General features: G+C 38.8%; 2 protein-coding genes across 4 annotated transcripts; one reads left to right on the top strand and one right to left on the bottom strand.

Moving 5' to 3' along the window:
* Positions 1 to 35,893: 35,893 nt before the first annotated feature.
* Positions 35,894 to 60,101, top strand: SLC39A8 (solute carrier family 39 member 8). 2 transcript variants are annotated; one of them, XR_012628754.1, is made up of 9 exons: positions 35,894 to 36,120; positions 43,134 to 43,302; positions 48,447 to 48,616; positions 49,163 to 49,285; positions 50,437 to 50,604; positions 55,380 to 55,587; positions 56,096 to 56,280; positions 57,550 to 57,697; positions 58,911 to 59,025. XR_012628754.1 is itself a non-coding variant. In XM_074866846.1 (8 exons), exons 1-8 carry the CDS (start codon positions 35,938 to 35,940, stop codon positions 59,055 to 59,057), a joined length of 1,353 nt encoding a protein of 450 aa, XP_074722947.1. In that variant the 5' UTR covers positions 35,896 to 35,937; the 3' UTR covers positions 59,058 to 60,101. The 2 variants fall into 2 exon arrangements, 1 of the variants encoding a protein (XP_074722947.1); XM_074866846.1 differs by lacking the exon at positions 57,550 to 57,697 and having other exon boundaries at positions 35,896 to 36,120; positions 58,911 to 60,101.
* A 37,052-nt stretch (positions 60,102 to 97,153) lies between these two features.
* On the bottom strand, positions 97,154 to 257,972 carry BANK1 (B cell scaffold protein with ankyrin repeats 1). Of its 2 annotated transcripts, XM_074866826.1 has the most exons (17): positions 257,934 to 257,972; positions 235,019 to 235,417; positions 225,595 to 225,660; positions 212,852 to 213,000; positions 212,338 to 212,476; positions 210,161 to 210,303; positions 203,116 to 203,236; positions 189,939 to 190,135; positions 125,937 to 126,033; positions 124,086 to 124,379; positions 121,019 to 121,300; positions 111,457 to 111,525; positions 108,241 to 108,425; positions 106,509 to 106,572; positions 104,956 to 105,026; positions 101,507 to 101,556; positions 97,154 to 98,604 (listed from the first exon to the last, which is right to left on the bottom strand). In XM_074866826.1, exons 1-16 carry the CDS (start codon positions 257,944 to 257,946, stop codon positions 101,512 to 101,514), a joined length of 2,334 nt encoding a protein of 777 aa, XP_074722927.1. In that variant the 5' UTR covers positions 257,947 to 257,972; the 3' UTR covers positions 97,154 to 98,604; positions 101,507 to 101,511. The 2 variants fall into 2 exon arrangements, with proteins under 2 accessions (XP_074722927.1, XP_074722928.1); XM_074866827.1 differs by lacking the exons at positions 212,852 to 213,000; positions 257,934 to 257,972 and having other exon boundaries at positions 235,019 to 235,228.
* Between the last annotated feature and the right edge of the window lie 24,753 nt (positions 257,973 to 282,725).

The following is a 282,725-nucleotide window of genomic DNA, read 5'->3' as shown; positions in this document are numbered from 1 at the left end:
TGCAGCTGGAGTTCAATGATGCTGCCCAAGCCCCATGTTGCAGCATCCATGAGAAGTACTTGCTATCATCTTTGCTGACCTGGTGGATGAAGAAATACATTCATCATGTATTTCATCAGCACTTAGATGGACACAGCAACACCCTGCAAAACTCAGAACAGTGGAGTGTCTCTTGTAGTTACACAGGTCACATCCCAAGTGTACTTTTCACTTGCTTCCTACAGAACTGCAAATCAGATGTGGGATCTCATATTACCTCCAAAGTGGGTCAGACCTGTAACTATGCTAAAAGACTAAATTTCTAGTGGATTGGGTAGAAGTGCTAGAGCTGAAGCAGGAGAAGATTTTGGTAGTGAATAGCTGTTGGGGGGAAAAAATAGATTTAGTAGACTTAAATAAGAGAACCATGAGGCTATAGACATGGCTGGTGTGTACAATGAATAGAGAAAGGGGAACCTTTGGAGAGAGCTAGAAGTAAACAAGGAAGATTAAAGAATTATTAAAAAAACACCTCAGAAGTGATCATGAAGCCTTGAATAGGGTATTACTAAGAATAAGCACTAATTTGAACAGTCTGAATAAGAGTGTGAGTGAACCTGTATTTCTATGTGATAGCTGTCTTCTGTGCATGAGATACAGCTAGAGGTAAATAACAGGTTAGGTCAGTTCTATGCTCCAAGTGGGGAGAAGATCTGAATGGGTAGAAGGGAGTTTATTTGATTGCCTTTCCTATATTTTCTCTTCCAGAGTCCTGTGGTTTTCTTGCATTAATAGCTGATAGATACGGTTGAGTCTACTTTTATCTCTTCTTCCACAAAGTAAGCCTGTCACTTAATTTAGAAAATAAATCTAAGCATAAACACTCATATTAGGTGTTAAGATAACTTTATCTCTGACATCATCTCCTTTGTTTTCATGTATGACTGCTCAACATTTACTCTTATAGCTATGATACAGTATAGGGTATCACTTAAAGACTTGGACTTACTTAATGAACCAAGCAGAGAAGGCAATTTTATGTATATAGCTTTTTGAATGGTTAGCCTAGCCTCCTCTCATTTTGTCTGTGTAATGCCATAGCTCCTTCCTTCCTTTCTGGCAGATAGCAAGAAGCATTTCACAGCAAACCTCTCAGTTACACTGAAAAAGGTGCTTTATGTATTCTGTGTGAACTTGCTGCAAAGTAGCTGCTCTCAATGGAGAGCTACCCAGAGCACTGTGAGAAGTTGTTAGCTGACTAGCTCACTTGAGCCTTGAAACTGCTTATGGCAAAAGATACAGACTGCTCTTAAAGTGTTGCCTAGGTTGGTCCTACTTATCAGTCTGGGTTTAGAAGTTGAGCTGTGTAATAGTGTCCAACAGTGTGTACATGTATTCTCAGAATATAAATGATTATGTTTACAGAAACTATTTATAGGACTGTTAGTGGTATGTAGCACTTTAACAGTGTGAAGGACATGCACCTTAGAGCCAAAAGCAAATTGCTACAGCAAGTAGTCACAGTTAACAGCTGTGCTTTCTGGTAATAAATCTAATAATCTACCAGTCTGTTCTTCAGAATCTGCACCTAGTACAGATTCTGAGTCATTCACTCTTCTGTTGCTGAGCTACCTAACACCTTGGCTAGCCCCTGAAGGCAGAAGGATGGGGTTTTGCAACTTGAGTTCAATGACAGCAGGTTCTTGCCGGTCCACTGCATTCACTCCCTTCTCTTCCCACCTACCCTCCCTGTGTTATGATTAATACTGTGCTATGGTCAGTATTTCTTAGATGAGTGGTCAGTTTCTCTTCACAGTCCTTTGCACATGTGAATGATATGTACCTCTAACTTTTATCTGATTACATCCATCAGAACGGAGTTCAGGGGTCCAATTGTTTTCCCGAGACATAAATTCTTCCCGTTACATGACTGCAGCTTTACAGCCTCGGCAGTTTCATCCAGTTAGCTAATGCAAACAAGAGCAGCTGTTTGATTCCTGTTGTCTTTGTCACTTTGTTTTGTTAATAGTCACTTTCATTAAATATATGCTCAGTTCAATTTATGAAGTCATCTTGGGTCAGGTGTACTAAATAGGGCAAATGTTAACACTGTATAGAAAGCAGAATTTAGTTAACTTGATTTTATATTATGCTATTTTATGCTGTAGCAGCTCTTTAAGGCCCCAGTAGAGGCAAGAAGTTCCAGACAGCTAAGCACTGATACATAGGGAAGAGATTTCCTCTGCCACAGAACTTTCAACATCTAAATATATAATGGAAAGCAGATTGTGGAAGCACAAAGTGGCACTCTCATTGCTGTTTGAACTCATACAGTCATTCATTTAAGTCGTCTTCTCAACTGTTGGTAGAAGTAAATTCTGATTCCTGAACTGTTTCTGTTGCAAGTTTTAAGCCTTTACTATAATTTGTGATGATCTTAAAATTCCAGTCCTGGAATCTCTGGATACGTGGCTAGTTTTCTCTCAGGCTTTGATGAAGACTTAAAACTTACATTTAAAAACCCCAAAAGTATCAACATTCAAAAGGTATCCTTTAAATTTATGTGATTCTCTTTAGGCAAATGCTGTGGGTTTAGGGGACTTTGTTTATAATTTTGTAACGATGGGGGGTTAACAACAGTTAGTGGTGAGCTAAGATAAATCACTTGTGTAATGGCTCAGGTCTTCTAAAAATACAAGATTATAAAAGAATATTTGTAGGACATTGCAAAAGGCAAGTTGTCTCATGGATTTGGTTTCATAAAGTTTGTGTTCTCAACCTTTGCTCCAGAGCTGTGAGGGTTAGAAACTTTTTTTTAGGAAAGTGTTCTGTACGTAAAGCTGCAACATCAGAAACAGTACAGGTGCTATCTAAGATTGTAATAAGATGCATCAGGTTGAAAAGCAAGACAGTATGCCATAACAAGAAAGAGCCCTGTGACAGAGCAGGGTTTCAGGAAAAGAGGGACCTCAGTCTGTTTTCTACTCTACACAAGAAAAGCAATGAGTGATAGTAGTGGAGGAAGCAGTGTTCTCCTTATTCTAGTTTCTTTCTCAGTTCCCCCCTTGATTTACTGATTGGAAGCTGAAGCCTGGGTGATAATGGGAGAGAGTCTTTTATTCTTTCTCTGCCTTGTGTAAGAGCATGGTGGAGAGGCTTTTAAGCTATAAATAAACATCCCAGCACTGAAGCCAGAACTGGTATGACCCTGCAATTCTGTTGCTGTTCCTAGGCACATTGTCTTGGATGCTGTCATGCCTGCATGGCCTGCCTTGCTTTCAAGGCTAAGGATCCGTACACAGTGCTGTAACACATTAGGTATGAGTACTTGTACAGGCTCAGGGTCTCTGCACTGCTGAGACCTGACCTGAAAGTGCACATGACTTTTCTCTCCTGAGGGCAGGGAAATGGAATTGCAAAGTCTTCAAATGTTGCTGTTTACCTAGACGTCCAAATAAGAATATGAGACTACTGTTTAAGCCCTTGGGTGTATTTACAATAGCTCTTCCCAGCTTTAAGCATTGTGCTGCCAACAATTGGCTGCACCCAAAGACACTCCCTTAGATAGCATAGTGAGAACTCAGTGCTGCTTGTATTCAGATCAACAGCAAACTCTTGTTGACCTACCTGGGTGTAGGGCTGGCAGCTGAGGGAGGATCCCTGCCTTCTCTACAGGCTTGGAAAGTGTTCTGACAGTGGGCTCATGTGGTTGTAAATAGTAAGGCTGGGCAACATCTGCAAAACAGTTCAAGTGTTTTCTTGAAGCAAGACTTAGCTTTGCTAGCTGTATATTGGTCTGCAAGAAGGTAAGATGGGTGTCATAGTGACTTTATGAATGCTTCTGGGTAGGTCCAGCTGAGTCTGCTGAAGTTCTGACAGTGGTCTAGACAGGTTAGAATGATGTTCTTGTGACAAAAATGCTGCTCTTATTCTAAGGATAGAGAACAAAAGCCCAAAGAAATGAAGATTGAAAATATGATTAAGATGAATCTGAAACACTGAGAATCACATTTTTCCCATAGTTCTTATCACTAGATAGATGAATACGCCCACACTGACACTTATGATCTGTATATGCCACACTTGGACAATTCATATGGCCCTGGAGCCCACTGCGTCTTGCTCCATCCCATGAGAATACTTGGAGGAGGTGGTTGTGCCATTAGAAGAAACTCATCTGTCATTGGACGATACTACCGGACCTGCCTGACTAGAAAAGTTGGACACACTGGTATAGTACTTGCTATTTTCAAAACATTTGCCCCTGTTGACTTCAGTTGCAGATGTGTTTTTAGTACTTCTGCAATTGAACTTCAGCATCCAAGTCAAGCACCTAGAAAATGAGGAACACTGACTACCTGTGAAAAGTTTGGTTTAAGTGATGTGACTAGCATCACATAGGAACTCTGGCACAGAAGAGCAGAAATTTCAACTCACTTGGTCAGGATTAAGGATATAATAGTGTCTCTTCCAGCAGTTACCTGCTTGTTTGTTATAATCCTCCCAGGTTTCGACAGGAAATTCACGGAAGCCCTATGGGGAGCAGTCTCTTTAACATGCAGCTCTTCTCTAGAGCAGCCCCATCCTAACAACTCAGCTTGATACAGATGCCCTGGAGTGGCAGCTTTCATACAAAGCAAAGAAATTTTGCTAAAGTTACAAACTGAAAATAATCTCCTCTTTATAAGAAATTCTCATCAACAGATTATTAGTGCTAGTAATATAACCAGCCACATTCATAATATAAGGACGAACTTGTGGTTAGAGCACAAGTCTCAGAATCTGGGTTCTCTGTGGTGACTTCCACTGTAACTTCAGAGAAGAGAAACTGTGGCCATTCATGATAAAGGCTGGAGAAAGAGTGGGAAGAGCTAAAATAAAGGTAGTAGCCAGTGACCAATTCTTGTTTAGTATTGCATGTAACCCTTAAATTATTTTCCACTTTGAACAAATCAGCAGCACATCAAGCAAACGAATCTCCAAATCCTGGTTTTGCTGACTTGGATAGCAAAACATTTAATCTTGTTTTGGTCCTCCACTGACATGCAGTAGTGTGATTTTTCTGGTTGTGTGAAACACCTGAGGTGTGAAGCATTAAAACTGAACAGCTACCACAAGTTAGTCTCCTGATCTGCCAGTAGTTTCACTAAGCTGTACCTTTCAGAAGAGTGGCTCTAAAATCTTGAAAGTCTTAAATAAACCTGAAACTGTAAGAGACAGGGCCAGATTTTATCAAAGTATGTATGACTCATATTCCATTCTTTATTGATATTTAGTGTGATGAAGACACATAAGCAGAATCTTTAGCTGTAAAATACTGGCTCCCTGAAAATGGAGCTAGTGATTCCCTCTAGAAGATGCTCTGCTTATGAACAGCACAAATTGAAACAGAAATGCTGAGCAGGAAGGTAAACCTGAAAACTGGACTATGGAGCTATAAAACTCTTGATGCCTTTTCTCACGACCTACATAAAAAGTCGACCCCCACTAACTTTCATCCAATATGACCTGAAACTGCCAGGCACCATTGCATCTCAGGCATTTATTAGTTCTCTGATGTTACTGAAATGGAAGAATTTTCATCCTCAGCCTTTTTAGAAGAAAAATATTTCTGAAGTCATTGATGGTCTCTCCCCTCAACACGAGGTATATGCATGAAGGTATATGCATGATTCCTTACTTGTCATAAAGTACTGTAAAGTCATGAAATAATCAAGTAGCACCGCAAATGAGGACACTGTCATCTCAAACTGTCAGAAGCCTTGTGGTTTTCTGAGGATTCCAGCAGTGTTTGTCAGACTGTGATTCATGTCTTTAACAGAACAGGTCAGAGATTTCAGTAGAGAAGCCTGATCGCATGCAGTGCATGCCCAAACCTGTTACAGTTCTTTACCCAGGGGCCAAAACCAACCACAAGTGTTTCTGTTTCGTCACCTTACTCCTTAACAGAAAAAACAGCTATTGAGATTTATTATGTTTGTTATTAAGTTCTCTTAATAGCTATGCAAAGTGCCTCTTTTTCCATGCATATATCAAAGCTGTATCATCATGAAAAAAAAAATTCAGTTCTGACTTCTTTTAACTCCTATATGTGCTTCTGTGCCAAGACTGCTGTAAGGGCCTGAGCTAGACTTTGTTTAGAAAATGTGCAATTGACAGAATGCTTTGTCAAAGTCTCACTGGCGATTTCTAGAAAGGAAAGCTCCCATTGATTATGAGTTCTAAATCTTTTCTACTTTGGCTTGCATGGAAACACTTGAAAGATGCATTAAAGAACAAACACAATGGAAATAAAATGAGTGGCGCATATGGAAAAGTCACACCTAATTAATGGAGACCACCCAAAACTTAGTCCTGCTCTGAAATCCATAGAAGAAATAAGATGTATTCTGTTTTTAACATCTAGATTAAAAGGCATTTGACAATTTGAACAACCTCCAAAATTTCCAGATTTGGTAATATTCACATGTTGGACATTTGTTAGGCAAGTACTTCTGAGCTGTGAACAGCAGCTCTGGAATCTCCAGACTTACTTGCTGAAAGAGATCTAAAAAAACTAGGCAGCATATCAGACTTCCTACACCAATCTAAACTTGTTTAATGAAGGCCGGAGGGAAAAAATATAGAGGAAATTCTGAGTAAATAGTGTCAATATTTATCAGTGTCTCTCTTGGTCACGCAAGAAAGGAGACAAACTTGACACAGCACAAACAAAAAAAGTCCCAGTGGATTTCCATCTAATCCATCACATTAAACACTAACCCCCACAGACAACTGGGTACTGTTCTCTGCTTGCCACTGCGTGAAGGTTTTCCACAGCAGAACTAAATGCCAGAGAACTGTAGTACACAGAGAAGGTCATAGAGCTAAGGAAATTACTTTTAAAATAACAGCTTTCTAAACATTAAATAGGTTACCACAGAGGAGAAGCAGTATGCTTGGGGATACCAGTAAAGGCATATTGGCACTCAAGTCACTTGATGAAGGTCTCATCACCTGATAGGAGGCTACTTCAGTCATGTGACAGAGAGCCTGAAGAGCCCTAACAGGAGTTGAAAATTTCGTTTTCTCTAGCTGCTACAATGTATGGTTTATCAGGAAGACAGTAATAACAGAAAATATCCTGGGTTTTGTTTTCATTATATATGGAATCTCTGAGACACTTAACAACAGGGTGAATAAAGGTGCTTGTTTTTAGGGGCTGTGCTCCTTCCTCCCCCCCCCCCCCCCCAAGAGCTGTAAATGCCTTTTTTGGGAGGAAAAAGTGTGGTGTGATGAGAAATCTTTTGCAAATCCTTTCTGTTTCTGAAGAACTGATGTACTTTGTGATTCTGTGGGAAGGAATGTATTTAAGCTCCTGAGGGATTTAGGGCTAGGCTCTGTGGAGAGAATGTTAAATTGTGAGCCTGGCTCCTGGAAGAGATTGTCTGTACCCCGTGAGTGGTTTTAGCTCTGTCTCAACAGGATTTACCAGAAGTAAAGAACTGATGAGAAGCACAGGAAGCTTGTGTCCAGGGAAAGCCTCAGCCTACAAAATGAGTAGAGCAATTGAACTAAGCGAGCCTACAGGATATTGGATGATAGCAGGAGCACGCTGATGCGATAGTCTGCTTGTTGGGACAAACAGATAACTGAGAGTCTGGAAAAGGCTGTATTATGAGTTGTCTGTAGGGTGCAAAGGCAGAGGGTCTTGTTTCCAGCTATATGGACAGGCTTTTGAGAAATGCTAGAGAGGAACTGACTCTTGTGGTAAAATGGGTAACAGTGACATAGGGAGGTTCTGCAGTCAAAATTTAGGCTGTGATGTAGAAAACCAGAAAGCAGAACCTCTATACATCATTTTCTGAAATGTGCTTAATACTACATGCAGTGTCAGTCAGATTTGCAGAGCTAGCTTCAATATCCAGCTGAGAGAATTACATCAGAAGGAAAGTCTGAAAGTCATCAGGAAGCGGCCATGTAAAAATAGGAGAGGTTATAGCAAGAGTGCATTACACCAGGCCTAAGGATCCTGGTTCTCCAACTGCTTCAGCTGAGGACCTGCCTTTCTCACCACAGAAACCAATATGCCAGATGCTAACAGTCTGATCTTTCATTTGCTGTGGGGTCAGGACACTACAGGATGTGATCCACCATCCACAAATGGGGCTGTTGCCAGTTGTAGTATTGTGTTTCTTTCATAAGCTTATACAGAGACTCCTAAACTCTTACTTTAAGAAGATGAAGGCCACGGAGTTGTTTCTTTATAGCTCTTCTAAGTTAGTTTGCCTCTTTTCATTGATCTGAAATGGATATTTATTATAAAATTAACATAATGCTGTTAAGAGACCTAAAATTACTCCATAACATTAGTTATTACTTACAGGACATGAAATGCAATAGGTTTACGAGATCTGCAATCCACTGGTTGGATTCGCTGTATAATTCATTGTATAGCTTGTATAGTGGGCAATAACCTGTAGAGGTAAAATTGGTTCTAAGTGTACAGAGAATCAGAGATTCCTTTCTTTACTGTGTATGCTGCAGTCTTGTTTACAGGTATGAGAGTTAGCTTCAGTGCTGAATGCAGCAGTGGGTTCATTGCAGTCTGATGCAAACCATTTCACTTTTGCCAGTACAGATATGAGTGTCCAGCACTGGTGACTGTTGTTTTATTGTGGTAAGGTCAGGGTATTTTGTTTGCTGCATTGTTTTTCCTTGTGTTTTAATATAAAACTAGTTTTAACAGCAAAATGGTCCCTAAAATCCTGCTCTCAAGATTAGTTCCAATTCTTAACAGAATAAATTAATGATGCCTTTGTAAAAGGCATTGATACTAAGCCTAACTGATAGTTAAAAGCAACATCAGATATTGAGTCAAGAATATAGTGTATATGGGTGGGAGGGAGGGAAGCGGTTGCTGCTGTAGTATTAGAGCTACATATAGCTAGGCTGCAACTTTCAACCTTGCTGTGCTTTGACCTCATCCTCTGTTTGGCAGGCAAGGACCAGCTCAGAAGGTGATTGTGAGGTCATATCTAATAATGTTAGTATTTGCTTTTTTATTTATTGTAGGGATGAGTAACATAAAGGAGAAGAATTTAAAAAAAGAACCATGGCCAAATCAACACTGCCTCTAGGCCAAATTCTAGTAGTTTTTACTGAACGAGGTACGAGAATGCATGTAGAGCTAGGAAGATAGAACAAGACATCACTACTTATTTGGTGAACAGTGACTTGGAGGGGGAGGAATAAAGGATGGTATCATGTAGAAAAAGGTAGTCATGTTGTATTTGGATAATGTACAGGTGTTGGTACATGAAATAAGGATATACAGCCTACCTGAATACTGATATTCTTGAGGCTGAGACTCTGATATCACAACTGTAATGTTCTTTATGTAACTACATGTACAAAAATTAGTAACTTAGGATTTCATTTAAGCTTAGTTTGCTTTTACTAGCTCCAACCCTATGGCAACCAGGCTAAACCTGGGTAACTCAGCAGAGAATCAACTCTGCTATTTCTAGTGTCCTCACCAGAACATACTATCCAGGTTTTACCACTGGGTAAAAAGAATCTGGGTTTCTCAGTGTCTTCACCCTGAATATAGAATCACAATCCATAAAACTAATGTTATGGTTTTAAGTGATTTTTAAAAAAGTGTATCTTAGATCTTGCCACTTGTCCAATATTAGGAAAAAAAAAGTAGAATGATCTACTTTTAAAGGAAAACTGTATAGTATTGCTTTTAGACATCAAAATAAACCAATGTAACTATTAAAAATCCAACCATAAATTATGTTCTGAAGAAATTACAACATATCTCCCTCACTCCAGCATGCCCTGAAGAGCATCTCTACTCTCTTAGACCCAAAACCTGATCTAATTTCTAGGGCAGGGGCAGAGGGTAATCTTTGGAAATTAGAACATTTTGCATCCTAGAATTTGGCAACTGGAGGGGGGAATGCTGCTTCTTTTCTCTTGATTCTGACTGTCCTCCCACCGCCTATTTCACAAGAAAGAAAGATTATTTTTGCCTGGGTTTTTTTGGGTCTGTGTTGTTTGGGTTTTTTTAAACAGCTAAAAGTGTTTGCAAGAAGGAATCAGGAAAAATAAATAACCGTAGAGCTACTGCCACCTACAGTCTTACTGAAAAAATGCCAGCTTTGGGAAAAATACAAACGTAGTGGTAACTCGGTCTTGAATGTCCACCCAGAGAACACTACAACATAATACAAATGATTTATAGTACATTTAGGATTCACCTAAGGATCCTGAAATGCCTTTCTGAATGAGATCTTAATCAGGTCCTATTTGCCTACCCTTTATTATGTGATAGTTGATTTTTCTTGCAAATAGTAATGATTGACACCCTAAAAAATCCTCACTTTTTGTCCACATTATGCAGTGAACCACTTTAATAGACACCGGATGTAAAGAGCAATGAGTGACTGCCGATACCACAGTGATGAATGCTGTTGCACCAGCTGAGTGGAGGTAAGGTGCGTCCCAAGAAGATGGAGGGATCCAAGATGCTTGCAAAGGGATCGTGGTCAGCTCTACAGTAGCTGTCTCTGGTCTTCCTGACACCGGGGAAGCAAAAAGTTGAAGCAAGAGATGAACCAGAAGTAGAGTCCTAAGAGATCTCGCAAATAAAAACTGCAAAGAGCAGGAATTTAAAGCTGTACTCTTTGTCAAGTGCTGCCAGTAAAGAACAGATTTTTTTCTTCTCCCTCTGCCCCATTCTTTTCCAGTGGATGTCAGACAGTTTTCAAAGGATTTAGTCTCAAAAAGTCAGGAAATAACATGTCTTTTGGGAAACTGTCACTCACCTTTAGGGAGAAGAAGATACCGAAAACCACTCAGACCAGCTGCATGATCTATTTCCTCCTTCACCCTCCTCTTTAACTACCCAGTGGGGTGAAGATGTGGTCAGCAGTGTGTTTGTATCATTCTGGTCTGGAAGTAACAAGGGCGCTTCGACCTATGTTTCACTGGTAATCTGACAGCAAATGTAACTTTTTTCAAAGCTTTTTTATTAAACATGTATTTATTAGATCCCTATATCCTGGGTTTTTTTCAGGCTTTAGGCTACAGTGGTAGTCTGTTTAACTCCACTTGATGGCGATATATAGAAAGTATGGGCTAGTTTCCTATTAATTATAGGAGCTCTAGCTTCAGCTGTTTTAAAAGTTTATTGTCAGACTATAGCCTTCTTTTCAGTGGCTTAAAAATAGCAATCAATCAAATCCAACTCACATGGTCCTAATTAGTCATTTAGGCTTGAATTTGTCACTGGGTTTGGACAATGATTACTTGTACACCTGTGTTCTTTGCGAAATGAAGGAGGCTTTACACTTAATCAAAGTGTACAAATTGAAAATCAAAGGTAAGCCAATAGGACAGTGTATACACTAATCTGGCAGCAGCTGCTGTTGCTGTCATCTAGGAACACATGCTGCAGGTTGTGACTGACTGTAGTTGGAAGAAATTCACACCATAAGCAATTCTGATATTGATAGGTGAGGCATCTATGGCACTGAAGTGTCTTATGGCTCTAGATTTGATAGGAAGTTATATGCTTAGAAAACATAATATTAGTTGGGAATTTGGGATGCTTCAGGAATGGATTCAATCCACGTCCTATATCCTCCTTTTATAGCAATGAAATAATTGTTGAGATTATATATACAAACATGCGGATGATTCTGTGTGGTTAATGTGCTACAGAAGGATTTGGATAGCATGGGTTCAGCTCCTAACTCTGCAACAGTCTGTGTGACCTGGAGTATGCAGGCCAAGGCCAATAAAAGGGCTTAGACAAAGCTAAGCCTGTTAGAGTTTAATGAGTATTGGACACTTGAAATTCGTTGCAGATTTGTCCCTTAATCTGTATCCAGTTATTTAATCTGAACTAAGGATGGTATTCCCCATGCTGCAGTTTTGCCTCTTTTATTTGTGTAAGCTCTTCATTAAGGACTGTTTTTCACCAATATGTGGAGACCAGTAGTATCCTAGTCTCAATGGACAGTAAGATAATTCACAACAGTCTGTAGGAGTAGTGATAATAACCACACCCAGCCACAGAAGAGAGTTAAGAGCTTTCTGTTCTGTGCTTGAACATATTTATTTCACTGACAAGGAGTGGAGGGGAAACTAGGCTGACATGCTTTTCTCAGAAAGCAAGGGGTTCCTGTTCAAAACTGTTGTAGCTTTTGATGGTCTCTTAAGTGTCTACATTCTCTTGTGTCTATCAAATGATAAATGATTTGTGGAAGAAAATGAAGCTGGGAATGATTTTTGAATTCTTTTGACTCCAAATAAAAGGAAAATAACTTCAGGAGTTTGGATTTTGGTGTTTCATACTGTAAATAAATCACTCGGGATATTTTATTGCATCAGTTCTGTCTAAAAAATCATGATGGGATGTCTTGCCCTTATTGTAACACTTTATTTTTTGCTGAGTGTAAAGTTGAAGAAAACAGATCCTACAGAAAGCTTAAATTTCGGTTAAGTATCATTTTGCTGGAAAAACATCCATTTAAACACTGCTTATTTTTAATGGTATCTTCAGTGATGGAAAGCTTCTGAGATCAGTGGCAAGGCAGAGTGTGTGACTGGTTCCTGTAGCAATCTCATAGACCCTGCATCAGAGAGACCTGTATTTGACAATCCCACATAGTTTACACTCCTCTTGGGATTGTTAGGGTGTCCTTTGAGTGGCAGTAGTTCCTGCCAAAACTGACAAGTAAAGCATAATTTAATGACCTCATATTTTAACATTCCAGAACAGTCAAATGTAGTCAGACTTTTAATATCACTGCATTTTATATTTTTCATTAGGCATACACTGTAAATGGATGCAAACTACAAAAACATTTGTTATACTGGTTGAGTGCTGCTTTCATATGAGATGAGTTTGTGAATTTAAGCCATGTTCTTTCTGTCCTTTGTATGATATCAGAAAGATGCGCTTAAAAAAAGCTCAACATTCAAATACGATGTCCATGAAGAAAAAAAAAAAAGCTAGAAAAACCACATCCAGAATGTTAGCAAATTTTTCAAATATGATATCAACTTAACTAGACAGTGAGTGAAGACAAGTATGTTACTTACATCCACTTTCCAAAACTTCTCAAATATTTCAGTGAGCATGTACTGAGGACTTAGGGAAATGCATGATTAATTTAATGTGAAACTCCTTACATCAACCATAGTGTTCTTCAGCATTTAGTTTTGGTAATTAGGTAACCAAGCCACAGTTTTATCAGTATTAAAATTATGATTTTTAAGTATGATTGGGTTTTTTTTAATCTGACTGGAGAAATTCATCATGAGAGGTATTGTCATCTGGCCTCTCATATAATTACTCTGTAGCAATTCAGTGATTTCTTAACTTGTCTCCAGGAAGTGTTTTATTTTTAAAAACAAAGGCTTTGGAGACTCAGCTGGAAATGGAACATTTATTCAATGACCACCAATTAGCATGCATGAGGCAGTAGCAGCTTACTGTACCAGCTCCTGAAGGTTATTTTTCCTCAGATGTGTAAGAAAAAAGCATACTCTGAGCCTTCCAGTTTTGCAGCAGCTGAGTAGAAGCCATTGAGTCATTCTGCTGTTCGTCTACACAGACTACATGGTTTAAAGTGACAAGCATCCTAGTATATACTGGTCATCTTAATGGCACTGTGATCTTAGCTGGTTTCTCTAAAGGCAAAAAGGAAAAAGCAAATTAGGAAAATGAACTGCCTATTTTTGTTTGGATTCAGAACTTAGCCTTGATGTAAGTCTGTGAATGAGAGCCAGTGCATGGTGAACTTGCTGAGCCGGGTCCTGAACCTGGCCTGCTGGAGTTGTTCCTTGGGAATGTGGTGCGCTGCTTCTCCTCTGAACCCCTTAAGAAGGAAGAAAGGGTTTTAGGTGGTACTGTAAACCACCTGGAAATGGCTACCTACCACAGCTTCCCTGTTACTGACACAGCAAACATCTCATGCTCAGACTCCACTCTAATTTTAATGTATTGTAATAGGTTACAGGCTAGTAACATTTTACAGAACAGAAGAGTATACATTAATCCCCTCCCCAGATCTGCATCATAAAGCGGATTCAACTTTACTCCTTAAGCCCAGGTGAGCTACTTGGGGAAGAAAGTATGAGATGCTTCCCCTCTTTAGGTGTGCTTCAAAAACTAAATTTATGCTACAGCAGAGTAACTTGTTAAAGCTTCACCATGATTAGTCACATTGACTTAGATCAACTGGGGAAGTGGTGAAGAGTCTTCTTTCTATGGCGAAGTTTTATGCTGACAACCAGGCTAATGCATGATCCTTGATAAATAATTAATGCAAAAAAAGGCTAGAGTACTTAAACCAGTGCAGGGCTGCAGGCTTACATGGAGGGTTTCCTGGATTTTCTTCATGTTCAGTTTTAGGAGGTAAATGGCAGCATATAGTTAGTATAAGTTTGATAGGAGCTTTGTACTTTTTAAGAAACTCCAGAAATGTTGGACCAAATTTTACTGGATATAGGGATCTTCCAGAAGGGACCTTGCTTTCATTTAGGAGACTCATGGTAGTCCATAGGATTTTCTTTCTGAGAAATTTTCTTATATGTTCAGAAAACATATGACAGATAGACTAAGTCTTTCCATCTGAGGAGGGTGATTTGAAAATAAAAGAAAAAAAAGGTAAGTCAAACATATGCCAAAAGTAGAAAATTGCATCAGGGCATCAGCTTATTTTTCATTTATTTTATTTTCTGGATAGGGGTAAAGCCAAACACTTGAGGCATTCACTCACTGTCTGCAAGTTTTCATGTGTTACCTGAAAACACTTCAGTAATGTTGCAATTCCAAGCTGAATACTGGAAAGTGAAGAAGTAGTGGTACTAAGTTGTTGCTGGTGTTATCTCTTGGCAAAGATTGTTAGCGCAATGGTTGGGAATAGGGGTTGTCTCTGAATGTATCCTAACTGAATGGCTGCAAGTACCCGTATTTCTTAGGGTTGTCTCTCTGACATACAAAAAAGACATGTTGTGAGAGTTCCTGTGGTGGTGTAAACTGATACAGGACTTGTTGGAAGTTAAGAGTTTGACACAAATAGAGTAAACCGAAACTGGTGCTGATTTGTTTTCACAGGCTGTCTGTAAACTGCAGTAGCTCATGTTACTGCTTTATGAGCAGCTCAGCACTCTGCATAGGGGTAGGCTGTTTGGGGGCAAGATAAAGAGCTGGGGCAGGGTACTGCTGCAGTTATCTCATCATGCCTTCATATCTGTCAGAGCCCTCTGTGCCTGCTCACAACTGCTGCCGATCCTTCTAAAAACTGAGAAGACCAGAATCTGGAGTCTGTGTGGGATAACTTAGGCAAGTGTGTGCTGATGTTAGTGGGTTTCTGTGTGTTTATCCCATTTTTATATTGCAAGTGCAACTAGCATCCATGACTCAGATATGATTTTTGGGGTAGGAACTGGCCTTGCTCTGTCCAGCTTCTAGTACAATGAGATCCTAGTCTGGGGTTTACATATTACTGTCAGAGGACAGTCTGGTATAGCGATATTCTGAAGTAAGACAAATCCACTCACAAAGTAAAAAATAGACTATATATCATTAGTGATGTTGAAACCAGGGCATTTTTAGGAGTGAAGTGACTAGCTGAACTGTTGTGATGCAGCCACATGCTGGTCAGTGCTCCTTATCTTGATTATATGCTGTACATTTAATATCACTGCAGTGAGACTGTGACTTCAGTTATTCTTGCATTTCAAGCCTGGTGCAGCCAGATCTGTGTTGAACATATAACTATGGAAAAAACCTAACACGTTAAGAGCAACAGAACTGTTAGAAACACTACCTCACTATCTTTAGCTAACCTATTATTTTAGTAAACTTATTCTACGCTGACGTGAAAGTTTTATAGGAAGTTTGTGTCAGGGAAATGCATGCCATTGTTTTAATACAAACTAATTACTCTATGGGATGAATGTTTAGCAAGTCCTTAGCCAAGGATGATTGCCTCGGTTCTTTAGCAGCTCTAATTTTTGAGAGTAATGCAGAGAAACTGCTACTGCTGCTTGAGTTAGAAGGCTTTCTGATGTAAAACTACCATTCAAGCACTATAACTGAGCCCTGATTTGAATGAAAATTGATGACAGAAAGTAATAAAACCGTAGGCCCCCATAGAGAGTGCAAAGATGGTTAGAGTCTCTGGCAAGTGTCAATGGAAGTCAGAGGTGGTGCCAGCAGAGGCCAGTTAGAAAAGGCAACAGGTTCCACTTCTGCCACCTCCTAGCTCTACAAAAAATATTTTCTGGGCATTATGCATGTGCAAATACTGTTTCACATGCTGCAAATTATTGGTGCCAATGTGTTATATAATTATTTGGCCACATGCAGCACTGCAAGATGAGTATTTGTAACTGTATTGGTTATTGCATATGGACAGCTGGTTAGAAAGAGCAAACACAGTTGGCAGTGCTAAAGTTCATGTACTATGTTTGTACCATCCTTTACAGTTGCATGGTACCTTTTGGAATTATTTAATTTCTTATAGTTGGTAAAAGGAAAAAAATGTGGTGGCTGCTGCTATGAGATGTAGGAAGGTAAAGCACTTCAAGTTGGCACAACAGTGGTAAAGCAAAGATAAGCTAAGAGCTCTCTCAGCAGAAAGGATAATTATCTAAAGTATTTCTCATCTCCTAAGTATTTTTTTGCTTTTGGAAAGTATCTGGAAGTTTCTTTCTCCTGAAGTTTGCTAAGATCCCCAACTCAATAAAAGCACTTGAGAATACGCTAGGTGCCCTGAAGTTGACATGAGGTAGTGGTGAGCGTGCTTTTCAGTGGTCTGTTTAACACCTAACAGATCTCTGAACACACTGTGTTACCAAAATCAAAACATTAGTCTTGAACATTGTTTTTAAAACATTAGATCTAATGTTAAGGACAATCAGCACTTTTGATACTGAGTTTTCAGCATGACTTAGTTACTTGGGTAATACTTTCTATTCAAGAATCTCAAACAAATAAATTCTGAACTGCAGTAATGACCATCAGAAGTTGGTGGGGTTTTTTTTCAGTAACATGACTGAATTAAAGAACACAAATATGTATGTAGATGGAGCATGTGTTCTGAAGATATCTCTGCTTAATTGGTTTATAAAGATAGGAAGCTTGAAGAATTTTTAAAATTTGCTAACATGGAGACTGGCTTAGCTGAAGCAAAGACCTTCCATGCTTTTAGATATAATAGTTTCTTGAAAACTATTTTGTGAACACGAGCTGAACAGTTTCACTTACAGAAAGAAGAAATTAAATATCCATGGTTGATTAGATTCAATTATACTGTGCTTCCTAAGAAGCAGAAAGTAACACTGGCAGTATTAAAAAAAAAAAAAGAGAGAGTATAAAGATACGTTGTCTCTTGGAATTCTTGCAAGAATTCCCAGAGGGGTGAAAAAGGTGTGATGAACAAGCAATAACAAATAGCATTGCTGATAGCAAAGATATTTTCAAAGTATATTGCATAGACTTGGATTTGCTCCAAATTCTGTTTGTAAACATGGATGAAATTTCAGAAATTGCTGAATAGATGTTTGCTTGTGCCTGTTATTAAGAGCAAAGCTCTTATAGTCCAGTTTTCAGTGTGTCTTACAAAATGCATGTTTTGTTATGCTGAAATGACAAGCACATTTTATAATCTTATAAATTAACTGATTGTATTTTTTTATTACTTAGGTTGTGCATCCACTTACAATCTTTATTTTAAGTTTGAGATAATCAAGGTAGTCACAGAACTTGGTGAACAACAGAGACCTTTTCTTGCCAAGGAGTGTCTCCCCAGTTTGCACATCGGCAAACCTTTGATCACATGTCCTGTTGAAGGACACTATTGGACAAAGGCAACTACTTCAGTCATCGAACAGACTCATATTTGAACAGGTCAAAGAGTTCTAGTGGAGGAAGCTGTTTTTCTGACATTTTCCTTGGCAAAACATTAGTCTCACAATCATGGATAAATTAGTGCTACTTGTACCTTTCAGGACATTCGGGAAGGAAAAGGGAATGAAGAGACACTGGCATTCAAATATATGTGTAGGTAGAAACAGCATGATATAGTAACACAAAATCTTTCCCCATGACTTCATGTGTTCTTGTCTCTGCCAACTGATTGGGTTGTGAGGGTTCACTGTTCTTGAGGGTTGTGTCCTAAAAACATTTTTTATGTTTGTATGCCAGTCAACAAACTCTGAATACTTAAGGATTCTCAATCTGAACTTCCCTATCTGATTACTACTTGACTGTATTTCCCACCTGGGAACATGCAAAGGATTAGTCCATTTCCTCAAGGAAAGACTTTGCTCTTTATTATTCAAGCTGTTAGAGTAGTCAGCTGTGTGCCTCACAGGACATTAGGTGGCTTCATCACTAAATTTTCTGTTAATTTCCAAAACTAGATCAGATGTGTCTGAAATGTGAAGAAGTAAGAGGCTTGAGGGGAGACTACTGGTGGTAGCAGAACAAGAGATAAACAGGTCAGGACCTCTCTCCCTTCTGCTGCTACTTCAGTGATGCTGCTTTCTAGGTTTAAGTACATGCATCTCTTTCCTTCCCCAGGGTAAAGGCAATATAAAACTGGAAAGGTCTCTCATTATTTATAGCAGGACTAGAGGAAAATCAGAAACTGGGATCCTGTATTATAAATCCAGGGCAGTGGCTTTAGCAGGATGATTTAAGGCTCAATCCTTGAACTTGGGGAGAGAGGTAATAGAGAAGCCAGGTCTCTAAGCTGTTTGGTAATGGAGGCTCTCTTAAGTAAAGCATTGACATTGTTTGGAAAGCCTCTTACCGGTAATTGCAGCTGTTCTGTTGACTGCACAAATGAACTGGTTTGTTCTGTCCATCCCCTTCAAGCCTTTACTGGTATCTAGCAGTTGATCTGATAATTTTTATTTTTAAGTAGCCATTAAGTAGTTAAGGACAATATTGTTTACAATATCTGTATAATAGGGAAGGGGGGAAACAATAGTTCTATTGTGTTTGCAAACAAGTCCACTGTGACCGTGTGGTATAAAATCAGGAGCACAGCCTGACCCTCCAGTGTAGGAAGATAGTGCTGAGGTATGAAGTGTATGGATTCTATCCCTTGCTGTCAGTGTAGAGAAAGAAGATACGGAACCCAACTTGCTCATTTGGTCCCTGCTGCCTACTTTCCTGTGTGTTCTGTAGTTAGTTGTCTGCTTTGCCAACAACATAACATACAGAAAAATACAGTTTCCAGGAGATAGTGTATATAACATGTAAATCTAGCATTATCATCATCACTTACAAAAAAATTGAAAACACCTCCATCTCAGAACGGTACCTCTCTGAAGCTAAACTTTCACCAAGGTTTAGTTTGAGTGCAGTTGTGGCAGAATGGCTGATGAGAGAGTAAGCACAAACTGCTGAATTCTTACTTAAGCTAGCAAAGCTGTATATCACAGTAGGTATCTTTGCTTGAAAATCCAGAAGCAAAATGTCAGGTTCATTTACCTTAACCTGGGAGAAATGCTTCCTAAATTTAGGCATCTGTAAAATGTGTCTGCAAGTTGTTATGCTTATGTAAGCTGTAAAATATCTCCCAGTGATTGAGACATAATCATGTTACAGGTGAAGCAGTCATGGCTTGGAGCCCATGTGCACAAGGCCTGGCATACCTTTACTGTCTTCTAGAACTAGGAACATAGCTTAAGGACACCTGAGAAGCTATAGACTGAGTCAGCTTGGGTTGCCAGTTTGGTCTCAGTGCCCACAGTTGGAGCTAGAGGACTGAAAACAGCAGCAGAAGAGAGTAAATGGTCATGGTGCGAAGTAGAAGCCTTGTTTAGGTTGGAAAAGGGTGTGGGAAAGGAGGTGGGCTGAAGAAAAGGGTGCTGGGGAACTGGACCAGAGGAAGCACAGCACGCTGCCTGATTCCTCAAGTAAATCTTCATAACAAAACTGAAATGCCTGGGTTATAGTGTCGAAATAATTTTCTTCTCCCTCATTGTTGCTGTGTTTGTGCAGAGAAGGCCACAACAGGGGCAGCCAAGTTTTCAGTTGTCCAAACAAATCAAAAAGTTTCAAATTGTCCTTTTAACAGCATGTTTCTTATAAAACATCCAGCATAGTCAGATTATATCACTAAAAACAAATATACAGTTGGGCATAAAGCCAGAAAATTAGCTACAGTTCTGGTTTATCAAGAACAACAATACTTGTATCAGAGCAGAGGGAACTGAAATACTCTAGCACTTGGATACATGGTAATTAATGGCTCCTTAATAAGTACTTGGTGAAAGGCTGACGTACTGGGTGTTCCCAGTAAGTGACTGAAAGACACATTGTTGGTGTGGCAGAAACCGAGATCTGGGTTCATAGCTGAATTCTTTCATTAGGTCCTTAGTTACTTAGCAAATGTAGTTGCCTCTGTGCGTCTACTTTAATGCTAGTGCTTATGTGCATTCTTAACTGTGTCTAATACGGGGATAAAATGGTAATGCAAAGGCCTTGTCTACCCTACCTGTCCCTCCCCAAGGGCTTTTAGAAGTACAGATATTCTCACTAACTCGCTGGTGTGAGTAACTATTTGTGTGCTATACATATGCTTTTAGAGTCCGAGTTAGGATTCACTTCTTCAGATCAGCCCTATAGACTGCACTAAAAATAAATCAGTGCTCCACTCACATTTGGAGGCTTTCAGATCTTGGATTCTAATCTAACTTTACAGGATGGTTACTCTCTAATTAAGGATAGCTTTCTGTGGATTAGAAACTCTGCCATGTCTAACCCCAAAGTAAATGAGATATATTAGCTCTTTGCTCAGCAAGTGTTGAATAACTGGTTTTAGTGTATTAAAAAAAAAAAAAAAAAAAAAAAAAGATTAATTAGCATTTGGTGTCTATACTGTAAAAAAGAACAGCTTTACCAGGATGTACTTTTATCTTTTCACTGTAATGGCAGACTTTCTTCATTTACTTCCATAAGAAATTTTAAATTTTATGAATGAGTCCATCAGTGTTTGACAAACTCTGACTTGAAGATACATCAAATATTATCTCTGTTGATAAAAGGCCTACATGATTGTTCTAAGTTGTGACTTTACTTTTCATAGCTAAGGACAGATGTTACACATCCTACCAATCTATGTTTACCCTGATTTCTTTTGCAGTTCTGTGGCTCTAAGGTAACTTAAGACTACCATATGGAGTCTTGGGTTGTCCGTGTCAACAAGTTCCATGTTTATACTGTCCTAAATAAACCTCATGTAGTTTTTGCATTCGTGCAAAGTGCATGTACAGTTTCGGAAGAAAAGTATGCATGTTGATCTATATGTCTTAGAAGGACAAAATCCCTCCGCTTTGATGAATCTTAGAATTTTCAAGTAGCTGCAAATAATCTAGTGTGGTTCTGAACTAAGAAGTATGCAGTGCTTTTCCTGACAACAGTGTGCTGCTTCTCTGTGAGGCCCTTTTCTATGTCAAAACCCTGCCCAAACAGACAAAACTGCAACTTGAGGTACAATGACAGCATCATGATCTTTTAAAATGTATTTTAAAGCAGATTTTTATGGAGAATCAATTTGTCTATGGTTTGGTAGGCTACATGCATAGGTCTCCTGATAATGTAACTCTTTGTCTAGTGTTAAGGTAAATAAGCAGGGATAGCATCAGTCCAGGGGAAGGTGGTGTGCTAAAAGTAGATAAAGTTGACTGAGAAGACATGAAGTAACTTTTCATGGTGTCTTTCTTGGATTATGGTAACCACACTTTGAGCATCACTGCCTATGTGTAATAAGAAGATTAGTTTAGTAAGCTGAGGTCCAAAGTGATTTAAATTGATAACTATCCTTTCTTGCTTAAGTTTAGCCCAAACTCACTAATTGAGGACTGCTCTCGTGCTGATGTTCTGGAAATACATGAGCAGGGAGAGGGAGGGAGAAGGAGAAATAACTTGCCCTTCTGCTCTCTGTGCTGCTTACATGTGGAATTCTCAATGTTTAAACGTGATGAATTGAAAGAAATCTCAGTCTTGCAAGTGGATTGTCTTTGGTGTTGCTAGCAGCTTCATGGGAGTCCTACCTGTTGGTGTAGCACTAAAGCTTTAGGGTCACAATTGTTAAACAGTGGAAGCAAAGCAGCCCTTGCAACTCCAGAAGAAAGCAGAGGGCTGGTGTCTGATGTTGAAAGATGGAGAGGCTAGACTTCATTTAGAGGAAAGACTGTAGGTGTATTGCTTCAAGCCAGATCTGGAGCTGCAACTAATCCAGACAGCATGATTTAGGCAGCTCAAATAATTTAGTGTGTCATGAGCTGGAAGATGATGAAGTGGTAAAGGGCATCCTCTACGTTTTCTGGTAAATATTTGGCTATACTTAATTTAAAATTATTTTTTCTTATTGGTGTTCTAGCTTTGTTCTAGCTTACCTCTAGGTAAAAGTGCCTGCAACTGCTGGCAGTCAGCATAGTTTAGAGCAGCCTTTGGCTGTTCCAGGACAGAAGGGGTTTAACACCTTTGCATCCGCCGGATTCTTCCATGCTTTCCATGAGCTTGGCTTTCTGACTTGCAGCCAAGTCTTCATATCTCTGCAACTGTCTGCTTGCTGGGAATGCTGCCAAATGCCAGCACCTGTCAGAGCAGAACAAACTGCACGGGTGCAACCCTTGCTGTTGATCAGCAGGGTGCTGGGATTCAAGGGTGGGGGCAGGCCAAGAGGACAGCTGTGAATCTCCTCGTCTTGGCAGGGTATTCTCTGATACTGTGGGTTTGCTGTAACAGGACTAAAAGGTAATGCCCTAAAAAAGCAAATAAGTGTTGTAGAGATTAAAATAAAAATGCAATATAGTTATGAGCCATTACTGCATGGAATATATTTGATTTTGTACAACTTGCTGGGGAGCAAGTGAGAACACTATTTAAGGCATCACCACATTGACTTTCTCAGGATGATTCCAGTTCCCTGCTCAACAGCACACTTGTTTATCAGATCTTTTGTTGATGTACGTCCCTGACTTTCCTCTCTGTCCCTTTGTCTTCTAACAGCCATCTAGGACTACTCTGTTGTCCATATCCATGCCTGTCTTCTGACTCTATGCATCTACTAGAAATGATGAAAGTGATTTAGGCATTACACTGCAGCTCTGTTGCTTTGTTATGTAAAAAATTTTATTTCTCCTTACAAATTTAAGAGGAGAGAGAGAGAGTGCCCCGTCCTTGTCTAATTCTTTCCCTATAAGATAAGCTACAAAATCCTGGTTCTTCTTAAGATGGGAGGAATTTTTCTTTGGTTTTAGTGAGGCAAAGCCTTAGTCTGTTCAGTGTTAAATACAGTAGTAGTCAGTGATATTAAAATAATGTAAAATCTGAAGTTTCATTTCAAGAATGTGAAATGGCTTTAAAAGCAGAGCAATTGCTTATTTTTAAGAGCTAAGATGAATAAGTGTTCATGGTAGCTTTCTGATGGAAGTTTATTTTGGATAAATCATTCGGAAGTGTTTCAGTTGTTTTAACACAATCTTTCTTGAGTGTTGACAGTTGTTTTCACATACTGGAATATGGGAATAACTTCACAGTTAATATTAAGTTACTTATTCCTTGAATCTTGCAGCAGGAGTTGAAAATTTTCCCCTTCTTCAATTTAGCATTATGATCAACACCTATCTGCTTCCAATTTGTGTATGAGGACCATATCCTTGACAGATATTTCATAATCAAGGAGTCAAATCCTATCGCTTCATTAAAAAGACCAAAAGGACAGTTGTATATATGTACAACCTTTGCCTGACAACATTAAAGTCACCATTGCATGTGAGTAGTATTAGGGCAGGTGTTATTCATTCCTTTTTTCCATCATGAGGCTAACACCTTTTTCCTGCATTTGTAATAGCCATCAAAATGTCTCAGAGAGTCTAATCTTATTTTTAAAAAACACAAACAATGAAGTGACTTTCAACTTTCAGTCCACTTGCCATCACAAGGTATGGAGAAGGAGCTGGAGGCAAGCGACCCAGGAATAGCTGCCCTTGAATGGCCTCTTTAGTGTCCTGTCCTTTGGCTTTTGTCAAAGGGGGTGGCGTAAGGCACTAAGAACAGCCTATTGCTCTAGTTGCATCTTCCTCCGCCCCTTGTACTCTCAGGACAAGGAGGTTTTGTTCTAATTTCAAACACTCTCATATTACTTACTACCAAGTCAAGTGAAGGACAGAGAGGGGAAAGGTTTGCTTTATAAACAGTAAGGAAAATAGTGTGTCTGAGAAGACAGAAGTATTGAGATGCAAGTATTTAAGTACATAGTCACAATATGTATTAGCTGACACTGTGACAGAATCTCTTCTCCGTAAACAAAGGTATGTATACTCATCACTAAATTATCTGAATTCTATTTGTTACTTTCGATCACCTAGATAGGTATAAACAAATCCATTTTGAGTTTTCCTTGTGTGTTTAATAACGGAACTATAATTCAAGCATTATTTTCATCACAACAACAATTTTAAGCATCTCTTAATGAAAAAACCTAGGATGCTAAAATGCCAATAAAATACTCACACAGAGTGAAGCATGTGTGACGTTGCAATGGCACTTTAAGGGTTTAGGCCTTGGAAAGTCCTAAAATGCCACAGAATTGGCATTTTTACAGTGCAAAACTTGTGCGTGTTGTTGGGTTTCTAATGATGGGTTGTGAGATACTTCAGCAATACTGTTCAAATTCTCTAAAAATTTAAAACATGAAAGTGCTAGAAGATATACCAATACAAATAAACGAATCTGTTCTTAATAATGTTCTCTATACTTCTAGTCAGAATAAGGTAATACATGATGCTGATCTTGCTAGCCCTGAGCTGATATCTGTAATGGGCACTGCAGGAATATGTTGGCTGGTTTTGCTCTCTTAAACACTTCTTTTTCTGACAGCTTCTGATGTTTCCAGTCTGTGAGATTGTTTCAGATTTCTCAAACACCATCTGAGTGGTTAAGTCAGGACTTGGTATCATTATGTTTCTTACTGCGATAAGAATGTTGGAAATGACAAAAGCATGAAAAAATTAAAATGCAGGGCCACATTTGAGATCCATTGTTTAATTTTGCATTTCTCTGGCAATGTAGTTACAGATTTAACACCCCCTTCCTGCCCCCCAAATAGTTATTTGATACTTTCTAAATCCTTCACTTCCTATTCCTTCTATGCTGTAAAATCCAAAGATCATGTTTTAATGTTCTGCTTCAGCTGGTCTGTGGAAGAAAACTCAACTGACCTCTTGGCATTTGCCACTTGACCCAGTGACAGATATTTCCGTGACGTGGCAGCTTTGCCACACATGAAATCCTTTGCCTGTTGTTTATCTCACAGGTGTTGGTGATGAATGCTTTCCCTACAGAAGAGATCAGCTAAAAGTTTGGTACAGGTAGGGAGGGTCATCTTCTAGCACAGTTAAAAATGTGTCACTAGAAATAGGAGATACTAGTGCCTCTCTCACATTATTGTGAACCAGTGTTTAACTTTCCTTCCTTGCTCCTAAGCAACAAAATTACAGCATGTCCTTAAATAACAGGGTTTTCTGTGTCCTGAAGGTGAATTTATTAAAAAAAACAACCAAACCAAAACAAAACCCCTCTTGGTAAAGTGCTCAAACTTTGAGCTCACTGCTTCTGCTTCTCTTGTTTAGCAATTTAATCCTATATACAGCCTTGCCCTTGTTGAATAGTGTTTGAACAAGACCTGCTCTACAGAGCAGCAGGAGATGGTGTGCAGTAGTAGTTAAAGTGGATTCTGTGCATTTTTTGCATTTAAATCATTGAACTTCACTATTTGTAAGTTTCCCAATCTGTAAAAACTAATGTAATATTTCCTTCACCCACAGGTTTTGGGAAGATGAACTTGTTAAACTCAATGTTCTTGAGATTCTCAGATGAAAGTCACACTTGAGGTGCCTACTGCTTCAGTTGTCCTTTAGTGAGGACCGAAACTGTGTTTACTTACAGGGATTAGATGGTGAATCTTTCTTTCCTAAAGAATCATAATTAACTGCCAGCAACTATGTTAGGAATCTCAACAACTATGTGGTGTTGAGCAGTAGACTGATAATTGTTTACTTATGAAGCTTTCTCACTGGTTGTCCTGTGTTCTTCTATCGTGTGGTGGTCTATACCCACCCCCAAAATGAACCATTTCTCGGGCAGTTGTTTAAGGCCATTTGGTTTTTTTTAAATTGGCTCCCCTACAGTTATTAGCATTTACTCACCAAGTTTTTCAGTTCTTCCTGTACTTGTGTACTAAAAATAAGAATTACTTTTGAATAACTTTATAATCTGTTCATGTTGGTAGACTTTGACAGCTACACGGGTGGATATAGAGAGGCCGTTTCCTCATCTATAGCAATTTATTGTCTGCTTCTGTAGCCTAGAGCTTGGAAAAATGCTGTGTCCACACATTTGCCTCACAAGCTCACCAAAACAGGGAACAAGCTGACCTGAACTCTTACGTTTCTTTTTTCCCTGCTAGACTTGCTTGAGAGGACACCTATTGTAGGCCAAGCAAATAGAGACTATGGGACTCTCTTAATTTTTGATTTATAAATTGTGATTCTAATTTGTCCTCTGTTCTGCTTTGCCAGAGAGATTCTACTCTGATTTATATCAGAAGAGCACAAATTGACACAAAGGATTTAACATAATGTATTTAGTCTTCAAAGACCTTTAGAAGTGTTAATTGACTATAAATCCTCTACAGCAGGGTTAGGGTGATAATAAACCAATGTGTGAATTGAGCTGTGAAATTATTGAACACTTGTGCAGCCAGCTTCCTTAAGTTAATGGTATTGAACTAGTTCTCGTGGGGTTTTTTTCTTTTTTGTGAATTTTTTCATGTGACCCACAGTCGCAAATCTGCAACTTTTAAAATCTGAAATTTGTTCAGAAAGTATTTTCTGCCCAATGTTTGTACTGTGATATCCTTCAGCCATTTTAACACTTTGTATTCCACAACTTACAGTAAATATACTTCGGAAGGTTGTGGTGGGTTTTGTTTGTTTGAAGGTTTTTTCCTCACTTTTTTTTTTTTTACTTTTTAAGGTTTGAGTCAATCATTTTCATGTTTGAGTTGTGGTAAACAAAGGTGATAGTTCTGTAGAGGTTTTTTAGTATTCTGACCTGATGATAAGCTAACATACAGCTTTTAAAACCTTTTTTCTTTTTTAGAGCATATTTTTTTAAGTCATAGAACTTTTCTGGTTCTGTACAGTCATGACTCCGTTAAAATCAATGCACTGGTACATTCATGACTTCAGCCTTGGTCTTCTGTACACGTTGTGTATAAAGACTACTCAGCAGAGCCGGCAGAACTCCTGCCTCAGTAAGCTAGGTTTAATGGTGTTAGGCCTAAATGAGAATACAAGGTTTTCAGGCAAAAATAGTGGAGTATGAACAGAATCTGCTGTCACTTATAAATGGGTTTCCTCACCCCCCCACCCCCCCCAAAAAAAGAACCCCAAACACACACACACTGTAACATCCAACTCCATCACTAAATAAAACTCAAAACAGTTATGCCATGATGAAGTTACGTTAGAAATTCTTACATAAACATGAAACATTCAAATCTGAAAATCACAACCACCATCTAGGTAGATAGACATTAAATACTTCTTGTCAGAAATAACTGTTCTATTAACATTTTGGCACTTTGAGTACCAGTGAGAGAAGGTTCAAACTTATACTTCATACTGCCAAAGGCTGTTGTAGACAAGTTGGACAAATAATATTGAAATGCCGCTCTGCGTATATACAACTTTCCTCTAGTGATAAGACTGCCAAGGGAATATATGAATTTTGTATATCCTCTCGTACTTTGCTCAACAGAGTGACATATCTTGGAAAACAGGGCACTGTGGGAAGGGTGGATGCTGAAATATTCTGCTTGACTAGAAAGTTTGTCAGGGAGAGAAAGGAGAAACCGGTGAATGAACATTGATGAACAGCTACTTGCTACTAGAAGTATTGTTTCCTTCTGCATGTGAGGAACCCTCACAGCGAGGCTTTTTTTCCCATAAATTCTCGTGAGCTCTAGGGCTCACTGCTATGTAAGTTGATTCTATTTATTGATTTACACATGTAACTGAAACAGGTATTTGTTCGGTGCTTCTGCTTTAATTGCTGAAGGAAGACCTAGCGTCAGCGTTACTCTTTGGCAGGGCTTATTCCACTCCACTGATTTTTAGCACACAAGCATCAGCTCAATTAAATCCCTGGAGTTGGATGCATCCATGACCTTTGTGAAAATGTACAGAACATCAGAAACACTAAGAGCTGTCTGTTTCACTGAATAGTGTATTATTTTCCTTTAAGGGATGAGCATTCTAAAAATACATGAAGTACATAAGTTACCAATAGATTTCAGATTTCTAAGATAACTTTTAAAAAATTTGCAAATTCTATTTACAGTAACACTGAATATAATAATTTTTCTTCTTTCTCTACTAGGTGCTTCAGATGCTAGGTTTCAAGTGCTGTGCATAGCCTATGGGTGTCCTTGTACCTCTGACTGCATATGTTAAAGATTTTGCTATAAATTATTTTGTGGTAGAATATTCTAAGCACCTCTCCTGTTTGTATTTATGCACAGTCATATTTTGTGAAATAAGCATGGAAATGGATTCCACTGTTGTGTGAACTAAGTCCATAATAATTCATACTTCTAATGCTTCAGATTTGAATAACTGCAAGATGAAATAGGAACTGCCTTTGGTTGATCTAGTGTGCTCCGTATGGTATCTCTGTGTGCTTCTTCTATGGTATTAGAAGCTTCACCTCGGCACATATGAAATCCAGACTTGGTAAGGTTGTCTGTATGCAACCTCATACCTAACCTCTATACCTATACGTAAGGGTTCATACCCTTTTCTCTTTCATTTTATAAAGTCCTGTCTGATGTACCTGAATGTTTTATCAATATGAACACTCAATCCTGTTTCAATCCTGTTTAGTTCTTATCTAGCCTCAAAGACATCCAGTGGCTGTATTCTACAGTGTAATTGAGTTGTCAGAGTTTCAGAAAACCTATTTTCTAATACTTTTCAACAAAACAAAACCTATTTTCCTGCCAGAAAGAGTTGGAATATTAATTGGGGGTATTAGTGGATGGCAAACTGACTATGAGCCAGCAATGTGCGCTCACAGCCCAGAAAGCCAACCCTGTCCTGGGCTGCATCAAGAGCAGTGTGGCCAGCCGGTTGGAGGAGGGGATTCTTCTCCTCTACTCAGCTCTTGTGAGACCCTACCTGCAGTACTGTGTCCAGCTCTGGGGCCCCCAGCATAAGAGGGACATGGACCTGCTCGAGCGGGTCCAGAGAAGGCCATGAAGATGATCAGGGGGCTGGAGCACCTCCACCATGAGGACAGGCTGAGAGAGTTGGGGTTGTTCAGCCTGGAGAAGAGAAGGCTCTGGGGAGACTTTATAGTGGCCTTCCAGTACTTCAAGGGGGCCTACAGGAAAGATCGGGAGGGACTCTTCATCAGGGAGTGTAGGGATAGGACAAGGGGTAATGGTTTTAAACTGAAAGAGGGTAGATTTAGATTAGACATAAGGAAGAAATTCTTCACTGTGAGGGTGGTGAGGCAGTGGACCAGGTTGCCCAGAGAAGCTGTGGCTGCCCCCTCCCTGGAAGTGTTCAAGGCCAGGTTGGACGGGGCTTTGAGCAACCTGGTCTAGTGGAAGGTGTCCCTGCCCATGGCAGGGGGGTTGGAACTAGATCATCTTTAAGGTCGCTTCCAACCCAAACCGTTCTATGATTCTATAATCTAGACTACAGATATTTCTAACAAGATCATGAAAGCACAAAGAGTTCAAAAACTGTTATGAAATGCATGCAATTCTGGTGCTCCATTGTGATAATGCTGCTGGTCTTGCAACAGAATCATACAAAATATCTTTGAAATCATGTGAACACACTTTGTTACTTGCAGATATCTGCAGTCAGGTGCAAAAATATACTCAGGAGGGAGTTGAAACTAAGATGCTTTCTGTGTTCAAGTAATATCCCCGAAATGACTGAACTAATATTTGACTGAGAGCTAGGTCTCAAATTTAAAAACTTTGTCATTTGATACCTACTATTTTAATAGATTAAAGCACCACAGTTTTAAGTATATCCTGAATTTAAACTTGGCACGATGACAGTACTGAAGAACTCATGCAGGCACGGAGTACTATCTGTTAACTGGAACTTTTAAAATCTCAGTGTTAAGTAAGTGTGTAGAAGAGAAGCGACTGAAGGGCATGATTCTGTATGATAACCCACTTCATCACAAACTAGGAAAGTGTTAGCTGCAACTGTGGTTTTCCTTTGAAGTAACATGTCTTCTACCTTGTATCACCTTTTCTCTCCTGTCATATTGACAGTTGTTGAAAAATTAAGATGGGTTCAATGTACATTTGCTAATCCAGGGGTCTGTACAGCACCTATTTTGGAGATGTGCTAAGCATACTGACATGATTTGCAAACTCAGAGCTGAGTTTTCATGTTTTCAGACAGAATTTGCTTATTCAGGCATGTTTGGCAGCTGTATTTCCAAGAAACAAAGAAAGGGACTGATGTATTGAAGGCCACTGATCTAGAAAAGTGTCCAGAACAATTTTTTTCTTGCCGGCTCCTGTAATGGGAGATGGTAAGGCTGTTTTGGGCCCTCCCCAGAAACTCTACTCACTTTTTCCACTGGATTGTGAGGAAAAAACTTAAATGACTCCTGCAGCTGGTCTAGCATTGCTGTCTCACAGGGTTCATCTTGATCCCTGCAGAATCTAGCCTGTAAAATACAACGCCAGCATGTTGTGTCTCAGACATCCTGCTGACACTACTCTGCTTATCTAATCATACTAATATTGACATATGACCGCTTCTCCTTTATTCTCTAGTAACCCTTGTTCTTTAGATACATACAATTCAGTGTAGATATGTCAATATAATCCCAGCTGGTAGCTTTCAGTCGTGTACTGACCCTCCCTTGGGATCCTGTGGTGGATTTAAAGGTCATCACCAGGTAAGAGGTCACTACTAGGCATGTTCCTACAGAACATGAATTGTTTCATCAATGATTTTGAGACTTTAAGTTTGGTTTTGATCTAACTTTAGAACAATAGAAAACTTAAATTTCAAAGAGTGTTTGCGATACATGGGGAGAACAGCTGAAATGTTTCGCTTTGAATTTGTAAATGTAAAATTTCTTTTTTATAACACTATAGTTCAGAATAAGGCTACCTTGAAAACAAACTCCAAACTGCTGAACTTCCCCTTTGTTACAAAATGAAGTTTAACTGACAAGAATGTGTAGTGTCTTTTTGCTTTTTTCTAAAAAGTGCAAAAGATCTGTATTTTTTCCAGAAGATTACTCTTCTGGTAAAGGTTATTTGAGCAATGCAAGGCAATGTGAACAGTATTTGTCTTCACAGTGAATAGTGCTCTCTTTTAAGGAAGTTTGTTACTTCCTATCTCTCTGCACACCTGTCTTGGGTACTTTGAGTCATGACCCACAGCTGCTATAGGTTGGCTCAGCTCTCCAGGCACTATCTTGCTTCATACTATCCGAAGTTGTAGCCCAACAGCTGCTGGATTTATATGTTAGAAGCCTGTTTACCAACTGAAAATTAGGGATGGCCCTAGACCAAAACTTTAGATTCAAAGCAAGTTTAAGCTTTGACAGTAGAAGTATGATCTAAGTAATCTTGACCCTATGCTAACAAGGTGGGAACAGATAATATTTCTAAAGTGTCAGTGGAATTTTATTAAACTTATTTTCTAATGGGCAGCTGTGAACTGAAGACAATTTCATCTGCATCACCATTAAAGACAACTCTTACTCTTGTTGTGGTTGAAGATCCTTAAATATCTCCATGTATTAGTGCTTGAACATGTAAGCAGTGAAGATTTAAATGTGATAATTTTATTATAGAGATTTTGTTTTTAAAGATACTTGCTTAAACAATATTTAGTCCTAAGGAGCAAATGGATCACATTTCTTATCAGAAGCAGGCTATTTTACAGTTTCACAGAGAGCTAATGAACTGGTTAGTGGAGGGTTGTAGAACAAGTAATACCTCTTGCTGGGTGAAATTTATTGCATAATGTTAACCTTTTGTGGGAGCCAAGCTTCTCAGGATAGTGAACAATACACAAATGGTTCCGATAGTGCAGCCTCAGAAAAGAAGCAAGTTACGATTTACCATAGCAATGCCATTATACCTCTTGTACTTTGGGGTCCGTATCATGCCCCTAGCACTTGTAATTTAATATTAAACTATTAAAATTGCAGAATCAAACTCTCTTGTAAAACTTGAGATCCTGCTTTTCCCTTTGAATGTTTTACTGTACCAATATAAGGTTATTTTGGCCAATGTGCCTTAAAGGAAAGTTTCCCTTTAATTCTGTAATTTCAGAAACTTTTCTACTGTGCTATATAAGGATATATTTCTAGTGAACATATACTTCTATGAACTTGAGCTTTCAAAAATGAGTCAAGACCTGCAGATTGATGAGATTCAGGCTTTATCTTAAGTTTTTGAAGCCAAACAATGTTTTTTATTTGACTGCTGTGGTTTTGGGTCTTCACAATACCCTTTGACTGTGTTCCTAGAGCTCTAATCCCTGAATTTTTCCCTTTCAGTATTTGCAAGAGCCCAGAACTGAGGAGAACTGCACGATTCCTGAGCTAGCAATATTGGAAACTGAGTATCTATTTTAGCATGCAGTTAATCTGTAGTTTATTTGACTGTGAGGCTCTGGAAGTTAAAATATAGTGGCTGTGAGTGTTTGAGTCTGCCTGGCCAAGTTAAAAATGAACAAATAGAGCTGCTGGGAATTCACTTACCACAGTGAAGAGAATTACCTAGGGAAAATATGTGAAAATTGGTGTCAGGCCAATATTTTTACATATCTATCTAGATACTTCCCCTAGAAATATCCATTGATATATGTCATTTAATTCAAGGGTGTTTAGTTACAGGATATAATTTTTTAATCCTATTAAATAGTTAATCCAACCAAGAGTTGAGAGAAAAAGGGTGCAAATGTTAATACAAGGGAGGGATGGGTGTGTATATTTTATCTGCCAAATGAAAAAATTATGATTGCTATTTTCAAATAAGTTTATTTCAATTGGTTTGAATGACAATAAATAGGATTCTTCTGACTTTGAGATAAGTAAATAACACGATTACAAGTCATGCTAGCTTTGATGTAATTAGCTACAGCTTCACTGAATTTCCTAAGAGAAACCCACTTCAGAGAGGATTTGGCCCTTTAGAAATTTGGAAAAGCTGATTACGTGTCATCTTGCCTACTGTCAGTCACCATCTGGTGCGCTGGCACCCTGTGGTGGTTTAAATGTGACAGTAACATCACACAGGTGTACGAAAAGCAGGAAACAGAACAATAGTGAATCAGGACCGTGAAGTACTGTTGGGAAATACTTGGTTTGCAGTGTACAAACAGATTGTTCTTTCGGTTTGAGAAAGAATTTGTCTCTGTTAGTATTTGGTTAAGCTTTATCAGACTTGACACGAACAAAGATTAGACTTTCTGATTGGGTCTGTACATCACAAGAATATACACAAAATCTAGAGTAGTCTTTCAGGTGCTATATATACAGTTTGAAAGGTACATGATCTCTGGTCTTGTTGTTAGTATGTCCTTCTAGCTCCTGTGGTCTTTTTTGGTAACACTCAGTTTAGAAACTTTTTATATGTTTTAAACTAAGCATCACTCCTTGAGGAAAAATTTTGGCTGTCTCAGAAATAGAGCAGGATTTTAATTCTGCAGAGGATTGGCAACAGAGAATAATTCTTAATGGAATTATCCAGGAATTCCTTGAACTTTTCAGAATTATGCAAATATGGGGCTAAGAACTAATGCAAACATGAGTTTGTTTAATTACACTAATTCAGATAATCCTTTATATTTCTGTTACTGATAAAAAAGAAGTCTTAAAATAATCAATTTTAAGATTAGCTCTCTGACCCTGCACAACAAAGCACTGGCAAATCTTTTTGATGTAACCAGCAACCTGTTTTGATTTACCTGTTTTAATTAGTTTGCAGTTGTTTTCAATTTATCTGCTGGTCATAAGGTACTTTTCAAATATAGACTTTTTAAAGTTTCAGAATGCCTTCAATAATCAACTGTTACTAGAGTTGTGTTCAGAAATAGACACGCTGAAGAAGAAAGTATAGGAGGTGCCAGTTCTGCTTCTGACACAGCTGCTGCCTAAAGAAGAACGTTGCGATTCCCTTAGCGGCAAAGGAAATCTTGTGTTGATTTCTCTGGAAAAGACCCAAAATGCACTCGTAAATGGAGAGGTGGGTAGGGTGGAGGTATAACCAGTGCAGATGGGGACTGTCATTTGGAACAACCTGCAGCTAAATTGTGCCGGGGCTGTTTTAGCTGCCACCAACCAAGTATGAGGGAAGCACAAAAGTATATTAGCTCTTCAGGCTCTCAGTCAAGAGTAACAGGTTTTCCAGTAGTAGAATTTATAGGATTGTTAGCACTCTCTAGAATTTTCTTTTATTTCCTGGTGGTGGGTTATGCTGCTGACATTTTTTTTCTGCTAGGTGCTTTGTGCACTGTGGTATGGAAGTTGTTTATGAAGAATTTATCCAAATGAGTTTTGCTGCTTGTGAAGTATCTTTAACCATGCCTCCTTCATACTGCTGTTACCCAGACTGCTTGGCACAGGCAGTACAAAATTCTGGTTTGAGAAAATTTTGAATCGGGGACAGTGTCTCAGCTCATGTAATTCAACACAGTTCCACAGAGGTCTAAATGAGAATCTGTTTAAAAAACGTACCTCTTAAAAAATGTGCTGTCTCTGCCCACTACAGGGATACGCAAGAAATTTTGTAACAGGCAGTTACAGAATAACTTGTTAATACTACAAATCTCTCCTGAGCTGGAGCTGCTAGTACATGGCTGCTGTCCTGAAGCATGAGCATTTTTATCACTTGAGTGGCAGCCCCCAGGAATACACCTGTGAGCAGTCACAGTTTTCTCTGTTAAAAAGCATGCCCCCAATAACGTGCTTTTTTGGTGCATTAAACCTTCCTAAACAGGTAGACCAGACGCCAATCCGTGTCTCGACCTGTGGCAGGGAGGGGGCCCGAGAGAAGCGAGTTGCCTAACTTGGCTGCCAACTGACTTGCTCATTCCAAGGTCCAGCTGCCTCCGCTGAGGAGATACTGCTGGCGAGGTGTGTACGGCGGGGCCGTACGTGCCTGTGCGCCTGGCCTGGGCCTGGACCTTGGCCTCGACTATCCCATCGGCTGTTCCGTGGGTCACGGCAGGCGGGCGCGGGGCCTGCCGGTGGGGCGCAGGCGGGGGGCAGGGTGCCGCATGGCAGGTAGGGCAGGGCGGGCACGCTGAGCTCAGCAGGTGCGCGCCAGGGAGCAGCGCCTAGCCCGGCCGGGGCAGGACTCTGCGGCTCCCTGGCTGTGGCTGGTGGTTTTGTGACCCTTGGCCCCTGGGCCGGGGCTGGCGGCAGCCGGGCGTTTTTGCAGCCTTCGCCCGCGCGTGGCGCCATCTGCGGCCAGCCCCGTGCCAGCCCGCCGTCGTCTCGCAGGGTTACGGGAGGCCCCGCGGCTGCCCTCGGCCCCGGGCCGCCGGTACTAGCCTGACGGTGGCTCAAAGCGGCCCGGCACCCGCGGCGCGGACGGCGCCCGGCCGAGGGCTGCCGCAGGGGCACCGCGGCGGGGGGAGCGGCGCCCGCCCCGCCCAGTCCCGTGTCCCGGCCGCGGAGTACCGCCGCGCTCGCTGCTGCCCGTCCCCGTCCCCTCACTACGCCCCCCGGGGAGGGGCCGAGCCGGGCGGGCGCCGCTCCCGCCCCGCAGCGCCGCGGGCGCGTGGGCAGGGGCGGCGCGAGGGCAGCGCGCGCCGTGCTGCTGGCCCAGCCACACTCGCCGCGTCCCGCGGGGCTTGGAGATGCTCGCGCGTGCGGCGGCGCGGGGCGCCCCGGCCACCGCCACCTTCGCCGACGACGTGCTGCGCCTCTTCGGGGCCAACCACAGCCTGTCGGCCGGGCAGCTCTCGGCGCTGCTGCACCAGCTGGGCGCCGCGCCGGTCCTCAGCGGGGTGCTGCCGCTGAGCCACCTCCACCACAACCAGGTACCGGGAGCCTGCCGTACTGGGAGCCGGGTCCGTCTCGCTGTCGCTCGGCGGTCAGGGCTGGGCTCAAACGCGCGTCCAGGAACCAGGGCGCCGAGCCGGGTGGGCAGCGCCCTAGGCGCTTAAATCTCCTCGTCGTCGTCGTGTTTCCTCACGTTGAAGTGGGGAGGGAGGGAGGGAGGGAGGAAAGGGCTCCCGGGGCGCTGGGCCCGGGATTCGGGTGAAGGGACCGGTCTACAGGTGAACCCAGCTTGCGGCAGGGGAGAAGCTGCCAAGCCATCGGTGAGCTGCTTCGGGCTGCGGTGCGGGGCTGCCCGTGGGATTAGCTCTAGCTCTAAGTTGGTCAGCTCTTAAATTGACACTTTTTCTGGGTAAATAGCATCTGGACAACAGCAAAAAGTGTATGAGAGTCAGCTGGTGTTTCCGTACAAGGGCTACATAAGCAAATCTTCGGGACTTGTTAAATACAACTGTGATGTGATAGCACGAAGTTCGTTATAGACAGGTCTACTGACATACAGAAACATTTTCAGAATTTTTCACACCTTTCATCTGAGTACAAAGTGTACACCCATCAATTAATCTACTAAAATGTTTAAAATGTTGTTTAATTTACTGACTAAATACCATAGGAATATTGCTTTCCATGAAAATATTTTACCCTGTTTAGTGTCTCCATACAAAACTGAGACCTACTGTTAAAGTCTTATGTAATTTCACATCTCTGTAGTGTCCTAGACTAAGTTAATTTCCTTGAAGGAGACTCTTGAGGCTGGTGGAGATTTCCTTATGCTCAGGAATCAGGGACAAGAAGTCAGTCATGAAAATGAAAGGCAAGCAGGAATGACTATTTGCTCTGGTTTGGTTCTACTCCCTAAGAAACTGAACAGGCATGGTTTTAGGGACCTTGAGAAATTTTTTTTACATTTGGAGTAGTAGGTCTTTTGCTCGTGCTGTGAAAGAGACAAACCTTAAATAAGCTTCCTTTGTTTTAGAAAGAGTGCAATTCTGATGTCTTTACCCTTACCGGAGGTTTAACTGGGAGTTAATGCCACTGAAATCAATGTAGGATTCAGTATAAGCATGGCAATATTTGTGAGAGTCACTGCTTTCAAATCTCACAAATTGAACACTGTTCCAACACAGTGTATTAAAAACATAAACATTCCCCAGCCACACATGTTAAATACAAGTTTGCAGTGTTGAATGTGGCTATGAAAAGGAGCTTTCTTTAAAAGGGCATAGAAACGACTAGATTCTTCAGTCCTTCAGGTTTTCCCTCTGCAAAAGCACGTAGCCCTCGTACACAGGCTTTGGCACAGGCTACGGAGGGGAAAAAAAAAAGTAATGCTCTTCTTTATTACTGTAAATGCATGTTCCTCATAAGTCATTTGAAGTTTAATTGAAACACATTTTTTTACAGGCCTGTTCTAGTTGTGTCCATGTTGAATAATATCTAGTGTACCATACTGAAACGTGTATACTTTTTTGCTGAGTTACTTGTATTCTTTCTTAAAATTGGCCTTCATCAGCTGGGAACATTTAAGCAAGTGCATTTTATCTCCTGGCTTTTGATCCCTTATAGATGTTAGGTGCATGACTTCGGGCAGGTGGTGCATGCAAATGCATACTCATACCAAGTAAATCATATGTGATCATTTTCAAATACTGTGACTCTTTATGCTTACAAGTTGATAATTTAGAGTATCTGCTGGTTATGACAGAAGACGTAAAGCGGCCTAATCTAACTTTGTGTGTTGGAAGGCATCAGAGGCCTAAGCTCTACTGATTCTCTACGGAGGAAAATAAATACCTTTGGAGGGTGATTCAGGTCTTTCTCAGATAGGCTGAATCTATTCAGGATGCATAAATATTGGCTTGTGGGAGGAAACAAGATTTATCTTAGACTTTCAGTTCTTAACTTCAGTGTCCAGAGCTAGTGGGCTGACTCCCAGGCCTTTCTTCCAGCCAAGATAACACACCCCTGCTCTATCAGGGAGCCCCTCATCCAAGGCTGAAGTAATTTTTAGTGGAGAGCTGATCTGTAATGGACAGGTGATACGGCACTTCCAATACTGGCAGGAAGGAACAGTCTCAGTTTTATGCCAGTAATAGTCTTTAGTTTTAATGTTTCATTCATAACAATTTTGGTAAGCCTATTAATCTCACATGAGAAGATCCACCAGAAGCTGATCCCATTTTCTTAAAGATTGAAAGAGTCTGGATATGTAAGCCAGAAGATGGATGCTTGATTTCTGGTTTGATACTAGGTTGACTTGAGAAGATAGGGGGAAAGAAAAAGAATATTTAATTTGCTGATGATGGTGTTTGAATGTATGCTTGTGTAGGCATCTATGGTAACTTATGTCCCATGATGTTCATGAGGATGCTAATTTTTTCCTGTAAAATACAAAAAAGAAAACACTTTTTGAGTACTGTTTTGGAATTTTTCATTGAACTGACTCCAATTCCTTATGTTTTTGGTCTCTTTTTTTTTCTTTTATCATGCACTTTTATAATTACCTTTATTTTGTTCTTACGTTTTCTTTGCTCTTCAATTTTTCTGTTATCACGTTTTCTTAATATATAAGCTAGGGCTCCCTGTCAGAGAAATAAATAGTTACTGAGCAAACTCAAATACTGATCACTGCTGTTTTTTCACATTTTACTGTGGAATTCCAACACATTTTAGTCCTATGAATAAGGGATAAAATTCAGTATAATAGATGTTAGCATGTTTATTCACTCTGTATTTTACATGATTAGCAAGATGTAAAACCACGAAACTATATATGAATTTCTGTCATTGGTTCATTGTAGTATGATAGCCATACATGTGTGTGTGGAAGGATTTAATGACATGGTCAAAAGTTTTGGTCAAAAAATGCATGGAAGGTAAATGGGCATTGGAAAGAAAGCTTGTTAACTATCACCTTTATTTTATGCTTTGATGTAATCACTAAGTGCTAAAATCATGCTCCAATTCCCTTCTTTGACTTCTCTAAATCTATATTTATGTCTAGATGTTATGCCTGAATACTGTGTGTTAATATAATGCATTTTAATTTTTGAACAAAACATTTGCACAAAATGAAGTTAAAAATCTTTATTAATATTCATGATCAGATAATAATTTTCACCTCAAGGTGAGTCAAAACCCGGTAACTTTAGTGTTTCAGATAGACTAGAACCAGGCTAGTATCTTCTTTGATTTTGGGTTTTTTTTGGTAGTAGTTCACTAGTTACAACTTGTGCTTTTTGAAAGAAGGGGGATGATCTGACAGAGTGTGGCTTATGGTCTTGATCCGAGACCACGATCTGATGTTGCCTGGCCAGTGAGAAGATAAATAGGCTTAGTTGTTCTGCCCTCTAAGTGTCTTATTTCTACAGCACCTTTAGCAAATTTCAGCATCCACGGACAGTTTTCAGCTCCCAGCGTAAACAGCTGCCTTGAACATGTCAAGGTGTGTGTGAAATGCCTGAAGCACACAAGTGCATTCAAGCAGCTTTATCTGGTTTGACTTTCTCATGGAGTGCTGCTTATTGAAGGCATGGTCGTCTCCTAGTATCCAGTTCTCACCTGTGCTGAGTGACAAAAAGGTGTCGCCACGTCAGCACTTTGTTACAAGTCGAGGAAGACAAAGTCATATGTCTCTATTTTGCCTTATCCAGGTTCAGGCTAATTTAAAAAAAAAAATGCTGGTCAGATAGGCATTCACTACATTCTTTCTTTGCTGTGTAACCCACTGCTCAGCCCTGGTGTGGGCTAGGCTAGTATTTAATCTGGCAACTTTTAGAAACTACAGTCCAGGTTGCTGTTGGGTATCTTAGTACTTCACATGTGGAATGCTACAGATAAAACAAAGGTAGAGCAAAGATAAGAACATGGCAGAAGATCAGAAAAGGAGCTGAAGCATTTAGAGACTATAGGTACTGTAGCATTTTTTGTTAATTTTCCAGTTAGAGGTCCTCTCTGCATTACTTTTGTCTGAGCAATTGTCCCATCCTTTCCTTCAAAGGATGTGGTGAGCTGGCATCTGCTTGTCATTTATAAAGATACTATTGTAAAGAGATTCTAGATAGTTGGGCATCACTTTATTTCATCTACCATTTTAAAAAAAAAAAAAAGTCCCATATTGGTCAATCATTTTTGTGAGAGCCTTACTAGAAGAAAAGTAAACATCTGTTTGAGTAACCCGGTTGATGGTTTATTTTTTTTAAAAGTGTGAATAGTTTGTGTAAATTGTATTGATTTAAGTCCTCCCCAATTTTGAGGAAAGCTCAGTGATTTTTTTAACAGTTCAGGGACATGATCAGTTATGTCATATCTTTTTTGCAATGTTTGTTAACACTGGGTGACAGTCATATTGCAGCCAGTTCCCTCACCTAATCTTTATGATAGTACTTACTGAATAGCAGGGGGCAGACATGACGGTAGACTTGGTGAGCCAGGACATCATTCTCAGTCCCCTGTTCCATGAGGCTAAATTTCCTTTCTGCTGAGATCATCCGTCAGTCTCACAAAATAAATAGCTTATGTTTTTACAGCAGTGTGGCTGTCTTAATGTATTTATCCGCCAAAGATAAATGCAGAGTTTGCAGTGTGCAAACATGAGTTGCTCCAATCCAAGGCTTCTGATAGATTTAATCTTTTAATTAATCCTTTAATTGTGCCAGTGAACTCATGCAAGCTTGCTTTTTAGCTCTTGGATGTATGTAGAAGTTTACTGAGAGGATGGGGTGACTTATAACAATGAATCATTTATAGGAATCATTATCTTCTGGGTTTGTCCCTGATCAAAATAATAATAATAGTAATTAAATAAAATGCTGTTTCTCATCTTCACATAAAAGAGCTCTTGTCCGATGGTATTTCTTGCTTATTTGTTTGTATGTAGCCAAAGTTCCAAGTTTCAAGTTTACTAATTCATGCTGTGTCTGATTTATTTTCTTTCCATAATCTGTTTTTCTACCTACAACATGGTTTGGATTTTTGTGAACTAATATTAATACTAATATATTAGTATTTTAAAATACTAGTAATCCGTTCTGTATTTCTAGGAACGAGATAGTTAAAGATGATGTCTCTTAGAGATAGTTATGTTATGAATGTTCAGCTTCTACTGGCTTGTTTTTCTAAGGGCTTTCACTGTAGACTTCCAGAAATGGCTCTATGAGCCAGTAATACAAGAAGTACCATATAGGAACTATTCCTATAGACCACAGCTATCCTCTCTTTGTTTCACACTGGACATATTAGCCATGTATTTTGCATTATTCCATGATACAGAGTTAGTGGTAAAATGATTAGGTACGTAACTAATTCAGAAAGCTCCAGAGGTTCACGTATTGGGCTGTTAAAGACACTATCTCCAGTGATGATTTCTCTGTGCGCTATTTCCATTGAGATTAAATGGAGCAACGTGCTTTAAAACAGGAAGACATTGTCAGTTATCAAGCTATATTTATTTTGTATGTGATATTTTGACATTAACACTGACACTGAAAGATGAAAGTATGTGCACATTGCTTGTATATATTTGAGTCTTCAAGGTCTCATGGTCTTAATAAAATTTATACTTATGTTTAAGTTCAAGCATGTACTTGAGTGCTCTGCTAGACTGGCTCATTAAAGAGGAAGGACAGAAACATCCTGAATGCAATCTAGCTGAAGTCACTTGAATTGACCTGCATGTTCTCTTCTTCCAAGCTAAATCAGAAATAGTCACGTTCAAATGGTGTCTGTATGCCTTTCACCTTTGGACGATATTAGAAAAGTATTTATTAACGGAAGTGGAAACAGCTCTGGTGAGGTAAATGACTTGCAGTTGCTTTGGCTTATCTCTAGAAGGAATTTGCTTTATAAATAATATTCTTGAATTATTGGGAGAAGTGCTGTGGAATCTGAAGGCTAGCAAAACTGCAAAGTGCAGGGAGCGACCATTTGTTTTTATTTTGCTAAGGCTTCCAGTGCTCTATTTTTGCAACCAGACTGAGATTTGCTACAGGGAGGGTGATGCTCTAACAATTTCTCATATAGAAGGAAAACATTTGACTTTTTTTTGTCTTGAGACTCAGCCTTGGTATGTGTTTGTTGTACAGAAATAAGCCAAATCATTTTTGTTTACACCCCAAAAATAACACTTTTTCCTTATTGATCATTGTAGGAAATGTGAATAAACAAAGTGTTAGATGAAAGATTACAGCGGTATAAAACATTCCATATTAAAATACTCAATTTTTCTGCAGATGTATGTTTGAAGATATTTCATGGATTGTCTTTTATCTTTTTCGTTGAAAATAACGAACAAAGCAACCTGGCCTGGTTTAGCCAACTGCTAAGTACATTTATCCTTGACCTGTTAGATACTGGTACATCCTGAGCTGAGGGCAAAGCGAAGATCTGAAATAACAGTTTATCTCATTGGAGTATGGGATGGTTTTACAAAACAGTGTTTGCTGGCAACAATTATTGCTATAAAATGAATGAAAAATGTTGAGTGCTGCTAATATTTAGACCATTTTAAAACAGCTAATTTGGGGAGATAAATAAGCATTGTTGCAAAGTGGAAGTGGTTACTTACATGAATAAGCAGTCACTGAATTAGCAAACTTTTTTTGACATACTCTGTCACTGAGATTTTACCTATATCTAGTCTGCTCTTAAATTTAATTATTTTGTAATTACATAAGATTTTAATTACTTTGAAGCTATTTTTCCAAATAGATCATAAGGTTTAACTGTCCTGGTTCATAGGACATAAGATTTGCAAATGTCTGTTGAAAATATGTTTCATTGATTTGTGATTTATGTTACTTAAAATACTTTGAATCACTTTTGTTCACATTAAGTGATCACAGTGTTTTCATGCACAGCGTACAAACAGCGTGTACACTTCCTTGAAAATGCATTACAGTATTCCTCTGTTGTAATTCTTGGATTTCTAAGTGTATGTGTTAGTTTGTGGTTTTGCATTAATGTATTAAGTTGGCAAAATCCCTTTTTGTTTCAGTGCTTGACTGGCGAGGAAATTTTTTCTTTGCATGGGATACCAAACAACAGTCATGTATCAAATTCAAGCTTCCCTACAATATGTCCTGCTGTTTTGCAACAGCTAATTTTTCACCCGTGCGATCATCAGGAAAACTTTGTGGATACGTCTAAACCACGTTCTTTACAAGGTTAGTTAACGTTAATTGCATTAATACTGTGACTGGAGTGGGGTTTTCTTATGGGAATAGTAAGCATTTATCTATACCTAGCAGGAGTGTCTTGTTTAGGAGAATATAGTTGTAAAGTCGGAATATAAAATCCTGTTTCAGGTTAGTGGGCTATGTAAACAAATATCCTATCTCCTGACAGGGATCTATTAAGAATGTTTTAGAGAAAGGTGAAAGAACTGAGTAGCTAGTTATGGAATAATTTGCCCATTATGTGGATGATGGTGTGTGCCTTGAAGCGTAAGGACTCTTGCGAATAGCTGGTTAATAGGAGAGAAGGTGGGAGTACAGAAGGGAAGTTTGTGTAGGTGATTTGCAGTGGGAAATCAGACTTAATGGGATGTGCATGTATCAAGGGAACTCAGAGTAAAATTATTAGGGGACTGCATTTGAGTGGAATTATTTGCAGGTGGGAGTCATGACATCAGAGGAGCCAGTGACTGTTTTATTGAGGAAAAATGCTCATATTCTTTCCAGACTCTGACTCCCGTTTTCATGTCATCTTCTGTGCTGCCCCCTCCACATGCAACATTATCACATGGCTGAGTAGCCTTCATCTTGCTTCCTCTTATTTTTCTCACTATTATTTCTGTACGTATTGTGCACAGAACTGTACAGAGCAGTAAAAAATGTGGGACAGGGAAGATGCAGCAGGTTAATGAAGTCACTTGTTGCACTGATAAGGATCAAATATGTAATGGCCTATTTATTTGACTCAGTATTCCAAATAAATTTATTGTTCCAAGGGATGCATTTGAATTAAAGGTTAGAATGTTGGATGAGCAGGTGCCTAATGTCAGTATTTATGAGTAGAGATACAGCAGGTTTTTTCTTTTGAAATATTAGTATTAATAACATTCTGATTAATATAAGTGATGATATTTATTAAGAATTATAGATCATTCCTAAAACTTAGCTGTGTCAGTGAATAATTAGAATTATATTTCATTAATCACTGAAACCATGGCATCAATTACCATGGTTGTTCTAGATTGCTTATATCACATGAGGGCACATATCATCAAGGGGACCATAATATCTGCATGGGAGGGTAGGATCTGTCTTTCTCTTCTTTTTGTTTGGGGCTGTTTAAGTAGGTTGTACATAGAAATCTTGACCTATAGTTAAGGTCCTAAGCTATTTATGCTATTCCACTTTTTTTTTTTTTTTTTTTTTTTTTATCCTGCCAGCTCAGAAGTAATGTCCAGTAGCCAGTTAAGCAAGGCAGCCTTCTCTCTGTCCCTCTCTTGGCTGCGGTGCAAGAAATCTGCAAGACCCATGGTTAGGGTATTTTAAAACCACAAGTGTATGAGGCTGTGACACACAGTGGTACCTATTTTGAAAGGCCCAGTGCCAAATGCAAATGTTGATTTACGCACACCCCCACCCCATCACAAAATGAATCTGTATTGTGGCAGAATTGAGACCAGCTGATTTAAATTACTGCCTATCAAGCAAAATCCTCTATGTATGTTTCCAGCTGTGCTTATGTGAATTTTCTGCCCAGGGACTCCCACACACTTAACAATATTCTGTCTTCCAAAATATGAACAGACAAGACATACAGAAGAAATTAGTACAGTAAGCTTTACGGGACAGCTACTTGCAATAAAAAAAAAATTGCTGCCGAAGCAGAGTAGAAGTTAAAAGGCAGCACATAGCATGTCTTTTGCCTTGGGGTTTGTATAACTCATATCTAACCTAGCTGACCTTTGAGGCACACTCATGTGCCTCCCTTTCTTGCTTCTCTGAAAGATGATAGGGAGGTGTATAGAGCTCCATGAAATAGCTGGAAATGCGCAGTGGCATTCCGTCTGTCCAAGATGAACAGGTTCAGTGCTCTCTGCTTGGCTTCTTCAGAAAGGTATTCATACCCTTATTTCCTCTTCATCCCAGGACAGGGCTAAGGAAGAGCTTGAGCTTGCCTCAGGAAGGCCCAGAGCAGTCCTCCCCACTTCTTACAGGGAACAGTGCCGAGCAATGGTGTTCTGAGGAGGGCATCTTGCATTCATGCCAGTGGTTTGGTTTTTTTTTTTTTTTTTGGACTTCTTGTGGCTTTGGATATCTTGGCTGTCTCTTTGTTGGGGCTACAGTTCTAGAGACAGAAAGAATAATGGTAGTTGGCAAAAGCTGACCGTGCCACCGGTCTCAGGGGAAGAGAGTGTGTGTCTTTAGCAGATCCCTGCTCTGATACATAAAGTCAGACTAGCCAGCTTTGAGATGCATGGACTCATGAAAAGCTTAGTGTGGATGGAGTCTTAGTGAATAAAACCAATTTTAAGACAGTGGTGCATGCATGATATTGTGAAATATAATCCATAAAGCAGGAACTTTGGCAACATGGGTTGTCTTGGAATGTTACCATGTTATCACTTCCCCCTCTCCACCCCCCCAGTTGTGGTATTTTTCTTGAAGTACCAGTTCCTGTAATTATGTGGTAATTTTTTTTTTTTTTTTTTTTTCCAATTACACTTCAGGTCTTTCTGAACTCAAAGAAAAGATTGTCACAAGGCCCAGGAGCACCTTCCTGGAGAATATCTAAGAAAGATCTTAGATTATTTTATTTGTTTAAAAATTTAATTAGTTTAAACTATTCCCCATACTACTGAGGCTCATTGCAGGATCTATGGAATGCCTAGGATGGATAATAATTTATTCTTTCATTGTCTGAGGTTATTTAATCAATAGATGTCATTTTACTTTTATCTGTCCTAGATCTGGATGGCCCAAAGAACTTGGGATTTTACATACCGATATTTTGTTTCTGATTTACTCACCCAAAGTGGAAGAATAAGGAAGAATTAAAATAATCTATGAAATGCATCTGTCTTCTGGCACCCCTAATCTCTGATAAATCAGGAATAAGAAAGGCTCTTCCTTTTTTTTTTTTTTTGGTGACAAAAGGGGATACTACATACCAGTGGATTAGAATATGTCCCTACTTGTGAGCACAGTTCCTTTAGTACATTATGACACATCTCCCATTGCATTAAGCATACAAAATGGTGACAACTGTATCATTTATAACATGTACTTCGAGTTAAGTGTCCCACTATGTTTTGCTGTTCTGAACAAAGAGTACAAGCATGAAAGTTAGACCATTTGTTAGTGAAGCATATAGTACTGTGAGAACTTCTCTCACAACTTGGCAATAACTGCTTTTTCTGTGCTTGGTTTTAAGCTCCATTCTCCTATCATTTTTGGTGTCCACGGATCTACACACAGAATTTGTAAATTTATCCTCCTTGTCTTTTGTTGTAAAAAGTAATTACTATTGGCTTTTTTTATTGTAATTTTTAAAACTTGTTCTAATTTCCTGTGTCTGATGAAGTAATTTGGGCAAGTACTCTAAATGCTTCATATCTGATAAATAGAGTTTTTACGTTAACTCCGTTTAAAATGTATGTTTTGCACAGAATAATGTGTAGGAGTTGTCTGTATACTAAACTGAAAGCGACTCCTGCTTCTATAGTAATCCCAAACTGTAAACAGTAGTTTGTGACTCATGATGGCATTGGAAGCCCATTTGTTTATTATAGATTTGGTTTCAAAAAGATACAAGTTCAGTTGTAATTTATTTTAATGGAAATTAATCTCCTGTGTAGATTAGTGGATCTACCCATATATAGTTGTGTGGTTTTCTCTCTCAAAATGGCAAATTAATGTTCTAGTTGGCAATGATTTATCTTCTGCAAATGCTTTAAATGTTTCTAATGCTTTCTGTTCTTGACATAATATAAAATTCATTACCTATAAAAATTGTGACACTGTGCAAACAAAGTAGAGCCATTCCAGTTGCAGGTGAGGAATCTAGCTTAGTGTGTTTGCCGATTGTATTGTAGGAAAGTTAGGATGCAGATTGTAATCTGATCTGTTAGTTTTTGCTCTGCAGAAAGGAATTTATGAAAACTTCTCTACATACATGTTGTAAAGCTTATAATAATGCATCTTTCTCTATTATACCAAACTGTTCTCATATAGCAAACATCGTTGGCTTTGATTATTATTTGTAGGTAATTTTTACAGACAAACCCACTTTCTGTGTGGATTACTTTGTGGTTCTGTGACATCGCTTGAGCCAAGCATTGTAGACCTTTTCAGTGCAACCTCTAGAGCTTTTCTCTGTACTCACAGGGACTTGAGATGTCACTGGGAAAAACAGTAGTCGTGCACAGAGGTACAACTTTGAGATGCTTATGAAGAACAGCAACCCCAGCCCACCCCCCACCCCCAACCTGTAATTCAGAATCCAGAATAATTATGGTATGGCTTTGTTCAAGTCCTGGTATCTGAACTCTAAAAATCTGAGACTATGCTTATGGTGAAGGAAGCTAAGTTACGGTGAACCCTGGTGCATTTGCCACTTCTTAGAAAAGGTTTTCCCCATTGTGTACCTAAATTACATGTCCATCTTTTTGAACCTAGAACATCTTTTTTTATATGCTTTCATTTCTCTATTATAATTGTCTCTACTGTCAGCTATCTACCACCTCACCTGTTGGATAAGCAGTGGTGGGCAGCATTTTCAGCCAGCAGAACTACTTTGCATTAGAAGAGGAGAAGGAACATTAGGACCAGAAAGTTACCACCTCAGCATGATTTGAAGGAGTCATCTTTTATCAGGAAGGATTTTTTTTTTTGATCTAGCACAGCCAAGACAGCAGACTTTCAATCTTTGAGTTCTTTAGGAGTAAATGGCAATTAGATCTAACCCTGGAACTAGTATGAATTTTTGTCTTATCTCTGTGCTATAGCTACTTTGACTGTTGGCCTAAGCCTTAATTTTTTCTCTTCGCTGACTGTAGAGACACCTGATTTATACTAGCAGCAGATAGGCTATGCCAGATCTTACACTAGCACAGTTTCCATTTTTAATATGGTAGTCCCAGACAATGTTTCCAGATATTTCTTTTCTGCAGGTATGCATCTTAAGTATCCATGCATTTTAAGATTTTTATATTTGTGAAGTATAATTTCAACCAGGGAACCATTATTTTTCCCAATTCCATGCCTGTTAAAAAAATTCCAGCTGTTAGAAAAATCACAAACAGCCTGAAGTGGGTGTTATACTAAAATATTTTCTATTTCTGCTTGTTTATCCACAGTTTGGGGATTTGGGTTCCTGGCTGTGACTATCATTAACTTGGCATCACTTCTGGGATTGGTTTTAACTCCCCTCTTAAAGAAGTCATATTTTCCCAAGGTTTTAACCTACTTTGTGGGCTTGGCCATTGGTACTCTTTTTTCTAACGCAATTTTCCAGCTCATTCCAGAGGTAAGCAAAGGGAATCATTATTTGGTTTGCATACTAATTACTAAAGTGTATTAATTTTAGAAGCATGCTGCAGTGGGATTCTGCGTGTGGGTTGCAGTCTCCAAACAGTTGTGGGTGGGCTTCAGTGCCATTAGCTACCATCTCTTTCTGACTGGGTGAGCAGAGCCATTAAGATCTACGTCTAGTTGTGCCATGCGAAAGACCAAGGACTGTTCTGCCTCTAGACAGAAAGAGAAATGCATTGGATAAAATTCTAGTGAACTTTAATGTGCTACAGGTTAGACCCTCCTCGTCTTGCACATTACTACTACATTCCACATATAAAGTTCTACTGAATTAAAACACTGTTAACATTTAATCCAAATTAAAAAAAAAATCTAAAAAGATCAGGATCTTTTGTAATTTCAGCCTCATGGAAACTCATGGTCAGTAGAGAGACAGTCTGTATTTTAGGGGAGTACCTGTGTGTGTGGGGTGTGTGTTTGTTTTTCTGGAAATGTGCTAAGATTGCAGACTAATATGCATTGCTTTTTTCTTCACTGTTAGGCATTTGGGTTTGACCCGAAAGAGGATAATTATATTGAGAAATCGGTTGCTGTGTTTGGTGGATTCTATATTCTCTTCTTTGTGGAGAGGATTCTTAAACTGACATTGAAGATCTATAACCAGGTAACAAAACGTATCACTAACTGAACAAGCCTTACCTTAAAGTACCTGTTATATTTTATGAAATACTTGATAGTTTAATACAATGTGGGTTTTTTTCCATTTTATCTGAGGAATTCAGCCTTACCATGTGTTCTGATATATCTGTTTAAAATCCATATTTTTGGATAGGGGAAGCAGTCTCACTTTTTTGAGGGAGTTACAAGCAGAGCTAGCTGGGAACAGAATCCAGATGTGAGTGTGGTCTGCTGTCAGTTGCTCTCAATGGCCAAGTCGTTGCTGTGCTAGATAAACACATCAGAAAAAAGTGGAAATATGTAAGAGCTAGAAAGACTTGAGTCTGCCCCTGGAGATCCCCTTTGGGCAGGAGAAATCAATGTGACTTATATACCTTCTTAGTCATCTGCAAAGTGTAACTGAGCTGACAGTGCCTGAATCTCACCTTCAGTAACTTCAGCTCTATGTTTCCCCATGCTCTGGTACACAGACCTGCTTTAGTGACACTGCAGTTATCCCTGTTGCACAGTGCTCTGCTTTCTACCCATACATCAGAGTACTTTGCTGTGTACTCAGATGAGAGAGACTGAATTTGTCTGAGAAGGCCCTCTCAAAATTTTTGGTCCTCTCTGCGTATGTCTTGTGATGAAAACTGTCCTGTCTTCTTACTCTTACCTCACTTAAGGTCCCCCCTCCCAAACTGTTGCTGATATTGAAGATTATGAAGATCAACTGTCCCTTGTTTGTAATAACTGCACCAAAAAAAAAAAAAAATAGAAAAAATGAATTTGTTGCACTTTATTTTTGGGAACAGTTGTCAAAGGCTGATAAGCTCTATTTGACAGGCAGCCATAAATAACTAGCAGATGTTTATCACTTAAGGTCAGGTGTTCAGCTTGGGAGGTTCTGTATAAAGGTATAAAAATGAAAAATCCCCACAGGTATTCTGATTAACTAAGAGATAAGTTAGGAATTTAGATACGTTTGGAGTTAATTTAAATGTTTACTGCAGCCCATTTAAACATTTACTTGGTGTTGAAAGCAAGGCAGCATGAATAGGATGCCCCCCCCTTTTCCTTTTAGGTCTCTATTTTCTTAGGTTTGTTATTTTGCTTTTGTTTTAATTAGCTACCTTTTTATTTATTTGTCTAATCTAGACTGGCCATAATGACTCCGAAAATGGTGAACAGAATTGTTCTCAGGATAAGACTAACCCACCCAAACCACTATCATCCAGCAATGGGGGGACATGTTATGCAAATTCAGCCGTCATAGAGAGCAATGGAAATCTTGGTTTTGACAGCATCAGTGTGGTCTCAGCACAGGTATGAAAATTGTGTCTATTTATTTATTTTATCCCTGCCAGTCACGTTAAGCATATCTGAGGGGAGAGTTAATATGAATTTTTATTACTTTTGTCAAGTTTTTGTAAATTTACGGCTTATAGCTTGCTTGAGCCCTATGAAAAAAATGTGGGCATTTGAGGCAAGCTTACAGAAGCTGAATGATGCATTCAGTTTGTAGCCAACAGAAAGAGCTAATTGATATCAGTGTTGGGATGGGTACAACAGAGGTATATATTTAATCAGATAATTCAGTTAATTTTGGTGTTGTTGTTGTTACTGTTTTGCTTAAAGAGTGATAGTGTGTTTTAGTGTTGATCCATATTGTGTTCCTGACTACGTAAAGCCGTAAGTGTGAGAACATGATTCCTCCAAATCGATGATTAATGAAGAAAACTAATACAGTAACTTTCATGCAGTATATTGTGAGCACTGCTTGTTCTAGTCCAGTATATTTGGATACTGTGGGAATTATGGAGGTAATATGTTGAGACAGAAGGCATTCCTCCTGGTTTAAGTATTATTCTCTTTCAGATTTGCTCTCTATATTTCTCTGCGTTCATTTTTATACTACAGCTACAACTTCCTTCTGTCTGAGAAGAAAATGGAAGCAGGAAGAGAAAGTTGGTGTCCTTCTTTATTTCTTTCGCTGTACAGGGAGGAGCAATACTGTCCCTTATTTTAAAAAAATAAGAACACATAGAAACAATTCACTGATGGCTAAGGCAGATTTTGGTAGAGTAGAGATTTCTATTTTACCACCCATGTTCTTTAGACAGTAAATTGTTTGCGGGGAGCAGTGAGGAAGCCAGAGGCAGGCCCTAACAGCCGGGAGAGAATCTGAGAGTTCTGCATTGACCTTGCAGGTTCACCAGGGCATTTGATGCACACAGTGTAAAGTACCAGAATTGTACCTGGCCTTGCTGTAGAAATGTCATGAAGTATGGTGGATACTGGGCATTTAAAAAACTAGGAGAAGCATGCTTAATAATTAAAATTGCATGGGCACCAAGAGGGAATTAGTATTATAAGTGTCCCTAAACTGTATTTTGTAGATTTATAAAACATACCAGAGAACCCTCCACTCTCTGCAGAGGCAGTCATCTCCAATGGTATGAGAGTTTTTCTGCCCTGTTTACCAGAAGTTTTATCTGGACCTATTCCATTATTACATTTTGTCTAGCCATCTGCTTACGCATAATATAAACACAACAAAATCATACCATGTATTATAATAATAAAATGTAACTATATAGCATTTATTTCTAGCAACTAGTTTAGATGCAGTGCTTGTGATCATAAAGTATTGTAGGTTACCCCAAGATCCTTTGTGGGATGCTCATACATCTTTTACATTCAGTCTTGACTTTAGGAACTTAAAATTTCACAAAGGCTCTTCTCTACTTATTGTTCGTATGAAAATTCATGCTTTCCATTCTTTCTTCCCCTCCATTTCTCCAAAGCCAGGAAGAGCATATGTTGTATTAAAACCTCCTGAAAGTAAGGGTAAAATTCAGTCTGGAGCCAAGGCTGGCGGCAAGGAAATCCCAGTGGCAGATAGCCCACTGCTGATATTGGAGGTATCAACAAAAAAGCCATCATTACTCTTTTCCTTCTCCAGGCAGGTTCAAAGGGGCCAGGTAGCCTTCAGAGTCATCAGGGGGCAGGGGAGGGCCAAGGTGGCTGAGGGGTTTTGGGGCAGTTAGAGTAGTGCCATGAGGGTAGGTATGCATTCAACTTGACAGGCATTTGGTGTTTATGAAGGAACCATTTGGCATAAGCCAACACATACCTAATAGAATTTTAATATGTCCTTGTAAGCTAAAGCTTATTAGAGAGGGCAAACACAGCCAATTCCTAGAAACCCAATTCCTAGTTTTTAGACTGCAGTTGTTCTGCATTTTGAAAGATTGGATGAAGAAAGTAATTTTTAGAATTAAATCAATACTGTTCACCTAAATTCATTGCAATTACTTAAAAAAAAATTTAAAAGTACATAGATAAAACAACCCAAACCTCAGCACATTTTGAGTCAGTTCCATTCTTGATTAATTCAGCAGCTAATTCTTAATAACATCTTGTTACTCAGTGTTCATTTTCTTCACAGATGCATGGAAAGTTCAGCACGTATATTTGTAAACTATTTATTTCAACAAAAAAGCCCTTCAGGTTTTTATGTTTGTCATACATATGCAATGCTCAAGACTGACATTGGAATTCTCAGCTGTGCAGCTGGTACCAGAAAATGGGTTCTTTACTTAGTTCTGTGTCTAAGCCAGTTATGCCCCCACAGCCCTCAGAAAAGTGTAGGCACACACATGGTTCCCACATAAAACAAATGTGCATTGATGGGAACAAACGTAAGCAAGTATGTACAGGTGACATTTTTGCACATTTGTATTATTTGCTTAGTGTTTTCATTTCTCTTTTAGGAATTTTCATCCTAATAAACTCTTTTCATAAAACCATTGATTTTTTGGAGATGCTTGGCATTTGATGTGAGATTTGTTTTGGTAATAGAAAGTTTTCACAGAACAAAAACTATCACCACATCTCTTTCTTATGTGTGATAGGAGTTGCTAATATACCTTTTCAAAATACAGTCTCCTGAGATTAATATTGTTGCTTTATCAGAAGATACTTGCTGTTGTTGTTGGGGTTTTTGTGTGTGTGTGTGTGGTTTCCAAAAGAATGGTGTTCTTTTTTTGGAAGAAAAATGAATGAATTATTCAAAATGAAAATCTGTGCATTGTCTCAAATTCCGTTTCCTCAGTGAAGCTAGAAACGTGCCCAAGAAAGAAGATGTGCCTTTGGCAGAAATCAGGATGATCTACAAAACAATGCCTCCATCGGTTCTTAGAAAGCTCGAAGGATGGTCACCAGGGAACAAAGAAAAATGTAGGGGAACAGAACTTCAGCTCAGGGAGCTGGATGAATAGGTGGAAGAGCTTTGCTAGTTGTATTTGGATTTTCTCATACTCATGTTTCTTTTTACTTCCAGTTACCGAATATATGTATTTTATGTGGCTTGCTTTGTAATATTTCTTTCTTAAAGTGAAGTTCAAGTTGCCTTTGTGGATTGAGAGGTCTATTACTCATAAGTGATCCTATCTCAAACAGAATTAGTATAGGTACAAATTAATCATCCCAAAAATATGATTGGCATTACTTGTGTGTTAGATGAAACGTCGAGAGGAAAACCTCCAAAAACTGAAGGCAAGCATGTAGTACAAGTCTAAAGCCTATGTGTTTGAGTCAGCAGGGATCCATTGCTCATTTTCACATCATAGAAGTATTATTTCAGGGCTTCCTGTGCACTGAATAGGAGCTGTAAGTGTGCTTTATGGCAGTTGTGGCACTACTCAACCAAGGCGTTACTAGCTACAAGTTCCAAGTGGTGCAATAGGCATATGACTCAAATTCCTGTCCTGTCCCAATGCAGCTCCTACATACAAGGATGTCAGATAAGAGTCTGGTGAGCAAATCATCAGACAGACCTTACTGCTCTGTAATTAAAGATTTTGTAAGAATTTATTAATCATTATATTTCCATGAACTTCAAAATTCAGTTGCCTGGTAGTGTTTGCATTTGATATGGCGAAACTAAAAATTTGCAGTGTTCTTTTTAATAACTAAGGAAAATTGCTTGGAATAATCTGTGACCTTTTCATAAGGAGGAAGAGCTGGTATTCTACACCCTTCTCCTGCAAGAGAAGGAGAAGTGTATAAATATGTCTATGGGCCCACAGATGTATATATTACTGCTTAAGATGTATGTATTACTGCTTATGTATTCCAGTAAGTAAGCACTAATTAATGCCTTATGTGCAAATCCTTTCTTTTTTTTAGGGGGGATATACTATAATTCTTGTAAATATTGTATAACTACAGTACATGCGTGTACAGAAATTTATCAGAATGGATTATCAGGATTTTTTGAGAGGAGATTAGTTTGTGCTCCCAGCTAAAATGGCAGTTCCTTTTATCTGCTTCAAGTTTTTCATTATTTCGTGGCACCACATGTATAAATTACTTCTACTTCTGGGAGGAGTTATTGAGATCCCTGGTGTGTATGAGCATTGCAGTTTTATATTAGCTTGTTGTTTTCATCTCTGAGCCTTCAACTTGCACAGTCAGAATTACCCACTCCTGTTTTTATTAAACATGTGCTCTGTAGAAACTTATTTGAATAGGTGGACTTGACTGTTATTGCCCAAAATTAGAAATAAAGTTTATGGAGTATCTGGATGTGTGTCTATGTTCACATATACCTGGCTGTTACTGTGGTGGCTGAGTGTGTCTCTGAGAGTGTGATGTACTGGCAGTCTGTAACTGGTCCAGATGTGGGTAGGAAATACAGATGCTGTCAGTCACTGTGATCCGACCCTTCTGACTCTACATGCTTAATAGAGGTGACTGAGGAGGCTGTGAGGAGCCTTGGCACTCTTAATCTGACAGAGACTCCAGGGAGACATTCAGGGCACTGTGGTCAGAACTGCTTTCTGTCTCAGCTGAAGGGCATTCAGGTAAAGCTTTGTAGTCAGAAGAGTGATTGGGCCCTGCGTGTTAACTTGTTGAAACAGAAAATGTTTGCTGCTGCTACCTATGCCTTTTGCTTCTTGGACCAAGCATTTTGGTCTCCATATGCAGTAGTGTTTTGTTTTACGCTTGGCATTCATTTAAAGACGGAAGTGTGATTTGTTGGCTTCTTTATTCAGTGTTTTATGAAATTGCTCTATTGTGTTATTTTTTTCCAGGAAGAAGCTATCCAGGGCAGCTTATGCAAGTGTCTTCACGGGCGTCCGCTGTCCAAGATTGGGACCATTGCTTGGATGGTAACACTGAGTGATGCCGTACATAATTTCATAGATGGTTTGGCTATTGGTGCTTCTTTCACTTTGTCTCTGCTCCAAGGGCTTAGTACCTCCATAGCCATCTTGTGTGAAGAGTTTCCTCATGAACTGGGTAAGAAACTTCATTCAGCATGTTGCTTACTGTGGAAATCTCTGTTGTAGGAGGTTGTGCTGCCCGAAAGTTGGCATAGATAGAAAGAAAGCTTAGGCAATTTAATGGAAAAAAATTAATCAAAAACTTCCCAAGCACCAAAATACATGTCTAGCACAGGAAGTTCCCAAGCACAGGTGGGTGGAAGCTGGGAGTATGTATTAGAGAGCTATTAATTGCCCTGTTCATGTATGCTGCATACACTGTTGTGTTAATTTTTTTTAGATCATTATAGGTAGTTCTGTGTTCCTGTGCTCTTAGCTCAATTGCGTATCACCTGCTTGCTTTAGAATATTTCAGTTACTTTAGTATTGAAGGCAAATCTTCATCAATTACTTGAATGAAGAAAAATAGCAGGGGATTATAATTTGTATACAAATAATATATTTTCTTCAGACATCCTTTGAAATCAGAAAATAATCACACTATTGTTTTCTGAAGATGGGGGTTTTTTTTTTCTTTCTTCTAGGGGATTTTGTCATATTGCTTAATGCAGGAATGAGTACTCGGCAGGCTCTGTTTTTCAACTTTCTGTCTGCATGTTCCTGTTACCTTGGGATGGCTTTTGGTATATTGGTAGGCAACAACTTTGCTCCTAACATCATCTTTGCTGTAGCCGGTGGAATGTTCCTGTACATCTCTCTGGCAGATATGGTGAGATATAATTTCATTTTCAGTTATTTATTTTTCTGCAAGAAAACAAAGACTGCACTAAGTCTCTCCAGTAGAATTTATTATTTTGACCCTCTCTTGCCAGTGTCATCTAATTATTATTAGATCTTAAATCATCAATTATAACCTTAATGGACGTGCACAAATAGTTATGCTTATTCATGAAACATGAAAGTCTTTCACTTCACAAATAGGGCTGATCAGATTATTGCTGAAAAGAGTTTGAGACACAAGCTTTTCATGTATTTGAGTGGTTTCATCAAAAAAAAAAAGTGTATAAATACTTTGTTTCAGCATCTTAAAGTGGCAAAGTATTTTACCTTATTATTTTTAAAAGGTTTGTTTGTCTATTTAAACCGTATTTTGAAAGAAAAGGAAAAGATAGGTAAAATGAAACAAAATACTTAGTTTTGAGTTGAAGGAGAGGTGTTGTGTAACCACAGTGATAATTTTGGGATTAAGTGAAAAACCTGACTTAAATTCTATTCTGGTTTAAATTAACAGTACCAGTCCCAGTTTCTTGGTTCAGACTAAAAAAATTTGCTGAACTCTATTCAAAACAGTCTGTCTATTTTTTAAAGTGTGCTAGAAGATACAAGCCAAAGAAATTGTGCTAAGATCCAGATCAGATTTAGACCTTGGGAAATAAAATCTGGATTCACAGACAGTCAGCATTGTTCCTAATTTACTTTTATAATGATGTTTTATCTGAAAATGAGAGAGATCTTTCAAGAATTTTAAGTTTTATTATGTTTAATTCAGTGTGGTAAGAACAGATGTATCTGCAAAGGTCTTTACAGCTGCCACATGAGAATCCATTTGAGTGTAGAACTGGAAGAGTGAGGCCTGAATTTAGAAAGATTTGAGACCCCAGTCTGGTTCTATACACGTTTAAGAACTGTCATATAGTTATAGTGACTATTTCATTAAATACTATTATGATTTAGGTAATAACGTAGGATTTAATAAGTAATAATGTTAAATGAACAATATAAATAGTTTATTTTACAAGTTTGCAGTACCTTAATTGCTAATGCTTTTCATTTAGTTTCACTCATATAATGAATAGTAGTGCACTGAACTATGATGTATAAAACTCATGGCATAAATTTAGAGTGGCTCAGCTTAAATTTGTTATTAAATCCATTAAAGTAGGTAACATTCTTTTCTTTGTATCTGTTGTCCTGTTCTCTCTGTTTCTTTCTTTCTGTCTCTCTCCCTTCCCCTCCTCCCCAATCTCTCTTTTTCTAGGTTTTTGGATTGTTATCAAATACCTATCTGAATTTTTCTTCCCCCTGAAAAGTCTGAAATAGGGTATTCAAGTGCTATGTGCAGAGATCTGGCTTTCCACTTTCTGTTACGATTTTCACACACTTCTGGTTTGCTTGTCCAGAAGCAGGTAGGATTAACTAGAATGTCATTCCTTCCTTCTTTTCTTTTTGCTGTTCTTTTTTCCTCCAGTATTGGCATAGTCCAACCTCTGCCAGTAAGATCACTGTGTGATGAGGCTGTGGGCATGTGAGAATGTGTACGCTGAGGTGTGTGCACAAATGAGTCTTGCTGTATGGCATGAAGCTGATCTGGTTTGTTGTCTTTGCCTCTTGTGCAAGAGGATTATGGAGTTCTGGAGTGATTTCTGGGAAGGTTTGGCTGCTTCTCACTAACCTTAGTCTGTTCTTCAAGAATTGCATTACCTTCAAGGGCTGTTTTTGCCTTGTGAGATCAAAGAAAGATACGGTTTCTGATTCACTCAGACTGAAGGTTTCTAACCTAATGCTGAAATATACAGTCTTCATTGCATTCTGGCTATACTACTCTCAGAGCAACAGAAGAAGAACTTATTTGAGTATGTTTGTCAAAATCCACTGCAGTTGACGTTATCTGCTGCAAACACATAGCCCAAATCACCCCATGCAGGAGACTTTATCGCTAGTGTTTGTCTGCCATCACCTTCATTGGCTCAGAGGAAGTATCTTTGTTTCTGCAGGGTTTTTTTGCTGTATACGCTATTGTGTTACTATTAAAATGCATGTTATGGAATGAAGAATCCCTTCATTGCACTGCATTGTAATATTGCATGTATTACCACCAGTTTTACAACGTTCTTCTTCTTTCTTCCTTGCTTTAGCTCTACCTCATCAGCCCACCAGACCTATTTGTAACAGGTTTCTTACTTCTGAGGGGTTGTCTGTGTTTTCAGCTTCACTTCGTTTGCTTATAGATAAATCAGTAGAATCCTAATCTTCCATTTCCTGAACAAGGATTTCTCTGTTAGTACTAGTGAAGGAAGAAACACAACATTTAGCAATACAAGGGCAGGTGCCCCTAGCAACATATGGACAACAATTGGACCCTATGAAACTGCTGGAATCAAAAAGAGGAAATTTGCATGAGAGACATGCAGTAGAGAGGAACAAAACACCATTTCAGTTTACAATCCTTGGTGATGTGGTTTTTCAGGGTAGTTAGGGTGACCTGTTCCTGTGACTGCCTTCACCTTCTATTATTTCTAATAGTCAGTCCGAAGTCAATATGGTTCAGTTTTTAATACCTTAAGTTATGCACGCTACCACGAGATGGCAATACTTACCTAAAAATATCCCTTTTTTCAGTTCCCAGAGATGAACGATATGCTGCGAGAGAAAGTGACAGGGAGAAAGATGGATCTCACATTCTTCCTTATTCAGAATGCTGGTTTACTGACGGGGTTTACTGCTATACTGCTGATTACCTTGTATGCAGGAAATATTCAGCTGTGATAATGCAAGTGAAAATGGAATCAGTACTGAAGACTTCAAGTAAATTACAAAGGGAAGACACTTGAAATCCATAAAGGGACATTCATTTAATTGACTTGGTCTTGAAACGGTGACAAGTCCTGTCCTATCCCCCTTGCTTCAAATACAGGAAATTCTTCTTTAGGACTTGCAGTCAGTTCACATAGTAAGAGCTGTCAACTTCTGTACTATGCCAAAGAACCGATTCTAATATTTTTATTTCTACTTAAAATTATCAGACATATCTGAACTGTCATAGAGAAAGGATGTTACTTGGCCAGTAGAATTATGTAATACATGCAACTCAAGACCAAATGAAAGCTGAGGTCCAAGGTGCTTATTTAAAAGAAAATAATGGAGTCTCATATCCCTTTTTAACTGTGATGAAGGCAAGCAGTTTCAAAACTGGTTAATTTTCATGACTTTCATGCAGGATTTGTCTGTGTAACATCCCCTTCCCTCAGCAAAAAAAAAAAAAAAAATCAAACTATTTCAGAATAGGTACTAAGGAAGCTAAGATTTTTTAATTACCAATTAACACTGGAAGGAAAGATACTGGTTTACTGCTTTTGATCTTTTCTCTTTATAAGTGCACTAGGGAATTGTTGATTTATTTTGAGAACCACTTTAATTAGAGGGAACCTGTGTTAAATTTATGACAATATATCAACTCCATAATATTTTAGAAACATTGACTATTTAAAAAATGTTCAGGCATTTTGTATTTTATGAAAATGATAATGTTTTATATTTAAGTTCCACAAGTATCCCTTTTAAAAAAATCAGTATTTTGGGTTAAAATTTTTAAAGATTTATTGTTACTTTTACAAAGTGGAATTTAGAAAAAACTTGCTAAAATCAACATTCCAGTAAGCTTTTTTGTAATTTAAATAGATTTTTTTGTGTGCGATTGGGTGAACATAAGTGAAACTAAAATATACAAACTGTTATCACAATCAGTTGCATGTGAACTTTCTAAAATCATGCTTATATGTATGAGTTCTTCTGAAATAAACAATTCAGCTACTCTGGTGTTGTAAGATGTGTGCAAGGAAATTCATAAAATAATATATTCTATTTCAGTCACTACTAAGCTTTGAAAGAAGCGTAGTAATTCTCTAGTAAGTTACTTTTCTCATTGTTTTTTAGGCAAGATTTACAACTTCAAAGAAGATACTGTTTCTTGACATATTTTCTGGCAGGAAGGGACAAATCTTTTATTTTGAATTCACTATTAAAATATATTTTCTATCAGGTAAAGGATTTATTTTAATATTTTATTTGAATGTCATCTGTAATTACATTAGATAAAATAAATTCTTTAGGTGTCTGGTTGATAAAAACTTTAAGGGAAACTGCACAGTAGTTGTAAATGATACTTATTTTAAAATATAAATGTTAAAATATAGTTATAGTAGTCTATGATATTTGCTGTAGGGAAAAAGCATTTATTAGTCACTTTATGCCCTCTGAGTTTCTGTGAAGAAGAGTCCACCTGCTCCATGTTCTTTCCTTTAATTCTTTCTTTTGTTGATTCCTTGGGTATAAGCTGTTTGTAAATGCTACTCTTGTGTGTGACAAGAACATGTTACAGTAACTATGAATGTTCACTGACTTTTTAAAACCATTTGACCATTCCTAGTTCATCAGATTATAATAATAATACACCTGCATGGTACTTTTCACCTTTAAATCCTTTAAACATTTGCTGTTTCCTTAGGGTAAGAGAAGGTATTCTGTGTTAGCAGTACTGTTGTAGATAGTATACTGTTGTAAACAGATCACTGTTGTAAAGTTTCCTCTTTTTTCATGATGTGGTTCATGACCCAAGAATACACACTTCAGTACATTTCACTAGACACGCTTCAGTAAATTTCACAACCACAAAACATCCACACCTATAAAAGACACTAAAGAAGGATGAACAATTGATTTGGGAGCCAAAAGCTTATAAAGAGCAATAACATGGACAAAGGATAAACCCTAGAGTTCTTCTGATCCCTTGAAGAAGGGATATGCCAAAAAGTGAAATGGTCTATGGGAGAAACCTGTCAAAAATGCAATACATAATTACTGTCTATGATTTCAGGAAAAATTAATTGAAAAATTAAATCGGTACTTAAAGTTTAGGGGTTTTGACCTTTTGATGAGTTCTTTACTGAATAAGGGTTTAAAGCATCAAGCTAAAAATTTGGTCTCAACTATAACCAGCTAAATTAAGTATCAGGCCCAATCTAAGGGTAGTCTGGAACTCATTGTGGTCTTCTATATGTTGAAGTATTGGCCCTGCCTGAAGCTTTGCATTGCCTTAGTTAAAAGAGCTATAAAACCTGATCTACATAGTTTAAAGATGACTTGAACATGCATAAATTACATTCAGTTATGCTAACGATAGCAGTGGAAACATCTCCTATTTGATACACATAAAGATTCAGTTGTGTGCGCCAATTTCTGTATTTCAATCTGTAATTTTTTAAGAAACCACTGGCTTTACCTGTACATAGGTGAACAGATTTACATATCTGCATGTTGTTTTGTCTTGTACTGGAGCATCTCATCTGTGTGAATTTGAAGGCAACTAAGATCCAGGGAGACAACAGTCTTGGATGACTGTTTTTCTACTCCATGCAATTCTAATGAAGCCATTTACAGAGGCAAACAGTGTTGAGCCAAGTTTTAACTTCTCTGAACATGTAACTTGTTGCTAAATTCAAAACAGGGATTGAACTAGCATTTCCTTTAACTCTAGACAATAATGCTAAGCAGTAGAATTGAAATCTTTCAGATCCCTTGAAATTTAAAAAAAATAATAATCCCACAAAAAGTTTAAATCAAGTCAAAACTACTTAGAAATCTGATTGTAAGAACAACAACATATAACAAGAGGCTCAGAGTCCCACTCCTCTCCACTCCTCTCTACAGTTATGGGAACTAGTCAGCTGTAGTTGATTCCTTGAGTATGTTGCAACAGCTTCAGATGTTTGAGCTTCCAGCCTATGTGATAGGTGCAAGAAAGCACAGATGCTGTGAAACGATTGAAATTGTTCAGAATTCCTCAATGGAAGTTTGACTAGAAAAAAAGATGCTAGAGAAAAATTGTCTCTAGAAATGCATGTTTTATTTCAGAAATCAGAAATACATATGGAAAATGGTACTGACTTGGATTATCCTTCTGCAGGCAGTTACTCTGTATAGATTGGTAGGTGCCAGCAAACAATTTCATGTATGCATATGCACCAAATGCATATTGTAGCTCTTGACTTTTATTTTACTATAATATTCCAAAGTTTTCAGGAATGCTGTAGCTGCCTTATCAGCTCTTAAAATACTTGATGCACAAGTTATCTGTCTTAAGATTTGAGAAGAAATTCCTCTCCCTATCTTGCAGTTCATTTCAAAATGTACGGGTGTCACAAGCTGACAAAGGTTGCTAAAATGAAAACTAGACAGAAAGCTGTAAGACTGCTAGCAGTAGATACAATCCACCTGTCAAAGATAAGGTTACATTTTATTTTTAGGGCTTAATCCCTAGTACATTTCTTTTGTACCCAACATAGAGTTTTGGTTATTTTTTTACTTATTACAGTGTTTTTGAAGAAGATAATGTATTTACATGTTTTGTAGTCCCTATTATGATCATGATGCTTTGTTCTAATTTTAAAAACCCTCTACAATTTCTACATCTTTCATTTTAAAGTTGAGTGCTACAGCGTTTAAGGTTTGGGGTAAAAATAGGAGATATTGAACGACATAGGAAGTGAACTGCAGGGAGGATGTAGCTTGAATTTATGGATAGCATGTAAATTTAGGAGATAATGTAATTCTCCATAATGTAGTTATTAACTGCTGCTCTGGGTGAAAGCACTATGAAAGATTCACCGGACCCAAATTTGATTTCTTTTAGAGTGGTAGCAGTTCCTGACTCTAACAACAAACAACCTCAAGTAAGAATTGTTACATACTTCAAGGTAGAAGACTAAATCAAAAAAGCAGAGTATAGGCAACTACAGTATCCAAAGGGACCTGGATGTTTGTACCACACTCAAAAAGCTGTTCTGTCTTGTGACAGTGTAATTTGCAGTTTCTGTGTGTGACAGAAGACTTTGGGAGTTGTCTCTCACAGGGAGAATCATGGATGCAGATGAACAACAGCATCTGTAATAGTGATATGGTGGGTTCTGTGGTGCTCAATATTCCACTTGCTCTTTCCTCTTCCTCTAGAAATTAAGGAGACTGGGGGGTCAGCATATTTTGGCAGGGGGCTTTTTTGGGTGTCTCTGTTCTGTACAAGAAAATAAAAAGACTGTACCTAAAAACACATCAGAAGCGCTGTGCTGATGAAGATGCTGGTGAAGACGTAATTCATTATACAGGACATGTGCAAGGAAAGAATATAAACTACAATTGATTTGTTAGAAAAATGCTTGTTTTTTTACCGAAGCTGTTTAATAAAACTCTTGGAGAGCTGCTTCTTTAGACCAAACTCCAGATCAAAGAATTTGGAAAACATTTTCTCTGAAATTTTTATTCCTATTTTGTTTCTCTGAATCACAAACAAGACTTTTGTATCTGAACGTCCTACACAGATGAACAAAGCCTTTCAGTTATTTCACCCTGTTTAATTCCAGTCCAATACTGTTTTTCCTTATCTTGACTACCTTCATGGATAGTTGTTAATTTCCTACTGATTACTAGCTATCTTGCTCGGTCTTTTAACTTGCAATCTTAGCTTGTGTTAGAAGAAAAAAATGTCATTATTTTTACTTAATGTTGAAAAAACAACCAACCCTTTCTGTGATATAGTGTAGTGCTCTTGTGCCTGTGCTTGATTGGGTTCTTCTATGAATTTTGAATATAAAATATTTCTATTGTGATTGTTAAAGGATTTCACCAGACTGTGGGTATCTCTAGACTTGCTTTATTAACAACTCAGAGTTGGGCCACCCCCTCAGTGAGTGGCGACGGCTAACAAAAAGCACCCTCTATTATATGATATAACATACAATACAAAGATTCTTTGGTGATTTTCCAGGAACTTTCAGATCTCAATTGATCATCAATTTCGAAAGTCCGTTGTATTCCACAGTTTCGACTAGTTCTTATTGTTCCGTTCTAATTCCTCTTCGGACACTGCTACTCATTGATGCAGTCTTCGGTCATCATGGTTACTTATCTTCTGAACAATCTTCATCATAATTCACTTTTAGACTTCTGAGAAAAGACTCAAAATGTTCTATTTAACATATAGTTAATCTATATCTAGCTTTTCATTACCTAGCCTTTCTAAGTTGCTTAAACTGTCAGTATTGTTCCTAGAGCACCTGTGCATACTGCATTGAACTGTCAGTATTGTTCCTAGAGCACCTATGCTCTATTAATTAAGCCTATAAACCAATATTTATTAATTATTCCTGCTATTAATAATATCCTAAGAGAAAAGAGTTTTCTAAAGCTTGTTCCTTTTACAGTGATTGTCACTATAAAATCTAATGCATATTACGTTACTGTGTTGACTTCAGATTGAACTGTTTAGTTCTCATGTACTTATTTCAGATCTAGATCCCAAATTGTCTCATAAAAGCAGGTCTGTATAGATAGCATAGATTACAGATAAGGAAAGTAAGTCAAAAACATGAAATAGCTGTCTAGAAGGCAAGAAACAGAGTTAGGAGTAGAATATGAACCTTCTGTCTATATTTGTTAGCTATCCTTTAGACCATCTGAGAAGATTGATGACATCCCAAAAGCTAGTATCATCAGAAACTCTCCTTGATTCTTTATTGCCCTCTTTTAAAAAATATTGGTTAGTCTGTCCATTTTCTGTAGTTTTTGTGTATGTATGGTTGTTGTTAATGACACTGGGAGCAACACATCCATAAATGTGGTTTAGTTTAAAGGAGAAAAAGATGCTGTTCTCCAGCAATAAAGTCCAGACCTTGCATACATGGAAAAATATAACATTTATGAATTGCTCTTGCCTGAGATCAAAAACATACTGCTTCTCAGAAATGCCAAAATCTGATCACCTCAGTTCTGCTATCTCTGTTTTATCATGGCTTTACCTCATTATTCACAGCCAGTATCTCCTGATGGCAGCTACATGTTTTCCATTCTGAATTACTGTTTTACCATCTTAGCAAGTGGTGAGGAGGAGCCCATCATGATTTTTGTTTGCTGAGAAAGTAGAGTTGGACCTACGAAGTTGCGGAAAATTAGCCACATGGTGTTTTGTTGAGTTGGTCTTGGCAATGCCTGAGTTATTAAAAAGAAAACAATAATAACTAGTAATCTGGTTCAATAAAAGCATTTAGTTATTATACCAGATACTTTATTATGTAGAACAGTAGTGATACAGACAATTAAAGACAAGAAGAAAATGTATTTATATCCAGCTAGCCTTAGTCAATTGGAGAGACAGCAGCAGTCATCTCTGGTTAGGTTGGTTCTTGAGAAGAAAACATGCACTGTGGCATTCCCCTACTGCTAAAGAGTGAGAAGACCAATCTAATTAGAAGAAACATGAAATGAGATGATATGAGTCAAGCATATTTAGTTAGAAAATACCAAATGGCTTTGATGTCATTGGCCTGAAGGATACAGAAACTGCACTAAAATCCACTTTTCCAATTCATGGGTGAAAGCTAATGGAGTTTTTGTCTCAAGGAAATACAACAACAAAATGCTGTCTAGAGAAATGTAAATTCTAGGTTGTTTCTGTAAGACAAAACCATTATTGCTACATTGTTGATTTGTATATTTTTTGTCCTTGCAATGACTTGCACTAAGCTGACTTAATTGTAATGAAAACTTTTTTTAGAACATTTCTTTTATCTTTGAGAGAATCATACCTTGTGTGTGATGCTGAGAAGATTTTGAAATTATTTCTCAGGTTTTCATCTACTGGAATTAATTAGATCTTGTAATGTTTATCACAGAACTTTTAGTGTCTCTTCCTCTCTAATTTTCTATATACTTCTTATAGTCTACAGGAAGCTCTTGACCATGTTAATAAGCTATTAGTAAGATAATACAGGTCCTTTTTTGGTTGTAAAAATGTTGGTAGTGATTTACAATAGGTAAGTGTTCATTAGAATTAAGTTATGGTGTGATTTGTTTGAAACTTCTTTTTACAAACAGGAGACCCACATGCAAAAAAATGATTCTATCACAATTAATATTCTTGTATTAAAAAGCATGGTTCTCGGTGCCAACAGAGAAATTAATCCTCCATTCAGCAGAGACTTTGTAATTTTGACCTCATTGGTATATTAGTGAAATCAAAACTACAGCTTCTGCTAAATTGGTGAGTAATTAGATGAGGTATATAATGTTCCCTGACTCTTTTTTGTTTTTTAAAAAATCAGTCCATAAAAATTACTTCTGCTTTTTGCCTTTTTATTGCTCTTCAAGTCCTAGCTAAATCTATGGGTGCTCGTCTTACTATAAAAATCACTTAGCAACTCAAATGAATGACTGTCATTGATAACAACAAAGGGCCTTGTTCACTGAAGTATTTGTAACAAATTTCTTCTATACTTTAGAGGGAGCTTTGGGTATGCAGGATGCATAGAGCTGATTTCTAAATATGACCTTAGTCACCATATTTCATACTTAAAAATGTGTGTCTTTGAAGTTGTCTTCTGCCAAGATTGTTTTGTGAACTTAGAAACCAATGTGGTACTGTTGGACTTTTACTGTATATAACCTCTTGCTTGACATGTTGAATGGGTACGTCTGTGCTGCACAATGAAGGGTTGTACTGAGAGAGATCCATACTAGCTCCGATAAACAGAGCAGTATGTGTTCATAAATAGTGTATGCAGGAAGAAGGGCAGCCATATTGATAAGGCAGTCAACCCTAATAAGAAAGGTGTACTGTGTCATGAAATGACAGTATCTCTTTGTAACATAGTGATAGTATATCACCATGAAGTGATAGTATTTGCATAGTAAGTATCAGGCACAGGATTTTCTGTCTTAAATATGTAGAGTATTGGAGCTTACTGCACTACAAACTTGTTCTGTCATAACTGTATTCTAACACATTTGGGATAAAAGCTGCCTATAGACCAACATCCTCACTCTTTACTTCAGTTTAGCATACTCTTTTTTTTTTTTTCTTTTCTGAGTAGAATGTGTAGAATACAGCTACAAGATAGTATGAAACAGTTCTACAAAACAGTGAAAAAGGATGACATGAGGAACTTTTCCTTATTCCTCATGTCATCCTTTTGCTTCCTTTTGCTTGTTAGGAGTAAAGCGCCTAACTTTTGAAAGGCTAACAATGGTCACAGTAAGCAGAACCTGCATTTTGCACCTTATCTGAAAAATTATAACCTTTGGTACTTCCAGCACCATCATGTAATACTGATTCAACATGGTGTCTACAACACTTCATAAGGCATCAGTTCTTGAAGACTTTTTAATCACTTGCTGGGTTGCAGCCTCACTTCTTAGCTAAAGTCCTATTTCCTAGTCTACTTAGCCATGCTGAGGAGAAAGCTTATAGAGCAAAACACAAAAGAGAGGTGTCAATCTATTTATAAGGCAGATCTCACCAGTGCAGAGTATTTCTTAGCTGATAACTGGATGGGTGTTCACGTACATCTTGATGCCGTATGGAGATGAGACCCAGGTAGGTAATATCCTTCCTCCACCCTCTTATCTTCTGTGTCTACTCTGTTTTCCACTGGAAGGAAAGTGGCTTGCCAGTGTGGGTAGATCTGTAACTTCTTTGCTTTAGGCAGCTGGCGTACCTGGGACTGTGGTTTACTATCCAGAGCATACTTGCCTTGTGATTTAGACACAAACATAGGTACCAACACAGCTATAGAGCAGCAATTGGAGCTGAAGCCACCTTTGCCTAGTAATTACTTGTCCTGTGTGGGTGTGAAATACCTGCAAAGTTCCCAGCCTAGAGGGTTCAGGGAATATACTCTGTTTCAGAAACATTATCCTTTTGGGTCTTCAGAGTGAAACTGCATCCCAGTTTGCAGTTTATGAGAAACTTGAAAATACTGGTATTGGTAGGAACTTTAATCCATAACTACATAATAGAAGGCACTCCATGACCTACAAATCCTGCTTTCCCCCCAGCTATATCTACTCTATTTGTCTCCTGAACAGCTAAACCTAACAAGATTTGTAAATCTGTACTAGCAGGCCAAAACAGGATAGTTTGGTTAAATTGTTGATAGGTGACGAAATGCTGTGTGTGAGGGAGGAACTTGTTCTTTTTCCCTCTGAGGGAGGGGAAAGTATATAAAGATATAGCTGATACCAGAAATGCAAGTCAGGGCGATCATAATTTGAGAGGGCACAATTAGTAATATAATTGTACCACAGTAGCAATAATTATTATAATTACTTTTATTTACATAAATTTAATTCTGCACTAAATGCTGTAATTAATGTTATGGACACATTGTGATTTGTGGCTTGTGAAGTGAAAGATGATTCAAATAGAGCTTTCCCCTTGCACAGTGAACAGTGATTTCCTTTTTGAGGGTAAGAAGTGTTGTAGTTTTATACTTTAAATAACAACAATCAATTTCGTTAAGAAAGGCAGCCAAGGATGGGAGCATGCAGAAGGCACTAGCTCCCCTGGGCACTGTTCAGTTCGCTAAGAGCGAAGGAGAGAGAGGTCTGCTCAACTCATCATCTGAAGTCTAACTGATCACTGCGTGAACAGGAGTCATGTAGTGCCCAGCCAGAGTCTGAAAGGTGAAGTCCCCAGCAGTGTGTACAAGGAAGGGAAGAAGGTGAAATGTCAATAGGGGAAGGGAATGGCACAGCACCTACTGTTTCTGCTGGGGAGGATGGAATTAAGGAGGAGTTGCAACTCTTTACTAAAAACTGGAGGCTGCCAGAGGGTGGATCTTGGAGCAATTGGTGACAAACTAAACAATGAAGAGAAGCAAAGCTTGGGGCTGGCAGTGTTGCTGCTGAGAGAATGGAAGTACATCTTAAGGAAGAGTCAGCTGGAGGATTTGGGGGCAGGTATACTGAGAAAACAGTGTCGGGTAATGTGGGGGATGGATGATGTCTTGCGATAAGAAAAACAGGAACACTGCTGATACTTTAGCTGGACTGGAAAAGCGCAAGTAGAATAGGTGGGTGACTATAGTCTGTCATGCCTATCCTGATTTCTGGTAACCCCATGTGGATTTGGAGTACGTGCTATAAAGAATTGAAAGAAAGCATAAAAGATGCCCTGTAGTGTGGGAAAGATACGGGCTAAGGCACATGAGAGACTTACTGAGTCAGAATACATTGGTGAAGTAATTAGATATATATATGCTGTAGTATGTATTGCAAATGTGAACAATACATTGACAAAAGAGGCTCCCATTGGTGTGGACAGCAAGCTTATGTAAAGGCAGTGCCCCACCCAGGTGGTGTGCATGAAGCCATTAGCTGTAATAATTAACTTTGCAACTTCTCTCAGCTGCTTCAGGTGGCTAACTGAGCTGAGGGAGGCCTTTGCAGGGCCGGGAAACAACCTGCTTTAAAAATTTTAAATACATAAAACTGAGGAAGATGTGCTATAAATGGATTAAGGAAGCATTCTTAAGGGTGTTTATAACAAAACAGATGGTTCCTTCTGGGCCTTGTTGGCATCTTACTGCCACTCATACTTCTGCTGGGATTAAACATGAGTCAAAGAGAGACTTTGCTACCTGAAGGCTTTTGAGGAAACAAAACGCCTGGCTTTGGAAAGGGAGCGACTGGAGCCTGCATCACACCAGGAAACCTTGGAGAGGGGTTTGAACTGCTTTGGACTCCTGCGTAGACTTGAGCTGAGGAGGAGGTAAGAGGGATGGTATTGCTGGGAAGGGTGAGCCAGAGAAGCTGAAGAGCCTCTACCACTGCGGGTGGTATGGAGCTGCGTTGTGTTTTTCTGCTTTTCTGAACCCTTGCTGGGTGCTGCTGCTGTTTCTGAAGTGAGGTGCTGAGGATGTTGGCCGGAGAGCTATGCTCCAACCCAGCATGTGGAAGACCCAAGGGGTGCACGAGGCCAGTGTTCAGGTAACACAATGCACTTGCCACTTGAGCTGTCTCAGAAGTGGGGTGATATAGTGGGGTTACATGCTGCTCTGCCTGAGCTAATTAAAAGCAATTTGTTTATATCTTACATTTTCCTATCTTTGTTTTGCTGTTGGGCTTGTTATTTTTAAGAGTGCTTGAACTGTGATTTCTGAGAACTGTTAATGAGTTCTTTTGGTTGCTTATACATACAAAGTTTTATGAAGATGTCCTTCTTTCTCTTTTAAATGGTTCTGTCCTGTTAGGTGTCCAGACTGTTGGGTATTTTTTTTTTAATTATTATTTTATTGCTGTTGTAATGAGGGTGATAACCTTTGAGATGCTGAGTGTTTTCTATGAGGAATTAAGCCACTGGAGGTTGTGGGCATTTGGGGTGTCTGCCAGCTTAAACAATTGGGTCCTTTTTAACGTTAGGGTATTTGCTTAATTTTAATGGATGTACCTTCTTGGAGAGAGGGGTTTAGGAAACTACTTTTATCTTTTCCTCTCTGCTCACTGTTGGGTGGGAGGAGCAAGTCACTGAAAACCAGATAAAGAGAATGAATAGTAAGGAAGATACTGTGTTTAGATGGGACTGTGACAGCTCTCTGCTTGTGTTTCTGAGACGTAAGCTGAAAACTTTCTACCTGCCAGGAGTGGTATTGTCAAAATTCATAAATATGTACGTGTTGTAGTGACTGCTATGCAGAAAATCATATGTAACACTTTAAATTTAATGGTTTCAAATGCTTTCGGTTTTCTCCTCTGGAAAATAAGAGGTCAAGGAGGAGTAAGATCCTGTGACTTGTTGACACTGCAGGTAAAGAAACATTCAGCTTGGCTGATAGTAATTTCTGAATGGAAGCATGGGGAACACAGTACAGAGATGCCCAAGTTTCCTGGGTCTGCAACAGCATGTGTCTATAGCAAGGCTGACTGTATTCACGTGGTAATGCAGCCAGTGTCTGGTTAAATGGGGTATGAGTTCACAAGAACTTGGCTATGCTACTCCCCAAATCACACTAGTGAGTCCCATGTGATGACATGTGATCCCACTTGCATATTTGTTGACTTTTAGACAAAGGCAACATGAGGTTTTCAAGTTGAGTGAGTTTAGCTGCTGCTGGATTTTGTGGACATCACTTAAATCTACCTTATCCTTTTATTTCTGCTGCCTCCCTGAAATGGCAATAATGGTCCATCTTGTCTATCAATTTAGAGCATTGCTAATCGCAAACTGTTAATGTTTGTAAAACACTTAGAAAATGAATAGCCATCTTGTGTGAGATCAAATTTCCACTCTTACTACCACAGAAATACAAGCACGTCAGCAGCAACTTGCCTCAGATCCACTTTCGACCCCAGGCCTGACAACACTGAGGCTTCTGCCTGGGGAGGCAATTTGTGACTCACATAGTGGCAACAGAGCTACTTGCTGTCTATTCTTCAAAAAATACACAAATCAAGGAAATGTGTTTCAAACCTTGGAGGTAAAACAGTGCTCTGCTCCTGTATTACTTCTTGGCAAGCAAGTTGCAGGGAAGTTTCTCAGGATTTAAAAAAAAAAAAAAAGATGAGCACTTTGAGTAGACCTGGGAACAGCAAAACAATGTGCAATATGCTGGAAGCCAACAGGGAGAAATAGGTGGGTGGTAGTAAAAGAAGTTCCTATAAAGGATACGGAGTACTATCATAGTCCTGCCCTTCTGAGTTTCTACTAGTCAGTATCAAAACCTGTCTGTTGAAATTAATATATCTGACTTCTTACAGCTCTCCCTAGCTACCCCAGACAGGAAATTCCCCTCCACAGATGTAGCACAGTTCTGCAAGTCAGAACCCAATGTTTGCTACTTCAGTGAGCAGTCCCAGCTAAATCCTGGGTCTTCCAACAGGAGTAGGGTTTAGCATGGCTGGCTGCTGCTATTAACATTAATTTGTCTGGCAAACTAACTAGAAGTGTATTTTCTAATTCCAAATGCTAAGGTCCAAGGTGACAAGGTGGCAGCTATCTAGTCATGTAAGTAAAGTGCTTAGCTTAAGCTGAATTTTTAAGCTCTTGATCCTTTCAAAGAAGATAAAAGGACCACAGAAAGTTTCTCAACATGACTAGACAAATGCAGGAGTCGTAGCTGGCTTGCAAAATTGAAAGGATGTCCAGTCTATCTACATCCGAGTCCAGATTGATGATTTGGTCCATATCTCGGTCAGGGTAAATGAGCTAATGTTCCTTTTTAACAAGGCTATCTATTTCATAGCTGAATCTAGTCAAGTTAAAAATCTCCTTTCATCAGAAATATATAGACTTCAGTTGAAGGCTGAGATTAATGCAATTCCTGTAGGATTTGTAAGAATATATATAGTGTGTCCTCTACAGCAATTTCTATGGGCTTCCTTGAGCACGTCCTGTTCATAGAGTAGACCAGACCTTGGTCATGGCCTTTCTAGTAAAAGAAAGTTGAAGGTCTAGTCTTCATGAGTGGTTGTTGATGTCTGCAGACTGGGATGACGGGGCTAGCCAGGCAGTTGGCAACAGAGCTGGAATGTGTGGGCTGCAGGTCGGAGTAGCTTCTAGCTACTGAGCCAAGATATTAAGTGCTAGAGGAAATGCAGGTGTGGGGGAAATGACTGCTGAGTCACACAGCAGTAGGTAGGGGAGGAAGGGGCGAACGTGATTTTTAAGTTGTGGAATAAACCAGAAAGCTCAGATCCCAGCAAAGAGGTGTGCACTGGGATATTTGTGAAAAAGGACCTGAAAAGGCAGCCCTGGACTGAAATAGAGCAGACAGCATTAGACCATAATGCTCCCAGCTGAGAGCTCAAACTTGCTGAAAGTCTGTAGCAAGTGATTTTAGAGACAGCAAGTTGGAGAAATAGTTTGGAGTCTGGCAGACACTGGAGGCTTGAAGCAGAGATAGATTTGACTGCTAGTTTGCTGATGGCTGCTTAGGCTGTTTTCTGGGTAGGAAATGACAACTCTTCCTGTCTTGCCTTAGCAACTGGGTGCAACTGTGCTTTTCTACAGAAGCAAGTGAGGATATATTCAAGCTCAGCCATAATACATCAAAATTGTACTTAAGCCTGATTAAAAAAAAAAAAAATTGCAACCTTCCTTTCTTTTCCCTATTAAAAAAAGCTCCCAAAGCTGTACTGAACCTTTGCAGAATAAATGAGAAAAATAAATGGTAGAGAACATTGGAATGGGCAATCTCTCACTGAAGATGTATGTTCTGTAACTTTACATTTGGGTATCCTTGAGCTGCTAATGTCACTTGCCCTTTTAGTAAATTAAATCAGGTTTTTTTTGATCCACCACGTGAATATTTGGTCAGGCAACAGTACCATGTTCTGTAACTTCCTGGTGCCAGCTGAAGCTGTTGAAGTTCTTGTTTGTGGTATAGGTAATCAAAAAATGGCATCTACAGAAGTCCAAGACCTGAGCTTAATTGAGAGAAACTACTGGAGCATCTTAGGGATTTCTTCTATTCAAAATGTCTTTCCCAAAGCCCTTCATGGATAGCATCATCCACTCATTCTTCTCAAAAATCAAGGTGTGTTTTTGAAAGATGGGTCCTGTGTTAGTGTTCCCTTTAACCCAGTAACAAGAAGAAAAGAAGGGAAACAAATTTTGCTTATGATGGCAAACTAAGAAATGTAACTCTTGGTATTCTCTTGATAAATATGTACTGATTCTATTAGGGTAAAAATTCCTTGCTCATGAGATATTCTCCAGCTCAATAATATAAGAAATATAGTACAATATAGAGGATTTTTTTTTTTTCCTCACAGTTGGCCATTTAGTTGTGGTTTCCAAGGAATGTCAAGAGGAAAGGAGCTGTTATCAACTGCGGCTTAAGTCTTTCTGATCTTGCTGGCTGATACAGCAGCTGGAAAAATTAGTTTCCTAGCCTTGAACTCCTTTCTCCTTGCAATTTTCTCATCTTTGCTACTAACAAAGAATAATGCTTGTCTGTGTTACAGATCAGCTGGTGGTTTTGTACATTTTCCGGCCTTTAGTGCTGCTGACAACTTGGCTGATGATTTCATGGGAGAATTGCTTCTGAAATACCTGGTTCACGTCTGTAATGTCTGCTCATTTTGGATTTCCATATGACGTCTTTTATAGAAAAGTCGCACTGATTATGCAACTGTGCATAATGTATGGGTTTAGGGGAGAGAGCTCCTCACTTGACTTAAATCTGCCTTGGTCTCAAAGCTGCTCTGAGGTTTTGTGCAGTGTCCCTCCTATAAATACTGCCTGCTTTGGAGAAGAGTAACACCTTCCTCTCAACAGCATCACCCCAATTCTTAGTCATAAGTACATGTTTCATAAACAGAGGCAAACGGATTTTGTGAGACTAGACCAGTGATGTTTATCCCTCTTGTTGAACTGCTGTCTCCATGGGGCTGTAACATAAAGGCCACTTTCATTCTTCCTTTGACAGATTCCATCTATTGTGACTATCTCCCTCCCTTCAGAAGGAAATCGCATACAGAAAAAGGAATTAATTATCTTTGCATGTATGATGCGTTCCTGTTAATACCCTGTTGAAAAATATCCTTTGGAAATAACTGGAACTGGATTTGTTGTCATAATTTGCAGCACCTTACAGATTTTTGAGCAGGGAATTTGCCATCAATTAAACCACTGGCTAGATATGCCAGGGAAAATAGTTTTTCATCTGGTAAACTGCAGATGTTTGGTGCCTACATACTGCCTGTTCCTCATGTTTGGAAACAATTTTCCCCTTTGTTGTGAGAGAATTAACAGCAATAGAGACACTAACTACAGAACTTGGAAGGTGCTGTGGGTTATTCTAAGGCAAAAACAAGTTACTGAGTTGTCAGATACTTATCAGTTAATCACATCACTTCCTGTCTCAGCATAGCTACACTGCTGTAATAAGGTTCTTGCTGCACAAAAACTCTGCTTATTTATAGCTTGCATAATTACACATTTGGCTTTAAATTGTGAGGTAGCAAACTAATCGCTAGTGGCCAGCTGCTTTCTTAAATGGAAAAAATTATCCCACAGTCCAGGGCAGATCTTTGAGATGCTGAAATAAGCTGTGTTGGCTCATGATGGAAAAATTCTAAAGAATGTGTGAAGAGTCCACATTGCTACGGTCATCTTTGGCTTATGGAGGCACTTGATACCTCTGAGTCTCCCCCGAAATCAGTTATGACGTCTGTGCCCTATTTGGATATAAAATTTCCTTTTAATTCCTTAGTGCTAGATTGCACTCAACGCTCATAGATGTACATCCATTTCCTACACATGTGAGCACTTGATTATTCAAGCTGTCCTATCAAACTCGATTGTAAGTTTTTGCAGATGGGGAGAGGTGTAGGCCGGTCTCCTCTGACAGCAAGAGCTATCCCTGCATTACAGGATGGCCTCCACCCAACAGCACTTGCAAGCCTGATTCCCTATGGTCTTGCCACATATGCCGCTTGCTCTTACAATGGATGTGTACAACACTAAACTATCAGAATTCCCTTCTGGCACATAACTACTTTGTACACAGTTTGTCATGAAGAGTTGGCTTCAGTGTTGCTCATGTGTATTCACTAGAAATGACTCAGTGTCATTCCCTTGGAGCGTGGCTTTAGAGCTGGATTGGTTGATGCAGGAAAAATGACAGTGTTACAAGGGCTTTGCTTAAGACCTCTCTTCACATGAGTCGTACAGGTTTCTATCCGTCTAGCTTGGTCACTTCCATACTTTTCATATGACATAGGTGTTTCAGAAAGATCTCTATACTAGGGAGAAAAAGCTTGAAATCTTTTGCAAATCTGAAGCAGTTTTCTTCCAATTATATGAGAGGCAATCACAGTTTGAGGCTGAAACGAACTCAAATCCCTTTGAAGTGCTGAATAAATAGCACCAACCTTCAGAAGGATGAAAACTGACAATGCCTGAATCTTACTGACATGTAAAAGACACGTTGTTAGCTACTGGAGAAAAGGGGTTGGTTGTTTTTTTTTTTTTTTTTAAATATATTTCTGCTCTCATCCTTTTCTTCATACTCCATCCTGCCATGACCTGTAAGTTTTTCATATGATAAGAAGCATTTTTACTTCTTTGTTTGATTGGACACCATGTAGCCAAATAATTCTGTGCAACCCTTAGAAAACTTAGCAGAAATACCTGGATGGACTTTGATCTCAAGTGAAAAAAGCCAGCTTAAATAAGTAGAGGTACCACTACCAATGACTATTACTATTGTCAATAATTTTAAGTTTTTGTGCAGCTGCATTTATTTCTCCTTTTCTAATCCCTGAAGCACCATATAGAGTATAGAAATAGAGCCTTTTATATATCAGGACTGTATAATAAAGTATGGTGAAATCCAGCAACTAGAAAAAAACTGTATGTATGTGTGGACAAACTTTAATTTTGCCTAAAGAGTGTAACTTTCTGCTTTTTAATTTGTGGTGCAGATACAGCAACTCTGCAGTTAAGCCTTCTAGCATGTCTGTAGGACTGGTAATTGGTTTGTAATCCTTTCTTGGAACACAGTAAATGCAAACAGTAATCACAGGTTTAATGAATATAATCTATCATAAATTACCTAACAAAACACTATGTGCAATATTATCTTCTGGTTCATGCTTCAAATATTCCAACTGTATTAGAGTGCAGCAACTGCTGAGTACCTACCTAGGCAGGAAGGAGAGAACCAACTTCTAAATAAGTTAACAGTATGTATGTGTGTGATAAACAAGAAGGCTTATTCAAAATTCATTTTGCTCTTGTGAAGGTGAATGGAAGAATCTTACTGATTGCAGGTGCACACCCTGCTGCTACGCTAAGGCCTAGTTTATCTAAAACCTTTTTAAAGAGATCACACTGAATATACAACAGGATATTTAGAAAAGGTTGCTGAATTGTGAACTGTAAGACTCAATATTTGTCTTAGCTGCATCTCTGTAGAATTTCTTATCCATGTCTTTGTTCTCTTATGTCTTAATCGCTTCAGGTTTCTCACATGTGCATTTACCTTTCAAAAAACATATGGAATACTCAGTTTCTAACTTCATGTAAACCAAGGGGAGAGTTTCTGTAGAGCTAATTATACAGGCTCTACACTTATTCCTTCATGAAACACATCTTGGACCAATCTGAAATGAAAACTGTAGCTGTGTGATTCTTTTTGGGGAAGCTATTGACACTGGATAATGCTGAAATAGTTTTAAATTGAAGTTTCTGGCCAGAGTTACTGAAGGCTCAAAACTAGTAAACTTGAAATTGGGAAACCTTTTCAGCCTGAGATTAAACTGAACCTGGCACTACCTGTGACTTCAGGCAGACCTTGCTGACCTTTAGGTTAACTCTGTTATCTACCTTCTCACCTCCCTGAAATGTTAAGATTTGTTGTTTGAAAAGCAGATAGTTGAAAAGACAGTGCAAATGTCATTCTTGAGGGATTAACACTTTCTACTAGCACAAATGCATAAATTTAGTATGTTTTTCTAGTCTCTTCCTGAGCATACAGAATAGTATGCTTTAGGGGAAGTATCTTGCCTTGGTGGGAAGCTGACTTTTGTGTATAAATGTGTTCTGCAGAAGCGATTGCTGTGCCTTTTCTGTAGGTATCTTGTGCTGCCACCAGAAATGCCACCTATTCGAAATCCATGTGTGGCAACTGTTGCAGACAGTCTCTTTATCTTTCCTTTGGTTTACATCAGTTAAATCCACTATGGAATCAACTAAAGGAACTGACTATTCAAAAAGCTTACATGAATTTCTCTTCAGCTGACTTGCAACACAGTGTTGTTTCCAAGTGATCTGCCAGTCTGACATCAGTATTAAATAGAATATCGCACCTCATGGACTAACCATCTGATTCATTGTGACAATTTTTTTCCTCTAATGTCTGAAGTTGTAATTAAGGGAGGAACATGTGGGAGAGAGAATAAAAATCAAGAGATAAAATAAGGAATTGGATTGTAAAGGCAAGGAAAAAACCTTGTAATTTATCACTCTAGAGAAATACGGGAGCAATACTAACTGCACAAATAGTTGTGTATCCCGGTTAGAAACCCCCAAAACATTTTGATTAATTTTACTTAAATCTGGAGCATTTTTAGAACTTTTTTTCTTACGCTTATAGACATTCAGCCAATCAAGTAGTAAGGGCAAGAAGTAATGCTCTTTGCGATTTCAATGGATAAAAACTCCAGAGTAAATGTGAGTTTGTGTGTGCATGCATGTGAGTTATACCCAGCTGAAATTGTAGAAAGGGCTGAGCACACCAGCACTCTGAGCCTGTACATTCTATGCATTGATCTGAATTTTCTAGTCTGAGTTGGCCTCAATTAGAATAAATCTGAAAGTGACATCTGCCGCAAGTTAGTTTGTATTTTGTAGTCACAGGGCATTGGTCAGTGCTTGTTACAGACAGATGAATTTTTGGAATAATTTGGCTCAAAAGAGCAGTGTTAGTGGATTCAGTTTCATTGGACTAAAGATTAATTTGTCTCTGAAAACTAGTAATTTCTCTGGAAATTTCGTGGCATTTTCAGTCACAGATAACTTCTAAACACCAAAGTGAAGCCATTCCCTGTAAAAATATAGTGATGTTGCTGAAGACTTCAGTTTGGTATCAGTTACAGTTTTACTTCGTTACAGCCGTTAAGACCAAGAAGTTCTTCTGTGCAGACCAGAGTAAATAGTTTGTGGAAGGGGTGATGGGAGACTTCTGGCAGGCAACAGTTTTCCATCCTTTATAGCTTTACATGAGGCAACAACGTGCTGTTGAACAAACAAATTTGGCTTTTTATGGCAGCTGTGGCCTGTGTGGTTTGTATCACAGATATTTAGACCTTTTGACCAATTAGCCACCTTCCTATCCCTGCCTGGCATGACTCAGACCCTGTGATGATGAGGATTGCTTTAAATCGTAACGAACTACAAAAAATCCAATTTCAAACATAATCAAGTTCTGAACATAATCATTGATCAAGTGTAACCCCTTTCTTGTTAAGAAAGTTTGGCATGGGGTTTCTGTCCTCATCAAAGTCCTTGTCAAAAACCAGTTGTGACTTGGTGTATCCCATATTCCTACTTGGCTGTGGGAGGAGGGTTGGGGGTGAGTGTCACCCCAGACAGGCCCATACTCTTTCTGGGGATGGATGTGGACAGCGGTGAGCAAACCTGCTGAACACAACCCACGTGATGTGCTGCTGGGGAATTGGCTGTTTTCTCATAATATTTGGGCCATCATTCTTCACACGAGTTTATGCAGTTTTTCAAAGCACTGTCTTCTACTGTATCACCATACTTTTTTGAAAGGATATTAAATGCTGTGGCTCATGTTGCTTAGATCACGGAATAAGGTTTATTCTTTGATAATCTTACCAGAGTTGGATGCCTTCATCTTTGAGCAGAGCTGTGTGGATAATGGACTCCTAGTCTGCAGTCTAGGGGGACAGTTCTGTTTTCAGTGGTCTTAGTGCAATGAGCTCACATGGAAGTGAAGATCCTGAGAAAGAGGACTTCTGTGGGAACTGCCTTTTCTTGTGGCATCGCCTTTCCATTATGCCTACTATTAGTTCTCCCAGCCTGTTCCTACCCTTTTCCAGTGGCTTCTATTATGGCTAGTGCAGATGAGCTTGGAAAACCATAAGGGGAGAGGGGAAAATTTGTTTGGTCAAGAATTCAACATTATTCTTAGATGCTTGGGAGCTACTAGGAGCGGTGGGATTTAATGATTTAAGACCATTCATTCCAACTTCCCTCTCACCCAGGGGTGCCTAGCAAGCAGGGAGAAGGCTTTTTCTTTGAGGCCTGTGCTTGTACCATGATATGGTCTCCTCCAGATCCAGGCTAGTCCAGATCTCTGAAACACAGCCAGCAAATCTCCTACCTCTGAGAGGATGGCTGTGCAACAACTTTAGATTTACAACACATTGGCTGTTGCTCGGTAATTATTCTGTGTGGGTTTTACTGCTTGGCAAATGAAAGATCACTTGTTCCTCAGTTACTGCTGGGTAAGAGCTGGCACACAGCACGTACCACGGCTTTGGCTGAAGGGCTGTGAATCTTAACGAGAAATGGCTTGCACTCTGGGCTGCAAGCTGTAATCTCAAACAAATGAGGCATATTCATACAATACAGGCATTTTCCGTTTTTTTTCTAGACAGGGATTTTTATATTGAATAAAATTTGCTATCAGTTACACTTCCAGTGTGGAGAGTTTGACATTTCTCCTAATGGGACATTAGGTGTGCTTGATTTTAAACCTGCTGTGATCTTACTTCTTACTGTGAGAAAAAATAAATTGTGAAAGAAAATAAGACAACTAGTTGCAAAATTAAATACATATTGAAAATAGACTTAAGCCTCTAAACAATGAAACATGAGATGTATTGTGAGAGCTTGCATCTACATTTGTAGAAATAGTCTGTGTTTTGATTATTGTGTATATTATGTAAATAAATGGTGTGTTCTCAGTCTCATGTTGTTCACCTCTTTCCTGAAGGTAGTTTATGTGAATACAGAGATTGCACTTCCTTTCTCCCTTATAAACTGCTTTAGGCACAGACAGTCATGGTCTGGAAGTACAGCTCTTTGTTCAGTGGAGTCTGACAGTAGTAACACTTCTGTAGCATAAATGACTATTTTTGTATCAAATACGTCACTTACAGAATGACGTTGAGACTTGAGTCGCTTGCTTAGGTAAAAAAACAACCTCTAAAATAGGTTTGGAAAGAAATCTGTCTCTCTTTTGTAGGTTATTCCAGAAGAATCCTCAGTCTTTTACTAACACAGTTAACACGGACAAGTAGCAGAGTGGTTTTTGAACTGAAAAGATAGACTTGAGGTCTGGGCCATTCCAGCAGTCCCAGCTTTGCCCTTGTTGGGCATTTCCTTTTTAAAAGAGAAGTTCCAGATCTTATTTTTGATCATCTTAGAGTAATGACAGGATATCTTGGGAAAAGTTTGTTCAGTGATTTGCACAGTGGAACATGCTGAAAAATATATTTTTCTTTATTAAATCTATATTGATTGAATGAGTGCAGCCATGAAATGGCTTATGCAAATCTGTAGCAGGTACAGTCTTCCTTTAGAAATACATCCTAGCTATTTGTAAAATATAGACTAGTTTTTCTTGTGATCGGCATAACTGCCTATCCATAATCTTCGGAATTTAAGTCTCTTGACTAGAAGAGGCAGTTCATTGAGCTGACTTTTGGGGCGTGGGAGGAGAAGGGAAGGAAGAGAAAGTAAGGAAACAAAATGCTTTATCTCTTTCACCTAAACGAATGGCTGCAAGAGGTAGGAAGAACAGGAATACCAATGGCAATGAATCAACCAACCTCCTGTACCACCAGTGTAATGTGTATAACTAAGCTTAAATTTTTTCACCATCTTCATATGGCTCTAAATTATAGTAAATATTTCCTATATTCCATCCTATCACATCTTATTCCCTCTTCTCAGGGTAAGTTAAATCACTGTCCTCTGTAGGTAATGATTTGATAGCAGCAGCACAATTGCTTTCAGTGAAACTAGTTATATCCTATTTCCAAACCAACCCTGAGGTGGAGTAACAGAATCTGCCTGTGCTTTATGAGTGGATGGCTCTTCTCAAATAGACTTTCATCTAGTAGTGTTAAATATTGGGATGTTTTCCCTCCCCCACTCGCACTTCTTCACCAAAAGGTTTGAAAAGTGTGCACACAAAATGCACCACGTTTTGAATTGGGGAAGGTGAGTGAATGGGGAAAAATTGGTTCCAGTATTTCAGTATTGGAGAGGGCTGGGAATAGAGAATACAAGAAACAGGGAAAGGATATCGTAGTCTCTCTGTATGTGGCGAGACCTGATTTCCCACCAGTTCAAGCAGCAGTTAGGAACCATGGATCTGCTTAGGAGAAGGGCAGCAGTTACCTGCTGTGAGTTGCATTTTCAACAAGCAACTCTAGTTAGTGTAAAATACCTCCTGGTAGTCCTTGAAGCTCTTCCAAGTTTTCATGTTATCAAAGTCAAATGTTGTAGGACCATGTTCTTACAAACTTTGTCCCTATGCTGAAATCCATAATTGCCACTGAAATTAGACAAATATCCCCAACTTATCATCTTCATTAAAAAAAAAAGAAAAAAATACCACTGCCTCACTGTTTATATACAACAGTAAAATTAAAGAAAAAGCAATATTTTAATGCCAGACTGCATAACTACGAATGAATATTCAAAGTGTAAGATGGGGAGAATTAATGTCTAATGAGCCTTAACGCTTTCATGTATGTACTAGCTAGTGCTTGACAGATCCTTTCCTAAGGAGAACATGTGCAGTGTGTCTTCTGGAACTTATATTGTGTTGTCATACAAATAATAAATGTAACATCAAGGTGAAGGAAAAACCAGAGATTGCAGATATGCTAGGACTAATTTAGTTGCAAAAGCTTGATGGGAGGAATAAAAAATTGAAAAGTTTTGGGATGGGATAGTTTAAATATTTTTATATGATAAAGATCAAATGAACAGAACTGCACTTTTAAATGTATATTGCATAATTAAAAAAACATCTTTTGTCAAAGGATGGTAAAATGAGTATGAATTATGTCAGCTTTTACTAAAAGCACTCTTACACAATTTTTGTACACAGACAACCAGATTCTGTATTATAAGGAGGTGGAGACTTACTAATCTGTCCTAACTTTCTATTGAGGATTTTGTTGGCCTCTTGGCATAGCAGGCATGACTTGGGTATGTAGAGTAGAACAGTGGATTCCTTCGGTGCCTCCCTGCTACAATAAATTGTGCTAATCTGGTGGCAATCCTATGTATAATAAATTATTTAGAAGATCAGTCAACTTCCTGTGTATGTGTATATATCTTTGACCACTAACTACCCAAAACCTTAATAAAATTCTAATAGCAGTTGAAAGGGAAGGAAATGAGAGTTGGTCATAAAGAACAGATATTTGTGGAGCTGTCTTCCATTCCTGAAGTGAAAACAATACGTTTCCTTTTGTTTTAGTGGAGGGAGAGGGATGAAGCATGCCAAAGCAAATACAGCATCTGTCAACCGCAATTACATTTTTACCCACAGTAAATATTCCTTTCCCAAACTTGCTTCACTCTGAGGGAGATGTGGCATGAGTACAGCTTCCTGGGGTCGTAGAATACCGGAGAACAGCTAGGGAGGGGTGAGTAAGAGTGCATCACTTAACAAGTGTGTAAAGTCAATTCAGAAGAAGCAGAAGCCTTAATATTTAATACATACTCACTGTCACTCCTAATTCATTTGCTTCACTGCAATAATTTGTTGATTTTGTTTGCTTTTGGAACATAACCTGGAAAATTAGATGGCAAAGAAATTCCAACGTAGGCCTCCTGAACAACAAAACATCCAGTGTAATGTGCAAGTAGCCTTGCAAATCTGCACTTGCTTTGAATGGGATCTGCTTGTGCTGTTCTGTCTAGGCCTTTTTTTTGGCTTCCTGTAAATTGCTTTGATTATTGTTGAGAAGTTTGAAGCCATTGCATTATTTCCAAAGGGCAGAGGTGGGCCTTCTGGAGCCCTCTGTCGTGCAATGCCACCGTGGTGCTGCTTTTCTCTTGCTAGTTCAGCGGGCGCAGGAGATCTTAAACTCCTGCTGTTTTCAGGAGGAAATGTCTCTCCCAGCACTGATACCTGGTAACAAAGCCGTGGGTTACTTCTTACCTTCCAATGGATTTCAAAAGAGCGTCTAAATGCTTGCATTTGTTATCAGGCCTTGTAGTATTCATTCTCTCTCTCTTCATTTTTTTAAGTTTTACTTTAATCTACAAATGCTGTTTCCCTTATCTTTAAGAAATTGGGCTGAAATATTATGCACATCACAAATAATCCTGTGGTTGCATTTAAACAAGATTTGTGATTTCTTACATTTAATAGTTTTCTTGTATACATCTGGTTCCCGAATAAAATGAGAGCAGAGTAACAGCAGTCTCTGTTAATAAGATAAGTGGCTTTTTCCTACTGTTAGCTGGGGGTTATCAGGTGGGATGATAACCACAGGCTGCTGTAAAGAATAGGCAGGAACATTAGAATTGTGATGCAAATAGATATAAAATATCCATTTATATGTGGTTTTGGTTTTTTTTTTCCCCTAAATCCAGTGGCTGAGGTATGTCCTGAGGTATGTTTTATGTATGTGGAAATCTTATTACCTATGCATGTCAAATATTCTTTTAAATTGGTGAATTCCTGGTACCAACTATATTTTTAGCAATATTATAGTGACTAATTTATATGCATTTTCTTTCCGTTAAGCTTGTCTTTTGGGTTCACTCTTTTGTATTTTGAAGGTACAGTTAATAGATGTGTCAAGTTCATTCTTTCTGTATCTTTACACAAATCTTCCAGTATTATCCTTTCTTACTTGACTTTCTGATCATAAGAGTTGCAAACCCTTCCCAGTCTTTCACAATTACTGTTAGTGCAAGTCATTTGCATATGAAAGACATGGAAAAGAACAACAGATTTGAAGACTGGGTATGTGGAGGTGGTTTAAAGCATGTTATCTTTTTTATTATTATTTTTATAAATAGCTATGTGTTTTCAGCTTTATCCTCCATCATTTTCTTACTTCAGTGTAAAATTTTTGTTGATGCTTTAGCAGCAATTGCAGATTCAGCAGAATCTCTCATTGAACTATTCAAAATGATTGCCAAGTGTTTCTTCCAAGTTGCTCATCCAAGATCCTGGAGAATGTATGGTTTATTCAAACTGGAAAGAAAAATGTGCCTGATTGCCTGAACTCAACCTAGCATCTTGTTGTCTTGTGAATTCAGTCCTGAAGCTTGTCAGAATTTTTCTTCTAGGCTTACTGAGAGATTTGGTTTATCAAGACATCACACCTTGGTGCTGGTCAGAAGTTACCTGAGCTGGTTGGGGCTCTGGAATTCTCAGCTGCCCCATGTAGTCTAATTAGCTCTACCCATGTTTAATGTATATGCAATGATGCATTTAATATGTGTGTGTCTTAGCCACACTTAACTGCAGACATGACCTGAACAAGTAGGGGAGTCTCTGTATTTTTCATTCTAGGTAGGTGTTGCAAGCACCTTGGAAGAGAGGTATATGTGAGGGAGCTCTCCATCCCAACATGATTCTGACAAGAAGCTGAACTTATGCTGTCATGCCATTTAGGAAGTTGACTATTAGCAAGAATGCTATTGATCAAAAACAATTTGCCAAAATTAAAAAAGAATGTTGAGCAGATATATTATCTGGATGAATACTAGGACTAACAAAGAATGTATCAGCTAAAATGTTAATCATAAATTATGCTTTCACATCCAGTATTGGTACTGACAAGTGCAGTTATATCTGCTGAGTTGAGCCTTCTCCATTTCTTTATAATTTAAGTATTTTCTGGGCTTTCATTTACAGACCTTAAGACTGGGAGGACTTCTTGCATCATCCATCCTGTTTTTTGCTTCCACTGCTAGAGCACTGCACTCACTAATATATTAGTACTTTAAAAAAAAAAAAATAAAAAAAATTCCTTCAAACTCCTTCCCCCCCGCCCCCTCTGTCAACCCCTGCCTGAATCTTGCATATGTCTGCATTCTCTTGATACAATCATTAAAATCACCTTCAATAGCAGAGTCTTCTCTGAGGCAAGCCTCTGCCAGTTTTACTACAATGCAGTTATGTGAATGTAGGGGAGAGAAAGCAAAGGGTGTCTCTTTAAAATATGATTAATTATAAAATAATTTGCTAGCACAGCTACTGATGTTTCTCTGTTAATTCGCATTTTGCAGTGAGCACAATGAGAAGCCATTTCATCTAATGCAAGGTACTAATTTAAAGCCTGCTCTCCTTAGATTGTAGATATTTGGAAAAAAAAGAAAATTCCATTTACATTGGACCTCTAGAGAGTACTGTGTCCCAGAGTAACTTACGAAATTTCAGTTTAAAAATTATGAACAAACAGTGTAGGTTAATGTAATGTTTCTTTGTCTGCCCAGAGAGATTAACACAAGGCTGAGTTGTTAGAACATGTTAATCACTGGCAACAGTGGTTTCAAAATAAATGGCTTTTAAGCCTCATTTATTTAAATATCTTAAAGCATCCGAAGAGTGCTCTCCCTGTTATTTACTTCCCCTGCTGCTGCTGAGAAATACCTTATATTTGCTAGATGCCTTTCACAGTGAAAAGTTAGACTCCAGGAGGCTTGTAGTGGTTATGGATAACATGCATTCACCCACCCTTGCAGTGCAGCCAGATGTGGAGCTGAAAAAGTACCACACATTTCAGCAACAAGTGAACAATTTAAGGTAGAATAGCCAAAAAGGGAGCTTTTCACCCCCTCAGCTCAAGCTGTCTGGTATTCTGTGTCCTGAGCAAGACATCTGGCATATGCTGTCGTGCTCATAAGTCTCAGCCCTGCATCTACATGCTTTCTATTTCAGCAGCTTTGTGCTTTTTAGAAGTTAGGTGAAAACTGCTAATTGCTGAAGAAGGCCTGAGAAGGCTGGATTTCCAAACAATCGTAGGCCTTATGACAGTCAGCTTCTCAGCGCTGAGTTTGTAAGGAATTAGGCATGTAACACCTACAAATGGGTATTTGGTCCTTCCTACAGTACACCCAGAGTTGGGTGCCTGAGAGTGGGCCTGAATTGCTGCAATGTGGCCAAAACACTCAAGTTAGAGCTCAGCCGTGTCCTTTGGGCTCTAAGTGCCTTGCTTAGATTTGGGATTAACTTCTGAGTTTAAACTCCCCATCTCCTGTGAGAGCATTAATTGCAAGGACAAAATCTTCCAGGGTGTTAGATGCATACACCTGTGGCACCCCTGGAGAAATGCGGTTGGCAGCTTACAACCACAATATAGAATTAAGCTACATGTGATAGCTGCTGTGCTAGGATAATGTGTCTCGGCTGGTGCTTTAATAGCAAGGGCGTTCTCTTTCCTGCTCATCTCTTTAAAAATGAGAGTAAATTTTGCAATACAGTCCTAGCGGGTAGTCACCACATTTGAAATTGGTATACTTATTTAATGGTCTGTATAATTTAGAAGCTTGGTTTCGTGCATTCAGGGTTGAAAGCCTTAGCTTGATCATTATTTTTCCATGCTTTGCATATCATGTTGCTATACAGTTCACTGCTGGTTACTAGCTGAGTTGTAATCCAGCCCCTCTGCTATGCTGAGACACAATGACTCATAAGAAACCCATATCCACTGAGAAAACCAAATAGATTTAAAATGTCACTTTCAATCTGTAGCAGCAATGGGGGTTGTTACAGTCTGGTTGCTGGAGAATTTACTGTAGTCTGTGTCACTGCAATCAGCTGAGCACATCAGCTGATAAGAGATTGTGGGTTTCATCCTGGAGAGATGGTGAACTGTCAAATAACAAAGATAAAGTAAGGGAATTATGCCATTCCTGCTATTATGCTCCATGTCTGTGCCCCATTATGTCTCTCCCCTTTGCTATTGCATATATCATGTTGTGCTAGTAATGCCCAAGTTCACGAAGTGGGTTTCTGAGAGCTTGCAATACTGCTTGCAGGGCTGTTTGTGTGGCTCACTGCTGGGTCAGGCTAGATGCTTTGCTATGTGAGGCAAAACTATATTGTCTCGAAACTTGTCTTGAACCCCAAGGGGAAAAGGGAAAAAATGTTGCTAGAAAAAAGTGAGGAAAAAGAGGAGTGGGCCTGGATGTGCCCAGGTGTCATGGTTCTAATGGTGCCTGTAGGAGATGGTTGCTTTGTCTCCTAAAATTTTTTTGTATGGAATTTCTTCAGTAATGACCGTTTATTATGACGTGAAGTGGAACGCATGGGGAGGGACGGGGTGAGAGGCAAATACATATGTTGCGGAGGAGAGAAGGGCTGGGCAATGTGACACAAGAGGCAATGGTTAACTTGCCTTCATCTCTCATCCCCGCCTGAATCCAGTGCAGAAGGTATCAGCTCTCTTGCTCAAGGACACAGTGGCAAGCAAAAGCATAACCAGGTTTAGTCTGTCACGTGGGTCAGGAGCCCTTTCCACTCAGGTGCTGGGATTGGGGCTGTGGCAGAGAAAATGCACTCAAAAGGAAAAGAGGTGACTGCCTGTCCTTGCCCATGCATTTGGGCTGTAGCTGGCCTGTTGAATAACAAAATCCCTGGAGCTGGGGTGGAGGCACTGCCAGCATGTGTCTGCCCTAGGAAGAACAAGCTGTTCAGCATGGGTCTCTGGGCTCAGTGGTGGGAGGGTTATGCTCTGTGCAATGCTGGTGGGGCCCTGGGCAGCACTGGCTGGCAGCTGAGCACACAGAGCCTGGCAGCTGCCTTTGCCTCTGGAAAGGACGGTGTGGTTTGTCCTGGTATTCCTGTACGATGGGTCTGCTGGGTGAGCAGGGGTACCCCCAACCCAGAGACTGTAATGGGGAGCTGCCTTTTCCATGGCTATTAAGGCTGAGCTCTTCAAGTTCAAGCTCTTGAATTTCAGCTGCCTTCAGCTTCTTTGAAAACCCCATTTTCCATGTTTGATGGTTACTGATGCTGCCTCTGTTCTAAAATTAGCAACTACTTACTCTTGCAAATAGCCCCTGGGGGCTGTTTCAGTGGCTTTGCATCAGTTAGCTTGAACATTGGTGCATGACACGTGTATGTGATGTAAACCTGTGACGGTCCATCCTGTACAGCCTTTTAGAGCCTTCTCTCCCCACTGCTTCTCTTATTCTCTCAATACCAGAATCACAAAAGCTGTTACTGTAATTCTGAATGCATATGTGCAGCTGGGCTGTCAGCAAGGAATACATGTGGGCGAGTGGCTGAGGGAGCATGAATGAATGATTGAACAGAGGTAAATGCAACAAAAGCTGTGGGTGGAAAGAGAAGGCTTGAAATTGGCTCACCCACCACTTTAATATGTTCTTTACAATGATGTATACAATTGCGAAGAGGATGGAGGGGTCTTTACTCCCCCAGCCATTTTAATTCAATGTGGTTTTGTCTTGGGCCTATTTTTGTTTCTACACTCTCTTTAGGAATGGGGAAAATGCCCTGGCTGCCAATGTTCTTAAAAGTGTGCTTGAATTTCCTGAATAAATAAGCTGCAGCTCCTGGGGTGAGTGCAGGGAATCTTGCTTAACTTAATGCTCCATGGAAAGCTGCTAGATAAGGAGAGCTTGGCTGTGTGAGACTGAGCAAGCGACTGACTATGGGATTTTCTGATATCCTAAACCCCAGAGTCTTTAGCAAACAGATTAGGTCAGTGAAGTAAAACAGATGTGTGGATGTTTTCATTAGTTGTTCAATTTGATGGTATCTTTGACCTGTTCATGGAAGAAAAAAAAGAAAAAGGAATGTTTCCCACCATTGAACTGGTTTCTCTCCAGGCTGTGTTGTGGTTTGGCTGTAGCTGCCTTGCAGAGATTTAAGGGAGAATAAAAAAGAACTCGATCTGTGTGTGGCTGCAGAAGGGTTAGCTGGCACGCCATGGGGAAAAGCATGTCCTTTATGGCCGCCTGGGTAGGCAACCAAGCAGAAGGGAGAAGTGAGAAGTATGTGGGTGGGATATTGGCTTTTCTTCCTCAAGGCACATATCAAGCTAAGATGGGAGGGAATCGAGGGAGGAGGGGGCTCTAGGCTAAGCTGTTCCTACAGATGCAGTAAGTGTTTGAACAAGGTAGAGCAGGAGAGAAGCAAACATTATTGTGTGACTTCCTTTGAGCTTGGGGACTTACATGCTTTCCTGTAGTGTAACTTGCTCTAGCCCTATCTAGTCTTATTAGCCTTGATTTTCATTTATGCTAATTTGGTATCCTGTGGAAAATGGTACAGTATCTCAAATGCCTTCTGTCAACTGCCTGTAAAAAAAGGTATCTTGTACTCTTGATTGTGGTTTGCTTTGTAACCTTGGAGTTATTAACCTGGTCAGTGATAACTCCAATTCTCCTCCCAATGGCAAAGCAGTTTCTTTTCACCCTGTTGTTGCCACAGAATATGCATGCAGTCTTGCACATGTAATTCAATTCACGTGCCTCATCATGAACACCATCGTGTTTTGTTCCAATATTTTGCTGAAAAAGAAGGGGACTGCTTAAATTAGCTTGGAGAAGTGGAGCTTGCTATAACCATACAAAGTGTGGTCGAACTTTACTTTGACTTCAGTTGGACAGTGACCAGATAGGCTCTGCAGGTCAAATTTCTGCTTTTGCTTCAGTAGTGCCATAAACACTTTAATAGTTAAGATTGTAAAAGCTCATAATATGGGTTATTTGGTGCGAGCCAGACATCTTGCACTCAAAGGTCAATTAGAGATTAGTAACCCTGTGAAATTAAGAATCTCAGGATGACAATGACCATCAGGCCTGGATAACCGACAGTATTGTGGTTGTGGACATGACATTTAGAACAGTCAAATTTCACCTCTGAAGTACTAGCTGATCTGTGCTGCAAATGGGGAGCTATGTTTTTCTTACCACTTAAACATCAGAAATTTGTAACTGTATTTCAGCCTTCATCCAGTTAACCCTGGTCTGAAGTGAAAAATAACAATTCAGTCACAGCTCTGGATGAGCTGGAAAGGCAAGACTTGGAGGGAGTATCCCAGCACATGGGATATTAAACATGAACTCCCATGCTGGGGTCAAGCCATCTTGTCTTGTTTGGGAGGAGGAAGGGAGCCTGCCTTGGATCCACAAAATTATTGACTTACCTTGTTTTATAAAATACTACACCTGCTGTCCTTACAAGGCAAAATAGTGTTCACAGCACTGGGCTGTAGAAAGTGTTACTTACTGTTTCAAAATAGCTGATTCTTGGTGGGGTAGGGGTGGCAGAAGCAGAAGGGTAGCTTTCTCAAAGACTATTTTGGGAAACCGACCCATGCTCTAGAGAGCTCATTTTCTTAGAATCCTGATCTCGGCTTAATTTTGCAAACAGTATGTGTTTTTGCTCTGAAATGCCTCCAGTGTGCAGTTTTGTTTATCTTGTGTGCGTTTGCAAGGCCTATGATTAGACACAACTCTGACATCCAGTATGTGAAACTGGCAAAAGAGAGAGGAACTGTATTCAGATCAACAGTCAGAAATAGAATACAAGATGTTGTTAATAACACTTGTGCAAAACAAACAAACAAAAAAAAAAACCCACATAAAAATTGAGGTAACACATACTGTGTGATGGCAAGCGAAATCAGTGTTCCAGCTCACTTAGCAGGAAATACTAACGAAACATATCCAGAAAAGAAATAATCCTGCCTGAGAAGTTTCATAATGTATCTTTCCTCTGAGACTCCTTTTACAGTGTGTTCACATCTCGTAAAGTTCTATTTTAGGTGGGCAGGAGAAAATAAGAGAAGATGTGGCAATGCTCAAATGGCAACAGAATTATCAGACCAGAGTAATGTTGTTGCTTCTTTCTTTCCCTTCATTCTGTTGTTATCCCAGGTGCTGAGAAATAAAAATACTTCAGTTACTTTTGCCACAGGGGGTGGATTACGTTGGTGTGATTTTAGCCTCCTCTTAATAAACTAAGGCAAGTCAGGTATGGTGTAAACTCCTCAGGTGGATCAAGGAGAGAAGGATCCTCTGTAGAGCTGAGGCAGAAGGTGCTCACCTGTTTTGGTCTCATCACTTTTTGTCAGTCTGGCTTACCAGAGCACTTGCACCACCGTTGGGCCTGATACATTAAGTGAGATTAAAACTATTGAAGAGGAAGGCTGTGGAAGTTGTGCAAGCTAAAATACGCACTGCAGTTTGTGGATTTCCCTGTAGTACCTGTGTGCCATCTGTGCATTAATATCACTTCGAAAGTTTTTTAGTGTGTTAGGGCTGGAAAAAGTTTGTTTTTAATGGTGTTGATACTAATGAAGAATCTTGCTTGACTCCAAAGAGATTTAATTGATTGGTAGAAAAAGCATTAGGAACTTCATTTATTGCATCCTGTGGTTATAGATTGGCTGAATCTACCCTAAAATAGAAGACTAATGTAAGCTGTTGGCTGTATTGGCTGTGATGGAGTTTTTGAGGGCATACTTAAACGAAGGCTTCCCTCTTGCACTAATGGTGCCATTTACCCCTTTCCTGATCCTTTCCTATTCTCTATCTCCTTCGCCAGAGCAGTCTGTGTCTCTCCATACTGCCTTTGTGTGCCGTGAGCCCAAAACCTGGGGAATGATAGCTGATGCAGCTCTGTTTTGCAGCTAGGCAGCTGCTGGTATTTGCTTGTCCGGGTAACATCAGGTAGGGAATTTTTAGGCTAAGCTGCAGCTTGTGTTCGTGGCATAACCACCGGTACTTACATGGATCTTGATTTTTTTTTTTTTTTTAAATTTATTTTTTATCATGTTTGAGTGCCCAGCCATCTGTATTGCAGTTTTATTCACAACAGTTCTGTGGCATAGGGGAATATGAAGGACGCCCCAAAGCATCCCAGTATGTGTAAAGGGACTTTGACGCAAAACTACTGCGTGCTGTATGCCAGACTTCCAGGTATTCACTTCCAGCAGAGGCATTCACAAGCTCATTTGGGTGCCTGCATTCCTTGGGTGTCTAGGATTGAACAGCCACCGCATTTGTATGAAAAAGGGTATAAAAAACCTACTAACATGGCAACGTGAGAGAGGTGCAGTTATTTGCAGTAATGCTGTTTGTTTGGTTACTTACTGCTACCTTGTGGTCCCCGATTCTTGTCTTCTGGGTGTGACTGAAATCTAAGGTGTGGAGTGGGGCCCTATGTGTTATGTGTGTGGGTCCTCACCTCCAGACTGAGGCATGTGGGTTTTCCTGTGCTGTCAGTAAACAGCAGTGATGTGTGCCAGCCTGTGCCCTGCAGGTAGAACTGTGTGTTGTAACTTCAAAAACTACAACAAAGCTTAACAAGTCTGCTTTGTGATCTCAGTTTAAGAAGGGAAAGGATGTTTTCGAAGGTGTGGGTTGGGTTTTTTTTTTTCCTTTATCTAGAAATATCTGAAATATCTTTGTATGAAAAGACTTCTGATAACAGCACTTAATCTAGCAGAGCAAGCCACTGCAAGAGTCAGAGAATGGAGTTGAATTAGACAAATCTCTGCTAGGAACAAGTCCTTCAGACAGTTGTTAGACCTGTGTGTCTTGCCTTGAAATGCACTGGATCCAAGTTACTTTCTGACAAGCTGCTGTAACCCAACCAAACTTCATAGGTTAGTGCCCTGGGGTGAAAAGTTCTGGCCTGTCTCTGCCAGGAGTGAAACCACAGGTTCATAATGAGTCATCTTAACATTACAATTGATAACTTGAATACTGCTGGATTAAAAATACGGCTCTTTTTTTTTTTTTTTTTTTGCACATGTTCTTTGTATAGATGGCAACAGTGAACCTTTTCTGCTGGTAAAACTTTTCCACACCCAGTTTTTTTTTTTTTTTTAGACAACTAATCTGGCTTAGGTATCCTATATGAGCAAGTATCTTATGTCACTTGCATCTGCAAACAATTGCAGCTAATACATGTATTTTTTTACTGTTTAATTCTGCTTTGCACTGCGTACCATACCAACCAGGGAGCATCCACATTGGGCACTCTCAATGGATTCTTCACTTATGTTGAACCCCTGCTGTCTGCACATATGGGGTCTTCGCAGAAGTGAGCCATGACCTGGGTACTCTATTCCTGGGTTTTCTCATCTGTAAGAAGAGGCTTATCCAAGCTTTTGGAATAACTGTTGAGAGCTGGCAATGATGTTGGTATAGGTCTTTGGATTTCTTGTACTAGGAGTCTGGCATAAACTGACTGTCCCTTCCCCAGGACCATCTTCTTGTCTCTATTAAACTCTTCCCTGCTCTCTCGATGCAGTTCTTAATGTCAGTTACTGCAGCCCAGTGTGTCTGGAGTGGAATGAGACCAAGTACATCCCTCCACCTCTCTTGTTGATGGCTTGTCTTGGGGCCTGTTTCTGGAATGATTCACTTCAGAGTTGCATTTCAGTAATGCTGAAGTTTGTCAGGATGAATGTTGGTTACAGTAAACGAAGGGGATGAGCAGTCGGTCTGCGTGGTCCTGCCTCTCCTCTTCGTTATTAACACCCCCTCAAGGACTGTCAGGACAACTCTTGTCATTTTGCTCCTGCTCTTATCACAGTAGAGGTTTCCTACCAAGACTGAAACGTATCTTCAACATCACTTATGTTCCTGCAAGGATTATAGCTTCTTTAATAAAATGAAGAGCAGACTTTAGATTTATTCTCTCATTCTGCTATATATTACAGTTGTTTAAATTTTTTTCAGAGTGTGAACATCCAGCAAGGCCATACTATACCCTCATGGATGACAGCCTACATCTGAATGGTGACTGACTTAACTCAGCAAGAAGCGGACAATCTTTGAGCACTGATGACCCAGTGAAACCTTTCTTGTAATGAGGCTCCTCCGGGCAGATCAGCCAGGCTGTCCGCAGGATCCTGACATGAATTTTGGCTTGCTGATAACTACAGTCACTGTGAATTTCTTTGTATTGTTTTCTTTCAGTTGGGTGTCACCATGTTTAAAATACTTACTTTTGAAGGGATTATTGGTTGAAGTTTAATAGAATGCAGCTGGAAGGGCAGAGTTGGTGTTATTTTGCTGATCGTTCAATTAGTGAATCTCCTAGCTTACAATGAAAGTAATATTTTAGAGCTTCCGCAACAGGGATCTTGTGTCAGCTAGGCTTTCAGGCTGGCTCTTGTGATTCACTTTGTCATTCATGCACTGCTAAACAGACACTTGCTGATGTTTTCTGCTAGTGATGCACATTTGGTTAGCAAAACTTCAGGACTTCCTTTGTGTCAGAATGTCTGCTTATGAACATGTCTGATGTTTAGTGGCACATCTTGGGGAAATATATGGAAATCCTGCAGCAGAAAATGGAGCGTAAATATTGAACATGAGAGGGGTGGGGAACAGGTGCTTTTATTTTTGTAAGAGTATAATGATTTTACTTGTAGCTTGCATGTAATTAACTACTCTGAAATTCAAAAATTCCCTTTGGAGGATGGGGGAAAGAAAGATCCATACCTTGATTTCTCCTCTGGGGCCTTGGCTGGCTGCCTCAGAGTATGGGTGGGTGGGTGGGTGGGAATTCTGTGTGAGTGTAAACAAAAAAGAAATGAACAAAAGCCCTGTTCTCAACTTGTTGCTTAGCCATTGTGGAATTTTATACCACAGAAACGATACTGTCATGGATTACATGCCATTTGTCAGAAAGATTTTGTACACCGACAACAATTGATCTGACATATAGGACATGTAAGACTGAAAGGGTGGGGTGGTTTTATTTTCTTTCTTCATTAAAATACTAGGAGTCAGAGGAGACATTAAACTATTTGTGTCAAACCCACCCTTGGATGAAGATCAGAGTGATGAAAGCAAGCAAACCTGTAGTGTAGCAAACCTATTTCTTCATTGAAGTGACACTGCATGTCTTCCCCATTGATTTCTTACATCTTTGTGAGACGACTCTGTACTCTGTGGGACAGCTGTACTTCTGTGACAGTGGCAAAAGTAGCTGTTGCAGCTGCAGGAACTGCAAATACTATTGCTTTTTGTACATCAGGGCTCAAGACTAAAGTTGTTTCAGTGACAGCTTTAGTTAGTTTAAATATTTACTGTTGTTATACTTTTATTGTGTAACAGTGAGATGTTGTGTCTATCAGACACTAGGTGCACTTGCTGCCTGAAAGAATGACATAGCCTTAGAAGATTGTGGGGAGATTAAAAAAAGAGAATGTATTGGCAGGGAGAGCTAGCCTGAAGTTTGTCAGTATCTTCAGCAGCTAAAGCTTGCTAATGAAAATTCCCTACTAAGCAAATGCTTTATTGATGAAAACATGAGGTCCCTCTGCCTGTCCTCTCCTACCCTTCCTGTTGAAGGATTACTGAAGCTTTTTGCCTTTTAAATCTCATTAATGTTGCTGGGGCTTGAATTTGGCCTTCAAAATTCTAAAATCCTCTTTGCTGTTGTTACTCTGTAACAAGGCAATAGTTTCTTCTGTGCTTCAATTTTTAGCAAATGGGAATTCCCTGGTTGTGTTTCCAGCTGGAACTGGCACTGGGCTTGGACGCTGCTGAAACGTGTAACACTGGCGCGACTGTACTTGGTACGCTCAGAGCCGTGCCTGAATGAAGCAGCAAAAGCAGAGAACAAGAGTTGCTTTGTCACGGGTAATCCCGAACTACCCTGGGCTGGAAGTTGTGGGGTATCACACCATGCATTATAGATGCAAATACTGGTACAGCCCTAGAGAGCACACACCTTTTTTTATTTCCTGAGGGGAACTACACTCTGGCTTCTAGTTTTCTGTTTGGCACTGTTGCTGTATTGTTACACTCCTTTTCCATAGGAAGCCCATAGTGTTTCCTTAATGTAACTTTCTGTGCTTTATTTTTGTAAATTTCCTGTTCTGTTAGTTTCTTACCATTGACCTCACATCTCTATATTTCACAGGTGCCCTCTGACTGGGGCAGAGGGGCCACCAGGCCCCTGTCTCTCCCTTGGGAGCAGAGAGAGCACCTGTATCCTGCCTGAAGGTCTGTGGGGACTGACACACTTCCCCCCGCCCCCCCCCCCCCAAAGGTCCCTTCATCTCCTCTGCTACAAAAACAAGCAACAAATGTCAGAAATGACACCAGATACTGACATGAAGAAACTTTTCATGATTTGTATTCTCTTTTCAATTTATATGTCAGCTCCTCAGGAATGCCTGCAGGGGATACAGTGACGAGCTAGGTTTATAAGAATATAAATGTGGTTTTTTGGAAAACAACATCTTATACACATTTAGGTTTTCAAGTAATTCTCCCCACTCCATTTCCACATGGCCAGGTAAGTCTTAAAACATCACAGCTCCTGTCCTGTAAAGCCTGACAGGCTCGGGTCCTCAGTTCATAGACACCCACTGTATTTCCAGAGCTGGGGCATGTTATACCTTTCCAGGATTTTGCTGGGGTTCAAATGGTTTCAGAGAAGCCTTTGTATGGAATACAAAGCTACGCTGCCACACTAATACAGCAGTCACTGAATATTTATGACTTCATAGCAACACATCTGCAGTATTTGTGGGAGTGTTTCTAATAGAAATAAGGGGTTTTGCCAGAGAACAGATAATTTTTTGAAAATGTTTAATTGACCCATTTACAATAGAATTTTAATTAGCCCAACACTATATGTGGGATACAACCTTGCAAGATTCTGTCACTATTTTAAAATCCAAACATTGTTGTCTTTTGGCTTATTTTTATTTGTAATTGTTCTTGGCACAATAATTTGTTGAAATTGGAAAAATAATATGACTCTCAAGGCTCTTATGTCTGAACATCAAAGCCATGCCTCTCTTCCAAATCTAGGTGTCACATCAACATGTAGTTAAGGAGCAACATTTATTTATATTTAAGAGTTTGAGTGTAAGTAATTTTCAGTTTTTCCTAACTAAAGTTTAAGTGCAAGCATGTCTTAGTACACACAAGGCAGAGCTTCAACACTACTGAGAGCTTGAGGAGAGGCTTGCTATGAACAATTTGGGTTCCTAAAGATGTCTGGGAATAACACACAACTATGAGGTTAGTAAAGATCAAGATCTCTGTGGAGGCATCTTTGGCTAATAGCATGTTTACCTGCTTTTTAAGAAGGCTTGTGCAAAGCTCAAATAAGCAGGGTGGGGAAAGTCTGTTTAAGCTCCTACTTGCCTGAAAGCTAAAATACTCTCTTACACCCTTTGCAGGTTGCATGAGATCTTCTTTCCCTTTTTTTGTGTAATAGGGCAAGTCTTCTTCATACTCCCGTATTAGTACATGCTCACTTAAATTTTGGAGTCTATCACTGTGGGAATGCAGACCATTATACCCATTAACCATATTTATTCATCTACTTTTGCTGTGTAAACACAGAGATTCTTTTGGTTTTGGTTTTGATATCACTTACCTGAGGCAACTTATTAAAAAAAACCACAGTTTCCTTGTAAACCCAATTCTTGTAATTGCTTTACTGCATTAGTAGATAATTAGTACTGATTTACATAGTTTGACTTTAGAAATTAGCTTTACTTTAAGTACAATTATTTAAACTAGTGATGGAGTACAATTATTATTCCTAGAAGAGACACATTTATATATGAAGTTTCCAGAAAGAGGTCTTAACAAAAAGTAAAAACTAAATTTTATGTATTATAATCTTGTTAACTTTTCATGATCTTCTTGTGCATAAAATCTACTTTTAAACAACTATCAAGCATTACAGAAAAACTGAAATGAGTTTGAAAACAATTAACCAAAGTGTGCAATATATTTTATATAAATCCTCAACTGTCATCTTGAAAAAAATTGGTAAAAAAAAATTTGAAAATTCAGTGCTGACTTCACAAGAAGTCTTATTAATTTGCTTTAGTGACACTGGACTTCTTCCAGAGTTGGTCTAGGTGAGAGATTCCAAGACACCAAAAGTGCAGTGATGATCTCACAGCCATGTCATGCTGGAGCCTGAGGTGGTTAGTGCACAGCTTGGAGACATGTAGGATGCCAAGCAGAGGAAACTGATGCGCAGCTGGCTAAAGAATTGCACTGCAAGAAACAATGAAAAATGCCTGTTATTCAATAGACTGGTCATGTTTGTTTAGAGTAAGATCAAACACTGTTATTTGTTGAAATGAGTATGAGAGAATCAAAACCACAGTGTAATCCTTCTTCAGATCTGCCAGCCAGATCTCAACTCTGTTATTCTCCTCCCTGCCTTGCATAAGGAAAGTGCGATGATCTACAGGGAGGCATGAGCAACATCGCTAAGAACTTTGCACTGGAGTTGGAGGCTTGACTGCTTCAAGAGTCAGAATATTAGCGACAGAAATGTACTTTTTGAATGTTCTAGCTGCAATTTTTTGGTAATAATTAAACACTCAAATGTCCCTGAAATTAGTCATAAAAAAATAGTAGTCTTTTTTCTTCTTCTTTTTTTACAAGAAAGGTCCAGTCCTCTTAAGTGGTATACACAGTGTTGTATTTCATCACATTAGAAAGAATACTGGAGTCTTTGGGAAAAAAAAAAAAGACTTCACTGTGTTAGGTTTGTACTGAAAGCATAAATTTCAGACATGTAGTTAGTTTCTCAAGGATTTCATAACTTCACTCTAAATGTATGTTTTCCAGTGCATGGGGGTAAATGAAAATTCCCTTTCCCATTCTTGTAATTTTTCTGTTAATATGATCTCCTTGAAAGTGGTGTAAAGGAGAGAAGAAAAAACCATAACCCCTAAACCACCATGTTTTTTTAATCTTGCCAGGGCTATTCTATGTCACAGGTGTGGCACATGTGCTTCTACATAAACTCTTTGCTTTTCAAATACTAGTATATTTAGTGCTATGGTATTAAAGGCCTCTGAACCAGTCTGAAGACAGGAAGCAGCAAGAAAGCTATGGAGAGGCCATACTTTGCAGAAGAGAAGAACCTTGGAGTTTGGTGTGGATAATTCACAAACAGAACTGATTGAATGTGCTGGATAAATTGTATTTTGCAAGTTCTCCCACACTTAACTCACCTTCTCTCTCCCACCTAACAATTTTCTAAAAGTGACAGAGATCCCCTATTCTGATCCTGGGGTAATTCCCCCTCCCCCCTTGAACAATTCATCTCACTTTAGCAATCTGCAGTTTATAAGCAACTCTGCTGTTACCAAGTTTTTCATAATAGTTTTTGGCAGCTTCAGAGCTTTTAACATTCAAAGCTTTTAGCCATCTAGTGTAGGTGACAACAGCTCTGTTAAGAAAGCCCATGTAGGAGCTGAGCTGCCTCTTGAAGGAAGAGTAGTAATTTTTCATTTTCAGTTCATGCCATAAGACTAATTTTTTGGGTCTTAGGAGAACTCTGGAAGAGGGGGCCTGAACAAGTGATTTAGAGGATAAGCAGCAGCAGAGGAGGTACCTATTGTTTTATGGTGTGGACACTGTACTCTAGTGAGCAGGAGGGCAGCTGGCTCCAGAAATGAGACAGGGAAACACAATTCTCACAAGAAGCAACTGCCCTCTCCTTTACATGAGACAAGGGTGGCAGAAAAGACCTCACTGAAGATACCACAAAAATAGTGCTACAATAGTATAACATGTTATTCCCCCCACCTGGAAAAGCTGGAGAGGCAAATTGAATCAAAATAACTTAGCTAACAAAGCCTTTAAAATTACATTTGTCTTCAGGAATAAACTGTATCATTTTGTTAGCGTGAGCAAACATTATTTAATCCCTTTTATAACTAATAATGCAAAATTACAAATCGTAAACTTTAAATTTGAAACTTTCAGGTCCTAAACTCATCTGAAGGAAAGGAAACTGAAGAAGACAATCTAACTCTGACTTTTGGAGCTGTTCAGCACAGACTCTTCTTGCAGAGAGCAACAAACTGAAGAAATTCAGTGCCTAAGAAAACCCAGGGTTTGGAAATTTGTTAAAGATCTCAAGGAAAAGATTTGCACATATGTTAACAGAATGCAGACATATTCTTGGCCTTAAACTTTCAATGGCAGTCATCCTTCCACACATAAGACTCTTTCATTTTCAGAGGAATTAGCAAAATACAAAATTTTCCAGGTGATTATTTCACTGTACCCTATTCTGTAAATGAATGCAAGATAACTCATGAAGTCTACAACCTCAGATGGTGATCTAAGTTCAGTTTCTGGTAAGTTTGTTCTCAGTACAAATGTTGAAACTGAACTGATTTAAAAAACCCACAAAACAAAACCACTCAACCCCCCAAAACCCAATGAATGCTGTAAACCAGATTTACTTACTTTTATCTCCTAACAGCAAGCCTAATGATCAAGTTTCATTGAAAGGTAGACAAAGTTTTAAAACTGGTATGAGATATACATGGAAGCACACAGGTAGCAAATAGTAATTAAAACCCCCAACTATTAAAGATCTCGTTAGATGCCCAAACCCAAGAAACTCACAATCACTAACACAAACATAAGAAAATGCTGCTGTTTGTGGAGACAGTATCATCACCTGTAAGCTCTCCAGCACTTAAATGACCATTGGTCTCTTGGTTAATCAGCACTTCTGGACACATCCTTGCATCTCTACCTCTCAACTTTATTTTGATATTCAATATGTTTGATACCACACATGTGATCAGGATGTAGGACTACACTCTCATACAGCTTTTAGTTGCATAAGCTTGTTAGTGGCAGGAATTAATGGGAACTCTCTTCAACTGCATCCACAAGTCAGGTACGTGTCTGACTGCTTGCAAATCTGCCCTGCAGTAACAAGAATAGGTTGACATCTGACAAAAAATAAGTTCTAGTATAAACCAGAATGTATGATGCTATGGTTTATCTGGTGAAATCAGACCTCTGAGATGCACTCCCAATTCTATGGTTACACAAACGCACTCTGATGGAAAGCACTTCCACAAGCATTAGTTTCCATGACAAATAATGTCTCTCTGTGTGTTCATATACATGCTCTTACCTCTGTTAATTAGGCATCTGTTCCTTGTCTGTTGGGTTCCTAGTCAGAGACTAAAAAGAAACAGATGTAATTAATAAATAGTCATGTATATCAATGATAAATTAGGCCAGTGCAGAATGTCTTTCAAAATTGAAGAATTCATACATACCTAGGATGAGTCACTTTTTATGTGTTTTACTTCAAATCTGAACACAACACACATCCCTGGGTGCAGGGGAGCAAGAGACATCCACAAAAATCAGCAGGTGTTGTGTGGGAGGATGACATAAGGTGGATTTTGTACAAATCTTACTTCTACCATCATGGCTGGTCTTTATTGCTGGCAATTAGGAGAGGCTGAGGGGTACATGGATATTCAGTTGTCTCGATAAACTCTTCAGTCAACAGTTTGACTGGGGGCTTGCCTTATGAAGACCTGATTTGGTGACAAATGGTCAGGAAACTGATTTTTGTTATTTTCTTGATTTTAAATTTGACATCATGTGAAACTACAAAATATTTAAGAAACTGGAAATAAGCCAGGCTAAAAATGTAGCTTCACAAGTCCAATGGACACTATTGTAAACTAATAACAAGTAAGTATTTTCAAGACTAGAGGTCCTGACTGAAATACATACTGTTGAAGTAATAAAGAAAAAAATTCTTTTCTATGACTTCCTCACTCTCCACACATACAAAAGCTTGTATGTGCTTCACGATCCTGAGTTATTTCCACTTTGCTAATTGGGTTGAGTAAAGTTTGAGTTCTCATGGATCCAAATGTCAAAATTAAGAGTCTGTCATTGTTCATCTTCCTATTGACCTATCAGAGACAACAGAAATTGGTTAATGTGCTTAAAATTAATTGCTGTTTTTTTTCAGTTTTCAGGGAACTCCACCTGCAAGCTGGAGTGGCATCAACTGATGAATAAGCAATCTGTTAGCAACTTGGACTAAAAACAAGGTGCTGATGAGGGTTGAGGAATGAAGCCAGACATTTAGGATAGCAAACATAATCAATAACCTGCCAATTTGTGAAAGGTGCATAGTGCTCTTCTGAGTGTTTTTTGGATGAATCTGAGGAAGAGATTTGATCTTTGGCATCTGGTTGAGCAAACTTAATTAAACTAGACCTGTTTTACTGTCATAGGCATCTACAAATCTGGAAATCAAAACCTGGAAGAAGGAATTCTGGGGAGGATGCCTTTACTGCAGTGGATGACCTGGCTGTTTACAGTGCCTTACAGGAGTGGGTCAGTATTAAATAGTCTATAGCAACAGATAGTAGAGTTGTCCTTCTTGGATATGTGAAGGCCACTTTCAGTGTAAGTACCTACTGATCCTACTGATGTTAACAGCTAAGAAATAAATAGTTTCAGTTGAGCTCCCTGTGGAAAAAGCTGGTGACCTTTCCACAGCAGGCCACTGACCTTGCCAGTCTTGCCAACAATCCCAAGACTGGAACAGATGTAAAGACCAAATTGCTCATTTGCCTCAGGGGTATATTTGTCATTGGAGGACTACTAAGCATCTGACATGTTTCCCAAGACCCACCTTCATTTAAAACTATTATGTAAGTTACTGGCATTGAAACAATAATAAGTCAAGCTTAATATTGGCTTAATGCAGTATTGGTCTTCTGAAGTCCATCTGAGTTACAGTTTGTGTTCCGTGGCCTTTATCTTGCTCATTACTTAGCAGTAAAGCAGTGACACCTACTAATCAGTTTTTGTTGCTATGCCAAGAGTGGAGAACAGAGTATCAGTCATTCCCTGTTTTGATGAGGAATCTTACGCTATACTAGCTCTATCCCTAAAGACCAAGTTCAAGGTTCTACAGAGATTAGCTATGACGGGATAACTAACTACAAGCAATTCAAACCATCTTATGTAGTTTCTGCAATCTTGCACTTATTTTTAGATGCTGGATGACTAAATCTGTGGGATGTGGCACATAAGGTGCCATAATGTGACTGCAATAGAAGGCAGATTTTGAAATCTCATTTTCAGAAACAGCTAAATGAGATTCACGTAGGTAATTCAAATGTCCAAAGATGCAGATAGACATCATAGAGGTTTTTTAAAAATTCCCATGTGCTAGAAAGTATAGGCACGGAATGTGTGTGAAAGCTGCATTGTCTTTTAAGACTTTAAAGGAAACTTGTCTAATCATCCTTACATAAACATTGTCTAAGCTGCTGCCATTCATTCTGTTAATGGACATGCACAAACCCAAGACTCTCAAAGCCTTAAGAGTATAGGTGAGGAATCAGTTACCACAGAGTAAGCTGAGGTCTAACCAGATTTGTATGCTCACGCCTTGTGGGACCCCACAGCAGCAGCATGCATCCACCTTGGTGTGAGAGCACAGCATCTTTCTGTGAGAGCAGCACGCACCTACCTCACTGTGGGCACACTCTGGCTGTCCCCATTTAGTAACATTTCCCAGAGGACACCTATGGCTGAGGACTTCAAATGCCAAGACATACCTCATCAGTTCAACTGTTTCAATTCTGTTGTCCTCTCCATTCTTCCTTGTCTCCTACTCTGTAGTATTTCACCGTTGGCAAGGTGGTTTTCCAAATAGTTCCAACAAGCCTTGCTTATAGATAGTTTCCTATAGGCAATAGGCTACTTCTAGTTCAGTACTTTGGTGGTGTCACAAAAGATGCCAAGGAAAACCTTAAATACCTTTAAAAAATGTGGGCCACTCATATTTCAACATGGAGCTTTTGTCTCCAAATCATTATTTATCATTTATCATTTTTTATTTCCATGAACTTTTATTAAAGGTATTTTGTGGTGGTGCTGTTGTGTTGGCTAACACCTTACTTCCCTTCTTGGAAAAAAGGTATTATCAATATCTATGGGCAAGACCATATGTATATTATATAGTAATAAGATAAAACATTGTGCCTGTGCTTTCTGCAAATGAACATTCTACATGCTTAGTCCTTATTTAGTTGTTCTTAAAATAGGTTCTTGTAGATATTTCAATCCCAGAGTGACAGAACTTTTTGCTTGGCAGTTGATTTTTTTTTTTTTTTGGGTGTTATTCAGTCTTATATTAAACTGTTGCAAAATGAGACATGAACTTTGAGATAGCATCAAATGTTATAATGGAAGACTGAACCGACTGCCACTCTCATTATTAACTTTCATTAAGTGAAAGCAAGATCAAACTTATCCAGAAACTAAAAATTATGTTCCATACTAATTTACAGGAGCTATTTTATTTTCTCATTAAAATAAAATCAAATTCCTCTTCTAACAGGCTTCTGATGTGATCTCTTTAAATCCTTAATCGTCTTCAAAAACCACCTATGAAAAAGCCTATCCAAATCCTGATTTCAAACAAGGAATCTGAAGAGGGAGCCCCGTGTTTTTAAAGGTACAGATGGAGAGTCTGTATACAGATGTAAAAAATAGAATTCATTAAACAAATCTGAGAATGCTAACATTCATACATACCGCTTTATTAAATGGCATGTGGCACAAAAAGTCTCTAAAATGTATGCTCTCTGGTCTGCTTTCCTTAGGAACTATGAAAGAGAAAAGAACGTGATTTGTCATTTTTGTTTCAGGCAATTTATTTATGTCCGGATTTTGGTACTGGTGTTCTGAGATCCTTCTTTACTCTTGCCATTGCTATGCCTTTAGCTGTAGAGGGAGTTCCATCTTTTAGAAGTTCTTATTTTCAAGAATTTAAGTATTTGATAATAAAGTCCAACAAGCTGGACAAGACAGGGACCTCCTTAATGATTCTTCCCACTGTATTTCTGCAATGCAAAGCTGCTGATTTATATGCATATCACTGGATAGAAGACAGTGTAACAGAGGGCAGAGAGGTTAGGAGCAGAAGGGAACACAGTGATCATTATCCAAGTTACTGGATAATTTCACAAGATTTACAATTCTGGTGTTGATACTACATTTCTGCTGGTATCTCTGGAGAGAGAGGAAGCTACAGAGGCAGGACTGAGGTGGCCTTAAAAGAAAACCCTACAGACAAATACTTTCCAAGAATCACCCTCATGTCATCATGAGCTTTGCCTTGCCCACAGAAAACATGGTAGGAACAAATACAGTGATCTCGGGCCCTCAGGCTCCAAGGGCCTTGTGAAGGCTTATGGGCTGACTCTGTTCCCATGCTCAGGATGCTGCACCCCTACCAACCAGGGAGGGTATTAGAGCTGAAATATAAATAGTCTGGACTGCAACTCTGGGCCAGCAAGAATTTCCCTTAATTACAGTATCTCACAAGTCCATATAAATACAACACTGTCTAACAGAATAATGAAAGCAGTACTGTGGATTATTTTTCCTCCCTTGCAGTAAGGAAAGAACACATTTAGGTGATAATTCTAAATAGTGATACAGTACTAAGTCCAATGTGAAAAAGAAATACTAAATTTCCCTTCCAAGAATGGGTATGCACTGAAGTTTACAGATATCATAGGCCTAAAGTCAATACCATCTAATACAATCTTTTCATAACAAGAGAAAATAATTTGCAGGAAATGCAGGTGATTTATACTGCAGCAGATGACATTCAATCACCAAGGGAAGAAAGCATCGTAAATGACCAGTGGTACAGCTTTTATTAATGACTCACAATACTAAACTGCTGTAGCAGTGGAAAGTTCATCAAGAATTTGCAAGTGTAAATTGATAGCTGATTCACAAATAAAATACTGAAGTCATCAAGTAAATTGTTCTGAAGAAATCATCTACCCTAATTGTAATGAAGTAGTAGAAAACGGGCTACAGAAAAGCTGAGCCACAAAGACTTAGTAAAGTTTCTGCCCCATTAATTTTCAGTGAGCTCATCTTTGGGATGAAATCTTGACCCTGCTGAAGGCCTGATTACACTAAAATAACTTAAATGCAGTCAGATACAGAAAATGCTCATTACAAATTCAATGCCTGATCCAAAAGTCTGCTTATGCTTTGGATCAGACCTTTGCAGTATAATTACAGTTCAAGGCTTCAGTGTTCTGAAAGGCAAAGAAAGTGCAACTTACCATTCAGATTTTCTTTTTCTAGTCTGTTTCCAGCAGTGGTGTCTCTAAGGTGGTGCACTTTTTCCTTTAAGTAAAAAATAAACATAAAACCAGCTGCAGATACCAGTAACGGAAGTTTACTGTAGAAATAATGAATAACTATAAAAAGCTGTATTCTTCAGCATTCTGAACAGCAAGCTTCTTTCTCCAGGAAAATTATTTTAAAAGACTGAAAAAGTGTCTATGATGCACTGTAAGTAGATGCTAATTTTAGCATTTATACCTAAGAATCTTGTAGAGTTTTTTTTCCATCAGTAAGTTACACTGATTCCGGCACTAGATTACAGAGGCTTGGGGGTTTATTTTTTGCTTTGGACAAGAAATTTTTCCTCAAAATCCCAGTGAAGACCAGACAACTGCAGTGACAGCATGAAGTAAATTCATCATGTTCATATTGGGCTAACAGTGAAAGACTTTTCTGCGGTACAAAACCAAAGGAAAGTCACACATGCAATGCAGGGTATAAACTACCACTAGAAAGTAGCTTTTCTCCTGAAGCAGCGAAAACAGGCCAAGTAAATCCTCCTTGAATTACAGGCATCTTCTAGTTAACCAAGAACAAAAGGACTTATGACTTAGTGCTTTTATCTTTGCACAGATTAGATATCATCTTCCTCCACAAGTAACTCCCCTGGCTGATAGAGCAGTACCAGCAATTCCTACCTGCGTGCTTGGCCGCAGACAGATTCGGAAGGGGGCAGCCACCATGCTGTGGCACTGCTGCCAAACAGCCAGTGCTGTGTTGTGGGTGCCCAGCTGGGGAACTGGGCTCCTAAACCACCCTTGCATTTTTGCTGTTAAGTGTTCCACGGTGATGACAAAGCTCACACTATTTTTTTCAGTAAATGGAAACACAAAGAGCATTTAATCTCTCCTTGTCAGCAGCATCTGATAGCTCTCCCACTCTAAAGTAGTAGACTAGCTTTGGTTTTCCTCTTTCTACTAATGCACTTAAAGGACAACAAGAAAATATTTTTGTTAAAGCACAACCTCATATAAAATGAGGGCATAACCTCTCCCTTCAGCTGTCTTGTTAGAGGTAATTAACAAACCTCCTCACCATGCCTTTCTCCTTAGCTTCTAGCTTTGATGCAGTTCTTTCAGTGACTCAGTGTGTGGGCTTTTGTAAATCCTGTTTTTCTGCACCTCAATTTACTCCATACATTCAATATAAAGGAGCCAAAGAGCCCTGCTAACAATTGTGAATTTCACTAATTAGATTCAGCACTTTCAGATAGGCATAAAGCCTGATGTACGTCAATATATATTAACAATGTATGCTTGATACAGTTATGTTTCTGTTAGCTGACACTGTTCAATAGTGCATTTGGTTTGTTCAGCTACAGAAGGTTTGTGGTTTCATAAAAGATGCATAGACCTAAGCATCATCTAGCAGTTTAGAGTAAAAGTCTTAAAAGAGTAACATATTTAACTCAGAATATTTTAACCAAATGTTAACAGTACCTGAAGTTAGACAAAATAAATTCAGGAAGCCTCTCAAGTAATCAAACAACAGTGGAAACAGGTATCTAGAAGATTCAGAACCAGAAGCAGCAAGTTCCTTGGGGGCTGATGGGCATATAAATCATGACTCTCATTTTTGACCTCACACGTAGTAGTCAAAATACAAGAGTTTGTTTTTGGAACTTCTGATCAAGATTCCTGCCAAGAAACATAAATTTTAGACTCATACCTGTTGAGTGGACTGTAGTCTCTGTTTTTCATTCTGCCACTGTTTAAATCTGTCAAGGGCTTCATCCACAGAAATTGTCCCCTTTTTCACCTGTTCCTGCAGGTGGATGAGTTCTTCCTGTTCAGCAGGGATGTTGTGTTTCACAGTGCTATCAGTTACTGTGTCAGGGTGGCCTTTGTGTGCTGCTACAAAATGTAGAAAGATAAAGGTAAAAAAATATTATTAATTCCTTCCTCTATGATGCAAGCACTTTTTTCAACAAAGGCATGTAAGCAGTGATTTTATAATCTGACATCAATAAAAACACAGCATCTTTAGGGTGGCTCCCTTCTTCCCTTTTCTTCCTTTCTGTTTGGTGTTTTTTAACTTCAATAAGAGAAATGCAACAAATCAATGAGAATTCTACCTCTTTGGCAGCAGAGTAGCATCTTAAACATTTCACTACTATCGCTGTGGATTCTCCATTAGTGTCTGTTCAAGTAAGAACTTTCTTCTAGAGCTAAAGCTACAGTACTGACATTTTAAAGGAAATTGCTGCTATGTTAAGACAAAAAATATCCACAGTGACTTCTTTTCCCTTCCTTCTCCAACTTAACACATTACATTTCTCAAAAAGTTAGAGCTGAAATTTGGTCAGAAAGTATTTTGAAATTTCACATGATTTCTTTCGCCCAAATTATTAAATATGTTGCAGTGACAAGAAAACGTTACAACCTCGTCCTCCTAGAGATTATGATACAGGTGCACAACTGAAGGGAAAGTACAGGGAGACATGTGTTATCAGATTTGCAGCTCAGTCTAGGGAGGTGTAGCACTAGGTATCTCCAGGATACTGATACTGAAATGGTTGATCCAGAACACATGAGCAGCCATGAAACAGGGGTCTTCAAGCCCTGCATAAGGCTGCTGCAAAGATGTCATAAAGCACCTCTTTCACTGCACAGAGAATGCAGCCAGGATAAAAGTTCAAACCGTAAGTATGACTTGGGGTGGGTTTTCTGCTGTTATGCATCAGTATCTTTATTTTAAGTGAGGAAGGATCGTGCAAAGGAAAATACGCTAAGGAAGTGAAAAACCAGCTACTGGTGGCTTCTCCCACTCCCTCCTTTTGATCATGCTAGTGCTTATTAGGCATGACTCTCTACTCATTTGCATCTCAGCTAATTATTTGTATTTTGATGGAGTAATGACCCTAATGCCTTGAACTGATAAGATTATTTGGAGATCAGACCAGTTTAGGCAAAACTGCACTTTTCATGTCAGCAAAAAGGGGTGTGTGTGTGTATTTCCTCAGACCTATAAAAACTATACTTTATCACAGAATGGTTTGGGTTGGAAGGGACCTTTAACAGTTATCTAGTCCAACCCCTTTACAGTGAGCAGGGACATCTTCAACTAGATCAGGTTGCTCAGAGCCCCGTCGAACCTGGCCTTGAATGTTTCCACCAATGGGGCATCCACGACTTCTCTGGGCAGCATGGTCCAGTGTCTCACCACTCTCATTGTAAAAAATTTCTTCCTTATATCTGGAGTCTGAATCTACCCTCTTTTAGTTTAAAACCATTTCCCCTTGTCCAATCACAACAGGGCCTACTAAAAAGTTTGTCCCCATCTTTCCTGCATGCCCCCTTTAAGTACTGGAAGGCTGCTGTAAGGTCGCTCTGGAGCCTTCTCTTCTCTGGGCTGAACAACTCCAACTCTCTCAGCCTGTCCTCACAGGGGAGGTGCTCCAGCCCTCTGATCATTTTTGTGGCCTCCTCTGGACCCACTCCAATAGGTCCACGTCTTTCCTGTGCTGAGAACTCCAGAGCTGGACTCCAGGTGGGGTCTCACCAGAGCAGAATAGAGGGGGAGAGTCCCCTCCCTTGACCTGCTGGCCACACTTCTCTTGATGCAGCCCAGGACACGGTTGGTTTACTGGGCTGCGAGTGCACATGCCCTCTCATGTCCAGCTTTTCATCCAGCAGTACACCCAGGTCCTTCTCGGCAGGGCTGCTCTCAATCCCTTCATCCCCCCACCTGTATTGATTCTGGGGGTTGCCCCGACCCATGTGCAGGACCTTGCACTTGGCCTTGTTGAACCTCATGAGGTTCACATGGACCCACTTCTCGAGCTTGTCCAGGTCCCTCTGGATGGCATCCTGTCCCTCAGGCGTGTCAACTGCACCACTCAGCTTGGTGTCATCTGCAAACCTGCTGAGGGTGCACTTGATCCCACTGTCTATGTCACTGATGAAGATATTAAACAGTACTGGTCCCAGTACAGACCCCCGAGGGACACCACTCATTACTGACCTCCATCTGGACATTGAGCCGTTGACCACTACTCTCTGGATGAGACCATCCAGCCAACTCCCCATCCACCAAACAGTCCACCCATCAAATCCATATCTCTCCCATTTAGAGAGAAGGATGTTGTGGGGGACCATGTCAAAGGCCTTACAGAAGTCCAGGTAGACAACATCTGTAGCTCTTCCCTTCTCCACTGATGTAGTTACTCCATCATAGAAGGTGACTAGGTTGGTTTGCAGAGGTATGCTACCAATATTCCAACATAGTAAGATCTAGAAGTTCTTGTATTCTTTTCTTAAGTGGTTTAGCAGTCATGAAAAGTAACGCCAGTAGCACTGCAGACTGCAGTTCCCTGCTGCAGAAATAAATAGGTGATTACATGCTGCTCTATATGCTTTAATTCTGACCTGCTACTTGTTAACAGAGGAGGGAGGAAAAAATCTTCACTCAGTGTTCATTCATTTTGTACATAATTGTTAATTATTTTAGGGTATCATTAATAGAATTTATCGTAGCAGCATTTTGACATGCTGCAACTCAAATAACAACTTGGGCTGCCACAAGTAATTCATTTTACCTGAATCTTGGGGTACCCAGGAGAGAACTGTTGCTCCCCACACTAATGCCTTTCCATGGCTGAAAGTAGTGCACAGCTGAGCCCTCCTGTCCTTCCTTTTCTTTAATCACAATGGAGAAAGGAAACAGAAAAGCGTAAAGTAACTGACTCTACAAATCTTTCCCATAAGACTGTAACTTCTATTTTTCTTTCTTTAATCTGATCTCTTAATGCTGCAATACCATTAAGGATATAAATCATATGTGGGAAAATAGATGATAAATCAGTCAAAATCAAGTCACAGCAAATCTCTACTAGGTCTACTGAAAAGCATCAAGGCAGTTAAGGAGCTAAATTAAATTCAGTACCAGGCCTCCTGGCATCGCAGTACATCCTGTCGTTTTCATTGGGCACTCGAGTGGCCTTTTGCTGAAACACTACAACAAAATTAAGAATATAAGGCAGTTAGTGAAAAATAGCGGAAAATAGCAATAAAAATCATCACACGTTCTGAACAAAGGAAGAAGGCTCATGAAACCAGGCTGGAATAAATTCCTTGTTCTAGCCTAGGAGTACTACTCAACCCACTTGTCAGTCTAATATTAATTACTTGAAAAATTGTTCTGTTGCATAGAATGGCAGGATTACCAATATTACAGATATCATGTCAAGAAGCTTTGAAGAAAATAAAATAGACTTATCACATTAACATATTACTTGTTTAGAAAAAACAGCTAGATCTTGGAGTTCTTCGCATGGTACAGGCACTTACTGTAGCCTGTTTCTTATTTTATGGGGAAAGCTAAGTACAATAGTACTAGGTGAGAATAATGACACTGCTTAAGAAAGAGTATATTTTTGTCTACTTTCTTCAGGCACTAGGAACAGCAAAGCATGATCACTTATTTCATTAGCATAGCCTATCATCCCCATTCCTGTGAGGTGCCCAGAGTACAGCCAGCCTGGATACGTCCTGAAATGCTGCAGTCAAACTTCTGCTAGCAGCATATATAAAACCCAGAAGGTGGGAATTGCTTGGTTTCTGACTTAGCTACTGCCATATAGGCTTTCCCTCTTAAGTCTCAGTTCTGATTTTTGCTAAACAAACAGATGATCTAAAATAATTCCTTCCCATTAAGTAATCTGAGGTCACTGCAATGCAGCAAACATGCCAGTTCAATGGAGCAAATATTTGCTTGGGGACCAAGGCCCAGTACAATGAAGCTCTGCTCAAGCGGCACGCTCTGCATGGTACCCTGGAGTCCTGGCTTCTTGCTCCTGCTGACCACGGAAACCCAGTGGACCTTGGTTTGCTCCCTCTCAGCCTGCCTTATACAATGCATCTGCTTCTCTCAGGGAAACCTCTAAAACAGATGATCAAGACCACTGTGACATCAAAACTCTGCATGTGCTACATGCAGAGGTGACAAAGGAGCAGTTCCTAAGGGTGTATTTTCTACACTGCAGAATAAAGTCTTTATGCTAACTCCTGAGTAGACTTGTATGGAAGGTGATGATGAATGAAAACAGCTGGGGACTTGATGTTCCTTAAAATGTTCTCAGGCTAAATGGAGAGAGTAAATGAAATATAGAGGCAGCACATTCTGCTGATGTTATGTCCCTAGCTTCAGCCTAACACTGATAGACTTTAACTTTTGTAATATTCTTCTCTGTAATTCTCAAAGAATCCTGCTAAATACAGTTGCAGTGTTTTCTTCTATACTTGAAATAGTAGTCTCTTTTTAAAGAAGAAATTAAAATAACCAGAACACAGAGGTAATGCAGACAGCCTGAATTTTACTGCATAAGGAGAAGGGATATACTCAACAATGTCCCTGATTGGAAAGCACTTTAATTGATAGGCTTTGAAATTTTTGCTGAGTTTTGCAGTGTTCGAGTAATCAAAAATGGAATTATTCTTCCAGTTCAAAGTAAAATTGTTAAAACCACTTTAGATGCCTCATCTTGCTGAAATGATTTTAGCTGGCAGCAAGTATTCAGTGTAGGTGAGGTCAATGAAATCAAATTCCTGTTTCTGGAATGCCTGGGAAGTGGTATGCACACACCACAGGTTTAGGGAATACTCCATCAATTTACTCTTTCATTCCCACATTCTAATTACTTATGAACTGCTTGAATACAGTAGTGGAATGAAAGAAACAGGTAATCTTGCACAATAATTCCATTATTTCTTATAGAAGATAAAGTGAATATTCCTTCAGCAAAGTAATGTTAATATAGACATTTTTTTAAAGTGTCAGAATGCCACAGCCCTTCAACTGAGGAAGGATATATATTTTTATATTTTCAGAGCCTCTATGCCATAGATAATCTGATTAAAAAAAGTTGGAGTACTTCTATAATATTTTTTTTTACTTAATGTGCACCCTTTATGATCTGAGAGTGCTTTTGAATTTTTAATCACATTGTGACTGGCTAAAGTACCCACAGATGCTTGTAGGTCAAAATCTACAAATTAAATGTCCTGACGTGATATATGCTATGTAATTTTTGTTTACAACGTATCTCCTCTTCTCTCTCAGTTTCTCAGAATTAAAGGAGGCTGAGAGAACTAATAAGTAATTCCACTTCATTCCCTCTCCTCTCCTCAGTTGCTACAGGACACAGATGAAGTTCTTTGCATGCCCTCAATACATTTTTGTGTCTTAGGTAGTAAGATCGCTTTTTAGGGATGTAATGTATTCTCAATATTTCTCCAGTAAAGCAAACTCAGAGATTAATAAACTACTGCAATATTTTCTAGTAGGACATGAAACCTGAAACGGCATTTAAAAAGTGTGACAAAACACAAATTTTGTGGCAAATATGCAGAACTCTGGGAAAATCCCTAACAGAATGCTTGGAAAGTGAGTGGGATCCAAGGAACTCTGAATTGCCTTTTTTATCGCAATCAGATTACCTACAGATGTTGTTTCATGCTGTCTGCACAGGCAGGTAAATAATGCTATGAGGCTTCAAATGTGGTTAAATATTTTCATGGTTATCACCACAAATAGAAGGGCTAGAAACATTTGAAACCCACGTCTCTTGTGTATAAGTGTGTACCAGTAAGAGCGTTTTATAGTCACACACTCTGCAAGAAACGGTGATGAATATAAAGGGTCTAGAAAGGGATTTTTTTTTTTTTATTTTTTTTTTTTTTACAATAGCAGCAGGTTGACAAAAAGAACAAGAATTTGATTTTCAGAATTAATTGAGGTTCCAACACAAAGCCATAATGGTAAGGAATGATGGATGCACTATGACATTTCAAAAATTGCTTAGTGATAAGGCCAGTAAGAAGTGATATAATTAGAAACACAGGCAATCAAAACATGGAAAGAGTTACATTATGAAAGAGGACAACTCATATTAGTTAAGAGGCAGTGATCAACCAAGATATGGTTTCTAATTTACATTTTACTTCACTTATTTAAATTATGAGGGATGTTGCCTAATTTGTTGTATTAGCAAGTTACCTCTAAAAATCAAACAAGAGTTTGCCACTATACACTAGTGATTCAAATAAAGCTAGACCAATGAATGTACCCTCTGGAAGAATATGTGAGCTAATCATACCTAATACTCACCTACTTAACACTTTCAGCAGAACAAAGACAATGGAGAAAAGACACGATGAAAAAAAAATAATCAGTAAATATCACTAATTTGAATTCAGTTTGCTCAGGGAAAAATCAAGATGCATTTTATTCAGCAGCTTCATTGAGCTGATGTTCTGAACAAAATTATCTATCTCCATGACTGTTTTATTTAGGAAACATTCAAAATTAAAATCCAGGGGAACAATATCTTTATAGAAACACAAGGCTAAGTGATAATGCAAATTAATTAATCCACTAGGGTTGCACTTATTAACACATCTCAACTCAGTTGCAAATCACAGTGAGTTTGTAAGCTTCCTCCTTGTCTTAGTAGGTTTTTGCTTCATTCATTTTAGAATTGTCATGCAATTAATTTATGATTAATGGAAGAATGGAGAAGGAGGGGTTGTGTTGCAGAGACTCCATTTTTTTCCCCATTATCTAAACATTTTAACATTTAAACTGTGTGCGCATAGTACCTAGGCAAATAAAACTTTCAAGTTCTTTTTCTGGTAGGGATTAGATTATAAATTAGATGTAGCACAGCAAGGGATGACAAATCCACAGAGAATACTAAGGAAGGAATATAGTCGAATGATGCTTATTATTCAGGAGATGAGAACTCTGCAGATGTTTGTTCACATCTTTTTAGATCTCATTTTCCTTTTGTCTGTTTTGTTTGCTAACACACTGAGCATCACTCAGCACGAGGATAAGACAGAGGTCATCAATCCAATGCTAACCAATAAGTTTTGTGAGAGATGATTAAGGACTCCTCCAACATTTATACAAAATATTTCACATATTTAAGATTAAACCAAAAAATTCTAGTGATTCATAACATTAAATCAACTAAGGAAATGGGATACTGTAAACAGTATGGCCTTTTTTATTTTTCTGAGGCAACACAGCTGAGCACAGAACAAAAGCGTATCAGCATGCCTCACGACTCTGGTCTAGGTAGGTCCAAGCATTGTGGAAGAGGGATGGCTGTGCTGTGCTGTGCTGTGCAAGGTAACAAAGGCTCCAGCCCCAGAAGCTGTCCTGTCCTGGTAGCATTGGTTCTGAATGAAGGCAAGGGGAAAAAAGACTGGCCAGTTTTAACTGCACTGGTCTGAGAAAACCAGCGACCACATCTAAACTGGTACAGAAGTTCTGATTTGTTCTAAATGTGCTGCCTGACACTTAAGACCTTTGTAAGAACACACAACAGTCATTTCATCAGAATAAAGACTAGGTGATGTCAAACGCACTTGTGGAAATATCAAACTGCCATGCCACTCCGTTATTTGCAGTGACCCAATGCATGCTGCTTGAGTTTTTCAGCTACAGCATCACATCCACTCATCACAACTTACACAGGCTGTTGTCAGCCTCTACCTTCCACATCCACATAATGAGTCAGTTGAGATTGAAAAACCCAGTTTTCCCAGATCAAAAGTAAAATGACTTTAAAAAGAATCACAGTGTAATGACAATGTGAAAAGATTAATCCAAAAATAGACATATGCTCACCAGCAATTCTCTTCCCAATTTGTAGTGGGATTCTGAATCTGTCAAAATATGAGCTCAAATCTGTTAGAATCCCAGCAACCCTGGTCAGGGAGGGACCTCAGGAAACTACACAGAAGACGTCTTCCCTACACTGAGGTAAGATAATAAAAGTAATACCAGAACCCCTTTTTACAGAAGGGGTAAAGACTGAGTGAGAAGAATAGGTACCGGTGGTTAGTTTATGATGCTGTTCGGAAGGCGGTGCCAATGTACTTGCTGAACCATACACAATGAAGAGAAGTCTCCCACTGTTGCTCTTGTCAGAAATTTAACTTAGTGAATTATGGAAGTTGGAAGGACTCTCGCAATATACTCAAGAATATTTGCTGCAGTATGCAAAACCGGAATACATTTCTGCAGTCCCATTTTTCTTTAGCAGAGAAAAGCAGAAAGGGGAAGACTCTATATCTGATTTTACCTGAAATATGCTATTTAGAACAGTTTGCCTTTCAACCAGACAGCATCCTATAAATATTTTCTCTATGTGCACCTTATTCAGTACCTGTTTCAATCTACCAAAGTTAAGATAGCAAAAAATCTGATTGAATAAACACAGTGGATGAAGCCAGTATACCACTTCCCAACCTGGTCTGTAAAACCAGTCTAAGTGCTCTAAGATAGCTGACAGTGGTTCCTAGTATTTTATTAAGAGACAAACACCCTTAAGTCGAGGATATATAGTGAAATTCATCTGCAGTGCAGTACTTTATGCTCACAGTACTACAAAATCCCTCTGTGGGACATAAATGCTTTGCAGTTTGCATGGGCTCCGAGGCTTCAATTTGGAAACCCCTGCTTTAGAGCATTTAAACAATCTGCATAGTAGAATTACTAACTCAAGATGTGATCACTATAGTTCCCAGTAATCAGCCTGATAATTTTCCAAGACACTAACAGTTCTGTTCTGGATTTTGTTTTTTCATTTCATTTGGATCTGTCTATTCTGTACATGAGCTATTCTGCCTCCCTAAAAATATTCACTGGCTGCTACTTTTTCCGCATACGCTGTGATTTTGATGAGCAATGAGAATGCTATTCTCTTCTGGGATAGTAACTAGGAAACATATTTTTCCACTTTTAACCCTAGTGTGAAGTCCCACAGACAGCTATCTTTCAATAGTAAAATGTTTCCAGGGCACAGAGGGGAGATGCATTCCTTCAGGGATGTGCGAGAGGTTTGCAAAGGAACAAAGGCTATAGCGTACAGTTTTATTTATGCTGTTGTAGGACAGGTGTCCTTGCTGTAGAGAACCCCTCTCATACTAGTGGTCTCTGATAAGAGGTGAATGATCAAACCAGGACAGTAATGTACTCCTTAAGCCCTGAGGCAGTCCTGGTAGGTCAGACTTCAGAAATGGTAGGGAGGCATTACAGAAACTCATGCACCTGTCCTAAGAATATATGGGGGACTTCGGTTGCCAGCTCAATCAAATCTGGTATCAACACAGAACATTAAAATTGCACTGTAAACTGAAAACACACCACCTTCATACATTTATTTAACAGTTGTTTTGGCAGCACACAATTGAAAAAACACCAAAATAACCTACAAAGGAATACTAAGCACTTCAGGAATGGAAAGGGAGCACAGTAAGAGTGCCATCTGGACAACAAGCTATTTGGCACCAATTTGCAGCTCCACTGGTTGATGAGCCTTTCACACAGAAGGCAGAATTCTTGCAGTGGTCTAAATTAAAGAACAAATGTACTCTGTTTGTTAAAGATGCAGTATGTTTAGCAGTGTTCAAGCCAGCAGTTTGAAAGTTCATTAAAACTTGAAAATAGACTAAATGAAACTGAGTAAAAGCGATGAGAACACTGTTTTAAATCTTTCAACTCACTCATGTTTCCCAGAATTTGTCAGCAAATTCAAGTCAAATGCTCAAACTGTAAATTGCAGTAGTTCACTTAGGACAACTTGCATCACTGAGCATCTACTGTCTAGGTTTTGAAGTGTGGACCCTGCTCTGAAAGAGACTCTAAAAGCAGGCTTGTGAAGTTCCGTGTTTGTTTTCTGTAGATCAACAGTTCCACTATCCTATTCTGCAGAGCACCAAGTGGTATTCTACACGGAGCAGGCTTTCTACCTAGTGTAAACTTGAGCTTCCCTATATTTCAAAGCTACTTAATTACAAAAAGGTCTATCTACTCACTGTCTTTGTTGCTAGTCTCATGGAAACACCACCACCTTTGCTTAAAGAAGATACTCTTTTGTAACTTCATGGACTTCAATGTGTGGTGAAAGCTTTCATGGAAATTCAGCCACTCGAACAGGACTTCTCTCTCTAACAAAGCCCCAGCGTAACCCCAGACAAGTCATTTAAGCCAGCTCATGAATCCCTGACATTAGGGTGCTGACTGGACAACACTAATGATTTAATTTGAAGTTTTAAGCACTTGTAGTGGCCACTGAAATCAATGGGATCTCTGCTCTGAATGAGTGCAGTATTATACAATGCTGTTAATCTCAAGAATGGCATCTTAGTTACTTCATATGGGGCATTCAAAAAACCAATGGATACAGAACAAAGAGTTTACTGCAGAAGGGTCTGAAACAACACACTGAACCAAAGGCAGGCATGAATTTTATTTTAAACAAAAATGGGAATGAAAAACACTGAAGAGTTTTGCATCTTATGCTCACCCACTTGAAACACTTGATGAAACAAAATATCTGTGATAAATAGCAGCACATGGATATATATGTAAGGACCGTACTGTAATGTTTGTGGCAGGAAGAAAGTAGTAAAACAGCAAAACTAGCCTAAATTCTAACTTCTTGATTATTTGGCTTTGCAACTTCCGCAAGGCTCTTTTTAACATATGAAAACAAAACCTGAAACTATCATCAATTTATTTGAGAGATGAAAATGTGTATATGCACTAGCCAGAGTAATTTTATTTTACACCAATTAGATTCAATTATAAAGCAATGGCTGCAAACACATGCAGATTTTAATGATGGACTGGGATGAAATTTTCTGGTTCTTACAGCTGAAACAATCTTTTTTTTTTTTTTTCTGATTATAAGCAGTTTTAATATAATAAACTGGAAACCGGGATATTGCTGGACTGGATGAAGAATTTTTCAACCCCTGTGGAGAAGGACAAAAATTGGCAATCCAAGTAGCAAGAAAAATCTTCTGTCTAAAATGTCACTGTCTATCTCAGGAATGCCTGCATAAAACAGGAGAGTGAGAAACTCCAGATCTGAAACTAGCAAGAAAGCCAGGCAAAACAGAGGCTTGTGTGATCAAGTGAAGCTTTCTTGAAGTGCTCCCACTTTTCTCATTTATTGTATAAGTAAATGAACTTCAGACAGAGGCTGATTTCACAAAACAACAGGAAACTAACTTGTCTATCACTATCTGCTTATAAGCAAAGCTTAAAACCTTGGGGATGCATACATGTGTGTGTATATATATACACATACATGTTGTGTAAAAGAACCACAGCCCCATCAAAGCAGTTCCTCTGATAGTCTCTTCCTTAGTGAACAGTTTGGGTAGACAAAGCAGAAACACTCTAGTGCAATAAAAGACAGTAAAAGCAATCTCCCAAATAATGCATCTTCATGGTAAGGGTTTTCAAGTCACTGGCCTGTCTATGATGATGAAGGACTGAGATTTGAGACACTGCTCTAGCAATCTCAGTAAAAGCAGCCATTTCAGGACTTTTGTAGTTGTAACAGGCCCTCTATACACATCCGTTCTTGGATTACGCTTTAACTACTGTAGTGATTCGTATTTATACCTCCTGAACATGCTGAAGGAAGAGCAACTAAATGATGAACGCATTAACCCATGCATTCTGGCCCTCAGGTGGAGTTATACAGCCTGGAGGAATAGAACTAGCTAGGAAGAATAAAATAAATCACTGGCTGAAACAGGCATGAAAAAGGAGGTGCTCCTCTGTATTTTGTAAGATGATTTGGGTAGTATTAATCCTGTTTTAGTGCAAACCATCCGCTGGATGGAGTAAGCAATCTACTGGTATTCTTTCTCAGCCTGGTTTTCTACCATTGATTCTTATGCATATTCTTATTCAGTAGCAGATTTTTGTAGAGGAGGCTGGAAACACAGGTGGTATAGATTTTGGGGCTTACACAGAGATCTCTGCAGTAGGTTCAATGCAATTCCTTTTATTATTTTGAAATTTAGCTTCAGTGTGTATTGGACAACAAGATACCAGAAAACTCTTCCAGCCTTACATTTCCATGAATAAGTTCAAAAATGTCCCCCAGTTTTCACAGAAACGGTAATAGGAAATAATCCTTCCTCAAGTGGCCTTTTCTAGCATTTTGCATTGTGGAAAGGATATCTGAAAGAGGAGTCCTCACACAGGCATTTCTCCCTACTGTTCTCATCAGAAAAAAAAGAAAATATGGCTAAAATCTCTCTTTTAGAATTAAGTAAAAACATTTTGATAAAGAAACTGAAAGGAAAGGCAACTCAAATAGCATATTCTGTATCACACCATTAAAACAGACACACTCACAGCTAGCCCAGTGACTCTTAGTTTTCCATCATATTGTCATAATTTCTGTAAAATTAAACCAAAAAAATGATGCTATATGAGATGCAAATTGAAAATGAACATTCGTCAGAGGTGTTCTCAGTTTATTTGAAAGGTGGGAATAGGTTGGCTGAATCAACCAATTTGTTGATTTGAAGGTAGCTGAACAAGGATCTTAGTCTTTTAAAAAATACTAGCCATCAAATAGAAGAGACATCTATATTCTACCAGCAAATATTTACACAGCAGCAGCACTAACCTTGTACTATATAGGGAGTGTTCTCCTCTCTGACTGGTGAACATATGGGACGAGGGGCAGGGGCTGGTGGCCTGTTCACGATAAAAGACCTGCGTTCTTTCCTTTTCTCCTCCTCATCCTCAGCCAGTATGAAATCGTACACAGATTCATCCAGTTTTGCAAAAGTGTAGAGGTGTTCCTCCTCGCCTTCTCCCTCACAAGTACCTTGGTCTTCTCTGTAGCATGCTGTTATGAGTCCATCACCACACTCTCTTTCAGTTCTGTCTTCCACAAAATTCCTCTCTGAAAAAACAAGGAATTGTGTTCCATATATAGGGTAAAGAAAGGAGATTGGGACAACTTAAGGCTTTAGAGTTTCCTAAAGTAACTCAGAGACCTAATTTCACTTTTAAACTAAAGCGCCCTGATTTTCAGAAGCTTCTGATCATTAAGTCACTAGAGAGGATGTCCCAAAGTAATAATTCCAACTTCAGGGCCTGCTCAAAACTTCACATCACATTATCAAAAAATAGAGGCTTAGTCACCAGTTGCTCCCACGAGTCACATGAACATGTTCTTTAATGGTGAAGCCAAGTGAAACCTGTGACCCTTGACATTTTGGAAAGTCAGGCTATTTGTTAGCTGTTGCAACAATAACTTAGGAATTAAAACTTATTTTAGAAAACATTAGATTTTGCCTTTCCTGCATCTTCAATATCCCACTTGGTTTTGAGGACTTTGCTATGGTGGACTGTAGGAGTAGGTAAAAAGATTTTAAAAGCCCCTCACAGCATAAATGAAATTTATGGCCTCTTATAATCTATGCTAAGACTATCCAACCCCGCTCCAGTTACTTCCCTAACAGTCTGTACTCCCTATATTTCATATAGTTCATAATACAACTACTCAGAACTTGCTTTCCTTTAGCTTGTACATTTTACAGCATTAAAAGGAATTGATGAGTTTCCTGATACCTGGGTTTGTTTTCATTTGTCTTTAAAAACTTAGCATAAACTGCTAAGAGCTAAAAGCTGTTACCAAGGCTGGTGTTCCCATAAATGTTTGTAACTTCCTTGTGTTGATTTACCCATCTTTCCTCCAAAAACAGTAGACCTGCCTTGGATTCTTGTACTGAGTCATGTTTTCCTCATGTTGTAATGTACTGCCTGTACACGTGTATCTGCTAAACCAGGCCATGGTCACTACTGGTGTTTTCGATCCTTTGGCTGCTATTTAAAGAACTGTTTTATCTGTTTATGGGTTCATAGGAGCTAAACAATCTTTGCAAGTGGGACACATTTAGAAATGGGATGTGTCATTTATAACTGGGACATATTATTAATACGTACTATCAATATGTATTCTGGCTAAGATATAAAAATGTTTTAAAACAACAAATGGGATTAATACACCTGCCATATTTAATATGAAAAATATTTTGTTTCCAGGTCACCATAAAAGTTCCGTTTCTTTCTCTATAGGATATTCTTTCTTTTAACTCCCACAGGGGACACTGTCATGCCACTGCCAAAACAAAGACTTCAGAAAGAGGGGACTTGTCTTTTGGGTATTCCACGGCAACACCTAAAGCAAGCAGCTAACTGAAAATACATAGCAATGACTCATTAGAACTCCTCTTTGAAAGCAAGCATTACCTTCATTCAGAGGAATTCTGATACTCCCCACCCCATTCCCCTGTGATAAAACCAAGGCTAACACTTCATTTAAGACATGCTGTGAATTTTCCTGAACTATTCACACCGGAGCATTTTTAGACAAACTCTGCCCTACCAGCACAGAATTCAGCACAGGATACTACGTAGCTGAGAAGCTTTCTCTGCTGGAATCCACATACAGACAACCAGCATTTGGCAGAGTGTCACATTACTACTTGATGGTACAGCCGCATGACAGCTATTCCAAGACAGGCGTTTATATCAAACATACACTAACAAATCCTGTATGCCAAGCCTGACCCCTCATTTATGAACACATATAGCTGCAGTTGAGTATTTAATGGGAGGAAAAATGCATCTTTTTAACATTAATCTTATTCTGCCCCTCTTTCTCTTAGAATCCACCTATGACTTCCTGAGTATAGCTGGCTTTTTCTTTCACAGTAGAAAACTGGATGAAAACCTACCTAGAGCAGGCTATAAGGCTAGAAAACAATTTCTATCTACTTACATGAAATTCAAAGTGCTTGGTGATGGTAATTTAAGACTCTAATAGGTTATACCACATTTAAAAACAGAGTTAACAGTAATAAGCAGTGGAGAAACTGAGAAGCAATTTGTGTGCACACTTATCCGTAGTGTCCATGACAAATAAGAATGGGTTTTTTTCCTTATGTGACTCTTTAAGACTGGTATTTAAGCTTGAATTGTTTTGCATACTTATTTTTCCCAATGAGAAAAAATGATAATCATCTCTTCTGAAATGGATGCAAACAGTATTTTGGGCTTCTCATCACTTGAATCAAACTGCAACACCAAATTTTAGATTTACAATCTGGAGCAGAAGTATTAAAGAAAAAATGAAAAAAAAAAGGCAAAGCATTTCATTAAAGGTCACAATTTCTCTCTTTTCAGTCTGCAACACAATATAGTTTTTGCCTTCTAACCACAAAATCGGCTAAAGTGTAATAAATTACTATGTTATTTCTCTCCACGCAGTCACTTTCTATTAACTCTACCCGTGAAGTTCCAAACTGTATTAAATCAAGATAGTATTTAGTATTTTTAAATGGTAAATACTTAAGCCAACTTGACAAAAATAAAAGCTCAATCTTTTGTTTCAAGCCTCTCTTGTAAATCCAATGCATCATGTATTATCTGACAGGTCTCCAAGATGGGCAGAGTGACGAAAACCTGAACTCAGCAGCCCATACCACAGTATTAGCTGACATACCTGGTCATGAATATCTTGATGCAGCAAAGTTCATATGCACATGCCTGTTTTTAGAATTGGGGCCATACTGCCTAGCTACTGCTGTTAGAAGAAGTGATCATCCATGATCTCTACAGCAGCACCTAGTCTGCACTTGCACGTGTTTGCATCCGGGGTTATTTTCCTCCCAAGATCGTACCTTGTGATAAACTGTGCAGATCGTCCTGTCTTAGGATGCCAGGCAGATTTCGAGGGGGAGGAGGGGGTGGCATCTTACAGAAAAAGTGGTCTCTTCTGTCCTCTTTGAGATCATCAGGTATGCTGGCATACAAATTGTCAGGACTGTTGCAAAAGCTGTATGAATCTTCTTCCTGATCTTCATGTTCTGTCTCCTCTCTGCTGTCTTGTACATCATCTTCCTTGTCATCATCCACCTCAGCTTCTTGTTGGCATCTTGATCCAATTCCATATTGATCTCCTGGGTTCTGCTTGGCTTTTAATGCAGAAGAATGCATTATTTCATTTAAAATTTGCCATCTGGAAACATTTCCTGTTTCAAGGATTCCCACAGAAGCAACACAATAGCTAATAAAACTTTTATGAACTGATACAGTAGAAAAGCTGTCAAATACATACTGTCAGTGAACAGCTTTTTAAATATTTACCAAATCAACAGTGGAAGCTTTTATTGTACCTTGCTACTCTGATACACACCATCTTCCTGCATGCAGTGTTAAACTCTTCTGGAGTTGCTGTCAGAGTGAAGTCACACACACTTACCTTGCCTCCATAATTTCTATTACTTGCCTTTCAATGCAGGACAGTGCAACGCTCAATAAAATAAAGCCATAGCTCACACAGCCCTCTAACTTGTTTTTATACAATGGGCTCTGGGGGTTATTTAAATCTCTCTAAAACATTGCCCCGGCAGATATGGCTGTACTCCTGTGGAAATGGAGTTCTTCTGTCTTTAGTAGCCCATGGACCACGGAACAAGAACATAGGGGAGGGATGTGAAAACATACATTTTAATCGCTATGTACAGCATCAAGATTGGGGTAGCCAACCTCAGTAACATAACAGAGTAAAGGATACAAGTCTGTCAGCAGACTTACACTCAATGTATAGCAGGTAACACCGAGCCCTTGAGGTAGGTTTCCATTCTGAGTTATCCTTCAGTGATGCCTTTCTTTCACCACTGATTCAAATGGGAGATTAGGGCAATTAGCTGACTAACATAGCCAGCTGTTGCAATCTGTGTTCTTCCATGTGTCCATCCTGAGGTGTTCCCATATACAGCATGACAGAGACAGTGAAAATGTGTCGGGGTAACCAGGTTTCTAGCTCACATTTTCACAGTGTCTATCACCTACCTAAGATGTGCTAAAGCAACCGGCTTAAAGTTAGTAAATAAGAAACGTCCTTTTCATATAGAACATGAGACAGTTGAAGAGATAAAATTACCAAAGAGGTAAGATAGAAACAGGATTAAGTTTAGCTTTACAGATCCATGATACTGTAAAACATGTACAAAATATACACCATCAAGAAATGCAAACAAGCAACTTGGTTTGCAGTTTTCAAGAGGGACGCATATGACAACACAGATTATCAACAAGGTTGTCATAAATCTATGCTTAGATGTATGAACATCAAGCTGCAAAATGTCTACTATGTGTGCCTCCACAGAGGAGGTCGCTGCACCTGTAAGCAGTGCCTCCCCTTACATGAAAGCTGCTCTCTGAGAACTTGAAGAATTCAGTGGTTTTTTAGATTCAGAGCAGAGAGTATAAGTTTTCAGAATTTACCAGGAGGGGTGGTTGCACTAAGGTCTGTCTTACTGAGCAATGACTTTGTTATCACGACTGAATCCCTCACCCGCCGCCCTCCTTCTCCTAAGACATATGCCCTCCCTGGAAGTTGCAGTAACATGTGGAAATTGAAAGTATTAAAATTATTTGCCCCCTCTGTTTGCCCATCATCCCACTCACTCAATACAGCACACGCTTTGTTACCAGTAAAGCCCAATAAAGCTAACAACATGACTTACTCACGGCTGGTTGAGTTTTTGAGCCTAACATAAGCACATAAGTATCATCATCTTCTGCTTCCTCCTCACAGTTGGTGAAATTATCTGCTGTATTAACCTAGAAAGAAAAATAAAGGACAACATTTGTTTTGGTGACATCATCTCCTACCTTCACACTATGCTCTCAATATAATATTTAATGTTCTACTAAGGGGACAGTGGAGACAGCAGCGTTTGCAACTACGTAGTGGTATACATACTATAAGCAACAGGGGTGTTTATATCTGGGTACATATAAAGGACACAAAGTTCTACCATGAAGTGATATCCAAGTCTGCACAGCAAGGACTGAAGCTAATTGATCTTTCCTTAGCACTGCACTGGGCTGTCCAGGCAGTTCCCAACTCTGCAGCACTCAGAAGTAATGAGAAAGATCAGTAACACAAAAATGCAAAGTCTATAGGACATTACTGAATAGCTCAAGGGTGCTCAGAGTCCAAGAAATCTCTGGAGAGCTCATTACAAACAGTTCCCATATCCCAACGGTTGGTACCAAAAGCCGCACATGCACCAAAAAACTAGGAACAGGACTAGAAAACATGTTAGCAATTCTACTTCAGCACCTAAATGCGGCAAAGCATTATTTTTTGTTCCTCTAGAAAAGTGTTATGTTTATACGGCGCTATTCCAAATTAGTCTCAAGAGAGTCAGAACAATCGGTTCCCCAAAACGTTGTCAGTGTATTTCTTCAAGCAGAAGAGATAAAAACTTCTGCTCATCCTAAGAGCAAACTTGTAACACAAGTACAGTTCTGTTGTCTTACAATATGGAACACACACTTGTTAATTGCTGATTTTCAGAAACAACTGGAATTTCAAAAGGTGACAGGTTTTTTCAAGGAATCTAGCAGGAACATGTTTCCCATGTAAGCGTACATGAAACTATCCTGCACCGGCACAACAGAGCCCTCAATAATTATTCAGGAATTTTGACTCACAAAATGTTAAATCACCAGTCCTAAAACAGGTAGAGAAACAGCATGGTCCATACGTCACCCAGTCCGCAAGATTAGTTACAAGCAGATTAGCGGACAGTGAAGTCAAGAGGCAGAACTGATGAGCAGTTATAACCTTCTGCATGGTGCAGAAACTGATTCTCTTGAGCTTGTGCCAGACTCTCAGGGAGTTTGTTCCTAGCATCCCACTGCCTCCTGGCATCCACAGCCACTGTCTCAGCCACAGAGTTCTCACTGTGTGAAAGGGGAAAAAATTTGGAGAAATAGTGGGTTTTTCTGGGGAACTGAGAATGCCTTCTTCTCTGCTTGTACACAACCATCCATGTCTTAAGACAGTGCAGCCATCAGAATGTGCATCAGGTGCCTCTCTGGCCCTGAAGTTAGAGCTTTTCAGAATATTGATTTTCAAAAGATTTAGGCCTGCATGTGCTAAATGTAACTGTACAGCTAGGGAAAAAAAAGAAAAGGTCTTCTATCAGAACTTATCAAGTTCTGTATTTTTCCTGTGAACAGAGGATGTGTGCAGAAGAAATCATACAAGCAGAGCTCTAGACGTATTAAGCTTCCCTGCTAATAAGTGGAGTGCCACACCAGGGAAATTCTTTCAAGGTGTTCATTTTTATCTTTGCAAACATGAAGTATGCATGGATATATAGTTGGTAGAATGAGGGCAAAAGGATAAGTGGAGAAAACAAATGGCACTTCCTGATTTTCCTCTTTGGCATAGATATTTCTTAGCTGAAGGAAACCTAGTGACTCACAGGAAAACAACAGAATAGATATGATTAACATGCATCTTTGAAACCTCAATGTTTCAGAAGACTGAAGTACAGTCTGCCCTGCTAGCTTATAGTGGCTCCACTGACAATGCTGAATCTTAGGGAATTCAGTGTGCAATTCAGTTGAGTACACTTCCTAAACAGGCCTGTCAGCTTGACTGCGGTGCCCGGGAAACTGATGGAGCAGCTCATCCTGAGTACCATCATACAACACATGTGGGACAACCAGATGATCAGGCCCAGGCAGCATGGGTTTATGAAAGGCAGGTCCTGCTTGACAAACCTGATCTCCTTCTATGACAGGGCGACCTGCTTATTGGATGAGGGAAAGGCTGTGGATGTTGTTTACCTTGACTTCAGTAAGGCCTTTGACACCGTTTCCCACAGCATTCTCCTGGCGAAACTGGCTGCTCGAGGCTTGGATGGGCACACGCTTTGCTGGGTAAAAAACTGTCTGGATGGCCGGGCCCAAAGAGTTGTGGTGAACGGAGTTAAAACCAGTTGGTGGCCGGTTATGAGTGGTGTCCCCCAGGGCTCGGTTTTGGGGCCACTCCTGTTTAACATCTTTATTGATGATCTAGATGAGGGGATCAAGTGCACCCTCAGTAAATTTGCAGATGACACCAAGTTGGGTGGGAGTGTTGGTCTGCTCGAGGGTAGGGAGGCTCTGCAGAGAGACCTGGACAGGCTGGAGCGATGGGCTAAGGCCAACTGTAGGAGTTTCAATAAGGCCAAATGCCGGGTGCTGCACTTGGGCCACAACAACCCCCAGCAGTGCTACAGGCTTGGGGAGGAGTGGCTGGAGAGCTGCCAGTCAGAGAGGGACCTGGGGGTGTTGATTGACAGCCAGTTCAACATGAGCCAGCAGTGTGCCCAGGTGGCCAAGAAGGCCAATGGCATCCTGGCTTGTATCAGAAATAGCGTGGCCAGCAGGGACAGGGAAGTGATCTTACCCCTGTACTCAGCACTGGTGAGGCCGCACCTCGATGACTGTGTTCAGTTTTGGGCCCCTCACTACAAAAAGGACATTGAATTACTCGAGCATGTCCAGAGAAGGGCAACGAAGCTGGTGAAGGGTCTGGAGCACATGTCGTATGAGGAGCGGCTGAGGGAACTGGGGTTGTTTAGTCTGGAGAGGAGGAGGCTGAGGGGAGACCTCATCGCCCTCTACAACTACCTGAAAGGAGGTTGCAGAGAACTGGGGACGAGTCCCTTTAACCAAGTAATAAGTGATAAGACAAGAGGGAATGGCCTCAAGTTGCGCCAGGGAAGGTTTAGACTGGATATTAGGAAGCATTTCTTTACAGAACGGGTTGTTAGGCGTTGGAATGGGCTGCCCAGGGAGGTGGTGGAGTCCCCATCCCTGGAGGTGTTTAAGAGTCGGGTCGACATAGCGCTTAGGGATATGGTGTACTTGGGAACTGTTAATGTTGGGTTGATGGTTGGACTGGATGATCTTCAAGGTCTTTTCCAACCTAGATGATTCTGTGATTCTGTAAAAGTTTCCTGGACCTGGGAGACACAGACAAGCTGAACAGATGGAAATAGTCTTTAACTAAATATGTTTACAGTAGAAAAAGGTTCTGTATAATTCATAAATTATTGAAAAAAGCCTCCTGTGACACTGGGCATAATGATATTGTACAGCTGAAAATGGTGCAGCATCTCCAAAAGCAGTGGAGAGTGTCCTTATTTAAGAATGCACAGCAACACAGCTAAATCAGAATAATGCCACAGCTCAGCTTGCAAACCTTGCCATGGTGTCCTCAATGAATGCCCGTTACTTTTATGTTTGGAGTGTCTTTTATATGGGCTGGGTCATGTAATTTGAATATAATAGCACAGCCAGCATGATGTTTCTACAGTAGAATTTAGGGTGTGGTGTACAATATGCACACAGACCTGAACTTTAAAGTGTTTGGAATCTGTTTGGCTGAAAATGCCTCTTTGATTTACACTGAGATTTCTTACGGATGTCAAGCCACCTTCCAAAGGATGAAGTAGCTTTATTGGGAACTGGTATTACCAAATAAACGTATTAAAAAGTTATTGTCAGCACAGGACTGCTCACAACAGACTACTGAAAAGGGCTCTTGTTTAGGCTTGAATATCAAGTACAGCATTAAAATGCTGACATGGACTCAACAGTTTTGTGTCTCTGTCTTGACAAATCTGTCATCCCCCCTTGTGCTGATTACCCTCCTGTTTCTTGCAGACTTTGTCTTCTCAAGTCACAGCTCTGTGCTGTCCAGTGTCACTGTATCTGATAGCTCACATGCCACCTTGGCAAACTCCTTAAATCCAAACGAGGCACATTATTGCAGAAGCACTTACAGTGGGCCCTGCAGTGAATCTTTCCATTAAACACTGGAATGTAGACTATTTTCTTCCCTACATGTAAGCCAGACTCTGCCAGGCCTACCATGATATACTTTGCAGCATTCTCCCCAGATATCCTCTGCTTCATGATGAAATGTTCTTGCATTCTATGTAAAAGATGCCTGAAGAACATTGTGTTCCTTCCTTGAAACAAGATTTTCTTTCCTGAAAGTCAGTGCATTACTAGCTGAGCTAGGTGATCCCCTCCTTTTCAGTACAAATTATCTTTCTTGTAGTCAGTATATCAAGTAGGAGAGCACAAAAAAGGCAGCTCCCTGCAGCCAGTCTCACAAAGCCCATAATTTATTGGATTACCACAGCCCACATCTAAATTTTAATTCTAATCTTAATTCCAATTCAGTTTTCACATCTCAGTCAGTCCATCTGCTTACCAGTTTTCTTCATTAAGCTTTTTTTCTGGGAGAAGCAAGACTTCAAACACTAGATTAAACTGAAGGTGCTGCCTTGAAATTTTTAGGACAAATACTATCTAATCTTGTTCTGGACTCTAGGGCATTTCCAGCTGCCTGTTGGATAGCATTCAGGCTTGCTATCAGACATCTCAAAAATATTATCCAGTCACACTAAGGCCTGTTCTTTCAGAGCTGAGACAGATCTGGTTGCTTGATTTGTTTATAACATGTCACCACAACATTCCTTCTTATCCCACTTCCAACATTCTAAGTCTGCAGCTCTGCCAAGAGAAGCATTGCTCATTCATCTGTCTCCCACCACTCTGTAGCTCGACATTTCAGATCAGAGGACAACTGATCTGCTGTCCTACAGGTGCAACTTTAAGCATCTTCTGATTATTACGCATCAAAATAACATTGCTGGTCACATGGAGTTGAACCTGGGTTGAACACCAGAAGAGAAACAGTTTCTACTGTGTGGCTTCCTTGAGATGCACCAGCCTGAACAACTCCCTCTGCTGATTTTGGAGCCCTGATTCTCCTGGGACTCTGAGAAAGAAGTTGCCAAATGCTGGTTAAAGCTATCACAGTCTATATGGGCTTGCTAGAAAGGCTGTGAGGGCATGTAGAGTCCACATGCAACCGCAGCAGTGCTTTTAAAACTATCTGATAACAACTCTACAGGTACATTGATGTATCTTTGGGGTGCATGGATGGTCTCTGGGGTCAGTGCATCCTAAATAAAAATCACTGTTTTCTCTAAATATCATTATAAAAGAAAACCAAGTGGATATGGGCTCATTTGCACTTATACTTTTCGTGTCTTTTCTTTCTTTTTTCTCTTCAGTGCAGCCCTCAATACCGCATCCAGTCCCTTCTTAAAAGTAAAATCGACAGCTTTGAAAACCTGGAAGTAGATGCGAAGTGGGAATATTTCAAAACTTCACGTAACTGGATAAGAGTATGCCCACCCATAAATCGCAACACTGGATTGTGGAGTTGGGAGGAATTTGAAAAATATTTCTATTATCTAAATTGCTAATAGGGTACTGAATAGTACAGGAACCAGGACGACTCTAATCAATAAGCCTTTCCATTTTGACAATGAATTGCTGAAAACTAGCCTTATAAAAACATTTCTTGTTACTCTGGTTTCTCTTGTTAGCTGCATTTCATTTTGTGCCTTGGTCTTTCTTATAACATCCTTAAGTGCCTGTGCTACACTTCTGTCTTCGACCTTAGTAACCTGATACAGTTTCTACTTCCTATGGAGGTCATTCTCCTATTTGGGGTTGTTCTCTTACTACACTTTCAAGCTTTCCTCCACAGTGAGGTAAGTTAGCACTTAGATATGCTTTTTTTTTTTTTTTTGAAATCTACTGCTATGGTGCTGTAATTTTCCATTCCCATCATAGGAACAGTATATAATAACACATCTTGCTCTAACCAACATTACCCTGTTTGGACATCCTCAATGACTTTCTCTTTGTTTACAAAGAGTAGTCCTCTAGCTATTTCCTTCACCTTAAATGTAAAAACCTTACCAATGCATTTAAAAACTTGCTGGATAATGTCTCCTGCTGTATTCCTTTCCAGGCAGATGCTGGTGATCTGGACCTCAGAGCAAGCCTAAGCATCGCTGGTACACAAACACAGCACTTTTCCCTGTTTCCCCTTGACTGTGTTTCCTAAACAAGCTATACTCTTTCATATAAATAATGTAAATTATTCCATCAGCTATGTTACATGAATTAATTGCAAGTTTGGTCACAAAGAAGAACTGTAGCCTTATCTTAATTTCTGTATTTTTAGAATTTTTATCCAAGTACCTAATTTTTTTGAGCACTGACCTACTTTTCTCTTCCTTATTATTTCTTTAGGCTAAAAATCCCCTCTAAATGAAATTGTAAAGAAAATTCTGCCTTCCCACTTTGCAGACAATACAAATCACTGCTGATCAGCATTTAAGATTCTAGAAAAGGGAGATAGCATAAGCAACCTAAGCCTCAATTTATTTTTGAGATCAAACCTTAATATGATCATGAGGAGTTCGCTACTCCAGTAGAGGGGAATGTTTTTTTCATCTATTCAATCAAAGCAATGGCATGAACACCAAAAGAAGATATGCTGGCTTCCTTCTAAAAAAGTTTGCTGGACCCTTCTAAAACAGGTCAACTTGTTAAAAGAAACTCAACACACCCACAAACAAACAGTTTCTACACCCTCTCTAGTGTAAAGACTCTTCTAGATAATTTAAAAAGAAAACAACTAACCTGTTTTTCCTGACACAACCTTTTAGTAATTTCATGGCCTTTTCCATGTGACTTCCTGACCTAATGGAAACCTTACTGATCTTTTCACAAACTGCACAACTGAAACTCAGTATTGCCTCAGATTAAAAAAACCTCATAGAAAAATCTCAGCTGGTCTTCTCACAAAATCTACTTTTATGTATGCTGTAAAGATGTAGAAACAGATTAAATATCATTCAAAATACTGCCACACTTCACATTCTATGCCCTAAATTGGTGTTTCTGATCTCAGGAGCAGAAAAATATTTTCTCAAATGATTCCATTGGTTCGTGTTTCATTACTGAATCATTTGTCTGTTTTGACCCTAACATGCTCATTTGGAAACTCAGCTCTCTTCCTTGCCTATCATTAAAGCATCAACATAATGTATTTCTTATCCCTACACTGCTTCCAGTGCCTTCTACACAGCCAACTCTGCGTTTTAATGTTAGCTGGTTTTGGATGGGTGACATATCCACATTTCATTTAGAAAGGACTTAAATTCTGCAAAAGCAGGACTAGATTCCAACTCTCTTAAGTCCTACCAGAATAACAACTTCCAGGCTAACTTTATAGAGTACTTCAGGGTAGTTTCTGATGGACAAGCATTCCCACTTTGGTGACAACCTTGCCTTCCAGTGAGAACTAATGTTGCTTTCCCAAAAGAAAGGGCTGTCCTTCTGGCCCACATGTAAGAGCTGGCCTACGCTATGCCATCTCCTCCCAGAAGGGTGTAGCAACAATAAACCACTGCTTTCCTTTGTTACCAGATATCAAGTGGCATACTTGGCAGGTTATTTATTTCCATGGGAGGTGAACTGTGCTAGAAAAACCAAAAGCTCTGTCCTCTAGCCCAAGCAGGGTCCTGGGTGCCTCCCAGGGGAAGGAGTCCTCTCCCATGCTCTAAAGACTTTATTAACGAGAGGGCTTCGGTGCATTTCTGGCTGACATGGATACAGACCTCACCAGGCAGGGATTACAGAGGTGGGAAACTTGCATTGCTTAACAGACCACAACCATAGCTATAGCGTCCTCTCACTGGGAGTGAACTTAAGCACAGAGGAAAACGGAATGGAAATAGGGTAAGTCATCTCAGAACCTCAAGACAGAAAAAATTATTTTCTTTAGCTGGATGTTTCCTCCATTTCCCTGTCAGGCATACCAGACTTGCTTTCCGAAGTATTTGTTTTTGATTTCAGAGAAGCCAGATAGAAACACAGTAGACTTTTTTCCCAGCCCCAGGTGATTTGCTCCTACCACTCCTCAGACTTGCCAGCACTGTCTACATAGACCCTAGATGCAGCAACTGAAGCAGAAGAGACCTCAAATACACTGCCATTCGGCATCCACCTTCAGAGTTATCACTCCTTTTGTCTCACTCTTGCTGCAGTCTAGCCTATACTATACCTTTTGTCACTGAGCCTGCCAGAGCTTTCCAGAACGCAAAAGTGAGAACTAGATACACTCTAGCAAATATTTTCTATTTGCATGCTCAGTACTTCATGAAATGCAACCAATTTGGCAAACACTTTCTTTCATTCAGTTCCACCCATATCCTTAAGCTACAGCCTAGTGACCACCCATTCTGGTTATAAAAATTTTTGTAACTCTCAAGTCCGCATTAATGTTACGAATATTCACATATTCTACAACGTAAAATATTCATCAAAGTATTGGAAGTGTTTAAGTATTTATTACTCATTTTTCCCAGGGCACTGTATGAGCACCTGGAGAAATGACTGAAGAAGCCAGCTTCATAAAATCGATTGCATGCATGAGGACAGATCCAACATCACTGTTCACTAGCTTTACTAATATTAAGCGCTTTTGCTTTACCTTGCTTGATAACTCATGCTTGCAAAAAAGACAGATGAGAAAACAGATTTCTCTAAAGCGTGAGTGCAGTGAAACATTTAATACAGTGTTATAATCAAAGACAAAAACCACTTTGGAATCTAACCTGGTTTTAAAGTTGGGCAGGTGGGAAGAAAGGGGGTGGAGAGAAGTTTTGCTGCACATGTTCTGCTATCAAATGCTGAAACAAAGAGCAGTTTAAAACAGTGTGCACTGAGTAGCCTGGAAGCTGGATCCAGCCCTTGCAACACTCGAACTTGGCCTCCTGACCTAAGCAAGACTTGTCTTACAGAAAGCCAAGAACAGCATACGTTATCCAGCCAGTCAAAACTGCTGCCTTCTCCTACTTGCTCCCCATCTGTCAGAGCAAGCTGTGTGATATGCAATGCACTCTGCCTTCTCAAAGAGCATGGCTGAGCCATTCCCAATGTACTCCATGCTGCTGTACAAGGTGGGCCCTCAGCTTTCTTCTCTGCTTCACCGCGGTCAAGGGAGCATGTGTGCCCCAGTGCCTCAGCTCTACGTCACATCTTTGACTCATGCACATCTCAGGCTGTGCCCAGGAGCTGCACATGCAGCACTGCTGAGCCATAGAGATGAGCACATCCAACACCCAGAAATGAGTTAGAGACCCTTTTCTGCTCTACTTGTTTACAGGAAAAGTTCAAGGGCATAGAAAGTTCCTAGGATTTTTCTCACTGATGTTGTTCAGTAATATTTTTTCCATGATTTCCTTTGTCTTCCATGCCTCATTGAGGCCTTGTGATATCAATACAAGATGACAGCATCCACAGTGCCATTAACATCCATTAGCCAGGTGAGTGAGAAGCAACTGACCCAAACCTGTGTGTGCACCACACAAGTCAGACCTCAAAAGGAACGGGTATTTAAGATCTGTAATTGTATTTTTGAATAAAGTTGCTCATTCTGTGAACAAAAGGCAGTGATTGCTCCATTACTCAAAATGACTTCTCGGAGCAACAAGCAATCATAACTTAATGCAAACCCCTCATGCCTTTCTGGTTTCTCATGCAGCTGCTTACACCACGTGGCTTTTTATCAGGTGTCTGGACATAATAAAAGCAGCAGTGTTGTTGCTTCTTAAATATATGACCCCTACCCCCGTTATGCCCTTAACATACACCCATGATGTTTTTAACTCCTAACACTTGGAAGTATTCAAGGTCAGGTTGGACAGGACTTCGAGCAACATGATCTAGTGGAAGATGTTCCTGTCCATGGCAGGAGGGTTGGATTAGACGATCTTTAAAAATTCCCTTCTGACCCAAACCATTCTCTGATTCTACCTCGAGTACAGAAGATTTTCTTTCAAAGACACATTCCCATTGTGTAAGACTGCAGCATCACCTTTCACAGAGCACAGATTTCTTTTCTTGGGTCACAGGTGTGTATAATTGCTTTATTTATCTGTACAGATTTCAGTTTAACCAGCCACTTTCTGCTTTGTTCATATTAGTTCAAATCAGGAGTATCTCATGATCTAATGAACAAGCATACTTATGCTCTGATTAACCCTAACAAAACAAAACAAACACATACTAAATTAGGTAGAAAACCAAGCAAGGACACAAAAATGACACTAAAAATAGTAATGTGACATTCACAATAATTTGTAAAATTCCTTCTGCATATAGTTTGCCCGAAGTCCCAACAGCTACCATATTTCTGCAATTCTAAAAGATAATGAAGTGTTAGAATTCTCACGTCAGTGTGCTGAAAGCATATAAACGCACACAACTACCAAAGATAGACTATTAAATAGAATAAAAGAAATGAGACATGAAACACTCCACTGCCAAAATCTAATCATTTTGGGATGAGTCTGGAGTAAATGTATGGCTGAAACACATGATTTGCAGTATATTAAGAAACTAAACAAATTAAAACATCAGTGAATACCCAACTTTGGACTCATATTTTAATAAGGGCAAAAAGAATTGCTTCATTTGAAATAATCTATTGTAATCTTAAGTAATTTCCTTCTGGGGTCTCTTACTAAACATTTGTATCTCTGCCTTTAACTTCACTACAAGTGGGTTTACTGCACTGCATATCAGCCATCTAGCATCCCTGAACCGATCCCTTTTGCATCATTATTCTGTGTAACTTCATACTTACTTTGTATGCCTGCCTATGAAATCATAGTAAACTTTCTGCAACTTTAACTCCTGCTTTAACTGGATTTCTTGGAAAAAAACCCTCCCTTTGTACAAATTCACCACCACTGAGAAACAAACAATAAACAAGAACCAAACTAAGTGAAAGCTTGGTGTGTCAATAACCGTATACCTCTTTGTGTTTTAAATGTCCATTTATTATTATTATACAGCTCTCATGACTACAGATTTGAGAGAAAAACATCACTGCAGGAGAAAGCATAAGGGACTTCTAATCACAGAACTTGATTTACTGGTATATACAAAAATGTTTGTGTCTTTTTTTTTTTTTTAAATGAAATCACTGCACTCTCCATTTGAACTTGTGCTCACTTTCTGTTTTCTAAGCCTTTGTAGTGTTCTCTAATCTAACTACTGAGTATCAAGAGATTTTTCTTCTGAGCATTCAAAAATAAAATTCCTTCTCAGACTCATTTTAGCTTGTTTCTCCTTTAACGACAATTCTAGTTATTTCACTTCTCACACACCCACGCTACTTTTTGAAAGACTTTCAAATCTTGTAGAGTACTGATTCTGCTGAACAAAATATCCACTGCTGTTTCACAGGCTGTGTAATCACTGAAAACTCCACAAAAGCACTCCCATCTCACCAACAGGTTAATTTTTCAGTCTAGCAGGATAAGAATTTTTGTTGCTTTTCTTAATTTTTTTCTGGGCAAAATGATAACCATTCTCCAGAGAGCTTCTCTTTTACTTGATGACAATTGCACTGTTTGAGCTTTCAGTGTAGTTACTAAATCACTGCTCCCTTAGCAGACCGACCGGTACCAGAAAGAAAAGGCAGAAGGTCAAGTAACATCTAGGGTTTCTGTATGCTGTGAGACGAAGAACCTTTTCCATAAGGATTTCCTGGAGGAATCTGAACTGATGTACTAGGTCTGGCTGGAACACAGTTATCTTTCTTCAGAGCAGCCCCTATAGTGCTGTGTTGTAGATTTGTGACTAAAACAGTGTTGATAACACACATGTTTTGCTTACTACTGAAGAGTGCTTGTACCGCCCTCAAGGCCTTCTCTTTTTCCTCCTCCGTACCCCTCCTGATCAATAGGCTGAGGTGGGCAAGAAGTTGGGAGGGGACATAGCCCAGTGTGTATTCCATGCCATATAATGTCATGCTCAGCAATAAAAATGGGTGGAGGAAGAAGAGGGTGGACTTTTTGGCTTCCAAGGTGGCTGTTTGGAGACCAGCTGGGCATTGGTCTGCCTGTGGGAGGTGGTGAACGATTTCCTTTGATTCACTTGTCGTCCCCCCGCCCCCTTTCCTTCACATACTAGACTGTATTTATCTTGATGCACGAGTTTTCTTGCTGTTGCTCTTCCTATTCTCTCTCTCATCCCACTGGAGGCGGGGCAGGGGAGTGAGTGAGTAGTTGTGTGGGTGCTTAACTACTGGCTATGGTCAATTCACCACATTAGATAAGTATACCCCGTAAAAAGGGACATGTGTGGCATAACATTAATTTCTAAAGCTTTTCAGGCATCAGCCACTATACAGTGAATACTTCCTCCCATCAGTTCATGACAGTTCTCAAGAGGCTGCTATCCAGCTCTGGCATAACTTCATCTAGACTCCTAGCACCTCCAAATCTCATCCTGTAATGGAACAAAAGTGCTATACCTACTATAGAGGTTCCTCCGCTTAAGAGAGCATTTGCAGTGCCTGGCTGACAGAGAATAAAGCAGAATTTCAGTTCTCATGCCTATATATTTCTGCTTTTGTTTCTCCTAGATGGCACACATTAAAACTTTTTTTTAATCCAAAGCAAGAAAAAATTCATTAGTTCTGAAGAGCTCTAATTCTCTTAGATAGCAATAATATGAACAGGTAAGAATTTTGGCTTTGTAAAGCGTAATTATGTTTTACATCACCATAATATCATCTAGGGGTGTGAAATGTTTCAAATACTGCAAGGGCAGAGCAGCTAAATAACGGGTAGATAGAAAGGCATCTGAAAGGGTAACCAGTTAGCGGAAGAGGAACAGTTGTGGAAAATCTAAGATCAGCACAATTGAACAGCTTATGCTTAAAGAAGAAGAGTAAATAACTGGCATTTAGCAAGGGTTTGGGCTGCTGAAATAATCAGTGACTACCTGGAAGGAAAGGAAGAGGATGGAGAAGGCATTGAGTAAATGCATCAAATGTGCCTACAGCCCGTGAGTTTTTCAACCCCTTTCCAGTGTAACGAGAACAAACATGGTCTGGCTGAGGAAAACATGCAGTCTTTCAGTGTGGTGTGTTTCAAAGCCCTGTGCTCCAGATTACTTAAAAGTACATCATGGGCTGGATTAAGATAGTTGCATATATGCTACTGACAGAACATTTATGATTTATCAGGGGGTTCTAGCTCTCCAGCATCAATAAGTTATTCCTCATTTTCTGCCCTGTATTCTATATATACACTGCACAGTGATACTTTAACACATTAAGCAGATGCTGTATTTTGCACCAGAAGAACTGTATCTTAGATGCTGATAGTCACAGTATTGTTTGTCATTTGCACTCAAGTAACAGGAATTTCTAAGCTCTCTGGTGACCTCCGAGATTCAGCTCCTTCCCCCTGATAATGCTACATGCCCAGAGATGATTGTTCTTTCTCAGAAACCAGAGGGAGTTTTGCTCTGTCTAGCCAACATTTTTTTTAATATTGAATTAAAGGGGAGTGGGATAAAGTGCCTAAATCTGTGAAATGCCATGGTATTTCTAGAATATGTTCCACATGTATGTGCTATCAATAGTCAAGAATTTTCAGACACAGGTTTTTATATTCAGGTTCTTAAAATCATCTTTACATTCCTAAACAATAGCTAAGTTATTATCTGTACTGCACTCAACTGTGTCAATTAAAAAGCTACTGTTCTCAGGCTGTGCATATACACACACCAGTGAAAATTATCTAGTGAAACATTTCTTCTGTGGGGAAAACATTGGTACAGCATGTAGTAAAATCAGGCACATTATGAGAAACAAAAGCAGGAAAAAAGGTAAAACAATTTTCCCTTTGAAATATGTATCACGTAAGTTACACCTCCAGACAATCAGATAAATAACTAGCCTCTGTAGAATTTGGTTTTCAAAGGCCAACCAAGGTCCTTCTCTTATTTTTGCTTACCTCTGAATGTATCCCAAAGTTGGCACATGGGTCACGTTTCAGAGTCAACTACTATAATATTGTTACTAGTACCCTGGCCATTCTGCATTATTGTTCTAGCTCTGGTACATCTTCATGTATGAACTGAAGGAAGGTGATACTGTAGTCAAAACAATACAAAGCAAATCAGAAGACAGGCTCAGCTAGAGACTACATGTCCTTCTCTATGTAAAATGGAGATGATAATTTTTTCATTCTGTAAGCAAGTTTCAGGACCTGGTAACAGGCTGCAAACTACTCTGAGACCTCTGGACTTTAGTTTAAGTGAAAGCTCTTCTCTCTCTCCCAAAAAGACAATCTATACATTTGATCAGTGACCCCTACACTATTGTCTTCAGACAAATCATTTCCCTTTAAGGTGCTTTGTTGCTTTTTCATTGAAGGTTTTATTTGATGGCTATATATTTACTACTTTCAAACTGTAATCCATTGTCTCAGAAATGTACAGAAAACAGCTAAGAGGCAAAAAAAACCAGTCCAGTTTGGGTCCATTTTGCATATAGAAGGCAAAGAATATGAAGTTCATCTTCATGGCTTCTACAAGCCCTCTGACAATCCAGACCCCGAAACACTGGAGAGGTGGTGGCAACAGAGAAAAAGAATGCCAAGCTACTTTTTAAAAAGCCAAAAGCAAGGTACTTGCAACTCAGCAAACCAAAATTCTTTTCAGTAATCTGTTATGTAACATAAAGCAACACTGTGTGTCACTTGAATATTTCTATAGAGAGAAACACCTAATGTTTGAGCAAGAATGTCAGTTCACAGAAGATGCTGTTAAAAGAACTAAAGGTTTATTTGTCCTAATTTTATAAGGTATTTCTCTCTCTGATATGCCCTCATATCGTAAGGAAAATATCTAGTCCTCTTAGCTTTGTTCTATGAACAGCAACAAACCAACAGTGAGCAGTCACCTGTGCTTTGATAGTCTTTACGAGAGTAGATCTATGTGATTTGTACTAGGGGCCATATGTACTTTGACTCTTGGTGACCTGTTGTGAAGCCTGCTGTGGTATGTGCTCTCTGCCTCTAGACTAGAGCAGCCTTCTTGATCTATAGTGTTGCATTTGTTCCATCTTTACCACAGCCTGCCATCAACTGTAACTGCTCTCCATATAAACCCAAGAAGCATCTAAATACGTGTTACCTGTGGCACTGTATCCCATCAGAATTTTATATGAATAAGGCTTGAACAGCCTAATGCACTGAACTGTATGCTATATACCACAAAATCTGTCACAGCTGAGGAAAGGTTAAACAAATATGAATGCTTTGCATTAATCTGAAAGAAATACATTCACCGACTTACGACTTAAATAAAATTAGTTGTCACTTGCAGGAAGCAACTGGGTACCTACTAAAAGATATAGAAATTACTTTTGATTGTATGCCATGTTGAGGCCTACTTCTGTTTCAGGAGGGCAAGAGAGATGTAAAGACAAATTATAACTTTAAGATACTAATCTATGTAATTTCTGTTAAAAACGTCTGTAATATTTTTTCTTCTTAATTTAAGGGGGGAACTGATCGAACTTGGGTAATGAGTCTTTTTTTATGCTAATGGCATGAGTATTAGAAAATCCTTAACAAGCACAGCTCACTAAAAATGTATTTGACAGTCATTTTAAAGGCAGCTGCTACTAGATTAGAACCTGATATGAATATGGATCTCAAATATTACCTTTTCAGTGAGCACTTTCAGTTCTCAAGACCAGAAAGAAGGAGCAAAGAACAAAATAACAGCCAAGGCGGGAAGAGACTATAAAGCAAGAGGGAAGAGGGGAAAGCAACTTACATCTGACACTCAGTGTGTGGCTTCTTACAGCATCACATTCTTATTTAATACCAGTACTGTTAGTCTACTGCAATTACCTTTGCTGTCTCTTACATACTTCTAATTCACAGCCAGGATACAGAAGCTTAGTTACTCAGCTTTATAATTTAGAGCTGTGGGCCAAGTTTTGCATTTGGCAAACATACCTGCTGCATTGGAGTAAAACAAGATGCTAATGAACCTGGAATGCAATACATTAGTGGATTGTTTTTTTCCTGCTTCCGCCTCTCTCTCAGACACCTTGTGGCCACCACTATCAATAATACAACACTATATAACAGAAAAGCAATATAAGCAAACAGAGATATTGGAGCTACTGAGCAATTGGATTCTGCTTTTTTTCACTTTAGTTTTAAGAGAGTTTTTGTTTTTCCCTAACAGGACATAGAGCAATTTTTAACTAACTTGTTCCCCTTCTCCTCTCCCCGCAGCACCACACAGAAAGTAGCTATGGAGTGTGAAGACTGGGTAACTTTACGAGAGCTCAGGGGCTGGAAGGACCCCAGCAGCAGATGGGAAGAACAGTAGCAGCCAGTTACAAAGAGAGTCCTATTTTATTCTTTCCCTTAGGGCCTCTGCCAGCCACGTTGCACGCACTTTGCTTCAACATGTGCATGCAGGATAACATAGACCTTCATGTGTAGTAGTAACATGTATGTCAACCTCAGAGGGACTATAATACTTTACATGAAACTCTAAAGCTTATTTTTTGTCTAATCTAAAATCTAAATGTCTATAAAATGCACTTATAAAAATGGGTCTGTGGAGGAAAAAAAGTTTGAGACAAATGGACTACTGCTACCAACTATCACTTCAAGGTCACTTGTCACAGCCGACCTCCTACTTAAATGTTGTTACCCTGGCAGGCACAAATAAAAAAAGCAAGATAGAGATGGCACTGTATAACCTGTTGCCCATAACGCTCTGGTATTGTTTTTCAATGGACTGCTGAGTGTCCCAACTTGACTTTTTTTTCTCTGGTACAGTGTAAACTCCCTTTTGTGGAAATCTAGTAACGCATATAAACTCTAACATGCAATTCCTGTGATGGGCAAATCTTTGACATTCATGTTTTGCTGAACAACTCACAGTATGTGTAACTTCATACAGCAGCATATGATCTGAGGAAGTTTAGAAATCGGATTTATTGTGGAGAGTGGAAACTATTTCTAAATAATCTCTGATACTGAAGAAAGGTTATTGTCACAGCAGGCAATTGTGGAGCATTGAGAGATATAACTTTGCTGGTGGAAGAGGAATGAGTGAGTAACAAACCTTAAAATTCAATATATTTTTGAATTCAAAAGCTTTAGCAGACACCATAAAGAAGAGACAACGGTATTGCAGGGGAATTACAATTTAAAGAATATGAAAACCAGCATAACCCAAGTGTATTTCATATTGATATTTCCACTCCTGCCTAAAATGCTTGAAAGGTTCATTTCCTTATGACTGTTGGATGAACCAATGTGTTGTTGAGTGTTGAGGAACCCAAGATAAACAAAGAAATAATTAACAACATACGTCAGGGGCAGGAGGGAGCTACAAGACCAAATATTTAGCTTTAACAAACTGGTTAAAAATACCCAAGCATTCCTGAAAAATAGGTAGTCACATGATAGACTAATAAGAAACTTGCAATTTTGCTCAATTTCCAGCCTGTCTCTACTTCAGCAACTAGGTAGACAGACTGGACTGACAGAAGAGAGAGCTAGAGATTGAGATACAAACAAGGACCTGGGGCCTGAGTCATGAATTCATTGACTTGCTACACACTGTGGAGCACCAGGCTCTAGCTAACTCATGCCAAAATAGCAAAACACACAGAGGAACAGATATCATCGATATAGAAGATACATGGCTATGACACTTGGTCATGCCTGCAGTTCAGTGTTCCATGGGTAACTTGTTATTGCTTCATACCTTAGGGTGGCTGCAAACTTTTGCACTCATGTTTATTATACTTTAGATGAGCTCAGGTTTAATAAATGAAAACCAGCTCACAACTACTGAGCAGACCCCAGCTGATTTCATTAATTTGTTGCAGTCAATTCAAATGGGATGCCTCCCCTTCAGCACAGCAGATTCTGCAGTTACACAAGTGCTTTGTATGACTGATGCAATAGAAATACCAAAAGAATACAAACACCTACTTTTTTCCAGCAAAAATGTAAGACAAATCAAATTTTGACACTTCACTAAAAACCATTTCACTAACGATGATAGTGGTTTGGCACATCTGGAATTAAGGGAAAAAAACCTGAAATACAAGCAGGTTCTCTTGCTTGGGATCTTCTTCCCAAGATCTCTACAAGACTCAGAACTCCCTGACATGCTGCCAGAAAGCAAATCATGGAACTGGACTCCATAGCCCAAGGAACACACACCTCAAATCATTTTCCCTTCCATAAGATAAGACAAAGTAGGAAAAAAAACCCCAAACCTCTCTCCTGTGCAGTTCAAGCTGCACAGTTTTAAAAACCATGGGGTCCTCTGTGCCCTAGATTTGTCTTTGAAGTGAGATAGAGACAATAAAACGTTTAAGAAAAGGATGAGAGAACAGATGAACACACACTACCAAACTCACAGTCTAATAACAAATGATTAAACATAAGAGACTTAATTGAGATTTTGTACTTCAGCAATCCTCCAGTGTAGAAACTCAGGATGATTATTTATTGACTCAATTAAAATCTTAATAGATGAATGACAATCTTGTTTCTATGACAAGGCATTGATGTTTCTAGGGAGAGGAAGTTTTAGTACTTAAAGTACTACTACTACTTATACATTGTAGTAGACTAAAGGAATGACCAAAGTTAACACAAAAGACTCATATTTTAGAGGGAAAAGAATATTACCTGAAGAGATTATTTCAAGGAAATATTACAGTATTCTTCATCACAACCCATCTTCACATACCGAAATAGCGACAATGACTTTTCATGCTAGTTTAATGAAACAGGCAATTTACAAGCTTTAGGGGCAGCTTTTATTTACATTTTTCAGTTCATTTTGTTTTGCTCTACATGCTTGGCTGTTTAACCAGTCAAGACATTTAGATTTCCCTTTTTTTGTCAGTTTAACTTTTTGATTGCCTTATACAATAAAACACTGTCAATGTTTAAGGTGCAAGTGTCCAGTTTAGAAAAAACATGCAACATCCAAATTGGTTTTGTTAATATAAGAGAAACAAATAGAAACCCATGAAAACTAGAGCTCTCCAGAACCCCAAAGTATTGGTACAGAAAGGGCTCGAGGAGAGGCTCTTCTGCCTCTAAACAGCTTGGGAAGCTTAAACAAAGAATTTGTCCTCACAGTTCTCAGTGCAGGATTGTGTATTCCAAAACTCACACCCAAAGTATGCACCCACTGAGTTAAAAAGCAAGCAAGTAACTAGGAGAAACCTATTAAGACCAACAGAGAGAAATTTTAGGGAATGAGCTATCTTTTCACTCATGTTTAGTAACTTCAAGGTCCCTTATCTAATCAACATACCAGAAGATTGTTTACCAGCCCAGTAGATTTTCAGGCAATGTCCTATATAGCCGGAAAAGAAAAACTCGCCAGAGAAATTCTTTGTGTAAAGTTTGTTTCACAAAACATTGTAGCTTTCTGTCAAATTCGTTCACATGAAAACAGATATCATAGCCTAAAATACTGTGCATCTTCAGACAATACCCCAAAATAACACGCAGAATGCATTAATGCAATATAATTACAGAAGTTCATCTACATCAGCATATCTTGTGGGAGACCTGAGTCACACCCAAGTCTTTGTAGGGTATATCTGAAAACAGGCTTTTATTGAATTACAGAGCAGAAATTAATTGAGCAGCCTAATTCTCTTCTATTTACAGTAGTAAAGGTGTCACTTATCAACTGTTGCAATGATTATGTGAAGAATTCAATACCTGAAAGGCATTTTACAAAAAAAAGTTAAAATAAAAAGAACCCTTTCCAAACTTCCACCGAACGTACCACAAAATTATAAATAGCCACCAAGAGGCAAAATGAGAGACAGATGAGAGGAGAAAGAAAGAGAACAAGTAATAAAGAGAAAATAACATTTAATCAAGCTATAGTGCTTTTCAACAGAATAGTCAGAATACTATGCCTCCTCTTCAGGCAGAAGAGATAACTTTCATAACTCAAATTTAACAAATAATTTAGTTAATGCTCTTCATATGCAAAGAGGGTTTTGTATGTACACACACACATGATATTTATGAAACCGCTTATGACATCTGTGGCTGAAGGTAAATAGCCGTTACAATACAAGTAGCATTTTGCAAATGTAGCAATTCCTTAAACATCAGTGGAGCAGCACAGCCATCTCATCTTTGACATTTAGCACACCCATCTGAAGACAAGTTCTTTTGTTTCTTTTGTGGGGTTCAAAAAGCAAGTGAGAGTATCTGGAGACAACTGCAGTGACTCTTGTGGAAGAACTGGAAACAACAGAAATGAGAAGATCCTCTGGGAGCTCCAGTAAGCAAGCAGAAGAACCATCCTGATATACTGACTAAATTTGATGCAGAACAGCAATACTGTGCATGCAAACGAATGGTAGCAGCTGACCTTCCTTGACCAACAAAATGAACAGTGAGGCAACTTCCTACCAAGACAGAGAAGTATATAAGCCATGACCCAACACCCACTAAAGCAAACAAGTTTTGCAATGGCTTCAGTGGATCCCGTTGCACTGATGCCAATTTTACCTCCTGTCAACCACAAATACCACCACTTAAACTTCATCTTCAAAACCCAACAATTAGCAGTGAACAATTTCCACAAGTGGTGAAGAAAAGCATGTTATCTTCTACTCACTCACAGTAGAGAAACTATTGCTGCGTTTTTATTGTAGCAGACCTGTAGAAAAAGGTTCTGGCAAATATAGACATAAAATGTTTTTTTCTACTCCTCTCATTCTGAGATAATTAAAAAAAGCATTGAAGCCGAAATGCGTGGTATTTAAAAAAAAAATCAAATCCTCCTCCTTTTCTGAAAGCTAAAGCTCTTAAATATCTATACAAGGTGCTATATGGTCTTGATTATATTCTGCCTGCTGGATAGCCACATCTCTGCTTTGGTGTCCTATAATGCTTAGGCTGTTTGGTTTTGTTTTCCTTAGAACTCTGCAAAAACTCCAGTTCCTTTCTCTAGTGCTCTTGGAGCAGTGTTGGCTCCTGAGACCCCATAATTCCTTAGGCATTCATTTGTCAAGAGCTCCAACCTTGTGCATAAGGGGATGAGTTAAAGCTCATACAGTATTTAAGTTTTTCAAGGAGTCCAGACTCTTTACCTAAAGCATTAGCATAAAAAAATACAGGTATCTATGAAACAACAGATGCTCACATGTCCTACTACGCTTAAATTCCTTGCCATATTTCATCACTCCTTGGGGCTAGGTCAGAAGTTCAACGCACAGCTTTTCTTGAGAAAAGAGAACCAGTTTCCCCTTTTTAAAGCAACCTGTTTCCTATTCTTCTCCTCTCCAAAATTCCCTATTGCAAGCACTTTTGTTTTATAATCCCTATCCCCTTCACCTGGGGACTCTTCCATCAACCTCCTTAGGTGATCCAAGTCCCACCAGCTGATTTGTTGCTTAGTTACTACTCCTCTATGTTTCAGACTCAAAAACGATCTGTCTGGGGCAACAGCCAACTTTTTGTAAAGTATCATTCTACTTAAATACATGTTCATTGTAGTTAAAATGACCTGTTATTTTTGCTTTCTGACACTGCAGATACTCTCTCCCTCTTTTCCCTGGTAGATTTTATAACAATACAGGAACAGAGGCTGCCAAGAAAGAAACCAAGCTCCGTGTTTAAAGTGAGGTTTGCAGCTTGATGCAGACTGTTCCCAGCACTGAAGTCCCATGCTGCACAAAAACTGAAGAAAAGCCTCATATTTTAATAGCATGACAAACCTGGAGAACATGCTAAAAATATGTGGTTTTGTTTTACAGGGAGCTAATTGTGCCAGCTATATTTTGTTATAGTAAAGTTCAGAAATCAGCTAACACCATGCTGCTAGGTGATGTATGAAATGAACTTGTTCTGCTGTTTCCATCAGAACTGAAATTCATTACAATTTGACCTTACACAGAATCTTTCAAATTTCCCTAGATCATACATATTTTTTCCTCAAAATCTGCAGTTACAGACCTGATTCTTATTCCCCAGTTGTTTGTTAGTTGTAAGCCACACTAATTCCGCCTGCCTCAGCTGAATTATTCCAAATTCCCTAAGCATCCACGAGCAGAGCCTCAAGAAACTGAGAGAAAAATGAGACAAAAGCTTTTCCCTTCCTTGATTCCTGGAGGCAGCCAGCTGTCTACAACATGACATCTGATTAGCACTAGATTCGTGTCTCAGTCTGTGTTCTTGGAAGAGTTGTTAGTGGTTCCAGACCACAACAAGATGTTTCACAAACTCCTCCCTATGTCCAGCCATGAATTTCACAACTGCAGTACAAAATGCTGTTTTGCTTTGGTTTTGGATTCCTCAACTTTTTTTTTTTCCCCTAGCTCAGGGTAGAAAGAACAGTGTTGGCTGTTAACATGCTGCCAGTTTACCTTGCAGATACACCAACCAACAAGCGTTCCTCACAAGCTCACTACCTTCTTTTCTCCAGCTAAGCACATGGAATAACTTATGAAACAAAGACATGACGTCGCTTGTGGGAGATACACTGATAAAGATCCATGGCAAAATCTTGCTTCTGCCCCCATCTACCTAACCAGTTGATAGGAATACTTTCACCATCTTTAGCAGGAACTTGATGTTGCTCCTACAGCATTGGGAGCTAAATTTTGTAGACAAATTAGGAGAAAACAATATCAGGACCTTAAATAAAAATGACAATTTAAACAATAGGAAAAAAAAAATGAATTTAGCAATCAACTGGGCCATAATAGTAGTGCAAGGTTCAAAAATGAGTATGTTTACCATAGGAACTATCTCCAACAGCCTTATTTTCATTAGCTAGCATTATATTCCTGCTTTTTACAGTGCAAGTGCTTGCAAGATAAAGGACTACTGACAGTGAATAAAGGCGTGAAAACTCTGGCCTCAACAGTGTTAAAAATAATCTAGCTGATAAAGATACACAAAAGTAACTTAAAATAGCTAAAAAGCTGGAAGCACACAGAACAAGCTTACACAGGAAACTGTTTCAAGATTGCTGTTCTAGAGGCCATTTTTGTTCTGGAAAGCAGTTTTTATCATCTGTCTACATCTGTCAATGACCACAGAGGGGACCTACCAGAACGCACAACTGCTCCCTTCCCACATGCATGTCCACATTTCCGACTGAGGGGTGTTCCAGAGACCCTGCCTGGGAATCCAGACTGAAGGACACCCTGCAGTGTGGGAGACATCGGCCTGTCAGCCTTGCACAGCCTCTGAGAAGCAGCTAGGCTTTGATGAGAAACAGGCCTTGGGAGAAAGATAAGAAACTGCTAAGTTGTGCCAAGGTGGCAGGGAAAAACAATGGACAGCTGCAGCACTGAACTGTGGAAAAGTACTGAACTGTGAGAAGTTACCGCTGCGTGGACAGCACGTGAACAAGTTGATTGGTCTGCACAGCGCGTGTTAGAGTGGTCTTACGCTGATAGGAGAAAAGGTTGATAACTGCCTAATTGCTGATTTGCTAATTATAAAGTAAGAGCTTTGGCGAGAGAATAAGTATGTACTATTAGAAAAATAAATGGCTTTGCTGGATATAACCCTCATAGATTCGTGCAAGTCGGATATCCTCCCGCAACACTGCAGGGCATCTGCCCTGTAATGTAAATACAGCCTTTATGTATTTTTCAGATGCTGTCTCATAAGAGACTCTTATTCTGGAGGCCATGTATTTGCCACTAATGTCTCTATAATCGTAAAAGAGAACGAGGCCTGCAGGTTGATTGGAAAACCATTTATTGCCCAGAAGACAAAGGCCATGAGGCACCGTGTCCTATGTGCCCAGGCATGCCACCACTGCCATTAGGAGGAACTGTGTGCCAGCTGGGAATTCAGAACCAGGCTGGGATGTGTTTGCCTAGAAGTGTTAACATTAGGGATATGGTGTCGTTGGGAACTGTCAGTGCTAGGGTAACGGTTGGACTAGATGATCGTCAAGGTCCTTTCCAACCTAGATGATTCTGTGATTCTTGGAGATTATCAACAAAGCGATGACATTAAAAAGGGTAATAGGGTGCAACAAACTATGAAGCTCATCTTATACGTAGTACAAAGTTTGCTCTCCTTCCAAAAGAAATCAAATTCCTTTTTGTATTTATATTGTGGCATTCAACATATTTGCATTATGTCTCTGTTGTATCTGTGCTTCCACCCCTCAAAATCCAGCCTCACTTAGAACTATGAAACAATAATGAAATTGCAATAAAACACTAAAAAAAGGAAGAAATATCAAGAGTTTCACTGAAAAAATATAAAAGTTTCACAAGGGACCTTACTATTGCTATCAATTTTTATGCTGAAAACTGGAAGATAATACAGTAAGGAGTGATAATATATAAGCCTAAAATAGAAAGTCTTCTGTAAGCAACAGTTATAGCTTAAAGATGTTGAATATTTGTGACTGAGCACACAACCCTTGGACTGTATTCTATTCTGTGGGGCAGATCCTCAGATAGCGATTTAGAGCCCTGAAATTGATTTATGTCAGCTGAGGAGCTGCCTTATGAGACTGAATCTTATATTAAACTGAGAATACCGATGCACTTACTTCTGTACCTCTTGACTAGAGATCCAATTATTATTCAAGGGATTTAATGGACTATATTCATGACTACTGATACTGTTCAGTGTACTATTTTAACTGTTTTTATACTGTGATGCATAATGTAACTTCTACAAGCAGCTGCATAACCCACTGTCCCAATGCATTATTATTTTCTTGACTGGTTACATTAGTTCCCCCAATACACACACACACAGAGACTGCTAATTCTAACACAGTGGAGTAACGTTCACATTGCTGTTAAGATTTTCTGTTCCCTGTGAAAAATGCACTTTTATTCTGAATTACCTTTTATATTAGGGAAAACAAGGAGAAACAAATGCAATGACTCCATGAAAGATTAGTATGTGTATCTTCTTGGGGGCAGCTAGTCTCAGAGCTGCAGTCAAGCACAAGCCACATGTGTTCAGCTTTTACAGGTTTTGACCAACAAAAGTTACTTCAAAGCTCTGTGCACATTCTTTTCTGATCTCAGATTTTCTTTGCATTCAGCCTATGTATTAAGCTATATCACGTAGTCCCCTCTTACCAAAATATTAATTCAGTGTACTGGAAGGAAAAGTGGCATCCTAGTTAAAGCAAGAGAGTAGCAATAATCTCTTCTCTCAACATTCAAAGAAATAGCAAATATTATCTCCCATGGAATATAAAGCAGACACTACCATGCTCTTGCTTTGTCTAAAATCAAGGCCACTTGGAACTTCAAAATCAATGTGAAGCAACCACAGATACATACAGGAGTATTACTCCTGCACAGAAACGTCTAAATCAGCTCACTGGAGGCTTATACGCAGCATAGTCCAAAACACACAGCCAACCATGCTTTCCCTGTCCAGCTGGTGACCAGAAGTGGAAGACTAACATAGCATTCCCAAAGCCATGCAAATGTAGGATGAGGTTTGTCTCATTTCCCTAAAATGGAACTGCTTCATTTCCCTAAAAACATTACAGTCTGAAGAGTAAAATCCAGATAAGGGTAGACAGACATCAAAGACTGAAGCCTACAGGGAAGACTTTAGGGACTGTTAAAAGAAGAAGTGGGAATTAAAAGCCATTCTCCCATTTTGAGGTTGAAAGAGATGAAATTGTACCTCCTGGGGTGCCTATCTGCAGAATACTCCAGCTGCCTCTATGTCCACTTTGATGTGCAATGGAAGCTGAGTTTTCCACTTCTCACATGGATTGAAGCAATTTCTATTCAACACACCATAGTGCAGTACAGCTTTGCTAATGCAAACAGTTGAAGATAACAGTAGAACTTAAGAGGTGCACGTATGTATCAAGCACACATATACCCACATATCCTATTTTGCAGTGATAGAAAGTGTAGACCTGCCCTGCACTACTTTACCACCAACTGTTTAAAACAAAACACTCTACACTCTGAACAGTGCCCCTTTGTTAAAAAAACAATCCAACAGTTGCAGGGCCTGTGTTTCATGCTTTCCCCATTAAAATGCAAATCTCTGCCTTTACACAATGAGACCCAAAATGGAATTCTGTACAAGTACTGCAAAAGCACAGAGCTTGTGTCATCTACTGATAATGACGACTTCTACAATTATTTTAATTGCTTTCATGTTTATGATTTTATGCACACATTTCCTTAAGGAGGGAATAAGTTTTTAATATAAACTTAGGAAGAAAGACATATACTAAAAGATGCCAGCTTAAATTAAGTTTTCTGATCTCAAACAGTAAATTCCACAATAAATTAGCAGAAACAATACAACAAGTAGCAAAAGAAGATTAATAGGAGGATTCTTGCCAAAACAGGCTTTTCTAATCTGGGGGTCTGACAGTTCCATAAAAAATAGCAGACAAGAAGAAATAATGGCAAAGTTATAATCACAATAATGGTAGTACGTAATAAACTATGTCTTTTGGAAGAAAATGCTGTGAGTGGAACTTTGTAACAGAATTTCTTGAGCAAAAAATTGACTGCCTATAAAGTTATCTTTCACTTCCTGCTCTGGTATGTATGCAAATAGGAAGTGTCACAGATCTTAAAATACACAGCAAATTGGCCCAGTTACAGAATTTACATAGCCACCTGACTAAAACAGGAAGAAACTTTAACCATGGGAGACTATAAACATAGTAGTTTATGAAAGTCCACAACTAGCACTCATCTCTGGATGACTGACAAAGAATACCGCTGTAAATACTGAAATGGTATCTTACGAAGGGAGGCATAATTCTGCTCTTCTCTTTGAGATTTAAATGCTGTTAATTGTCTTTGCTTTTATTTAGTTTGGGGATTGCGTGATCACCTTTATGAAGGTAAAACTAGACAGGCAAATTCTGCTATCAGAGCACATGAAACAAAGAACATTAGTGAACAAAGAACATTAGTGAGTCTGAATCCACTTCCCTTTTCCATTCAACAAGTCAGTCAAGGGCCAATGTTAGAAAGGGTTTGATATTGGTTCCAGTTGGATGTCCTTTCTGTAACAGCCTGATGTGGCCCCCATGCACTGCTCTATCAGAAAGTATTACCACATTAGCCACTATTGCTACTTACCAACTCCTCTGGAATCCCAGGGCAAACTGCCTTGCAACATTTAATTCAATTAGAAAATAAAAATTAATATACTGGGTCAACCCAGTCCCAACAGTAGACATAGAGCAAAACACCTTCGATGCTCTCCATATCAACTATTTTCAGCTCAAGAGATTTCCCGAGCCAAATATTGTTTCCCTCTACTTAGTAACCCACCATAATTTTCTCTTCCAAGTACTAACCCAATCTTCCCTTGACCCAAGGGACACACTTTTAAACTCTGAGCATTCACAGCACCCCGTGGCAATGATTTTCAGGAGTATATTGCCTGCTCTGTGAAAAATAAACTGTCTTTCAACTCAGCTCTTACCAGTTTCATCCAGAGCTTCCTAGCTCTTGCACCAGAAGAGATGCTCACGGAGGGATGCCTACCTCCCCACTCCCTGCCCTTAAAGATGTGTCTATCCCTCCCCTCTTCTATTCCCCACCTACTGAAGTATTGCTGAAGAACACTATTTATGTAAAGCAAGTTCTTCCACAAGCATATATTCTGATACAACTGCATCAGTCTTGGCCCAAGACTGATAAAGGAATCCTAATTTTACCTATACTCACTATTTTTACTGTGATTAAAAATTAATTAAAAGATCTGGCTCAGTGCTCATGTAATAGTATCTTCTTTTCCAAAATAAACTATCTGCTCTTTAGCTGACACAAATATCCTGCCCTGAGAGCTGCTCCTTTACAAAGTAAATTGCATCAAGCAAATCAAAGATCTGTAGAAGTACTACTACTGCTAAAACCTCTTCTTGACAGAATTGTCAAATTCTTGACAGAACTGTATTTTATTCTTCTGTGCTTCAAAAAAGTGTAATAAAAATCCTCCTAGCTGTTTCTGAATTATAAAATATAAAAATGCAAACAACATTCTTCAGTTCTATCTACACTAAAAATTGTTGTTCAAAAGATTTAATAAAATATTTTCCTGAGACTAGGATTATAAAGCTACATTTTCTACCAGTCATAAAATCATGGAATAACTTTTGTCAACATGACAGTCTTCGGTCACTAAAATTCACCTAACTGAAAATTTTCTTATTATACACACCATTAAATCTATCACATTATGTCACATGCTCCTTAGAGAACGCTACTACTTATTTTAATACGGTGATGTGGGACAAAACAAACCAAACAGAGAATTATTTTGGTTGCTTTGCTCTCTCAGTCCCTACTTGGAATCTGTATCTTAGTATTTCCATGGCAGTAGTGAAATTGGGGTTTCAAGCAAGAGAAGTCTTTGTAAAGCTCCTGGCACTACTCATAGGGCTCAAATAATCACTTCAATGTTTCTCTGCAAACACCGTGTTAGACTGCACTTGCTTATGTTATCAAACAAAATTTGTGGCTTTACCTTGTCTATGTTCTTTCAGCCTAATTCTCAGTGGATTTATACACAGTATAAGTCAGGAGCAATTCCACTGCAGACCAAGGAGTTGTAATGAAATCAACACCAGTTCCTAACAATTCACATCACTGAGCTGTCATGCTGTATCACCTTCTGCTTCCTCACCTTCAGAAGTCCAGAAAATGTAGCAAACTCTCTAGACCTGATTTTCTCCATAAATTACAGTTAAATAAATCAGAAATATCACCACCACAATCACCGTCGTTGTGTGTAAGAATCAATGGACTTCTCTAAAATTTGCTATGAAAATTCAGGAGTTACTTTTAAGGCAAAACACCCAATTAATTTGGATTTCACTTTTATCGTCAGTCTACCAGTTAAAAAGAATACAAAGGTTACAGATCAGCTAGAGTGATGAAACTGGGGTAAGTTTTTAAAAAGCTATCACCTAAAGCACTTAGATATCCAAGTCCCATCAAAATAGCTCATCATTTTTAGAGTCATAGATGCTTTTGCAAATCTACTGCATTCAGCTAGACATGAGTTTATAAGTTTTGCATGCTTTGTGTTCAATTTCAGCAGTCAGTGCTGCAATGAACTCAGGACAGAGCCCTCTGCTGAATCAGGGCTCATCATTTTGCAGGAACAAATACTTTTAGAGCTGCTGGTAAGCAAGGTGCCATAACTTCATTTAAACAGACACAATTTATCTTGTTCCAAATATCATAGAAAGCTATGAATCATTAAGGTACCCAACTGTTTCCTGAGTCAAATCAAAGTTTTGAGAACAAGACATTAAAACATGCCTGACAGTCAAAAGGTTGCAAATGAGCTCAGTGAAAGCAGGCAATCATGTTTTCATTTTCTCATAGCACTGTCCACACTTTCTGATACCAGCCTCATCAAATACCTGCCACAGTCCTGCTGTGACCCTTAGACAATGCCAGTGTGTTCCATTATTAAAAAACACTGTGGGCAATGCAGCTGTGTTTTGGTGCTAGCATGTTCCCAATTCATTTTTCTCCTGAAGTACACAAAATGACATTAAGTATTACTTCACTAGAATAGAGCACTGCATTAATTTAGCATTTTGTTGCAAAAATCACACTCAGTGAGAATACATTTATTACATTTTGGCCCAGGAGGGCAGAACAATCAGCAAACAGATTTCATGGCTAGGAGCTCCCTGAATCCAGAAAATCAGAAGCCTGAGCCTTTGGCATCCTTCAATGAAGTCAAACACTCTAATATGTTGATTTCTGAGCTCATTGTATAAGAAGGGAGGCGAGGACAAGTATTGTGAAGAGTGGGAACAGTAAGTGGGCTTTCAGAGCCAGTCCCCATTTAAAATAGAAATGCTGTTATTAGTTTTAATCTTTGACAACTACCTTTGTTCTTTCAATTAAAAGAACGAGCTTTCCACTAATTAGATTGGAGTGTATTTTCAGGAGAAGGGTGTAAGGAAAAAAAAATAATCTCTTAACTGTATGGCATGAAAGTGGTGATGATTCTGAATGTTAATTCCAAATCATTACACATTACGGTCTATTAACCTTTCCCATTGCACTATTTCCCAGGATATCAAATCCAAAAAGTAACTGTGTGTCCTGGTTTCGGCCAGGATAGAGTTAACTTTCCTCGGGCTTTGGGTTCAAACCGCAACACTGTGTAAGAATTGGGAGTGGAATATTTAAAGCTTTCCAGTTGTTTCAAAATTTTCTGATAAGACTAAACAGTCTAAGGGTAGAAATACCATTTCAGGCTGACAACATAAGCAGTCACAGTGATCACACCACCTGACAGATTTGGCCATCTGAATTAATCTTTGGCCTGGAAATGTCAATATTTGACTTTTCTCTATTTTTTTATTTTAGTCAAATGGGTCACATGGGAGATCACTTCAGAAGCATTACAATTGCAGACTTGATCTGATATCAACTTAGTGAAATTATGGTGATTAAAAGCTATTTAGATTTTGAAGCTGCACCTCATTTGAGCCACTTTGTTGAAAGCAAATTAAATGTCTAAAGATCAAAGGACTCTGTTTGAAATAAACTTAAATAATGAACCACATACAAATAATAGTGTCTTAGTATTTCTAAGGAAATGACTGTAGCAAGATAGCAATAAATGAGTATAAACTAGAATGTACTTTCCTGCACAGGTCACAAAGGAGAGGAAAAAAAAAATGTTGTCTTAGCAAAACGTTATATTTCGGTATAGTTCCTTTTTAAAGTATTTCATATTCTGCTTTCTCTGGTAACCTTACAGTAAATACACTTGATTTTAACTTTCATTAATTGGAGATTATATTTACTAGGAAATGAGAGAAGCAGGAAGTACTGCTTTTTTGTATGTGTGTGCACTTTGATTTCAGCTAAGGCATGCGATCTGTTTATTGTATATGACTACCTGTATCATAGTAATGGAAATGGATTTAATTGTAGTCTCTGCTCCTAAAGGTATTGTTTATCACACCAATACTAAGTCTGCAAGATGAGCTCCCCCAGAACTGGACACACATTACAGGAAACAGAAAGCCAGAATGAGGAGTGAACTTTCTGTTATCTAGTACAGCCAACCTGCAAGCAAAGGTTTCTTCTCACTAGCACGGAACAAACTCGTGAGAGTGCCGAGTAACAGGGCATGAGCTCACATGGGCCGCTTTCCTCCTCGAAGCACAGTCTCAAGGGTCTCTCCTCCACACTTGTCATCTCTGCTCTCAAAATCTGCAGAAAGCAAACATCTTTAAAAAGGTAACAGTACTTAAATTCCTTTCCACTAAATACTATGACACCATTCGTCATAGTGAATTGGAAATGGAGCGATAAACCTAAGCCCAGGTTTGCTTTTATAGTTATGGCAAAACTCATACGGAAAAGATTACTTTTATGCATTTACTGGGGATTACCAAAACTATTGCAAATAACCAGTGTAAGCAACTGCAAATGACCGGACAAAAAAAACTTTGTACTGAACATCCAGAAGGGCCTTAAGAAATATACATAATACAACAATAAAAGTGGCTTAAATCTATTATGTATTTTCAGGTGAATGCCATAAGATTCCCAAAATACATATTCCCAGGTACCACATTACTGTCGGAGTCACCATTAGCCAGGGTCCTTATTTCTCCATGCGGGAACAGAAACAACGCAACACCAATGTGATGATCAGGTCGTCCATCTTTTTATTATATATTATTGTGGTTTTTTTCTATTCCTTTTCTGGTTACATTTATACTCTACTAAGTTCCGTACACGCACTCATCTATCTTCTAATAGGCTACAGGTCATCTACACGCGCTGTTCACGCGCCTCTACAAGCATTTGCATTGGTTAATTGCAATTAGCACGTAAAGCCCCAAACTTGCCAAAACTCCCTTATCTCGTACCCTGTTTTGCTCAGACTTGTGTGCTTTTGCTGACCACAGGTGTTTCTCACTTATCTGCTGTCTTGTGTGTTTTTGCCAGCCTTATTTTGCTGGCCTTGTCTTCGTCCTTGCATTCTTCTGTCTGCACTAACTTTCTCCCAGCGCGGCCCAGACTCCTACACATTACAGTATTGTGATTACACCCAACTTGCACTATATGTTTTGCTGTGCTACGTTTGCAAGTACCTGAGCTATTGATTAGCTCAGTTGTTTGAATTTCTTTCTCTAAACTGATGTCTTAAATGTGGTGGTATTAGACAATAACAACGTGAGAAGCAGTTTTCTCCACATGTAAAAGTGGTTTTAGTAGCAGGACATTTTCCATGTTTCTCCAGCTTTGCATTTTACAAAAGGAGAAAACACTTATCACACTATCACGGCAAATAATGCATGACACATTAGCTTTCCTGTCACAACTGGTTAGGTGCACTGCAGCACCCTTCCAAGCAGCTAGGCAGAAAGAGACATGTCAAAACAGTGACTCCTTCTTTAGGCCTGGCTTTTAGGATTTACTTCAACATGGTAAACTATCACTCTGTACACTGTGGAAGAAATTATTTCACAACGCTGAGACTTCAGGTATATTAAAAAGGAGGATGCAGTTCTAACTTTTTTGATAGGTCAGCATTGTTTCTCTAATGTATAGCTTCATTAAACAAGTCCTAAAGATGGTCTATCATTTTTAACTTGTTCTTGTGATATGAATACAAGATGGACTTGCTTTTCTCGTAAGCATTGTACAACAGAACTGCTTGCCACTAAGTGTAAAACATGCAGGATTAATTTTGTTTAAAAGTACATTTTTAAAGATTATATAACACCAGAGAAGCATTTGTTTTTCTACATAATAATCACACGAAAGTGTTCTGAGAAAAATCCATCTATAGATACTATTTTCCCTGTGATCTGCAAGCTTGCTATTTTTGCACAATACATACGCTTTGGAACATGTCATTAGAAGCACTTGTTTGAACCTCTCAAGACTTTATTCTTTCGTCTTTCAGATTCCAAGTAAGCCACACAGCTACAATCTATAAGCACCTGACACAGGAAACTAGCTTGACTGAAAACTAAGCAAGTATTTGGTGCTTATGGGGAAGAAAAATGTTGAATGCCTAAATCTTGTTTACATCTTTCAAATAAGTCTCACCTAAAAAGTTTTGGTAGCTCAAGGGCTTATAACAATGCAATTAAATTAACAGTAGTAGAGATACTACCAGTTTACGCTAAGCAGAGCAAAGAGAGGACTCTGTCAATGACATACACATGGGTTTCACATCAGGTTGTTTTCCACACAGCCTTCAACAAAATTCTACAGACTTTACACATAGAAAAAAGTATCCCTCCTCAATAACATGCAGAGGTAAAAACTTAAAGAATGCAGTTTATCAATGGAAAAATATCAAAAAGTTATCACTTATTCTCCTCCTAGAGAGGTGTAGGAGATTCAGATTGCTTGTCAAAAATACTTGCCTGCCACATCAACACTCAGCAAACACAGCTTTCAAAGGATGATAAACAAAAATAAAAATCACAACATGGTATTCAAAATACAAATCTAGTAGGAAATGCACTCCTTCCATTCACAGATCCTGTACTGCTACCTACTGTATACAGGCCAAAGGAATTATCTACAAATATTAAGAAATTCAGTCAAATGGATGTGTGGTCTCTAGGATGTTCTTGAATGAGCCCTTGACACAGATTATAAGAAAAGATTGTATGCGTTCTGTGAATGGTTAAATTCTAAAGTTATGATTAATTTTTTTAATCATAACTGGATATGCTTCATTTTACATTTTAGAACATAGGTCACAGAAGAAATCTAAAAAAACCCCAAAATGAATGAGTGAGCAGACAGGTGACAAATGGTGAACTCATATTATGCATATTCATACATCTTTTTCTTTTTACAATACATACCTTGTTCTGACCTAGCACACTGGTAATTATCATCCTAGACAAAGAAAGAGGATGCAGGGGAGCAAAGGTCCAAGCTCAAAAGCCAAATCTACACTTTTCTGCACACTAAACTTTACTGTTAGCAATATATAATTTTTATTAACCAATGATCAGAACTTTCTATTCTCTTTACTTTTTCTTCTTTTCCCATGTTACCTGTGAGATAAGAGTAAAATGCCAGTATTGGGATCCACTGGGATTGCTAGAGATTTGTTCACACAGTCCACTTAATATTTTTACTGTTAGCAGTTTGCCAGTTCAGCTGATGTAAACAATACAGACTGAAGACAGAATGGAAATCTGAAAAAATTAAATCAATGTAATCAAACCCTAATGTGTACATAAAACTATGACATACTGAGAGTTTGGTGGTCAGTGAACAAAAACAATAGGAAGAGTCAGTTTCTTGCAGCCAGCTTATTGTTTAGTGCTTGTGCATTTAAAAAAAAAAATAAAAAAAATCAATGCCCAAAAGTCTTCCAAATATATGGAAGAGAAAATTAAAGACAAGTCTGACATTTAAATCCCAATGGTATCTAAGTGAAATGTATCATCCTGAAATCTGACTCATGCCCTCCTGATCTGAAGACCATTACTTTCAGTATGTTAAAGCACATTGTATAACTGATATAAGGTTTGCCAGACACAATAAAATGCTGGAATCATCACATCATTGTCATTTTGTCAAGCAGCAGTAGTTCTGGGGGATTCTGGAAGAGAAAAGATAACTCTAGCAAACTGCATTCACCCCAATAGTCAAAACCAACAGTTTTTAAACAAACTGTGGTCTCAGATTTTGTTCCCTTACCCCATTTGTCAACTGATGCTTTAAATTCTTCCAAGTCTGCTAGTCTTTGACAGACTGCAGTTCAATGTTCTTTTTTCTTAATCTAGTAGATGAAGGCAATGTGAGTCTCTTCATTCAATTGCTTTGCAACACCAAGTAAACTCTGAACAACTACATCAATGTCGACTGGAACTAGTTAATCTAATCACCTCTGTCTAGAGATGAATGGGAACAGAAAAGCACAGAAGTGCCTTTCAGGTTGCAGTTGCTTCACTTGGCACCTATGGGGTTTTCAGGGAAGGACCCTTCTAATGAAGTTTTGTACTGAGTCCTTATTGGAATAATTCATGGGGACCATCTGCCCAAACAGTATCACACTCTGTACTGGAATCATCTAATTACGGTCTTCAAGGAGTAGCACACTCCTCTAAGCATGGTAGTCAGTTCACATTTTGACACCATCTCCTTTTACATCATTGGCTCATTATCAATACTGCTGTGTTCGGATGCATCACAGTCTCCCTCTTCTGGCACATTTAAAACAATGTAGGTATCAAAACCTTCCCTGTTGCTTCCACCCACCCATGAACTGCATTAAACTTTTGTTTTCTGTTTTTGTTTAGTAAACATAAACCCATCTGAAGCTAAATCTTATGCACCTGTATTCATTACTACTTCTTTAATATACTCCCAAAACATTTATAAGCAGAAGTGAGTGTGCAACTGTGGACCATCCTTATGTAAATAAAGGCCCCAGACCAGTACAGAAATTTCCAGTCAAGAAAATCAAAACAGGAGGAAAGCCCTTTTCTTCTGCCATATATCATGGACTGGACAGTAACAACCTCAATAAAATGATACCAAACTGTTAACATGCTGTCACAAATGAAAAACATTTCTCTGCTCTTAAAGCCATGAGTCCATACAGGGTTATTTCTTCAGCTCAGTGCTGCCTCTTGTTTTTCTCTACAATTCTGCAATATGACTGCATTTTTTCCTTTATTCAAGTTACTAGGCAATTAATATTCTGAAAATCTGCTCTATACATTCTTATAAGAATTAATTACGGCATCCCAATGTAGCTTTGCTTGTAATCTATTCAAGTATTCTGATGTTTTCCAGATGAAAGTTGTGGACTTTATTCTTTTTACATTTAATAAACATCCAGTGCATTACTCATAAAGATGGTAAACTGTCAGTTGAAGGCTGATTTATTTGTTTGTTCAGCTAGGAGAGGGAAACTGTACAGATTTCCCACCCTGCTCTGCCTATAAACTCTGGCTTGGAAGTCCATCATCCAAGAGAACATGCTTTGGCCTTTCCATCGAGATGTTCAACAAAGACATCAACTAACTGCAGTAGTGATATTCTTTGCTTTACTTTTGGAGAATACTAAGAGTTAAGTTAAATTTTAGCCGTCACCTTTCAGTCTTTGCTGACATGGGCTAGGTCTGAATGGCTAATCTAGACAGATGGCACTGCAGATAGGAACCATTTAGTTTCCATACCACAAAGAAGAATTTCTACACAAATCTACTTAACATGAAATAAATCACTGAGGAATTTACTGTTTGTACAACGGCACTGATTTTCCTTCTAGTTTAATTAGGCAAGGAAATTAAATACCTTGCAACACAGATATTACTCTCCTACAATGCGTAAAAGGGTGGCTTGAACACAGGACAGCTTAACCCCTTGGGTAATGCACAGCCAATCTCTATTAAAAGTAAGGAGTTGGTTAGCGTCTCAAAAAGCAGGAATAGCTCCCACATTTGGTGGACTACATCCTCCTGGTGATACACATGCTATTCTAGTAATCATTTGTCCACCCCCAACTCTGCTGCTGTCAACACTGATGATGAGTGCCCAGCACTGTGCTGTATGACTTAGCTAGTACAGAGATTTGAGCTGCTGCTGCTGTCCATCATCTGTTCCTTCTCCACCTACAAACTCAAAAGTGAAGGAGAAACTTCCTGCACAAGGAATGAAATCTGAAAATATCCAAAGCAGCTACAATGTTTATTTCTGCCCACCTTTTGTCTTCTGTGTCTTCTAATTTTAGAGGATTTCCTTTCTGCCACAGCTGGGACCTACTCAGTCCTCTATGGGACTCAGGAGAGAAGGGGAATAAATACATAGTTCCCTAAAACCTTGTGCGACAAATGCATTTGATCCCTTAACCAAACTAGCAGTAGTTTGGTACAGGCTCCAGAGGAGGTAAAGGCCTGAGCCACAAAGGAGCAGAATGACACAGTGAGCATTGATGCATACGAGCTTGGAACACCAATCATGCGATTAACACATGAATAGTGGGTGACTTTTCCAAGACTCATTTATCAAGGAGCAAAGAAAGTCTCATGCACACCTTTCCCATCACATGTAATTTCACTATGAGCCAACCACTTTATTCCATAAATATGACAGCCTAAGTGAGCCTTTTTTGAGGTGTCCCTGCTAGGCAGTGTGGCTGCGTGGCGGAGATCTTCCCCTGAGCTGGGACACCTGTCAAGGTTGCTGCTTGAGGTAGAAAGACCTTATATCAACGGCTTATCTTTGGTAAGCAACCGATACCGCACATAACCTTGTAGTATGGTAACTTTGATTTGTGCTCTGGTAGTTTTGAATCATTGTTCAAATGATTGTGCTGTACAGTAATAGAGTGAACCTTGCCACTGAACTTTGTTAAGTTGCACTTTTACAATATCATATTAAACCCACTTTTCCAATACCTTTGACAGTGGTCCTTTCAGCAATCTAATCACCCATTCACATCACCTTGATCTTCCCCTTCTACCCACTGGCTCTACAGGAAGCACTGTCTTAGCGCAAATAGTTTTGTAAGACACAATTGCATTTGGAGAAAGTATATTGCCTTAAACCCTGGGGGCCATATCAGTTCCAGAGCTGAAAGGTCAGCACAGCAGCAGTAATGCAAGATATATAAACAATGCAGGCTACTTATATAATGAACTCTATCTCTTCTGACCTTCAAATGTGAACTCAGGCTGTACAGTCATACCAATAAAACCCTCTACAATGTAAACCATGAAGTTACTGCTTTAACTGGATGTTGTCTTGGACTCATACCCACTGGGGGTGGGGCAGGAGGTGGGGGGAAACAGTCTCCTCCTTTCCTACAGTACATTGCATATGGTTCCCTGATGGTTGCATTAGTGTTTCCCAGAAAGTATCGGCATATGTAAAACGTAATTATCACCTGCATGCTCCTGAAGAAAAACTCAATGCATGCTCTAGACCGAGTAGCCAACAAGTCCATGGCCAGAGGGAACATGTAAACCTCTGCCTTAGTGTTTTCATGGAGGCTCAAGAGAACTGCTCTGTAACCCAATTAATGCACAGCTCTGAACCTAAATAGTATCCAGTTCCAAACATTGGAGGATACCTAACCTCTCTTCCCTATAGTCTCTAAAGAGCTCCTGGGTCTAACGCCGCCAGGGCAAACTCCCCCCCCCGCCTCCCAGGAAACAGACTCTCTAGTCTTATCTTTTGGTATTCTTGTAGCAGAAAGTGGATGTAAAGTGGTGTACAACTTGGGGCTCTCTCCAACTGTATGCTATATACAGAAGTACTGTAACAAATACAGAGCAAACATGACACAAGACTACCTCCTCAGCCATGTATACAGAATATTTATGATAAATCCAGAGATATACGTGTATGAACAGGACCCAGTTTAATGAGATGAGACATGAATAAAGAGAATAAGATTCTATCTGCACTTCAGTACTGTGTTATATATGTATTAGAATTATGAAAAAAAATTTTTCGTACTGCAACTTCTGCAGAGGTTAAAGGAAACTATCTTATTATTCAGATAACTTCTGACCCAGGTCCGGAACTTCCTCATCTCCAAATGAAAAATAACTTCAGCTAATGATGAAAATTTCTATGCAATCTTTTACTTCTAAAAATAGGAGAAATGTAATAACTGCACTGCTTTACTAGAACAATAAAAAAAGGGTGCAGAAAATGGTAATCTTTTAGCCTGTCTGATGGAAAAGAAAAGAACTGCATTACTGGCATTAGTTCCACAAATTAGGATCAAATTAATCAACGCTTGAGCTGCAAAAAGGAGACAATTCTTTTCAAGAAGTTATAAAAATAAAATAAAAATGAAAAAATTAAAATGGTTTACAACTAGAGTTCTGTGAAATCAGCACTAAGGCTAAAAGGTAAAATGACAACATTTTCTTGTCATAAAAATTTTAATATATATTTTCCACTATTTTTCTATTATTTTAAAAATATACAAGTAGGGGGAAGTGATAAAAACAGCAGATGACAGATGTCTTCTGCCACGTGTCAAGTCAAATTAAATCTATGCTTTAAAATATACTTCAGCCATGAATACTGATGGCTAAATAGTGACCTGCTGTCATATGCATCTCTAGAACAATCATGCTTGAGACATTCTGACAAAACTACTTCCCACATACATATGCCATCTGAACATATTTGCACCAGTTCAGACTGTGTTTCTAAAACTAAGATCAATAGTATTATAAAAACTGAAAACATCTGCTTAGAAAACATCATCAAGACTGTGAAATCAGACTCTGTTCCTCAGCAGTATTTTGACAGTCAGCATCAAATATTTTTAGCTGAAGCCATCTTCAAAATCATAGAACGGTTTGGGTTCGAAGGGACCTTAAACGTTATCTAGTTCCAACCCCCCTGCCATGGGCAGGGACACCTTCCACTAGACCAGGTTGCTCAAAGCCCCGTCCAACCTGGCCTTGAACACTTCCAGGGAGGGGGCAGCCACAACTTCTCTGGGCAACCTGGTCCACTGCCTCACCACCCTCACAGTGAAGAATTTCTTCCTTATGTCTAATCTAAATCTACCCTCTTTCAGTTTAAAACCATTACCCCTCATTAGATCACTATGGTCTCTGATGAAGAGTCCCTCCCCATCTTTCTTGTAGCCCCCCTGAAGTACTGGAAGGCTGCTATAAGGTCCCCCTGGAGCCTTCCCTTCTCCAGGCTGAACAATCCCAACTCTCTCAGCCTGTCCTCACAGGGGAGGTGCTCCAGCCCCCTGATCATCTTTGTGGCCTCCTCTGGACCCACTCAAGCAGGTCGATGTCCTTCATATGTTGGGGGCCCCAGAGCTGCACACAGTACTGCAGGTGGGGTCTCACAAGAGTGAAGGGGGAGAATCCCCTCCCTCGACCTGCTGGCCACACTTCTCTTGCTGCAGCCCAGGACACAGTTGGCTTTCTGGGCTGTGAGTGCACATTGCTGGCTCACAGTCAGTTTTCCATCCACTAATACCCCTTCTCCACCAGGCTGCTCTCAATCCACTCTTCGCCCAGCCTGTATTTGTGCTTGGGATTGCCCTGACCCACATGCAGGACCTTGCACTTGGCCTTGTTGAACTTCATGAGGTTTGCACAGACCCACCTCTCAAGCCTGTCCAGGTCCCTCTGGATGGCATCCCTTCCCTCCAGCATGTCGATCACGCTACACAGCTTGGTGTTGTTGGCAAACTTGCTGACGATGCACTCAATCCCACTGTCCATGTCACCAACAAAGATGTTAAACAGCGCCAGTCCCCACACCGACCCAAGGAATGCTACTTGTTACTGGTCTCCACTTGGACATTGAGGCATTGACCGCAACTATTCGAGTGCGACCATCCAGCCAATTCCTTATCCACCATGTGGTACTTCCATTGTACATCTCTCCAATTTAGAGACAAGGATGTCATGCAGGACAGTATCAAAAGCTTTGCAGAAGTCCACGTAGATGACATCAGTTGCTCTTTCCTTATCTACCAACGCTGTAAACCCATTGTAGAAGGCCACCAGATTTGCCCTTAGTCAGGTCACGCTGACTGTCACCAATCACCTCCTTATTTTCCATGTGCCTTAGCATAGTTTCCAGGAAGATCCACTCCATGATCTTGCCAGGCACAGAGATGAAACTGACTGGCCTGTAGTTCCCTGGGTCTTCCTTTCTTCCCTTTTTAAAAATGGGGGTTATGTTTCCCTTTTCCAGTCATCAGGAACTTCACTGGACTACCACAACTTCCCAAATATGACGGATAGTGGCTTAGCCACTTCATCTGCCAGTTCCCTCAGGACCCGTGGATGCATCTCATCAGATCCCATGGACTTGTGCACCTTCAGGTTCCTTAGATGGTCTCTAACCTGATCTTCTCCTACAGTGGGCGGTTCTTCATTCTCCCAGTCCCCACCTTTACCTTCTGTGAATTGGGTGGTGTGGCTGGAGCACTTGCTGGTGAAGACTGAGGCAAAAAAGACATTGAATACCTCAGCTTTCTCCAGATCCTGGGTAACCAGGTCTCCTGTTTCCTTCCAGAGAGGGCCCACATTTTCCCTAGTCTTCCTTTCATCACTGACGTACCTATAGAAGGTTTTCTTGTTGCCCTTGATGTCCCTGGTCAGATGTAACTCTGTCAGGGCTTTCTCCTTCCTAATCTGATCCCTGGCTCCTCAGACAGTTTCTCTGTATTCCTTCCAGGCTATCTGTCCTTGCTTCCACCCTCAGTAGGCTTCCTTTTTGTGTTTGAACTTGTCCAGGAGCTCCTTGTTCATCCATGCAGACCTCCTGGAGGTCTTACTTGACCTCCTCTTTGTTGGGATGCATCACTCCTGAGCTTGGAGGAGGTAACCCTTGAATATTAACCAGCTTTCTTGGGCCCCTCTTCCCTCCAGGGCTTTATCCCATGGTACTCTGCCAAGCAGATCCCTGAAGAGGCTGAAGTCTGCTCCCCTCAAGTCCAGGACAGCGAGCTTGCTGTGCGCCCTCCTTGCTGCCCTAAGGTTCTTGAACTCCACCATTTCATGGTCACTGCAGCCAAGGCTGCCACTGAGTGTCACACTCCCCACCAGCCCTCCTTGTTGGTGAGAACAAGGTCCAACATAGCACCTCTAATATCACAGCTAACACAGCATTTCAGGCATGTATAAGCATGCACAGAACTGTAAAGAAGAAACTATGCTCTAATCATTAGGAGTATTAAAAAAATGCCAAACAGCTTTAAAATTTGAACACCCTCGAGTTCTCTGATAGCTTGTCTATTTGTTATACATTCCTCTTCATCTTCACATTTGTTTTATTGAAGCCCTGCACTGTTTTGTTCAAAGGTTAAGACAAATAAGTAGATACGCAAAATTTAAAATAAACAAATATTCAAGGCCTGGCAGTCATCTATCTCAACTAGCAAGTATTAAAGTATTCAGAGAAAGGCTATTTTGTTAAATATTATTGTACAGTAGAAAGGGAGATGAGGGCTTTACAAAGAAGACATTACTGGCTAGTCATATTTGCCTTGGTGGTAATCTCTCATATGGATATAAATGACAGTCACTACTAAAATTTCCCTTGAAGGTGCCATAACAAGTAATGCTGATGATTCCATAATGGGATATTTCACTCTGTGAAAGTCTTACTCTGCTTGCATCATGTTCTAGGTATTTCTGATGTTTAAGCACTTTCTAGAACACTCACATAAAGAAAAATAAAGGAGAAAACAAACCACTTCATAAAGAACCATAGTCAAATGTTTTGTGAATACTTATTTTTAGCTTTTATGCTTCCTAGTATATATTTGTAGAAGGTTTGTATGTCTAACATTTCAGCTCCCTTAAAAAGTATCTTATAAAGAGGAAGTTATCTACTAATACACAGGCCTTACTGAAAAAGCAAAAAATAATTCTCTTTTACTGAGAAATCTGTAAAAATTGCTAAAAGGTGTGTGGATCTCCTGCATACAATGGGCTAAAGACAGACTAACTCCAGAGGTAAGGCAAATGAAATTAAAAGAAATATCCAGGGGATTAATCTGACGAACAATAAATCAGAAGGATAACACATTATCACCATCACTAATGTTAGAGGATATTACCAATGATTGGGCATAATACGGTGCTATATTACCTAAAACTAGTATGGATTAAGAACTAAACCCTCGTAATTCTTACAGTTAGTTTAAAAAAATAATGATTTGCATTTAAAAATCACATTTGTCAAGGCTTCCTTTTCTTTCAGCCTCTTCAGTTCTGAACCATTAAGTGCCGCTGCTTTTTCCCCAAGCAACTGAATTAAAGACAACCAGTATGCGCTTTTCTTATCATACGACTCTGCAGAACCTCCTGTGTGATTTCCAATTCCAGTTCCAAAAGAGTCTTAATAGACTCACAAGGGAAGTATGACTCATCTCTGTCTGTGGAATGGGTAACCCAGAACAGAGTGGGGAATCCCAGATCCCAAATATGGATTAGCAGACATCAGATTAGCAAGTTCAGACAGGCACTGGTCTCTAAACTGGATTAAAAATACACATACTAGCATGTAAAAATGGATCAAGAAAGAGCCTTCTGCACAAGCCACAGCAATTCTGATACTAACAAATTCTATGTTATTATTCCGAAATCCTCAGTAAACATCTGTGTACCAATCTGTGAGTTTTTTTGAACTGTTGCAGTATAAATCACAATTTGAGTTGTACAATTTATCAGTGTCAAAAAAGGATGGTAAAAATTCCACTGGCCTACCTGCAGGCATCCTCAAATTTCTCTCAATGTTTATATGCTGGCCTTTTCCCGTGATACCAAAACAAGGAGGTTCTGAGTGTGCACTACAACATGAGGGAACCTGGGTAGGACAACTGTGCATAGATCAACAGCAAACCATTTCTCCCCTCACACTCAAGCAGGCAAAGGACAGGGAGACTCCTCCCTCCATTGCTCCATTCGTAGGAGACATGGCAGATCCACAATATCAGAAATGAAAACCAAAACTAGTCCTTAAAGTCAAAATGCCTTCCTTATTGGATGGTTTCACCAAGAGACAGGACTCCTGCATCAGTTTGAAATCTTCAGCTCCTACTGCATGAGTCCCTGCCAAACTTAATTTGTCTGTTTTGTATGAAATGTATAAATGATACAGTAACAGTTACTGAAACAGCTGTGAATGAATCATCAGCTACAGTAAACACCATTTAGAAAGCCCCGATCAAAACATCTTGGTAATACTGCAAGTTTTGGGAACTGCACACACAGAAATAGACTATTCCTAGACTAGCACAATCTGCTGCTCTCTGGATCCTTCAAAATCACCCAGAAAAGGAAAAAAAGGAGGGGCAAGACAGATAAAGTACAGGGAAAGCAGCTCCTTTCCTTTGCCTTGATTTTTCCCTCTTACACAACTCTTTTGAGGCATGGAGATTGGAGAGCGATAGCAGATATGTAACCTGTCCTCAAGCTCCTCATATGCAGTCTGGCTTCTCAAAAAACCTTGCAATCTCGCTGCATACATAGCATAACGCACCGGCCACTTCCCCCAGTTTTTTGAAGAACAGCCTACAGTTCCTTATGAAAATGAGAGGCGAGATAACATGCACAAACCGATTTTGGACATGACTCAGAAGCCAAAAAAAGCACAAACCTTTCACTACCTTCTTTATTGACTACATTTTATTGGTCACGGTAGCACAAAAATCAAGCAGGAGCCTTGTCATGCTGTTTCCACTGGATGTCAAATATAGCTTCCAGGACTAATTTTGTTCTGAAGAAGAGCTTCCTTCTGATATTTTGTCGTGCCTTTTTTTTTTTTTTTTTTAAAATAGATTGCTGTTTTTCATCATCTAACTCTAGCTATTCTTTGCTGTTAGATAAAGACTTGGCAAATTACAGAATATATGATGAATCGTGTAAATATAAACAAATGGATAACATCTCAGTTGTCACTGGAGTTACTCTGTTCCCTTAATATGGCTGTGAATTTTGGGACTCTACACTTAAGAACATAATCCATAAAATGTTTTCAAGCTATCACTGTAATACACAGTAGCATCTCATTCTATAGGTCCTTAACTCACTTAGATGTCCACAGACTTTGTGTGAGGGAAAAGCACAAAGAGAAATCACACCAGGCAAAACATACTAAGCAAATGAGAGGTTTACCTAGACTTTTCCTAAGTTTCAAAATAAATTTTACTTCTGTAAAAATAGTTTTTACTTCTGCAGTTCTTCCTACATAGCAGTTTGAAACATTCCATCTCTCTGAGCCCACCTGCACTTGTATTCTTTTATAATACATTTGATCTGCAAACAGAGGTTTACATAAGCACTTTTAGCTGTATTCATCTCTAGCTGTTTATCTTCAGTCTACTAGTAGACTTACAGTGAGACTAAGATTTGGAAGGACTTAAAAAATACTGATTGTCAAATAATGTCCTCCTGTCTGCCAGCTTTTACTATTGCAGACTTATCTATAATACTTAGAATTAATTTTCTGTTTTGTCATGTAAGTGCTCAAGTGTTTTAGAGAACACATACAGAGTATACACTCAGGAATACCTTGCACTGCCAGCTACAACGCGGCTGATATCATTTGATGAGGATACAATGTTTATTCAGCTAAGTCAGGATGTGAAGATACGAAGTTTAGTGGCAAAGTCTGTATGTGGAACAGCTACTGTACTGAACAGCTACCTAGAGCATAATCTATTTCACTCAGAAGACCAGTATGATCAAAGAAGTGCAAGTCTGTATACAAGGAACAAAAATCTCGGGCAAAGGGGCTACTTTTTGCATGAATTCACAGGAAAACAAGTTATACTTGAATTTAAATACTGAATTTAGCAGTCATGTCTCTCTTTTTATGAAGCTGCTTAATCTTTCTAGTCATTTTCTTGTAGAACATATTCATTCACTTGGAGAATGCATACATTTGCAAAATTTTTAACTCCCACACTGGCATATAAAACTGCTACAAAATACTCTTATCCTTCTGTGTCCACCGCTATTAACCTCGGGATACCCACTTCTCCCTCTTTTCTAGGCTAGCTGCATTATCTTCCCAGAGCACTATCTGCTTTTCTCTCCAAAGACAAACAGACATGGCATATAGACATACAAGCAAATTCCTTCTCCTCTTCAGAAATAATGCTCCAACCTGCAACACCCTCCAATCAGATAACTGCCTAGGTCAAGTTTCCTGTGTTCAAAAAACTATCAAGTCCCTGTTTGTGATCTGAACATCAAAAGCCTGGCTGCCTTAATATTCCTCAAAGTGTAGAAAACAGACAAATATATAGCTGTTCATGTTGTAGCAGATCACTGCTGCTTGTTATCACTGAAAATGCCAGGCAAAGCTATGCTCAAACCTCTGCTCTAGCTATTTCTTCTTTTGGTATGCTGATAAGCAACACAAGCAGCACTGGACAGGGTAACCTGTAATTTCAAAAGGGCAGATTTGCTGCCTTTTTTCCAGACCTATAAGCTATTTCAGGGGTACTGTCCAAGGGTATCATCATTTACGTATACTGCAAACCCCACTGAAGGCAGCAAGTGGAGTTACAATGGGGAAGAGAGAGAGAGGTCAGAGACCCACACCTCAAAATAAGAGACTCTTCTGATGTAAAGGTATGAAATATTCCTCTGTGTGGAATAAGAACACACGAGGCTGAAGAGCAGCTCTATCATGTTCCAAGCCCAACAGTCAGTGCTCTACTAGGTCAGAGAAAATTGACACTAGACTAAAACAGCCTCACACCTTCTTAACATATCCACATTATACATAATTAATACAAAAGCATCTTATACAAGCACTGCAATTTTATTAGCATACATAATTTAAGCAGCACTAAACAAAAATCTCACATACATAAAAACCCCACATATATATACACAACAAAATTTCCTGACTTCTACTCCCTTTACCTTTATCTAACTCTAGAAGACACCTTCCTACTATTTCTGTGTAGAAAGTAAAACCTGACAGCCCCAATGACATTCATCCTTTTCTTAATTAGTGTTGCACTTCTCCATTCAATAGAAAAAAGAACATAATTTTGACTGAGGTAAGAAGTGACAAAGAAGAAATGACAGTGAAAGCACCTAAACTACGACATGTTTACAGAGGGCTTAGAACTATGTAACAGTCATAACAAAATGCAGTAGCTGTGAATAAATTGATAAACTGAATACATATTAAAAAAAAAAAATCAAATAAATGGTTGGCAGTGAAAACAGCAACCAGGTCTAACAAAAAACAATAATCAGAGTTAACTTTCATAACTTTATATTCAACTGGGGATTCCATTCTTTATCTACCAAGTTCCCAGGGACAGAATCATCTACTCACTCAGCCCAAAGGACATAAACTTATGTCATGGGCAAGTCGTAGCACTGTCACTTGCCAAAACTGTAAAGAATTGGGTAGATGCTGTCACATCCCACTCAGACAGGAGTTACAAGTCGCCTCTCACAGATGCCCACAAATCCGTTTCTATAACATCAGCAACTTCATGACAACGTATCACAAATTTTAGTGTGGAGAAAACAAAATAAACAAAATGATCAGATTACCAATCTAAATTTTATGTATGTAACATATATAACTTCTGTGCAGCAGAACTGGTTGGTATCTTAGAAATAATTGTTAGATTTCTGCACTGATTTCTCCTCCTCCTCCTGTTGATCTGTGCTTAGCCCATACATTAGAGTCATATCTACGTTCTGCCTTCTGCTCAACACTGCCCTATGCTTTGCAAATACTGTTAGGACTCTCACCTAAATATTGCTTTGCTTCCATTTCATTCTTCTCCTTACTTCAGTCCTTTTTGTACAAAAAGCTTAGGAAAAGAAGCTTTTCTTGAAGAAGGACTGAAGAACTTTTCTGAAGGACATTTTCTCCTTTCCAAAGGCCTAGTGGCATCCACAGAACCTATGATGCTTCAGGGGCCTAATACTCCACTTGCTGAGTATTCTCAAAGCTCAATTAAGTCTACAAGTGCCAGAGTGCAAAGCACAGTGCAAGATTAAGACCAGACAGAGGTTGGTTTAAAGACTCCTGACACGTTTACATTTTTTTTTTTACTAGCTTCCTGTGTATAGAGATAAAGTAATAGTAAAAAGACAGAATAAAAGAACTGATAAAGATAAAATGAGTAGCTTCAAGCACCAGTCTGAGGAAAACTCTTAGCTTTTTCACATGGATGTAACTGGGATCGCAACAAAATATTTTACCGAGAATTATATTTATTAAAGGCCTCTCCCAGAACCTAAAGCTTCTCTAGGAATAAAATTTAGGCCTCTTCAATCTCAGACTAACCAGCCTTACTTAGCAATAACGCCTAACCATCATGTACAGCCTGAACGAGGGAACAAGGATTCACCATCACAAAAAAGACACACAGTTTTGTGTTCCTGCAAACACTACTCAAAAGTTGCACATCACTATCAAGATTTTGAGTATTGCTGGTATTGGGTTTTGGGTAGAATAAGTTCCTTATTTATGGTGTTAAAATATCCACAATCCTAGTGTTAATGGGAAAAACCTGTAATGAAATTGCACCTCATCCCTAATCAGCACCATATCAAAAACTGTGATTATAATTAGAAATAGACCAAAATCACAAATGGAATCTGGGTTTTAATTGGGTCAGGCATGTTACACTCATGCAAACTCTGGCCTGGTTCAGAGATTAGCTGTGATGGGAGTAACAGAAACCCAGATCTAGACTCAGAAGCTTGCAAATACCAGGAAGGCTGAGATTCCGTAGGTCCATTTCTCAAAAATAAATGGTTTCATAGGCACTACTCTGACATTCACTCCTCTTGGTAGCTACAGACAGCTAAAATGTGGAATAACACATGTAAAGTCTGTGAACTCAATTTGTCTCTAACCCTCTTCTGCATCCAGATGCACAATATGAGCTTAACGGGTCAGGGCAATAATTTTATCGGGATTTCTGAACTTAGATCTCTAGTCATCTTTGCAGATCATTCAAGGTTATGGCAGCAGAGGGTGTCTAATCTGTGTAAAATGTGTATTTATCAAATGAACTCCAAGCTTTAAATCTTGAAAAAAGTTAGCATACTCTGAGCATGCAATGCTTAAAACATGTGAGAGCTGAAACAAAAGTTTAGTGTACGGTTTGGTAATTAACCGTTGATATATAGGATGACAAATACTGGCAGATTTTTGTAATGTGAGGTAATTCTAGTTGTTATTCATAATATCACATTTTAATGCATGACGTTTCATGTGTCTAATCTCTAGGAAATATCACCATGTACTTTTACATCAAGCTACACTGATATGTGTAAAGCAACAACTGAAGGATATAATCAAGAACATCTTTGAAATTACAAAATGTTTCACTAAGAACAGAGAACTGTAAATATTATGAGGTAAAGACTAGAATAATTTTGTTAAATCGCACTATTGACACTGATTTAGAGATAGGGATGTTGATATACATTTCCTCTCAATGCCAAGACCAAAAATTGAAGAATTCAGTAACCATAGAAGCATTTACTCCCCAAATGACTCAGGAACAATTCTTAACCACATTCTTATCCCATATACAAGCATGTTATGAATTTGGTGCAGTACTAATAGAATCAATAACAGTTATAAGACCATTATAATAATTTGTGTACCAATCTAACACAAAACTTCCTCCAATCAGAAAAATCTGCAAATTAATCTAGAGCTATTATCTAAACAAACCAGCAGTATTCAATTAACATTTCACTGCTAACTGAATTATAATGAATACAAAGTTTCCAACTATTAAACATTAGAAATGGAAATATCTGTAACTAGAGAAATCCAAAAGAAAGGTCAAATTACAATTCTGAATATCAAAAATGACTCACAAACTTACTGAGGCTATGATGAATTCAAGTCTCACAAAATATCAGGGAAAATGTTTGAAATGAGTATCATGAAGCTAGGGTTTTTGGCAATTAAAATTATTACAATTTAGTAACTAAACAAAGTAGCAGCATTCAAATACTCCACGTGATTCCTTGTAAATGTGGGTAGATTTCCAATTCTTCTAAAATATGTAAACATCATCGCTGTCAGGTAGCAACAACCCATTTCTTTCTTCTAGGTAGGTTAGATCCTGCAATTTTGATGCCTCAGCTTTTTATGTTAATCTCCTCTTAGTCTGCAAAATAGTCCACTATTTTTTGTGAAAAAACTGACATCTGCCATCACTGAGACCACTCTAAATACAGTCTTGCATAGAGATCTGCTAGATCACAAAACTAGGCTGAGTTCTGACTGTTGCTGTAGCCCTTCACATTTACAGCAACTGTCTTCTGCTACCAGAAGCACAACTTTTTTGGTTACAGAAGATGACAATCCATGATTCATTTGCATTATTCTGCCAATTTACAGGATTTAATACAGATCCAAGTATAATTCTACAGTCTGTTAGCATATAGCTACTTTTTAATCTAATTTTTCACTGGCCTTGTAAGAATGAACATAATGAATAGCAGCACTCAGATTTTTAAATGTGAATCTAATTGCAAAGCCCTTCACTCTTGCCCACATAAATATGGTCAATTTTCATATATTATTAGGTGAAGTATAGGATTATCCAGCAAAATCAAGATCTGATATATCCAATCACTAGTTTATCTACATTTGCTGTGAGAGCTACTGAAAGATCTTTTGAAACTCTCTTAAGGAAATGAGAATAAAAATATAGAATACACAATTCCCCCTGCCCCTGGCAATATAAACAAACCTATGTCTACTTTTCTCTAGGGAACTAATTCTTCATAAACTATCAACAATTATTTCTTTCACTTGACCTGGCCTATATTTTAAACATATATGAAAAGTCTTAGCTGTGTCTCCAATCATATGGCTCATTCAATGCAAGTATAAAAAAAAAAATAATCTCTGCCTCCCCTGCCCTAGATTCTTCTGCTCTTAAATGCATTCATATTCTTTTGTATCCTTTATAATGTATTGACCCAAAACAGTATAAAAGTTTCCTGTCTCACCCAGTTAAAGAGAAGAAATCCCACCTATATAGCAGAAAAACTACTTATTATTGTAATAATTGGCAACCTTTGTTGCTTTGTACTATTGTCATCATTAATATCTGCAAACCCTCCATAGCCCTTTTTGCAGCAGATCATAAAGTTCACTTTCCCCAAATCCAATACATACTTTTTAATTTTTCCTTTATAACCAGACTGCCACGTATGGTGTTCAGATCATGAATCCATAGCTAGCCTTCCTCACAGACTTCTTAGGCAACAGCAATAAGGCTACTTATGATCCCTTTCATTTAACACAAGCTTCTCAAAAGGATATTAGTATTTTAAAATTCTTGGAATCCTGCTAAATCCTTCTAGTTTGCTTGATATGGCAGCATTTATTTTTGCTAGTGGTCATGCTACAGAAGCCACAAGCACTAAATTTTGACCATGTGCTTATAAGAACATGGTGCCATGCAGTATAACTTAGTTTGATGCTCACAGTACCTCAGAACTCCAGACACTTTAGTGATCATTTTTAGCTTCTCCATCTCTACACAGATCACCATACCTTGTGCAATGTCTGTTTTCACCCCCAGTGATCTTCAGTTGCTGGTGGAAAGAGCCAGATTGGAAGAGATTCCCTAAAACCAAATTCTCAGTTCGAAGTAAGTGCAAATCCCTGTAACTTCTGTCCCAAATTTCTATTTTTTTCACCTCTACTATGGTAGGTAGTTAAAACTTCAGCTCTTATGAAGGTAACGTTTTGTTCATTTATGCCCTTGGGAATGTGGAATGGATGTTTTTATTTCACAGTATCCCACGAGCTCTGCATTTTTCCAAGATTGCTTAAAGCCTCTGCTCATGCACTTCTACCATCTACTTTTTTTGCCAGCATCCACTGCTTGCAGATACAGCGTGAATCACTGTTAAAACTCTACCCAGTTGTTTACCACCTTTCTGGAGATTTTCAACTCCAATAAGTCTTTTAACTACTCCTTCTAGCTAAGTGCTGCCTGAACAATGTGTTGCATTTTGCTTCTGGCACTGTGCATTATTTGTTCTTCAGTAATGATTCACAGTCAAGGGCCTGACAGAAGCCTGTTTCACTGAGTGCCCAAGCTCTAACTAAACACATCATATTTCATGAGCCATAACACAACATAAGGCAGTCTCAATGTACTGTATATGCACACTTGCTTCTGTCATTTTACTTACTAAAAAGCTAGTAAGGAATATGTGGTGGTTTAATCCCTGCCGGGGTCTGAGACCACGCGGCCGCTGCCCCTCCCCCACAAAGGGAATGAAATGCAAAGCCCTGGGGCTGAGATAAGGAAAGGTTTAATACAACAGAGCAACAGCAACACAACAAACAACAACAATAACAGTAACAATAATAATAATGAACAGAGCAAAATATCTACCAATACAGCAGTGAGAAGCGTGATGGCATAACACGTGTTAACTGTCCCGTCTCACTTTGGCGCCAGGATGTGACGTCAGCATGATATATGAATAACCCGGCTAGAGCTCCCCCCTCCACTGCTGGGAGACTTAACCCTATCCTGGCTAAACCAGGACAGAATATCACCTTTCTCTTTGCATTACATGGATGCATTTAACATGCACAAAAGGGAATTAAAAAGCTATTCTTTAATAATTTGGAAAAAAGGTGAACACTAACAAGCGCAATCATGACTGCTTTCAAAATTCTGAAATTATCTATTTTGGATTTTTCAGAAGGCGGCTGTTTTTTCTTGTTCTGTACATGCATGATTAGCTCAGGCCTGCACCTAGGTCTGTCTTGTTCAACTTTTCTGAAGAGAAGAACAAAGAAATCAATAAAAATCACTAGCGTTTACAGTTATAACTTCACTGATTATGTTGTCAATGATGACAGGTGTCCCTAGGACAAGCTTGCCAGAACTGGCTGCAGATCTATATACCAGTACTAGATTTTGTTGCCTTTAACCTCTTTTCCTTGCAACACAAGACTTTAATTAATTCAGAAAGCACCTTGGAGTCATATAAAGTCTCCATGGAAACTTTTGTTCAATCCTTTGACCTATTTATGTAAGACAGTACATGCTATCAACTGACAGCATTTTTTAAAAATATATCCCATTAAAAAAGATCTTTGAAGGTTTGATTAAGTGATCCAATTAGGAATCACACTTACTATATTACTTCCATGCCTGGTACAGATACTGATTTCTGTGTTTTCTTAGGTAGCCTGAAGGGAACTTGCTAGTGTCTTCCATATGGCAGGAGACTTTTCTGCTTACTTTCACTCTTGTGGGTCTCAGAAAGTGGTATTTATTAACAGCAGATGAACTCAGTTGGAACTCAGAAGGCCACAGGTGGCCAACTGCAGGTCTTAAGCAGTTCTCTAATATCTCCCAGGTCACCCCAAGACTATATAGGGGCAGCAAAATAACCTGAAATCTCAGGAGCAAGCAAAATAAAGTCAATGTGGCTCATAAGATTGTCATCATCAGAGAGTGCTAGGATCCAGTTATATGCCTCACACTCACAGTAAGAGCTATAAAGAACCATTAACAACTTCTGCTTGAGAACAACTCCCAGGCCTCCGACATATATACACTGCTGCTGCCAACCACATGAAGATTCTGGCACATAGCTCATGGGGTTGAAGAAGGCTGTCCATGCCTGTTACAGACACAGCATACAAATTCAATTATAGCAACTGTGATGGTTATTAAACATGTATTATAAAGCAATCCATTAAGATATTTGCTTTCTTCATGAAAATGAACGTATGTCAATTGCTGCATGTTCTACTGAGTTTGGTAGAGTGTGGGAACTCAGAAGTCATTTTTAAGTTTGCATCAAACATAAGAAAAGGAAATGATTATTGCTAAACAGCCTATAGACCTGGCAATGAAATACCACATTATTTATTGTAAAACAATATATGGGGGTGAGAAGAATAGAAGGCAAAATAAAGAGTGTGCCTTCTGTGCAGGGTCCTCAGGATTATAAATTGAGGCTGTACATGGCTGTGTTAAACAGAACTAAGACTATGCAGGGCAGAAGTGGATTTTCTTAAGCAGTTTCCATATAATGGGCTTGCTAGCTTTGAGAAACACCTTTCCCTAATGGTCATTCTATTGATGTAGAGCCTAACAACAATTTTTCTAATTAAGCAATGAATTACAGCTGTAAGAAAGTCTGTTAAGTCACTATTAGATCTGTGCAGAACTCTGAACCTTCAGATCGCTAAGAACACAGCAAGCCTCTTAACTAACTCTACTCATTAATTCTTGCTTCTCCACCTTCTTAGAGCTTTGAGATCAAAAGCTCCCTTCAGACCTCACAATGTCACTCTAAAGGTAGGTGGTTCTGGCTCACAGATTTTATTTACCACAATAACTTTAACAGCTTCTTCCCCCTCCTAATTTTCCTTCATTTTCCCCCATGAAGCTGAAACCCCCTTATTACAGTTTTGCTATGTGGTTTTTGTTTGGTTTTCTCATTTTTTGTGTTTTGGTTTTTTCTTTCCCCCCTTCTGAGGGGCTGGAAAAAAGTGTTGTTGATATGCTATCTTTCTTTGTGCTAAACAACTTGTAAGATATAACTGATGTCTGATTCCTTCCAGATCACTGTGAGGCAGCCAAAGGGCATACTCCAGACAGTCTCACTGAGAGCACACCCTCTATCAAGGTAAACCTGCTTTTTGACAGTTATACCTTCAAATTGCTTCAAGTGACAGAGGCAGGACCCAATACTTCCTTCTAGACCTCCCATTGGAATGCCCCAGCAATCCTTCCTTCTGTAGCAAACCTGGAGCTAGCAGATTATTAGATTATTTCGCCCTTTCCTTTGCATTGTAAAGGCTTCCGAGATGTCCATATTTGAGGAAGAAGAAATAAAAAGGCAACCTTCTCACCTAGTAATACAGTTATTGGAACAGTCAGTACAAAAAAGTTGATGGGAAGCTGCAAGGAACAATTGCTTTAAATGGACAACTATGGGGTAGCTCCTCCTTGGGAAAACTTCTTCCTTAACCTCACGCAACCAGTTTGCAACTGAGGTAGAGGATTCATGCACTCATGATGGAAACACCACACTACATAGCGACTAGAAGTTCTCAACATCCACAAAAATCTCTAGCCTGTTGAATCCTTCCTATGCTTCTAGCTTCAGTAGTATCTTAACTAGCTGAATAGAAAAATTCTTATACATCTTATACAGAACAGTATTTTATGTCACGTTTGTTCACTAACCATGAGAGAGGTTAAGCAGGAGCAGCTCATTTACTTTCAAAGCATTATTCTACATATCTTTACAATATACCTTCTAAGACCTCTTCAGACCAGTGTAGAGTCTTCATTTACCTGAGCACAGAAACAGAAGCACAGAATCATCAAGGTTGGAAAGACCTTGAAGATCATCTAGCCCAACCATTAGCCTAACACTGACAGATCCCAACTACACCAGATCCCTCAGCGCTATGTCAACCCGACTCTTAAACACCTCCAGGGATGGGGACTCCACCACTGCCCTGGGCAGCCCATTCCAATGCCTAACAACCCCTTCTGTAAAGAAATACTTCCTAATATCCAGCCTAAACTTTCCCTGGCATAACTTGAGGCCATTCCCTCTTGTCCTGTTGCTTGTTACTTGGTTAAAGAGACTCATCCCCAGTTCTCTGCAACCTCCTTTCAGGTAGTTGTAGAGGGCGATGAGGTCTCCCCTCAGCCTCCTCTTCTCCAAACTAAACAACCCCAGTTCCCTCAGCCGCTCCTCGTACGACATGTGCTCCAGACCCTTCACCAGCTTTGTTGCCCTTCTCTGGACACGCTTGAGTAATTCAATGTCCTTTTTGTAGTGAGGGGCCCAAAACTGAACACAGGAATTGAGGTGCGGCCTCACCAGTGCTGAGTACAGGGGTAAGATCACTTCCCTGTCCCTGCTGGCCACGCTATTTCTGATGCAAGCCAGGATACCATTGGCCTTCTTGGCCACCTGGGCACACTGCTGGCTCATGTTGAACTGGCTGTCAATCAACACCCCCAGGTCCCTCTCTGACTGGCAGCTCTCCAGCCACTCCTCCCCAAGCCTGTAGCGCTGCTGGGGGTTGTTGTGGCCGAAGTGCAGCACCCAGCACTTGGCCTTGTTGAAACTCCTACAGTTGGCCTTAGCCCATCGCTCCAGCCTGTCCAGGTCTCTCTGCAGAGCCTCCCTACCCTCGAGCAGATCAACACTCCCACCCAACTTGGTGTCAGCTGCAAACTTACTGAGGGTGCACTCGATCCCCTTGTCTAGATCATCAATAAAGATGTTAAACGGGAGTGGCCCCAAAACCGAGCCCTGGGGGACACCACTCGTGACCGGCCGCCAACTGGATTTAACTCCGTTCACCACAACTCTTTGGGCCCGGCCATCCAGCCAGTTCTTTACCCAGCAAAGCACTTGCCCGTCCAAGCCTCGAGCAGCCAGTTTTGCCAGGAGAATGCTGTGGGAAACGGTGTCAAAGGCCTTACTAATGTCAATGTAGACAACAGCCTCTCCCTCATCCAATAAGCAGGTCACCCTGTTGTAGGAGGAGATCAGGTCTGTCAACCAGGACCTTATTTATTTCTACACTTCTTTAAAAAAAGTGGAGGCCATATCTGACATAGGCATGCCATTGATTTCTACAACAACATAACATGGTCGCTTTTATTTTCTCTCACTTCTGTAAAGTATTGTATTTGCATTTTTCATTAACATAAACAGCTTAGCCAAATGTTTTTCACACCTTCAAACAAATTCAGAGCCTAATAATGCAGATGAATAATGCGGATAAATCTTTTCAGCCTAAATACTACTTCTGAAAAACTGGATGTTCCCCATCCCACCTTCCCAAAAAGTCCCTTCATTAAGTATCTTTGCTGATGTGGCCCTGTCAATAAAACAGTCATAAGGACCTCTGGATATCCCTTGGTTTTACAAATCTAAACACATTTAAAAACAGAGGTGTCATCACATAACCCTTCTTCATTTTCCCTGCTCCTAATTCACAAGCATTTTGCCTGAAATTCCATTAGTAGTCAAATTTCCCTTAAAATTGTAAAAGCTTTTTGAAATCATGAATTGCAAATAACTGACTTCCACTGTGTCACTGCTATAGTTACAGCATATCAAAAGCTGAGACAAAATACCAGACAATTCTTTGGAAAAACCATCCTAGCTCATTTTAAATTACACACAAATTTCAATAGGCATTTCATACAGAAGTAAGGTTTCCAAATCTTCAGTTCCATGTACCATTCTTTTTGCAAGAAGGCTGTACTCAATTGCATAGTTATGACAGAAGATTTAATCACTGTTAAGGTGCAAGGTTCTAGCCTGAATAAAAGTCTACATAGAAACTTTAAAAATGTGTTTAGTGTAATGACAGTGATTTTTTAAAATATGAGAAATCTAGCCTTTTCTCCTGAAAGCCAAGCTTTTCCATGCTCAATCTGAACCTTATTCTCTTCACTAAAATGTAAACTGACTTCAAAAGGTCAGCAAGTTATTATTACAGGGCACATGGTCCCTCTGAGAACATGTGAAAAAGAAGAGGGAAACCTTGTCAGCCAGTAAAAATAAAAATAAACTCCCCAAACCAAATCTTAAACATAAGACACTAAGCACTGATAATGCAAAGCCTCTTCACAAGCAATTCTGGAAAAGAAAGGGAACCCAGTGAACAAATATCTGACAGAAATCATATAACATTTGCATATCAGCTGGCAGAAGCTCACAGGATTTAGCTCCAGTTCCTCAAGAACTTTAAGAATTTGATTTGTGAATATCTAGCCACTACAGAAGTATCAAAGAATACGTTCACTTACACATTTCAGTTAAGTAACTTGCAGTGTACCAAAGGACGCATATAACCAACATCTCTGAATGTTAAAATATTGTGGCAAGAATAAAATCCCAGCCAGCCTCACTGAGGAATCACTAGTGGATTAACACGAATTTTAGAAACCAGACTAATCCTTTTCTCTTTCACATACTCTTGCAGCTACTTGAAAGTAATGAGCTATGGGCCAGTGCAATACTACAGTAGCATTTGAAGTAATTAAACAAATATTGATAGCAACCAGATTAATTTAAGAGTCTTTAATATATATCCAGTTCATCTTTCTACACATGGTCCTTCCCCAGCAGAAAATTAACAGCTCAGGAAGCTATCTCAACCAGATTTAAAAATATAATAGTTTCATGCTAAGGAGCTCTGCCATATCATATAGCCTTTTATAGAAACACAAAGCTAAATGTAAATATAAGAATAATACTTACATGCTCAAAAAAGCTGATTCCTCATGACCTTCTAGAACTCCCTAGCAAATCATGAGAACCCTTGTTGGAGGGATTCCTGCCATCTAAAGATTTATTGTCATTTGGCAATAGTAGCTACAAAGTCAGATAAGATTCTTTTAGCGTAAAACAAATGAGGAAAAAAGTACCCTCAATTTCCACAATACACTTTTTTTGTAGATTCTTTTCTATTTCATCAAGTTGAAGATACTAGAAGAAATTCTGTATTCTGGTTCAACCACTCACTTCAAAATAAGACAGAGATGAGAGGGAAGAGATGTACAATGGTGAATTATTTGTCAACCTACATCCCTGCCCATCCTTTAAGTTTGCTAAGATTTATAAAAATATAGCTTGACATTTCAGAAACAAAAACTTCTCTCCCCCCCCCCCCCAGTTTATCTAAAACATGTCTTGCATAAAACAGGCTCCAAGTGAAAATTATAACCGCCTGTATGATTATGTTTCTATCTGCTACCGAGGGAACTGCTAACAGGAGTGAACTCACTGACTACAGATCTAGATTTTGCAGGATGTACCTCAAGAGAGTTAGAAAGGAATTGATGTAACTATTCCTTCTGGAAAAAAATCAGCTTCTTGTGAAAGGCCTATCCAGGGCACTGTCTCAATCTATGCAATTCTAAAGGATCTTCACCAATATGTGCAGAATCAAATACCTACTATATTTTCAATAACTGCCTAAGGGATGCCTGAAGCAGGCAGACAGAAAATCATATTAAACAAGAAAACCAGACAGAGTTTTGCTGGTGGCAGAGGAAGAAGATTCTTCCGTAAGTCCACTGTTCCGCCATAGACTCTCACAGGCCTGGCCACAGATCTTGGGCAGGTTAAAAAAGCTCAATTTACCTGCATTTTCTGCCTTAGATTTCAGGAAACCAATTCTGAAATGTTAGAAGGTATTTTAAAAATAAAAAATGAATTTGTGCTGTCTTGACTGTGTGGTGGCAACATGAAAAGACTGTTTCAAGTTTTATATTTAAATAACATTTATGTCATCCTTAGGAACCTGCTTTAAAGGCCAAAGCCAACAATCAGAAGTTATCTGCATTAAACAACCAATAAAACACTTTCTGAATTGTATTTTTCTTAGAAACTGTGATGTATACTACAAGTGGTACACAGTAATCTTCCTGACTACGACACATTCAGCAACACAGTTCTTGGTAAAAGAAAGGGGAAATTAGCACCTCAAAGTGATGGAACAAAGAATTACGCCCATACCAAAGCATAAATGCCTAAACTGGCTATAAGTGCAACCTCCAATTTTAAGCGGTTAGGTCATAAATTGAACATACTCCCCTCATTAGTCACTTCATGCTTCAAAGTTTTCTCTCATCTATTTTTTAGTTTTCCTTTGTGTGGTGGATAAGAACTTAATTTAAGCAATTTCTTTATTTTCTGGAGGTAGAAATTTTACATAGGCTTAGAAGACCACAGCTGGCAACAAGAACAAGCTAGTGTCAAAGTAGCTTTCAGGGACAGAGCATATGCAAAAGAAACACGTGAAAAAGGGCCCCAATATCCAAACAAACTACTGCAGCTTTACAAGGTACTACTACCCATCATGGGTACTGTAACAACTGACTGCAGATAATGTTTCAAGCCTGTGGCTAATGGAAAGCAAAAGTACTTTGGTCTTTCTTATTAGTGTTTGAGTCATCAGCTGGATCAACTAAACTTAAAAGGGTCATCACTTCCCCTGTTCAGATACTCTGAGACAAGGATTCCTGCCAGTATTCCTACTGAACGTCTCCTACTAGTTTTCAATTCACACACTCGATTCAAGCAATGCAACCTAAAAGCAGTTACAGAAAATATTCAAGTACTTGGTTCTATAGCGGAATAAAATCACAAGACAAAGTAACAATTCAGGATGTTATCACAGAATGTTAAGCGGTATCTCTCTTTTATGCTATAGAAGAGAGAATTACTTCATCTAAACTATAATCAAACACATAGAAATTGGAAATGAATGTTCATTTAGGTGGCTTTGTGCTCAAATGCAAGAAAAATATAATTTGCTTTATCATAATCCCCATTAAAGATTCTTTTAGGGACAGCTCCATCAATTTAGTACCTTTAACACAAATGGATCAAGTCTTGCAGTGTTCCCTCGGCACAAAGGAGACATTTTCAAGGCGTGTTTCAAATGCAGGATTTCTGACAGAGAAGGCAGACACTACCACTTGTGGAAGCACACATTTTTACAGGTTCTCAAAGGGTGTGATGTTTTAGCATTTAATGACCCTGCATATAATATTGGTACTAAAAGGGGAAAATCTCCTCCCCCACCATTCACACAGCTGTATCAACAGAAGCATGCCACATGTTACATGATCCTTCCATTCTGCTTTGTTTTGATGCAAATCAAGAGACTGGCTCCCAGCAAGCCCACCAGGCACTCCAAATCTGTCTTCTGTGGCTGTAACACTCCCCACATCAACACTATCAGCGTCCAGTTCCAGAAAGACATTTTCCCTTTAAAGAAGGACAGGGAACTTGTGCCATACAATGACCCCGTGTGCAAGTCAGCAGGTCCTACAGCTTGCTTTTGCCAAGAGAGCCCTGAGCACCTTTCCCGTGAGCCTGCTGGCCATGGAAGCTGAAGGTCCTTACCAGCAAAGCTGCATCACCAAAAAGCCCTGAGCACAGATCTGCTCACCAGCCACCAAAGAGAGCACTGCAAAGCCCTGGGCTTGCAGGTAGCAATAGTAGCCTTGGTGTTGCCACTTCTTTTGCTGCTCTTGCTCTCTATAACCATCTCGGGCAATTCTTACTTCCCTAAGGATACTCCATCACAAAGGCAAATGAAAAACACTTTCCAGGATTTTGGACAAACTGAACGTACGTTTTAATACACTCATTTTTCTGGAACCCCACTGCTCTTCAAGATAGGAATGATGAATTACGGTGTATATTTTGGGGCTAGTCCTTAAAGAAATGGCAAAACACAGGTAATGATTTTAAAACAGTGAGAGGTATGCCACGTACAAAAGTACTTCTATTGTAATAACGAGCAATTTCAATACTCCAGCTGTAAAAGGAAGTTCCTGGAACGTGGTTAAACTAAATTCTGCTTGGCTCAGAGCCATGCAAATATTTTTTCCACATTCCCATCAATTACTGAAGTACAGTAAGTGGTTTTGTTCTTAAGTGCACTATTACAGAGGACACAAATAAGCCATTTTTCTTTCAGCGGTTGGAGCTAACATTTCTAAAATACCATATTACACATTTGGCAGACTTGAAGCATACTCCAGTTTTTACCTGTGTTGCATTAGTAAGCCATGCCATTTGAATCAACTGAAAACGGGCAGTACAACTGCATGCCCTAACCAGACTACACATGCTTACGATGGTAGAAGAGTTGTTTTATTTCAGTGATGGTGTAAGTATTCACACTTGGGAGAGCAGTCATCATGAGCAGAGAACAACTACTGTTAACTATTTACATGCAAACAATAGCAGATATGTACCATGAAGGAACCATTTTAATAAAAAATTACAACGTATAAAGCCAGAGTAACCATTATAAATCCATTTATATGTTTAGATTGATGATTTTATACTGAGACTTTATTAGGACAATTAATAATCCTACTAAAAAAGAAAACCTAATCAGAGCTATGCACATACTTTGCATGCTTTTTAGAGTGAAATATCATGATCACAAACACTGCCTTCTGTCACTGTCTACCAAAATGTAAAAAGACTAGAAGTGTAACATACTCTCTCAGTGCGTATCAGTTGTAGGCTGCCTGTATCACATGTGCTTGTGTCTCCTCTTAAACTCCCCAAACTATAGCATGAGGCTGAACACGAGTACATTTCTAAGGATAAAATGATTCATTTTCTGAAGTCTCCAGTTCCATGTAGGGTGCACAGCAAAAACACATTTGAAGTGCAGGGGTTTAGCATAAAAAGTAAGCGTCCCATGGAATTAACCATTATCATTAAACACGGTAAATTAACCATGGAAACTATGTTTCCATGCTCAACTCCGACTCATATGACCATCTTAGAAAAGAAGTCTAGGTGTCTCACTGAGAGGTAAATATCACCTTATTCATATTCTGCCTAGTCTTACCAATCCTTTACACATAGCATGTACTGGGGGCACCTGACCATACAAAGATCTAGCCAGATCCACAAGTACAGATGCTGGGGAACACTGTTCCACTCTCTTCAAGGCAAACTATTAAATTCCAAGAGCTGAGGGGCCTGACCTTATACATCAGACTGCTACATGCTCGAGTTCTCTGACTAGTGCTTGGGTGACTGCGAGACAACTATGGCAATTAGAAATCGTTAAATGTGACGTTAGTAACATGTTGATCCAGGAAGACAACCTGGTTTTGTGGTCAACTTTATGCTGGATGCTAAGGAGGATCACATTTTCTTCAGCCAAATTTCATCTCAACTACAGTATCAAAAACTGAGGTAAAAGCATCACCCCTAGTACAACACCCCTTTGCACTTCATCAATAGAAAAAGCTCTGCAGTGCTTTTGAGATCTGATCAGATTCATTGTCCAGTAAATGCAAGAAGATATTCTGCCACTTCAGAAAAGACACTAGATCACATCCTCAATTAGGTACAGACTTCTTTAACAGTATTAGAAAAGGAGAAATACCTGCTTGGCAGATGTTCTCCCACCCTCAGTGTTTTCAGAGCCCATATCAATAGCTGTTCATCAACAACAAGTTAAATAGCATATTCTCATTCAGCATCTTGACCACTGCCAAAATGCCTTACGTTCAGGCTCTAGGGTCTACAATTTTCTTCCCCTTGAACTCATTGAAAAAAAAAATCTGCTCATAAGACACTGCTAAAGCCATCTTCATGGTTCAACACTGATCACAGTAAACTTGTCTTCAGTTTTCCCAATGCCTGTCCTTCACCTTCACATTAGGTGCCAACTGTATCAAAGAAAAAACTTTACCAATCCATATCACCTTGCTCTAGAATTTTGATAAGTAATCTCACCTCAGTCAGCCAGTGTTTCCATTCCTTATGATAGGTCTTTCTACATTAAACTACCCTTAAGTTTCTTGCATTTTCCTCCTTAGTCATGCAAAACATTCTGCCCTACATTTCTTCAAATGCCATCTTTGGTCTTATGTCTACCCATGTTTATACCAAGATGACTGGTTAATAGAAAAGTGAAACTTCTGGCCTTCTCACTCCCTGTATTTTCTCCTCTTAAAAAGTCTGTTGTTAGCATTTGTCTGTGAACATGGAGTTTGGCACCAAAAACAAACAAACAAACAAAAAAAAATAATCACACCATCAGCAAAGCTGCACCAGGCTTTCACAACATAGGCTTACTTAACGCCAACATTCATATCCTGTCTTTCTTTCAATATATGATTTACCTGATATTTTCTCTAGTCTTTAGAACCTCTGGGGCAAGAATTATCACCTCTGCTCATATTATATTTAGCACAATAAAGACTTAAAATAGGTTCAAGCTCTCAAACATTACTACAGTATATTTCTTTTTATACTACCAATTCTGTTAGATTTTATTGGCAATAATTTGCATGCTAGAACTATGCACAGACCTATATTCTACCACTATCTTTCATGTGGAAAGGCAGCTATTGCCCAAAACCCCTCCTGCATACCTGGCTGAAGAAAGATTTGCTCCATCTAACAAAGGGTGATAAAATTTAGCCTTCTTTCACAGTGGAGTGGGCAGCCAAGGCAGGGCAACTACCCTTTGTTGAATGCTTAAGAGTGGCAATGCTAGAAGTGATTCTGAACGCTCTTAAAGTAGTCTTTATCTCGTACTCTAGAAGGTTGGGCTAGACTACTTACAATACAACCACTGTTTGGGCGCTGAAAGCACCAGTCTAGCTAAGCCACATGAGCTACTTCTGATTCACTGTTCCCCTTCCATTACATGCCTAAAATTTAAGCAGCACAAAAAACTCTGATCCCCATTATAACAATGCACAAAGAAAGTGGCTGCACCCCATTTTGACCCCCTCCTTCTGAGACAAAAGGAGTAAAATAATATTTTCAGACAGAAGCACTAAAACATATTAGGCTTTGCAAGAGGTGATACTCTGTGATCTCTGTAGTACATCATCATAGTTCCCTGGTTAGAGACGACATAAAAAAAAAGCATATGGACTTACTGACAATTCTTTGATTAATTTTCTTAGTTCCCTGTGCCCGTGCTTCTCAGCGATACTTGCTGGATCATCTCCATATTTGTTGGTTATCTTGCAAGCTCGTGTAGCCTCAGGACAATTGAGTAGCAATGTTGCAAGGTTCCTTAATCCAAATCTGGCTGCGCAGTGAAGGAGAGTAGGAAATTCTTCCACATGGCTATCTGTATATGGAAACAAAGTTCTCATAAAGAACAGTTTTGCTTTTATAGAACACCTTCCACCTTCTTTTACGGAAGTCCTTTGAATATTAGTACTACAGAATCACAATTATCAAACTGGCAACGCAGAACTGTCATCTAAAGAACAATCCCTCCAACTAACAGTTTTACAATTCACATACATATTTTAATAAAGGAGCCTTTAGGGTAACTGAGAAATCTCTTTTTTTTCCTGCAGAGAGATTCTAAAGCACTTTAGTTCTATTAAGAAATGAGTTTTCTTGCAAGGGGAGAAAATTCTACAGCTAAGACATGCTTTTGCTTAAGTGTATATTATTTAATGCTTTAGGAATACTTTTAATTTGAGACATTTGAATGGGACACCTTTATAGGTTCTGAAAATTCACGTCACTACCAGAGACTTGCAAAACGTTGCTTATCCCTGTAATGAAATATCAGAAAATTTAAAGATGAATGTATCTGGTAATGGTTTTTAGGATTTATCTGAAACAGCATGATATTAATTTTTATCACAGACTTTATTTTTCACCTCGGAGAACTGGGACAAAGCTAAATGTTTATTATTTCAGCATAGTCCTGTATTCTAACTGTACCAGTGGCCACAAGTTACATACAACAATGAAACAAACAAACAAAAAGACATCAACCATAACCAATACCTTCCTCTGCCTTCATACTCTTACTTTCTGATCACTTGTGGTTTGCTGTGTAGTGATTTCTCTATACATCAGCATGCACTGCACCTTTTTTCCAAGTATGCATCCAGCCTGCCCCAGGCACTGTTAGCTTCTTGCACCTTGAGGGTCTTTTGGCAGCATCTTTACTACCCACTGCCTGAAAAAGTGCTTCCTCTAGTTTGTTTTGAACCCGGCTCCCATGAAGTTCAACAGATAGTCCCCAATTCATCTTATTTTCCATCCTTGTGTATCCTCTCTGCACTTCTAGTGATTTACTCATTCCCAAAACTTCTTTCTTGAAGAACTCCAGTCTACTTAATTGTGCCTCATAGAAAATCAACTCCATCACCCCCACTGTTCTTTTCTGAACCTTTCCCAGCTTTAACGCAACTATTTTGAGATGATAGAAGAGCTGCACACGATACTCAACTTGCGCGTGAACCATGTAATTTATGCATTGTCATAATTATGTCCTGTTCTCTATTCCTTTTCTAATAATTCCTAGTATTTCATTTGCTTTTTGATCTGCTGCCTAGCAACAAGTTGATGTTATCTTATAACTGCGTGGTCCTATTCCTCAATGCTAATAGCCTGCTCAAAGCCTCTCATTTTGTATGACAACATAGGACTGCTTTTTCCATTTGCACCACTTTGTTTTTACCTACAATGAATACCATCTGACATTTTACTACATAATTACTGAATCTCGTAAAGCCTTTCTCCCCCCTTTTTTTTTTCCCCCCCAATTAGCCCTCCTCCTCACTACCCTGAATACTCTGTATCACTAGCGTAAGTTTCTTCCGACTGTCTGCCTCCTGGTTTTGGCCATGCCCATGGCCATTCATCCATGCTCAATCAATTACTGACTTGATCGGGTTTGCTAGTTCTTACAAAAAACTACAAGGAATCTATAAAGCAGGACTTCACATTACATAAATTTTATTACAATTTCTATTAATTTTTCTGGTAGAGACAAAACATTAACCTGCTCCTAGTTCTCAAGGCCCCCAGTGAAATTGGGTTTTGGCACCACAGTTACAACTTCTAGTACTACAGGACTGAAAAATTGCACACTACTGTTAGAAATCCAGCTATTATCCAGCTATTTTACGTCTAAATTTTCTCAGAGCTCCTAATGAATACCAGTCCTGGCAATGCTCAACCTGCCCATTTTTACTATAACTTCATGATTCCTTCAACTACAGTCTCTTTCCATGTGTCTCCCAGCCAGGACTACAGCTCGGGAGCCTACACAGTTTCTTCTAGCTTTCTCAAGTTGTCTTTTATATCCCAGTCATCAGTTGTCCTACAGGCTAGCCAGCACATTTTCAGCCCTTCGTGTGCTGGAAGAAAGACTCAGTAGTAGTTATGACTCCTTTCAGAATTCTCTTAGCTGCCATTCTTTAACAAACCTTCCGATTTTTACATTGTTCTACATATTAAAATTTGGCTCAGCAGTGGTGAATTTGTGTACTCCCCCCCCCTTTCTGCTACTGCAGAATGCTATCACGGAAGAGCGCAAAACGTCACCCCACCATTACATATAAGGATTCAAGAAACAAGAATAGTTCTTGGAACAGGCATAGCTAAGTACTGATCGATGAGAAAAATTGTTAGGACAATTCTTGACTGCATTTTGGACAAATAATATTCCAACACTATCCCACTCCAATATTGTTTTGACACAAGCTATTTGAGTGGGCCACATTTCAGTCAAAAGTCACATTAACAACCCTAAACTGATTTTTAAACAAATTGAGTGTTTCCTGACTTTCATTTCCACCAGGCAACCAAATATCCAACCAAGAAACTGTAAATACACAGCACCTGTGTAAATCAAGTAACTCATTTTAGAAGCCCTGGCAGGCTGAGCTGCTGTCAACAGGCGTATGTGTTTAAGCTTATATTCCTTTGTAATTGCAGTGTGCTTTAAAATCCTTTGAGTTACAACAGGGAATCTTAAAACTGTATAGCAACCAAGGTTTTTGAGAGAAGTAGGTGCCGCACAACTTCTTTACTCCATATTACTCAACATTTTAACTGAAGTTGCACTAACTGGACTTAATTCTGTAATTACAAGAACTATAAATGTTATTTATAGGAAAAGGAGAAACTACCCCCCCCCCCCCCCCCCAGGCAGATATATACCAACTTAAGGAGCTGTCACATGAGCAGTAAAAATGTATGCAAGTAATTTTGATGCTGGGATGACAGCAAAGCTAAATGTACTTTTACATATTACAGAGGATTCTCTTAAACAAAAAAGTGTCCAAGCCCAAGCTAATATTTCAAAAAATATCCAGAAATCATTGTCAAATTGCTTTTCTTCTGTCTTTTGGGTTTTTGTTTTGGTTTGTTTTTTTGGAGATGCCCAGCAAAGAAATAGGGGTTGAGCAGTAATTTTAAAGAAGAGCAAATTACATGAACTCTAATCATTAGTCTGCATCCTGATCGCAGACTCTACAAGGTCAAATGCAGTCAGTAAAAAAAAGCCTTAACAAAGTATTAATAACATGCTCTAAAATAATTTCCACTCATGCTAATGAAAGCTGAAACAATTGGTTACAAATCCAAAAGGGGAATCAAGTCTGTATTACCAATGCTATGATTTCTTCATCAATGTAAAGAGAAAAAGAGTCAGTGGTATTCATATGCCTGTTCTAGGCTTATATCTGAGTTTCCAAAGTAACACAAAACAGAGGTATCCAAAAAACTTACTGCAAAAATCCCTTCAGCTCCTTCGCAGTTGAGCTGTTTTTTCTGCTCACAACTCAAACTCCTCCCTAGCTAGGTTTGACATTCAAGGAGGACTGCTACACTTACATACTTTGAACATTACAGAAGACTACACCATTACAGATGAAACACCTCAGTCAGCCATGGAGGATAATAAACCAACTTCCTAAAGCAAACTTTTTTTTTTTTATTACTTTTTGCAGTAAGCAGGAAAAAAAGGCTGTCTTCAGGTATGAAAACTTTAACAGCAGCACCGGTAGGGAGATCTTTTACATAACACTTAAAAAAGACATAAGTGAAACAAATGTTTTTTAACACGACATAATATTAAAGCACTTTCACCAAGAACAGGAGATAAAAATTATTTGTTTCTTATTTTGAGAATGAGTATTCAGATAAATGTGACCTGTCTTCCCAACTATTTGGGCTACATGAGCTTTGTTATAAGATCATACAGCTTCAAAATCTTGGTTCTAGTTATAACCATTTGTGAAGAAATCATTGAGGATAGTGCTACTGCTACATACCAACCTATCAGTCAGCAACTTTGTGCAATAATGCGACAAAATTCCATACATATACACAGATACAGGCAGGACTTTTTATTCAATAGCAGAGAGGGATTTTCTTTTTGTACAAGATCCAATGAGATGTTAGATTGAAAGGCAATTTCCAAAAAGGTTAATTTTAAACAAGCATCAATGCTAGCATCACTATTACATCTTTGAACAAAGAAGCTACAAGGATTACATTATTTTCTTGGGAGTGTGTTAAATCTAAAGACTGAATTTAATTATTCAAGTGTTAATTCCAGGATACAAATCTTGATCGAGACATAATTCTACTGACAGTGATTACAAATAAATTTCATCTCTTCTATTTTTTCATAGTATCCACTTCAAAAAAAGGCATAAAAGGGAAATTTCTGTTCACAGAGTAATTCAAAAGACTTTCTCAGAATGTATTTCCACCCCATGATGCTTAAAACAGGTGCAACAGACAAGAGTGCTGTCAAAAGACCCTAAATCCAGAGAGGACAAATAACAGAAATTGCATTGGGATTACAAAATTATTGTAACCCTTCTCCTAATTTCATTCAAGAGCTCTCTCTGCAACACCTACTGTTACAGATAAATTTAAATACTGTGGTGAAATCCATTTCTATAATAAATATGGCTTTATTATCTATAAATAAATGAATAACTGACCCTTGAATTCAAAGTCCTTTAGTAGTACAAAAAATGATGGCATAATGACAATTTTAACAGGAATTGAATGCTCTGAGAAAAAAAATAATCAAATTTATACCATTATTGGTATACTGTTATGACAAGCAATACAGAATAAAATTGGCTGCCTGAAATATTTTGTATTGCTAAGTATGTAGTTTGTGCTTTCTATGACCTGATTTCTTTAATCATGAACCTTCCATGAAATTAAACACAGTTCCTTTTTAGTAATGTAACTGTATGAACGCACTCTTCTTCCCAGCAAAGATTTAGCAAAATATGGCATTGACAAAACACTGGATTTTTCCAGGGCCATGCAACATAGTATGTAGTATCACTGTAGCTAGAGGACATGATCATAACACACAACGCACAGCCACATTCAGAAGTTTCAAGTCCTTCCCCTTAGACATTACTAAACTTCTTGGTGCTTCTACTCTGCTCAAAACAAGCAGAACCCAAAGACCTATTTTCTTGTGCAAAGAAATCTGAACTACATAGGCCTCACACTGTAGGGTGGTTACATGGACACTTTCTAGAAAAAACACACATCAGATGAGCACAGACATGGCTTCTGGGGCTTCCTATTGTACAGATGCATTAAGAGCAAAGAGCTGTCTGAAAACAGCTGAGTCACGAAAGTCTAAACTGGTAATCCTGGCTAACAGGACTCACCATCGTGCTCTCCTTAACCAGGTGTCCCTACTCCCAAATGAACAACTAAAAACCTCTGTTGACCAGAAATACAGGCTTCTAACTCAAGAGACCACCTGGGCAGGCTCTTCCTTTAAGGAATCCAAACATTGCTGAACCACAACATCATACTATTCCCAGTACCTTACTTTGGACTTAGGTGCTTTCTTTTGGGCATGATAATATATCATCTCTAGCCTAGGATGGGTACTAACAAGGTTGGGATTAGAAGCATGGAAAGATCTGTTCAGACTTCTTTTCCCTTCCCCTCAAAGAATTAAATCTAGGCATGAGGTTGATCCAGTTGCTGCTGCTGCAGAGTTCAAGGTTCAGCAACGAACAATATAGGAGCATAAGCTTACAGCCACAATGATGGCTGTTTCTGCATTCTAGTCAGCCACGAACAGTTTCAGACATGAAACTGTACTAGCTGCTCCCACAGATGGTTCATATATAGCACGTGGTGTGGAGGGACGGAGCCACACAAACACCAGAAACTTGTGGGGACAGCAGGTATGCAGCTTTGTATATTGGTCCTGGGCTTTCAGAGTCCATTTCATTTAGTTATCACAACACTTTAGGACAGTAAGAGCGTGTTCAGGTTCAAGAGACAGTTGCGCAGTTTTTCATTTAGTTACATAGATCACCAGCTGGGATTAGAAGGCCCCTGACTTGTCACCTTGCCCTCCACTCACTAAATTCCTCATAACTACATCTTTTCCACATATTAATATATGGTGGTATATTGATAATAGAGAAAAAAAGCAACCCCTCAATCTGCAGGTGCTAACCTCATGTCATCTTCAACCGCTACGGCACCACCAGCCTTACTCTCAGAAAAGAAGGACCTCCACATCTTATTTCTGTGTTGTGCAGGATTGGTTGCCCATTAGAGCAGACGCACGTAAAGGCTTTATTGAGTGGTTCAAATGGACCATGAAACAGAAGCCTGGTGCCATCAAGTTGTGACACAAGGCAAAAAGTTATTGTGAGGATCATCAGGTGACCACACTGAGCTCCACCAATTTAAGACAGCTTTTAACACTCTGATTTGCAAAACCTTTTCAGGCAACACAACCGGCAACCCCCTGCACTTACACAAAGTAGGATCCAAGAGTTCAACTTTCCAAATCTTGCTGATAGAAAACTCTTAACTACTGAACTACTGGAGGCCACCCTGGTATGATTGCTCCCTTGGTAAATGCTATACCAACAGTTGAGATGGCTGCTGTTCATTGAGCAACCTCAGTAACACCTCAGTGCCCATTTCCACATGCAACCATGGCACTAGTAGTCATTATCTGCCTTGTGTAATCTAATGGCTTTGCCACCTGTGCAGGGAAAAAGATGTTTGACTTGATTACTCAGAAATTACTTCCCTACATACCTATTTAATTAATCAAAAAAACCAGAAAGGTTAACGACCTCAAGAGACAGTTGAAGCCTACTAGTCTTTCTATTTGCCCTCACTCTGAAAAGAGGCACCACTAACTGTTTAAATCCATCCCAAGTCACCTGACAAAGCTGAAGTACTTATCTCTCTTCTCCAGGTTCTGCAGCAAACATCAGTGACAACTAAGGATACCATTGTCAAAACAACCAAGTAAGAATAACCCACTGCAAGATCTGCTTGTGTTTGGGTCTTTTTTAAATTATAATTGTTCACTTAATGGCCAATTCACAAAATTCAGTGAGCTCTTCAGACAAATTAGATGTTCTACTGTAAAGAAATTTCCACCATACTGTGTTTAACTGCTTTAACTGAAGTTTTGTATTATACACAGTAGGAAGAGGCTATAATTATTTGAAAGCACGCATGCTTCAGGCAGAAAATACCATTCTTGAACTTGCAAGTTTGTCACACTGAATTGGGGAAAATTGCTGGAACTTTTGTCAGCTGCGAAACTGGAACAACTGATACATTTCAGCTAAATATATAGAACTGAACAAAAGTAGTATTATTAGGGTAAGTAGAAGTGAACAGCTTTTAGTCAGTAGCAGTCCTTTAATGAAGAATGTTAACAGAGAAAAGCAGCTGCTGTTTGGCACCTACGCTAAGAACTAGTTAGCTGATGATCATAAGCGGGAAGGAAAGGTTAAAGAGAAAGTGCCCAAGTGGCATATTTTCAAGTTCATTAAGGAGGCTTCTTCAACTTTCAACTTACTTTGAGGCCCACGCTTGCTTTTCATTAAAGTTTCAGTTGACATACACAAGGTTAAAAGGGAATTGCTGTTTTGTATGTTTTGTCCTGTCCTAATACCTTCTCTACTCTTCTCTGCCGAGCATTCTGGAACACCTCGGCTATAAAACAGAGCATAAAATCTAATATTACTATATTGCAGTACTGTCTTGGCCTGTGGGAATTTTCATAAAATTGCAATAAGCAAACAAAACAGCCTACAGTGATATTTCTGCACGTCTTGTAAGACATCCTTCTTTTACATCCCAAATTATTGATACAGGACATTACTTTTTTTTTAACGCAATTTAAATAGACAAAATGAATTCTACAGTGTCAATATCAATTAAACCAAAGAAATACTTAAAGCTCCATCTATTTCTTCTCCCCAGTCTATCTCTTCTCCCATTGTTTCACTAGCAGCTGAAAACCCAGACTGTATCTCTTCTTTTGAGATAGGTGTTTCAGCATGAAAGAAGGAATTACAAAAATCAGTATAGGACTTATATTGCTAGCAGTGGTAGGTGACAAAAAGCACTATTTTCTACAAAGAGAGTAAATTTGGGACTTTTCATAAGCCCTGATGTTTGAGTTCAATCAGAGAAATAGTAACAGGTAACTTATAAAAAAAGGATAATTCATTAATAGTGGAAAAAGAAACTTGTTTTCCTCAAGTAAATTGCCATCTCTTGGACAGGAATCAATGCAGCAAGAATTCTCAAACCTGAGGATTCAAGAGCAGAATCAGAGCTTCCCAAGCTCAAGAAAAGTTTTGAAATAGGAGTTTGGGTTTATTGGTATGTTTCGACTGGATTCTATTACCAGAATATGAAGGAATAATATACATACAAGGTACCCTGAAATCGGTTTGGTACAGAATTTACAATATTCAGGACAGTACCTCCAGTTTTAGTTACATGCTTCCACAAGGGATGGAAGACACCACCACCAATAAAAATCCCAGAAATGCCTTAGCTCTGTCTTTTAATGCTGCTGTTAAACACAATATTTTTCCAGGGGGTTCTATTCAGTCTGTGTTTAGCTTTCCTATCTGATTGGGCTTCCAGTATTCCCCTTCAGAGACTGCATAATAATCTCTTTAAATATCACACATTACTAAAACATTCTTCCCCTTGATAAGCTGAATAAAAGTCTTTATCTTAATTCTTTTATACTGCTAGTAGGTAATATCCATGCATAATCCTAAATATATTTTGACACTGTTCAGATATGTCTATATTCTTTAGAATTACATAAAACTATCACAACAAAAAAAAAAAAGGCAATTTAAACAAGAAAAGGCACAGTTCAGGTCTGAAGTGTGCACTTTACTTCTGACAAACTTTTATATATACAGCAGTTCCAACAGTATTTTTCTGGTAGAGACTCACAATTTACTTTTTGGTTACTACGATAACTATTACAATAGGATAGCAGGCAAATGCCATCTTAGGCATGGCAAAATACATTCCAATGGCTATCACTGGAAATCATGGTTTGTAAAACAGTCAGCACAAATTTCTATTTTTACCATTTCCAATTACTGCTTTTTTATAAACCAATTTCTTTTGAAAAATACTGACAAACTGAAGAGGAGGTCAAACAGCAAGTAAAGATATAGCATCATCATTGCCTCCATTTAAGTAGAGATGTAATTTCCTTCCTGCACATAGTCCAACAAGTGAGATCCCATAAAGAAAGAATATTACATACATCTTAAAGTGCTTGCAGGGCTATAGCCCTAGGTTTTCATATTGCAAGGAACGTCTCCAAGTCTGGTGGGCTGCTAAAAAAGTTCTCCTTGCTTTGATGGCAAGAGATTCAAATTTCCAGAATACGTATTTGTGATCCATGGCATCTTTTGAAAAACTTCCCTTATCAGAAATCATTAAGTCCATTGCTATCCCTATTCTAAGCAAGTAAAGTTGTTCTGTTAGATGGTAACATAGTAAGTTTGTCAGGATGTCTTGCTTTTTTAATTAGTGTTTAAAAGAAATAGGAATAGTGAAAATACTCCAGCTGGGTCTACCCCAGGGAATTAACAATGGATGATTTAACCCTACGCACATCTTATTTATAGGCGTGCTTGCATATACATATGTTAGTATAGAGACAGGTAATCACACATGTATATGAGACCTGGTTATATTGATATACTAGACTGGGTATAACAGACCATTCAGAAAAGACCGTATTAAACAAGGAACTACACGTAAGGCCTGTCATCAAGCGTTCAAAGTCTCCAACTTAATTTGAATAAATGTAAACTGAAAGACAAGTAAACAGCCTCAGGGTTTGTAAGAAAAAAGACTGTAAATATGATCATGTATGTATATGATAGGAAATACACAGTGAGAGCTATAGCAGCATCGTGTACATACTTTCATTCTTATCACCTAGAATGATGAAATTTCATTTCTGGTGGAAATTCTGCATTCAAAATACAGACAGTTATAAGATTGCCTTAAGTTAGGCAACCTGAAACTACGCACTGAAGAGTGAACCAAGCAAAGAAGTGCTAGCTGAGAGGATTATTCAGACATTTGTAATAGATGCATTGAAAATAAGATGGTATCAGAGTGGACCTTTTTCACTTTTGTCATCTATTTTGATATTGCCAGCCTAGACACCAACCTCTTGCAAGTACTGCATTCATCATACTAAAAAATTGTTGAACAGCCATTCCGGGGAAGGGAGTGGCTCTTGAAAAATTATGTAAGCATCATGCATCTGGTGATGTCTTTATCTAAACCATTGTTAATAGAGGCAAGCATCACATTGCATTTTTCTTTGATTACATCACATACATTTTTCCTATTAGATCTTATATTTTTTTACACTCCTAAGTTTTTAATCACACAGCTACATACTTTGAGAGAAATCAAACTATGCAATTCATTAGTTATCCAATAAAATTAATCATGAGTTCTTCATTATTTGTTCACTTAGTTCATATTGAGAACTCTGAAGTACAGCAATTTATCAGCTATACCCTGATGTGCTAGTTATAATGTTAAAATAATGCATCATGGTAAAACTATACTGAGAAATGTTTCTCTTATCTATGCCTCATGCTGCAGGATTGACCTCCTGTAGTCATGCCAATGACTGGAGTCATGAAACAGTCTCCAAAGGATAAGCTTTAAAGAGATACAAACTTTTTTTAGCGTTGAGGCTGAAAAGAGTGCATCTTTACTTTGGAAGCACCTAGCTTCCAAGGAGTGCACCTACCTTTGAGTAGAGGTATTATTGTTAAGCTAGAGCTATTATACCCAGACTGGAAAGACAGAAGATTAAGTACAGTCCATTAGATGTTAGATGCACAAAAAACTCACTGCAGCTTTTGAAAAAAAAATTACATATTCAAAGCTTTATGAACTAAGCATTTGATACCAAGTCTAATCAGAAGCTTTATTGAGTTCAATCAGTTTTGAAGCCTTTAGAAGCAAAATTAGGAAGCGGAGAGGAATCCTGTAGAATCACATACAGGTAGTCACTGAAAAGCATGTCAATAAGTCTAATACTTCTATTTCAGCCAAATATGTCTCAATGCAAAGTGTCTGCGTTCCCCCTGGAAACAGACAACTGGATTTCTGGCATGTTAGCCTATTTTGACCACATACAGGAATTGTGAAATTAGGACTGATTCATCTGCCTGTTCAGAGACACAAGAATAACTCATCTCAGTGCTAAAGAGCTTTTCTTCCGATAGCTTCATTTCCTTCCCAAAAGTATTTAATTAGTTTTTATTCTTTGATATTTTGTCTTTGGAAGGAAAACTGATGCTTGGAATAGAATGCTATAAAAATGGCTGAACAAGGAGATGCCAGTCCTCTATTAGACCCAATATGTGTAATGCCTGCTTGGGATGCTCTTAAACTACCTTTCAGGCAGAAGGGGGGATCAGAGCCAAAGGCCTCCCCCATTCTGCGTGCTTTCAGCTCTGCAACCACATCTTTCTTTCATGAAGAATCTAGGCGTCTAACTTTGTACTTTCTTGTTGTGCCATACATCAAACCAGTTCATTTTAAGAAGGTCACTACTTGGCTCAAGCTCACAAGCAGTCAACTTGCTCTTGAACCACACATGCCTTTTAGGAAGGGACTGCAGGTTGGTAAGCATTACTCTCAATATTCAAAAGCATGCCCAGATCTAACTGGTTACTAGAGAAGCAGAAAATCTTTCATTCATCAGAACTAACATTTCACATTGGGAATGAGTCTTTAATGTGTCCCATACACCCCCATCCTGCAGCCTTGCACAGGAAAATGTCAAGGGCAGGTGCCTCATTTAACACCCTGCTTGTAACACCCTACTTGTTTGCTTCCACTAACCCAGACTCATACTTAAGCTCATTTTTAAAATACAAGTGGAATCATGTTTATCTAGATCAGAGGGGTGAATTCCACCATCAAAGAAACCTTACTGAAAAGAAAGGACCCATGATAGCGATCACAGTAGGGCTACCTTCAAAACTTGTTATATTTGGTTATAAGTAGTATTATGTTGTATTTGATTGTAGTGAGCTTATTTTCTCTCAAAATCATAGTCCATGTACACAAAACAGGAGTCAGGCAACAACTCAAACACATCTTTCTCAATTATTTCAGAAGAGAAACGCATTTTCTTGGCTTTTGTTTTTCCCAAAAAATTTCTTAGAAAAACTGAGGTCTAACGCACAGCTGAAATAACATTGTAATGATGCTTTCAAAACACAAGCTAAATAATCACACTCCTGGTTTATTGCAAATCCGTTTGAATCCTTATTAAGTGGTTAATGAATTCAACCAGGATCCTCTATTTGGTACTAAACAGTAGCTTCTATTGATACACTGTGCATAATTCAATAGTGTACCTACTTTATAGACAAATCCTATTTTAACTCACTGGGATGCCTTTTTTTTAAAAAAAAATAAAAATAATATAATTATCTTTTGGCCAGAAGCAATGGAAACTATTAAGTGCATAGGCATGAAAGCGAATGGAGGAGTTTAGTGCTGTTTTAGGTTCAAAAGTCATCCATTCTCTTCAGATAAAGAAATCTTTCTGATTTTCTTTTTATGTCACCAAACTTTGAGAAAGTGAAGTTTAAACTGTATTGCAGAAGAGCAATTAGTAAAAAAATATATAATGTATAGGCATCTCCTCCTCATGTCTTTTATTGCTTGTTTTCTCTGTAAGTATACACTTGCTCAGCTGTAAAGCTGTCAATTTGCAGTTAATCCAAAGCTGATCAAACATCCAGAGAAGTATAAATACATAGTACTGAGTCACGAAGTAATGATTTACAGAAATATTCTTCCCATTTTTTCTGTTTATGTTGTCTTTACTGTGGATTCCTCACTTCACTAGTGGCTTTAAATACTTAAAAGATCATCTTATTAACATTTATAAGTAATAACCATAGCATCAGTAATAAAAATCAATGCATACAAGAAGTGACTCACTAGCTTGTTGATGGTGCTCCTCTTCACTTTGGAATGGGCTGAATTCATAAGCAGATATTTTGCTCTTCAGTAACAAAGTCAGAACATTGTCCAGCTTCTCTACAGAAGAAAATTTAAAAGCCTGTTTAAAAGAAAAAAAAAATTAAAAATTAGGGCATTTGTTCCCCATGTATTTTTAACTTTATCCTGAGTGCTAGTGAATCAAATTACTCAAAACAGTATTATTACAAACTCACTCTTAGTAACAGCAGCATAGTTTTTGAAAGCTACAGAAGAAATATTCTAATATAGAAAGATCATGGTAACATGATCCAATTGAAGAAAACCAGGTATTATAACTTATGAAGTTTAGCTGTGACCAAAAACTTCTGGATGAAGGGTAAGGACAGGAAGATTTGTATTCATCAACTCTCGATTTAGCTACAACAATGCAATGTAAAAACCAGCAACTGTTCTGACAGATGCGAGGTACCAATAAATCCAAGGTCTTACTACAGCAGCAATTCAGGAGGCATTTAAAGACTACGGTAGCTCTCTGTTACCCAAAATCTTTACATTAAGATTGCGTACTTTCCTAGGTAGGAAACAGCTACAGCTCCATCAGGCAAGGCATAACACTGCTAACAGATTAAGAAACTGATAGCAACCAGTTAGATTAGCTTCCTACTAAATACATAGTCTTCAGACAAGGGAAATCCTCACTGACTACCATTGTTTGATTGCTTCTTTCTGGACAGAAGGCCAAGATCTATTCCTAATGGTGTTTCTTTGCTTGGTGTGACAAGAGAAGCAAGACTACAGAGATTTGAACAGTAAGGATATTTTACGCTGAATACTATGGCGCTAGTCTAGTCTGTGGTGCACTGGGCACCAAAAAGAGCTCAGCCACAGCAGACAAGTGCTCAGGAGGAGTTGGCTTACTCAGATATCAGCAGCCCTGCGTTAAAGTTTGCCTTCCCATAGCTGAACTGTTTCTGGTAAAGACAATTCTGGGATCACTAACAGGGAATATCTGCAGACACACTTAGCATATAAACTTAAAAAGAAACTCTGTGACTGACAGGAGGAGAAAAGGACAGAGGGCTCTACTGATGAAACATGAAGTTTAATTCCCAATCCTGTTAAAAGTGAATAAGAGAACAAGTAAGACATGATCTGAAAACGTTGAGTACACAGGCAGGATGTAATTTTCATCTGAGTCCTACCCAAAATTAGAAGACAAGTTTGTGCAGGTAGGGAGCTACCAATAATAAAATAAGATTGTTTATTTTTCCCACAAATAATACTTGTCCTTACCAGATTTACAGTGTGAATTGAGAAAGGTTATGCAAAACTTCCCGAATATCTATCACCCCCCCCATGAATAACCACATTAAATTTAAAAATTATTAAGAGGAACATTAAAACTCAGTAAGGAAACTGTACTATTCTCTCTTATTTCAAGTAGATCTTATTAGATATGGTATCATCATTGGTACTACCTTAATACAGTTCAATCTAGAATAGGACAAAAAAAAAAAAAGTAGTAACACTGGAACTAGGTCAGATGAGTGTATATGCAGATATTGTGCCATGAAGAAAGAAGCTCAAAACCAATGGTATTCACTGAAGCAACTGTAGAGCAGAAATTCCACTATATAGAGAACATACATATAGGTGGGCTTCTAGACAAACTAAACCTGAAGTTATATTTTTAATTTCCATTTAAAAGGGCAGGGACACCCCTTACACATTTTGCTACCTATCTAGCCCTCTCTGTTCAAAAGAAAATGAACACACACCCCCCCCAGCAACACCTGCCTCTTATCATCTGTCCAGAAATGCCCAAGCAATTTCAGACAGAATCCATTTCAGACTACCTTGTATATGAAAGCCAAATAAACACTCCACAGTCTCTTTTCAGCAAGGACTGAGGGTAATCTTGCCTACAAAGCTCCTCTGCTTTTTAATATGAGTTGACGCAGGAATCCTTCCTTCTCCCTTTTATTCAGACAGAAATCTGGGGGAGGAGTACCTTAAGAGCGTATAGCTCTTACTTTGCACTCAGACAATCAAATTCTTTCACAAACTGAGATGGAACAAGTTCTTGAAATGAGAATACCACCCAACTTCAAGAACTTGCAGCAAAACTTTCAAGGCCATAAACAGTTGCATGGCTTAACCACAGCCGGCTCAGTTTTTACAAACTGCTGAGACAGAAGTTAGGCTGTCTGATCTCTCAAAGAGAACAGATTAAATTAGAGCTAAATTTCCCATGCTTTAATAGGCCTGCCTTCCAATGACCAGCCTATCCATTTCTATGATTTCCAAGTCAGGCACAATACACCTCTTTATAAGAGTTATCAATGCAAATTGCTTCAAGTTTTCCACCTCAGATTTTTCCTCTTACTCCATGGGTCTAAAATCTGAAGGCCCAAGCAATGATTTAACAAGCTATCTTGTTAACTAAACCATAGTAGCTTTGTTCTGTTACTCTACAACAGACACAGCAGGAAAATCTAGTTTAGTTATTTTTAAAAAGAATGTATACATTAACATCTTTTATCTCACATATAGGGGCACCTGTTACAGTACTTATATGAAAATAATAGCAGAAATAACAGTGAAAGAGAACTAGCAACAGGACCACCCAGTACTATCCAGCTCCATACTAGCATAAAGGTCACCTCCCCCAAGAAGAAATTCAGTTTAAAGACTTTTACTTTACTGCCCATTCCTGCTCCAGAACACTCACAGACTTTAAGTATGGTGCACTTACATAGTTTGATGTACCTTACAGAGATCTCTAGAGGCCCATGAAATCTTCCCAGGAAATTCCACCAACTCTACACACCTGGAGTTCATGCTGAAGCTTCACCAAACCCAACAGAAGTATTTAAAGTTAAGCACTTAAAATAACAAACACTGTGTGAACATTGAACCAGTAGGGAGTTTGAAAGAGCCCACATTTTATCTGAATAAAGATTTAAAACATGACAGAAAAGAAATAAAAGTACCACCTTCTTCCTGTGTCTTTGCGGGCAAATTCTTTCCAGGAGCCGCTCAGAATTAAGCTAGTGAGTTTGTAGGCAATTCTCCCATGCTCTCCAAAGCACAGCCAGCTGCTCGCTACTCCACCCTTCAATCTTAGTCCTTCTGCAAGCACTACTACCTGCCCCAGAACTCATCACCAGCAACTTGTCCTTGCTCAGTATCACCTCCCCAGGTGTAGGCACTATCTCCATTCCCTCGCCTCCTTTTCAGAGCAACAGGACACAGCTGTGAACAACAGAGAAGCCCTAAATGCTTAGCATCACACCTGGCCTTCCAAAAACATCTTTGAAAGGGAGAAGACCAAGCACATATTTTGCAACTTTTGTGAATGAGATGATCTACATTCTTTAACAGCTGTTAACAAAGCCCTGAAAAGGTGTACCACTGAAACAGAGCATACACAGCCAATAAATTAACATATTTCTTACTGGCTTTAGCAGTACTAACAAAGTTACATTTACATAAAGATTAACTTCTTCTGTAGTTCTTATATATTAGACACTACTTTATATGCACTTCAATATCTAGATTACTTCTGCCAAATAGAATAGGCTGGGCTTAAAATCACTTAGGTGTTTCTGACAATTTTAGCCAGTGACAGAATATGGAGAGATTTCATACTTAGAGGAAAAGAAAGAAACATTTTAAAATTAGAGCTGCTGATGTAGCTTAGAAGGTTGAAATATTAAAAACAGTTTCAAAGGAAATATCTCTGGGGAGCAGGGAAAGGAACATACATAGTATCACCACATAAGTCATATAGCTATTTCTTGCAAGTTTTCATAGAAAAGGCTGCAGTTTATTTTCATTCTTCTTCAATATACACTGTAACTGGAATCCTGTTTGATGACTATGATAAAAACATCCTTTAAGATACCAAGTCTCTCAGAATCATCACAGTATTATTCAACCGAAGTTTGTCATAAAGATTTCCTGCATCTCTCTAGATATTCTAAGTCACTCAAACTAATATGAACCCATCAATTTCAGTAATAAGGATATGATCTTAGTTTCAATTTTTTTTGAAACCCTAAGAAATCACTACCAGGAAACCCTAACACTAAATAATTGAATCATCTGGTATAAAGCATTTGGTAGAAAGTGTGAGAGAAAAATCAACACAGCATGTCAATCCAGCAGAATGTTGAAATAAGATGTTGATGAAAACTACAAAATAAAATATGAAAAAGTTCATTTATGAATTATGAGAACCTTAAAATCAGTCTGTGGACCAGGTTACTGTAAGAACACAAACTCCCTAAGGAAGTTTCTTTAACGTAGAATTATAGTAGAGTGAGAGAACAAAAAAATTCATGGCCTTTAGCCAACGTGCACCCTCATATATTCTGATAGTAAGTTCATTCAGCGTTATGATTCAGTTATTATGATCCCAACTCTTCATACTTGACTATAAAATGTCAGGTATTTTTCCTTGAAAATTTATGCAAAGAAACTTATTTAATTTTTTACTCTATTTATCTCCTTACATTTTAAATGTTTATTTGGTTGTTTAAAATGTCTTGGTAATGTTGGTAAATGCTTTTTAAATTCAGACAAATTTGGAACATAGAAAATTACAATCTATCAGATGTGGCAAAGAACTTCATCCAAAAACATGATTTGTAAAAATCTTAGAATATGTTTAATCTAAAATATGGCTAGTGTTAATCTTTAATTCCTCTCTAAAAAGAGGAATTCATAAGTGCAGTGGTACCATACTTCATTGGTCTCCCACTAAGATACATGAACTGACCTGACCATCAGTAAAAGGAATGGATAGCTGTAAGCCTATTTGTTGTATTTTGTTTATCTGTTTGGCTTTATTGGGGGACAAAGTGGAGAAGGGGACAATAATCTCAACAATGATAGCATCTCAAAGTAGCTGGAAGGGTTGGCAACACAATATATAATACAATGAAAGCATTTTACCAAACCATTGTGGTTTTGGTATGCATTATTGTAGCAATTTGCTTTCATCACAGAATTTTAATATGGAGATACTTCTCAGATTGCAAGCATTTGTAAAAATCTTGAACTTTTTTGAACCACTGAGTGATTTTGCTTTGATCAATAATTGCTGTAAGCTTTTCTATTTTATTTTAATTTTTTTTCTATTGTGTTAGATTGTTACTTTGTATAGATAAACCACTGTTGCCCTAGGATACTTTTGCAAATAAGATGATAGTCTCAAAGGTTTTAATTATCCTGGTTAAATAAAAGTTACTACTACTCCTGCTACTTGATGGAATTCTAATTAGTATCAAGTCTTGTCTTTCCTTGTGTGAAAATATTTTTAAAGATTAAGTTAAATCATGTTCTGTAAATTGCATCTTTACAACCTATCTTACTGCCATTAAATCAGGTTTACATCAGAGCCTAAAGTATTTTAAAAGTTTGTGGATATAGGTTAGCTTACTTAGCTAGTTAGTGTACCTCAGTCCGTGGTCCAGCAGGTACCATTAAATGATGACAAACCTTCCAACCCATATGTACACTTACAAAAGAATTACCATTAGTATACATTCCCACAGAGCAGCCATGATACTGTGTGGATTGTAAAACTTAGCCAATTATAAAAATTTTCTCAGCATTAATTCTTCAGTTGCCAAAACAATAAAATTAAGAGCAGGTAAACAGTGTCTCCTCATTTAAACTCTTGCTTATTATCCAGATGAGTAAAGGTGAGGAAACTGTTAAACATACCTGATAGGCATAACACTACAGCTGTATATCCTGGTGTGCATTACTGCTCTGCACAGAATTATTTTTGCATTTGAATATAATTTGAATTGCATGTGTCTTATTAAATATTAGTCATGCTGGTTAAATGAAGGGTCAAACTCCTGAATAACGCAAATAATTCTCCAGTGGAAATACCAGCTGTGTTGTACGTATCTAGGTTACCATGTTAATTATAATTTTTTTAATCATTATGACACACTTCTTATGCATAAAATTTTAAATGAAAATTGTTAGAAGCTTACTTCAATGTCCTTCAAAATACAGACTAAAGAATGATGGATACTATAAAGATTTTAAGAACGGACTTGTACTTAGGCTGCACTATTCTTGTGCAACAGCCTGTTTCTTTAGAACAGAAGTGACATGTACTTGGAAGAAATCTACCCCCATCCTTAATAGAACACTAATAATGTAATACATCATTTTTTATTAATCCTTTCGTTATGAGTGTAATGCCTTAGGTGATAGATAAGGTAGATTTGTCACAGGAAAATGAGACTGCCTGCACTGGAAACACAGACTATTATTTTTGTTCTGGCTCTGCAATTACAATATAGACATCATGACAAGTCTGCTTGGGCTACCCACCATTCAACAAATGATACTTGAGATTCCATCCTTTCTTAATAGATGCTTTCTTTTCTTATTATTTTGTATATGCCATTGGCAAAGGACTTGCTGCAGAGCACTGCAGCCTGCTGTGCTGATTTGAAACCCAGTTCAAAACCTGAATTCTTCTAAATATATGCAAAGAATCTGCATGGCAACCAGCAAACCACATGAATGATAATTCAGCAGCTGTAAATGGACTCTACATGAACAGCAACCTACTGTCTTCCACACAAGCTATTCCAGAAAAATCCCATTTTCTGGTGAATGAGTAATAATCCTCCAAATACAATGTGATTTAAGATTAGTTGCTTCTATTGGGTTTAGAACATACTAAAAAGAACACTTTACATGGAGAGTGACATTGCTACTGTTTGTTATTATTTTCATCCTGTGTAGTGCAGGATGTTGTTCATTGGGCATATACAGCACAGAGGATGTTTATATCACTCTCTAAACAAAAGCAAAAGAAGAGAGAAAATTTATTTTCACTTGCTTGACATACTTACAACTAGGCATCTCAAACACAGGCCTCTGTAATCCTGTGCCTATTATTGAGCCATTACTCATTACTATGCAATCAAAAGACTATGTGTTATCTCTTAGCTCATATAGGCACTTATATTCTATTTTTTTATTAAAAATGCAGAAGTCAACTTACCTGACAAGTGAAAGCTATTGGGTCAGCCACTTTCTTAAATATGTGCTCAATCTCCTCTACTGAAGTATAGTACTCGATCTGCGCTGTGGTCTTAATGACTCCCCCAGAGTAGACATTTACATATACAAGGCCAGCAGGAAAATCTTATAAAACACAAATCAGAACAGTAGCTGAAAATATTTTACAGTCCCAGATCGGAGGTCTTGGGAATGAGTGAAAGAACAGGAAAATGTAACAGAAAATGCATAGAGTCAACGAACTGGATCTGCATTTCACAGATGATTCAGCATAGTTTTTTATCCAGGTCTTTCAGTCTAACATTAAAAATCTGACAAAAGAAAATATATATCTGTACATCTCTATAAAACAAAGCTATTGTATTGCTTCACATTAGAAAGATGAAAATGGTATGCTTCAAATTTCCAACCTTCCTTTGATAGATTGATGACCTATAATCAGCTCCCTTATGCCTACAAATTAAGGAAAAGTTCATTTATTACAAATAGTGGAATTGCTATTCATCTTTTGAAACATTTTTCTTAACTGCAGGCAAGGTTCTCAAAATTGGATTTGAACTAGGCTGCAGCAATTGCAGTATAATTACTTCCATTCCAGTTGTTTACCTAGTAAAAGCAAAGGAAAGCGGCATTTGTACAGTCTGTTACTTAAGTATGACTTGCTCTGTGTATGCAGCATAAGCCCTCTTTATGAGCACATTTTATAATTCATTAGTATTCATTGTGCCAGGCATCCTGCTGTACCATACCAGCACTAGCACGGTTTTCTTAAAATTCTAACTCTGCCCACAAAAGAGCGATAAAAATGGGCAACCCTGAAAATGGAGAAGAGTAATAGGGCCAAAGAAACTAAATGAATAGGACATCACCTTAAATCACTTCAGTGGAAACTGCCCAAATGCCTTTTTATTTTTTTTTAATAAAAAAACTCCTATTTTTCTTATAACATCAGATCAGCTGGACCCTTATTAAAAAAGAGTACTTCCAAATGTCCAGCTTTTCCAGATTTTGAAACAGAAAAAAGCCTACAGAGAGAAGCATTAAATACAAATGATAGAAGAAACAAAATCAAACTTGGGCTGCAGCTCTCTGCCAAACGTTTCATAATATTTCATTTACTGTTCATATTTTATTTCTCCATCCACTATAGAAACTTTCCTGTGATAAACAATGTTCTCACAGAATAATTCTGGAAGAATCTTTTAAGATCTGTGAATGAGGATTTCAGCTTTCCTTCTCTGAAATCCAGTTACAGATTAAAGTTTCCTGTTGACCAAGTACTTCCCAATCAGGTCTCTAAAAACAAACTCTCTGCACCATCACAGTGATAAAGAACTCTCAGGCCATATGGGGCCATCATCTCAGGACAGGGTTTAGGAAGAAAATCAGGCCACAGAATTACCCAAATGTAGCTCCAAGAAGCCACTGTTGAAAACTGTAGCCACATATATATATAATTCTTCCTATCTGATGCTACATTGCAATGGTTTTAGAATAAAATATAAGTTCCTTTGGGAATTCACAGCATGCAGTGCAGTAGCAAGCTACACTCTGAATACTTAGGTGAAAAATTCTTTAAATCTTAACTCACATCAAGTGAGTGGGGATACGTGTGGCCCTTAAATCTGCACACATCTAAGCGAAACTGTTGTTAAATAGTTGAAACTGTTGGCAACTAGCTATGGATGGAGCAGTTTAAAAAATCATTAGAAACCAGCAGAGCTGAGTGACACAGAGAAAAGGCATGGACATGAACAAAGAAAAGAGATTATTTCCTGTGTCAGTAAGAATTATAGAGAGAAGTATAACCAAGTTTACTGCATTAAATATAAAATGAAACATTTTAGTAATAGAGTAGTAAGAAAAGAATATTAGCTTTGCATTTTATGGCAGTGATTTTGAAGAATGTTAATCTGTGACTAATCAATGACATTTTAAGTCTGCCACCTGCCATTTAACCACACAAAAACAATCTAACAGAACCTAGTTTCCCATAAATCACAAGGCCTTGCTTCTCTGCATTATTAATAAATGTACTGTGTGCAAAACCTGTGTACAGGAAACAGCTACAAAATAGTGGGAAGTGAAACTACTTATCAGAAAAAGTGAAGGGAGTCCAAAATTTTCTGTTTACTTAAAGGTAAAGAATGTTTTTCTTACCTAAGGCTTTCATGTACTTGACATTCTTATTCCAGGAGGATGGCTGTGTCCTAATTCGTTGACTATCTGCTATGAATTCAATTTCTAAAGTTTCGTCATCTATTTCATCTTTCAACAAAATGAATATTTCACCAGGGTTCTATAAAATGAAAATAGGTTCCCATTAGTCCTTCAGAAAATTATACTGAAAGCGTAAAATGCAAAACATAAGTTGGAAAGAAAGTTCCTTTACCAACAGCTTCATACAAAATAATCATAATACCCAAACACGATGCCATCTCAGTGTTATCCTTTAGCATTTTACCTGACATAAATGACACAATTAATGTAGTGTTTTAAATTCAGCTTACCTAACAATATTTTAAAACAGTATTTTAAATGACACAGAGACACTCTCATTTTGGCCCCTTATCTGCTATTTGTTTTCAAAACTGTTATAGTATGAATGAGGTTGCAGCAGGAAGAGGAGAACATTGACTCTTATCCCAAAGATTTTAGCATCCAAAAACCTTACCTCACATGATATTCTTCCTGGAAGCACCATTATCGACTGCTCGTTAGTTTCTAAGGTTTCAGAAAGCACCTCTGTTTTAGAACTGAGGTCTGTTTTTTCTGATGCTCCCCTGACATCTGACAAGTTAACATCAGAGCTAGTCTGGTGATCTGAAATAAATAATGTGGAATGAGGACATTGTTAATAATCCAGATCAACAAAACATGGCAATGATGTGGTTTCTAACTTATTACTCATATGGCATTTGGAGACACATTAAGGGTGCCGCATGAAAGCCTGGCAAAATTCCTCTTCATGTAAATGTGCTGAGGTTTCCCCCTTTGATAAAGAGCTTGCCTCTGAAGTTCTGATCCTGCAGCCTTTATTTATACGAACAAGTTCTGCTCATATGCTTCGTCTTGATAAAGTCAAAAGGGACGTGGCCTTTAGACCAAAGTCATTGTGACCAACGAGGTCACAGAGATCAGCCAGTTTTGTAGTCTCAAAAGAACAAACTCTCAGACACTGGAGTAAACTGGGATTTTGTCGTAGTTTGCGCCCAGAGGGCAACTGAGCACCACGCAGCTGCTCACTCACCCCTTCGCCCTCAGGAATGGGACGGAGAGAATAAAGCAAAAGGCTCAGGAATCAAGATAAGGATGGGGAGAGATGGCTCATCCATTACGGTCACGGGCAAAAGACAGACTCATTAGGGGAAGAAAAAGAACATCAATTTAATTCAAACACTAACAACAACACTTAACAAACAGAGCAGGACAGTGAAAAGTATAACCACATCTTAAAAACACCTTTCCCTCACCCCTCCTTCTTCCCAGGCTCAGCTTTGCTCCCAGATTCTCTACCCCTCTAGCAGCACAGAGAGGCAGGGAAGGGGTTACAGTCAGTCCACCGCTTCTTCCTCCTTGGGGGGGTGGGACTCCTGGCATTCTTCCCCTGCTCTGAGTGTGGGGTCCCTCTCACGGGAGACAGTCCTCCACAATCTTTCTCTCATGAGTCCTTCCCACGGGCTTCAGCTCTTCCAGAGCTGCTCTGGCGTGGATCCCTCCTGCATGTTGCAATCCTCCCACCGCCAAACTACAACAGCGGGGGCTTCTTCCCACAGAGTTCCAGCCTCCTTTGGGCGCAGCCACCTGCTCCGGTGTGGGGTCCTCCACGGACTGCAGGTTGGCATCTGCTCCACTGGTGACCTCCATGGGCAGCAGCAGGGGAGGCCCTGCCCTCTCACCATGGGCTGCAGGGGGGTCTCTGCTCTGGCACACCTCCCCCTCTTCCTCCTCTTTTCTTCCACTGACCTCGGTGTTTGCATAGGTGTCTCCTTCACAACTTCTCCTCACAACTCCCAGTTCTCTGTTCAGGTTCCCCTTCTTAAATACATTATCGCAGAGGCACAGACACCATTGTTAATTGGCTTGGTCTTGTTGCAGAGATGGATCTGACCCGGGGCCAGGGGAGCTTCAAGAAGCTTCTCACAGGGGGGGCCACTGCTGTAGCTCCTTCCTCTGCTACCAAAAATCCCAGCAATTCACAAACCCAACACAGATTTTTACCAGTCTTGTTTTCCCTATATGTTAACAAGAACATGCTACATGTTTACATCAGTCCACCTGTGTACAGTAAGGATTTATGTGAGGACAGTGATACCTGTGACCAGGTAACTATGACAGTAGACACAGATTTCCTTGACACAGACTCCAAAGTCTTTGCCTTCCTTCATAGACAGAATGATGGACTGAAGGCATACCTATTTTGTGTAGGATATTTTGGGTTTGCAAATGCTATGCCAGTCATACAGATAGCTTGCAACCAGTTTCTTTTCTGTTTTGCTGTACCAGTAAAGGCCTGGGAGCCATAGTGAATCCTTCACCAAATCACAGAATTTTAATGAGGAAATATAAAAGAACTGACAACTGCTTCTGCAGAGCTCTGACTAAGCCTGTGTTTTAGATAAGCTATTCTTCACACCTGCTACTTCTCAGCTGTATCATTACTACTTTTTTCCAGACACTCTATTACCCTGTACAAAACGGTCTTGCCACCCATCTCAAAGGACTGCAGCAGCTCTTCATCACGCAGGATTACCCAGCATATTGCAGTCACCTAGTTAGATTAATGATATCATTCCAAGCAGCTCAGAGTTGAAAAATCTTGACTGGCTGGTGAGAAAATATCCTGAGAGACATCAACGGTATCTTGTATTACTGTAAATTATGGAACACTCACAGTCAACTACATTCAAGGACACAATCAACTTTTAAGGCACATCTTTTGCTCTTAAATGGATGTAGAATATTAATATAAATTAGTGATGAGCAGAATACAGAACAGTAGCAATTTGCTTTTGCTCAAACAAGTACCACAGCCATTTTAAGTTTTTTCCAAAAGTGCCCAAGTGACTGAGGTACACAAGCCACACAGAGCTTCTAAGCAGCACAGAACTCTTTCAATTCAGCATCAGTATTGGTAATTTACAGTTAGTTTTCTAACTTCCTGCTTGCCTTGATTTCCCTTATACGTACCAATTTGTTGGATACAGTGTTCCCTTTTCTTACCAACCTTGCCTTGCTTAAGAAGACACAGATTTAATAAACTTCTTCTATAATAAACGTGCCTGCTAAGTGAAGTTACGCCAGGGAATGTAGTACAGAAACTTGGGTATGCTATGTCTGATGCGGAATTATTTTTTCTTCCCAAAGATGTGCTTTGATTGTTAGTGAGATCTCAGAAAAAGAAAAGAAAAACAACAAAAAAAGAAGTATCATGTCCATGTTTCTTTAGGAAGTTAAAGGTTCTCCGAACACCTAAGGTGGGCAGGCTCAGTGTTCATCACCACCTAGTAAAATCTTCCCAGACTATTCCTGCTTATATTATGCCTTTAAGGCAAACTAATTCTGAATTTAAGCTGTGAATTCAGTGTAGATTTGTAAAATTACACTGAACCTATGTGTAGTCATATTTTACTGGAATAGTTTTAATTCCATTTGCTTTAATTTATTTTTGAATTTAAATAGGCTACACTGAACAAAGATGATTTTGATTCTGAATGAGAATCCATCCACAGTCCAGTGCAGTTTAACTAATCCAGCTCAAAAAGTAAGTTCTTTAATTCCTCTGATTATCACTGTGAAGGCTAGACTTTGTTTAGCATCACCCTTCAGAAAAAGGAAGGCCTGAATCCTTGCTGAGGAAAACAGTTAGGATACTGTATGCCCACAGCACATACTTTGGGAATATTATGTGTTCATATTTTAAGTCACTCATAAATCTTATACTTAAGCACAGAGAATTTGCTTCAGAAGACAACTCATATGAGGTGCAAGCTGCTTCTGAAATTTTTTCTGTCACTTCAGGAAAAGGAGTCTTGCAAAGACAAGAAACATTATTAGATTGACAAAATAGAAGGACTGAATAATAGATCTGGTAGGCACTGGATTCTCAGATGTCAGTTTTCTGTCAGTGATTATTCTTCAAGGATGCATTCTAATCTACGTGAAGTTCATGGCAGCTTTATTTCTACAGTCTGCACTCTACTTATAGAAGGCGACAGTAGTTACTTTCGCCTTTTCATGTCCACAGTAATTCATTTACTGAGAAAGACAATGCCAGTGCTAACAAGTTGGTTTAAATTAGGATAACGTTTTCCTCCCACATTAATTCCATTTTAATATTTTTATTATGCCTAGTGACATATAACTACAATATCAGAACTCCAACCCAGTCAGTACTGGGACTGCACAGCCCTAGAGTTTACACAAATTATTAAGAAATGTGGCTCTTACATCAAAGACTAGGATATTTAAGAGAATGAGGGATTCCCCTGCTGACTGTGAAAGTGGTTAGCAATTTATTAGCTAAAAACCATCAAGCAAGACCTCTTTCATTAAATGTCAGGTCTACCTGATAATCAATGAAAGCCATGTACAGCAGTCCAATAATAAGAAGGATCTATATTATCACTACAATATATTTAATAACCAAACTCCAGAGCCACCATCTCCAGCACTCAGACTCCTACCAGCAGTTGCACACTATCTGTCCTAAAATGTGGAACATGAAACAACCATGTGAAGTATTATTTGTAAATGCTGAACAAGAAACACACCAGAGATTAAGCAAGCCTTCTCTTGATGGCATTAACTAAAACAATGTAGCTCATAAGGGTTTAATACTACATTAATAACATTCTAGTAATACAACCGAAGCAATATATACACAACATTTGTTTAGTGTGGGCAGAAGATGTCGCCTAATGTACAGGTCTTTTGAACACTTAAATTTTGGACATCTTCACTGTGAATCCTCTTTACAGTCTTGCTTTTACCCTGAAAGCAATGGCTAGGGAGCTTCACTAATTGCTAAGGCTCTCAGAAAAATTATCATTTAACAAGAATTTACAACTGTAGGTGAATATTAGCTTAAAAGAAACATAAAAGGAACATCATTATAATGCTGGAATATCTAAGAGAGAGGATTTATTAAACGGTATTTGTGGTTTGGTGAATGTGTCCTTTTAATGTTTTATATAATGGTGACCTATCTGTGAGGTTCTTAAAATGTAGCAGTAACGATTACAATAATGGATGAATAAAACCAGACCCTTTCTTGTAGGATCGAAGTATAAGAAATTATTAACCGTATCTAATGATGCTTAGACAGTACTATGAGCTAGAAGCTAAAAAGAAAGGAAAATCTCTGATAATTGTCCCCTGAATATTCAGGGCAGTGCTACTGGGAATTACAGTCTATTAGAGAGCGTAATGTTCTATTTCCATCAGGTTACTTTTGTTGGCTTACTTTTGACAAATATCTACTGCTGATGGTCACATTGCAAGGACTGATCTGAAATTTAAGTTCATATTTAAATAATAAAATATTACACACATTTACTGTAACAGTTATTCACTTAATTGGGCACAGTGCTGATGTTTTCAATTTTACTTCAATGTGCTCTCAAGTCATGTAACTTCAATACATCAAGTTGGTATATTTTACACAAAACCTTTTAAAATGCATTATTGCTTTCAATTTAACATTTTTAACTGAATTCATGAAATGACTTTGAAATTGCATTCCTTTGTATAAACTGAGAAATATTAATGAAGCCTCTCTAGCCTCTTGTGGATTCAACAATTAATGCCTCACCATGGCTTCTGAACAACTTCCATGCCACAATCAACCACCTCCCCGCCCCCAATTTCTAACTTTTCAAATATACTCTTTAGCTATCCCTACTGCAGTCTACATGAGCATTATAAATTGTCTCTGTATTTGATTACTTGGTACTAGCTACATGTTTTGAGTCAACAATGTATGTGACAGATTTGGGGTATTAAAAATAGCAGAAAACATAAACTTATGAAAGATTTATGTGTTTGCTAAGGCTACCCATGGAATGAATCTCACTGCCAAAATTTAGTTGGTTTTACAAAAGCAAAATGCCTGCTAGCTTTACAAATTTCAGTTCTTCCTCAAGTCTTGCTAAAGCAAGGCTAGCTGAAGAACTGAAACTGCATTACAAAAAAGGTCCTCATTTAACCCTATATCAAGAGAATGAGAAATATGGGCAAATCAGGTTAGGCAGATGTCTAGGAATGGAAAGGTAATTAAGCACATGTGGCCAACTTGACACATGAAAGAAAAGATAGGGTGTTCCAGTGTCAAAGATTAAAATAAAGGGGATTACAAGGAAGAGCTCTTAGGCTAAATTCAGCAGATCATTTAAGTGTACGAGTCATCTCATGTAATATGGTAGGACCACTCCCCAGCACAATGTGAAGTAAAGGCAGAGGCAGTCCCACTGGATTCTGTGAGGTAGAATTGAAAAGGTGCTCATGTACAAGTGACTTCCTTGCAGTTCAAAAGCTTCAGGTCAAACGTGTGTGAGCGCTCTGCAGAAGTATGGATGAAAGTACAGTCATACAGAAAAAAACAAAGTAACCTTCTGCAATGTGGAAAAATCAGGAAAAAATACTTATGCACATCATATTCTTCCTGCAATCCACCATAAATTTACCATAGACATTTATCAAAGTTAATCCTTTTAAAGTATGGGTATTTGTAAATGCTGTATGAGCTCAGCAGAGAGTGCAGCAGAGTGGGATTGAAAGGCAGCCTCTAACTGCATAAATTGCTCTATAAATGACCTGAGAAAGGCTGTGAGAAACATGGAGGCAGAAAACATCTACCACACTGGGTTTCATTCAGTGAGCATGTTTTCCTCAGCATGAGCACGGGATTTGTTCATTTTTACCATAAGCCCTTTCTAAGATATGATTTCAAAGCAAATCCCCTTTTCTGCTCTGCTGAAAAGATTTCTTTTATTGATGGTGAGAGACAGTTTAGGAATAGAAAGTTTTCTAAAAATCATAGAAAATTAATAAATACATACTCAAACATACAAACATCTAACTTAAATCTTAATTTCTTACATTTGTTTTCTATCATGTATAAATTCCAGACCAAGGTAAACATATTCATTAATGAACAAGTTTTAAATAATGTTTCTCTCTATGCTGAATCATCTGTCTTTTGCAAATACAGTTGTCAGTTATCTTTGTTTTTCTCAAAAGCATTCTCAGTCTCAGTTTCTCCTGCACGGTTGAGTTCTTGTCAAAAACAGTAGCTTCCTGTGAGTTGGCCTATTTTGCCCATGTCTCCAAAATGTTTCTATTACTTTATTTATGGTGAACAATTTTTCTTGCAAATAAGCATCAAATTGACAGTTCCTTTAAAAGCTATGAAGAACAGTTTTTCCTTTTCTGAACATCTGGAGTAGGTGTTTATGTCATCTTAGCAATGGATGGTGCTGCAATTTTCATTCATGTCTATTTCTCTCCCAAAATGGAGCAATCCCTGGAATCCCCCCACATCTATTGTTTTATGCATTACTATATACATCTAGGCAAAGACTGAGTTGATTTCCAAGGTGCATACCCACCTGTTCTTCTATTATCAGGTATGGTTTTGTACACAACTATTTACCACTCTGATTTAATTGTAGCCTAATGGAGTCATCGTAAAAGCATCTAAAACCAATATAAAAGTCTTATTACGTGTAGCCATATTGGATCTGATAGTAAAACCAAAATATTCTGCCTTCAAACAACCGCAAAACAGCAAAAAGTAATTTACTATGAATTTACCAATAATATTTAAGAAATAATTTGCATGAAACTGTAGGTGTTCCATTACACATATATATATACACACACACATTCATATGATTTTAACTGTATATTCAGAGGCAATCTAAGGCTATGACAACCAGCTCCTAACTGGTCTGTGGCTTGGAAGAAAGATTTGGCTTAAACTCAGCAACCAGTGCTTTGGTTAGGATGCATACATTTAGAGGCTTTTTGGGACTAAGTTTATCTTTTACTATATATCAATTCATGTTATTATTTTCACTGCAATCAAATAAATGATTTTCAGCTGCAGCAGCAGCACTAATAATATAACCACTCTGCTGAGCTTCTGACACATACTGACTGTCACAAAGAGTTTCTAAACTATTAAGCACACTGATTAGTTTGAAAAAAATAACTACCTGTCTGAGGTCATTTAGGTGCTGAGCAGAACTGTTGTTGGAGCCCGAGCCTGTTATTTCCAGTTTCTACATTCTCCATACTTTCATCCTGCCTCTTCTCCAGGGAGAAGCAAACTGAAGCCTGGCCCTTTGTGTGTACCAGCAGTTTGCAGTTATTAAAGCCTAATGTTTTATTAAAGAGTCCATCTATCCACTTCAGAGCTACTGGAGTTCTACCACAGGAAAAACACTTTGGCATTTTTGTTCCATTTCTCTGTGGTATCAGCACACACATATCTCACCTCTGTTTCAGTGAAGGATTATACAGCACTAAACATTGCCCAAAATCTGAGACGTGCTGTTACAACAACAGAGATAGGTTATCCTCCTGTTGCTGACTCAAATTACCACTGAAGACAAAAGGACTGATAGCAGAGGCATCCAAAGGTTGTGAGAAGACCTACAAAATTTGTTTGCCTGATAAAATAGTCCTGCAACTTCCTTATTATTCCAAAGGGGCCAGCTCCAGTTGCCTAGTGACTCTTATTATCTCTAAACTACAATTCAAGCCTCTTATAAGTGGCCTGGCACAAATTGCACACTGTGCTTGGACACAGAAGTGGCACGTGGCCACATTCTGAATTATATAGATAAAAAAGAACACAGATAGAGAGGAGCACTTTATAATCAAGTTCTACTTCAGGGAAGCACAACTGGCAGGCAGGACAGATGCTCAGATTTCAGGCCTGGTTTAAGTTTTTACAGGTATCACCTTCAAGAAACTACTAGTAAGTAGCCAAACTTTCCCCTCTTGGCCATGTTTGAAGCTATTGTCTTGATGAAGAATATTCTTGACAGACAACAAAGTTAAATAAAATGACATGGATGAAAGGTCATGAAGTTTAACATATCTGAAAAGTCCTTAAACAACTGCATCGGGAGAGGCTATGGGGAGAGACACTGGTGGCTGGCATTCTCAGCCTTCACCCTACTCAAAGTACAGGATACACATCATTAATAGCACCCAAACATTCACTAACACAAGACAATATACTCCATGTTATAGCATCCTTTAAATCAATCTGGTAACAGAAGCTAGCTTGGACTGCAGCAGCTCATTTACCAAACAGCGTATCTTAGTCTGAGTATGACAGCAGAGCTCCAATGCCTGCACAGGGCTCTTATCAATGCCTGGATGAAATTTATGATGCTGTTCTTGATCTGTACAGCTCTAAATTACATGGGACTTGTCTAAGGGACCACGTCTCCCCGTGCCATGCTGCCACAGCTGCTGTCAGCAGAAAGACTCATGCCAGACACATTTGGTATTAAAGAAGGAAAAAAAAAAAAAAAAGTGAATTGTCAGCAAGACTGACTTACTAGGGGACAGGCTGCTTTGCAATTTACTCCCACCTTTGGTTTGAAATAGCTAAGATCTATTGACCCTTAAAGCGGGCTAAAAGGTACACTGTTCTCTCAGGAACACAATCAAGAGTGGTATTTTTAGACACATCTGAAAACCATGCTTGCTTTCTAACTCCTGATTATTTTCCTTTTGTTAGGGTTATGAATAGGAAAATAATCCAAATTCTTTATCTTTTAATCCAACACCTAGACCCCAGAATCAGCACATTTTACTAAAACAGGATTTCAGATATCAGTATAGGAAAGAATAGCTCAGCAGAGGTACTCTGATAGTTCTTCTTTACCTGCAGAAGGGATGCCATTTATTTTGTTTAAGTGCTGGCCTTTCTCTAGCTTAGTTTGATAAAGGATACAGGTAACAGTATGCACATATATGTTAGTTTGATGAGACCTCTGAGCAGGACCAAAAGATGTCTGCTGTTAAACTGAACAAGCAGACAGCTATTACACTTTCAAATAATCTTTTTGTGCTCCACTTGCCCATCCCTAATTGCTTCAGTTAATTAGTGCTAGGATACAAGCCTTAATGGTAAATGTTAAAAAAGACAGAAGGGGAACAGCCTGCAGAAGGGGAACAGCCTTTTCTGAAGCTGAGTATCACCTAATGGGTATCTAATTCTGATGTTAGCTCTATTTTGCAGGTAAAATAATGAATGCCAGTTCCACAATAAGGCATTCACATTTTCTCTGTGTGGTTACAAGGCTGTATACCCAGATCCTACTAAGATTGCTTCACTTCTCCAACCTTATTACAAATTATAAATAATGATTCTTTGGGGAGCAGAAAATTTCCTAAGGAACCAGAAGGGAATTTCTCAAAATACAGATTTCTAGTAATAGAAACAAGTCTTCTTATATAGAAACCAGAAATAAAGTAAACGCATAACATTGCAGTTAAAGAGTAGTTAAAGAGACGATTTGTTCAGTTATCACCTACAGGAATGAGTTCTCATACATTCATATCATAGTGATTAGCATTCCACAACTGGATCTTTTCCATCACTCACTAGCAAATCAATTGTTTTCACATCTGGTTGTAGCTCATATTTCCCCAAAGGATCTCACGGATCATATTGGTTTTCCATTTTCCAATGTACTGTCTGACCTTTTCCCTCAAGGCCTTGCACAATTCACTTCAGTCAATCACTTCTCATTGATTGTTAGCGCTTGCTCATTCCCCATCTATCTTTGCTTTATCGTATATAGTTTGTTTACGTTTGTCAGAGGTTTTTTTTAGCATGTCCTGTCATCCACTTGCTGCTCTTTCCACCCTTCTTGCTTTAGATTTCTCATTTAGCTTTATACTTCTGATCTGTTCAACTTCCATTCCAGTTCAAGTCTAAACTCCATCTTCTCTCAACTTATCCTTTCTTTTATACAATATCTGTGTACTCAAAACAAACTTCAGCTTTCAGCATGACAGTCTCCAGTTAAGACCTTACACAAAGTGCTGTTCTTTTGTGATTTTATAGGGTTCTAGCAAAAATCCTTTCTTGGTTTATAATTTCTCCTGACACTTCCATTTTGTGTTACACATAAAATTTAGCACTGCATACACTTCCTTCTAAGGAAGAAGCAAAGAGAAGAGAGAGTCCCTGGAAACATTTTTTCACAATTCACCCAAAGTCAAATCCTGTCTGGTTACCCGAAGATTCACCTACTTTCTCCAGGGCACAAACACTGGCTCATTTGCAGCTGCTGTCTTACCTTTCTTCACTTTGTAAAGACTGACATACTGAATCTTGGAAACTGCAATCATTTCACTTCTTGGGCTTCTTTTCCCTCCAAAGTTCTGCAGTAGTATCAGATAACTGCTCCCTGTTGCACCACCACAGAAGAAATGTTGACCATATATTTCCTTACACTCATTCAGTAGTCAGTTTTAACCTTACATACAGGATACAATTATTGGAGATCCCTCTTTTCTAGTTGGTCCTTTCACTCATCACAGCAGTTGAGAATTGCTTTGGTCCTCTTAGCAATAACTAGACATCATTAACCAGCAGAGGCTACATACAATCAGTGCTATCAAGATGACTGCCAAAAGCTGACTGAGAATTGGGGTCCAGGCAACTTCAGCAAAGATTTCAAGTGAAATTTTTGCTTTTAATGCAAGACTTTTAGCTGGAAAATCCTCAATTCACTTGATTACAACATCAACCATTCAGCTGATGGGAAACTTGGACTTAAAGCTGCTCCTCAAGTTCCCATATAAAAGCAGAAAAGGATTAATATAAAAAGAGTCAGGGTTTAAAGCAGGAGTAGCTTGGAGGAATATCGCCCCAGTCCTTTCTTTTCTTGGGATTATCTGTCTTCTCTGATCATTCACCCTTTTACTGTCTCATTTTTTGGACATCACGATCCTGAATGAGAGGAACATTAATGCCAGCTTATTGAGCACCTGGATGATGAGCCAGTAATGACAAAAAGCCTTCTTTCTACCAACAAACTTCTACAATGTACCGACCCATGGCACATTCAACACAGGACCAAAAGAGACATCCTTAGAAACCTTAACAATAGGTCTGTAGGGATAAAACAGTGCAGCTTTACAGCAGCTTTCTGCTTGAGATCCCACTAGTACATGCGAGATGCCAAGAGAGTCACGCACAGTCCCTATCCGAAAGGAGCAGGGGCTAATAGGAGAAGATTCAGTAGAGAGAAACGGTTGGTACTAAATACTCCCATCCACACTATACACATTTTAAAGGGGCATATTTCCAACTAGTTCTGGTCTGGACCAGACCAGAACGCACAGTAGAATGCACACCTTTTAGTGCCTGATGTGCACCCAGTGAGGTCCCTGAGTGCACTTTCCCTTTTAGTTTTATCTGAAAGGAATCCATCCAATCCACATGCTCCAAGACTGTTATGCGTTGTGAATCAAAGCATGGTGAGCTGGAATAACTGAAGTATTTAAAAGCACACAGGTTGATGCTCATGTCTTGAAATTAACTAAAGAAGCTAAAATTCTAAACACCATACATCACTGACATGTATATTGAATTTGTGCCAGTAAGGAAGAGCCAGTGAGCTTGCAGCATCCTTCTTCCCTTACACCTTGCCAGCAAAACAGACCCACAGAGCCAGTAACCTTAGAGTCCAGCAGCACAGAACTGCTATGCCAGGAATTCTGAAATAACTTACTTGTCCTTCTCATCAGTCAGCATGCTGGTGCTGTTAAGCCGATCACTTCACAACAGTGTCAACCCAGAAATAAAATTATTTAAGTAAGAACTGGGGATAGGAAACATGTTATGTAGCTCTTTACTAAAGCAGGTGGATATTTTGCCAGTCTGTTTTCCCTACTAAGACTCTTTATGGGTTTTCACAAATATAAATAAACCAGAATGGCAAATGTTAACAGGTGCTGAAGACATGATGCAGAGTTCCTCCCAACCACTGGCTGCCAACGAATGATGGTGCAAATGTAATGCGAGTAGGACTGAACCATCTGAAATTTCAAATCAGCTTTCTCTTTACTACAAGCAAAACTCCTTATGCTGGGAGCAGAAAAGGAAAGCTCTCCATCTCTTCCCTTTTCTCTACTCTGAAATTAAATGGAAAAGGAAACCTCCCTGTTGAATCTCCTCCCCATTTCACACCCCTCACAAGAATGTGTGGGTATAGATGTGTGGGTGGATGTTTGAGAACAAGGCATGTTCCTCTACACAACTGTATGCTATGGTAAGGTTAGTTTATTATCTTTCATGTCTGACAACATGTAAGAAAACAAATTTAATTTTCTGAAGAGTGCTGGCTTTATTTGAGTAAATGCAAGGGGAATTCAACTCACCATCTGCAAGAACTGCTTCATAGATGTAAGACAAAGAGTCTTCAGAATTTTCATTCTGTGGCTTACCTAGGAAAAAAGAACAATTCTTTAATGGTATCAACTTGTAAATATCTGTAACTGGTCATCAACTCTGATGACAGTGATCATTGCTTCACTGATTGCTTCACAGAATGTTTAGCTTACTCTAAGGAAGATCTTGGCATCAGAAATCAAGCTGAGAAAGAAAAAAAAAGGAAAAGCTGCCAAAATAAAACAGTTAAGAAAACAAATGGACAAGCAACCTAAAACCTCAGAAATAAGGAAATACCATTACACCGATTTCCACTTTCTTCTTTTAGATGAAATTCTGTATGCTATTTTAGATGTAAGATAGAGCTATTTTAAAGCTACAGTTTTGCAGATAGAAAAAAAATAATTAATAAAAATAAAATCCAAGGGCTAGTGGAGAGGAACAAGCCTAGAGAGATCTTTAGATGGAACAGTTTTTATCCCTTTTCAGTAAACATCCCTGTGACTGACCTTTTCAATTTAGTATAGCAGGTAAGAAATATGGGCTTGAGGAAGAAGAGAAGTTTACCTGGAAGTAAATAGAGCAAACAGTGGGAGAGGAGTTAAGCAAAAGGAAAGAGAATAGAATCATGTGCAGGAAAATGAGAAATGGAAAATGGATGCAGGGGTTTGGAAGACAAGACAACTGTGCAGGGCTGTGTTTGATAATACAATAAATCTGGCTCCAGAGTTCACAGTATTGGGTCAAAAAAGCAATGGCCACGTTATCTAAAGTACTGGTCAAATACGAAAAAAACTCTCTGTCAGTTCTGATTTGTTGAAATTATTTTGATGGCTTAATAACTACCAGGAGACTTTGTCATATTATGCAATATCTGTCTATGCCACTCTTTATGTTGGATCAAGTTCTCGGCTGTTTTTCCATATCTGAGGTAACACTGACATAATAGATATAAGGCCTGCTTGAGCTCCATACTGTGAGATTCAGCTAACTCAACAAACCTGCTGTTGTACAGCATCTGTGGGACCCTGATTGCTGGGTACTCCAGAATTAATAACTAATACTACAACAAGGGACCAAGACTGAAAAGTAAGAGTCAATGGATAAAGGCGCCAAGGCTAGGATGAGGAGCCTGGGATTATTAAGATCGCATAAAACCTCAAACACTCAAAAGCAGTCTTTCTCCTTTGTAGTATATTGTTGACTATTTCTTTTAAATTGATCTGTACCGTGGACAGTGCACAAGTTACACCTACTCTGGCATGGACTTGTGGTTTTGTACTTAAGGAAGGTGTTGTTCACTGTATTCTGATTCAGTTATTCTTGTAATAACAAGCGTCGAGTGAATGAGGACAGGATTCCAGTGAGAGGAAGGACAGTGATATTAGCTGATTGCTACTCTAGAGAATTCAGGTAATTTCATCCTGAAGTTTTGAGGCAAAAAGCTAGAAGGCTTTTAAAACATGCTTTTCAGAAGCACTCATTAGTTTTGTATTGCACTTTCTGTGAAAGACCTTACAGCTGACCTGCAGACATCTGAGCAGTCACAAATGCATCTGAAATTAAAGGGAGTTTGAATGTGGATGTTAAAAATACTACATAGTCATAAGTGTTATGAAAAGTAATGTCTTAGAGTGGTATCAGAAATGAAGAAATGCTTCACCCTAATCTTTCTAACTACTAGTATGTACAATGATAAAATAAAATAATGTTTGGACAGCACTCAATACAGAAAAGAGTTCTACAGGAAAGCACATTAGGAAATTAGTAATTCTGTTTTTTCAAAAGGATTTAAATGGCATTCAGTACATAAATAATGCAACCGCAAACTCAAACACAAAACAAAGTATCAGATAACTGCTAATTAACTGAGCACTATTTATCCTGTGTACTAATGAGGGCAGGTTCTTGGTGGGGGGGTGGGAAGAATGCACTTACATAATTAAAGGCAATCAATGCTATGAACGAGGGTCGTAACTAAAGTTTAATAAGCTACTTTGTACCTGTAACTTTTTGACTTTTGAACACCTAACTTTGTAACCGTAATAACATTTTCTGGACCAAGTTCTGTCCTCATAGCCATTTAGGTAAGTAGAAGAGAGACCCTACCAAGAGCAAAATCTGATTCTATACAAAAAAAGTTGTTCTCTTGCTATCATAATATTGATTTTTTCTTTTTCAGTATGAACTTAAATATGTGCTACACTTCATTTTTTCAGGGATAGGTGATACAATTTTTTTAATCTGGAAAACACCACCACCCTTATTTTATCCTATTTCCAGGAAGCTGACACTAACATAACATAAATACATCATGGTGAAACTACAAATAGCAATTTTGTTATAACAACACTTGTGTGCCAGAAAATTTACAAAGCATGCATTTCCAGAGGACTTCTCTAGACACCTTCCAATAATAACTTTTCCGTAATTGTGATTGGTAACCACAGTGCAAAACCTGACAAGAGTCAATAAAACATTATATGAAGGACATGCAAGACTACACATTCACACAGCCATTTTGCAGTTCTATCTGCAAAATACCTCCTGGAAATCCTAAATTACTTGTAAGCTTTAGAAATAGCCTCACAACTGCAACTAAATACTGATTGATGACTGTTGTGCCATAAACAAGACATGAATTTGGATGGTGTCCACTTGCAACCTTGAAAAAGCAGACTAATGATGACAAATCCATTAATTCATTTTAAAAATAAAAAATTTATAACCTAAATAAACAACAGTAAAATCACAGTACATTAACTTAAATTAGTACATGCTGTTGCAGTAATGTTTATGTTCTAGTCATTTGACTTTTATTATTAATAAAACTTTTTATGAGCTTGTCCTAAACGCTGTTAAAAAACATTCACTTTAAGATGTCAGTGCATTCACTTTTCCAGGTGTAAGCAGTTTTCATCCAATTAGTGTCAAAAATAAGAGGGAAAAAAAAATCACATACATGATGCATACTTCAGAATGCAAGGGTACAGGTCACCATGACTGGCTAGACAGATCGAAACATGAGCTGCTAGGAAACCTGATTATATAATGATAAAGTCTTCTCTGGATTTTGCAGAAATAAGAGAAGGAAGAACTAACTCAAACAGTTTAAGTAGCAGGGAATGGCAGTCTCATCATCCTATCTACAGTTGATACCTCCAGGCTGCCACTTCAGTTTTTCTTCTGGTCTGAAATAGCCAGGATCACATGCCAGATGAAACAAGTTAGTGACATTAACCACATTTTTTTTGTGACAGTCATCCCTGTTACAAATCCTCATCACTGCCCTAGCATCCCAGCGATCATTCTGTGTGGAGATGGAGAAACACATCATCTCAGGAAGATTCAGTAACCTGGTAATCTTAGCAGCAGTCTCTGCAGAGCAGTTCTGGCAGGGCAAAATTGAAATGAGGACTATACCATAGCACACTTCAGCTAACAAAATGCCCCTTCTGCTCTTCTGCTTGCAATAAATTCATACAGGTTATTTTCATTTTAATTTCAATAAAAAAGTTTAATCGGCATTTGAGGTGCTCCTCCATAAGCAGATGACCTCACTGCCTTAAAGCACCAACAGCGATATGCACTGTCTTGGGGAAGGAGGAAAGGGAGGCACAACTGCGTGGTCTCATCTACTGCAACCTCCCCTCCCTACCAGCTTCCCTCTATTTACTCAATTTTGTGTGTCCATGTGAGAAATCCTTACAACCAAGACTTTAGTTCACACACACACACAAAACCATGCTGTATTCGCTATTCACAAACAAAACCAAATAATCTAGTGATTTTGTTTCCCCTTCAACTTTGGTTCTTGTTAGCACTTTAGCTTCATTTCTTCGTAGACTCCAAGTCGATGTCAAAATCTAGGTGAAACACTTGCTCATTGAAGACAATGGTAAAGTTCCTGCTTAAATTATGGGGTTTAGTGCATCAGCACAAGTCTTGCTGACAGCCTAAGAAAATGCATCATCATTGGTTACTCATTTGAGTACCAATGTGAAGACAATTTTACAGGAGAACAAGCAAAGCAGTGGATTCAAAATGTGAAGTATTACTTCACTATTCAACATTATACCCAAATTCCTGGTACAACTCCAATAAAATCTATGCCACTGTACTACAAATAAAACAGGAGGCAGATAACATAAAAGCTTATGGTAAAAATATAGTTATTTATTTATCTTTTCTGTGACCTGTACAATGGAAATTAACACCATATTTTAAGCGGGTTGAAGATCTGCATATGTTAAGCCCTATTTTAAGCTCCCAGCCTGTTTGTCCTACATTTACTTATTAGAGACAAATACCCAACGCGACTATCTCATTATTCCAGATCTGTAGCTTACTAGTAGTTGCAAAAGTAGTTTTCTTAACATTACTCTTCTTGGTGATGAAAATTGGGTGCAGGTACACTGAATACTTTCTAGGTAACCATCAGAAATTAATGGCATGTTGCTGTCTCAGGTAAAAGTTACATGTTAATTCTGATAAACTTTCCTGGGCTGTCAAATACTGTGGATACAGTTTTCTATTTGGTTATGTTACTTTATATACCTCCTCTCATTTTTTGGTACAATAGCAATAATGAATGTATACATGTAGGTTTGTTGAGCAGTTCTCAACTATCAAATTTTATAGAAGCAGATTCTCTTCATATTTTGGCAAAAAAAAAGAGGATACCACTGCTTAGAGAAAAGGCTGGAAGTGGAAGTGACAAGGATTGTTTTGTTAAGCTGTGAACAATGAAACCTAACAAAACAGCAAGCAGACTAACAGATACTTACGACTTCTGAGCTGTACTGAGAAGTCCCACCAAGAAGTCTCATAAAAGTGTAAGCACAGTTTAGAAACAGTGTCACAGAAAATCATTTGTATTAGATAAGACCTGTTCTCTTTTTGCATCATCAATGCTGAGGCACAAATAACTACAGGAGGAATTCAGGACATTTAAAGATCTAAGTAACTATATCCAGCTGCAAATATCTATCTATATCTACAAATCCTCTGCTTAAACATATGGCTAGCCTGGAAGTGTTTCAGGACTAAACAAAAAACCCGGCTATGTCTAGGCTAAAAACCCCCAGGGTCCTGAATTATTACACTGAAAGCATGTCAATTCAATATAAAAAGGGGTACACAGTTCAGAAGACCAAGGGGAAGCTGTAGAAAGAAAAAGGGGAAGGAAAAGACAGGTGCAAACAAAATGTGGTTCCTGATTCTACTTTAAGCAATATTAGGGAAAGCTGTTAAAGCAAAGTGTAGTGGTTTGACCTTGGCTAAATGCCAGGTACCCACCAAGTCGCCCTATCACCTCCCCCCCCTTCCCCTTTTTTTCTCAACAGAGCAAACAGGGGAAAGAAAATAAGATAGGAAAAAAACCCACACCCTTGTGGGCAAAACCAAAGCAGTTTTAAGCAAAGCGAAGCAAAGGTCCACGCGCAGAAGCAAAAAAGAAAACAGATTTATTCTCTACTTCCCAATAACAGGCGATGTCAGGCCTTCTCAGGAAGCAGGGCTCTGATACGCGTAGTGGTTGCCTCGGAGGACCAAGGGTGACCCCACCCCCTTCCTCCTTTCTCCCAGCTTTATACTGAGCAGACATCATATGGTATGGAATATCCCTTTGGTCAGTTCGGGTCAGCTGTCCTGGTTGTGTCCCCTCCCAAGATCTTGCCCACCCCGTCCCACTGGGGGTGAAAATGTTGGAAAGAGCCTTGGTGCTGTGTAAGCACTACTCAGCAGTAGCCGCAACACCAGTGTGCTATCAACACCCTGCCAGCTCCCAGCATAAAACACAGCACCATGAGGGCTGCTACAGGGGAAAACCAATTTCGGCTCAGCCAGACCCAGTACACAAAGTCAGAATTCTAGAGTCATATTGGGCCATCTTAGATGTTAACATGCAATAATAAAATTTCTGTGTGTTCTACTCTTTCCCAGAGATTTATCTTTTTTTAGGACAACATGCCCTTCCACAAAATTCAAAACCAACTGTAAATCTGAATGTAGCAGTTTCAAACAGTGAGGTATTTTGTGAACAAGTACTACTAAAGGAATCTTTTGACAACAATAAAAATATCTGCATTTTTCTTCATGCAGAAGGTGAATATAATAAAATTTGTAACCATCCAGGAAACATATGTTAGAAAGGCCAGTTTCCATGTCCCAGTTCTCCCTTTACTCCTCCAAGAACATGCTCAAATAGGAACGACAAACCCTTCAGATTTTGTGTTTGAATCACATTACAGGGCAAACAAGCTCTCTGCTGGGTACAAAACCACTGCATCTTTCATTTTATTTAGTTTTACTGAGCATTTTAATTAGTACTTTTGCCTAGAATTTTTGGCATACATACTACTTTAGAGGTAGAAAGAAGTTTTAACAGATAAAGAGCCCTACCTGCTCCAACATGATGAAATTGGCACCATCTGGTAGGCAAAAGGTTTTGGCAAAATAATTCAGGGGGCATATAAAATTAGATTTATTTTGCACTCTTTCCATCTCAGACTGTAGAGACAGTGCAAAGAGAATAGCATCTAGGAGAGAATAGACAGCTGAGAACTTACCTTGCCTAGGAACTCTGCAGAGTATGGAGAAAGCTGCAGTGGAAGGGTGGTGATTACTAGCACCTAAACTATGTCGTTATTAGCACTTCAGGACTGTGAGGTAATAGCCTGATTTAGCATCCATCTTCAGTTGTTCTAACTACCCACAAGCCACTCCTGAGCCCTGGCATCAATTAGACCTAGGATCTCGATGGCCCGCTGTCCTAAGGGATTAACAGAATTTAGCTGTGGTAGCGCACAACAGCGTGGTGCCATGTAATCATCGTAAATAAAGCACATCATTAATTTTCAGATTTCGGTAGAGTGATAGCTCTTGTTAATACTGAGGAGACAAGAAGGTAGAAATGCATGGAGGAACAAGTTAACAGCAATGAACAGTTTAGAGAAAAAAAAAGGAACAGAAAAGCATGAAGAACATACACAAAAGTGTTTTCATCACTGTCTCCAAAAGCAGAAATACAAGGGATGAGGGATAAGCACTGAAAACAATTAAAAGTGACAGAAGATGATGATCCATATGAAGAGAGATGAGAAAACTTGTGAGTGCACAGTCCTGAAGGCATAAAAAAATTGCTCCAAAAGAAAAATAATCCAAGTATACTTAATAACCCCTTTGCAAGCCATTTTAAATACAAGGGGAAAATCTTTTCCCCCGATGCGTAATCTGTCAAAATCCCTGCACAGATATCACAAAGGCTAAGAGCTTAATTCTATAAAACAGCATCATAAGTACAGACACTACAAAGAGTCACCATTATCTTTAAGCAGAGGTAAATAACAATAGGACATGCACATCTTCATTCCTCAGACCTTAAATCGACACCCAGGAGACTGCAAACCTTGCACTTAGAATACTTTCACTGCACAACAGGGAGCAGTGCAGAGGTCCCCTAGCAAGCACTGATCTGAGCTGGCCTGCCTGATGGCCAAGGCACACCAGAACAGAAAAAAACAGGGCCAGAGCAGTTCTCAGCTATGTGTATGGAGGAGGGCTTACACCCTGAAGCATCAGGCAGCACACTACTCCCAGTACTGGATCTAGTTCAATCAATTGAACTTGCCTGATCCCAGCCACAGTCTATGCATCCCTGGTAAAGATGTACACACTGTCTGAGGCCTTCAACAACTATTCATTAATTCAGCTTTGTACTCATCTCTGAAGATGCTGATATTGACCACTGCCAAAGAAAAGATCATTTGAGATTACAATATAAACAAAATCCCAAGGGCAGATGCAATAAATATTTTTGTGAATGCACAGACCTAAGCAAAGAATCATCATCTGTCTTCTAGGAAACTGTTTATCTTTGCAGAAAAGTTTGCAATTTCCTGTGCACGAGTCAACTAACTGTCTCTGGGCCCAGTTCCTTCCTATATATACACACGCATAGTATAGACCCACTGTTTTCATTCCACTAAAAAGCTGCCAAGGAACTTTAATCTGAAGCTACATATCAGACACAGTCAGAAATTGAAAACATTACCTCCTGAAGCCAAACCAGGCAACTGTAATTAGCCCCAAAACTTTTAAGTCTGAGAGATGCTCAAAAAAAGATATACTGAGGAAAATGTTAATAAATACTGAACAGTAAGAAATGTTAAAACAGGAGATGGTTGGGAAAGAGGAGTCTAAAACTTAGTTTTGAAAGCACTGATCTGATATAGCCAGACTGTGTGTACACACATTCTGGGCAGGTTTGAAAGCCTTATAGTATGCTTAAGCTTATCTGTTCAAGCACAAGGCAGCAGGCATATCCAGCTAGGTCACTCTAACCCAGCTGGGGTCTCTCTACCCTGGTGTTCAAAAGAATATTCTTGATTGTTCATCTGCATCCCAAATCAGGTTAATTTCTGAGTAAAACTCCTGAACTTTCTCAAACACAAGCTTACAGGTAACAAAGACAGAAGCACAATGTTCTGCTTAGTAGATGATTATCATGACAAAATAGTAAGAGCTAGGAGGAGGTAAGAGACCTAGAGACTACAAAGAAGCAGTAGCAAATATGCTCTCAAAGGAAAACACACAACCATCTACCCCAAACCTGTGCACAACTTACATCGCCATTCCAAAGTGGCCCATGCATCTGTCTTTCTAAAGCTATTTCTTGGTTTCATTTGTGCAGCCTGGCAAAGTTAAACTTTGGGTTAAACTAAACCATGTGCACAGACTTTGCCATTTCAGTACCTCTCACCCTCAGGAGAAGGGTTTTTCTCACATCCCAGAAGTGCTATTTTTACATCAATGCTTCTTTGTAGTTTCCATGGGTGTGCACACGCATACAAGCTGGATAGTTTTAGTCCTTCCAGTAACAGACTTACTACTTGGGCTGGTGAAAGGGAAAGGGAACTTCTGCTCTTACAGCTTTTGTGTGTCACTCGGGAAATGCTGCCATCCACAAAACTGGGTCTTAGTAATTATTTTTCAGTTTGCCAGACCTATCTAAAAAGATATATGCACTGTCACATTAGAGCATTTTGAAAGAGCTGAAACATAAACCCATAGTTTTGCACAGTTTCTGAGATTTGTAAACTCAGGAAACAGAGAAACAAGCGTATGTCAGCTCAACATTCTTACCATGAAGTAGTAATGGTAGGTTCACAGGTGTCAGTGGCAGCTTTTGAACTTTCCAGAGCTGTTTCCCTGTGAAAAGGAAGCTGGACTAAGAGTACAACAGTTTCATCACACTTCAGTGACAAATGCATCATCAAACTAAAACTGCTGGACCAAGCTGAAGAGATAGTTTCTCCAGAAAATCTGAATTATCACTTTTTTTTCTCTTCCAAATGATAATACAGCTAAGAAAATTTTTTTAATAATCATACAAAATTTTCATTTTTAGATTACCTGGTTGAATAATTCCAGTAACAACAGAGAGATACTCCTCGGGCTCCTGATCAGTGGAAATCTCTTTGCTGCCTTCATCTAAGGTCACTATCTCATAAAGAATCTCTGAATTCTCCACCCCACAAAGTAGGATGACCACATTATTCGAAGGTTTTAGAACTTGCTCCAGAAAATAACTTCTCTTTTGATTCAGGCAGTTAAGAAGTCCACATGATAGTATCAGAAGTTTACATTTATAACAGGGTAAAGAGAATAGCTCCTGGTGCTTGAAAGACGAAGTCTTTAGGTTGTAGAGTAAGATTCCTCCTTCGTTCACTACATGTCCAAAAAGAGATTTTAAATACAGAGCCCACTCTTCTGCTTCTTGTTCATATATGACGAGAATATCCTTCGTATTTTCTAGAGAGAAGAAAACATTTTTTAAAAAATAATCAAATGCACTTTGAATCCATTATAAATATCAGAAGACAGATCATTATTTTTCCTCCCTCTTAAAAACTTCAGGTGCTGAAGAAACAGGACAGGTCATTACCTTGAAATGACAACCATCTGCTTATTTCTAGACCAAGGCAGAAAGATCATCCACAGAAATGCTGATAAAATAGCTCAGAATATTTTATGTTCAGAACAGCTTCAACTAGTATTTCAGAATAAATACTGAAATTGCAGTTTAGAAAGCAGAGTGTGCTCATGCATTCTGCTCACTCCTAGATTCTTGACAAATAGGTGATACTATTAAAAATGCAAGTTAGCTTTTAATGGCAGAAGTAAAAAAATGTATGTTTGAACACTGGACATGATCTGACTTCACTAGAAACAGGATTGGTATGTTCAGGATATTTTGGCAGCATGGTATTAGGATAGTCATTAGTGATCCTTCTTTACTGTCCTTATTCTAAGAAAATTACTTAAGAACCTGACAAAAATAAATCTAGAACTACATTTTTTTAGTTCTGCTTTCCTTTTAAGATGTAAAACATGAATCTAGTAAGAAGACTAATACTCTTCCACAGTGTTACTAGGGTGACAGTATGAAACAGAGGCAACAGGCTGAAACACAGGAGGCTCCCTCTGAGCATCAGGAAACGTTTTTTTTACTGTAAGCACTGGCACAGGCTGCCCAGGGAGGTTGTGGAATCTCCCTCCTTGGAGCTACTCAAAAGGTGCCTGGACATGGTCCCAGGCTCTAGGTGGCCCTGTTTGAGCAGGGCGGTTGTACAAGATGGCCTCCAGGTGTCCCTTTCGTGGTTCCCTTAACCATCTTGTGATTCTGTGAAACCATAAAAAAAACTGTGATTTGCTGACCAATACAGTATACATTAAAATGCCAGGGTAGCTTAATACCCCTGGAATAGTTCACAATCACAGCCCTGTGGAGCAACAATAGGAGACGCGGGAATAGATACAGTTGCCGCACTTCACCTCCACTGAACTTCACTGTGTCTCCCAGGCTCCTGACGGGTCAGGCAACCTGACCCGCACTTGTCTGCAGTGCGCCAGAGCTTCTTTGCAGGTGAGCATCTAAGCTACTTTGTGAATATTAAGAGTTAAGGAAATGGTGGGCATACAGAGAGTTAAAATGTTTCTTGGGCACACAATGGATCTGAAGAATGGGAGGCACTGTTGGAAGCATGGTACAGATGTAGCTAAGGAGGACAGAAAACTTGTCAAGGATCCCATGTAAGTCCTTGTATAGAAAAAGGAAACTGAACCTCAATCTTCAGTCCAGGATTACTGCTTTAATTACTGGACTTTCCTTCTTTTTTGAAGAACTTATTTCTAAATTTTTTTCATTCATTCTTTACTCAGGAGATATCTCAAACAAAGCTTACCCAGCTGAAGGCTAACTGAAACTTGCAGAATAGGGACACTATAGATTAGTCTCCTGAGTTCACTAAATGTCTATAAACTGTTTGGAGGATAGCTGCCATCTTTTAAACATTTGTGAACACTCATCCTTCCAAAAAGTCTTCTGTCATAGGAAATCATACAGAGCCATGCTTAATATGGTAGTGGATGATGATATTTCAAGATGACTGACCCTGACCAATACATTAGAACAGGGTAATATTTGTCAAAATGTATTTGGAAAGGTGACTGATATGTTTTCCATGGTAAAAGCATTCTGAAAAATGCCTGTTTCTGCTGAAATGCTGAAGTTTAATTGTAAAAATAAATTGTAGTGTATTCTCATTTAACTCAGAGGAAAGTTATGTGTTTTATGACATTAGGATAAGCCACTTGCTGCAATGCTGCAATGTTATTTGTTTTCAGAATCATCTGATTTTCTATAAATCTCACACACGCAAAAAAGTAGAAACAAAAAGCTATGAAGCTTGCTGCACAATTTCAAGAGAAGAAATTATATTAACAGAGCTGTAAGGTCAGAAGCTCTTTCAGTCTGACCATACCGTTTCATATCACAGGAAATGGAATTACCAAACACCTTCCATTTTCAGTCCCTATTTACTAAAAGCACCATAGTGGTCCTTTAAAAATATGGATTTAAAGAGGATGCTTAATCCATGAAGAAGATTTAAGAATTCATTCTTTATACTTTCTTTGCATTTGTTTAGTCTCAACTTCCAACCATGGAATATAGTTTTATCTATTTCTGCAAGCTTAAAAAAGTATCTGCTCCCAGAAATCTGTCCCCTAAGGTCATCAAGACTCTCCTGAAGTGACTCTTAGCCTTGCCTTCATTATAGTTTGTAAACTGGGATTATTACTCTTCCCGCTACAAGAGAGGCTTTGTAGAACTCCTGCCATTCTTTCTGCACTTCTGCGAACTCTCCTGCCCTTTTAAAATACTTTTTGAGGAACCCAAAATTGTATACAGGGTAGGAGTTCTTTCATACAATGTATGGGAAGACTAAAATAATCTCACTTGAGATTACCTTGGATATGCACGGAAAGTTCAAATTCAGTCTTTAAGTTAAAAGGTCTCATTTTAAGTTCATGCTCAGCTGCGTTTGGGGTAAAAAAGCATGTTTAAATTGAATGATACATTTTTAGAGCTTCACAGAATCCTGGTGTCCTAATTGTGCAGAAGAGGGATCTACTGGTGTCTTCCACAGTACCCACTTGGCCAAGATCCTAAATTTCCTCTCCATGTAGGAGAACACTGGTAAGGAATGGTGTACAACTGCGCCTCGTCCCCATGCAGACTAGAAGCACCCAAAAGGCATTCACATATCCCAGAGCCGGAAAGAACTGCTGGACCCAATTATTCAGGCACTGTTGAAGAGCTCATTGCATGCTGGGCGTGGAGGAGTAAGTCCTTTGGTAGAAATATTCTTAAAGGGCTGACATTATATAACATTCATAATAAAAATATACATAAGGTATAAACTTCACCCTTGTGCAAATGGACAATACAAGGCTTGAGTACTCAAGAAATTCTAAAGAAAAAAGTGAGGAAGTTGCATTGAAATGATAAAAGATGAAGTAATTCTATTTCCATATGGTGTATCTGCACCTAAGTCTGCAGCTTTGATCTTAGCTAAGTGTGAATGAGAAAGGGGTTTTAAGATGTTTACTGAAGGCTCAACTGCATTTCTTTTTAACTATACTTATTTTTATATATGAGAAAAAGCTTTATTGGTATAAGAAAAGGGAGTGAAATATATCTAACACCATACCTGATGGAAGAAAGGCTCTGCAACATACATCTCATAAAACTTTAATTTAATATGGCTGCCATATCTAATTTGTCTTTTCTATCTATATATAGAGGGAAGTCATACTGTTGAGAGGAGTCTCATACAAGCAAGCTATTTCATGCTGCAGTTTGCTGCAATGTTTATTGGTCTGAAGAAAGCAGCTACTGCTATCAAGTTACCTGTGGGAAACCAAATGTGGGTTTGTTTCGAATTATATGGTTGCGGTTGTTTTCTGCCATTGATCTGCTTTCTAGATTGAGAGTTAACTTTGATGTTAAGCAGGAATGCAAGACATCTTACCTCTCCAAAATTGTATTAAAAGATGAAATATCACTATTTTTAAATGCCTGCCTGACTTTAAATGTAGAGTCAAAGTTTATCCTAGGAATAGTTAAGAAGGCCCCTATCCAAAATCTACTCCACGTGCCTTTAGCTTTTCCCGTTACACGTGTTTGCTTTCAGAAATTTTACTAAGATGTAGATGCTTGAATGCAGCTAACTTGAAAATTAAAGCCCACCCAAAACTCTGCCTTCAAAACAGTATCATTTTAACCTGAATCAACAAAAGTTGAAGTCTAGCTTTAATGCAACATTACCCAATATCGAACACACATTAACAATGCTTAACTTTTCAACTAGAGTTTCTTCCCCTTCTATTACTTTCATCTCTCACTGAATATTTCTTTGAAGTTACTGCACTTGGAATATGATGTTGAGATTAATTTTGTTCTCTTGAAAGTTAATGTAATAGAAACTATCATACCCTGACAAAATTAAGCCATGCTTCAACTACTTGGAAACTGACTCAAAGGTAGAAATAAAACGTATTATTAGTTCAGCAATGAGAAACAGTAAGAGAATTTATGCAGTCATCCATAACCTGAAAGGGTTCTTCTGACATGCAAAACTATTCTCCAGTTACTGGTGTGAGGTTGCCCAAAAAAGCACATCTCGTGAAACATGTCATCTGAAGCCTCCTTTGAAAAAAAACCTGTGAATTTTATGACAACCAAACAAGATGAGAACATCTTTGCAGACTAGTGTGACCAAGCAGGAACCAAAAACTTGCACATATAAGGAGAAAGAACATGTTTTTTAAGGCAACAATTAAAATGTATAGTATGGAGAAAAAAAAAAAAAGCAAGTATATTAGAAAGTGAAAGGAAATCTCAAGAACTCTGTAATGCACTAAACACATCAAGAAGGCAAAGGAAACAAATTAAAGATTGGCGTCTGGTGGCTACTCTTAAACAGGTATCTCAGTTTATGAATCTTGCAATCTTGGAAAAGATAGTTTCTGTGTGTTTAGAAGTGAGCAAGAAGTACTTGGTAACACTCATTTTTGATAACACTGATAGATTCAGAAAAGCAAGTTCTCTGCAAAGATGCCAACTTATTCCCCCTATTTTAAAGGCTTAATGTTTGTGGATGATGTGCTTTACTTCTGGATATTTGCATTTTACTACAGTTGTTTCCAGCAAATCAGCATTAACATACTTTGTTTGACTTAAATAAGGCTGATTTCAATTAGGTTTGGGTTTAAAAACTGGTTCTACAGTCCCACTGCCTTAGCACGCTTTGGTAAAAAAAAAAGTGACACTTAAACATCATTGTTTACCCAAGTTTTAACCGAAAGATGGATCACTATATTTCTCGTGGTCATCAACAGCCTTCTCCAGTTAGGGCACTGGAGCACAACAAAGTCATTCCCTGTTGTTCACTCAGCTGCCCAGGAATTCCTACAACCACACAACAAACTTGCCGCAGTCAACCCTAATGAAAAAGTAATCCAAGTCTGTTTACAATCCTTGCCTCAATCGCATTAGCTTTTGATATCTGTGTGAAAACTTCCCTTTCAAATTGTTCTCAGACACTATGATGAGAAATGAGAGGATCAGCTGCTAGAGAAAAAAAAAAATCACCCCTTTTATTTCTTCCTATCGCAGATGTCCTCACTTGGGGAAGGGGAGGTTCTCTTGTTTTTTTTTTTTTTTAAATGGCAGTCTTAAAAGGAAAGACATCTGAGAAGGAAGTGTATGAACTCTGTCAGTATGTAATGAGCTACTGTCCATCAGCAAAAATTTGTTAAAATAAGTACAGTTGCTGAATATCTCAAAGGAGAGGTGGAAAAGCACAGAATGGAAGTTCTTGCTCACTTTCTCGTAGTATACTGATGAAAAATTGGGGCAACATAAGCAATACGGAATGACATCCACTGCATCTTTAATTCTTTTGTGAATAGCAGACTACACCCTCCAGGGTTACCATGAGTATCTTCCTATGCTAAAGAATTTAACACAATAAGAATAGTATTTTTTTCCTGGCAAGGAGAGCCAGGGTAGGGAAATCCAAGAGTTTAGAAGCCAATCACGCTCATCTGATTAGACTTTTACGTATCTTAAGATTCTAGTTTCACTGTCCAAATGAAATGTCACCCAAGATGAATGCATAACATTGTGATGAGTTCCCATTCTACAGAAACATGCCTTCTTCATCTTGAGAGTCTTAAGTCCACGGTTTTTAAAACTGAGAGGGTTTGAAAAATGTCGTTTTCCCTCTGAGGCAGCTCCTCTGCTCTCCCTTTCGCCCACATTCTTTCACCGTGTAGGATAAAACTATGGGTGTAGTCAAGGGTCATGACACAATGACAAACAATGGAGCATGGGAAATGTAAGGAAGCATAAGAGATCCAGACTCCTGTCTTTGCTCAGAAATTTGCAAAACCTTTCTTCAATTCTTAAGAAGGTTCATTTCCACTTGGGCTGTATGTAGGATGAGAATGGCAAGCATACATACTAGTTCAAATGAGACTCCAGAAACAAAAGACCTTTAGTCTCTTGGCCCCTTTGCAATCTTTTCACAAAGATTCAGCCATCCATCTCTTCATACTGCTTGCCCTGATCACTTATAATGACATAATAAGGAACTATGGAAAAAGTTTCACTAGCACTTCAAACAACCCCTGCAATTTAACGTTTGGAAACAGAATGAGAACATTTAATTCAGCACTAATCAGTGGCCTTAGCATAATGAACTGCCCCTCACCCATCCAGAAAGCATTAATTTTCCCAGTCAGCACACCTGACACACATCCAGTAAATGTATTTCAAAATGCATCTCTAGCTCTTGGTTGCTGGAATTCTGCAAGGCAAATCCCCTGAAGCAAGCCAAAATGGATTCATCACGGGAAGGACAGCAGAAAGCACTTTAGAACTACTTCCAAATAATGGAAAATGTTTTCAAGTAAGTCATGTTGCTTCTCTGAGATGTTCCACTAATGGAAGTGAAAATTATAAAAGCCTGCTTGTAAACTTTAGAGTGAGATCACGAAGTAGCTAAATTGCTGCGGTGCAGTGGCACACCTGTTTCAATTAAAGCAATTATCCTAAAGCATGGGACATTCCTGCCATCTCTGTATCAGCCAGCAGAGCGGCTGCACTTCTATTCTCAAATGCCTATTTACCTAGCATGTAATAAGAACATTTTCATCGTTTATGTACCTTCTGTTGCTAATTGCTAAGTTGTGTGTGAAAACAAATACTTGCTCTAGCTGTATAAAATCAAGCCTCATATCTTCGTCACTCTTCTCACTAAGCTCAGTGAGGTCTGGCACAGGCAAAATGAGGTTCTACACAGGGGAATAATTCTAAGAATGGGATGAATTTTCGCTTGATCTGGTGGGCTTTCTCAGCAAAGAAATTCCATTGACCTTCTCTACAGTGACAATGGGAACACAGAACCAAATAAGTTCCTGGGGTACTGTTCCACAGCACTGACCTGACCCAGATAGACTAGAAAGATACCTGACAAAGCTAACATTATGCCCCAAAACCTGTTTCTCCTGAAGAGTGATATGGCCTTATTCCCTGGTTTAGCCCTCTCTGATCTGTCCTGCATACACAAGTGTAATGATTATCACAGCATCTTCGCCTGTGGAGGCCTTGTCCATCCACAGCTGAATACCTACTGATGGACAGGTGCTCTCATTTCTAATGAACAAGATAAAGGTCAGAACTCAGTTCTCTATCTCAAGGTACACCTCCTCCTTTATCACCATCACAATGAGGCAAAATTTTGTGTCATTACACTCACTTCCTTGAGAGGAAATCACACCTTTGGTAGATTTTAGCAGAATACAATCAGATAATTCAGAAATGCTTTAGACATGAACAAATCATGAAGAGAAAAATACACCATAATGACAGTATAAAGAACTGAAGTAACACCCTACTTTTTTTATAATTGCTGTGGAACAAGTCTTTAAGGTCACATGAAAACCTGAACAAGATGTCTCAGCTTTGTCTTAACTGATGCTATTACTACTAGAAACAACCACCACCTGAACTTACACTGTCCCTTACTGCTTACTTACACTACCACTGTAACTATAGTTGTATAAACATGAAACATTTAAAAACTACTAAATTTCAAAATTTCACTGTTAGGGTAGACCAAAGTGCACTTTTTTTTTTTTTTTTTTTAAATTGCCAGTGTTTCTCTTAGCAGGATCTTTCTAGATGCGTCCATCCTGACTTACCCTGGGGATTTTTGGATTTATGATCGCATTCAAACTCTTCTTGTTTAAATTCAGCTTCTTTGCTTTTTCTTCTGCCTTCTGTTGCTTTTTTCTCTGCCACCTTTGATTTCATTTTTACTTCAGTTTCTCGCAAATTCTTATCTCTAATTCATTTGAAATGAGAAACAGAGAATGGAAAACATGCTCTGCAGATATTAATTAGCACCAGGGGAAACAGTCTCATGAAATCCAGTACATTTACCTCTATCACAAGAGTAGATAGCACAGAAAATCGTGCATATACAACAAAACAGAAAGCACTGATCTTGCAAGCCATACCACTTTGGGCAAGTTGCTGTGATATGGTGATGTCACACAGTAGCACCGTTGTATCAAACACAAGAAAGATGTCTTACACATTAAGTAGTGTAACTTGTACACCAGGGACTTGGCAGACACTGATCATCAATCACCATTACATGACAATGCTTTTCAATAAATATCACCATTTATTGCAAATTCTGCTCAGAGATTTCTGTGTTCCCTGAATTTGTAACATGGTCAAATACATTGAATTAACCATAGATGACATCCCAACAGTTTCTAAGTTACAGATTATCACTGATGCAAGAAATCTGTCCGATAGAACTCTCTTAGAGCAGTCATAGAATCTTAGAGTAGTTTGGGTTGGAAGGGACCTTAAACATTATCTAGGTTCAACCCCCCTGCCACAGGCAGGGACACCTTCCACTAGACCAGGTTGCTCAAAGCCCCGTCCAACCTGGCCTTGAACACTTCCAGGGAGGGGGCAGCCAGAGTTGCTCTGGGAAACCTGTTCCAGTGTCTCACCTATACTTCTTTATGTTTCTAAAACTATTATATTTCCATTGCTACAAGTCAGCAGAGTATCCAGGGAGGGCTTCCGACACCTCATAAACCAAATGGCTTGATCTTCTCCTGCTTTTGCAGACTGGTTTTTAATCCATTTTTTATGCATCTCATTCACTTGAGCATTCACCCAGAAATTAAAGGAAGTGTGAGAAGCAGTTTCTATTTGATATATAACACATCTAAACTATGAGGCTGTTGAAGAAAGTGTCCTCTGGTTTCAGCTCTTTTCTTTTGTCCCTTTCTGACAAATACCTGACAGTCATCAAAAAAAACCCCAAACAATAACAACAACAACAAAAACCCAAGGCAAATATCTAATCAGTGTTGGACAAACACTTTATATTTTTGTATTGACCTTTTTAACAGCATTCATGCTAATGATGCACACAGAAGTAAGTAAATGAAGTAGAAAATCATTACATAAATGTGTATCTTCATAAAATGAGCAATGACAGCCAACAGTGAGTTAGAAACCAAGCTAAATAAAATATTCAGCAACTACCTCAGTAGAAAGCTGACTTCTCTGTATTAAACCCATCTCATCTTCTTCTCTACTGCCTTAAGACAAAGATTCTAGACACTAGCTATATAACAAACTACTTTTATTTCTGCCCATCAGACAGAAAGAAATCGAGTTAGTCATATGAGTGGAAGTCTGCCTTCGCACAAGTCACCCATAGGATTGCAAAATCAACCACAATGCCCAAATACCGTTAAAGCTTACATGAGATTCAAAAGACATTTTTGCAGCCAGCATATCTCCTCAGTATAAGTTTAACACATGCAATTATCTTTCTCCCCCTGCAAATAGAAATTCTGAAATGATTACCAGTCCTACAATAGGAACAAATTGGAGAGTTACCGGGGTATGAATTTGGATACTCCTCTAGAGGACAGCCCTCACAGAAAGGTTTAATATAACTAATTGCCTTTGACTAAATGGGTTGCTTCCTGGAAATGAACCAATTGGAAGTTCTGTATGTTCAGGTTCTTGCAAACGGATTTACCATACCATACATACCTACCTACCATACATTACTGTCATTGCCATATATTCCCACTGTTGCATAGAAACAGGAAAACTATGCCTACATAATTATGTAAACTGGAAGAAAACTATCTCACCTGTACTTTTAGCTTTTCAAGCACACTATCTTCCATTTCTAGTTAGAAACATACAGAATAGAAAGTGAAAACAAATCCTTCTTGAACTGTTTCTGAGATCAGATTAAATGTTATCTCACTACAGTCAGAGAACCTATGTAGTTCATCTATAGTAAAACTCAGAAGCTTGAGGGGACAGGACAGGACCAAGGAATTATGAAGCATCCTGCTTTTTACATGATCAAGCCCCTCATTGTTTGACTAAATCTATATAACCAAATTTTCACTTTCCTCTTGAATATCTAGAAAAAGATAAATCTTGAAAAAAATCAGGCTGATGCTGTCATAGGTCTATCACCATCTTCTTTGTACATACATTTTATTAGCATCTAATCTAAGACTCCTCAAGATACCACAGTTTAACCTGCTACCACATGCCAGCTGCTCAGCAATAACTGATTGCATGTTTGGTATAGATATGAAATATAATGCGCAGTCTACATTTCCTCCATACAACCTCCATGGGTTTATACTGCCCATGCTCCATCTTCCATTTACTGCAGATTACTACAATAACTGCACAAACATCTTAAAAACACACAAAAAAATCTCACCACTACTAGAAGGGGCAGTCCTACACATCCCTACTCTACAGTTGCTTATACCCATCCTGGCAACTTTTTTATTTGCCACTTCAATCATCTCCCCAGCCTGCTTTGCCTTGCAGTTGCCTAAACACTTCTGTTGACACAAGGGAAAACAAGGCATAGGATAAATTCAAGCCTCTGAAGTTAATGGGAGGAGAAGATTGCCACTTGCAGCAACAGCTATGGCTTAGAGTGAGTCAACATTAATATTCACTTAAGATCATGAGTATACTTTTAAAACAAATCATCTGATTGTCTTCACTTACCAGGCTTTGCTTCACCTTACTGACTGGCCCTGGAGCACATAAACTGCATACCTTTCAGCTGAAAGCAAAGCAGAACCCGTGCTACAGAATCACACCTAATGCATGCTACCTGCTAGTGCCACAGGACCAGACTAGACTGAGTTCAAAATAAGCTCCATTCAATGTACCCTGCACGGCTGTCAGGTCCTTAGCACCTGCTGCTGGCCTTGACAAATCCTATTCTGTAGGGAGCACTATTTACCACTGTGGAAGCAGCCCCACAGCATCTGGGAAACTAAGTCGTGAGAGTGCTCACTGACTTGGCCACAGCCACTCAATGATAAAGCACAGTAACGTGAGTGTGCATCTAAGCTCCCGCTCACTCTTGCACACTTGTACCAAAGCAGGTTCCTCAAGCGACACTTGTGAACACTGAATTCATAGCTGGTACAGACTGCAATGCCATATGATCCTGTAGTATTTAATGCACTTACAGCTACCTGGATTGGCTAATTAGGACTACAACAAAATGAAACACTTACTAAATTAAATGCTTATTATGAAATTAAAATTCAGTGAACAAGACCTTAACAATATACTAAGAATGGAAATATCCAGAAAGAAAACATGTTCAAGAGTCATTTTCAAAAAATGACAGTTGTTTAAACCTCTTGTGAAATTTTTCATCCATCTGATCTTCCAGTAAGAAACATAAACCTATAAAAAGAGAGGAATTTAAGTTTGGAAACACTCCTCTAAAGACTCTTACTGCTTTAAGAAAGACATAGATTCTTAACTATCATTTATCCAGTACTGGATTGTTTCAGCAAGGTAAGTGTGAAAACTTTGCTCTTTTCAGTGTACCAAGCAAAACAGACTGTTTCGGGGAAAGTATGTACATTTTGGCCATTTAAATTTTACAATGCCCATCTGTGACATAATTTTGGTAAGATAAATAAAATAGTATAATTGACTTTCAAAATATTTAAATATGGTTAATATTCAACCCTTGATTTCTCAAGGACTAGCTTTTCACAGAAGTCTCCAAAACTTTAAATCCAATTAACGCATTGTCACAGCATCAAAGGATAGTTCTGCCTTTTTTATATGTTATTTAAGGCATGTTTTAAAGAAGAGGTTGTGTACAAAATGAATAATAATGATTATTATACATGTCATCCACAATGAACAATATGAGTTTAACAGCAGGTGGGAGTACAAAATTTATGGTATACACTACCTACTTGCAAGCTAAAATACAGGAATACGGATTGCCATTTTAGTGAATTCTATAAGCTTCAGTGTTGAAATATAGGCTACAAGCTTGCCAGTGAAACAGAGCTGTTTTTAAACTTTCGTAGAAAACCAACTGACAATAGCTTGGCAAGACCGCTACAGAAAATTTAAATGAAGCTGTCCTGAATGTACCCTGTAAGCAGAAAATACTTCTGTTTCCATACTGATAAATGTAGGATCTGCCTTAAACTTTCACAGAAAGTATCCTTTCTCCAATTCAATCATTACAGGTTGTTTCATGCATTCAAAGCAAAAATTAGATTTGGCCTCCTCTAAAATGGTTAATCTTGAACAGGGAACAGAATTGATAAGGGAGAGAAACAAGTTTGGAAGTATTGACAATAAGATTATGGTGTTACAAAACCAGAATGCAAGTATGAAAACCTTAAAAAGTTTTGATTAAAAACACTGACAAAATTTCCTTTGATAGTGCACAGCAACAAGGCTTCATTGATTAAATAGAGCTATTCTGACAGGAATGGCTGGGGATTTAGCCTTACATTTTTATAGGGAGGAAGCATATAGCAGTTGGAGATTCAGTGAAATGCTCTAGCAGCAAACATCTTGGGGGGGTGGAGGAAAAAAGGTATATTAACTTTTCTGTGTTTTTATTGGATTTTCTAGATGATATTGAACATCCTTTCCAAGCAAGACTTTTTCTATTCTTTGATTTAATCTTTATTAAATTTTCTGGTAATGTAGCCCTACCTTTTAAAAATACTGTTTAAAAGATTCAGATAAATTTTACATGTAAATTACCTTTAGATAGTAAAAGCAAGATTAAGCTGCTAGAAATTACTTTCTGGACATAGCTAAAATCATTTAGACACTCATAAAGATGTTGTGTGGTCTATCTGGTTTACTCAAAGGTCTAATCAACTTGTTCTGAAGTAGATGTGAATTGAGACTCATAAATCGCATGGATTGTTCATTTCAGTTCCCTTGAACAAACAAAAGGCATTTGAGAAATAATGATCAGTCATTTTCCAGAGGGTTTTTTGGTTTGGTTTTTTTTTTTCTTAAAGTCATCTCCAAAGTTGTAAACGTGTTCGATCTGATTGAGCCAGCTTCTCTTTAAATGCTCAGCTAAACTGAGCTTTATAACGGGAAGAAGTTGTTCTCGGTAGACACAGTCCGTATACCATTAGCTGCATTGGCCACCTTCTTAGGATTTTTCATACATATGCTCAAGCATACACTCCTGGTTAGTGTTACATGCTTATTAGTCATAACCAAATTACGTGAATGCTATTGCAAATACTTTAAAAAAAATCTTAATAACAAAACCTTAGAGAAATCACTATGGGATGAAGGATTTTATACTGAATACTGCATACCTACCAGTTTCCCACTGTATTTCATATTTTTAAAAGGAAGCTAATCAAAGACAGAAGTTACGTGTGTTTTGCTGTTTGCATGGTTTTGTTAACTAAAAAAAAATTGGTTTCTATCAGTTATGCATATTATAGTTTAACAAAGAGCAAGTGCCCAAGTCTTTTCAATCACATAAATCTTAATAAATCAGAGGAACACCACACTTGTGGCTTCTGATAAAAGTACTGCTTGTTTTCATTTAGTACGCACTATCACATTAGCATTAAACTGCTTTGAAGCCTGTACTTTATTTAGCCTTTCATTTTTACAGAAGATACTAGCGTTGTTTAAGATGGGGACTTTTATTTTCAGTCCTCAAATGGATCTAAATTGTCCTTGTTCAATTCACTCCAGGCATACTATATTTTTTCCTTTCAGCTATTTAAGCTGTAAACGTTTCATGAATAAATGAAAATGATGAATAGTAGAACAGTGCACTATATGAAAATATGTTTAACATATATATTATTCAATTTCTTAACAGTTCAATTCGTAAATGTCATTCCATACATTTTTCTATTTTTTCAAAAGCTTCTAGAATTTTTGATATTTTCCATTAGAAAATAAATAATGCTTACTGTTTCAATCGTACCTCTAATCTGATATTAAACCCCACCCCAAAAAACAAAACCCCACCACTTTTTATTGACTATAGTAAACAAACTTGAATTATTTATTCTTCATGAGTTAATATTCCCCCTGTGCCATAGACAGTAACTAAAAAATTTAATATTCGGTGGGGGTTGTTATTTGGAGGAAAGTATAATGATAAATAGCAAGTGAAAATATCATTACTTCATTGCATTTTGATAGGAAAATAGCTTGCTTTGTTCGAGAGACAGAACACATGCACGGCCCCAACACTGAGAAACTTGGAGGCTGAAGTACATTAAGGCATGAACCAAACCATATGCATATTCTCACAGAGGGACCTGAATGCATTAGAGAGCCTTTGACAGGATCCCAGTCAGGTTTGGGGGGGTGGTGTTGTTTATCTTTCAGTCTGACATTATTTCTTGTAAGCAGATTTTTTTCTCTGGTTAATGCAGTTTGTCTAGAGTAGAGGATCTAGGATCAGCTGTTAGCTCCTAGATCCAGCTGCACTATTCAGTTGCACCTTAACTTGGTGTCAGGGCAAAACTTGGACATCCATGAAACCTCTCTCTTCCTTCCCTCCTCTGATGTTGGCTTCCATAGAAAGGAAATCCAAGAATGTGAGCTGGACAGAAGCTGTGGTACACTTCAGCAGAAAGACCAGACATGGCCATAAAGATCATGTAGGGGCTGATGAGATGGATGTTTTCCTTGTGGTTTTAAGAGGTTTTGCTAAATAGAGAGAGTGAGATGGAGAACCTTCTAAGAATACAGTCTCTTCTTTCCTTTCAAATTCTTTACTCCAAACTCATGCATAAAATCAGGAAACTGCTAGACCATGTTTCACAAGGGCAAAGAGAAGAACAAGAAATGTTTGCAGGACCAATGGACTTCAGAGGCAGAGGAAGAAAAGTTTTCTTATAAGATGAAGGAATTAAGAAATAACAATATCTACTAAGATATTCTAGTGGAAAAGGGGAAGACATTTGCAGTTCTTTTTTTTAGCTATGAAAACCTGCAAGATTAAGCAACTCATTTGAAATAAGTTTACCAGTAGGTACATAGGGAAAAATACAAAACTTGACAAAGGTATTGCATTTCAGCTTCATAGTCTTACATGAATTCTCTCTAGTTCTTAAAAAGAAGCAATGGCAGTTATAAAAATCCCCATTTCCCCTTCCTAAACATCCTTAGGTATATACATACACATTTTCACACAAACACACGCCCATCACACTAACCACATACAAAGGAAGTATTTAAAATACCAACAGATCACCAATGAAGTTCTAACAATTTTTCACCCATTTTCTTTTGCTTTTTTTTTTTTATTTCCCCATTTTAGTGTTGTATTTATCAACAGTAACAATGAAATATTGCATATGAATCTGTGCGTGATACAAACATAGATCTCAGCTGTAGAAATAAAACTATGGGGTAGTACATCAGGACAGCTGGATATGATAGAAACAGCATTTAGAGAAAAGCCCACTACTCTTATCTGCTTTGAGGAATCTGCTACTGCACTGACCACTGTGAAGGTGGAATATAAGCCTGTCAAACCATCATCTTTCTCATCTCAGTATCCTCTAAGAGCTTCTCTGAACAGGAAAGCTAATCCCTGCACTGCACATTGCATACCACCGTGTCCAAATTCTGCAGAGATGCTCAAAAAGACTGCAGAAAGTTGAGTACTGTAGTCTAAAAGCGAGTCATTCAACATGAAGATAACAAGTTTCACTGAACTACCATAAAAAAGGGTAGAGGAACTGACGACATCTGCCCGGACTTGTGCAAAGCCTTTGACTGTCTCACATGACATTCTTGTCTCTATATTGAAGAGACACAGATTTGATGGATGGAGCACTCAGTGGATAAGGAATTGGCTGGAAGGTCACACTCAAAGAGTTGTGGTCAATGGCTCAATGTCCAAGTGGAGAGCAGTGACAAGAGGTGTTCCTCAGGGGTTGGTGCTGGGAGCAGCGCTGTTTAACACCTTTGTTGGCGATAGGGACAGTGGGATCAAGTGCACCCTCAGCGAGTTTGCTGATGACACCAAACTGTGTGGTGCGGTCGATGCGCTGGGGGGAAGGGATGCCATCCAGAGGGACCTGGACAGTCTTGAGAGGTGGGTCCGTGCAAACCTCATGAAGTTCAGCAAGGCCAAGTGCAAGGTCCTGCATGTGGGTCGGGGCAATCCGAAGCATAAATACAGGCTGGGCGAGGAGTGGATCGGGACCAGCCCTGTGGAGAAGGACTTGGCAGTGTTGGTTGACGAGAAGCTCAACGTGACCCGGCAATGTGCGCTTGCATCCCAGAAAGCCAACCATATCCTTGGCTGCATCAAGAGAAGTGTGGCCAGCAGGTTGAGGGAGGGGATTCTCCCCCTCTACTCCACTCTCGTGAGACCCCACCTGGAGGGCTGTGTCCAGCTCTGGGGCCCCCAACATATAAAGGACATGGGCCTGCTCAGGTGGGTCCAGAGGAGGCCACAAAGATGATCAAGGGGCTGGAGCAACTCCCCTGTGAGGCCAGGCTGAGAGAGTTGGGGTTATTCAGCCTGGAGAAGAGAAGGCTCCGGGGAGACCTTATAGCAGCCTTCCAGTATTTAAAGGGCACCTGCAGGAAAGATGGGGAGGGTCATTTTACAAGGGCATGAAGTGATAGGACAAGGGGTAATGGCTTTAAACTGAAAAAGGGTAGATTTAGATTAGATCTAAGGAAGAAATTCTTTAGTGTGAGGGTGGTGAGGCACTGGACCAGGTTGCCCAGAGGAACTCTAGCTGCCCCCTCCCTGGAAGTGTTCAAGGCCAGGTTGGATGGGGCTTTGAGCAACCTGGTCTAGTGGAAGGTGCCCCTGCCCATGGCAGGGGGGTTGAACCTAGATAATGTTTAAGGTCCCTTCCAACCCAAACCATTCTATGATTCTATCAGATACTAAAAAGAATAAAATCCTTCTGTGCAGCATCCCACCCAAGGGAATTCTTATTCCTAGGACTATCATATTCTTGGGAATATGCAAACATATTCCTGTGCTATCTGCACAGCAAACAACTGCTGTATGAAGACTTACCCTTTGCTTTTTTCAAACTATTACAGCACCCTGAATATTTGACTCTTTCTGCCCTCGTCAGAATTACATTTTATTTGCTTAAAACAGTGTGGGACCTGTAATTAAGTGTATTGACAACGATTTTTGCTCTGACCTGATAGAGGACACCAATGTGTCTTCCACATATGCCTGAACATTAACTACAGTTTTCCAGCATTTTATATGCAAATAAGAGAGATACCACTCTAAGAACCATGTTCAAGTCAATTTTATAAACAGGCCACAGAAGCAAGTCATAATAAATACAGAAATCAATAAATAAATAAATATATTTTTATCCTTTTAATGTTTTGTTTCCCCACATGTTGAAGGGTACTGTCCTGGAAGTTCTCATGCAACTGACCAGTTAACATTTAGGTTTACTGAAGACTTGCATATTTTCAGTATCCGCATTACCCATCCAAGACTTCCCTTCAAAAAGACTGAGTACTCTCACTCTGAGTACTCTACCTGTGATAAAGCATAACAGCAATTCCTAAGCATTTTGAAGAGAAATCACAAGTACTTCAAGGAAGGTAAATAAACAGGCTCTTAAAAAACATGTGGACATTTCAGAAAAATCTATCCATGAACTGTCTGTTCCAAATATTCAGAAAAGCTCATCTCCTAAAAATAATGGGAACTACTTGGCACTACATGCTTGGCATATTTTTTAATAACATCTGTCATTTACTTATATTTTTTAGGTACACTGATACCATCTTCACGATCAAAAAGGAAGGAAGGAGGAAGTTTGCTTTCCTTTTCTAATGGCAATATACATTACTGTGTACTTCAGGGATTGAATGCTCTGAATCAGTGCTCAGATGGTCTACCAGTAAAACACTGTTCTCTGATGACAGCAGTAACTGAGTATTACTGAATGCTGATATTCCAAGTAGGTTATACTCAGGCAGTAACTATATTTCATATAGGTATGTTGTGAGTTCTCATTTATCATAAAAGTAACTTCAAGATACTGCGCAAATTAATTGTACTGTTGTAAATTTGTTTTTAATAAGAGTCATTAATTAACAATTGCTCATATAATAAAAACGACTGCCCATCACCCCTAAGCTTACAAGAAGCAATGAACCATAACCACAAACTGTAGCTATTTATAAACACCTGTATAAAGTTTCAAGTCATTTACAGCTGTTAAGCATGTGATCTGAAAGCAAAAGGGTGCTTTCCAAACTCAGCTATACCTCTGCTTGAACTATCTCAATGTCAAACATGTGTAAACCTTATTTAATCGTACAGAAGGACTCAGAGAAACATTGAAAAAGAAAGTAATGATGGAACTGCCTAAGACCAATTTCCTTTAAGTGTCAGGCCCATGATAGCATAAATTATACTCTGTGGCTTAATACAAAGCCTTGCTTTCTTACTATGCAGGGAGCCAATAAACACTAAATAATCATCAATATTATCACATGAAATAGATCCCTGTTTAAAATTTAGATCTTGGTATTTGTGACTCCCTTCTTATCTTCACGTCAGTTTCAAAATGCTCAGATATTTAAAATACCATTCTGAACTTATTACTGCTTGTTTACATTTAATAACACCTACCTGTTTAATCACAAATCACATTGTAATAGTCTGATTTTAATTTATACAAAAGGTCAGGGCAACTTTTTTGTTTTTTTAAATGACAGCCAGAAATGACTGGACCTCCCAGGAGGATATAATTATATCACAAGCTATTGCTGCTCTTTGCATTGTGGCACTAAGCTTATTAGAGGGGTTAAAACATTCTTTATTACCTACAAGGAAATAAAGGAGCATATAAGCTAACCAAATGCTCCAAGACCAGCTTCAAGAGATATACAGACAAGAAAACAGTGACACTGTGGTTCCTGACTCCTTGGATACGAACGTTCTTCTTTTCAGAAACTTAGATCGCTGCTTTTTCTTTCATCTTTATTCTGGCATCTGTGATACAGTGTTTCTAATGTGGGTGGTCAATTGTTTATATGCAAACTTCAGTAACCACTGCTTGCAACAATGGCAAATGGGAGAGGATTAGCATAAGGAAAAGATCCTGCTAGGATCCACTTTTGAATCAGACTCAGCAACCCAATGCTTCTGAAGACAAATGATAGTTTTGTGTTACTTATAAGGTACTTGAGTTTCAAAGCTTAATGATCCTATTTTTCTTTTTTCTCATACAGTATTTTTTTAAAATATAAAATTCTACTTTCTAGCCAACAGACTCGTCTGAAAATGGAGTATATAACTTCTTCATCCACTGTGAAGATTTCCATTTCTACATTTTAAGGACACAGATTTCAGCTTTAAAATATCTGAATGTTACATTTTTGTTTCTCACTGCAGAAATATCAAAGTGTTTCATCAATAACAAAAAACAGGAACTCCCTTTCAGAATAACAAGACTGTAAACAGATGACAGTAATTTGATACTCAAGTTACTAATACATTATTATTAGTAATATTAATTATTCATATTATAATGTTATTTGGATCTGCTTCAAAACTCCACCACTAGACCCCTTTGATTTTGAATCAAATCATGGTCTGAAACCTATTTTGTTCCTAAAAGTCAAGGAGCTTAGAAATTTTTAAGACTACTAAAAATTCAAGCAATCCCTAATTCTTGAGAAAAACAAAAATCAAGTATTATTTGTGTCTATTCACTGGCTCGATTCCCTCGCAGAACGTCCATCATGTAAACACTGTCCCAGAAACAGTTGGAGGCTCAAAAATGTACATCATGTAAAGGAAGAGCACACAGTGGAAGATTTCAGGGGTGATATTTCTGTTCATGAGTGTCGAGAAGAGTGATAACTCAAACATGGCATAGCCATTAACACGTTATCCTGCCAGTGCCTCCTGTCTCAAGTGAAGACAGATGTCATCAAGGATCATGCACTACGGATGTTTTATCTCTACTCTACTAGGTACAGCATGTTTAACAGAATTTGCATAAAAATGTTCATCTAAGCTAAGGTTTTGTACAAAGTGCTGACAAGCAACAAGTCTGTCTCTCCCACCAAACATCCCAAACAGTCTTCAGATTTGAGCTAGACTAGGCCTTGGGCAATTCACCCAAAGCAACTTCAATACCTCAAAGCTAGTGTTCCATCAGGAGAAAACAGACCTCTCGGCACTGTGGAAAGAAAGGTTTGGTGCTGTGGTAAAACTGCAAGAGAGGGGCCTATGCATGGAGGTCCCAAGTGGAGGAGGCTTGCACAGAGCAATACGTGAAAAAAATGACAGAGACAAATGATGACAGAGTAGAAGGCCAGCACATTCACTGCTGGCTGAACCTACAGTTACTTGTTTCCCTGCCAATGCCAATGTGTGGAACTGGCTGCAAGCAGCTGGGAAACCCGCCATCCCTCTTTGGTGCTCTTATGTATTTGCTCAGCAATTACCCCAGCAATTTCACATGCATACGCAGGATTTGACTGCCTTTATTCACCATAAGCCAGACTTTAAACTGGATGTCCCCAGGGCATGCACAATTGCATACTGTCATTTATATAAAATGATCACTAAGCAAACGTCTATGATTACCAGAATGCAACTGACTGTTCATATCTAGAAATATCTGTCTGCCTAATAACTGGGATAGTACATGCATATTTTGAAATGCTATTAAACATGTGGTTTTGCTCATGCACACTACTTTTTTCTTTAAAAAAGACTGCAATACTGCAGGTCGAGCCTAGATAGAAAATCCCATCTGTCAAAGGTTAGATACTAGTACGATAACTATACCCATTTTACAACCAGCCTTGGATAGAAAGCAAATCAGTCCTACGTTTTGATATTTTATCTACAACTAACTTATTACACAACAGCTGGGAAAGTCACTTTGCCTTTTTTCTCTGTATAATGAGAGTAGTAGGTAGAGATGCCCTGCAACGCTAATGTCATTAGAATGCTGCATTTGATAATTAACATCTAATATGGTTACTTGGATGTTATAAAATGATATAAAATATTAGGTACTCTGAAAAAACCTGTCTTGACATCTGAAGCAGTCATTTAAAATGATGAACCAGAACAGTAAACCAAAGCACTGAGTCACCTTTGCAGAGTCCGGCCTTCAGATCTCTCTTTCTTGATTCCTCATTCATAAAATGAGGATAAAATATCATCCCAACTAATATAAGAGTCACAAAGATAAAGGTGAGCTCCCTGCTGCAAGCAAGTCAAACCTCTGGCATCTGGCTGTACATCTTTTATTTCCCCTTTATTGAGTGCCCAGCTTCGCAGTCACTGGTTAGATTAAAGTGTTGCTGAGCCTTGCAGATGCATGTGAAGGAAATGGGAGCAGTAAATACACAGTATTTCTGTGAATAAGGAAACAGGACTGGGAAGCATGAACACAGGGACAAGGAGTCAGGGGTTCCTGGTTCAGATTCAGGACTGCTTCTGATTTACATGTGACCTTTGTAAGTAATTTTATCTTTTCATCAATTTTTTCTGCCAGTAAATGGGATGATAATACATTCCAATATTACCAAGGGAGTAACAAAATATACACCAACAGTTTTGAGGCACAGAGATAATGCGACAAAGACCAATGAAAACATAAATAAGGAAATGAATATTGCTGTGCAAAACGTAGCAGGGTTTTGCTGTACAGTATAAAATAAGGCTAGATCCCATTCTCAGTGCTGAGACTGAAAAAGGATGATCAATTTTTAATTAATAACACAGCATGTGATTAGCCAATTAAGACTATCCCAGAGTGGATATATATGTAGGACAGAATTAACATTGCTCATACAACTTTTATTCTTTCATTTCCTAACTTTTTGGTGCAGATTTCCCACTCTTCAGAAAAGTTACACTGTGTACTGCAAAACAATAATAGGTGCATTGAATACCACTTGCAACTGAGGACTATTTTCAAGGAAAAACTGTCTTGAGGTTTTAAGAACGGCTGCCTCAATAAAAACTCTGGCATAATTTGTCATGAAAACATGCAAACAGGTAACGAACGTAAGATGAAATATCAAAAGAAAAAAAAAATCTTTTGGACTAGCCATGCTAACAGGTTACACACCCACTAACCACCCTGCTTTATCAAGAAAAGGCAGAGAATACCTCACGTAGGTTTCTCCACTCTCCACCATGACACCTGGACAACACCCTGGGGAAGCAAAGGCACTTCCCGGGGAGCAGCGCATGCCATTTCTCCACAGGAATCCCCCCTCACACCACTGCCTCCACCCTTCACCAACAGCTCCCCCCGGGAGCCCCGGCGGACAGCCCTGGAGAAACCCGCCTCATCCATTCCGGCAGCGAAACCCTCCTTCCCGCCGAGCCCTAGAGTAACCTCCTCATCCACGACGCCTGCCCCTGCAGGGCTTTAGCCCCGCCGCACCCTGCCCCGCCGCTTGCCCTCCCCGGGCCGGGAGATGGCGGCCGTGGCGGGGCGGCCCCTGCCCTCAGCTGGGCGCGCACCCACCCTCCCTCACACCCCGCGGCCCGTGGCGGGCGCCGCCCTCACCGACCTGCCGGGCGCATGGCGCCAACGCCGCCGCCAAAGCCAAGGCCGCTACTCTCTGCCGCCGGGCGCTGAGGTCGCCGCCGCCGGGGCCGGAAGCGTGGGGCCGCCCCCGGCTCCTCCCGGCCGTGGGGCTCCGCCGCCCGCCCCGGGCCCTCCGTATGCCTCAGCGGGAAGCGTCGCCGCCCGGCTCTGAGGCAGGAGTGTGAGGGGAACCCCCGCTGAAGCCCCGTCCCTCCGTTAGACGCGGTGAGAGCCCTCGACCGTCGAAGTTGGTTGGCTGTGGAGAGAAACTGAGGAGGGAATGGAGCCTTTCCAGCTCTGCAGGGTTCAGAGTTGGGTACGAGGCAGCAGCAGGGAGCACAGGCCATCCCAGGGAGCCGCCATGTTGCATGGAAAGCCCGCCGAGGACGAAGGGTGCCTGGGCGATATTCCCCAGAGATCTCTCATAGCATCACAGTTGCAGTGCCCTGCCAGGAAAGGGTGTGGCGTGATTTAACACCTCCACGGTACTATGCAATTTATTTATTTTTTGACGTGGCACAGAGGAAAATCAAAACTTTAAAAAATGAGACAAAGCAGCCTGTGAGAGAGGCTGCAAACGCTTCAGCTCACTGAAATCCTAGCTGTCAAATTTAGTCAGGAGCCATTGATCAAGGTAGTATCTTTCCAAGTTCAAACTAAAGGCCAGACCCACCACGAGGAGCCAGAGTTGCCCCTTAAAATAGGATTACAGGAAAACCAAAAGTACTTTCTGGAAGAAAAAAGTATTAAGTTGGTTTCCAAAGGAAGCAAAGCTTGTTCAACTGCACTTCGTGCACGGATGCATGTTTCTCACCCATCTGAACTTATGTGTTCCCCTTCCCTACCAGAACTTAAATGCCTTGTGGCTGATTTTAGTGAAATTTGTCAAAGGTTTTAAAGATCTCAAAGATGAAGTTGCTAAGTATCAGCTTCAGGAATGTGGGTGTCCAAAATAGAGAAGACAAATGCTCAGTTCTGCCTGAACTGAAGGAAAGACTGAAGAGTGAATACAAACGGTATTAGAAAAAGAAAAAAACACATAGAGGCAGTCTTTATCGATGGCTCAGCATGACAAAACCCCCACAGTTTGCAATCAGCCACAAACCACAAATCTGCAGGAGCCTGGACAGTCAAAAAACTACATCTGTAAAGCCATTGCACACTGCAGGGACCATGTTGAACTGAAATATGTGAAAAGCTGAACCATCATAAGCTGTTCCTGTTTCTGTCATTACACAGGTAGATACTTGATTTTTATTTGTTATGATGGTGTTGGGGGTTTTTTTTATTATTATGCTTTTGCCATTGAGTGGGTGTTTTTGGTGAATCTCTGTCTTGGCCTGGCCTAACACACAGAGGAAACCTCTAGCTTAATATACACAGGGAAAATCCAGACTAGATCCAATCGTGTCAGTCCCCATGAGCATTGAGAAGAGCCTGGAATACCTCCCATTGTTCATTTCTGCTCATTTTTCCCTTCAGGTTTCATTCACTGAAGTGACAGGTATCTAGGCAATATCTCACTCCAGTACTGTATTTTTGGACACAGGGACAGCAGCACTACAGAGTCAGTAGTCTTGAGTTGTGAGCAGGATGAACAGGAAAGAGATACCTTATAATGAAGGAAGCAATATGTCAAAGATAAAATGTTTGGAAATATTGTATCTGACTATTTTGCCAAGGCAATAATGATTGCTGCTTCTTAAAAGACAAGTTAGATAATGTGGTTGGATGTGGTTGGGATGATTTAGCAGTCTGAACTGTGATGATCTTCACTGTAGAAATAATTTATAAAAAGAAAAAAGATAATTAAGTATAAATGTATTTAAATATAAAATTAATTAAAATGGAACTTGAAACTCTCTCATTCCAGTAAAAATAAAGCAAAATCGGGAGTTTTTCCAGGGTGTTGGGATGATGGACAAAATGGAATTGTAATAGGCCCACTATTTACATTTTGAGAGGAAAGGAAAGTAAGACAGCACTGTGGAAATGAGTCCTGAAAGATTTGCTCTACTCAGATTTTAAACCAAACAGGCAGGCTTCTACTAGTCCTAGAAAGATAAGCTTTCAGCAGAGTCCAAAAGCAAGAAGCTCCATTCCACATGGAGGCCTTGCTGGAGCGTTGGTTGATGCACATGGCATGCGCAAAGGCTTGCAATGGTATGGGCAAAATGTGTGTTCTCATCCAGGGGGAAAAAGGAAGGATGCTGCAGGGTGTAGGGTGGTCCAGATAAGGCTGGAAGGAGACCATCTAGGACAGGGTGCTGAGAAGGTGGAGATGGAACATAATGCAGGAGTTGTGTTGTTAGATCCCACTTTAAGGGAGGATAAAACTTGGTGAGGACTGAGGCAGTTTTAATGCAGATTGTCGTGGTCTGTGCAGTTTAAGCCCTACCTGATGACAGTTAGGCTGAATGTGTTGGGTCTGTGCTTTTAATTGAACCTGACTGAGCCTTTGCTACTGAGCTGAACTAGTGTTCACTTGAACACAGTTTTCCTGAGCTATGGTGCTCCCATCAGAGCTTTTGAGACAGTGATGCTGGCCTGTCCAGGACAACGATGAGAACGGGGGTATGGTGCTGGTCTCTGACTGTTTGCAACTCAAGACAGTGTTGGGTATAGTGAGGCCTACAGCCAGCAGCCTTATTTCTAAGAACAAAGCATCTGAATTTTCTAACTGCAGGGTTATTGCTATCAGTTTATACTTCTTCCTATACCAGCCCAGTCATGAAAGTTTTCTCTGGTGAGGTGTAATGTCTGCATATGAGTAGATATTACTGCCAGTGCCATTTCCAGCAAAGACTCCTGCTGACAAATGAACTTTGCTGTGAAATCTCTCACATCGAGGTCTTCTCTACAAGCCCAACAGAAGAATTAGGTTTTCCCAGTTCTTCATCCTCCTAATGACTGCACTTTGTATATATCATAAAATCAAGGAATTTATAATTCATGTTGGAGGTGTAAGAACACTCACTGTTTCTAGGCAAGAAAAAACTAGTTAAATTATTAAGCAACCTCAGTGCTTGTCATGAAGTGGTGCTATATTGGAAAACAAAGAAAAAAAATCCATGTTAAAACATGAAAAACACATCTTTGGAATGATGTCAGTGTTGTGTTCAAGTTATCTGGGTGTCCTCAATATGAATTTCAAACTTCAATTTTAATAAATTTACTTCAAGGCTAAGCTTACCTCCAAACATCCTAGATTCATAACAGTAATTTGGGGATAATTATATACTTCTATAATGCTTTTTAGCTTTAGTTTCTCACTGATCTCCTCAAAATGAATTTCTTGCTAATACTGTTGGGTTTTTTCCCCTTCATAATATACTGCTATTGTTGGAATAGTGGCTTCTCATTTGGATATAATTAATATTCAATACATTGCCAGTATAATTTCCTACATATATTACATGTTTGTTTCCTACAGGTCTGCTAAGGTTTGAACAACTTTTTGTCTGTTAAAGAGCTTGAAGTGGTCTTGAAAGATTTATTCACAGTTCATTATTAACTCTTAATTTTACTTGCCGCTTTCATTGTAAAATAATATTGCTGGGTTATACTACAATACAGGTAATATTGCTATAATCGCTAATATAAGCAGTTGGGAGTATTGCATTTCAGGTGATACTGTTTGGTTTTCTATTTTAGCAGGGTTTTGCATGCATGTGGGTTTTTTTAAATTCATGCTGTAGTCATGTTAGTTTATCTGCCCATGCACACAGATACTTCATTTTGGTATCAGACTTTCCTATAGGAAATAACATGGATTTAGCTGAGTGTCCACTCTTCTTGTGTAGTGGAAAAAAAAGGAGTAACTAAGTACACAATATATTTCTAAATATTGGATAAATCTTATGAAGAGATATAAAAGAATTAAAGAGTGTTACTCAGTTTGTATGATAGCTTTCAAGGAAGCAAGAAAATAGTGCTTGAGATCTTCCTTCTGTTACTTAAGTTCACGCCTACTAAAATGATAATAAAGCAGATCTAGAAGGGAACATGAGTCCAAAAGAAAATGTTACAGTACACAGTAACACTGTCAGTTAAGGAAAAAATGAGTCAAGTGAGACAAATCTAATAGCTTCTTTCTCTAGTACCATTATGATTAAATTGGTTAATGACAGCGATGAAATATAGAGAATATAAAATAGGTGGCCTGGAATATAAAAAAACTACCAATATGTCATGAAAATTATTTGTGTAATTCTTTAATTTCGTTCTTATATAAAAAAAAAATTCTGTTTCCTCCCATAGTGTCCTTAGTGGTCACAATAGAGTTTTATATAGTTTTGAAGAAACTTCACATACATTATACATCTGTGTGGATTTTAAAAAAGTCTCTTTGCAGGTGTATCAGAGAGCAGAAATGAAATTCTGCCCCCCCCCCCAATCTATGGAATATAACTTCATGTAGAATTACCTGTTATTGTGATTTAAATTTTGGTATGCATGTACAGGTCACGTTAATCCTCAAGATTTTGCTTAACAAAAATCTATGAATTGGGTGACATTTAAGCCTTCAGTGGTAACCAACTGAATTAATCATGTTGTGATTAGGGAACAGTTCAAATGCCATTTACAGCATAAGAAAGTCAACGCCGCAATATAATGCTATATAACAAGGTACTCTTGCATACTTGGGAAGGTAATGCCTTGTGTCTTGTCTATGTCATGATAATTGTTGGTAAATATGAATTTTTAATGCCTGCCATCATGCTTGGTTTATACCTTTATTTGAAAATCTGTATTGAAGAACTACACCGCTAATAGATCACTTGATGCCGTGCCCAACAGGATGTTAGAAAAATTTAGATTTAATTGATTTGGACTCAAATCCCATAAAATAGACAACAGAGTGTCTTATGGATTATAAGTAAAGCTTGGTCATAAATGAACTGCTGGTTTGTCTTCCCATATGCAACCCACAAACAAAAGAATGACCAGAGAGGCAATAAATAGTTGTTCAAGTCAGTTCATACCCCCACTAGCAGAGTACTGTGTTTCTTTGCTTCAGTGAAAGTATCACTGGATTCATACATACTGGATTTGTTAGACCTAGATTACTCACTGACTTTGGGCTGTATTCTTGACTGATGCAAGTCAGGTTTATTCCTTCTTCACTCTCCTCAAAGTCTATGGACATACCTTCCTGTGCATCACTCTTCCTTTGTATCATATTGTATGTTCTTTTCAAATTAGTGAAATATCTGCCAGTATGTCTAGCAAACTAGTGACTGCTTGAACCACACAGGAGTAATGCTTGGCTCCTCTTTAAAATCAATTGTTAAGAGTGGTCTGGAAGATAAAGGAAGGGGACACTTGAATCGCATTCTTGAAAAATAGTAAATGTACATGTTGCAATCAGGGAAGGACTAATTTAAGACTTAATAGGATCGTAGGAACACGTGAAGATTTAAAACCAATGAGGTTATTGACTTCAGTGTTTGGGATTGCAAAGAGAGATATCCAATAATGAAACCAGAGCAAAGGTGATGTACAGTTCCTGACCAATACTCAGCACTCGCTTCTTATTGATCGTATGTGCCTGAGAGACTAAGGTGATATTATTTTCTTCTCCGTGTAACATTATGTAGTTCTGGCATTTGATTTGTTGAGGACTGTTTGTAGTTTTTCAGAATGTAATTATTGTCCTGTAATGTTTTGTTAAAACAACATTGATTTACAGCCTCTTCCTGTGGATTTAGTGATGTGCATATCTTTGACCATTGACCATAGAATTAATTTAGTCCAGATTACAGGCATTATACTTCAAGTCAGAAATACCTTTTCAGATACAACTGAAGCATTATGAAGAAACCAATAATGTGTCTATTAAGGAGTATTTTCTAATAGCATGAAGTTTAAGTACTTTGTGGTAGTTTTCAAAGACAACTTGTCAGGTGGCAAATGAATTATAAAGAACCTTTCACTGGAATGATTTTATTCACTTTTTAATTGGAGTTACTCAAAACCAGGTTGTACAAAACATTTCAAAATGAACAGCTCAGTCCTGTCAGAATAGAAGAAATAGACCATGTGACCTAAGAGTTTTTTGCTGAAATTATAGTCTAATTTGCCAATATTTTACTTTTCAACTAATGAGAAAATCTAACAGTTCCTGTTGCAGAAGCAATTTCAGCATACATTACATTGCCATTTGCCTGCAGTTAACTACTTGCAAAGATACAGTTCTTTCTCATATTTGCCTTAGTTTGAGGTTTCGCAGGGCTTTTTTAAAGCTTTTTTTAGAATGGTTGATAAATGTGATAAAATAGATTTTTTTTCTCTCAGCGTCTTTTTTCCTCTTACTGATTTCATATCAGAGAAATACAACTTTGTAGCATAGATCATCATGCAAAAACTGTCATTAGAGTCCCACGAGGAAAAGCATGTAAGATTATTTAAAATACCTAGTGATGCAAATTTACAGAATAGAAACAAAAGATTCGCAGCAGAGATTAAAAAAACTAAATTAGAAACTGTTCACCACCAAAGTGGACAGTTTACAAGGTTAAGAAATAATATTTCAAAATTCAAAGAGAGGTGGATTTGGATTGCTGTATTCCAGAGTTCTGTGGTAACTACCTGCTAATTCATACACAGTAATATTCTAAAATTTTATTATACCAAGAAGCAGATGATTATGAAGAAATTCATTGAAGAGTAATTACTATAATCTTCAAAATAACTGCTAAGAGCCAGTTGGTAATCCTAGTTATTGAGCTACAAATTGTGAAGGAAAAATATGCAATGATTTTAGACTAGCCAAGTTAAATGTTCTGTTTGATAACACCTTAGTCTACTAATAATAATGTCTCTCAAAAGTCCTTCCATCCCCAAATTTAAATTCTGAGAGGTGATAATTTTAGTTGTACATACCGCACAAACTGGTTTTGTGTTGTGCTAGGTAGAGAGGGAAAGGTAGGATTAACCCAAAAATATTTATGACCAGTCTTTTCCCCCATGACATACCTGCAGGAGCATCTTAATGCTTGGCTCCACTCATAAAGGAAAGTGAAGTATATGAATCTCAGGGAATTATATTTCCCTTCTAGATTGTTTGCTTGTAGGTCATACTGAACTGTTTTGGTTTGTTTTCTCCAAAATATTATTGTACTGAGGAAATTAAATTCAGATGGCAAATTTAGATCCACATTCAAAAAATGATAATTTTTATACCTTCCCTCTGTGTGGGTTCATATTCCTTTTCTCACTTTGTTGCAAGTTGTCTTGTGAATTTTAATCTCCTACCTCACTGTCTCACTACATACAAATCATCATGCATCCAGATGCATGACAAATATTAATTAATCATCTCCTTGCCCTTTTGAGATTGGAGAATATTTCTTATCTCAGTTACACTAAATCGCTGTTGAGGCTGGATTATTTTGGTGCTTTAGGAGAAGAAAGTGAACAGTTTTTTAGAGGTGTAGAACATGGAAGAGGGGCAAGTCTGAAAAAAACACAACTCATAGTTTGACTGGTCCCACATCTGCTATGGTGGAGCTGCAGCAAAGCAAGTGGAGCTGTGACTCCTTTCTCTCTGTCCTGGACTGAACGAGTTCAGACAGTCTGTCAGATAGCTGGGACTCCGAGCCACCCAGAAATGACCTCTGCAGCACCTGAGGCAGGAGGGAGGGCTTGACTGATCCTGCTGGCATCTTGTCTACATTGTTTTGCACATAAAAGTGGTGTGACAAAGACTGAGGTGTAACAGAGACTGACTTTCTTTGCACCGTGTAGCCTAGTATCACTATTTCAGGCTTTGTGGCTTGATAGAAAGAGGGAGGAAATACAGAATTTTTAGGCTTTGCGGCTTGATAGAGAGAGGGTGAAAATATAGCATTGAAAGCAACTTTTAAGAGTTGCATGTTTGGCATACACAGTATGCATTTTTTTATTTTTACTTTTTAAAGTGCCCATAAGTAGGTGGGTGCTTAGAAAATAGGACAGCATGATGACTGTTAATATTAAACATACTTTATATGCAATAGCTTTGCATAAACTTGTATTTAAAAAATGACTTTTTTCTTCCTCTGTTTTATAGGAGTCTTGTGATATATTACCATAAGCAGTTTTTCTAAAGTCCAGTTTGGAAACCCCTTATTGTTAAATCATTTCCTTCCCTTTTTATAAACTTCTTTTTCTCATATTATCTGTCCCTCTATGGTTAAATTAGCACATATACAAGAAATGGCTTGATTGTTTTTAAAAGCCCATCAGAAGAGAGAGATGCCCAGTCAGTAATACTTCTGCACATTCAGCCTCTTCTAGCAAACAGCACCCAGTGGAACCTGGCATTTTTGAGAGCTATGAAGCTCTGGGTAGCACTGATCCATTTTGGAGGGTACATAGTAACATCTTAATATACTTTTTATTGGAGAATAAAAGCGAGATAATTTTCTGTCTGAATATATAATTATGAATGACTGCTTTTGAGACACTGATACATAAATTATAGATTGCCTTTCAGATTCTTCACTATGTATTATTAATTAAAAGCTAAAGATCTTCATCTACATTCAAGTTAGACCCTGATCTCTAGGCCACTGGAGAACATATTATAGTGTTGGGGACTATATAACCCAGGCAAAATACAATAAAATGCTGCCTTTTTCTTGTTTATGGGTAGCATTTCAGTACACAAAATGCCCAGAACCACCTCCTATTACCGTGGACAGCAGGTTTTTTGCTTATGAAGAGGAGGCGTGAACAAGAATGAAGCTGATGTTATATTTTCCTTCACACAGACACACATAAAAAGAAGTATTTGTATCATGCTTTGCCTAGATTATATAATTTCCCACATGGCACAGTGTGCTCTAGGAGATCTCTCTTTCTGTCCCTCACTCCCTCTTCCCATCCCCTCTCTTTACAACATATATTAATGTTGTTTGATGGGTGCTGTAGTTGCCTGTTAGATTTTTTTCTCAATTACAGGTTTAGAGGACAAATGATGAAGACAATCAAAATTGCCTGATATTTGTAATGTACTTCTAAAGTAAAATCAAAGAGATACATAACAAAGCACTTAATCCCAGCAAGCCACGGTCAGCAGCAATTCCTTTTATGTTAAAATGGAAACAGCCCATCATAGATGGCTGAGATGTTGGTTAACGATTGTAGCTTTGTATTGAAGAATGTACTTGGGGAATGTCCATTGCTTGTTTTTTGTAATCTGAGGAGGATGTGCCATAATTGACAAATAGCCTTGAATTTGTTGTGTAAGACAAAATACAATAAAAGTTAATATCTGGCACATCTACAATCACAAATTTAACAGCAATCAGAATATGTCTGTCCAGTTCTGCACTTAACATTTTTAAACTTGTTTTACACGGAGACCTACAGATGGTTGCATGTTTGTTTACATCCTATGAATCAGTTGTAACTTCTACAGTAATACATGTTTTTGTAGTTTTTCATTTTTGCTGGCAGAATTGTTCAGGCTGGGACCGTTATACAGAAGAGCTATGAATCTCATGCAAAAGGCAAACAATACAAATAAAGATAAATGCAAGCTACAAAAAACAGACTAGAATGAGAGTTTCACACATCCTATAACTCCTGCAGTGGACACAGAGAAATCATTCTTTGAGGAATGGACTTCCTTCAAAACCTGCACAGATCTGAGGTGTTTATTGTCTCACAAACCAGATCTTGTCACAGCTTCCTTAAGCCAAGTTTCCAAAGACTCCAGGGGAATTATCACAGCAGGACTCAACTCTCCGAAGTACATATATGATAAATTAAAATAAAAACTGATGTCTTTAAGGATATGGCCCAGGGAAACTTGTCTCAGGCAATGAGAGTAACAACCATTTATTTTCTTTTAGTGATGAGAAGGTAAAATAGGTATCATCTACTGATGATCAGACAAATAATTTTTCCCCCATCATCTGGCACTCTTGTGTTTGGAAGTAGCTGCCTTACTGAGCTCCTTGTTATATGCAGACATCTTATGTATGAATTGGAGTCCAGCTACCAAACAGCCCTCGTGAATATTTGAGTGAGTTATTTTCCAACGAATGATCTCCCTGCATTTCATTGCTGACTAAATGAAAATGGAAGGAAAGGATGGTGGTGGTGGGGATGATCCCCTTAGACTGTAGTGGGATAGCTGCTGGAATTTATAGGTTGCCTAGCTTTATTTTCCTTAGAGAAGGAGCTGATTCAGCAGTTGCTGTTGTGGTTTATGCTGATGGCGGTCTGCCCATGCAATCAGCACTGTCAGAGCAATGTAATCACCCTGTAATGCTACTTCAGTTGACTTTTAACTGACCTGCAATGTATCCGCATGCAGCAGCAGTTGACAACAGGAGGGCCCCAACTAGGCAAAAACCCAGGATTTCCAAGGCCTCCACAGACCAAGCATGATAGTTGTCTCCATCCCTCACTACTCTCCACCCCTCTGCATCACCTTCTTTACTGCTGCCTCCTTCCCATGCCTTTTATTGGAACTGGTAGGTCATGGCCTACCAGCGTTGACCTACCCTGAGTGTTGCAGTGCATTGCAGCATGAAGAGTCAGAGCAAGCTCTAATGGACCAGGGCATGAGTGTATGAACGGCTTAGGGAAGAGGGCATGGTATGGGCTGTGCCAAAGTGAAAAAGGATGTGGTGTTGTAGGGGAAAGGAAACCACTGACCTTTTTATATTTCCAAGCTCTTCGAAGCCCACATTGCCCGAAGCTGTTCTTGTCATACCCTGTGAGTAACCCTCAGGGGCACAGTGATTCAGAGCTACACCACTGAGTCGTAGTTCACCAAAAATGACTTTCCTTAAATACTTCTTATGCAGCTTCTAACTAAACAGAGTGGTATCAAGGTCAAAAATTATGCAGATCTGAAGACTGCTGGAAACAAATCCAAAGTTACGGTACTTAGAAATAAAAACTTTGGAAGTGAGATTAAATATGAGATACTGAGGTTAGGACAAGACCTTAGATATAGATGATGGAAGGTCTCTGTCACCTTTATTTCAAACTTCTGATGCTAACTACTATTAGGGGCAATATTCTGGACTGGATACACAAAAAGTCAAATACAGAATTACAGTACCTTTCTGTAGGAGTCTGGGCCGCGCTGGGAGAAAGTTAGTGCAGACAGAAGAATGCAAGGACGAAGACAAGGCCAGCAAAATAAGGCTGGCAAAAACACACAAGACAGCAGATAAGTGAGAAACACCTGTGGTCAGCAAAAGCACACAAGTCTGAGCAAAACAGGGTACGAGATAAGGGAGTTTTGGCAAGTTTTGGGCTTTACGTGCTAATTGCAATTAACCAATGCAAATGCTTGTAGAGGCGCGTGAACAGCGCGTGTAGATGACCTGTAGCCTATTAGAAGATAGATGAGTGCATATACAGAACTTAGTAGAGTATAAATGTAACCAGAAAAGGAATAGAAAAAAACCACAATAATATATAATAAAAAGATGGACGACCTGATCATCACATTGGTGTTGCGTCGTTTCTGTTCCCGCATGGAGAAATAAGGACCCTGGCTAATGGTGACTCCGACACCTTTCTCTCCTGCTTCTTTGTGCTCCAGGGGAGAACAAAAGTTAGCTTTCCTCCCTTATCAGTAATACATCATACCTTCTTCCGTCAGTTCATATATGCAGGAATACGTACACGTATTCTTGCAAGTAAAAGTATTGGAACGGAGCCATATTTCTCACCCACCTACTTTAGTATCCTAAGCAGTAAGCAAACAGTTTATGCAGTTTTCAGTCTCATGTGGAGAGTTTTATGGTGCATGTGCTGATACAAAATCAAAGGTTTTGGGCAATGCTGACTTTCCTATCATGTTCCCATGCTTCAGAATAAATTGTGCTGTGCTTTCTGCTAGTATAGTGCAGTTCTATGGGACTTGCCTTTTAAATATACTGTTTCAAAACAAGTTTTTGGAAATAACTATTGTGGCAGCAGGATGCCGAGTGGTGTGTGGGCTGTGTGAAAGTAGCGCAGAGATGTGAAACTCCAGCGTCATGGCTCATAGGGATTATTGGACACTAAGCAAGTAATGCAATAAAAGCTACAAAGTGAAGGCAGTCAGTTGCTGACTTTTATGGTGTAGAAAACAAACAATTGTTCCTAATTGTTCCTCTGAGCCCTTTCACACATTATGTTTGTGCAGAACAGGGAAGATGACACGTGATGCGCAGTATTGTATATTTGAAATCCTCAGAGTTAGAGTCAGGTTTTTATCACCAAAATTAGAATTATGGTGCACAATGAGGAGCCATTTAGTCATATGTTTTTTGTCTGTGGTTGTGGCTAGTGCTGCTTTAGGATAAAGAACAATAATTATTTTTGAGGCAGACAGCCTAGGTGGAAGCTATGGTGCAATGTCTGTTTCCTAGTGTTTGACTAGAGCAACTAGAAATGAAAGATTTAGCTTAAAAAGCCAGGCAATATTAAACCAAAAACCAATGGCATTCTTGTGTTCCGGGCAACTGTTCTTTCTGGAATTTTGGTGTGCTTTATTGATCATTCTTTTTCTCTCCTTTTGAAACCAGTTAACTAAGTCCACTGAAAACAGTGGAAAGATTCTTGCCGGCATTAGTGGATATTGGGTTGGTTCTTTAGACCTGTAGCTGGCTGTAGATGCAGAAGGATGCAAAATTAAATGTTGAAATGTAAATATATATATATGTATGTATTAAAAATACTTATACACACACACATATAAACTTTCTTAAAACATTTCTGAAACAATTGTGTAGAGTAAATTGTGTTTGCAGAATAGTGGTTTTAGTGGCAGTCATTTGTTATGCTTTAACTGCTATGCTGTTCATGGATAATTTGGTGCATTTCTTGCCACCTAAACTCATGTCACACCACAGGTACTACCTATTTCATATCTTGGCTACACATGTTCATGCAATACCTTGAAAGTATTGTATTCCCTTGTAACAGATTGTTTTCCTCCTATGTATTTGATTAAATAAAAGCAGGGCAGTTCAGAATTTAAATACATTAGATGTGGTGGGTTTTTTACTTGACCCCTTCTAAGCAGCTTTACATATTTATTTTCTTCCTTATAAAAGGTCAACACCATGTACATATAGTTTTTCCCTACAGTTGAATTGGAATGGAAAGTGAAGAGAATATGATCTTTGCTGAATGAGGAGGTAATGCAGCAAAGGAGATGCATGTGTATGCTTCATAAAGGTATCACTTTTCTTTCCAAATATAAAGTGGCAGCTTTGGATGTGGGATGGAGTGCTGTCTATTCATTTTAAAATATGGTCAATATTTATAGCATTCATGTATTCTCATTTTTAGATCTCTACTCAAACATAATCGTCTACCATATACATAATTCTAAGTGCTTAACCCAAAATTTTTTGCCTCTTCAATTTTTAGAGAATAAACAGGAGAGACACATAAAATCAGTATGTGTAATCGAAAATCCTGTGTGAGTATATGTACACCGCATCTATGCAGTATCCACAGATACACATAAATCCATTTTTAAAATATAGCAGGCATGTTCCCATTATTAGCATGTTGAAATGGAACCCAGCAGATGTTCCTATTAACAAAACATTGCATCTCAGTTGGACATTCTCGTATAAATACTAAAAATACATGCGAATACAATTTGATATCAAAACATAGCAGCACACTGAGATACTTAGTTCACAAGTGGTGTGAATGGTTTAAACTTAAAGAGTTCATCTCTCCAACCGAAGTCCTGATTTACCAGTGCAGTTTGTAATGTGAAACCACTGCAGGCCTCAGGAGATAATCTGACTATTCAAACATTGCAGGTAACAAAGAATATTAAATTGAAGCTCCAAGTTAATGAGTTTTAAAATTAACTTCTTGCTGTTTTTTCCTATTTGAAAAATGCTGCTTTTTATTTAAGTGGGTTGCATGACTGTAGCAATGCAGGTGGGTATAGAACATCACTTAGATAGTATGTTATGTGGGACACTGTGAAACATTTCAGTGTCTGTCTTAGTGCAGGGGAGAGAACAAAAGAACCTTGTAAAACATACTAAATGTGCAAAGAAGCATCTGGGTGAAGAGAGATGAATGCCTCACTGCAAAGTGGCCATGATGTCAGATTCCAAATGCCCCGACTTCTATTCAGATGATTTAGGCCCCTTAAAATACCTCCTTTACTGCCTTCTGAGTTCTTTTATTACTTGGATTAGGAAAGTAGGAACTGAAGATACCACTGACTTCTCCGAGTCAAATCTTTTATTTATCTGAACGATATAAGGTCTTCCGATGCAACAACTAAAATGTTCAGTGCAAAGCCCATGCCTGCATTCTTATGTTTTCTGTAAAGTTTTGAGTGCTTTTTTTTCATTTGTAACTTGGCCACTTGAAAAGTCTGTCAGAAGTGTAAGAAGGAAAAACTCTTAAGAAATCCTCTGTGTGGTGTTTGCCAACACTCTGAGGGTCTGAACCCTGGCTTGCTTTGGGTAAAACAAGGTCCATGTGGCTGTCAGTGCTGTATCAGTCCTGCATCACCACCTCCAACAATGAAAACTGAAAATCATCAGAAAATCAAACAGTCAGAGAGGAAATGTGTCTGGCCCCAAATAATCATATGAAACTTAAAATGCACAAGAGCTGTTTGATTCTTCTGATTACTTTCTAATACTGGGTGCCCTTGGAGGTAAATCAGAACTGCACCATGCAGAAGCGTCAGTTTCTTTAAAAGTGAAAACTGAGATTCTCATGGGCTCTACTGACTGCAATACTTGACCCAAAAGAAAAAAAAATCAAATACTATAAAATTTTCCAGTAACACAGCAAACTGCCAAAGTTGGAGAGCAATTAAACAGGCTGTTCTAGTCACTGCAGAAGGGGTGTCCTGTAGTTAGGATGAGGTAATATTGGACCTTTTTTTTTTAATAGAAGCTTCTTAGCTCTCTGTACTGCTCATTCTGCCAATATATGCTGTTGTAGGTGGTGAGAAATGGAAGAAATATGCTTGAAATTATAGTTTCCTAAGAGATTGAAACTCATAACTGGCAAACTGGCCTAATCATAGTGGCTATTTCTTCAAAAATGTAGAAATGAGAAACCAAACCTTCCAATTTTTTATGACCTGTGGCAATTTTTCCAATTACCTGAGACATAGTGTGGGATGACATTGGGAAAGATATATAAAGGACTTGAGAATTTAGAAAAACAGTGTAAGCAAGCACAATGTTATGGTAGCCTACCAGTAGCTGGAGTCAAAGTTGTGAGTGAAGACACTTGACTGTAGGATATGGCAGTATTTTTGTTCCCACTAATTGTCAGGCCCAAGACATATGTTTTTTGACTTTTGCCATACCTCCAACAGTTACTGGATTGAGCAGAAATCATAGCCTGGATGTAGGCCTCTAATGAGCTTAATCGCCCTCTGTGACAAGCAGGGAGGTAGTATGTGGCCATCTATTCATATTACATCTGTTGCAGTCAGCAGGAATAGTCATATTGGCACTGAAGCTGTAATTCAAGAAGACAGCAGGCCTCTCTGGTGAGGTGTCAGGAGCTGCTAATAGTTTCACTGGTGGATGTTGTGTAATAGGTTGAATTCAAGATGCCGACATCTCACATACACGTTGCCTTTTTTGTTTCCTCTTTTACCACTGCACGTAGTTTCTGGACAGTTTGATTACCTAGATTGATCACTCTGCCATTTGCCTTCATTTCCCTTCCATGTTTCATCTGTTGCCCACTTTCCCCACTTCCCTTTTGATGTTTTTTCATTTCCGTGTCCTGCAGGAAAATACACAGTTACCATCATAACAACATCAATATTATTAGAGAAATGTTTCCTTGATCTTTTTCCAATAAAGACATCACAGGAAATTGCTAATTTGTTCTGAATGAGCATTTCATAAATCTTACCACTTTCATAAACGTCAACCTGGCATTTCACAGGGTTGCTTGAGAAGAAATCACTGAATGTGTTTAGAATGTTATGACTAAAAGGTATCCAAAGGGACAGCAATCTTCTTCAGAGAAGCAAATCTGACCTGTGGATGATGAAAGTTGTAAATCTGTTCTCAAGATGTGCAGTTTTTTACTTTTAGAATATCCAGAAGTATTTTTTCTCATTCATAAAGACATTTGTTGAAGCAATATCAAATATTTGGAGAAGTACAAGTACAGACGGTCTGTTGCTTTTTTTTTTATTCATTGTACCCATATTGTCCATACTTGCGCCGATACGAAATGAGAGACTTCCTTTTCTGAAATGGCTTCCACTGTAGGCAGATAAGGCCCTATACAAACAGAACAGAGATAGGAATATGATGGAATTAACATTATAAATCATTATTTTCCTATTTTACACATTTTATATGAAGCTGAACTGGTTAGCTGTTTATTGTCCCCTTTCTCACATGATTACTGCAAGTTTTTTCAGTATCTTCATTCACTTGGAATAGCTTCCTATATTTTCCACGCTGAAGCAGCAAAATAATGTCACATGAAGCCTGGGTTCTATGTGCAACGTTTCCGTGGAACCTGAAAAAGACTTCACTTACCCTCCTAGTCGCTATACAAAACACACAGACATTTTTTCTTTTGTCAATCTTACTGTCTCTCTGCAAATTTTGAAGTTGTGCAGGCTCCCTCTGGTGGCCAACTACCACTGGCCGGCCTAGAAATATTTTTAGTATTAGGGAGGCAGAACATAGGAATTTGATAGATTAGTTCTTATATTTGGCTTTTTATTTATGTGGGTTATCATTAATAATCTAAATTTATATAATCATAGAATATAATTAAGTATTAAATATATATACATAAATATAAACATATAAATTTAAATTTCTTGTGATTTTCTAACAGTCTCTAAGTGAAAACTCCTATTTCATTTAGAAATATTTTGGCATCTTAGTTGTTAACCAGAAAGCCAAGCATTGTTTCTTTCTTTCAAAGATTGCAAGACCAGGAAAGTTCATTTTAGGAGTCTTGATCATCAGGCACTGATACCAGGGCTGAAAAAGAAACAACCATCTTGCCACTGTTTCACATTTCCCTCTTTCCAGATGCTGTTCTCACTTCTTTTACATTTGCTATTATGCTTTGCAAAGATGGAAAGTTTAGTCATTTAGACTTCATATCAGCAGGTTTGAGCTTTTGTCTTTCCTCTGCACAGCAGCTGTGTGGACCACATGCAAACCTTTTTCTTCTTTCCTACTTCAGGTGGGCTATGAGTGGGAACCAGGACGACCCCTCACTTGTTCACAGTTTGCTGCACAGATAAGACATGCTTTGTAAAGCAGAGCATGGCAGTATTGACCATTTACCAAGATAAAGATATCAGGGCATCTTGAATGCTTTCATTTCTACAAGGCATTTTCTAATATTGTTATTTATATCTTGTGTTATGTAAATTTTAACAGCAGAGTTCGAAAGACTGAATGTGAACTATGAACCACTTCTTTTGTTATCTTTCTAGGCTAATCCAGTGTTTACTAACAGCAGTGATAGTCATGGTCTTCATCAGAGGTAAATCATGCTTGTACTTAACTTAGATTCAGAACAGAAAAAAGTTCACCTGCCTTCATGCTTTTAAAATTACAAAATAGGTTATTTTTTATTATCATAATTTACTTTCACTCTTTATATATAATAGGATAAAAGTCAACAATGTTGCAGACCCTCTGATATACTGCGTTGTATCAATGGATGCTTTCTTAATAACTGTAAATGCTGTGTTGGCAATTGTAACAGAAATTCAGTCTTAACAGCAAGAAGTACATGTTATTCCAAGAAAATGTCAGGAGTCCAAGGTCCAAGAAAAGCAATTTAACCTAGTGAAAGATATTTTGTAGTTGCTTTTCTTTTTAAAAAATGTCTGTAAAACTGATGATGTTACTCCAGTGTCCTACTAAGCATGTACTTTTGCTGCCTTTACTGTAACCAGCACAGCCAGTGGAAGGAAGTCTGTAGTAGTGCATTGCTGGGAAGGGATGCTCAGCCTGCCATGAGGGCGAGACGAGGTAAACAGGCTCAAGGGCATGACAGAACTGTTAACGGACAACTGCACTGAGACACTGCACTAGCTTCAGCTCTTTCAGAACAGCATAAAATTTATGACTTTTGCCCATATTCAATGGAATTCACCCCAGTGATTATCTGCCATCCAGAATCACCAGCCCTGAGCCTACAAGTTGGTGCTGCACTGCACCATGCATGCTTACGCTTTTGTAAGTGTGAGGACAACTCAGCTACCTTTGCCATTATAACTATCTTTCCTTCTCCTCTCTGTCATCTAGAAAAGCAAAAGTAAAAAAAAAAAAAAAGCACAAATTACCTCTTTTCACAATTACATAGTATAGGGCATACAACTCTTAATTTGTTACCTTGTATCATGAGTGATCTGAAAGCACATTTTTCTTTGGTGTGCAGATACAACTTCAGGGAGTTCATTGGTGAAATGATGCCAAAATTCTGATTGTGGTTAATCAAATTGAGGTAAGGACCAACCATAAACCGGACTGAGCAATCCTGAGGTTTTATGAAACATTCATTAAAAGAAATCCTAGGGAAAAAAACCTGACAGAGTATATATGACATTTTCTTTGAGTCTGTAAATGCTGTAGTGTTTCTGTAATGTGTCTAAGTTTGTTTTATGAGAATTCTGCTTAGCTCTCAAACTCTATTTTGAATTACGCAAAGAGAATTAAACAAACAGATTTAGAACTATACTGTTTTAAAAACTCTTGCTTCATATTTAAGCATGGGAAATAACTCTTCAGTGTAAAAGGATGAGATATGAACATTGCCAAAGATTTTAGAGTATGTTGGCTGAGAAAATTTGTTTCCAAGCATGTTAAAAGGTCTCTGGTTGGTTCCCTGACTATTTTGAAAAAGATGACACTATGAAGCAAGTAAGTCTCCACTGTGTCCAGCTGTGTCAAAAATAAAGGAAAAACTTTTGATATCCTCCTTTCCTTAAAACAAAGGAAGCAACAACTCTGTGTGGTAAAGGATCATCTTCTGTGATATTCATCAACATGTTCCTATATCCACATGAAGTCTGATCTGCATCTCAAAATCATTCAGGTGACTTCCACCAATTTCAGCAGCTTCTGGATAGATCCCAGACTTCCTCAGTGAGATTTACATTTTCACAATAACAGATCTCCTGACATTTAAAAGTCTGTCGGCAAAAGTAAAATCTAATATATTTACTTCACTATTCAAAAGGTTCAAAGAAACTGACTGTGAGCTCCAGAAAACTATTCAGCTAGGGACCACCTGTAGTTCTGTTTGTAGCTCCTAGGTCCACAAAATCTTATAGAAAAATGAGCTGGTTTGCTACAGCCAAACTACAGGAATCTGAATATGGTCCACAGATCTTAATCAATTCAAAAGTGAACTTTTCCAGTAAATTTTAAAGTCTCTTCTGCATGCTAGCAGAAAGAAAGAGACCTCTGTGAAGGGTTGTATCTAATTCATACTGTTTATGAGAGTGAATGCTGTCAGCTCCAGCTCAGCTAGGTGTAGTAACTTATTTAACTGCTCTTGCAACACAAATCAAATTCAAATCACAGTCCAGATAGAGTGGGAATGTCTTCTTTGATAATCTAATATAAAAGTAATTCTCAGCGGAGATTAAAAAACCTGTATACAATTTATACAGAAGGAAAACTCTCCTCTTATCTGTACCACATAGAAACCTTTCTTAAGGAAACCCTGTGTGTGGCCATAGCTCTTCACTCGGTGAACAGAGATGTAGAAAGAAGAAAGCAGAAGAAATCACATTAAAAAACATCAGGAACAGCAGGAGAACTGAGACAGTTTTGAAGCTAGTTTCATACACTCATTTCTTTTTTAATTGCTTTGATCTTTTGAAAAGTCCATGTTAGGCACTGAAAAGCTGGAAGACAGAGCACTCGCATCACTGCATGAATTTAGCAGCTGTACTGGAGTTGAAATAGATAAACATGTTTTTTTGTGTGGACTTTATTAACAGAAGAGCATGAAAAAGTGAAAGGTAATATATTTTTATTAGAACATTAGGTTTTGTGTTTTGTACTGCGTTGTGAAAGGTTATTTTCCTGACTAATGTTCTGATTGGTTAGGAATGTGGGCTGTTTGGGGATATAAGAGCGGGGATGAGAAGGGGATATAAATGCTGTGCTGTGCTGGTCCAGTAGTCTTTTCCTAGTAATATAACAGCATCAGCAGGTCACTGTAACTGGCATGGGGATAAGTACTTCTGATTGCTGCACAGCCTCTGGAGTGGCATTGGAGAATGCTTGGTTAAGCAGCTTGGTTGAGGGTATTTCTGAGGAGGAACTGAGTTGCTGTGTGGCAGCTCCAGACTTACATGATTTACCAAAAAAAATTGCTGTCAGAGTGTTTTACTGTTTGTTTGCTCTGCCTTCTACTATATCCAGGACTTCATCCTTCCCTGAATTAACATTGTATGACAGGAAGGAAGAGGTGCTGCCTAATAGATAGAGCACTGTTTATTATAGGGAAAGGAGAGGCAAACCTGGACTCTAGTCCCTCTACACAGAATTCTGTATGGTTTGATGAATGTTTAATAGAAAACTGCAAAATTGGTCCTTTGAGCAGGGACTAGGCCTGTAACTGCTGCGGGACTGTGTTTGTTCTGTTTTCTCCTTCTCTCTCTGTATTTTGAAGATGTGACAGTGTGCAGAAAGCAACTATACAAGTGCTAGGAGCTGTCAATAGCATGGTGGTCAGGGCACTCTTAGGAGAGGGGGGTGTCTGATGAGCATATCAAGCATGTTCAAGAATGTAGGTGACAGCCACTGAGTTTCCAACACACAATGAGACAAAGATGGAAGAGAAGGCTGAAGAAGTATGTACCATGCAGTGATGATGGGCTTTGACATATTCATAGAAGAGAGCTTTTGACACTGACAGCACTGAAAGGCCAAAAGCTCTGGAGTTTGCTGACAGACAGCTAGGTTTCAGGACTGGTTTTGGCCACATCCTCCTAAATTCTGCTAATGCACCTTAGAAAACTTAATCTCTTTTTTTTGGTATATAACCCTTTTTCTTCTTCGTCTTTCTGTGATGTCTACCCTCTCCTTCCATCCTGAAAGAGACATTGCATACTGCCTGGAAAACACTTGGACATGGCAGTAAGGGGACAGGGACAGTAAATATCCAGGTAGTTGTAAAGGAATGTAATATAAAAGCTCTCTGATTATGACAGCTGTATGCCCACAGTAGACAGGTTGATTTTATTAATTATGTGCCCTAGGAGTGGATTGTTTTAAGCAATGGACTTGCAGTAATGTCAATAAAAGCCTAAAAATTTGAGCAGAAGTATCAGGTAGACAAGACTTTGTCATGACTCATCATAATAGCCTTACAGTGCATGTCTTATAGAAATTAACAATCATTACTGAAGATTTTTTTCCCCAGTGCATTGATGTGAAGGCATTCCTGCATCACCTGAAAAAGTGTTGTTTTCAGATGCTGAGCACTGACTGAAAGAATATAGCCATTCAACATATTTTTAGGTCATTGTAGGGACCAATAAATCATAGCTGATGGGTCCTGTGGATTTCTTACTAGACTCACAACCTTTTCACTTCATATAAATCCTCCAACCACATGGTTCCTGGCCAAAGCCACAGAGAGCACATGAGCCAGGCTTAACAAGCAAAAGTTATGAAGGATCCTATTTCTTTCTTTAGGAAATAAATGAATAAGCCAAGAAAACAACTCAGGAGGACCAGGAGAGCAGATCCTGGAGGAGTTACCACCTGTCAGCAGACATATTGGCTCCCAGTTAGAAGTTGTGGTATATGTGCAAGATCAGCATTTGGTAAACTAACCTGGAGACCACTTCATTCTCTGTCAGCAATTAGATCACTTGATTAGCACAAGTAATTTAGCAAGAGTACTTAAAAGGATTAAGGAAATACTTAGAGGAGCCTTAGATCAGGAAAGAAAAATAAAACAAGATAAAATGGAGTGTTTTGTGGCTTTTAGACAAAATACTAAAGGTGTGTTAGCCTACAAGGGGTAGTCTATGGAGCATGCTCACCTTGCAGGCCAAATAAATTGCATAAAGAGAATAATCCCACAAGGAGCAGATACTTTCCTCCAGAGAACAAATGAGAATGTAAGTACAAAACAGAGTTTCTGAAGCAGTATAAAACAGTTTTCTAATGAAGAAATAAAACCAAAGATCTGACACCACCTCAGGCTGATGTATAAGCTCACAGTTCATGCAAGAGGCAACAGCATGAGCTAGCAAGAAAAAGAAGCCTTTCTGTAAAAAGGATGCCATCCTGGATATGCTCAGCCACCTCATGAATCTGGGAGCACTAAGGAGGAATATTGCCAGCTAGTAATGCTGTGGCCTCCTGCACGTGAGGAAAGCGTTTGTAAGCCTGGATATCTAAGTGTTGTTTTGCAATGGCAGCCTTTTCTTATCTCTTGTTTGGCTGGGGTGGGACTGACTATGGGATCTTCTCCTTGGGCTCATGCTGGAAATGTTTTACAGCAAGGAATGAGATGTTTTCATTAGCTCAAGTTTTTGGGAGGCTTTAGTGGTTTTTCCCTCAGTAACCCAGGTCCTGGCAAAGAGTTTTGTGTCAAGCTGTGTTGAGGAGGTGATGATGCATACTTGAAGGTGCATTGTACAGAAGGTTGTGGAGAGGTGTCATTTTCCTGCTAGATGAAATATGGGAGAGGACCTCCCCTTGCCTCAGGGGCTGTGGAATGGGAGTCTGCACTCCTCCTGGCTGGCATGAAGGTGTTCCTACCATTTCCCAAGCACTTATACAAAGAACAGCCTCTGAGATAGGCAAAAACATTATGAAAGGTCCAGATTATAGGAGAATAATCACATTCATTACAGTTAATCATTCAGCGTAATTCTTTGGTCAGAATTAGTGGCTATAATTCCAGGTTTATGAAGGTAATTAAAACTTCAGCCTAGCTAGGCCTTGGTTCCCTTGTCTTCTTGCTCTGTTTGGCAAAATGAGATTTGCAATATTAATTTGCTCCAAACATGCTAAATGTGCTTTGTTTTTTGCACAACTGGGCAGTTCCTGAATGGCTGAAGGCACTGAGCCCTCGCTGCAGTACATGCAAAATGTAAAGAGACATCTGGGTAACAGGCAGCCCATTAGGTCTTGTTGCTGTATCCTCTCCATGCACTGCAGTAATCCTACATATAAACTCTTGCATAATGTTTGAGAGACTAGCATGCAATGCACAATTTCACCCTGGAAGGAATGGAAAGGAATAGTTTCTTGTATAGAACTTTAAATGTCTTGGTTAATGTTTCACAAAAAGAGAGGAAAGAAATGAAGTAAGTAAGACTAACTTGAACTAGGAAGAACTTTTTCATGTTCAGTTATTAAAAGGCAAAAGTCATCCTTTCTGCAAACTGGTAAAATTATATGGTAATTTACCATTCATTATTAGGCTCAAAAGAACTTATATTATAATAAACTTCATAAAGTGGTCCTACTGGAATGCTGCCACTGTTTTAATTAACAAACTCATCATACATTTTGGTCATTTATGTCTGTTTTATATAGCGGGAAAAATGGGCTTCATCTCAGGTTGCATAACTGATGGTTGTTCTGTATAGTGATTTGTAGTTAAAACAAGTAGTGGGTAGCTCCAGTCTGTTGTTACTGTAAATCAAATTATTTCAGCTTGCACTCCTCTTGTTCTTGACATCTGCATTTGGGATGAGGTTTTGTTGTGCTTTTTTTTCCAAAATAATTTTCAGAAGATAAGTTCAGGGGAGGGCATGAAATAATAACCCAACTGTTTACAATTACAAAGAAGTATTGGTGTTAAACCTAACGGAGAAATTCATGTGCATTTAAGATGAGCAATAATTGCAGTTTGCAAAATCAGGACAAGAATTCTTAAGCATGTTTATAAAATTCTTCATTCACTACTATAAGTTTATAAATGCATCCTACTCTAAGGTCATGCTGTTTGCTGACAGAGGTTACTCAAAATCTACAATATTAGGAAGATTTTTTTTTTATGTTTGGTGGCTTTCAAGAACCTAATAGCAGTAGCCATTGTAAATAAACACAGTACTGCTTATGCAGTGTTAAAGAGTAAGAAATAATTTCAAATAAATACCCCAGTTCTATTATAACATGAAGACAAAATTTAGATTCATATGAAGACACATTAAGCTCATGAAGTAAGGAGATGCAAAGCAGAGCCATGATCTTGCAGAGGATTCAGTCAGGTCAAACAGCCTTACAGACATAAGCATGTGGTCCTCTGAAAAATTTTCAAATGTGTGACGGTTTCTTGCTGGCTTGAACCTGACCTGTTTCATTCACTGCAATTTAAAGCAATTGACACTGGCTGAGGCTAGAGGAAGGGTTAGTGTTTCTTAAATGATAATATCTCCAGAATCACTGAGACCAACAGTAAAACTGTAAAACAGGGGCAATCAGGCTGCAAGATTTCTTAGGAAGACCATTTCCATTTTCATCTGTCAGGTTCCTTCTGCTGCTTCTGCTTCCTCACTCACTTCACCAGCTCTTACAGGTACACAGGCTTTTCTCTTGTAATGGCTAAAACAAACTCCACAGCTTACCTTTTCTGAAGCAAACTAGTATGAATGGTGTTAGACTGTATATATTTGGTTTACATCTGTGTTCAAAAATAAGTGTGGCAATACAGTGACAGCTAGAAAATAGGCTTATCAACCAGTACAACTTGTAAAGGAAAAGCAGTTGCCTTGGAGGTGCAAGACAAAAAAAATAGCATTAATGCTATGCATGCTCCTAGGCAAATTGACCATGGTTTGTTTGTTTGTTTT

Source organism: Strix uralensis, chromosome 4, assembly GCF_047716275.1.
Source record: "Strix uralensis isolate ZFMK-TIS-50842 chromosome 4, bStrUra1, whole genome shotgun sequence".
Taxonomy (NCBI): domain Eukaryota; kingdom Metazoa; phylum Chordata; class Aves; order Strigiformes; family Strigidae; genus Strix; species Strix uralensis.
The sequence above is the reverse complement of the archived record's forward strand: the minus strand, read 5'-3'. Positions and strand labels throughout refer to the sequence as shown.

Coding starts and splice junctions, on each gene's coding strand:
- BANK1 (XM_074866826.1), bottom strand. Junction 213,001..225,594: donor TGAAGCAGTTCTTGCAGATG/GTGAGTTGAATT, acceptor TATTTATTTCAG/ATCACCAGACTAGCTCTGAT. Junction 106,573..108,240: donor GACTACAGTCCACTCAACAG/GTATGAGTCTAA, acceptor TTTTACTTAAAG/GAAAAAGTGCACCACCTTAG.
- SLC39A8 (XM_074866846.1), top strand. CDS start 35,938: ATGCTCGCGCGTGCGGCGGCGCGGGGCGCCCCGGCCACCGCCACCTTC. Junction 36,121..43,133: donor GCCACCTCCACCACAACCAG/GTACCGGGAGCC, acceptor TTTTTGTTTCAG/TGCTTGACTGGCGAGGAAAT. Junction 48,617..49,162: donor TTTTCCAGCTCATTCCAGAG/GTAAGCAAAGGG, acceptor CTTCACTGTTAG/GCATTTGGGTTTGACCCGAA.